Below are 221681 nucleotides of genomic sequence, written 5' to 3'. Positions count from 1 at the left end.
AAACATTTTGTATGGCAGCACTCACACAATGCCAAGGGGACGATGCATTTTGGGGGCACTGACTATTCAGATTAGAAAGAAATGTCGTTTTGACACGAGTGAACTGTTTTAGGAGAGATATGAGCTTTTGCAGGTGGACCATGTTGTTGTGATCAACCATCCAGGTTTATTTTGACAAAAGCATCACGAATGATGGGAATGTCCGATCTGTGTCCAGAAATGAGCCAAAGCTATTGAGAAGGATCTTTGCCATTTTGGAGACACTGACTGTTTAAATGCGAAAGGGATTTAGATTGAAGCCTGAGTGAACAGTTTTGGAAGAGATATGAGCTTTTGCAGGTGAGCTATAGTGTTGTGCTAAGCTGTAAGAGTGTTTTGCCAAATGATCTTAGAGTTTTGAGAATGTAATTTCTGTTTCAAGAAATGAGCCAAACCAATGGAGAAAAACTGTAGTACAAGGCTAAGCTAGGGGCTGGTTTCCTGATGCAGGCAGGCTTCAAACACCAGCCATGAATGCTTTTTTTTCTCTCCTTTAAAACCTTGTCAATATATTTAGAGTATGTGATGCCAGGTCCAGCTGTACATGGAACATGCTAGAGTACAATGTCAAATTATCTGGCCTGCAGTCAGGACACGCGAATTGTCCCTAACATTGCAGGTTTCAAAAAGAAAACAATCACCTGTAACAACTTGTTTGTTGGCCTGCAACTGCAGAAAAGAAAGCTGTCCATGATGGGACCAGTGCAGAGGAATAAACTTGAGCTTCCTCCTGCACTTGTGTCAAATATGGACACACACCTTCGTCCTCATGAAAGTTTACCTTCACTCAGACCCATGCCCTGGTGTCCTACCATGCCAAAATATAGAAAACTGAAGGGTAATGAGTTGGAATAAAGATGAATAAAACCTTGAAACACAGAGATGGATGATATTTTATACTCATGGCTTTATAAACAGTCAAAGCAAACGGGGTCATTTTTGAGCCCAGAGGACAACAGATGTGATTATTTGCTGCCAGTAAAAAACTTGAAGTAGTTTAAAAACAGCTTTCTAAATTAACTTTGACATAAACCCATCTGTGATCATCTGTTAAAGCAACCGACTCTGGTTGTGAAACGATAATCACAATAACTGATGATTTAATTTATTTTTTTACCCGAAAACAAAGAAAAAATTCATTTTTATGAGGTTTTTATCACTTAAATTTGAAATGGAATAAAAAAAAAAATTGTGTCAAAATGTTTGAATTGAGTTTTAATTAAAAGTGGGGAAAAAATCCACTTCATATTAATTAAGTATCAATCAAACTAGATGGAGACATTTTTGACCCCTGAGGACCACAGGTGGGATTATGTGCTGCCATTTAAAATTTATAAAGGCTTCAAAAAACAAAAACAAAAAAAACTTTCTCACTAAAGTTCAACATACAGCACTCTGTAGTTAGTCAGTCAAAATTATCTAATCAATTAAATATTTTATTTTCTTGTTTTATTTCCACTTGAAAACACAGTGAACTTTATGTAAACAAGGTCTGGTGGCCCTAAAATGTTGCCTAAATTTTGTGTTAATGTGTTGGTCTTAAGTAAAACTAAGGTGTAACACTGAATTGATTGACAATTTATACTTTATATTTTAAAAAACACTCAAATGAAGTGGGGACATGTTTGACCACAGGTGTATGGAAATCGGGAGGACATTATGAGGGTTAATTACACCAACTACTTTGTGTGACTCGACTCAGCCCAGTGCAATTACATTACCAGAAGCACAAGACATTAGAAGCACCTGATTCTGTTAATACCACTGCCCAACTATTGAAGCAGAATAGTGTTTGAGTACTTGAAATTCACTTAAAAGTACCATGGCCATACTGTGGATTCCCATGATGCAATGAGCCTCTTCTCATTTACCACTACTACCTATCCAAAGCGCTTCTATTGACTTTCTCAGTAAGGGCAGTTTGGCTGATGAGAACGTGCACTCCTTAATGTTCATGTATGTTTTAGGAAAGATCCAGAAAGCTTTAAATTGAACATTTTTAACAACTGTCTTTATTCAGAGGCCATCAAACATGATTTTAAAGTCCTCGTGGCGTCTTGAAGTTCATCCCGATGGACGGCTGAGTGACTTGAAGATTGGAAAGGCCACCAAAGTCCTACAAGAAGAAGAAAGTTTTAGTGATTTAAACAACCAAGTTAAAAGCTGTGACATGACAGTTCAGCTAGCAATGACACCTCAGACTAAATAAAAACTAATGATAAACAAGTGACTTTGTTGCCCAGACTATTTCTCATTTTTACCCCGACTGGATTACAGGTGGATGCAGCCATTGTGATTCTGAGTCCATAAACTCAGAAAAAAGTTTACAGAAGTCACAGAAAAAGAAGACATGCCAGTGTTTTATGTTTCTATATTTATCTTTTCTCTGCTTATTAATGTATTGGATTCTTAATTTTGCTCACCCTGCTCTAACCACACACCACAGCCTAAATTGGACGCATGACGTATAAATATGGGCATGCTTTAACTCTGCAAAGACTCAGTCAGTTAAAAATGTAAAAAAATGTAAATGTCAGTTAAAAAACAGGTGATTGCTCCACCCTTTTAATGCACTCATTTAATGTGTGTAGAACTACTTCCTTCCCACCCCCACTAAACACACTGGTACTTAAATGGCCATTATTGATAAATTACACCTGGCAATTTCTTTGCAATGTGCCCATTATGTTCTCTATCAAAATATTAAGTGTTACTAACGGAAATCATACGTCAGGGTTCTGCTGGAAATTCAGAAGGACTTTCAATTATGTGGCAACCAAATAAATCAGCAAATAACATCTGAGACTCACCAACATCTTGAGCATTTCTTTTGTGTCTGGATCCACCTCAATGATCTCCTGGTCCAGAGCAGAAATCTACAGGATGAGAGACACAAATGAGCCACCTGAACTGTCCTTTCACCTCCATGTTTACTCCAGCAACAGCTGGAGAGAAATGCTCAGTGACAACAAAGATGCTTAAGGAAGCCCGTGGACACTCGAGCGGCAGCTCAACGTAGCCCGACACGAGGTGCGCAACCTAAGGCACGGGGAGCACTACAGTCAGCCATCACAGGTAGGACAGAAGACAGTGAACTGACCTCTGGGACGTAGTTGTCCCTCCTCTCTCTCTCCTCCTCCTGCAGCTTGATTGAGATTCCTCTGACTGGACCGCGCTGGATACGCTTCATCAGGTGTGTCACATACCTGAGACACAAGTGAGCACAAACATGCAATCAGAAACCTACAGCAGATTAGTACACATTTTTTCTGACTGTAAGCAGTTCACATTTCTACGTACTCCAAACCTCCAGCAGCAAAATACAAATGTTTCTAAGTTTAACTTTGTTTTTTTAGAAGTTTTATGATTTAACTTTTGTTCAACATGTCTGAAGTTTTAGTTAATTCAGACCAAACACAGAAAATATTCCAAACAGCAATGGTGGAGTTTAAATGAGTGGCTACTGTGCACCAGTTCATAACAGAAGCACATCACACACACAGAATCTAACAATCCGAGAAAAATGACTTCAGCTAAAAACAAGCACTTCACATGACTCGTCTTCCAAGCTCATCAAGTCGTTTAACCTGCAGAAACGTGGTGTGAAACTCATACCAGCTGAGTCTTTTTTTTTTTTAATGAACCAACTAACCAAAAACCCCCAAAACGACCTCCCCCCGAATCACATTAGGCTGACAGGCAGGCTGGACAGGTCAGCAGTCTGTCAGGGCTCATTCCCACTCACATGCACACTTAACTACATTTTGAGTGTGAGAGGAAGCGGGAGTACCTGGAGAGAACATGCAAACTGCCTAATGGCAGACTTGAACCTGACCTTCTCGCTGTAAAGCAAATGCACTGTCCCCAACCCGAATCACATTTAAACTTTATTGCCACTCTGGTTCTTCACCGGCTTCATTCAAGAGATAACAAAGAAGATATATCAGCGCTAAATCATGCGAGTGTCACCTTTTTCTCAAAGAAAAATTAGAAAACCCAAAAAGCAACCCCCCCCCCAAATTAAAAGAAAAAAAATTAAAAATAGTAGATGCCACTCGTATAAAACACAACATATCAATCTCATTCAATATCAAAAAACAAACACGCACAAATGAAGACAAAGCCTGAATTCAAGAATAAAACAGTGTTCATGTTTCATTGACATGACGAGCTGTAGGAAATCAGAGGGAGGAATTCTCAGAGGTTCTGACTTGGGGTGCACCATCTCTGCACCCCAAACATGCAACAGCTGATTGGAAAACTTCATTTTTTTACGCCAACAGCTCCACATGTGCTGCTTTGCGGTCCTTCAAAATCCTTACTTTACGTCACTGGAAACTGATTACATAAGCATTTGCCTAATGCTGATTGGTTGACAAGGGGCACAGATTCGGGAAGTTTGTTTTCACCATGAAAAACAACTTCAGAGATACGGCATGAAAAGCATAGACAGTGTACATTTTTCACTGTTTTTAAACAATCTGCTTCACTTCACTCTTCTCCATGGCCAATGGGCCAACAGTAGACAAGCAAGAGTGGCCCACAGACCGGTTATACCACATACTTTGTACACTGCCTCCATCTGACAACAAAGCTCACTGCAGGTAGACGGGCCATCCCTGGACTGCCAGCAAACTGCAAACACCCTACCCCTGCTGTCAGACTGAGGTCGGATAAAGTTCAACATAAATTAACCACTAGTTTTTGTTTTTTTACATCCGTTTTGAGCCACTTTAGGACAAAGGAACCACACCAAGGGGAAAACCAAGCCAGATTTTGATTTAAAGCTACACTTGGAAAAAATTACTACCATCTACAAGTCAGCTAGCTAAACGCTTGGCCCCACCAGACCTCAAATACATCTATGTGGGCTGCTCTGACATTCTCCTGTGCGGTGTGCTCGGACAGGGACAGAGGTTCATAAATAATGTTTGATCTCTCAGGATAGTGAAGCTGTGCTGAAGAAATAACAGCATGTTGTAGCTGAAATCCTCTGCCTTAAATCTGTGCTTAACAAATCATGATCTGAGGCTAAAGCAGGAGTGCACACAGCCGAAACCCCACTCACCCTGCAATCTTGTTACGCAGAGGTTTGCTAGGGATGATGGCGATCTCCTCGCACACCCTCTTGTTGGTGTGGAAGTCGTTGCCCAGTCTTGTGTAGTACTTCTCGATGATCACCCTGGCGGCCTTCTTGACCGTCTTGGTCCTGACTCGACCCTGGAGGAGGAGGCACACAGACTTAGATTTCGTGTGTATGAATTGCTGAAGAAGGAATTTCAAATATCTTCACTGATTCCCCCAAAAAACACGGTCTGGAGTTTAAAAACTTTGGCATAAGAGAAAAGGTATGACAGCTTTTAGTGGCAAAGTGTGTCACAGGTTAAAATTACGTAGTGACAGATCATATGACGGAATGTAAAGTGAGTTTAAACGTCTATAAATCACATTTAACGACTTATTTAACAGACGAAACTTACATATTTAGACATTAATGGCCAATAAACGTTAAAACATATTTTGAGTACATTGAACACAAACTCATCACCATCAAGTCACCGAGCAGCTAGTCCCCGTGCAAAACATTGCCACGGTAAAGACGGGTAAACGGAAGTCAAGTTGTCCTTATGAACAAACTTTCCTCCAACAACTAACGGACATTAACTCGGTATGAGAAGCATACAAACACGAGCGGAGCCAAACTGTTGCCGACTGCCCGTAAAGGTGCACCGCGAAACTGCGGCTTGGTGCCGGGTTACTTCGGGAGCAGTCAGTCTGTGTTTACATGGTTAACGCCACCAAAGTGCGTCGAAAACCCGCTTTTATAAATCTTCGTGTCGCCTGTTTGCAGACTGACGGTAGTAGCCGCTCGGTGACGGGACAGCCAGTGAGGATTGTGAAGGATTGTGGAGGACGACTAGATGAAATGCTTTCCGTGGACCCACCATGTTGACTCGGACCGGTGGAAAAGGGTTAACGCACGCTCACACCGGAAGTTTATAGTTTAGAGGCTGCGCTGCTACAGCGTAGTGAACAGTGTCGCCGCCTGGCGGTGGGAGGAGAAAACATCACGTTACTGTGAACTATTTTTTTGTTATGCACATAAATCAAGATTTGGGTTTCTATCTCAAAATTTCAATTTAATAAATCAACATTAGAATTAGGATTAGTGTCAGGGTCACGGTTAGTGTTGAGCTGAGCCTTAAAAAACTTGAAATGCTGAGAAAATCATTCCAACTGATGCAAAAGAAAATTAAATTAAATCAACATTTTGAGATTTGAACCAAATTTTGTAATTTTGTCTTACAGATGACAAGTTGCTTTAACAGCACAAACATTCGTTCATATGCATACATTACTTTGCAGCAATAAAAAAAATTGAGAAATAACCAGTTACATTTTTTTTAATTACAGTCACCATTTCATGTTTTTAACTAATTAGACTGATACAGTAAATTAAAACCTGGAGTGCACTGCTCAGAGGTTTAACATTTTGCTACAAAATGAAATTTTTTGTTTATTTTCAAATATTTTCTGTGCAAAGCAGCCCCAAGGGACTAAGACTGTCTCAGTCCAAGATGAAATTTGATTTTTGAGCGTGAAATATATTTTAATATATTTTTAATTTGCTAAGTGACAGTTTTCAAGCTGTCTAGCAACAAAATATAAATCTTAGGAGTAAAGGGATTTATAAAAAACATTTAAAAAAAGAAATGTGACCCGTCTTTATTAAAACCATTTCACAACTTACATGATAATGTAGCTAAAACTACGTGCAATACCTTATTGTGACAGATGTAAAAAGGAAACTTTTGTCAAAATACCTCCAGCACCAGTTTGTTTTGAAATGGTCCGTTTACATTGGCCGGCCATAATGGTGTTAAAAACCTTTAAAGAGCAAAATCTGAGTTTGTTATGAAATTCCAATTCTAATTCAAAGCCTGCAGATTGACCTTTCCACATCTTAATTCAAGTGAGCTAATTTGTGTATTTTCTTTCCTCAGCTATTTGATGGTAAAAGCTTTATTTTTATGAGCCACATTCTTGTTTTGGCTGCTGTGACACAAATGTATATCTTTTATCAACCCATCCAACTTATTTGCAAGACTAATATTAGACATTTGCCAGTCTATAGGTATCAGCATTAATATCAAACCAATACAATTAAGAAAAAGATGGGAGAAACACCCTTCAACCTTGTAGGAGGTGGTGATGCACTGTTTGTCCACCAGAGGGCAGTATAAAACTTCCACATAAGGAAAAAAATATTGGCTGATATCTCTAATATTTTGGTCTCCTCTATCAGTCAAACTCTAAAACAAAGTAAAACTTGTCTTCAAACAGCTGACCTGATAGAAAACTTCAAAGATCCCTATACAGACACTGAGCTGAAAACAGCATTTCTGGTTTTTGAATATGAAGGTCCAAATCTGCTGGGTTTATAAGTCACACACATTAAAAAAAATTGATCAAAGTCAAAACATTTCCTGAAGCAGACTTTACAAAAATCACGTCACAAGAGACATGCCCACAAGGTGGAGAGATCTTTTATTTTACATAAAAAAGGGTGCAAATTGGAGTTTTCCCTTTAGGTGTGGAGGGAATAAAAAGTGATTTTTATAAGGTTCATGTGTGACACATTGTATTATATGAATCCAAAGAGAAAAACAAAAAACAAAACAAAATAAAATATAGGCATCTCAGATAAAAAGGACCTTTACCTTTCTGCAAATCAAAAATATGAAACCATAAAAAGAAATGTGGGTCCTTCATTCTTGAAGCCCTTGACTAACTCATTCAAATACATTTTTGAAGTGACATTCATATTTCAGCACAATAATATTTATTTACAGTTTTAAGATTCCTCTTAATCATAGGCTCTAAAAAATAAAAACAAACAATGCCGAGGGAGGAGGATAAACTCTGGAGCTGTACAATTTGATTTTCCAGTCAGGGGAAAAAAAACACAAAAAAAAAAAAAAACCAGAAAAAGGAAAAAATGATCAGAGAATACGATTTTATATGGATTCCCAACAGAAAACGGACTACAATTGTGAACTCTGTACAATTTACAGTTCAAATAATCATCACAATATTGTAGCAAATGTCACCTCTCCCTCAAAAACAAAACAAAACAAAAAAAAATACAGTAAATCCAACACACAGTAAGTCTACAGTACAGCAACGAGGAAAAAGTGCCAGAGAACCCAAAGAGACCGAAGCCGTTCATTCACACTTCACACCGTCCTCTGCTTTGACTAAGTTCCACACATCCAAAGTCTGACTGAAGTGAACTGTGTAAGAAATAATGGCCGCTGAAAAGGAATGAAGACATGAAAATGTTTGATGTATTTTACATGAGGCCTGGAAGCCAAAACTGACTCACTGACCCAACAGTATACGAGCCCTACAGGTGAGGAAATTCGCTGGAGACTGAGAGAGAGAAAGATAGTCTCCAGGTAAGCCATGCAGATACAAGTCACGCAGAGCACTCCTATACCACTCTGCATGAGGCCAACAGTAAGAAAAGCGGATACATCAGAGTAACATATCGAGCATTTCAGCCGGGAGCTGAAGAGCTGGACAGCCTGCAAGCTTTAACGGAAGAAGAAAATGTCGCAAAGATGATCAGTCACAACATCCGACTCGGGAATAAACCTGGTGTCCGGTTTCTCTCCAGTGACATTGTGAATGAAAGAAACCAACAGGAACGACTCGTGAAACACTTTCACTGCAACGCTTTGCTGCGCGCTGAGCCACGTTTGCTCGAGGATTCTTCCCAAAAATGACAGCGGACCCCTTCAAGGACACATGGTGGAATGCAATCATCCAAAGACAGAAAAAGCTAAAATAATAAAACATTCAACTTCATATTTTCCTGGCACAGGTAAAAGGCATGGGCTAGTAGTAGTCTCAGGAAATGGCACTCAGGGAAATCCATGGGGGGAAAGACTGAAGGCTACAGTCTGGATATCCATATCAGAATACTTTGAGTTTTTTCCTCAGGCAGCTGGAATGAAATGGCCGAGCCGTGTTTGTCTGGGAAAAAATAAACTTTAAGAGGCATTAAGACATATCAGAGACATGAATACCTGTCATTCAGATAGCCTGGTTTTCCCACCGTTCCCCTCAAATCCTATGTGTGGAATTACTATGGTAACGCCCAAGAAAAGAAAAGGGGTAAAAAAAAGAAAAGAAGAAAAGGTCCCGTAGATTTTCAAATTCAAGTACTTTCAATAACACAATAACTTAGACCCCAGAGTAACCAACATGTCAGGGGTTAAAAAAATAATAATAAACTGGAAGCTATACAGTGTAAATACATATAACAAGCAGGTTTACATACTGATTCATTGAGAAATATCTGCAACATCTACAACATCATATTTCTAAAGATGATGGAGACAAACCTGAAACTCCACTCATCTTGGTCTTGGATGAATGAGTGTGTGTGTGGACAGAGGGAAATGGAGTGAAGGGAAGCCGTCATGGCACACACACAAACAAAAAAAGTGGGTGGGGCAAAAAAACAGAAGAGTGTGTGTGTGTGTGTGTGCGCATTCCCTGCACCCTATAGGGAAGGCCTAGCACACGAGGCAGCTACAATTAAAGTAATAAGCACATTTAAAGTACAGTATTAAGAAGGCAGGGTCTCGTCAGGGAAAGCCGGGGTCAACAAATGTAGTGCAGTCGTGGTCTCAAGCTTTTTTTTGTTTGTTTGTTTAACCTCTCTTTCCCCATAAAACCATGGCTATTTGGAATGAAAAAAAAATTGCATTCAACAAATTCACATTAGCATAAGATGTAAAATTTAAAAGAAAAAGAACACACATATGGTAATTCATTCTGTTAGGAGGATAGGCAAGGTGACGTACTGAGGATTTTGTTTCAAGGCAGTCCTCCGTGACACTAAATAAAGAGTGAGAATGGTACAGACACGTTCACTTCTCCGCCCTCTCTTTTCTCCTCTCCCGGTGCTGACAAGGAGAAGGGGGTTCAGCAGTCGTCCAAACGTCACCACTTTGCAGCACGTGGGGTCTTCACACTGGTACGCACAAGGGTAACTGGGGGACGGGGGACATCTGGGGGACATCTGGAACACCGTTACACATCATTACACCAAAACGTTCCATTTGGCATCACTTTCTTGGGAATACATCTTCAGTGTGTCAACAAAGGGGAAGTCGTTAACTGCTCTCACACTAGCTGGGAACAGTCTGGTACTCTTTATTACACAGGATACCCAAAAGGGGAGGGGACGGGAAAAAGAAAAGAAAAGGAAAAAAAAGACACTGAAATCTCACATTAACTATGCCGCCAACGTGTCATCCAAGTGGTGATGTGACTGCGGTCGGTTGGTCGGTCAGTAGGTTGGTCGGGGGGTTAAGGCATTGGACAGAAGCGTTTCAGAGGCTGTGATTCTCCAAAAGTGCCTCACATCACTTTTTCCTCATGTTATTCCAAAGCATCCCCCAATGTCTACAAGATCAACAACATTTAAGACCCTCCCACCTAGTTTTGGTCACCTTTTTTTTTCTTCTTCTTTTTTTTTTTTTAAAACATTGGTCTCAGCTCCCCAACTGCAATTTCATTCCCGTGCACGTGACAGATTATATAAATGCTTTAAAGTCATTTATTTTACTGTCCATACATTCAGTGCGTATGTTTAAGAATTAGTAGGAAAAACTGGTGGAAACCGAGAGATAAATAGCATAAATAGCATTTGTTTTCCCACCCCCCTGCATCTACAAGTGTCATGTTGCTGCTCAGCGAAGGGTAGGAGCAAAAACTGCAGGAGAGTCCAAAGAGACTGTAGTGTGTTTTGACAGCAGCGAGGTTAAGGGAGCGCTTTAACCAAGCAGCATGAGCAGAGAACACTGTACATGAGGCGTCTCAGTTTTCTGATGTCTCAGGCCCCGGTCCCAGTGCCAGAGTTGACCTCTTTGGAGGACGGGGGGAAAAAGAAAACAACAACAACAAAAAATATAACGTGCAGAGGCCAAATGGCAGACTGATGCTCTTTGTGCCTGTATGTGACGATAGGCGGTTACACTCTTGGCTCTTCTTGTGTTACATTCAGTTCCTACATCAGGAATCATCATAAAGGGCTTTGTGTCATAATGAGTTTGCAAACTGAGGGCAGGATGCATTTAGGAGATTAGAAAGGAACTGAAGATGATGATTTTATGAGTCAAGCAGGAATCGTAGTGAAGCAAGTTTCCACAGGAGGTGCCATTTCTTCCTCTTCAGGAGAAAAAAAAAAAAAAAATACTGATGTTGGGAGTCTTGGGGGAGGAAGGAAAAAGGATTATCCTCTGCAAAATTCCATCAGAAAGGTTTTTTCCCCATTTGGCTGACTGACCTGCAACACAACCCGGCACAGCTTGACAGAGGGGTGGAGGGCGAAGAAGAAGAAAAAAGACAACAACAAAAAAAAAAAAATCCCACAAGAAGACACAAGCATCTTGTACATCTCAGCAAACCGTTTTTAAACTTGTCCAAAAAACGGAGAACAATTCAATCAAGATCTCTCAGATGACTCCCTCTTCTATTCTGAACGGGACCTTACTGATTTCGAATAAAATCCCAATCGACTGAGCCAAACAGCTGGAACGTTTCAGGCTGGTGCTGCGTGATCATTTTTGCCGTGGCGTGTTCTTCTTCCGTTTCCGCTTGAAGAAACAGCAACACCTGCAGAAAGACGTGGATGTTAAATGAGCGCGTGGATGAGAGAAGCACGAGAAAGAACAAACACGGCAGTGTGTTAAATATCACAGGAGCCTCATCTGAGTCTTATTTCTTTGTCTTTTAAACCAGAACAGTAAGAACTCAGTAACACCTTAACATGGACACGATGGATGTGTTCCCATCCACCAAGCGTTTGCGTACTCACCTCCCACCATTTTAACAGACAAATGGCAGAGGAACAAAAACTACAAACTGACTCTGAAGGCAATACTTCTAGGTAAAATCTTTAAAAATAAATTAAAAAGGAAGCAGTGAACACAAAAGTCACAGGACACGGTGAGCCTGAACGGTTAATAAGAACATACAAAGACAAGAAAAAAGCAGATTAGGACATAGGACAGTGACTGGGTACCCTCAGATTCATTTAATATTTAACAAATAGTGGTGTTCCATGCAAAAAGGCTGTAACCTAAAGTCAAATGTTTAGTTATAAAGGAGCCATAATTAAAAAGACAGTTTTTCTTTCTGGCCTGATATTATTTATTAATGTTTGTCAGGCAGCAAGGTTTACTAAATGCAGAAAACGGGCAGAAACTTGGCAGTAAACACAGCTGACAATGTTTGTGGGCACTATATAATATGCACCAGTGAGAGTCTGGTTACATTTTGTAAATAACTCCACTGGGCCCAGCCTAGGCTGGTCCACTCCCTGTCCCATGAGTCTGATGTGGACGAGCAGAGAGGGACTCACCACAGGTTGAGCATTTTCACGCAGCTACAGAAGGAGGAGAAGGAGGAGGAGCAGGAGGAGAGTAAAGAGAAAAGAAAGATAGATTAATACAGCGAGACCGAGATGATGGGGCTGGGAACATGCCACACAAACATGCACACACACGCACCAACAGGACACAGGTGGACACAGAGACAGAAAGTTAAGAGAGGTTAAAAGAGAGAAGGTCACAGAACATCCCTGCAGCTTATTATGTCTCCTAGAATTCCAGGGAACGGGAGTGATACGGCATCACGTTTTGAGCATGTTTCTAAAATGTTAAATCCTTTAATAAAAGCTGCTTGGTGTGTAGATCATTGTGTCCTTATACTTACTTCATTTTCTATGTTAAACACAATGAACCACAAGAGTTGACATTTACGTGCTCACTTAAACTGGGCAAATGTGCACTGTGGGTGGCTAGACTTTTTAATGCTACAACAAGTACTAACATAATGTAGTGCAACTATTTTTGTTTAGTAAAACAATTAACTAGATTTGTTCTATCCCATAAATAGGTGAAAATATTAATGCAAAAAAACCAAAAAAAACCCCGAACATGTGGGTATTCAGTCACATGACCACTAATCATGTGACTTTAACTTGTCTCCTATTTTGGACACAGGATGCTGTAGAGTCTAATGGACCAGTTTCTAGGCCCACAGGCCTAGTTCCACTACAGCTCAATGTTTGCAGACAAGTTAGTTTCATGCAAACTACAAACGACCGTATCAGTATCATTAGCGCCCAAACCGAGGTTTTCACTGCGACGCACTCTTTGTGACTACTTTCACATGGAAAAAGCCGGCAACAGCCAGCAACTACTTGCCAATAAAGTTGGGGAGAATAGACATTTTTCCCTAGCAACCTGTGTTTGCCAGATGATCACCAACCAGTCTCTAGGGCTGTGCAACTGAGGCTTAACATTTTAAACTGGTCCTATGAAGACAGCCTTTTGTCTTTTTTAGATTGAGTCCATGATTGTGAATAAAAATGTCGTATTATTTCAGCTTAACTACACCAAATATTTCCTATAAGGCCAATTTTAAATCAATTTGCCATCATTATGTCATTAAAAAAATAAAAATAATTTTTTTGTTTGATGGGGCATCAAAGAGGAGATGGGCACAAAACACACCAATCATAATATCACGCAATCGTGTGAAAGGAGACAACAGCAGCAAGGCCGGCCATCTGGGCAGAGACAGAAATGAATGCACATTAAAAACAGAACACGCAGCTCGGAGATTCAGGAGGCGACACTTTATAAACACTGTTGTTAAAGCTGGTTCATGGTTAATCGCTTCAGCATTAAACTTTCCCAGACAGCTGAACTGAACTTATCTAAAACATGTTCATAGGTAATTATATGTAAAGCATATTAAAACGCAGTACACAATGAGTGATTTTTTTCCTGGGGTGTTAAGGGGTTCAATAGTGTGCTCGCTCTCATTTTGATGTGTTACTAGAACACCAGTGTATACATAAACTACATGAAGTAAGAGCATAAAATGGACCAGCAATTCAGCAAGGTGTTCTGTTAAACACTTACTATTTATTTATATATACACACTGTTGCAGTTTGTCAGGGACGTGCTATGAAGTTCAGTCCTCACGACGTTTTAGCGGTCGAGCAGCTGCCCGAAGGCTGCGGCCAGAAATGTCTTAAAATCATCAAAACAATTTTGTTTTTGGGTTAACTACTTCATTTTTTTTTTTTAAGGCTCAGTTGGGCTGTTGCTGATTCTGAGGTTACTTACTCAGTGGGCCGGTTATTAAAAATTGATTTTAATTGAAGAAATTTGTGAATAATTGAAATTAAAAGTAAAAAGTAAATATCCTCTGCTCAAATTTTGTTTATTTGCATGTAAAATTAAAAGTTACGCACAATCTAATTTGTTTACTTATATTTCTTTTCTTTTTTTAAACTCCTCTATTTTTATTGGTCTTATTTGACTTTGTTTGATGTCTGGACTTTAATGTAAAGCACTTGGAGCTGAAAGCGCTGTATGAAATAGGCCCAGCATCATAAATCTTTCCACCGCAGACTTGAATCTAGACCAGTCAAGTGGTCCAGTGCTGAAGTTAAATTGGAATGGCTGCCTCCCTCAATCAATATCATAAAGCATGGTGGAGAAAGAAAATGTGTTTAAAGTTGATTCCTACATTTCTGTTATTACTTCCGTTTCAAACTATGCATCTCCTCATTATTATATACTGTTTAGTCTGAGAGCTGTGTGAATCCTAAGAGCTGCCCTCACTTCTTGTCAGTCAGACGAACCGTGTGATCTTCAGCTTGCACAGCAGTTTTTTCAGTGACTGGCCAGCCATGCAGCGTGGCACCATTCCAGCTGCTGATGCTTAAGACTGGCACCATTTACCGGTTAGTTCCTGCTACCAGCTCAAACCAGTGCCAAAACTAATTTCAATGATTTTTACACTACAGTGGGGCAAAAAAGTATTTAGTCAGCGACCGATTGTGCAAGTTCCCCCACCTAAAATGATGACAGAGGTCAGTAATTTGCACCAGAGGTACACTTCAACTGTGAGAGACAGAATGTGAAAAAAAAAATCCATGAATCCACATGGTAGGATTTGTAAAGAATTTATTCGTAAATCAGGGTGGAAAATAAGTATTTGGTCAATAACAAAAATACAACTCAATACTTCGTAACATAACCTTTGTTGGCAATAACAGAGGTCAAACGTTTACTATAGGTCTTTACCAGGTTTGCACACACAGTAGCTGGTATTTTGGCCCATTCCTCCATGCAGATCTTCTCGAGAGCAGTGATGTTTTGGGGCTGTCGCCGAGCAACACGGACTTTCAAGTCCCGCCACAGATTTTCTATGGGGTTGAGGTCTGGAGACTGGCTAGGCCACTCCAGGACTTTCAAATGCTTCTTACGGAGCCACTCCTTTGTTGCCCGGGCGGTGTGTTTTGGATCATTGTCATGTTGGAAGACCCAGCCTCGTTTCATCTTCAAAGTTCTCACTGATGGAAGGAGGTTTTGGCTCAAAATCTCACGATACATGGCCCCATTCATTCTGTCCTTAACACGGATCAGTCGTCCTGTCCCCTTGGCAGAAAAACAGCCCCATAGCATGATGTTTCCACCCCCATGCTTCACAGTAGGTATGGTGTTCTTGGGATGCAACTCAGTATTCTTCTTCCTCCAAACACGACGAGTTGAGTTTATACCAAAAAGTTCTACTTTGGTTTCATCTGACCACATGACATTCTCCCAATCCTCTGCTGTATCATCCATGTGCTCTCTGGCAAACTTCAGACGGGCCTGGACATGCACTGGCTTCAGCAGCGGAACACGTCTGGCACTGCGGGATTTGATTCCCTGCCGTTGTAGTGTGTTACTGATGGTGACCTTTGTTACTTTGGTCCCAGCTCTCTGCAGGTCATTCACCAGGTCCCCCCGTGTGGTTCTGGGATCTTTGCTCACCGTTCTCATGATCATTTTGACCCCACGGGATGAGATCTTGCGTGGAGCCCCAGATCGAGGGAGATTATCAGTGGTCTTGTATGTCTTCCATTTTCTGATGATTGCTCCCACAGTTGATTTTTTCACACCAAGCTGCTTGCCTATTATAGATTCACTCTTCCCAGTCTGGTGCAGGTCTACAATACTTTTCCTGGTGTCCTTCGAAAGCTCTTTGGTCTTGGCCATGGCGGCGTTTGGAGTCTGACTGTTTGAGGCTGTGGACAGGTGTCTTTTATACAGATGATGAGTTCAAACAGGTGCCATTCATACAGGTGACGAGTGGGGGACAGAAAAGCTTCTTACAGAAGACGTTACAGGTCTGTGAGAGCCAGAGATTTTCCTTGTTTGAGGTGACCAAATACTTATTTTCCACCCTAATTTACGAATAAATTCTTTACAAATCCTACCATGTGAATTCATGGATTTTTTTTTTTTCACATTCTGTCTCTCACAGTTGAAGTGTACCTCTGGTGCAAATTACTGACCTCTGTCATCATTTTAGGTGGGGAACTTGCAGAATCGGTGGCTGACTAAATACTTTTTTGCCCCACTGTACTTGTGTGCTGTAGAGATTGTAGTCTATGTTAATGGTTGATTGGCTGGGCACAGGCATGAGGGGGTGCATTAGTTAATCTACAGTACTGTGCAGAAGTCTTGAGGCAACCCTTCATTTCTTTATTTTTTGCTGCCATGGAGCCAGGCTTTCCTGTAATTTTTTAAGAGCTCTTGAGCAATAGTTCTCCAGGCATTCTGTCGGCCAGTGGCTGCTTTTTTTCTTCAGTATGTTAAACCACTTAACACTGACCTATGAATCACTCAAGGATAAAATGGCACCTAACTCAAAGGATGAACTAGTGTTGTGTCTACACATAAACAACTTTGCAAAGAACTTTAGGCATATTGTTACTAGCAGCCCATCGTAAAAACAAAACTTGTTTCCATTTTAAGTTGAATCTAGGAAAAATCTTAAAGATAACATAGTTTGATAGATATAAAATAGTTTTGTATTTTTTCCTCCACCAGGGTGATTTCCAAAGAGCTATTAAAGAAATGAGGGCTGGCTTTTACTTTTGCACAGTACTGTACAATGGCTTTTTTTATTTTTACAGAAAAGGAAAATTCACTGAGGGATATAGAGACTGGTTGCAGATCGTAAACCCACACACCCAGACAGATAAGAGGGGCAGGTGGAAGATGACAGCTGGTGGCTGGAGCTGTCACAATTCCAGACAATAGCAAAAGGAGACAGAGGGAGGTAAAGAGGGAAAGAGAGGAAGCGACAGATGGACATGGAAGAGAGTCGTGGTGGCTATATGACACATACTTGGCCTCGTCGGGCGGATGCTCCTCTGGCGGAGCTGTAATTGGGGCGTTGGAATGAACAGCCAGCGGATCGTCTGCATTCAGCTCCCCGTTGGTTGAACTGACCACCTGTGACACAGACTGGTGTTAAGTTCAGTTAAACCACTTATGTTTGCCCACACAACAGATACGTATGGAAAAACCAGATACTGCTGTGACAGAAAGTTTACCTGGTTAACAAAGAACAAGTTAACACAAATACTCTAGTTCATTTAGTTTTGCTTGTATTGGGAGAAACTGGTTTCGTGGCAGCAAAAAAACAAAACAAAAAAACACCACAACATGAAGAAAAACCTGGCTTGCAGTCTGTGAATGGTTCTGCTATTTTTTTTTTTTTTTACTATTTTGTAGCTTCAAGTCATACAAACATAGTCTTGTTTGTTATCAGTGTGTATCGATATTTGCCCCAAAACAGCAACGAGTCACCAAAGTTAGAATGTTGAAATGCTCCAGAGAGAAAAAATAAAAGACTTTCAAGAGTCAAAACTTAATCCCAAAAGACAGCACAGGTTGGGAGGGAGGCAAGCAAATTTCAGATTGCAGTAATTACAATATCACGTAAATACGGGGCTGTAGCTTTCCATCAACAAACAAGCTGTGTCCCTACAGTATACAAGGGCAAGGTCTCACCAGTGACCACACCTGAAACTAAAGTAAAGACTTCACCAAACATGGGCAATTACAACTACATGTAGAAAACTCATTTTAATAGATTTGTATAGAACAGGGGAGGGCAACTGATTTTCCCCAAAGGGCCCATGAGAAACTGGGACTACTGAGAAGGGCTGCACTGGTAAGCTAACAAAGAAATAGTTAATATTGAGCAGAACTGAGTTCAGCTTATTGGTGCAGTCCTCAACAGTCTTTGTTTATCATGTGACCCCTTGGGAAAATCAATTGCCCACCCCTGGTATAAAGCGAAACTGCACCAACATCTTTCTGTTGCTTGTGGAATCCATTCAGCAAACCTATAGACTCATTACTTAAAAATAAAACTAAATGAGTAAAATGACTTCTTAAACATACATAAGAGGATTGGGGCCACTGAAGAAAAAAAAAAAACATTATTATTTTTATTATAAGTATTCGTGGGTGATGACTCTTCCACCCTTTTCGGAATTCTAAAAAGAATCAGAATTTTTACTTTTCAGCCTCAGAACTCTGGCGTTTTCTTTAGCTCTGTGAAGAACTAATCAGGATTCTGAGATGAAAGTCAAAATTCTTAGTTAATAAAAATAAAGCAGGAATTCTGGGGAGGAAAAAAAACAAAAAAGTCACACCCCTTGTGACTGTAATCCTGCTCTGTAAAAAACCATGTTTAGATGAAGGACAAATCAGAAAATCAAGATGCCAGTAGCAGCCATTTATTCTTGAACTTATGAGCCTGTAAAAAGAAGCAATGCTTTTATTTGTCACAAAAATGGGTTTGTGTGCGCCCACATGCACTCATGAGTACATATAGATCGTGAAAAGTGGAGTGAAGTGGATTTGTTGGCTTTTTGGACATATTTAGGAAAGCAAACATATCTTCTTTGATCTACCACAATGAAAATTCTCAATATTCCTGTCGAGGAGAAGTAAACACTTGGTTTCAAGCTAGTATTGCGATGTTAAGCATAAATAATAATTTCTTGTATGCATTCTTGAATGCAACTGTCCAGACATATTTCATATATGAAATGTGACTATTGTAGCCAATCTCATAACCCTCCATGTGTTCTTGCTCGGCCTTGGTGGATTTGCTGTGTGCTTACAATCATTACACTGTTAAAAGGTGACCTCCAGGATTAATAGTTCAATCGATTAGCTTTCTAGTCCCTGGGGAAGAAACCCCAAACCATATCTACCGACATGCTTCACACTGTGTGTGTGGGTCTTCTCCTGAAAAGCTCTTTGGTCTGTGCCAAACACATCTACTCCTACTGTCTTTGATTGGCCCAGGGCCTAGTAGGCACAAAAAGACACCTCATTCAGGCATCCTTTTTTCCCCAAATGTTTGAATTTATAAGAATCCTGACAGGAGAATATGCAAAGGATAGGACAGGACAGATAGGATAAGACAAACTAGCAGTGCAGATGGTGGGGTAGTAAAGTGTAGCCAGACTGTAAAAAATTAAATGTGACTGTACGTCTACTCACACATTTAATTTCATTTCACATCACGCACTTGTTGTGGACTCACTTTATCATACGCAATCAGTCAGCAGTATTGCTCACACATGTGAGCCAAGGCACCATAGAGACGAGTAAAATCAAATCTCAACTTGAATTCCACTCAGTGTGTCTCTGTTTCCCAGAAAGGCACATCCCAGATGCCTGAACGAGTGTCTAATTACGAGCACACCTATTCAGTCTTTTTTTTTTTTTTTTTACCTTCACTGAACTGAGAGAGAATTCCTGAGCTGTATAATGACTTTTAAGGAAACATTTTGTGCTAAAAAAGATATTAACTTGGCTTCCTTTTGTTTTTTCATGATACAGGAAGAAAGAAAAGAAAAAAGAAAAAAAAACACAACAGAAAGTCCCTGCCTGCCTCTTTAAAAGCCAAGCCTGTCTTGCTGATATGCTGACTTTTTTCCCCCCAACACAAAAAAAGAAAAGAATTGTGTTTATCTGTAAACTTCCAGGTTTACTTGCCCAAATATATGAAAAAAAGCCAACAACTTCCCCTTACACTTTCACCTGATTGAATATGTACGCATCAGTAGATCAGGATAATATACCTGATTGTGTACGAAATGTTGGAAAAAAGAACATTTAAAAAAATAAATAAATAAAAAATCTTTCTGTAACAGTGTAGCAGTTATCTTAAAGGAAATAAGTTGCGTTTGCATTAAAGGACAAGAGAGATTTCAGTCTTTAATGATCTATACTTAAACGAGTTAAATAACTGATTCTGATGTGTAATATAATAAAGCCTGAAAAAGCCAAGTCTGATGACCACTGCGTTGGTCACAGCACCCTTTTCTCCACACTGTGTTCACAGAGTGCCATGCTTCTACCAATGGCACTCCAGGGAATGATCTAGTTTCACAATATATGTATAAAAATGTTTACATTTCCAAACTATTTTTAAGTGAATGCCATTTAGTAAAAGGAATCCCCAGAAGCAAAACAAACCCTGTTGAAGACCGAGACAGTCTTTGGAATGGGCTAGGAGACAAAATTACTAAAATATGTTCCTTTAAGCATAAAGGCCTATAATGGTTTAGAAGCATGCAATTAGCTAGCTATGCCAGGTCGTTCTGCCATGCAGAAGGCTTCTTGATCTTGCAAAGAATGTCCAAGCATCATGAAGAGTTGTAGGACCGGAGATCAAAATGCCCCAAGAAGGGCTGCTGTTTATAAAGCTAAATCACACTTTCACCATCTGGGGTGGGTAGCACCAGATGACATGCATATGGTGGAGCAGAAAATTAACATTTCCCAGCCAGGGGCAAAAGGGTTGGGGGGGGGGGGGGGTATATGGTTGTAGATCTGTCTCACACATGAAGCTAAAACACTTAATAAATGCAATTCATGTCTGGCATAAAGCATTAGTAACTATATCAGTGTTTTGTGATTATTATGAGCTTTTAGATAATGAAGATGAATAAAAATGCCAGTTCAGTAGCAAAATTATTTGCAAAATAATATGAATTAAATGCTTGAGTACTTTGCTAAACACGAGTTTCCTAAGTATTCATAGTTGTTTAACTCGCAAATAAAATATTTGTCTCAAAATAAGACTAATCCCTTGAAAATATATCGTTTCCCCAAGCGGGGGGGGGAAAACAAATTGTGTCACAAAAATGCCTTTGCGTCTTTCCCTTCCATTTACAAGCCATATTATGAGTGTATTTATCTTTGTTTGGATTATTTGAGACAGATCTGACTCCATGGAGATTGGGTGGGGGCTGCCGGTTGATCAGGTGAGGGGTGTATACCTGCACTGAGCCCCCGTGCCTGTCCGCTGTCAGGTGGGAGGTCAGATAGGAGGAGTTTGCTTGGCGTGCGGGCTGCACCTCCCATGCTCCTCGTCGATCTGAGGCTGCTGTCTGCTTAGGAATCGGGGGTGGCGTCGGTGATGTGAAGGGAAGTGGGTTTGAAAGTGCAATGGGAAGGGGAGGGGGGTGAAGGAAAGATGGATATTTGGGTGTGCGAGGCAAGGTAACCATGCAAAGCAGCATGAGATATGGAGAAGAAAAAATAAATAAATGAACAAAATTGAAAAAAAAAAAAAAGTAAATCAAAATCATAGCAAGGCTTCAGCCATAAAACTGAATCAGAAACTAATGAGCCTGAAGCCTAATGGAGTTAAGCTCACAGGTCTCAAACTTTGGCCTCAATCTCATTACACCTGAATAACAAAAAAATAAGCATGAACCACTAACAAGTAACCTATTTAAATGCTCAGAGCTTTATAAAGCCAGCAATTTATTTTCCAGCTCATCTTCATACCAGCAATGAATTAAATTGGATTCAAAGCAAATGTGTTTACACACGCAAAACTGTAGATCAAATTCAACCAGACTAACTAACAGCTATTCAAGTCCTTCATTTGTAGCATAGACTGCGACAATTCAACCCTGGCTCTGAAATTTGCATTTAAAGCACCCAAATAGCATCGAAAAGCAGGTGCACTGACAACATGGGCACAAAACCCATATATACCCAAAAAAGTTCTCCCTAAGTGCCTCTATTCTACACTGTAGAATATGTGAATGATTACAAAGCTTTATTTCAGTCAGCCTTCATCTTTGTGGGCTGCTTTTAATTACCAGAATTTAGTTTCATTTAATTTATGGTCTTAAACACTTGCCAAAAGTTTATCTACAATATCTAAAGCGCACAGTAAATCCAAAAACACGAAGGCAAAGATGACTGGGATAAATTTGCCCTGATGCCTTAAAACTAATTTTCCAGCATTTAAATATACAGAGATGTTCAAAAGAATACTTGCATAGCACATCCTATTGTCACTGCATGCACATAAGCTTTGCTTGGCAAAGAGATCATCATACAGAGAGTAAAGGGAGTTTCAGGCTGTAATGCACCATGGGTCCATCCACTGGACCACAGCATGGCAAGAAGCAGTCTGGTCCCCATTGCTCAACCGGACGTACCTGGTTTCTGATTGGTGGGTGCTGTGAGGGTCGGTCTCTATGAGGATGGCTCTCTCTCGTGACTGCAGATGCTCCAGAGTCTATATGGACAGACCCCACCGGTGTGGGCTGAGGGGAATAACAATGAATTCAGCTCTGCAGTCAAACAGGTGAAATTACTGACATGTAAAATGTGATCCGTTACTCACAATCTGCCTGCCAACCCAGTCGTAGGTGTAGTCAAAGGTGTATCCTTTTCTCTCAAACAGTTCCGTGAACAAAGTCCTCAAATATTCATAGTCTGGCTTTTCAAAGAAGTCCAACCGCCTCACATATCGCAAGTAGGTGGCCATCTCCTCTGTATTACACAGAACCAACAAGAATGTTCTCACCTTTCATGAGGATAAATCCGTACAAATTGTGTAGTGGGACGACATTTAGATCATTTTATCTGAAAAATCACGTTACATCACAGCCAGTATTCACACTATCAAGGCTCACAAGCTGATCCAAAAGTGAGATTACAGCCATCAATAGCATACCTGGAAAGTTCTCACAGAGGACCTCGATGGGAGTGTTTCGTTTTGTGTCTCCAATCTTCTGGTATCGTTCTTTCAGTGTGTCAGCCTGAAAAAGATTCAAAGCAAAGTGTTTTTTCTTGTTTAATGTGTCTGAAGTAAATGCTCTCTCTGAAAAATCAACTGAGCTTCCATGACTGGAGACACAGCATGATACTACTGATCACTTTATTGCCATCAAGACCATTTAAGGCAGACCTTCCCAAAGTGTGGGGCCCGCCCCCTGAGGGGGGGCGCAGAGCCATTGCAGGGGGGGCACGGTATGAAAAGCAGGGGGGGAAATGCTTGGACACTGCTAGCACGGGGCGCCCACACAAACGCAAAGCAGGAGATGAAGCATCGCTGAATATGTTTCCAAACCAACTTCATTCTGAGCCAAAGACTAGAAAATATGGTGAAGCATATCTTCCCTTTGGCTTCACCTGCACAAGTGCCAAGGTAGGTCCCCTGCAGAATTGCTTTTCCCTTCGTCGGGAGCACGCGCTGGGCTCTTCAAATCACGGACAAACAGTATCCCACATTCTTGATTTTTAGGTCACACACACACACACTTGTTGTAATGACTAACTACTCCTGACATTTTGGAGATGTTAGATTTTTATACAGTAAAGTTACAGCGGGATACAAATAACATCAGACTGATCCTGCCACGATTTGTTCCCTCGGTTCAAATCACGGACTAACAGTATCCCACAGTTGTTTATGTTTTTAAACCCATTTTGCACAGAGAGGCATTTTTTGAAAAATTGATTGACAGCAATGTTGAATATTATTACACAGGGAAAAAAACAACTACACGTAAAATAATCACACCGTTATGCCTTTGCCTTTGTAAATGGAGGGACAGTAACTGCGTGTGTATATGTAAGCGTGTAAAACCTGCAGATAGAGACAAAATACTGTTAATCTGACTATCTGCCATTCTGCAATTCATCTCATTTAAACAATAACGTGGCGCACAGCGTGATGTGAAAAAAGGCACAGACCTTTGACGTTGCGTGACCCACTCTGAGATTTTTAAAACTCCTTTTTTGTGTTTACGTGTGGACGAGGAATACAGTTTTCGGTGATTTGAAACGCCGTTTACATGTGGACGAAACAGCTGCGTTTTCAAAAATACCCGTGTAGGTGTGGACGCAGCGTAAAAGAGTTAGTAGTTTATTTTATTACTACCTGTAATTTTTAATTGTTTACTTAATGTTTGAGGTGTGAAATAAACCGCAATGGAGCAAAATAAGGGTGTGTGTGGTTGGAGGATGTGTTTGTGCGTGTGCGTGCATGCTTGCGGGGGGGCGGGGCATTTTTCTTGTAAAACAAAGGGGGGCCTAGCAAAAAAAGTTTGGGAACCACTGATTTGAGGTTTCTTGTTGCATGTTCAATCAAAGTAAGGAAATCTCAGAAAGCTGATTCTGTTCATCTGGACGTAGCGTTTTCAGTGGGAGAAACGTTTTGTCAAGTGATGAACAGAATCAACTTTCTGGGAGATTTTCAGGTGGTTAAGCAGAAAGGATTCAGAGTAGTAAGCAAAGAGGAATAGGAAGCTTACTGCTTCAATTAACAACCAACTGTACCACTCTGTACACATTAGCCTGAAGAAAAGCTTCTAAAGATTATGAATTTTGAACTGTGAGCACAAAATAACAGCTGGTTCATTTTCAACTGTAACCTTTGTTTAGTCTTTTTTTTTTTTTTATATATATATTCATTAAGAAAGACTTAAATGTGCCAATGGAGAGATAAACACAATGAAAGCTGAAGTCTTCGGAAGTACATTTTCTCAGTCATATTGAACAGACTTTCAGCACATGCCGCAGCTACTGATGGGTAAATAATATAAATTACACAGCAACTCAGAGTGTGTTAGAATTTAAGGTTATACAATGACTAGAGTCCTGATGAAAGAATCTCGGAAACTGTCAATATACTTTACATACCTTTAGCCCTTGCCAAGGTAGACTCCCACGAAGAAAATACATGAACATGTGGCCCAGAGCCTCCAGGTCATCTCGCCGACTTTGCTCTGTATCAATAGATATAACATCTCACTGACACAATTCAACAACTATGTCCCAAAGCATCCGTTTTACAAACAGACGTCCCAGAACAACAACAATAAAATCATTCTTACCTTTGCCTAAGTGTGTATTGATGGACATATATCGCGCAGTACCAGTTAAGCTCTTGTGCTCCCGGTAGGGAATGTGTTTTTTGGTCTCGGGGTCGATGTACTCTTTGGCCAGGCCAAAGTCAATGATGTGAATGATGTGTTCCTTTTTATTTCCTTGTCGTCCAATGAGAAAGTTTTCGGGCTTTACATCTCTATAGATGAGATTTTTAGAGTGCACATACTCCATTCGTGAAATCTGGTGATGAAGAACACATCAGTCATGGTAAATGATTGGCCACTAAATCAGAGTCACAGTTATTGAAAATGGGTTTTTCTGCTGAACCAAGTTGACATTATTTTCTCAGTTATAATGAATTTCAGCATTATGGTTTATTTAAAAAAAAAAAAAAAAAAGCACGACAACTTTTTAACACTTAAGGTTAACTTGTTGCACTTACAGTGGAATCACTGTCTTTTTTTAGGAAAAAAATTAAAGGTGAGCAACATAATAAATTCATAATGTGAGGTGGCTGCGATGCAGTCTTTAGGAAACCTCTGTGCTGAGCTTCTATGGAGGTCTTTACATTTTTTTCAGAGGATATCTATATTACAAGAGCACTGCAGTTTTTGTGCTGACAAAATGAAACGTCAGAAATTTTGATGTGCATGACTTTGCGCTTCACGACAGCTTCCAGTCTACCCAAATCTGCCCAGAAGAATGCATATACTAACAGATTGCTAATTTGCATACTCGGTAATAGGAGAGTCACTCTCCACAAGCTCCAAGAACCTCAGGTATTCAGGCAAGACTTGTAAAATCAGCTATATGGACAGTTTACTCAATAAGAATCATTTTGTACTGGGAATTCTGGAGCATACTATAAAATGTAAAGGCTTGGTGGATTAAGCCTCTGAAATATCCAGCCAGGATAGTTTTTGAAACAAGGGTTCATTCCTATAGTATGAAAATGGATTTTACTGAAAATATGTCATTAACTGGAAATGTAAATTGTGCTGAACTTGCCATGCAAATTGTTAAACTACAGTAAACATTTTATTTTTTGATTATGAACTTGTTAGTCTAACTCCAGCTACTATATTAAGTAGCAAATAGTTTTGTGCCATTTCTGCATATAGGCTGATGGTGATTTGAACCATTTCATAGAAATTTCACAGAGTTTTTATGTTCAATGTATTTGATTTCATCAGTCATAGTAAGTGAGTAGAAGTTTTTGTGATGGTGTCATACAAAGCTCCAAACCCACCAGCTGAATTGCTATCATTAACACGGTCTTCAGTGAAAAGGTCCGGTCGCACAGGTCAAAGAGGTCTTCTAGACTTGGGCCAAGCAGCTCCAGTACCATGGCATTGTACTTCCCACAGGGCCCAAAGTAAAACACCTGAGGCACACCTTCTGCTAAAATACGAGGAGGAAAGAAATAAAAATTACAAGGAGACACAAACCCAGTAGTTGCCTTTATATATGTTATTTATTTTAAAGTATCTAAAAGTAATCCAAGACAACTCTCAAAAGCTGGGGTAGTAAACATGACATACAGAAAAAGCTCAGTGTTTTTCATTTGTATACAGTATTTAAAATCTGTTTATTATTCCCGTCTCCCTTGACTAATGACGTTTCCAACTTGGGTCCAAGGTCAACCATAAGAGGCCCTCAAATGGACCGATAGGAGGAGGAGCACTACGAGGTCGTTGAGGACAGAGCGCTGCTAGGTAAACATTAACCCTGAGGTGAAATACTGTGTCATTCTGCCTCTGCAAGCTGAAAACTAATCTTTTCTCTGGCTCATATCACAACCTCCCAACTGAATTATGATCTGTCTGCTCTACTCACTCTCACTGCTCAAAAATCCTGTCCATCTGTCAACCCGGCTCTTATTTTACCTCTTGCCACAGTGTAATTTAGTCTTGGGTGATCAGTCCGATGCCACTGGAACTTGCATAAAGGCTAGTGCTCTTTTAATTCTTTGTATGTGTAATCTGGGAATGAAAGCTCCTTCTAACAGTTAAACTTTGGGGGGGGGGGGGGGGGGGGGGGGGGAGCGCAACATGTGCACTGATTTCCTCCTGCAGTTTTAATTTCAATTATAGGCACGTCACAGAATCTAAATATATATTCCATCTGCAGGATTTACAGTTATATGCACATGCAATCGTAATTGGTGGTAACATTTGTATTCTTTGTTGTTATCCTGACCACCGCCTGAACTTTAGTTTCAAAGAACAGGAAATCAGGTCAAACTGTTAACTGCCTTCAGGGAAGCATGACTCAAAGTTTGGCTGTGCTTACTTCTAGTCAGACTCCTATTAAAAAGGACCTCTCAAGAAACTTCAAAGGGAGATCCAATCATAAGGACCTTGCTATAACAGAATAATAAAGTTATACTCAGTCCTTGGACATACAGTATAATTGCAAAGTTAAAAAAAAAAAAAAAAAAAAGATCCTAAAGTCAGTCTTTCAATCATCAATCATCTTTTGCATCAGACTTTGAAAGTAACCGTCTTCTTTCTTGTGTGTGTGTGTGTGTTGCGATGCAAGTATACATGTAGATTAGATACATATGTAGATTTAAAATGCATCCATCATTAAAACTCCTCTCATCCAAACAACCCCTAAGCAAATAATTTTATAGTGAAATCTAACAAAGCTCTAATAGTCCCTTTAAACACAACACTGAAATGTAAATTTGCATCTCTCTTTCAATGGACAAGCTTGAATAGAAAAGAAAAGAAAAAGTTATGGACAGGATGTCAGTCCCCATTGTAATGGTTTGGTTTATTATTATTATTAGTATTATTATTATTATTATTATTATTAGCCATATGAAGGTGTGACGACACTGTTTGTTTGTTTTTCAAAATAATGGCAAAACAAACCGACAAAAAGCTAAATACAAATAATACTCCCAAATTTTGTGCACTGATGTATTTATATTAAAACATGTTGCTGGAGACATTTGGCTTGCCAGCTGGGTAATGGGAAATGCACTGCAGTATGAAAGGTGGCATAAATGCTGTCAGCAAGCATATGGGCATGTAGGAGTCACGCTGCGCTCCATCCTGTGCTTCTGGACACCATTATGTAGTTCTGTGGGTTGCTAATTGTACCATAGGAATGAGTGGCTTGAAACCCTGTGTGCCTGTGGGAGGCCTAAAAATGTGTCAGATTGGAGATGTGCGGTAAATAAGTTGATAAACAGTTTAAAACAATATGGATCTAGCTTTTAACTAGCAATGGGGATGGTCAAACCACTGTTGTCTACAGCACAAAAGTCAAACAAACATTAAAGACTGAACCTTTTTGTCCACAACCACACACAGCAATTCCACAGGAAAACTCAAACGCTGTTGGAAGCTACCAATTTTGCAGGTACCACTTCTCCCTTTCAATTTTTGTAAACATAAAGATTGCAATGACTGCTCTGTGTGCTCACCTGGACTGTAAGAGTTTATTCAGTATTTGCACAGAGCATAGACAAAGTCTGCATTTTCAACAAAGTGGACGGGATGCAAAAGTGACTGAATACGGAGAACAGCACTGAGGGATTGCCTTTATTAGAGCAATATTTTGAAGGAAATATGCACCTAAAACCTGCACAAATCTACACATTGCTCGTGAATGCATGATAAATGAAGACAGCTCATCCTAGCCAAGACACACTCCCCCATTTATTCACAGGTTGTGACACTGAAATCTGTATGTGCAATTTTTCAACCCAAAGTCAAGGATCAAGTCTTCCACAGGCCCAAAATGCCACATAACTGTCATTTCTTTGGTAGACATGCGTTGTGGACCAGATTGCACAACAAGAGTGCTGAAACGCATCACAGAAAGACTGTGTGTGAATGTGTGTGTGAATGGGTGGATGACTGGATATGTAAAGCGCTTTGGGGTCCTTAGGGACTAGTAAAGCGCTATATAAATACAGGCCATTTACCATTTGTAATCAGGTTAGAAGAAAATGAATATCTTACAGAAATTAATTTTGGATTAGTGTGTGACGCTTTCTCTGTGAAGATCGCATGTTCTCCTTATGCATGCGTGGGTTTCCTCCCACAGTCTAATATAACGCAGGTTTGGTGAATTCGTGACTCTAAATTGACTGTAGGCGTGAACTCCCTTTTCTCACTATGCTCTGTGTGTGTGTGTTTGTCAGTGTTGTGAGAGACTTTATTTGTCCAAGACTGTACTGCGCTACGCGTCAACCACTGTAAGCTAGGAGAGACTCCAGCCCGCCATAACAGGATAAGCAAATCAAAGACTGGTGGACAGATTTTTCCACTGTATATTACTAATGGGTGGGTTTTACTGAGAAAATTGTGAGCAGGCTCCTCGTGATGGTTCTACAGCAGCTCCACACCAAACTCCTGGAATACAGCCAGCTCCTGCCTGATGCAAGATTTTGCACATCGTGCAGATCCATCTTTGATTGGCTGCCTGCACTACTGATATAGCCTGCGATTGGTTGCTCAGCTCTACCCTCAAATCAACATCAAGCTGGCCCCTTTCAATTTCTAACAGACGTATTTGCTGGCTTGCTTCTGTTGTTCAGTGGCTGCTTTCCCTAAACCTGTGCAGATGGCTGTCAATGTGCTCATTTGTTGGACCAATTATTTGACTACTGTGGCATTTTGTTACACATATTTGCATTTCACCTGTAAAAGCTCAACAACCAGCATATCGTTTTTGCTGTTTTATTAATTAATTTGAAATAAAATCTGAATTCCTTTAACGGTTTCGTGAAATAAATATCATTGTTAACAAAAAACAAACAACAACAACACTAACATGCTTTTCCATATTTTCAGTCTACATACTGTTATAAATGGATGTGGACATATTTACCAATAATGCAGTATGAAATGCAAAGCAATAATGCAGAGCTAAGAGCAGAAAAAAAATGGCCTTGAGAGAGTTAACAGAGTTCAAGCATTACTCGCATATATGCGAGTAACAGAGTTCAAGCATTACTCGCATATATGCGAGTAACAGAGTTCAAGCATTACTCGCATATATGCGAGTAATGCTTGAACTCTGTTAACTCTCTCAAGGCCATTTTTTTTTCTGCTCTTAGCTCTGTCTGATGTCATAAAGAGTAAAGAGCCAGATCTCTCAGGCACACAGAGAGGCAGCCAGTCATAAGAATGGAAAACAGGGAGGGTGGTCTTAAAGATGAAGGAACTAAAATGGTTTGTTTCAGTCAGAATGAAGTAACGGTCTGCACTCAGGTCCAGTACAAGATAAACAAGGGTAATTTTGAACTGAGAATTGTGCAAAGCCACTCTAGGAGTTTAAATGAGCATAATGAATCCCCTTGAAAATGCTGTGCTTCCTTTAAGTGACAAGAAATCAACATCTGTAATTATACAGCAACTATGGTGTTAAAAACAAACATTATACTCTATCATTCTATGCAAAAATAAAAGCTGCAGGAAAATCCTGTGGTTCTTTTCGATCTTTAAGTCTCCCTTTAAACACACTCAAGAACATTGGGCTCTTTAATTTCTAAAAGCACACAAAAACACCACTTTATGGTTTCTCTAATCCCTCATTTTCTCTAATTATTTTCACTCAAATCTAACTGTGTAATGAAAGAAGCTCAATTTTCTTCAACATATATCTATGATTTCCCCATAAGTGGACACACACACACACACACACACACACACACACGATAAAACCTTTGGCCTTTTCTTTACATGTCGGTAACATCTATTAAACTGTGTCACCATTGGACATGTTTACTCGTTGTGCCCTGCAGTGCTTACAGAGATGGTGTAGTGTTTCATGACGAGGTCTGCCTGCCAATACCTTTAACAGCTCAACAATCTCCACCCACCCCTGAACAAACCCTCACGCTCTTAGAAACATTTTTGCCCTCCTCACAATGCTGTGTCATAATCTCACTGGCTTGTAAAACCAAAGCGATGATGCACCCCTGATTGCGATGGCAAATATTAACTGCAAGATGATGCTTGATTTTTAATTGAATCATCCTCATTAATATCCAGTGATAGTTGTTTATGCATCAGATAACAACACCTGACAGAGCAGCTGAGTCAAACCACATTAATTCATAAAGACCCCATCATGCAGACATTGTGATAACCACATTGGCTGAGAGGAATGTAGCACAGTACACAGCCAAGAAGAAATGAGGTCACGTTATCCCATCTGGAAGAAGAGGACAGAGGCAGGTTAGTACTAAGAGAGGCAGACCCACTCTCTAAATATTTAATGAGTTTCCGCACAGTTGGCCTTTTCCAGCCCTTGCCTTTGCAAAACAATAGCCATTATACTCCCTGTCGGGTTATCACATATGCATGTAGAGCTCCAAAAAAGCACATCAAAGATCACCCACGACACAAAAAAAGGCTTTTATTTTCCATGACAAACTGTTACTGGGGTCATCCCTAAACACTGTAACATCCCTATGTTTTAAAGAGCACATTAGGTAACAAATTAAAACCAAACAAAAACAAAATGACCTCAAAAGCTCGTTTGGGTCAATATATCTGATATGTATCCATTATTATTGTACCCATTTTACCAAGACAACCGTGGATACTGTTTTAAAAAAAAAGATTTTTCCATAGTTCCATTGTTTCTAGCCTTCACACCCATTTCCTTTAGTACCAACACTTAAAAAATGACTTAATTTCATTCTCTGTGGTGCTCATTTGATCCTGCCAACATTCTTGCTAGTGGTTGCTGTAACAGTGATGCGTCAGCAAATCCTGACTAATCTTTTATGACAAACCGAGAAGTTGTCAGTTATTGCTTTGCATTTCATTCTGAAAGCTAGATAATAAGATTTGTTGGGCATCTGGATAATCTGGAAAAATAAAAATGGCTGGCAGTGTGGGTACCATTAAAACTAAAATCACTGTTTCACACTACAAATCAAACGGTGCAAGGGACAAATTGTAGGCATTATGAGTGAATAACAATAATAATAATAATAATAATAATAATAATAATATTGTTGTGTTTTGGGCTGCGGGGTAATTGGGTTTTTTTTTTAGTTCCTTGAAGTTTTTTTTTAAGTTAAGTCCATGACTAACTGGTCTAACTGGTTACAATAGGGGAACATTTACAACCTTAAGATTCACATTTCCCTATGAAACATCAAGACAGGCCAAAAAGCAAGTGCAAAGATTGAGACTTAGACTGGCCAGATTTTTGAAAGTACAGGTCTGAATGAATGTTATGCTGCTTTGCCAAATATGTAAATAACCAACTCATTGCTAAAAATTCACCATGTCAGCTTAATCAAACAATGCAAGCGTTTTCAGTTTTCAACTGCACAAGCTACTTAGAAAAAAGGAAAAAAAAAAAAAAAAAAAACGAAATATATAAGACTTGATAATATATATAAATATATTTAAAAAAATATAGCCTCAAAATTATATCATGATTAATGGTGTGATGGAGAAAGAATAAAATAGTGGAACAAGACAAAGATGAAGACTAGTTTGAGACCATTTCAAACAAAAGAAAAAGCTAAACTTCTTCTGATGCCAGTAAAAATATACTATACCAGTAAAACTAAGCCACTGTTGGACAATGAATTATTTGTTACTGTCCTTTTCAGTAAGTCACAGAGTTGTATGCAAAAAACTTTGTTCAGACAGCTGCACCATGTTCAGCCGAGCATGCTGCTGACTTGCATTTTGAAAACTCAATGGTGGAAGACAAAGGGCTTCTGAATATAATTTCCACTTTCATTCCCAGGTACACAGTTACTTCAAGAACTTACTTCCTGAAAGTAAACTATGAAGAGGTCAAAAAACAAAAAAAACTGCCCTTTATGCTTGTTTCACACTTGAGCAGGGGTAGGGCAAAGGCAATTCGCAGGCAATTATGGACTGACAGTCCACCAGCACAGAGGGTTTGTTGTCATACAGCCAGTCTGTGGGCTACTCTTACTCATGCTGTTGATGGTCCATCAGCCAGCCACAGAGAAGAGCAAAGTTACAACATACAAAGAGCTTTAAAACAACGTATTTCTGATCTTTGATTTATTTTTTCCCCCAAGCTTCTCCCACTGTCACTCCATTCCCTATTTGAGCCAACTCGTCTGACGATTAGGTCAGTCAAATCCTGATTGATTAGGACATGCAGCAGAGATTTTGGAGGACTGCACTAGAATACGTTTGTGGTGGGTGTTAACCCCTAACTGACACTTCTGTGAGACCATAATTTAAGCTTGCAGGAGACTGAGCCTTGCACTCCTTGCACTCCCTAGCTTGAGCCTCGCTACAGAGGCGTATCGAGGGGTGATGTTTCACATTATTCGTAAGGATTGGTGAATAGAGACCCGCAGACTGATAACAATGCTTCTGACGAGAACACACGCTGCATATATTGGAGATTAGGGCTGTGTGATATGACCAAAATCTCATATCCCGATATAATAATAATAATAATAATAATAATAATAATAATAATAATAGATACTTTATTGATCCCCATGGGGAAATTACTTGTTTTTCTCTGCATTTGACCCATTCACTCAGTGAAGCAGTGGGCAGCCCACTAAGCAGGCGCCCGGGGAGCAGTGTGTAGGGACGGTACCTTGCTCAGGGGTACCTCAGGGTAGCCGTTAAGTGGATTCGAACCGCCGACCTTCCGATCATGGGGCGACCACTTTACCTACTGAGCTATCCCTGCCCCCCCATAAGACATTTATCGTCCTGGCAACGATATAAATCACAAAAATGTAACATTTTATGTAAATTCTGTGAATCTCGGGCAACTTGCGTGAAGTGTTTCCAGCTGGGCGTCCTTTACATGGAGTCCAGTGTTTTAACCCATGCATGAAACGATACATTTTTAGACATAAGTTGTAACGGCCACCATTTTCTTTCAAAGTTTGAGTCTAAGGTTTATTTTTTAGCACCTGACGGCTCTTTTTTGCTTCTCATCCATAAACTCTCTTCAAAATAAAGAATCACGTGAAAGAGTATGCAAAGTCTCAACAGGATCTTGAGCTTTATTGTGAAAGGTTTATGTGGGAAAACAAACAAGCGGACAGCGGAGCCACGCGATGGTTTTACCGTCGTTGTTGCTAACAACACGCGCTTGTCGGTCCGTAGAGTGGTTATATTAAATATAAGAGAAAAGAGAACTTTACGAAATTAATATAGCCGCTACAGTGACCATCAAAACAATGAAAAAAATATTGCCGTAAACAGTTTATTTTACGACACCATGAAACAAACGGTAGCGTCATAGGAAACGATAGACGTTTTTATACCGTCATCCGATATATATCGTTATATCGAACAGCCCTATTGGAGAATGGCTTGAGGACGGTCTTGTCAACTTCGACATTCCACCACAGAAAGAAAAAGCTGTTGTCCATGACAATGGTGCTAATGTTGTAGCAGCTGTAAAGATTTTGGTAGAAAAGCATGGACGGGCATCAGCAATTAGACGGCATTCACTGAGCTAAAGGATAAGCAGCTGCAAATGAGCACACCACAGCACATGCTTCAAGATGTAAGTATTCACTAGAATAGTATTTATCAGGTTACCCAGGCTTCTGGAACAAAGATGGCTTGTGACTACTGCACTGTCTGACCCAGCAGTGGTTCCACGAGGAAAACAACACTATCTTGATCTGAAGCCTAAACAGTAGAACCTGACTAATGAACTGAGCCAAGCCCTTGAGCCAGTTGAAAGGGCTACAGTAATCCTGAGTGGGAAACATTGTGTTACACTCTCTGTGCTTCAACAACTTGCCCAAAACCTGAAGACGTCCATATAGAGTTGAGTTTTGCGACTTCAGAAGCAAGGTTCGTTCAGGCTCATGTGCCTGAACTGATCACAGCAAAATACAAAAATTATTTTTCTGTTTCAACCTGAATCTCTAAACAAGTTCTTGCCACCTAATGAAGCATTATAGGTCCAAAGCACAGCACAGACTCTGGCACTCACTGCCAAAACAGAAGCAAAGCAGCCCAATGGAAGTGAAAATAGAAACCACCTTTCATAGTGAACTGCACCTCTGGCAATACTATTTTCACCCAAGGTCACTGTTCAACATGCTTTCTATGCACGTAGGCATTAATCCAGTCATATACACACTCCCGGAGATTAAAGTCAGCTTAATTTCAATATGTAACCTGAGAAGAGTAATCACTTGTTGTGGAAATGATGCAATCTTTAGGCCGATCTTCCAAAACAGTCAAATCACTATCATGAAGTCACATAAAACCACCAGACGGGAGTAGAAAACAAATCTGTGACCTTACCTGCAGTTCCAAGTGTTTTGTAGAACCGGTACTCTAAATGCAGCTGTGGTGCCCTCGACTTCACTGGTTCCTGAATGGTAAACACATCAGACCAGTGTTCAATAAATCGGACATAAACACTGGAATAAATGCAGTTTTAATGCTATGAATTTCACCTTGCAAATGTTTGTGTATGGGTCAATATTCAGAGCAACACTTCAACAAAACATCACATTTGAGCTAAAGAAAAATAGTTTGAATATACTTAAAAATATACCTAAAACAGTCACTTTGCTGTGCCCCCAAATTCTAAACTTTATTTCCAGTTAACTGTTCTGAACTTTCAAACTCAACACACTTTAAATTGAAACTTCTTTTTTTTTTTTTTTCCAGCTCAAGTGTCAGCACACCATACAATAGAGCGAGTAGCTAAAAGCCATTTGGTTGGTAAGCTTAATACGTTGATTCTGTAGCAAATTACAACTCTCTGGTGAGCAATAATAAGGGCATGAGTCAGGAGCCACGATTTCCAGTCCAGCAGCCGCTGGAGAGACACGCCTAGCTGAGCATCTACACCTCACTCACATTTCTCCTCAAGAACAGTTACAACACTACGATTGCACCACTGCAAATTGCAGTCAAAATAGCCCATCTGAAAATCACTTTAATATCAACACCTAATACTGAACACGGAGGAAAGACTAACAGTAAGCATCTGTTTTATTCTGTTTTCAATGTGCTAATCATCTAGTTCAGATTCTCATTATCGCTGACTGTTATATTCAAGCAATTACAATAAAGCAAACCATGCTTTCAATGTTTTCTGTACCAACATTTCTGATCCTACTATTACTAATTTCCGTATTGGACCTTTTTCACATAATGAAGCGCTTTAAAAGTAATGACTTTAGCATTAAAATTGATTCTAAAAATCATCTGCAGATGTGAGAAGTCAAGCAATAAAAGCAAGAGTGCACTTACCAGTTTAATAGCTACATACTCATTTGTGTAGAGATTTTTTCCTGGAATAAGACAGGAGAGCAAAAGCATGGTTCAGATGTTTTAAAAATAAATTACACTATTTTAGAGAAAAGATAACTCTGTAATAGATTAGATGACATACTTCCAGCAACCTTTGCAGCATCCATGTCTGCTATGTCTGCTAGCAAATCATGTCCTGCATAAATATTTTAACATCTGATTGAGATTCAGCTTACCAAGCTTCAATTCGCCAAAGTTTCCACAACCGATCTTCTTGCCCACACGAAAATTTGGCCCCACCATGAGAACCCCAGAGGAGCTGGAGGAGCCAGATGGCCGCGACGGGTGTCCGCTGCGGCCTCCCTGGGACACTTTAGCGCTCCTTTGTCGGTCGCCATACTTGTCTCTTTGCTGATCCATGGTGAGAGCAGCACAGGTCAGCAGGAGCCTGGAGTGATGTACAAAAAGGCCTCCTGGGCCGGGCCCACCACAGCCACAGCCCTGGTCACTGGAGGTGCCTGGATGGTACAGTCACTCTCATGGGACAAAACTTGATGCAGCTGACCGACACTCCGACCTGTCCTCACCCTCACCTCTAAGAGATGTTAGGCCTCAACATTTGTCACAGGAAGGAGAAGGTGAAAGACCTGTAACAAACAACATATGGCAATACTTAAGATATTACCCTTTAATAAAGAACATTTTACCCTGATTAAACTCTTAAAAACCTCATTGCATCAAAAAGAATACAGATGATCACAGATTAAAATGAACCAGAAAATGAAACTCAAATGTTTAGGTGTTAGATATTAATTTTTTATGTTTTCTCTACTGCTATTATTAGATGAAAAATCTAAAAAAGAAAAAAAAAAAAAAAAAGAGAAAAAAAAAAATCACACTTTACTTCATGGGGTTATAATACAAAAGGTTTTTTAATGACAAAATGAAAAATCCAGACTACATGTTAGGTCATAAAATTTCACTGATAGTGATTCCTCAACAACAACAACAACACATAATCTAACTTCCCCATAAGAGACCAGGTTTAACTCTCTTTGAAAGTCGTTTACAGGCTGTTAAAAAAGAGAAAAGGAAAAAAAAAACAAAAAAAAAACAAAACAAAACTGTGTTTACAAGTACACAGTGCTAAACAAGGACAAATGGCTCACTCTAACAGGCTGCTGGGTGAAGAGATAGTAATCAGGTCACAGTGGTCATAGAAAACACAGCAGGTAGTTTGAGCATCAACACAAAAACCTTAAGTCATAGTTTGTGTTTCTGAAGGCATCTCACTACCCACAGCTAAACCCCGCCAGACAAAGTCAGAGGAGAATATTATGTAAACAATTATATAAAGCCATGTTGGCTTGCAAGGGCACCGAAGCTCAATTTTATGGACACTGATCCGATTGTTTTGAGCACTCAGTAGAATCCTTTTTGGTTTTAACTTCTTTCCTTACATGATTACATTAAATTATGAGAATTCAGAAGAAAAAAAAGCAGTTAATATGTATTGAACAATTACTTATGGCATATGCTTTTTATCAACTGCAGGCCTCTTGGGAAAATCCTGTTAACCATTCTCAACAAATTATAACACTGCTGAAGCACGACAAAACGTTGCCTGTTAATTAGGCCGATTGACTATTCTGCTAATTATTTACTCAAAATACCTCTTCAATACTGAAAACAACTTTTCGTGTTTTGAAGAAAAACATCAGCTACTACTGTTTTCATGACAATGCTGTAATTCCTGAGCATGGAAAAACTGCTGCTGAAAGTATTTGTGTGTGGGCTTCTGGATGACTCACGCTCAGTGTTGCCTGCACAGATCTCAGCATCAAAGACAGCTAGTTTGCTCTCAAGGGCAACTGTGCAGTGTTACTATTACATAAAACCAGGAACGGCGCAACATAGCTATAAAACAAGCTTGCAGCAAGGCCCAATGGTGAGCAGCTTCCATTGTGCAAATAAGCATTTTTAGGCCTCACTAACCCAGCATGCACCAGGGTTTACACCAGCTAAGCTAATTCGAGCTACTTAGCTGTACCTCTCAACTGCATCTGTTATGTTGCTCACTTTTACAGTGTTTGTAATGAAATGATCTAACAGATAATACATTTTCCTTTATTGTTAACTGCACAAAATGTTTGTAACTCCAACTAAACTGTAGTATTTAATTTCTGTCTATAATTATCACTAATTCGCTGGTGTCTGTCAATCCATTTTGCATCCGCATATGGCCACTTCTGGCTCCATGAACAATAGTATTACAAAATGTTAACTAAATCCTAAGTATTTAAGTCAGGATTTCACAACAGTTGATGGGGGTAGGTCCATCTTTTATATACAGAGTGTGTGTTCACGCGAAAACAGCTGCACTTTACTACTTTACGTAAAATCACAGATAACTACAAAACTAGCCTGAGCTAAACTGACCTTTGACCATTCAAACCTTTTATACCAAGCTTCAATTACAGTAAGCTAAACTGTATTCAAGTATAGCATGCTGTCCAAGTAAGAGAGCCATATTTTCGCTTATTTTTAGTCAGTTTATATGAAGGTTTCAAAACTAAATTTCCAGAAAATATAACATCTACAAAAATTAACCACATAACAACATTTGAATTCAATTTTTTAAAAGACATGGGTGGCTATGTGAATAAATGGTAAATGGCCTGTATTTATATAGCACTTTACTAGTCCCTACGGACCCCAAAGCGCTTTACATATCCAGTCATCCACCCATTCACACACACATTCACACACTGGTGATACAATAATACACGTTACACTGATGAAACCAACTTGAGCTGATCTCATCAGTCTGTCAGTCAAGAGGACAGCGCTCTGTATGAAACTTGAACATAATTTGATCCTAACTGAGTAAGTTTGTTAGTTTTTTTCTTTCCTTTTGTTTCATTTTTTTGGAGATAAAACATAAATGTGGTCTGTTTTATAAATGTATAATTTATTTTAGCCAGGTGCACTAGACTACCATAAATCATCTATGCTATAAACATGCCCTGGCATGCCTAACCTGAGGATTACCATGTAGAAACATCAAAGGCACAAAAATAATTCACGCTGCAAAAAAGACATTCAATCTTTAACAGCAAAGATGCACAGCACTAAATACTGTAATAATTAGCATTTAGTTTGGTTTATTAACTGTACTGCATGTGTTTTTCCTGATTAAAGGAAAAAATAGCTGAAGAGGAATAGGTCACATTATTACAAAGGTATCTCTTATGGGTCTAAAAGGACATACAAAATAAATCTTTTTATTACACTGGACACATTCAATCTGTGTAGATGAATTTTAGTCAATCCCTAATTAATAAAGACGAGAACAAATTTAGGGAATCTACTGGATTGTGGGATACTGTGGAGAATCAACCACTGTGAAGACCTGCGGTCTGAATAAACGGAGTCTTTAGTTGTGATGTAAGGATGGGAATCCCCTACCTTTATCCCGCTGGAGGCACAGTGTCTACTGATAAATGAAGCTATGTTTGAGGATACACACCTTCTGGCATCCTATAAAAGTAAATGTACTTCTTAGAAATAGATGAAAGGAAAGGAGTTTATAATATCAAATCCCAGATTACTGATTGAACTGTAGCAGTCAAAGATGTCATGTATTGAAAATAAACAAAAAAAGTATAGGTTGCTGGTGCTTCTTCAAATGTATTCTTCTAAATAAATACATAAATGAATGAATGAAAAAGAAATCTCCTGTCTACAATAGTTACTGTCTCGTGCCTCATGGTTCTTGGCAGAGATCAATAAAAGGAACAGATATTTTCAGACCTAGGTGACTAACAGACACCAGTCAAATCTGAAACACTCTTAATGAGAACTGATTCTTGTTTCCCAAACGCAACATTTCTGGCAAGATGAGAGAACTACTGAACTACAGTGTACATGTAATATTATGGATGTATATATTACATCTAGAGCTGGGCGATATGAGATTTTTTCATATCACGATATGTTTTTTTCATTTCAGGCGATAACGATATCTATCACGATATAAGCCAAATAACTATATTTGTAAGATTTAAATGTGCCGTTGCTCACAAGTAAAATGTGAAATAATCAGCAGCTTCTTTTTAAATATTTATTTCCCATAATAAGTTCAACAGGGTAGATGTACTTAAGGAACATGAGACTTTTTCAGATAATAAAGGCAAATATTGCAAACTACACAAAAGGCAGCCACTAAAGCGTTTAAGAACAAACGAAACAGACTAAATTGTCAATTCCACTTAGAAACAAAATATTAATTCTAAAAATAAATCTTAGTTTGTTTTACAGAAGAACAGACAAAACTGACTAACTTTTGTCAATATCAAATAAACTGAGAACTAAAAGGAAATTCTCAATCTCTCCTTGTTGTATAGCTTAGCTTTTCAAACAGTTTTAACAGTTACTTTAGTCTGACAAAAGCCGAATGACGAATTAGCGCTTCCAGTCAGAGACTGAGGCTACGTCCACACGTACACGGGTATTTTTGAAAACTGAGATTTTCTGTTTTCGTTTTAAAAAATAATCCCGTCCACACATAAAGGCAGAAATGAAGGAAAATGCTGCTATGAACATGCCAAAGCAGCAGGTGGCGCTAGATTCCTAACCGTGCAGAAATGTTGGCCAATCAGAAGTCTAGAAGCCTCGGTGGGAAAAAGTAAACAAAGCTGGGGCATAGAAGCAGAACCGAGTCGTATGTGTGGAGGGACAGTAACTGTGTGTATATGTAAGCATTTAAACACTGCAGAGAGTAGAATTAACAGTAACAGTATTGTAGAAATTCATTTCACCGAAACAATAACGCGGCGCACAGTGTGACGCATGCACCAGTTTATTGTATTTCCAGACTTGCTTTCAGCACAATTTACAGTGCACGCTACTCTGTTTTTTTGTCAGACTTGAAATAGCCGAAATACCTTCACACTACGGAACTTCTTTGGCTCTTCCGTTCGACAATCTCTCCGGCATTGGAACCATCATCGGTTTTCTCTTCGGTCACGCTCGGTTGATTTTTCTAGTCGGCACACTCATTTCCTCCATTATGCGCTGGCTCCATTACCCGCTGGCTGCTTCCCAAACAAACACACGTGCGGCTTGGCACTTGTGCTGTGCGTAGCAAGTCACACGACGTGACGCTGCGGCTGTGATTGGTTCAGCTCTGCGCTACTGAATTTGGATCGGCTGACCTTTTTTTTTTTTTTTTTTTTTTTTTTTTTAGAGGACAAGAGCGGCGAGGTCTATCGCGATAGCTTAATTTCTCTATCGAGTAAAAGTTATATCGCGATACATATCGTTATCGTTCTATCGCCCAGCTCTAATTACATCCATAATAAACATACTACAGTTTCACAGTGGCTAGTAGAGATGGGCTACTGTATGTGAAGATCTGATATTGCTAACAATTAGCACTCAGTTGTTTGGTTAGCCGATGCGGGGCAGCCTGTGTGGGAAAGTCAGACCTTTTGTTACAGGTATTGATAAGCTTTTATTGGTAGCAGGGCCATTATCAATTCTGTTTACAGGTTAGGTTCTTCATCAATGACCTTGTTGATTCCTGATCTTTGTACAGTAAAAAGTAGGCCTAAAGGAGTTTTCAATGACAAAGCTACTGGGGGGTTTTTCGTTGCTTTTTAAAAATCTCTTAAGATGAAGAGAGAAGAACAAAACCAAGGTGTATAAAAGCTTCCCTGTCATGACTTTCACATCAGCATTTTGCTTCTCTATTTTAGCATAAATGTGTCTTGCTGCAATAGATTTTTTAAATGTAAGATATCATTCAAATAATAAATACTGGCGACTTGTCTAGGGTGTAGACCATAGGGTCTTGCCCTAAAGTAGCTAGCAAGCAAATAACCAAAAATCATTCACTCTACGTAGCTTTACCCCAACATCAACAGTCAGGCCTTGTGATCACACAAACGCAAAACTGGATAAGTAAACACAGAGGTTCCAAGTCTAATATGAAACACATTCTTTTAAAGTGGTATTGCTGAGTATGACCAATCAGAAACATTGATAATTCTAATGAAAAGAAGCAAATAATTTTACACAGGAAAATAAAATTCTATAATTAAAACAATAATAATTAAGAACTTAAACACATGGTTCTGGGCAGAGAACCATTTGAAAACAATACAACTATTGCCCTAAAGCAGGGGACCAAGTGCACATGAAAGGAGTAGTTTAACATTAAAGGCAATGTATGAACATGGGGGCGTTAAGCTTTGCTCTGAATTGAAAACATCTACGACATCAATAAATTTGGACTATCTGAAACCAGGAAGGAAACCTGGCAAAAATAAAGACTAAGTTATCACACTTATCAACATTAGATCTCTTTAATTATTATAGAAGAAGCAGTCGGATTACAATTGTTATTCCATTCAATTAATCTTTAGCCTCACTCTTTCATCTGCAGCCTTCATGGTGTTTAACAGTCTAAGAGCAATTCAAGAATAGTTATAATTCAAATGTAAGCTTAGTCTACATGAGAATTTAATATAAGGTTAATAAGTACAGATCGGTGTCCGGCATTAGGGTCATTAATTTAAGGCATACAGTACAAAATTATTTAAATGTTTTAGGCCTAAAAGAAAAAAAGCAGGTCACTCCTAAGAATCTATATTTCTTACTGAAGCGCTACTGAAGACAAAGACTTATCAAAAACCTTTCTATCTGCGCAAGGAGGTGGTCTGTGATATCATCAATTTGTGGTGACACCATGTTCTGGAGAACTGAGACTTCTTAGCTGTTAATCGCTTATCTCAAGTAAAAGATCAGGCTAGGAGGCAAACAGTGAAAAACCAGGGTAAACCCAAAAGCTGTATCACTAAGCCACTAATGTTGCATCATAGTACCGTCACCTGCCAGGTTGTTAGGCCCTGACTGATCCTGAGACCAAGGTAGGCGGCAGCCTTCAACACACAGGTTTAGCTCTAAAAACCCTGTAAGGTTTTCTTCCTGTAGCTGGAGCTGGTTAACAGGCGGCTCTCTTTCAGTAATTTCAGCTAGAGCTAAATTAGGGAGCATGAGCTTTTAGTCAGCAAACCACTGAAAAAAAGGAAGGGGGGTGCAATTGATTTGTAGCACAAAAGAGTAAAACAAAAACAGCTCCTTATCATAAATGAATGCAAAATAAGTAATCAATTACCCCAAATATTTTGTTCTCAGTTATTGGATGCTAAAAATACTTTTTTTTTATTATTTTATTTAAATCATTAAGCAAATTTAGGAACTCAGCATCCATCTTGAAACAAATCAGGTGGTTACTTTGAACCACCTACCTAATGAAATGAGCCTTAATTTCCATAGTTATTGAGATGGGGCATTCACATGTCTATAATCATAAGTAAAATCCTTAATAAAAACATAAACCCATACACTTGCAACATCTCTGTAGATAGCATGACGCACTGAGGCAATGTCACACTAATTCACATTATGGCGAGAGTAAGCCAAGAAAAGGAAAAACAGCACACTATGCTAAATATTTACTACCACAATGGATAGAGAGTTATACCTGACACCACACAGCTGAAACAGTCATGTAGTGGCCTGTCTTGCTGCTTGGGTACATGGATCATCCCAACACCCTGACTGACTGACTTGATAAGCTTGGAGAAACACATTAACAGTGGACTCAATGTCCCTCTGGACCTAATGTACAACTTCTTTCGTAAACAGAATAGTGGCGAAAGGTCTAATGTAACATGTCAAAAGAAGCTCAAGATGTAGTCTGAACATCTGAGAGGACACTTGATGCTAATCATATGATATGAGTTCAACTACATATATTGAGAAAATTATGATTTTGATTGATCATCAATCAGTACTATTTTTTGACCAGATGGCCAAACTCCAGCGGATGCTATATTTAGTTTTATCCTGCACTAGAACAGATTAGCAGTAAATGCAGCCTCCCTCCTTATGAGGGTATTGACTTTGTCATGGCACAGCCTATGTTTTATGATGTGCTCATTTGCACAATGGCATTTCATTAGACTGCATTAAAGCTGTCAATATTGTAATTATTCTGCTCTAATTATTGGGTTCAATAAGAAAATTTAAAAAACCTCATAAATATTTTGGATTCTTAAACACCAATGTACAAATTAGATTTGCCACTTCCTTTTTAGCTGAAAATAAATAACTGCAGTCACTTTGTAACCACTAAACTAAATCTCAGGATGCGAGACTAACAAACGATCCATTTAATGTACTTAAACCTTTGCATATTTTGAATACTTAAATGCTACTCTGTTCAGGTAGGGCAGACTGTCTCCACAATGGGGATATCCTAAATCTTTACAACTCTGAATGACGCTCACTGTGCATGAAGAGGAAATGTGTCATATTACTGGAGATGCTTTCAGAGTTGAGTTGTTGTTGCTGATCTCACATATCTGTCACATCACTGATATTCTCTCAGCTGAAAATGTGCATCGAGGCATTTTATTTTCTAGTTCTAATCCAGAAATGATGAAGGAGGAATGTGGCATTTGCAGAAATATCTAAGTAATGTATTATGACGGCATGTTTTCAGAGCCGCTGAAATATAGAAATGTGGAGAGAATCAAAAACTAATTTGTCTGCAGTCAAATCAGAAGCACAAGATTTTATTGGATTACCATTTACTGGCAATCAAAAGCTTAGGAAACTTCATGCAATTGGTTAATAGGCAGCTTTAACACTCAGAACTATTCAAGAGTACTTTTCCTTCAGTATCACTGTCAGGAGGCACTGAAAATATATTTGAAAAACCTTGATTACAGTGCACAAATGTGCCTGTCAAAATACTACGAGAAACCGAAAGATGCTTCAAGCTGATTAGCATCTATTAAAAATTACTAATCTGTTGACTTTTTTTTTTTTAAACCATTTTTTATGGAAACATAAAGGCTCTCAGTGCAGTAATTAACCTTCAGTAGAAAGATCAGCTTGAGAGGGGGGCCTGCCAACAGTGCAGACTCCTACTGTGGCCGTGCCAGCTAAAGGCTGCTGCCTCTCTCCTTAAAGGCAGCAGCTCTAATGAACTAGAACTGAATTGAATTTTTATAGTCCATGCTCTTCCTCCTCTGAGAATTCACACAGTAATAACAACAATAAATAAACACATAAAAATAAATTGTAAGCATGGCAATGTGATTTTTTTCCTTAGGTTTGAACTAATGATTGTGCAAATACTGCAAGATCATCAAGAGTGTATCATGCAATTGTAAATTCACCAGTTTGAACAAACATGTTCCAGATGCGAAAACAAGTTTTTAAAAAAAACCTAATCTATTTGCACTTTGCCTAAACGTGGATCTTCCTAAGATGTGCAAACAGTGAGCCTGAGCTCTACACAAACTATTTCACATCATTTATTATGTTCTCACGATGACTTATACTAGACAATTGTTCAACTACTAATATATCAATAAAATGTGACCTTCAGAGCTGCTTTACGGAGCATGACACGCCGTTATTTTACTGCAAAATACCGATCACAAGTCATCCCATATTGATTCAGTAGCAAGACACTTTACTTTAAGACGGTCCACGTGTATTAAAATATGACTAGTAGCAAAGAAAATGTACACTGGAGGTACACACAGAAGTAAATTTTAAACTGACTTTAATCCCGAGCGTGCGCATCTGGGACGACCAGACCAGATCCAGTCCAACATTTACAACTGTGCCGACGACGAGCAGGCTGACAGGGGCCCTGGGTTCAACCTTTCCTATTGTGAGCATCCCTCACCTTGTAGTAAGCAGTCAAGGCACTAGGTTTTCTATGTGAGGAAGTGCTGGTTAGAGGCAGCTGAGGCTGATCGATCCTTTACCAGCAGGCCTAAGGTTAAATCAAAACAAGGAAGAGAGGTGGCAGCTGCACGTCAGCGTTTCAAAGCCAGCCGTATCATTAGTGTCGGTCACGTCGAGTAGTAGGTAAACGAACCATCAGCTTAATAAAATTACCTTCACGCCACCGTCAAACCAGACTGATCAGCCATAAAGCTAACGTTAGCAAACATTACTTAGCCACAATGGTTGGACTGGCTCAAAATATAGTGTGAGAAAAATCACAGGATGGACATTTTCATGTTAATTATGAAAACAGAGTAGTTTTAAAGGGCAGCAAATGTAGCAGCCCCTCTCTCTGCCTGGTGTCAACGCCTTAACTAGCACCTACTGATGGCTAGGTGACAGCTGGACCGAGTGCAACAAGGAAATTAGCTCCGTTAGCAGCGAAAACATTAGCCAAGAACCAAAAGCCTGCAACTAAATGCTGCTTGGCTAGCAAACACCTCAGGCTCACCTTCGCTGTGGGAAATCCAGACAGTCGGGGCACAGCTTGTCGTTTTTCGCAACAAAAAACGCCGCCTGTGATGGGGAGGTTTTCTGTGCTGCCCGTTGTTGCTGTTGTCTCAAGCTAGAACAGCCGAGCGGTTCTCTCCATTCTTCGTCTGCCTTCGCTGCTCGTGAGAGGTTCGAGCATACCGGATGTAGAAAGACGGCACCGCCCGCTTCACCACGCACACTTCCAGGTCACACTGAGATTGGCTAATTAGCGATGAGACCATTGACTGTAAAATCAGTCATTGGTCATCTTTATCTAATGCACAAATACATACTTCTATAGTTGTGTACCCTTATACACATGCTCTACAGAGAAAAGAAAGTTTTATAGTTTGAAAATAGGGGCATCTCAATATCAACCATATATATAATTTGTGCTATATACTGGGATATTTATAATTAACCTATTTACGTATATTAGAAGTATTTTATTAGATTTTGTAACTTAGTAATATTTCATTAAATTTAGTCAGTTACAGTTATTACTGTCTGGGACCAGCTGTGACCACATTACTTTGTTATCATGGATTAATAAAGTATTTTGATTATTTTATACAGTCATTGTGTAATGCATTACTGTTTTTAGCGATGGACTTGCACAAATTCTGGTGCTTGAACTTCCACAATATGTGAAATATAGAGCAATTTCAATTAAATTCGATTTGATTAACTTTCATTTAAATAGCACCAAATCATAATAACAGTCACCCCAAAGTAAAAACACTACAATAATACACACACACACACACACACACACACACACACACACACACACACACAAAAACAATCAGACGGTCCCCAATGAGAAAGCACTTGGTAACAGTGGGAAGAAACCTCTGGCAGAACCCGGCTCAGGGAGGGGCGGCCTTCTGCTGTGACAGGTTAGGGTTGAGGGGAGGAAGACGGGACAAAAGTCATGTTGTGAAAAAGAGCCAGAGATTAATAAGATTGACAGATCCATTATTTTTGTGAGTCTAAACAAATCCAGCATAAAAAAATTGTGTTGGTACTTTTGTCAATCAGGGAACTCAGGGTTGTTTTATTCCTTGAAGGAATAAATAAAAAAGGATGTAAGTTGTCTTATTACAAGGATGCTAAAGAGGGTGGTGTCAAAATATTGTGGCACTGCTTATATGTAATTTCTGTGTATTTTACACTCTAACTCATTTTAACCCTGTGCCATAACCTTCTACGTAACCTGATATGCACCTCTCAAGCAATGTAACTACATGTCAGATTGATGCATACCACAACGACTTGAATGACATGGTTAGGACGTAGCTTTCCAGCAGAAGTCTAAATCAAGCTTTACAAGCCAAGACTGGAGCCTAGCGCAAACTTATTATACAGACTAGCCCCACTCTGACACCAGCCCATTGGTAATTTTTATTACACTGTATTGCCCAATCAAGTCTCTTAACACAACCCTCCCTTACCTCGCTTGTGCACCCTGTAGAATTTGTTTTAGTGTGGAAGATATGGCTGATAAAGATGGAAACAAAAGCAAAAAGGTGGAGCTGAAAAGCTAAAAGAGCATATTAAAGCATATGTTGAGCATATGTTTTATAGAAAATGATGCTGGACATTAAACAAAATATGGAGTACTTAAAATGAGCTCAATCTGAAACATATGAAGCAGTAATATTAATTACTTTAACATCGATTGGGAATGTATTTCTGCAGAATAATTACTTTCACTTTTGATATCTTATGGAAAATTTTCCAATAATGCAATTCTATGTCTACTGAGGTTTTTTCATTGTGGTTTATTGCATCATTTCTTAAAGGAATGATTTGAAAAGTTACCAAAACACTAGTCGTTTTCGGTTAATAATAAATAATTTTGGTAACATAGTAGATATTTATTCAACTAAAAAAATTATTAATATTTTGTAATTCTTCAGCCAGGAAGAAGTGCGGAAAGTTGAAGATGTCCATATACAGTTTAACTTGTTAAATTGCTGAATAGGGCAGGAAGATGTTATGTGTGTGAGAGAGAAACAGAGTGTGAGCGGGGCAGGAGAGGGGGTCATCTTTGCAACCTATCTATCCATCCATCCATAATTGGATCTTCTACAGTCACTGTATCAAGACTCCAACATGTCTCAGAGAAAACACCACAAAAAAAAGTTTCCCCTGACTCTCCTTTCTGAGGTGACCAGTTAAATTCCCCAGAAGACGTATTATCCATCTGAAGGGCATTAGCTGAAAGTAAGAAAACCACAATCTAGAGAACAGGGTTCAACAAATGCAAGCAGAGAACATTTAACTAGAGGAGAAGTGCAGACAAATGGAACCCCAAAATAAACACTTGGAAGAAACGCACAATGAATTTCTCATGAACTGACAAGACCAACAAATTAACAATACACAATAACAGCCCAACATTTAGATTATAAATGAAGGCTGGGAAATAATATTTGGATAAGTACGGCAGCAGATTATAGACCTGAGAACAAGAAATAAGAACAAGATAAAACACATAAAGACCTACAGTGTACGCTTCAAAAAATGCACTGGAGAAATCAGGAGTTAGAAGACATGTACAACCAAGTACAACGGAGGAATACAGACACGAGGCAAAGCTAGTACAGGAGGCAAAATAAAAAAAGAACTGAAAGAAAAGCTTGAAGAAAAACAAGCAAAATTAGAAGAACTGTAGAAAAGATGCAAGAAAGTTGAGAGGGGAAACGCAGAAGCAATCGATGACATAAAAAACCTCGGCGCTCCAGGAACAGTGACTGAAAAAGAAGAAAAAAAAACGCTTCTGCTTTTTCAAAAGGAAGGATTCTCCTGCTTTCTCACTTGATCATGAGGAGGCGTAGTCTCCCCTTCCTCTCCGATCATCTCTCTGTTGGTCTCCCCTCCCTCTTCATCATTTTTCACCCTCACACCCCAACCAGTCACGGCAGTTGACTGTCCCTTCCTGAGCCTGGTTCTGTCAGAGGTTTCTTCCTATTTAAAGGGAGGTTTTCCTCCCCACTGTCACCTAGTGCTTGCTCAGGGGGAATTGTTGGGCTTTTCTCTCCTATCTCTTTCCTTCTTTTTATTTGTGTTTTTCATTTTTTTTCATTGAGAACACAGGGTAGGGAGATAGGAGGAAAAAATAAAGACAAATGAATCTTTTTTTTCTTACATGCATCAAATCAATGTCTTCATTCAAGAATAATTTAAGAAATCAATGCCAAAATTACACATCTCCAAGTCTTAAAGACAATCCTAAACCAAACAGAAACAGCTCTGCACTGGACTACACCCCCTGCAACTAGGGCCCCTGAAAATAAGCCACTATAACTAGTCTCTATCATGACCTAGCACACAGTAGTCCTTTAAGCTGCATACCAGATACTACTCACCAATCCCACCATATTAAACTCTGCAGCTTCACTCACAAAAGACGGGCTACATCTGCCAAAACATGCAATAAACATACTGAACTTTTTGCCTGTATTCTGCACTTGTGTTCACGTCCAGCCTTCTTCCACGACAGATTCTTTAGTGCTTTTGCAGGTATCAGGTTAGATAGAAATGATTTTTAGACAGTTGTTCCATCACACTTCAGCAATAGGAAAACATCAGTTAATCTCAATTTCCATAATCTAGAAATTTGAAGTCACTACTCAAGAAATCTCTGTATCACAATCTCTTTATGACTGCGCATGGATAAAGGAAGATAGTCTAGGTGTAGCATAGACAGCATGAGCTAGAAAATGAATAAGTTGATTAAGTTAATCTTATTCAAGTAAGAGCAACCTTTTTAAAGGGTAAATTTAACTTGATAAAAACTTCAGCGTATAGGGATGTGCATTTTGTTTTTTGCAGAAGTCAAAACCAACCTTCAAAATCTTTGTAAAGAGGACAGTGCTAACCAGTGGTCAATGTTACATGTACAGTATAAGTCTAGAAGATCACAATTTATCTCAGTTCCCCAGTGAAATGGAAAATCCCACCAAACACATAAAAAAACCTCACATAAACAAAAACAAGTGTCCCAAAGCTGAACTAATGATTTATTTTGTACATCTACATGTACAGCATTTTCAGGAAAACGTGTGTACTAATGCAAAGTGGTTACAAAAATAAAGCACATTCTTACGTAAATATGACATGACAGAAAAACTACACTTACAAATGCTGATTAAGAAAATAAGGGACCATCTCACTTGAACGTCTTTCTGTCATTGTTAGACAAGTTTCTCAAAACAAAAAAGAATGGTTAGCAATCTGCACAAGTTCTGTTCAGTGCTTTATATGTGCACACTTGTACATGTCAGTCACTTTCATGGTTCTAGACAAATCTCTGGAGCAGTTCCCAGTGGTTTCCTTTAGGCCTCCACGTCTGACAAAATAGGACCAAATATATACTCTTGAAGAAACTGACATAAACATAACTATCATATGTGTCACTGTGGAAAATACAACCAAAGCAGAGGTTACATTTTCACACCCTGCGCTCACTGTAACAACTTATATCATTTTGTAACGCCTCTGACAAGCTTGTAACCTTGTCAAATCTGCCTCTATCATCTAATACGTAATCTATGATATACTGTTTGAATGTGCTAATACTCCTGGTACATGGCCCCAGTTATCAATAGTGTTTGTTTGATAATATCAAAAAAACCTCTTGAAATAGAACAATTCATTTTAGTGCATCAAAACATTATCTGACATGCATCAATCTGTTAGTGTGGAATGACTCACATATGCCTATCTTCTAATGTAAACTGTAGGCAATGCTACCTTGGGACAGTACCTCCATGTTAAAATAAACAAGAGACATAAATATATATCCCACTGACAGGACGGTGAGTTTTACAGACACTCGTGTCCCTGTTAATCTCTGCTGGATTCTTGCTTTATACCATCTTAAATCAGAAACATAAACAAGGCAATATACCAGAGAAATGCTGTGGAAATGTGGCGCTTATCATACTGAAGTACTGTACAAGATAAGAGAAGACGATGTCATTAAAAAGACAAAAGAAAAAAAACGGACGGAAGTTTCTTGTGTGTTTCAAAATTGTCCTCTCAGTTCCTGCTTATAGAGGTAAAGTGTTCAAAAAGGCAGTCGGGGTCTTTAAAGAGTCTCCCTCTTCATCAAGCTATCGCTTTCGCCTCAGGCAGGAATGCCTCCCAAAACTTTATGAGCTGGAAAACAATCAGAGTGAGAAGAAGACAAAAAGACTATTAAAACATTTTTTTAACAGTAAGATGTTAATCGTTACCGAAGTTTAATAGCCATGTTCGTTATCCTCACAAATACTTGTACATGTTGGATATGATGCTTAATATAGTTAAGTGATTACCCGCTGTTGGGACTGCAGCATTGCTTCCAGGTATTTGATTATCTGGCTCTTGAAGTCCTTGGCTTTCTCTTTCTGAAAACACAAGAGTTGTCACATCTAAGGTTCAAGCCGGCTGTAGGAATTTCTGGCAGAACTTCCCCTGTTTCTGAGGTCAAAAGGAGCTGAAATCCAGCAACTTTATTGTGAAGAACAACCCACTGTAGCTTTTGGCTTTCATCAGCTTTCACAGTCCCCTAACATCATTTATTATTACCTGCTCTGTTCTCACATTCATATGAATCAGTGCAATCTGAAGCACTGAATCTGAAGAATGTCAAGAAAAGTGCAGGGATGAAGTGCATGTTTGAAATCAACTATCTTGAGTTCACAATGAAGTTGCTTGTGCTACTGGAAAAACCGTAAGTGTTCACCAGGTCAAATAGATACAGTAGCACTCTTAACATTCCAGCAGTGACAAAATGAGACACAATCATTCTACTTTGATACTAACTTTTGGTGACACATTAAAAGAAACCCTTCCCAACATACCTCAAACCTGAGAACCTCCTTGCGTACAGTCATGCCAATTCTGTCAAAATCTCTCTCGTACTGAGTAACCCTCGCCTCCCACTGACGACACAAAGGGAGAAAAAGAAACAAATCACCACAACTTGCAAAAGATGACAAAACACAAGCTAATAAATACAGAGAGACTACAGATGACTGTCGACATTGACGGAAAAGGGTGAAATCCACTCCTCGTAGTGAAATCAAAGAGGTGATTGAAGTGTAGACTTTCAGCTTTAATTCAAGGTATTATACAATAATATTGTCGTAAGAGTTTATACTGGCTCAAAAGCAGTTGCTGGTTTCCTTCGTGAGTTTGAGTTCATGACAAATTGAGGAAAGGTCAGGAATTTGATATCAGTGGTGATGATGCGAGTGAAGGATGCCGTCAACAACAGCTTAGTGGGATGGTAACTGTAGGAGTGGAAAAATAACCAATTCAGTACTTTCCAAAACAGAATGAATAACCTGGGCCCTATTTCAGGAAGTCGGTTTAGAAAACTCAGAGTGAAAAACGATACTCAGGGTTGAGTAACCCCGAACTGTCCAACTCGGAATATTCGGTTTCAGAAAGGCTGATAACAAGTAGTTCAGTCAACGCGGAGTTGCTTTAACCCCAAGTTAAGCGTTCGCACGAGGATACATAAAGCCCTGATTAGTGGAGCACAGATTAAGCGAGTCACCATGGAGACGGAGGGAAAGAAGGCGCGGTCAATGTATTTTACAGCGCTTGAGGCCGAAATTCTGATGGCAGCATATGCCGATAACATGCAAATTTTGCGGAAAAAAAGTAACACAGCCTCAGCTGCAAAAGAAAGAGAGCATGCATGGCAAAACATAGCCGACAGAGTCGATGCGTGAGTGTTAATTTAAACATTGATCTAGGGATTTCCACCCATTTAACACGTTATTTTATTATATTTTATTTTATTTTGTATTTTATACATTTTATTTTGTGATGTGATGTGAGCGCAGGTGCAACCCAACAGGCCCCAAACGTTCCTGGCAGCAAGTAAAAATGAAATATAAAAATATAGTCCAAACAGGTAAGGTGTAATTGTATTATGAGCCATAGTGCTTGGTCTGTTTGTCCGATGTAAATCAATTGCAGTTAGAGGCTACATTAATTTCCCCTCTGTAAGCACTTATTGAAATTATCTGAGCACATTACAAGTACATATTTGCTTACTCTGTATGCTCAAATGTGACCCGTTATAGCCAACAGAAAAAAAAGCGGAGGCCCGAAAAACAGGTGGGGGTCCTCCACCACCACCACTCACAGAGCCTGGCCACTTGGCTTCCACATTTGTGATAATGTTGGCAGCATCACATATGATCTTCACAGTGCAGAGAACACAAATTAGCATCCATTACTATAATGAAATAATTTGTTAGTTTGAAATGCTACAGGGAACTATGTACCTGTACATTAATGCTGTGGAAAGACTTCCTGTTCACATAGTCTCCTTCATTTACTGAAGGAGCAATGATTGGAATGTGAGTGCCATCTGTACAGCCAATCACGCCTGGGAACCGTGAGAATAAATGTAAAATGTAAGTAGTAGTTCAAGTATCACCACATCATGAATTAAGTTTTGTTCATCCTGCTACCTGCAATTTTGTGGCATCCCTCTTTGATAAATCGTGTGGGTCTATGACCGGGGAACACCACAAACGAGTACAGGAGACGTTTCAGTGCAACTGTAACATTCCTGACTGCCCGACAGACGGTAGCCTTGGAAACGTGCTCAGCGTCACCAATATTATACAGAAAGCTCCCGTTTGCAAAAAACCGAAGTGCAATACAAATAATATGTACAGAACTGAGAGGATGTCCACGATGTGTCACATGAGCAATATTAGGCCTGAGGATGTTATTCAAATAAATTGTAGATTGTGCTGAAAAACGGTAACGTTCACACAGAAAATCATCAGGAAATGATAAAATGTCCAAACGCGCTCTAATCACTCTCTCCCGGCGGAGAGCTCTGCGGAGAATTTGGGCTTCAACATCTGCTGGCTCTTCAAGGAAGGAGCACGCCATGTCTGACACTTCCTACAGTCAGGTTTCCGACAAAGAGGCGGAGAAGGTCAGGGTTAGTTGAAGTAAACCTGCTAGGGGGCAGGTTAGCTTCACGGAGTGTGTCGTCATAGTAACTCACTCAGAATTAATCTAAACTCGCTTTGTGAAACCGAAAACCCAGAGTTTTCGTTAACTCAGGGTATACTTACTCAGAGTTTGCACTAAACCGGCTTCCTGAAATAGGGCCCTGGTGAGCTACCAGCACCAAAAGAATATGACACACAAAGTGAATTTACACACTAAACTGCTTCACAACATTGAGCCAGCAAACAACACTGTAATGGAAGAATCGAACAAAAAAACCCACAAAATGAAACAAGCCAAAAAAACAGATGTATTTTCTAACAGGTCAATGCAACAACTTGTTAAACCCAAGTGTAGCTGACAACCCACACTTCAAATTAAATTCCTTCAGTGTCGTACTGATGTGAAATCAATTCCACTAATGACAACACTCTAACAGATACCAAACTATATTAGTGTTGGAGCAGTTCAATATTAACCAATGTCAGAAATTGGTGAAAAAGCAGCTTCACAGTGCCATCTTACAAAATAATCCACAACCATACAGCAACTTGTTACATGGATTTTCGGTTTGCAGCTTTTTTTGCAATCTTGCTGACAAAAAGAACTAAATAAATGAACAAAATTACTCTTACATCTCCACTTTGATAAGAAGCTGATAATTTAATAAAAGCAAAGAAAAAAAACGAAATGTTTATATATTTGAAGAAGCTGACATGTTGGTAATGGGAGTGTCTCCGAAATCAGAACAAGATGTCAAAGTATTTTAAATGAAACTTTTTTGTTTGGGTTCCTGTAACCTGTTTGTCAAACTGGCCTGATCAACAATCTGCTGCAGGAGAAATTTAAAAAGAAAAGAAAAACCTTTGAAGTTCATTTTGGTGTAAACTAAAGACTTTGAGTGCTGCATTAACTGTGTGCTCACTGCCACTGTTACCTCAGTGATCTCTTCTTTGGCCTGCTGCAGTTTGTCGGGTTTGTTGGCCCACAAGAGCTTGGCCTCGGCCTCTCTCTTCTTTTGGAGTGTACTCTGAGCCTCCTGCCACCTCTGCCACGCCCGCATGCGCTGGTCAAAGCAGCCCTGTGGACATCCATTTTTAGATCAGACAGTGGTAGTAGCAACACCTGATCTTTCCACGAAACACAACAGACAGCTTGTCTGCAGTAAAACTGTGACCTTGCACCACGTTAAAGGTTGGTTACAGATCTAAGGAGAGCCCTTATTGTTGTCGTTACTTCCTCAAGCGGTGCGATTCGAACATAAAGCTGTGCATATCGCATCGCTCACTTGCACAACATTAAATGGCCCTATTCAGACACTTGATCGTACATGTATAGGTTCTTCTGCACTAATGATACTGCCTTCTTTTCTTTTTTTTTAAGATTTTTATGTAAATAACTTCATTCAGTTTATTTAGTTTTACGAGAGAAATGCAACATAAAATACTCAAAAATTACCAACATCAGGAAATTCTCAAATCTTACTTTCTCTGGGATGTCGCCCTCATTTCCCTCAAGAAATATATTTCTTCCCATCTACCCTATCCTATCCACCATCCTAACAGTACAAGTAGAAGGCTTACCCGCACAGCACCCAGCAGGCGGATGTAGTCACCAAGCAGTTCTGCAAAGATGAAGAAGTCACTGGCTGCCTGCTCCTGATGCAGCTGCTCCATCTTGTCCTCCACCTCTGCCAGCTGCGAAAGGGCCCGTGACAGAGCTGTATTGTCCTCAGAGTTCCCAAGCATGGCCAAACTTTTGGCAAACACTGCTGTGTTCCCACATAGCTCTGGTATTAAAGGCGGAAGCAGAAAATATATTCAGACTACTTGTTTCACCCTGAAAGAACTGAAAGACAGTTGGGCTGAAATGTTTTCTTTCCCTAAATTAATTTGATAAACGATGCAAAGAAAAGCTCAAGTCAATAAAAAGCAGGTGAAGCTCACCTTTCCTGTGAATGACAAGGGAGTCAACCACGACATGAAGCTTCCTGAGCTGTTGCTCCTCATTCTCCACCTCCTGGAACTTGTCCTCGAACCACTGAGAGACACAGAATAAACATCAGCAACCTCTTCATTGTGTTTAGAATGGCAGATCTGTTTGATGCCTTCTGCTGGCTCCACAGATCTATCAGGGTCTGTTCCTACTCATCCTTATGCAAATTTACATTTGGAGGCCACATGTGGAACGGTATGTAAAAACTAAACACTTCAGCCCTCTTTTCAGCCCTTACAGTGTCAGACTCATTCATCTTGATGGTCATCTTGTTGACAGCATCTGATGCCTTATTGATCATTTTGAGGAAACCTGCTCCACTCAGTGCTTGGGTGTTCACGGCTCTGGGCAACTGAACATAAAGCATTCCAAGAATTATACATTTAAAATTCAGCAGTGACCAGTCAAGTATTTGTCCCATTCCTACTTTTTATATCTTGAAATACTCACGTCTTCTCTTTCCAAGAACTCACGCACATCAGGATCCTGTAGTAAAGATGGGTGAGACACTACTCTCTGAAGATACCTACATAAAGCACAGTGGCATCAGGGATGAAGTGTGTGAAGCAGAAAATGTAATAAAAAAAACAACAACAAAGAAACTAGACATGACGTTAATAATGTCACTGTGTAAATCATATATGGATCCACACCTCTCCAGAGCTGCTCTTCTCCTCTCCACAAACTCTACTGATGATGGATCATCCATTCCCACCTTCACTTTGGTCATTCCTGTTGAACCAAATGACACGTGTCACACAGCAGGGAGAGAAAAAAAAAGTGCAGAACCAAAGAAAAAAACAAATGCCTGGCACCCACCTACAACACTTTTCTCTGGTGGTAGTGGAATGATGCATCCATGGAGTGACTGCTTGACTGACAGCTTTTCATAAAGGCCCAAGAAGTCACTAAAGCGCCTCCTCACAGAGAAGACCTTACTCCTGAACATGGGCAAGGAAGTCTGGTGGAAGATCAGTGACAGGACATGAGAAAGGCACAACAGCAAAAGCTAGTGAAAGCCACGAATTAACACAAGCTGGATTATATACCCTGGTGGATACTTTGTAGGCCACATATGCATTCATGCCATCCCCTAAAGAGGACAAAAACATCACACAATTAGCTACTTTACAATTAATAACATTAGTTTAATCTACAAAATGTAGAAGGTTGTATGATGAAAAAAAAAAGAAAAAAAAAAAAGAGACTGACCGATTTTCTCTGGGTTTGTGACAGCAACATCCACATCAAAACTGTCCTTGGCTTCTTCCTCTTCCAGCTACAACCAATAAGAAGACAGCAACACAACTCATACCTTGAACACACCTAAGCCTTTGCAGCGCAAGCATTAGAAAAGCATTCACGCTACTGAGATTCTCACAAGTTCTTAGAGGGCTCAGCCGTGGCCTGTACCTGCTCCAAGGAGGTGGGCTGCATGGCTGCGGGGCTCGGAGTGAATGTGGAGGCATGTCGAGGACCAGAGGGCTCCTTCCGAGCGGAGCTGCTGGACTTGTCTGTGCTCAGTTCTACGTTTGTATCTGGAGAAAGAAAGCCTTTTCATTCATGTTCCAGACTTTTACAGACTGGCTGTCATTTCTTGCTGCAAAAAGTTTCATAAATTCAAATTCAGATTTATTGTGGTAGCTTTTGGTGACCAGCAGCATCTACATCCAGCCTTAAGCCTCTTCTGATGACTGACAGCTTATGTCTACTCATAACTGGATTTTCATTTCAATTTTTTGTGCAGTGTGGTTTGGAGGAAAGGTAACAGATACTATATGAAACTAACCAGAACAAGCTTTGTGAATTTTGTGAGGGAATCTTGATTTCTGGGAAAAATATTCAGGAAAAAGGCAGACATCTCCCAAACTGGGGTCACAGATGCATAAAAATGGTCAGCTAGTAAGCTGTGGTGTTTAAACAGTGCTCAATTGCAGAGGTGGGAAGTAACGAAGTACAAATACTTCATTACTGTAATTAAGTAGAATTTTCAGGTTTCTCGACTTTACTTGAGTAGTTTTTTCCTGACTACTTTTTTACCTTTACGCCTTACATTTTCAAAACAGACTCATTTGGGTAGAGTTATTATTTCGTCACTGCGAAGCTCCAAACATCAAACTGATTTGACCCTAAATAGAAACACGTGGAAGACAACCCTGTTCATTTATTCATCACCAGCGGATGTTGCATAGAAATAGACAAAAGAGGCAAAACTGTGCTATAGTCTGGGATTAAAGTGGGCCAGTGGGTTTTTTTTTTTGCCACAACACCGGAACGACTGCGGGTGTCAGTGAGTTGCAATTGCAGTACTTCAACATCTAGCTGGCCCTACTGAAGACAAAAGGTTTGGCGCACAGTGTATTGCTAGCTGAAGGTCCAGCTGCTGTATTTCAAAGGGAGAGAAAAGAAAGAGCTAACTTCACTCAGAGATGAAAGAAAAGTTGCATAAAAATCATTTGCAGGTTAGTGTATTATAAACAGGTTAGTTTGTTATACTGTGATAATTTAAAGTAAAGAACAGTGTGTGACAGTGGTCAGAGTTAGGTACATCAAGGGTAGCAGGGAAGAATCTGAAGTTAAACTGATGATGCTTCGGTCATCGAATTCCACCTTCATTCCCCTGTATAGTGTCTAATATGACGACAGCATAAACAGTGTATTGTCAGTGTAGAGGATGGAAATGAGCCAGAACAACTCAAACTTAAACAACTGTTAAATTCAGGTGTGTAAATCCACAAAGAGCAGCTCAGCAGCAGGAGTTATACAGTTCACCTGATCACGGTCTGCATATTAAGAACATCTACTGGAGCTCTCAATAGAAATTATTTTGAGTTGTGTTTCTTTTCCCATATTAAGTCATTACAACTGATTTTAGAGCTCCTGCTGAATCCACTTTAACCTCTTCCCTACTCCCAAAAAATTCTGTTCATCTAGATGTAGCATTTTCAGTATGAGAAACGTTTCCTCACTCATCCAAGTGACCTGCAGTCAGCTGAGACTGAAGAAGTCACTTGGACAAGTGACAAAACTTTTCTCCCCCTAAAAACGCTACGTACAGATGAACAGAATCAACTTTTTGGGATTTCCTTACCTGGATGATTGAGCATGCATCGGACTCTTCCCTACTCATTTTCCTGTTTAGAGTCAAAGCCATCCTCTATACTTTCCCCTTCTCTTCATTGAGCTACTTTTATTCTCTTACTTTGAGTACATTTCATACCCTGTACTTTATTACTTTTTCACTTCTACTTGAGTAAAGAAGTTGAATCGGTACATCTTTTCTAACACTAGTATCTACTGCTGTAGTCCATCTGCTTCGAGGTCTTATGTGTTGTGCATGCAGAGATGCTCTTCTGCACACCTTGGCTGTAATGAGTTGACTTGTTATTGCCTTCCTATCAATATGCAGCAGGGTAATTTTCCTCTGATCCGGTCGGATCTGCAGTTTTTGAAATACTCTGAACTTTCTGGCACCAACTACTATGCCACATAAACTTAAATCATCAACATGTTTGCATAATCTTGAGTTGAGTAAAGCAAGCTGTCACCATGCTTGTTTGTTGTTGTTGTAGTATTATGTTATCTGTGCAAGATCGCCATGAAAAATGATACAGTCAAGAGCAAGAAGCTGTGGATGCTGCAGAGTCACGAGTGAACTGGCAGATGTTGTTAGGGGGAAGTGTGTCCTCACCAGCAAACAGATCGTTGTCATCGTCGGAGTGAACTCCGTTGGCCTTGGCCGCTGTGCTGCTGGCCGCCTCCTCGCTGAACAGATCTGAAGGCTCCTCGCTGACGCGGTCGGGCTGAGAAACTCCCCGGCTCACAGACACGGGGTTACTCTGCAGACAACCACCACAGAGACGAGCTGTCATTACAGTTTGTAGCCCGTTAGGACAGGGGCTGATAAGCAGGGTGGAGTCATGTGACTAACGGAGCTCACCAAATTTTGATTTATTAATTCTGCTAAAACGATAAGTAAGAGGGGCTTGACTGTGAACGAAGCCAGCGTTTTAATTAACAATTAACCAACGGGAACAGGCCGAACAAGACAAAAGCAGTGATAAAACCTATTACTTGGTAATAAAGAGAGGCCAATTTTAACTCTCAGCTAACTCCGGACACCTTTACAAATTTCTTTCGCTGCTTCCAAAGAAAACCTGCCCGTATTTCGCGACTGTCCGTCAAAGCCTCAGCGTTTTGGGATGCCCTGAATGCAGGTCAGTTGAGATATAAAAAAAAATGCAGGCTTTCTGACTCTGACTTAATGCAAACCTAAAAACACACGTCAATTTGTTACTGGTGTCACCGAAGCGGGAACCTACGTTACTAACGAAGATGTCCTCGCCCTCGTCGCTGTCCGCGTCTGCCATGTCACACAATCCCGGCTCTGACTCCTCTGCTGTGGGGAAAGGAGGTGGGTTCCGATCCGAGCTGGCCGCCATATTCCCTGTTGTGAGCGCAACTGGCGTCCCGGAAGTGAAGGGGGGGCCGGCGGTTGAGCGGCTGCAGCGACACCTGCCGGTCACTTGGTCACATTACAGCCTCGGAAACCACTGCACGTTGTAACCCAAGAGAAACAGTGTCTTTGATTTCAGATTGCAGATTTTTGCTGAGAGTGTGCTTCTTAGACAAATATCTAAAAACACCCCCCCCCCCCAAAACAAACAAACAAACAAACAAAATTTCCAAACTGTTTGCTTATTTGGCACCGTGAACAATGTCTAGAGCGCATATGTCAAAATAAGTAATTTTATGTTCCTCGCAAAAGTTTGTGCATGACCGTTAAAGTTTACTTAAAGTTTACTGTATGCGGCTTAAAAGCGCATGCTGACCGTAAACTACATCTCCCACAATGCATTTCGATTGTTTGAACCTCAATGCCCATGGTACCAGGAGCTAGAGGGACATGAGGTACCGCCAGATCTGTTATTTGATTATAGACATGTGTGGTATCCACAGAAACGTCAAAGACCAAAGACCACCAAAAAAGCAAAAACGGCTTAACGATTAACAAGCAGCTAAACAGATTCCGCAAAAAGATGTAAACACAAAGCCCGGATCTCACCTATACAGGATATGCCCATAGGGTGTGAAAAGCTGACATCCCACAGATTCCGAAACGGCAGGTTTTGTCACCCTCCAACCAAAACTCACTGAACCAGCAGCAAAACAAGACCACTACACTTCACGTTTGAAAAACACTGTAATGAATTTCCACTTACTTTGCCTGCCTTGTTTCCACCCATAAATTCGCACTTCCTTCACAGCACCATCTCTCAGTGTGCTTCAAGACCATAGTTTCCCAAGAAAATTCTCTATTTTCTGCCTTATTTGCTTGCTTATTACGCACCAATCTTCCGTTGTATACAGTGTTGTCGGTCGCTGCCCTCACCATCGCCCCACACACACACACACACACGCACACACACACAAATTATATCTGACAAGAAAGCCTAATTTCTACAGTTCAGCACCAAAGAAATTTCAACTTTCAAAATTTATACCAAATTGCGAAACGCTTAGCTATGTCTGTAATAAAACCTCTGTAACGTTGTGAAAAACGGAAGTTTGTTTTTCCACTTTCTACTATAGAAATCTGTTTTTTTATGACTACAGTTTTAAAACAACAACAACCACACAACAAGGAGAGTCTGGGCAATAAGCTACCAGAAAGTCTCTTGTAATTGTACACATTTATATCTTACAATTTAAGTCCAAAGAGTCATGCTGACAGAGTTCTTTCTTTGTCACAGAAGCTCTTTCTTTAACATGTAGAAAAACAGTTAAATGTGTGACTTCTTTACATTGACAGAAAGGGCAGTTTCACTGGTCCTGCCGCTTAAGATCCAAGTGGGCTGTATGTGGCCCGCAATGTAAAATTAGTTTGACACTCCTGGTCTACATTCAGGTGACATGATTTTACCTGTTCAAAGGTGTAATTCTCATAGGAGTGCACTTACCACGTGACCGCTGATGATCAAATGTCAGTGTTATGTGGCTAGATCAGAGGGCAAAAACTGAACTTATTAACCTGAAGGTTGGGTGTTTGTACTGAACTGTTGCATTAGACTGTTTTAGTAGTAGTGAAGCAGTAGCAGGAGACTGTCAGGCAGGTGGTGTTCTGCAATTCAGGGCACTTTGTTTCTTAAATGTCTAGAACAGGGATGTAAAACTCATTTTACATTACGGGCCACATGCAACCCACTTTGATGTTAAGTGGGCTGGACATGTTAAACTCACCTTTGTGTCAGCGTGCAATTTCAACAATATATCTCAGTTTTTATACATGATATAGAAAAGTTACTATACAGACAGCTCATTGCACAGACTTTTCTGTAATTATAAAACAAAGCTTTTGTTAATTTACAGGAAATAACCTGTTTTTTTCTTTTACCTTATGAATACTCATGAGTGAGGTCTTCATTCGCAGCAATGCTATAAAAAACTATTAAAATACAGTTAAAAGTCTAAAACCTCGGCGTCCTTCACTTGTTCCAAAGCTATACAGTGGGCTGAACCCGAGCCTTTGTTGGGCCGATTTTGGCCCCCACCCTCATGTTTGACATCTTGATCTAGACTATATAATATTTATCTGGTCTGAGATGAACATAGACAAACTCAAATGTCGGCTTTTCGCACCCTATGGGCATATCCTGTAGACAAGATATCACAGTTTACAACTCTTTGAGTAAAGTATTTTTAGCCTATATATTTTCTTTTTAGTGGGTCATTTTTCTACATGTCTTTGCCAGATCGTAATATTTCCCAATACCTAGTTTATGCACACTCTTACAAATGCGTTTTATACTGGCTTTGCACGCTTGGACTGTCCTCTCAGTGGAGATCAAAACAAGTAGTTTTATTTTGCTTTTTTTGTTTTGCTGCGAATGCTGCAGAAAACAGCAAAAAGCATGACTAATAGACATGTTTTTTAAGTAAAATCCACAGCTTTAAAAATGCAAAAATAGAGAAATTTCATCATAACTGCACTGACTGTGGAAAAAATGACTTTCCGTCAGCTGACCTCACATACAGGATGTTGTCACGTCTATAGATGGAAGAATTTTTGTCACGTGTACATAGATTCAGGTTCACACTGTGAATAAAACCCAAATGTTTTTCCCTATCATGTGAGGTGAATCCATCTCATAATAAACACATGATAGAGTACAAACTGACATAGGCAGTCCTTTTCTATGGATTGTTAAATTTATGAGGTGAAATGACAGCTGCCCTGCTTTTTTAATGAAGGATTTCAATGTTGTAAATCAAGCCTGAATAGCAATCTTTGACCTGTCGTTTACCGAAAGATATGTAAAGCCCAAGGTTAGAGACTCTTCGGTGTTCGCTCATCTCTGGAGTATGTATGTATACCAATGATGCCTGTCGGGCGTCATGTCTGATGAAAAGAAGACGAGCAGACACGGTTACTTTGTTAGTATTCATAATTGTTTGTATACACAATGTATAGGAGCACCAATAAAAAAAACATCTTTTTTTTCCTCTTTTTTTTGTCCAAACATTTTTTCCGACATTTTTTAAAAAGCCACAGATTTTTTTTCTCCATTTCTACAGAAAGCAAAGAAAGCTCTGTACATGAACAAGCAACAACAGAATTCCTCATCGTGAGCTGCAGAGTATAAACCGCCTGGCCGCTCAATCCTTATCATCTCTGAAGCAAAAAACAAAAATAATAATAATAATAAACATTTAAAAAAAAAAAGAAAAAAAAAAGACCAGCTGCCTGCTGCTTACCTAGGACACTACGTTACACAAACAGCTTTCGATATTTAAAACACAAGATATGTAAGAAATGTACTTTCCAAAAATTGTGAAAAAGTGCAATACAGGTTCAACTGTTTACAACTCAATAGATTATTTCCCAAATGGAGTCCGCTCCTCTTTCTCCCACTTTTGTCCGTCAACCCCCACCCTGGTCCCTCCCGACGTGCCGCCCCACAAAAACTTGTTCCTTGTTTGTATCCATAGTTAAAATCTCTTACAGTTATATTGACATTCATGACGATGTACATGTATGAGAAACATGGTATTCACAAAAGTAGAGCAAATTACTATGATCGCAAATGACAAGTTTCTTTGGGTAAGAGAGTAATGAAAAACTAGTTTCTTTTTTTTTTCTCCTTTTTTTTAAATATTGGATTTGTGTATAGAACAAGCTTCGTTTTTTTCTTCATACAAAACCATGTAAAAAAAACAAAACAAATTGGGAGTCCCCTTCAAAAAGGCCAACATCTTTGCATCTGATAACATCTGTAGAAGAACCACGGTGATGGAAAAACAGCAAACACACTCCTGCGCTGCCGGGGATCGGGGATGCACGCACACACACGTGGTTCAGCAGTACAGATGCTTGAAACCAAATATTGTTTTTTTGGAAAAACAACACACATTCGACTTAACTTCTGGTATAAAACACAACTCGACTGTTGCTGTAGATGTTTTTTTTGTAATTTAGGTGGGGTGGGGGACCAGCGCCCTGAGTCCTCGGTACCCCTGACCTGCGAGGAGATCCTGTCAAGTCCCACTGAACGATGAAGAAGCAGCTGCCGATGGTGACAGCTGAGTGACACCATCCACGCAGAGCAGAGTCGTCTCCACGGCGCCGACATACCTGCGCGTTGGTAAGGGTTTTTTTTTTTTTGTTGTTTTTTTTTTTTTTTTTTTTAAACGGAGCTCCCGTGACAAACCAAAAACTGGAAAACACTTTCATGTACAAAGGGTGGCAACGCGACCTCAGAGAAGAATGTACTGTAGAAACGCACCAGGTCTCTCTCTCCTCTGCTGATATGAAAAACTGAGCTTCAGGACTCATTCATTATCCCACTTCCATCCCAAATAATAATAATAATAATAATAATAATAATAATAATAATAATAATAATAATAATAATGAAATGATGGGAAACATTAAAAACATCAACAAACAAACAAAAAAACATATGTACATGTTTATAAGGATATTTATGTAAAAAATAATACAATAACATAAAAAAACCAATGAAAAGTCATATGACACGTGGGTAAAAGACAAAAGACAAGTTGATGAATAATGTAGGCTTGGTAAAGAGGAGGAGGAGGCTGAAATCCAACGTTCACTTCACTGAAACTGTCCAATAGATATACAAAATGCACAAAGAAAACACTAATCAAACAAACACTGTGTGTAGACTGTGCCTCATGAGCACCATACATCAAAAACCAGCATATTTTTTGGACTTGACACTGAATCAACCGTCTCAAGCGAGAGTGTTCGGCACCGAAAAACAAACAAACAAACAAAAAAAAATGACTACCATTTTTGCTGAGGAAAAAAAAAAAATTCACAATCTTCCGGTTGAACGCGACCAATGTTTGTTTGTTTTTATTTTTCCTTTTTAAAAGTTCATAGTCTCTGAGAATGGTTCTTCATATAAAGATGAAGTTGTCTCACTTTTTCTTCCCTCACATGGCAATCTCCTTCCTGAGACTGAGCAAGGTAAGCCGGGGAAAAAAGGAAAAAGTAATTCCTACGTTTCAGTCTGGAAGTTTTGTTTTTCTCTGCAGGGGGAGACGCGAGAGTTTTTTTTTCTTTTTCGTGGGGATGAGAAGCCATTTTGTGTCCAGCAGCCTCTGGCTCCGAAGGTTTTGTTGATTTGTTTTGTATTGTTTGGTTGTGTTTTTTTCTTTAGGGTGTGTGACTTTCTGTATGTGTGTGTGGGGGGTGACAGAGAGTGTGTGGTTGTGTGTGTGTCTGTCTGTGTGTGGTGTTTTGGTGCAAGTGCATGCTCATGGCGCTGTGGTGATGGCGTTCAGGTCCTTCATCAGGCCCTCGAGGTGGGCCATCTCCTCGGTCAGCTCGTCGGGCTCGTAGCTCTGGGGGAGAGGAACAGGGTTACTGCGGGGGGCGGGGGAGGGGAAGGGGGGGAGGGAGGCAAGCACCTGGAAGGAGGGAAGGAAGAGAGCAGAGGAAAGGAAAGGAGAGGAGAGGATCAGTCAGGGATCTTTCACAGAGGACAGGGAGGAGTTTGGCAAAGGGGGCGCATGGGTGAGGTGAGCTGGAGGGGGGGGGGGCTGGGTGGATCAATGAAACTGAAGGGTCGGAAAAGGACAAAAACAGAAAGAGGCAGCAGACAAAAGCATGACGTCGAGGAAAAAAACCAAGAGAAGCCAACACCAACATACGGTCAACAGCCAATCAAGGCAGAGAGAAGGTTCAATGGCAAAAAATTAAAAATCATTCCAGTTATGGGTTTGTTTGTTTGGTTTTTTTTGTTAAGATCGGTAGTTAACGGTTAAATGAAATGACCAAAGGAGAGCCGACAACGCCACAAAAAAAAGAGAAAGTAAAAACATGGTGAGATTGAATTTGGAAAGAATACAAAAAAAGAAAAACAGAGAGAGAGAGAACAAACAGAAAATGTGGTTAAAACCAATGTTCAGCTGAAAGTAACTGTATCATCCAGTGCCCAAAGTAAACCTGACATGGATTTGGAAGGAATGTGATTGGTATCATTTAAAAAAACAACCCAAAAGAAGCAGCAAAAATAATATCAAATATTCACCACCATCATCAGGCCTACCAAAAAAAAAAAAAAAAAAAAAAAATCAGACTGCCTTACTACAAGCAGCCAGTGTGGGGCGCTGTACTCACGCTGTCTACATCTTCTAGCATCTTGCTGGTCTCTGGTACATCGGGGGCGTTGGGCACGGTGACCACCATCGGTGTTCGTGTCCTTCCTAGTGTTCCGATGGAGGCTGTTTTCACAACATGCGGGTGAGTGGGAGGCCCTGAGTGAAGAAAGGTCACACGAAAATACTACACTCAGTGAACGCAACACACACCAGTGCTTTAAAAAAAATTTTTTTTCAGCTCGCAAAGACTTTTTAAGAGCTAGTTAGAAAAATTCTGATTCAACTCTGTTTAGCTTGGTGGGTGTCAGTGATATGAGGGCTCACCGGTCTGAGCGAGCAGGGGAGTGCTGGGCAGGGCGGGAGACTCATAGGATGGGTGGCTGGAGGCTGGGATTGCAGGTACAGCGAAGCTCTTGAGAGGGTGGGCGTGGGCATGCGGGTGAGCTGAGCGGAGTGGGGGCAGGTTGCTGGAGTAGCTAGGCTCCTCCTCTGTGGTGGTGGAGCCGTGGTAGCTGCCCTCTGGGTCAGCCAGGATCTCTGAGGGGCAGGAGGCTTGGGAGGAGGCGGTGGCAGGAGGGGCGGGCTCAGAGCTGGGAGTATTCCTCACAGACTCTGGAGAGGAGGCAGCAGGTGGGGACAGTCAGAATACGGGTTTGCAGGATTAAAACATTTTTCGGCATGCCAGTGCCTGCCAACCGGCTTGTAGAAAGTTACCAAGAAAATGTCATAATTAATAATTAAAGCTGGAATTTTAGGCTTTCATTTTTGGGTTTGCTGTCGCCAATCTAAATATCTGTCATGGAACTTTCTATTTGTGAGTCTGTACACGAGAAGCTGAGAAACCTGTCTTATTTAGAATCCTGTAAATATACATATGAACTCAGGTTTCAGTTCATCCTATCCCAGTGGTCTTTTCTTTGCGTTTACATCTCACAGTATCCCAGTTCTATAGCAATATCCAGGTTCCTCAAAACATGAATAAGAGCATGCAAACATCTTAAGTGTTAAAAAAATAAAATAAAAAGAAACTAGGAAAATAATTTCAAAAGCTCAGTAGCAATAAAAAGCAAACATCTTAACATTTCTGAAGCTGCAACTTGTGGTCTACCTTTATAAATGACTTCAGGTCAGTTGAACACCAGTTCAGCCTTCTATTTTTCTTTCACTATAACTAGTTATTTGTGCATTATACTGCCAAAAGTATTCACTCACACATCCAGATCAGTTCAGGTGTTCCAATCACTTCTGTGGTCACAGGTGTATAAAATCAAGCACCTATACATGAAGACTTCTTCTACACACATTTGTGAAAGAGTGGGCAGCTCTCAGGAGCTCAGTCGTAGGTACTGTGATAGGGTGCCACCTGTGCAAGTCCAATCGTGAAATTTCATCGCTGCGAAATATTCTACAGTCAACTGTGCTACTATAAAAATATGGAAATGATTAGACATGGTACAGACCTCCAAAGCTCGAAAACAGTGTGTAGAGAGCTTCGTGGAATGGGTTTCCATGGCCAGGAGAACGGTACTTGTCTAACTGCATTGTGCCAAGTGTAAAGTTTGGTGGAGTGGGGATTATGGTGTGCGGTTGTATTTTTTAGGAGTTGGGCTCAGCCCCTCAGTTCCAGTGAAAGGAACTCTTAATACTTCGACATACAAAGCTATTTTGTACCATTTCATACTCCTGACTTTTTTGGAACAGTTTGGGGACGGCCCCTTCCTGTTCCTGTTCCCTTCCTGCAACATGACTGCGCACCAGCGCATAAAGCCCAAAAAGACATGGATGAGAACTTGACTGCCCTGCACAGAGTCCTGACCTCAACCCCACAGAACACCTTTAGGATGAATTAGAGCGGAGACTGCAAGTCAGGTCTTCTCATATAACAGTGTCCGACCTCACAAATGATCTTCTGGAAGAAGAAACACTCCTAAACCTTTTCGAAAGCCTTCCCAGAAGAGTTGAAGCTGCAATAGGGTGGAGCAACAATATATTAAATCCTATGCATTAAGAAGCTCATATCCATGTGAAGGCAGACGTGTGAATACTTTTGGCAATATAGTGTATCCGACTGCATTCCCTTGTTTATCTTGGTAAAGAGCACAGCCAGTATGTTAGGAAGGAAAGCAACAGTGGTTAGTAACACTATGGAGAACTCAAATATGAACATAAGGTGGTAGCGGCATGGGAATGAATAAGCAAATGACAAATCTGTGAGTGGTTATGACATAAGGTAAGAGTGCCCTTGTCCTCTTTGTTATTCCTCGTGCTGTCCAGCAGGGGGCAGTGTCTCACCTGTGGAGTCCACCCTGTCTAGATGAGAGATGGGGGTGCAGGTGTGCGGGCGTGGGTACCCGCTGCCCTGGTGGTAGAGGTAGCTGCGTGTCGCCGACGACAGGCTGCCCATGTGATAATAGTGGTGATGGTTATCGAGGGAATGGATGGGGTGAGCGCTAATCACGGCTGTGAATGGAAATGGACATGAATACACGGACACACAAACACAACAAGATGTTTAACCAACTGGTGATGAGGATGATGACGATGAGATGTACACATGCAGTTTTCTGTGACACACACACACTTCAATATTCTCTGTCAGCTTAGTCACTAAACCAAAAAATCCCCAGAAACATTAACATGTCACGAGAAGCATGAAATGTTTTCTAATTAGACAACCACAAGGAACATTTGGAAGTTGTTAACTTAAGACTTTGTGTGCTCTAGTTTCATATTGTTTTGTGAGGAGTTTCCAAATCGACTGCACAAACACACACACACACACACGCACACACTTACGCTGAGGCGGCTGCGCATCAAAAGGCATCATCATTTTAGGCCTCATCCCTCGTCGGCCTGCTAGTGTAGACATGCTGTCCTCTGATTCGTGGCCTAAAAGGTACGGTGGACACCAGCCAATCAGAAAGAGCTGCTACCCTATTGATTGTCGTTTTTTTCCCCCCTTTTATTAACGATCCGTCTGATCTCAGGATCCTTAATCAATGCACTAATTGGGTTTTGATTGTATCTTTAAATGTCACAGTTACATTGAGTAGCTTTACTGTACTTGCAGAAACCTGCATCATGACGAGTAATGGGCAGCATGTATGAAAAGCATGAAATGTTTTGCATGATAATCACGGGAAAACAACAGAAATTGAACAGGTGTTGACTCATGACACAAAAACCTCTTCAGGACTCCTCCAGCAACCTCCTGAAAGCAAACCTGAGGATATTACCTCATTCCTACCTGAAAATCATCGTTTTTTTAAGTCACACTCTTAAAATGTAGTTTTCTGTCTGCAGCCAAACTAGAGAGGTCTACTCAATGTTATTATGCATGTAAGCTCAGGCAGCAAGGGTGGCATTTCGCTTTCATCCCTTTTCCCAAAACATCACATTTTAAGTCTCCGCCTTGAGCAAGACTGACCACGGTAGGAGTTGCGCCTCTGCTGCAGGTGGGGGTTGCTCTCCAATCCGCTGTCAGCAGGGGTGATGTCCTGTGAGGTGCGGGGAATGGGGGTTTCAGTCATGACTGGGTTGGGGTCTGGCGACTTGTCCATGGGTTTAAGCTCCAGCCTCTCGTGGTGAATCCAAAGATCGGGTGGCTTCAGGTCTTTGGAGTTCCCCTTGTATTTGTGAGAGCCGTTGGAAGATTTTGAGGCAGCCCGCTTTCTATCAGAGAGAACACAGAGCTGTTAGCGACAGCAGCAAAACAGTCAAAGATACTGGAGGGAGCTGATCTGTAGGTTAATAAAACAGAGTGAGAAGATCTATATTACAAAGAGACAGAAAGAGAGCATGCAATGTAAAAGCGGGACAGTGCGTCTTACTTTTTCTGGTGGGATGTGGTGCGCCGCGTGCACAGGAAAGCCCCCACTACCACCACTATGATGGTGAAGGCTCCCACTGAGATGATTATGACAATGACCAGGATATGATTTTCCCCATCTTTAATTCCTCGGCAAGAGAAAATCAAAGTTAGAGTGCAAACTTTTACGCATTAATGTCTGTATGAACTTCAACAGAAAAAAAAATTAAATGCAAGATCAGAATAAATAGTTTTAAATTTGTACTGAAACAAATATGAGGCTATAGTTACTTATAAGTCACGTCTAAGTGATAAATTATTAGTCTATGATCATTTCTAAGAGTTGGTTGAGTTACATTGTTCAGTCGTGGGGACACTTTTGGGAAACTTTGTCCAGGTTACAGCACGACTGTAGTGTCTGACAACATGACAACTGAGCATGAGCACTAAATAAGGCAGGAGGAATTATAATCTTACTTGGTGGAACAGGGTCCCGTGGAGGTTGGTTTCCTGAAGGTCCCATCTTTGGTGTGAGATTTGAGGCTGAATCAAGATAGGTGAAAAACAAAAAGTCATTCTAATGGTCTTTTCTATCACCACATAGAGCCTGTCAAATGTTTATTATCTTAAAAACTACACAAGCACAGTCACACGGACTAAGTTTTTCTTTCCTTCTTTCTTTTTTTTTTTCTAATTGGCGTAGAAGATGGTCCTTGGAAAAAGAGAAACATTAGGGGGTGCGGTCCAGCAGTGATAAAGTGTGGAGAGCGAGTTTACCTTGGTCATTAGCCATTTTGTCAGAGGACTCAGCTTAACAGGCCAAGGGAGAGCAGAGAGGGAGAGACAATAAAAAGCAAAAAAGTGGTTAGCTGAAAACAGCAGCGAGGGAGACAGAAATAAAGTGAGAGATGGGGATTGTGAGGAGGAGGAAGAGAGGGGCAAAACTATAGGAAGGAAAACCAGTAGGAAAACCAGACAGCAGCCAAACAGAGTATGCTAGAAACAACCAGACTGACATTAGAGGAAAGTATATTGAAAAACATATACAGAAGTTAAAACACACACTGATATATATAATACCTTCCTACAGTCAACACACACTGACTTTATGCCCTAAATATTAGCATTCTCTAAAAAGAGTGGATGCTTATGAAATATATTCAGCTAAAACCTAAATCAGCCGTAAGAAGCAGAAACAAACTGAACCTACAATATTCTTTACAACATTTGCTTAGCAGACTCATCAGTTAGCAGCCCAAGCCAAATTAATCAAGAAGGTTTGAAAAGCATCCTTGTTATAGCTCACGAGTTTCACGCAGCAATAGAAAAAGTGCTCAAAGGTGTTTGGAATAAAATGTATTTAAGCTTATATGATGTGTTGAATGTTCTATGGAAAAAATCCATCTGTAATTTAAATCACATCACATAAATACGCCGGTGCAATCCGAGGACGGTCACTGTGTCTGAGAAAACAAAAATCTTGAAGGCCCATTTGTTGATTTTTAGACAGCTGAGGGCAGAGTAACACCACGACTAACCCAAAGCCCTGACATAACGGCAGCTATGGAAGCTGTGTACTGTGTATATGTTAGCCAAGAGCTGCCTATTTACACATGCATAAAGCTACGTGATGACTAAACATCTCACAGTCCTCATTTCTTTTTGTTAGAGAGCTTAAACGTCTATTTAACCGATGGACCTTTGACTTTGTTTAACAGTCTGTAAATGCTGCCATGTGAAAAACGTGCGTCACATAAACTTACTTTTTGGAGTGCGGAACTGCACGGGCTCAGACATGGGGCCCATGCCTTTTGAGTTTCGGGCCTGAATCTTGAAGTAGTAGGTGGTGTCCAGCGTTAGCTCCTGGATCTGGTGAGTCAGACGATTGCCCACCACTGGTTCGATAACCCAGTCGTGGACCACGGCGTTTACATCTGTACTGTAGTAGATGATATAGCCTACAAAAGAAGACGCCAAGAACAACGAGCAATTGTTTAAAATGTAGTTTTAAAGTAAGATCACGGATATTGTTTTTATTCTTAAGAGCCCCAACAGGAGAGCATGAGTGATGCATTTACATACTTTTCTGAAAGATATCTACTTTTACAGAAAAAATATCAGTCTGCAGCTGGGTGATCAGACAGCTCCCAGACATATTCACAATCTGCACATCAATTCTTCACCTAAATGTGAGTCCATTGCAGTGCAGAGATGCTACAAAATGGTCAAAATAATAAGTAGTGAGAAATCTGTGTGAAGGACAAGAGAGGCTTTGGGGCTCACCAGTGATTTTTCCATTGGCCTCAGAGGGAGGCTGCCAGTTGACAATTATGGTGCGTGGTTTGTTCTCTTTGCTCACCACAGTCACATCCTTCGGGGCGGAGCTGGGAGCTGTGACAGGGATGGAGACGAGACATTGTTCGAGCTGATGAGAAGGTTAAATAACACACATGCACATGTTCCTACTACTAACTTTCATTTCAGGATATAAATAAAATGTGGAAAGTTTTATGCTGATAGTATTCCCCCTGGACTAAAAAGCTACAGTTTTTATATACTATACTTGTGTGTGTGTGTGTGTGTGGGTGTGTTGATGATGCACACGCACACAATAGCATCCATTTCCTCAGCTGTGAGACAAACCCCGGGTGGGCTGAAATAAAAACGCTGTTCACCTTTCCTTTAGAAAACTCAAAAATATTTATGCAAGAGATTAAAAGAAATTGTTTTTCTTTTAGTAATCTCAAAGCAGGTTATTATTTTTTTAAATATTATCTTTTTTTTGGCATTTTGCCTTTATTTGATAGCGATAGTGGAGACAGACAGGAAAGCAGAGAGAGGGGGTAGGAGACGCTGCAAAGGGCCCCAGGTTGGATTCGAACCTGGGCCACTGGCTTCTGGCCATATGGTTGCCTGCTCACCCACAGAGCTAAAGTCGTACAGGTACTGAGAGTTTGCTTGTTGGTTGATTACCTGTTAGTTATGCAGCCAGCTTTTTTTTAAAAAACAAACAAACCCACACACACAAAGGGAGTTTATGGCTTTTCAAACAGGCTACCCCTCCTGAATGAAAGACCAGCCAAAAGTAGTCTAAGGGAGACTGACTGTATCCATGAATTTTTTACTGCTCTTCAGGCTGAGACACCTGGTCCAGAGTTTAATATAAACTGTATTTCTATTAATATTATTACATTTTGGAAGAATGGTTAGTCCCTACCTACTCTCCTTAAATTATCACCTGCAATTAATCCCCAACTTTGCTGCAGTTTTCCTTAATTTCTATTTTAGTTACTTTTCACTGTTTGGGTTAATGGCAGTCTTTGGTTTTTACTGGACTACACTGTGGAGTCACAGCTTGCTTGATAATCTTCAAGCATTGCCCCTCCTCCTTCCTTGGTCGGCAAGAAGTACAATGTCACTCCTGAGCCAGCCAGGGGGGCTCGTTACACCGTAGGTGTCGTGTTCGTGTCTTTGTACTCATGTATGTGCTGTGTGTGTTTATGCGCGGTTGTTTGTGTCTGCGTGTCTGCAGTGCTCCTACTGGTCTCAAAGGTGGTGCCCTGGGCTGTCATGCTCCATGTGCTGACACGGCGGCCTTTGGTCACCATGACGGAGAATTCGTACAGCGTGTTGGGCTTCAGATCTGGCACCGTGTAGCTCAGGTTGGTGGTGTTGACCATCTGGGGAAAAACGAGCAAAAGCAGCAAACAAGAAATCAGTTTGTGAGACGGCAGAGCCGCCGAACAACCCTGGAAACTGTTTTCCGGCAGAGAAAAGAATAGAGCTGTGTGATTTTTACTAACTGAATAACACCTGCAGATGTCTTGCTTTTCCAGACTAACAATCCAAACACTAAACACGTCAAGTTTCAAACTCAGAGAGAACAAAAACATTCACGACTGAGAAGCTGAAGCAAGGCGGCGTTTCAGAATCATTTAAATGCTCCTTCAAGTATAAAACCAGCTCCACAGATCAGTAAGACCTGTTTTAGTTCTAAAATAAATTACCAGTGTGAAGCATTCACATTCACGAGGCATTATGTGCACTATCCAGTGTTTGGAACCACATCCTTTCCATCTTTTGATGGTTTCAATCATGTTTATACGAAATACTCAGTTTTCACTTTATTAGGTACGCCTTGCTAAAATGAGTAAGGTCTGATGAAACAGTCCCGCAATAATTTCCGTGTTTATAATGCTTGGGTTTTTGTTGCAGCTGTTCCGAAGAGGTATTAATTCAACCTCACAGTTACAGCCAAAACAGGGCCTATTTACATCATTGAGAGTAAATATGGCAGGTAAACAACAAAAGCAAAAAAAAACAAAACCTGTCAATTTAAAAATAAATTACATTTTTAACCACCAACTAATATCCTGAACATTAAAACCTTCATGAAGTGGGGTTTTATTGCAAGACTTTTGCAATGGACTGAGTGCACAGTGCCACAAAGAAAGTGCATCATTTACAAAACATCTGTATACGTTATTAAGCGCTAGTGAACTATTTAGAATCTGAAGTTACGCAACATTTATCTCGAGCTCCACTGGGATGAACCAGCATGAGAAAAAAAGTAGTCGTAGCAGCACAGAGTCAGGTTCTCCAGTGTCCTGTCTATAATGTTGCGTGCTATGGCAGAAGTGCAGCTCTCCATTGGGGGCTGTGAAACAGAGGGCAGTAGGATAGGAAATGAAAACACCCTGTTCTTTAGAACCATGCAGCCTGTTAGAGAGCAGTCATCCCTTCAATAATGTACAAGCGTGTCTGTGGACTTGCACTAAGGGAGGCATTAAGGTGAAGGCTTTACTGCTGGTATACCTCTTGAGTACAGCTATGTTTACATACACGATGTACTGTAAAGTTTCAGAGCCTCTCTAATAGACATCATAATATATTAGATTGGTGATGAGCCTCAGTGACACAAAACGTTTTAAGCATCCATTCATGGCAGCAAGCTGAGCAGTACTCCATATATCTGTACTGTTGTGGATTTACATTGTGTTAATGAATCTGCTGTGTAACAAGGCATCGCTCAAATTCTCCCTCCATTTCACTTTGAGTGACAACAAACCTTTGCAGTTCAATGGAAGCCTCAAACAAAAAACACTGGGTGCCAGCATCCGGTGCAAGACCTGGATACTGAGTCTCCGTACGTTTGTGCATACACCTTTCAAGGTGGCGGTATGGAGAATGCACCGTCAGATCTACGCTCTCTTTTTCTAGTTCTCAGTTCGCCTCGTCCTTGTTGAATAATTTATCGGGAAACGCCGGCCTTTATCTGAGCTCTGCTCGGTCACAGGTTTGCACACATGCATGATACAAGGACCACACACACACACACACACACACACACACATCCGCTGTGCTCTATTATTTGGAGATAAGTAATCATCATAATTGAGCTGCAGCTCAGGAATTGGAATCGGAATCTCAAACAGCCTGTTCAAGGCTCGGCTCACAGTCACTACAAATATTTTAACTCTTCAGAGAGAGTGCCTCTTGATTTGCATCTGTTGGACACTAATCCCAGTAAATAAATGTACGATTCTCATGTGGTGTTCTTCACTGATGAAGAACTATTGTTAGGATTTTGTAACAAACCAAAACTAATTTTTTTTTTAACACAGGAAAATCTGCTTGTTTAAATTCCTCAAATGAAGTTTAGTTTAGCTGAGCTGTTCAAGTACAATCACTCACTATCTTTGTATACATCTCTTGACATTGTTACTCCCTCATTTTCATTTCTCATGTTCATGACTATTTGTTTGGCCACTTACGTTTGCAATCCTGCCAGTCCTTGAACTGCTTCAACTCAAAGGGTGCTGTTCAAGCGATTAATTGATTAATCCAATTCTGTGCCAATGTCTGTTAGTTTCGGGATCTGCCTTAACCACCTGCTTGATTTAAATTTTACAGGAAATGCAGCATCATATGATCCAGTGTTTGCTTTCACCCTCGCCCTTTGCTGATCGCTCTTCTGAGTCATTCTAAGTTAAGCTATTGCTAACTCAAACTAATATCTCAATGAATCAGCTTTTTTAAAACTGAAAGGAGCGATGGAGCTGCACACGTCTGACTTCCTATGGACGTAACTGACCAACTTTTTGTATTTTCATCCAGCGCAGAAAGGAATCAGACTGTAGCTGCTTGTGGAAAGATGGGGGGAAAACCAGTTGCTGACAGGCTTCTTTATGAAAGGAACATGAGTGTGTGAGGCTGCACTGTAAACAAACGCACCAGCTGCTCTTCTGCTTGACAAAGTAGCTGCTAAAGGACTGTTTACTCCAGCCATTGATAACACAAAGACTTCTACTCAGAATCCAGCTGTTTTAAAAAAAAGCTAACTTCATGTAAGAGTAACGAGCCTAACGAACAGGACGACCAATCATGTAAGAGCAAGTTCTGAGTTCTGATGATCATAAAAGTGCAGAGCAGAGGATCAGTTCCTCTTTATAGCCCTTCAAAGGTTGAATGAAAACAGATCATCACACTTGTACAAATAGCATGCTGCCCCCGAGCTTGGGAGCTGCTGTGGGAATACTTAATTATATATGCCCTCATATGACATCACTTTTTATTTTCAGCGCATCAATACGAATATGAAGGGATGCACAGAAATAAACTGAAATCGTACTATATTACTGCATCACTAATGTTTGGACACAGCGATCTGATTTGACTTGTTCTCCGTGCTAAATGTGTTGCTTATTTGAAAGCGTTGAACTGAACCAGAAACAGTTGAATGAGCTCCAAAGATTAAAAAAACCCAAAAACAATAAAAGTCTAACTAAACCTGCTTTGGTTAAAGAACTGATGTCGAATTGTAAATCTGATAAACTGAATGCAATCATGCGAAAGAAGAATCTCTTACCTTCACTTTAGTGTTGGCAGGGATGTTGGTCTTCCATCGCACTGTGTAGTAGCGGTTATCTGTAACCTTTTGGCTCTTGGGCAGCGAGTTGTCGGCCCAGGTCACCTTGATGGTGTCGTGGCTCAGCACCGACGCCTGAACGCCCACCGGCGGCATCATGGGGAGAGGGTCTGGTACTGGGGTGTATGGAGCATGTAAGAGGTCGTACAGGTCAACATCGGGGTCTACAGGGTCAGGACATCAGGCCATAAAACCCAACATGCATGCGCACAAAAAATTAAAATGAGCAAATTAAAACGGAATGTGAAGCGTGGTGGATCAGACAGTGGAGCCAAAACAGGACGTGGGGAGGGACGCAGAGGAAGAAATAAGGTTAATGCGTTAAAAATGCAGGACGATGGTGAGGGAGGAGGGGGAGGTGGATGGTTAAGTGCAACAGGGATGGGATTGGGAAGGGTGAAAAGAAGGAGAGAGAAGATTCTATTAGAAAAACAGACACTGACCTCTACAATAAGACCAATCTACAGAAGCTACAGTACAGTATGTGCTGCTCTATCAACTGTAGCACTACGGAAAGAGAGGAAGAGATACTCTATTCATTAAGAAAAGATTACAGTAAATGGAAAACCGGAGTGAAAGAAGACACCCGTAATCCCGCTGCCAAAAGTTACATATTAATGTCAACCCAGTCATTTCAAAGAAAGAGTCAAAACGCATTTACAGATGTTTACATCATGGAGCTTTTACAACATTTTAAAGCAAAGTGGATGAACAGACGGGACACTGAGTGCCCAGGAATATCTTCCCAGAGAGCTGCCGAGAAGGCGCATTATGTTCTTGAAAACTGAAGAAGGAAAACTGAGGATTTAAGGAAGAAGCCTGGAGGCACAGAAGAGGGGAGAGACACTAACAAATGGTCCTGCGGTTGAGGGCTTGTGTCATATTGCTGCTTTTGTTGTGCGGCTCAAAGGTGGAAAGCTTGCTGCGAGAGGGCGAGGTTGGTTGCTCCCTACTTCCAGTTGCAGTCCCTCTTAGAATCAATGCTAGACAATGACTTGTATACTCTTTTAAAAATATACAACTGAAAATATATGCGACCAAACATCTTTAAAAGTGTTAGATTCAGACAGTCAGCTTTGTGCTTAGTGCCTTTACTTAATATGGGTAATTTTATACTAGGATATACACTCACCAGCCACTTCAATAGGTACACCTGCTCAACTGCTAATGCAAATATCTAAACAGGCAATCACATGACAGCAACTCAATGCTTTTAGGCATGTAAACAAGATAAAGAGCCCCCACCCCAAAAAAAAACAAACAAAACAAAACAAAAAAAAAACGTGATGCTCATCCTGAGTATTTCAGAAACTGCTGAGTTTACAGAGATCAGAGGAGAGTGAGCCGATTGCCCAGAGCTGATAGAAAGGCAGCAGTAACAGTACTCCTAGCACTGATTACAACCAGGGTGTGTAGAAGAGCATCTCTGAACACACAACGTATTGAAGCAGATGGGCTACAGCGGTGAGGACCACACACTTCTCCCACTAAGAACAGGAAACTGAGGCCATGGTTCTCACAGCCTCACCAAATTTGGACAGTAGGACACTGGAAAAAACGTTATGAGGTTTATGAGCCTCGGCGGCTGATGCGACATTCAGACGGATGGGTCAGAATTTGTCATAAAGGTGGGGGAACAGCAGATTGGCTGTGTGATGAAGTCATCTTAACAGCATACAGGACTATGGTCGTTCCGGCACCTTTCCAAATGCGTGTCAACAGAATTAGAGCAGTTTTGAAGGGAAAGAGGGTCTAACCATTACAAGTGTGATGTACCAAATGAGTGTCCGGTGAGTGTATGTGTGGTGCATTTTGGAGAAATGCATAGATAATTCAGTAAAAAAACACAAATACTTGAATACTAACAATATCATAATACTACTGTCTCTCCAGTTTGCACAATTCTCAGCAGTACTCAACCAGAGGTAATTAAGTAAAAGCTTCCATAGTGTAATATTAATATCTTTTTAAATGTTGAGTGGGGTTCAAACTAAGGGTCCAACAGGCAGCTGCTGGCCATCATGCTGAATGATAAACACTTTAAGATGACCTCGTGGCCGGTGAATTCACTGCTCACAGCTCTGTCCTTGGTTTAGCTGTGACTGGAGAAAAAGCTCTGGTCCGTCACCCGTGATGACACTCCTCCTCAGCCTACTTGTTGGCCCTCTACTCTCTGCCTCGCTCCATTTGATGCCTCTGTACATAGCTGCCCTCATTATACGCCCAAGACTGAGTCACAGAGTTTGTGTGTGCGTGATGAAGCGCCAAGCATTCATGCGGCTGTGGAGAGGCACTGAGGTTTTGGAGTGGCATGCAAGCTACATTTCTTTACCCAGGCTGGAAGAATACAGCGTTCAATATTGTGAAGGAGAAAAGGCTGACTTGCCCTTGTGGAAAAAAACACCTTTTTGAAATAGAGGTGAAATATTTCATTTCCTGCTTTTCAGTTAAGCGTCGTATTATAAAGTATTCAGCCTAGCACTTTCTCAACCAAAGTTCACCAAGTTTTCCTCAGTTTTTTTCAAAAGTAAAAGTACTATGTAGGTCAGCTTGTCTTTTTAATCCCGACTTGAACAAACTGGCAGGAAGGGAACGCGCCCCTGAGGATTCAGCAGCAGACGATGGTGGTGGGCTTTGGTTCTGCTTTGAGAGGAAACGTTTGGATCTGACGAAGGGTTGCCAAAGCCACCACAGGGGGTCTGCGTGTGCACAGCTCTGTATGTGAGTGTGTATGTGAGAGGATGTGAGGAAGCGTCATAGAGAGAAGGGTACAGTATGACAGCGTGCGAGTGTGTGCGCGCACTCCGGCTGCCACCCCCCCTCGACGCATGTTGACGTGATTCATGTCATCCAGCATCCAACCCCTCCTCAATTGGTTGGTGCAATAGTGCTGCAGCAGAGACAAACTGAGAGTGATCAAGGCTGAGCGGAGAGGTGGGAGGCTGGATGGGAAAAAGAGGCGGGTGCAGCCCACATTCTGGGACACCCCAGGGTGCATGGGCTGGCTGTCTTCTGACACTGTCACATTATCTGTGTGAACTCCACGAACATGCAGTCTAACTGGCAGTGCCTCACGCTTTAAGATCATTTGTCAAGCACCCAGGATTGGGACTTAAGTCCTACTTTTAATTGTGTGGCTGGCAGCCTAACAGGACTGTCCATATTCTGCGGCTGTTTTTAGTCTGCAGCACAGAGAAAACTGCGTCTCAGAGTTCGACTGATGCTGGATATTTCAGGTCAGTGCTGATGTCTGCCAAAATCCCATTACGCTAACATTGCATAATGAACATTTGTGATGAGGCTCTTTTGAAGTCGGTTATGAAAGACTTCATACAAACTTGTCGCTGCATAAAATATTCTTCTTTTGCCTGATGAAGGTTTTTTTCCTTCTTTACTTAAAAAAAAAAAACCTCAAGTAAAGCTTCTGCCGTTCAACCTGGTTAAAATATCCATAATCACTCTCACATCAGGACTGATAGTCTGGGATAAAAAAATTAAGGGGTTTGCTCACTTGATTAAAAAGAGACTCAAGTATTCTGGGGGCCATGATGAAGAGAGTTAATTAGAGCAGTGAGACTCCCCGATGACCCATTATCTGTCTGGTAATTTGAAGTCGAGACACATTTTTTCTGATAATGACGGCGGATTAGAGAGAGCGAATAACTGTAACTCAGAATTTTTTTTTTTTTACAGCCACACGGTGCAAGGAGCACTGCTCACATTACATGTGATCTGAAGAACAACAAGATGAAGAGACTAAATGTGACCACTTCAAATGTTGCCTCTGAGCGCTTCAAGGTGTAAGAAATCCACTATCGCTTCAAATAAGAAAAGCCATTCGACATGTGGATGTGTCTGGTTCCTACCTGACTGTGCTCTGGTGACGGCGCTCTCGTACACGGGAATGCCTTCACCCACATTATTGAAGGCTTTTAGTGTGATCACGTAGTGGGAGCTGGGGTCTGTGAGAGAAAGAGAAGGATGGGGGGAATAAATTGATGCAGCCACCTCATCAACCAAAACTCTTGAGACGCTCAGCTTGAGATTGCAATATTAGCAGAGCGAGTATTTCAATACAATCAGTCCTATTACAGCCATTATAATAGAGACCTCAATTATGCACATATACAGTACTGTGTAAAAGTCTTGAGCCAACCCTCATCTCTTTACATGTTTCTTCTTCTATCAGATGGATCAGCTGAAAGGCCAGGTGTATGTTTGGTGGGTCTTTGGCGGATTTGATCTCTTAAAACATGATTCAGATGCAGTTCATCTGCTGAAGTCTAAGAAAAGCGTCTGGACTTTTCGCCTCTCATCGAGGTGAAAAGTCTTGAAGACACTTTTCTTTCCAAGCTCCTTAGACTGCGTCTGCCGCTTCTTTTGACCCAACTAGTCCAGTTTTTTTCAAATGTTTTCTGTTTTAGGGACACACTTCACACCAGCTAATATTCAGCTAATAGCCCTTTGGGATTCACATTGTTGGGTCAACAATACCATTTTAAGTATGTCAAACTGTTATCTTTGGCATTTTTCACAGATTCTACTAAAGAAATAGGAACAAATTCTGTGTTTTTGTGACAGGCTGCTAAGTAGCAAAGTGCCTAAAGATACAATGTAAAATTTGTTCTTCACCAAGTCATCTGCTATGTGTAGACACAACGCTGATCCATTCCTTTAGTTAGGTGTCTTTTGTATGCTAGAATGATTCATAAGTCAGTGTTAAGTGGCTAAAGAGACGAAACTCTGAAAATGGTCAGGTTCAAGGGATTGGACTAAAAATCACTGAAAATAAATTGATGTCCAAATAAAAACTGTGAAAGGCCTTCAGAAAGCCTCATTGGAAGAAAAATATGAAGAAATGGTTGAAAAATTCCTCCCTGTGTCTCTTTTTTCTATCCATCTTCTAGGCCCCCTTACTACAGCATTTAGACAGTGATCAGCTGTGGCAGTAGAGTGTGATGATAGAGTGTGATGCGCATTATATACTTAGAAGAACAAAAAAAAAATCAAATGTTTCTTGAACGGTGGTTCTATCAGAGCAGAGCTTCCTGAGGTTTAAAAGGAATTAACTTTAATTTCATCATGTAGGTTTTAGAGTCAAATACAGTTTGTGTGAGCTTCCCAAAGGCTGCATTGATCACATGCGGAGAAATGGCCCTCATGCAAAAGAAGAAGCAGAACATTTTAATGAGGTAAAACTGGTTAGATGACAGCGAGTGCTAAAACCACCAAATATTTTATTCAAATATCATGACCTTTAATTATTGTGTGCCCATTAGGCCAATCTGTATAATTAGCAGCTCAGGCGTGTGGTGGAGAGGATCTTATTAATTCTCTAAACACTCACTGTGGGGTACAGATGAATTAATTCAGTGCTTGTGCGTCTGCCTGTGTGTTTGCTTATAATACACAAACCATTAATTAAACTTAGCGTATAAAGTATCACATCAAATAGATCACATTAACATTTTGTCTGATAATGATTTGACACGTGGATCATTAGTATTTGATCCTTATGTGTAACTATTTTGGGGACAAGAATGTGCACACATCGATACAAAAAGCTGAAAGAAACACATGTGAAGAACAAAAAGGGAGCGACCGTTCTTACCGAGGTTCTCGATAGTGAAGTAGCGCTGCTTGTAGTCCACTTTGATGGTCTGCGCGTGTGGACTGCCGATGCCGTAGCCAATCGCGTAACCGCGCACCATAATGTCCTGGTTCTCCGGCGGCGTCCAGCTCACCACGATGCTGTTGACCAGCGGCCGGACGTGCAGCGAGCTAGGCTGGTCCGGAACACGGGACTCTGATGGGGGAGAAGCAGGAAAAACTTCAGATGAGGAGGAAAAATAAATGCTAAAATAAATAATTGCTCAAAACCAAGTGACAGCTTCCGGTTTAGTAAAACAGCTGACGTTACCATCCAAGTCGCTCTCAAACGTCTCTGCCGTCATCCACTCGGTGGCCGGTCCCGTGCCATTTACCGTCATGGCTGACACTCGGAAGGAGTACTCCGTTCCATGCTCGAGACCTGGACGGGCAACACCAACACATCAGCCTGAGATTCAAAACTGGAGTATTTAAATAGAGCTTTGGCCAAAATGATCCGCCAAGTCAACTCCTCCATTAAAACCTCTCTCAGTCCTGGTTTTACTACTGGTGCGCTCTGATTGGCTGGGTCAGTTGGGCTTTCAATAACACAAATATTTTAAAGCAGATACCTGATACGTCTCTCCACGGCTTAAGGAGAAAATCCATAACTCGCCTAATCTATATTAAAGTTGATTACATTTTATTTTCACATCTGATGAGTACGATTCAATGGGATTTAAAGAAAAACACAACACTAGCCTTTAAAACAAGTTAAAAAGAGAGTGTCTGATAAAAAGTAGCACAAAAGTAGAGACACTAAGAGCAGAAGTTTAAAAAAAATGGTAGTCTGGATTAATTCATATTTTAAAGCTATATCTCCCTTAGAGTGAGCTGCAACACCGCTGGGTGCCAGCTTTGGTATTCAGAGAAGAGGGGAACGCCTGCTGACAAATGATGTGTTGCTGTATTAATTTGCTGCAAAATTTTTCATCATCGCCGTATTGTCCCATTTGCACGCTACATGCTAATCCTGTACTCTCTTCGCTCTGTACCCACTATTCTGGGCCGCCCTTGGGGGTAGCTTCTGAAGACTGCCTAACCATCCGTGCCTCCGAGGCTACAACATCTTCTTCTAAACGCTTCTGAACCAACAAACACCCCTGTGTCCCCCCCCACAGAATGTTCTACAAAAATCAACTTTTAAGTGTATATTCTCTTTGATGCAGCACACAGCGTGAAGCCGGGCCACTTGAAAGTTGCTGAGACGACATCTAATATTAATCACCGCTGCCGTGCCTCTCTTGCGATATTGTGCATATTTTGCTGATAGCGGTGGGTAATGTTAGGGTACAATAGGACATGTAACTCAATTGCAATGGGTTTAGAAACTGATGTGTGGATGTTGAGTAAATAAACAGGCCCGCAGTTAGTCTGACTAATCCCATAAATCATCCGATACGCATCTTCAGGCTCAAGATAAGAGATTTATAAAAAAAATTTTTTAAAGAAAATCCTGCACCCCATCAGACACAGCTCACACTTTCCAAGACGCATCAGATAAAGATACTAAAATATAGAGATGACATGGAGTCTGATAGCATAAAAGTTTGAGCTTAGGGCTCAGTGAAAACGTCAAAAAGGGGAATTCTTTGTGGATCCATCATTTTAAAATCTGATTCGATATGTAAATCTATGCATCTGTATCACTTTTGGGCTTTTAGACGAGGGCATAAAACCATCACAGTGATGTCATTGTTTTTGTGTACAGCTCTAAAAACACCCTGCAGACGTGCACAGTGATGCATGTGTCCATAACTGTACAGCAAAGTCTTTTGCTCACAGCACTGCCTGTTAAGAAAACTGTTCATGTCTCCTCTCCAACTTGTCTTTGCACTTTTTTATCTGGTGATGGGATGACTTTTCGTAGCTGCAGGGCGTGTATAGCTCTAAATGATCCGTCTTTCAAACCCGGTTCTGAACCTGCGTATCCAGGGTGGTTTGGAGACTTTGTTTTCAAACTGGGTTAAAAGGCCAAGCACATACAAGAAACATTTTACTAGCAGATGTGAACTATGGTGGCTCTCTTCCCACACCTGAACACCCACTGAATGTAACTGGAGGTAAATTTTATAGCTAAACTCTTCCTGTACACATGGTAATAAATGCAATACATTCATAAGCACTTCCACTGGTCTGAGGGAAGAGGACGGATTTATTCAAAAAGTCATTAGTCACAATTTTTTTATTCATTACCATCCATGAGCTTGTAAAGCTGGGTGCCTTCAGTGGTTTCAGATTCGCTCCTGCGGGATCCTTTCCGGTATCGTATCTTGTAGCCGGTGATCTTCCCGTTCTGGCCGCTCAGGGGCGGAGGCTGCCACCGAAGCATGATGCTCTGAGACGGGGAAAGGTGTAAATGAAACAGAATGTCATGTTTAGCAAGTACTTTTGGGGCCTGTAGCTGTAAAGGTGACCTCACAGTTTAGCAGGCGGCATCGCACCTTCCCACGCACCTTGGCGTGGACCTTTGTGTTAACAGTGTCACCGCGGTCCAAACAAGAGGGAGACCCACATCGAGCAAACACCCCCGTGAGCGCGAGAGATGCAGCGCAAACAGATGCATTAGGAAGAGATGACTATGAATAATAAAAGTTGCGATGATAAGCGAGGTGTGTGGTCAGGTTAAGCCTGCAGAGACACCGAGGCAGAGAGATGAAGGCAAGACGCTCTGCTGGCGGGCCCACGCTGCACTCTTTTGGGATGTGCGCTGCTGAGTTTTTGTGTGCCCATGTGTGTTTAAAGAGATAGGTGGGGGGTGGCTCAGCGTGGGAGTTAATTAACGCTTCCCCACTGTCGCACTGATGCACAAAAGCCCGAGTACACGCACAGGGCACGCGTGCGCTCCTCCCCAGCAGAGTCGAGGGAATTGCACAAATTAAATTTGTGTGAAGTGTGTTCAATTATTTCCATTTTTCTTATTACACTATCGGCCCCGGCTCGTCATGTCTGTTGCGTTTCTACCTTCCTGGCGCTAATCACAAAAAACAGTTTAATTGACTTTTGTAAACTCACAGGGGAAGGTGAAGAGGCTGATGCCAAAAGCAAAAAAATACAACAACAACAAAAAACCCAGAGAAGTAAGATCAGAAAACACGATGATCAGGTTGCCTTGTAGGTGAAAGATGCACCTTTCTGCTTGACAGGACCCAAAGAGGAGACCACACATGAAATGAATGTTAATTAGCTCTTTTCCACTTTGGTTGGGTGTACCGAACTAATTGCATAAATGGTTTGTATCTAAATAATTGTACTGTAATTATTCTTTTAATGGCTTGTTTACGCTCAAAGTGAAAGACAACGACAACAAAAAGAGAAAATGAGATGAATTACTGAATGACACTTAAAGGGGAAAAAAAGAAGAAATCTGTCAGATGTTTGTTTCACAGCTTTAAACCGCTTGGTCCGGGCCAAAGTGAGGAGGGACAGCTGGCCTCACGCACACTATCCTCTCAGAAAACTATTCATGTCCCTTCCACAGACTGAGCCCGCTTCATTTTACTCTTAAAATTAGCATGAGAGCATTTTCTCTCTACAAATCTCAGCAGAGGATCCCTCAGCATGGGTGGCTAGCTCTAACTCAGGCTGGGAGTGTGTGATAGGATTGTCTGTCAGTGTTTTCCCTCACTTGTGCTAAGCATCGACCCGCAAAGGGCCAAAAGTGCTGGTTGCCGTTTTTGTAGTCAGTGCACACACCCCGAGGTTTTCCCTATCTCTTCTTTTTTTCTTTTTGCAATTGCTGTCTCACATGTCATGAGTGAGAAACATCTTTTGTAAAAATTAATCCCTCACTCGGGTGGGAAAGTACAATAAACAGGCCTACAGCTCTCTGTTTGAAGATCAAATGGCTGAGATGATGGGCAGCCGAGGCCCGTTTCCTGTTTTAATCAGAGGCGTGTTGTGCAGCCAGCAGCCACCTCAGCAGCCTTATCAAATAAAGCGCGTCACGCGAGAACTGCGGCATGTCTCGGCTGAAATAAACAGGATTTAACAATGAAACTTAAAAAGACTGAGAGGATGCCAGGACTTGTTGGCTGAGCTGTGGGGGAAAAAAAAGAAATTGATCCAGTTATCTCTGCTCCAAAGAGAAAATTGAATCCAGATAAAATGAGATCTCACTTTTAAACAAGTAAATCTTTTTATCACGTTGCCTATAAGCCTGCTAACAAAAAAAAACAAAAGGTGAGTGAGAAAGTGAGATCTCTATTACAGAGGGTGAATTGGAAACTGGTAAGTCATCACACTTCTAACCGTTTGCACTTAATGAACCGATATTGGTTGAAAAGTTAACTTTTCCAACTTACATTCATTATGAGTTGTGTTATGTTGGGTTTCAACTAGATGTCTAACTTCATTCGACCTATAAATTCTACCTGAGTATCAGTTTTAGTTAGCCCGCATCTTCCTGTATCCTATCAGATTTGAGCTGTAGGCTCCCGTGCCAGTTTCTGTACGGATGGAGTGATACTGAGGATAAAACCTTCTGACAGGCGAGTCTCCTGCCGACGAGGAGATCGATGAGGGTTCACACGCCCTCTTAACCAGCTGGGGCTACAAGGATCTGACGCAACTAATAACACAGCAACAACGGTGCACTGGCCTGCGGGCTATGTATCTGTTCAACTGTTTGTGTGCGCGAGTAAGCGAACGAGCGGGCGGGTGAAGGCGGATTTGCTCAAGCAAACACATAAACGCAATTGCTGTACAACAAACAGTCTGCAGGCAGTTTAGGTGTACCTGTAGCTTAAGTCCTCAACAAGGCAACAGAGAAACCTAAACAAGTTAAAAAGGTCCGTCGACGCTCCCTTCAGTCGAGACAAATAAACCTCACCTTTGAGTTATGGACCTCGATGGTCAGGTTTTGAGGCGGGGCACTTGGTACTGTGGAAAAATGAAAACACCAACAATTTGTTAGTGTAAAACTAAAGAAAACATAGAAATCTACATTTTGGCAGAGCTCAAACAATCAAGTTATTAATTAACTGGACAGAACAACGTTGTAAACAGAGCCCCATTAACTGAGAACCTCAAGTTTTGGACTGCTGATTGGACATGATGTGGAAGCCGGGGTTGTCTTCCTTCTTTCAGCCGCTTCCTTTTCTGCCTTCAAGTCACCTTATTGTTAGAATCCTGTTTCACATCAACCCTCCTTTGTCCTCCTTTGCTAAATCCACATTAGCTCCTTTAATACAGCAAGGAAACGGTGTGTGATGACACATTTACCTCACCAGATGTATTTTATAGTTTCAATACTCTTTATACCCCAACTTTTCAAATGCTTTTGTGGTGGCTGTAGCTCAGGAGGTAGAGCAGTGATGTTTGATTACTGGCTGCTCCAGTCTGCGTGCCAAATATCCTCGGGCAATGTACTGAACCTTGAGTTGTTCCCAAAGAGTTTGAGTGTGAATGTGTGTGAATTTAAGGCAGAAAAGTACTTAAAAACCCCCCAAAACTGTTAAGTGAGACATGTTAAGCAAAAAGCTTTGAGTGCTCAAGAAGAGCAGAAAAGCACTATATAGGAACATTTCCAGTTACCATTTCAGTGGTGTTACAATAAAAGTCAAATTAGTGTTGGTACATTTACACTTCATCAGTCCACTAACCGTCAGACAGGGTGCGAACGACAACGTCCTCAGTGGAGACGCCAGGACCGTGCCTGTTGTTGGCCACCACACGGAAACTGTACTCTGTGTTCTTCTTCAGCCCCGCCATGCTGTACGACTGGCCGTCTACGTCAATATCCTGAATGAGAAAAGGAGGGAAGGAGAGGAACTTGTCAGTGAATTGAGAATCGTGCGACTTCCCTTGCTTAAAAAGCAAACACGCCTCTACTTTCACGGCTGCTCACCGACATCTCGATGTTTACGAACAACGGGAAAAACAAAAACCGAACACGTGAAGCTTGTACGAAAAGGAAACATTTATGATTACCTGCAGAAAAAGACAAAAACACTGATAGCACTACAGTGCAGCATTTTTATAGTATTTCACAGCCAACAGCAGTCTGATAAACGCAGACATTTAGGACCGTTCCAGTAGCTTCACAATGTGACGCCAGCCTTCATCGTTTCATCACGCTAACATTTGTGTTTGTAATTCGGTGTGAAAATGTCGTCTTCCGCAGAGACGCAATTTGTGCCTTCTGTGATTTTGACTTGCTTTGCTTTACAAATTGGGCACGCTGACACATGTCCAATTACTTCAAGCCTATTTGCATGCAGCTCTTTGGTTGTGACATTTGGAGAAAAAAAAGGCACTTGGAGGAAACTCTAATCTTGCTTCCAGAGCGGTCCATTCCTTGACCTCTGAACTTGGGTCAGCTGATTACCTCTGGCCACGTCACCCTTGAATTTGCATCATATGTTGTCCCCGTCTTCCCTCTGCCCTTTCAATATTTAATATCGGTTCAGCACTGTGTCTCTCTCTCTCAGTCCGCTTCCTTCACCTCTCCTTTACTACCACTTCATCTCTCCCCGTTTTTCACCTCATCTCTGGCTCTCTCCTCCAAGGAGCTGAGGCATCATTACTCAGTGCACCGGCTGACGTTTCATCCATTATCATATTAAAGGCTTTTTAATGCCTCACTGGCTTGCACACTGCTACTGCTGGGGTTGACTCAATATCTAAGCAGCTCGATTCCACTCTTGTGACAGAGTTAGTCCTGCAGAGAAGCACCAAGTGAATCATATCTGCTTTCTTTTAGCACAATGCCCTGCTGTTTCTGTGAGACGATGAATCATTAAGAACGCCGCCAAAAATCAGCACAAAGGGTCTTGGCAAATGATTAGGGATTCTTACCTCATCACAATTTGTATGAGAAACCAATCAGTTGTACGCATTTTATCTAATGGGCCCTGCGAAATCAGGCATCAGCTTCACACACTATGCCTCGCTCACAGGGTAAACTGTGAGCAGTGAGCACACGCTGCATCTGTTTAAAGTCTGCACTTATTTCAGGTGATTTAAGCAATTTATCACCGATAAAAGAAAAGCAAAACACAAAGACGACGTAGCAAAGCAAGCGGTGTGACATATGTTTCAGGACAATCTTGTTTAGAATTCAATAATAAAAAAACAATCATGCAAATCTTCAATTTTACTTTAATTTTCGACTTATTTCTCCGATTAATGTGTTTTTAATTCATTGGTTTTTAAAATCTATTGTGAAGCACTTTGTAGCTTCATTTTAAGAGATGAGCTGCAATTTAAGGCAAAAGGTTTTGGACACCTGTTTATGTCTTTGCTACCTGCAAACCTTTGAATTCAAAAAAGTCTTCGCTAGGCGCTCGAGCAGCGTGAGTTTGTCCCTGGAGTGTGGTTCACGCCCTACCTGCTCTTTGCCGACGCTCTTGTCCGTGTAGTACAACTTGTACGAGAGGATCTCTCCATTGCCAGTGAGGGGTTTGTCCCAGCTGAGAGAAACGGAGGTCGGCGTGTTGGACACCCCCTGCAGGTTAGGAGCCGGGCCGGGTACTTGGACTGGTGACGAAATATCACAGGTGGACAGAAATTAGAAAAGCAGCAAGTGTGACCATTTTGTTCTCTTATCTTGAACCGTTCTTCATTTTTATTGTGTCTCATCTGGGAGAAAGAAACTAATTTACCAATTCCTAGTTCTTACCACCTAAGACATATTCTTGGCTACCTCACAGTCACATTTCCCAGCGCTAACACTGACGCCAAATTGTCCCCCTCTGGACTGGGCTGCCAGCGTGCTGATTTTCTTCCTATTCCCAGAACAAAAGCGGAAGTTTCAACAAAAACATCAGTATGCATCTAATATCCCATCACCGCTGAGATCCTGCTACCTTTGAATGTGGTAGCCTGTTTATTGTATTGCACTTGATTAGTAAATTAAGGCAGCAGAAACAGAATGTATATTTATATGTGTCTTATCCTGGCTTCATAATATGCTGGTATACTAGATGAATATGGGATGTAGTCCACTTTTACAATTAGCGCTGAGTTATTTTTGCAGCGGGAGCTGATCTGCTACATAACTCTGGTGCAGGAGGCTATGGAGAAACAGAACTGCACTGGTTATCTGGTGCAAACGTAAATGAAAGCAGACAGGAACCTCAAACTAAATATTTCATGTAATATGCAGCGTGCTCAAAGACGCAGCTATCGTAACAAAATGTGTATCACCGTTCTAATAATCTGTGACTACACTGTGTCTACGTATATGTACATGTTACTTGTTGTGTCTGTACTGTGGCCCATCGGATTTAAAATCAAGCAGTGACTCTGAGGTTCAAGTGCCAGCTGTCAGACATGCTATATGTCTGCTCTGGATACATCTTGTAGACATTAGCTGCAGGTGTTCCTGCCAGAAGAAAGAAGCTCCCATTTGTTAGCGTGCACAGATGTTAGAAGGGTGAGAGACTGTGTGTGTGTGTGTGCAGGTGTGTAAAGCCCGTCTCTAAAGAGAAGTGATACAGAGGGAGTGTGGTTTGCACATGCTTGGCACTCGGATGCAGGTCAACAGTTTAAGCTCCAGTTCGTAGCATGTTCTTACATTAAAGGCGCGCACACGCGACAGAGACATACGGCACAGCTACAGCCCGCCCTCACTGCTATCCCCCTGGGTGGCTGTGCTCCTGCTGCCGGGCATTAAGATGTAGCGTGTGTGCTTTTGTGTGTTGATTCGTCCGCCCTCCAACCAAGGACACAAGTAGAGAAACAGCAGCTGACCTACAAAGTGACAGTGACTGAGCTGTAGCTTGGTCGAGAGGAGAGGGTTGTCCACAGTCTGACAGTGTGCTGGGAAATCCCCTTCACAGCACTTTCAAGTGATTTTGGAGCAGCAGCTACAGAGAGGTTTACACACTCAAACACAAAGAGAGAGAGGAGAGGAAGGGAACCACTTTGCTACTCCGTCCTACAGTCGGGCTTATGTGTCCTCTATTCAAAACATCCTAATAAGTTTCTCAGTAGACTGGAAGAGGAGAGTGTTGGAATCTGGAATACTAATTTCCAGCATTCCTCACTCAAGTAGGCATGTTTTGAGCCAAACACACGGAAGATTCAAGTAAATGTAAACAAAAGTAAACAAGAAGCGGCTTAAAAGAAGAAAATGCAGCGCTTCTCTGGTCTGCTCTTGGGTGGTCTGCCTTAACGAACAGCACTAAACAGCCTTCTCTGTGTGTGCCCATGTGTGCGGGGAATATGGGATGTCTCTGTTTGAATTGAGTGTATACTGCATATGAGTGAATATTTGTTTGTGCGAATGTTTATTTGCCTCTTGTGTGCTTCCTTTGAGTGCATCCTGTTTGCATCAGTGTGAGCAGTGTGAGCACGCTTCCGACAAACTGGCTAGAGTGTGGCTTTGTGTTTATGTGTCCTGTTTACCGAGCACATATAAACGTGTGTGTGTGTGTGTGTGTGTGTGTGTGTGTGTGTGTGTGTGTGTGTGTGTGTGTGTGTGGAGTAAGTGAGCAAGAGTGTTACCTTCAGCTTGGGTGGCCACTTTGAGCGCTGCAGAGCTCTCGCCCTGGCCGTTGCTATTGTGGGCCACAACCCTGAAGCGATATTTGGTGTCTGGCATGAGGTTCTGGATGGTGACCTGCATCTCCCCTGGACGACTGGTATTCACGACTCGCTCCCTGATAGGGGGGGGTGGGGGTGGGTCGCACGCAGACAGGTAACAGAACAGTTAATCATTCTGACCTTAAATTACCCAGAAGGTTTTGTTTAATGCTGGTTTGCAAGAAACAAAGTGAAGTGGCATTTAGAGCACCTAATATCTTGGTGCCAAACACATGTGCATAATAATGGCATCCAACTTTTTGAAGAAATCCTTATTGAGTTCACTCTTCCTATCAATGAGATAGGGAGTGTCCTCCAAAACTGAATGGTGTTTTTTTCTTGTATATTTTATATATTCGTGTATATTTTCTTGTTATTGAGATGCCCAGATATGTAATTTTCACATAAGTTATTTTAAATGGTAGAGATGCAAGCCACTCACTGCTTTCAAATTTGATGGGCAATACTTACTTTTTCCCCAGTTGATCCCTTAACCGCCAAAGGTGCCAAAATTAGTCAATAACGGAGAGAGTTGCTGGGATGGAAGTTTGGGGTTTTGTTATGTATAGTAAAATGTCATCAGCATAGAGCAATATAGTATTAGAGGTATATGCTGTGTCATAACCATGTATATCAGCGTGAGTGCGAATTGTCCGTGCCAGGGGTTCCAGAGCAAGAGTGAACAGTAATGGACTAAGAACACATCCCTGTCGTGTCCCTCTGCTGAGCTTAAACTGAGTGGATAATGTTTGGTTTGTAAGGATTCTGGCTGTGGGATTCTTATACAGTAATTTTATCCAGGAAATAAAATCTTGTCCTAATTGAAATTTCTCTAAGACAGCAAAGAGATGGGGCCACTCAACATGATCAAATGCCTTTTCGGCATCTAAGCTAAGTATAAGTAGGTCCTGTTGCGCCTTAGAGGAGTAAATTATATTAAATAGACGTCTTAGATTGTTAAAGGAGCTCCTATCTGGTATAAAGCCTGTTTGATCTGAATGTACCAGTTTATCTATTACCATACCGAGTCTACTCGCTAGTATTTTAGCCAGGATTTTTTTGATCCGAATTTAATAAAGAGATAGGTCTATATGATCCCACTTCCTCCAAGACTATCGTTTTTTGGGAGTACAGTAATAACTGCTTTATTCAATGTTGGTGGTAAGGTGCCCACATTGTATGCATGGTTGTACAGTTTAAATAGATATGGAGCAAGTTTGATCTTGAGCTGTTTGTAAAATTCATTCCCTAACCCATCTGGGCCTGGACTCTTACCATCTTTACCATTTTATAATACACAATAGATTTAGTAATTTCTTTAGTTGTAATTTTGGCATTCAGGATCTTGCGATCCACCTGATCCAACACAGGGAGGTCACATCAGTGTCTTTCTTTTAATGTGTAAAAGGCTCAATTAGATTTTATATGTATATTATCTTTTGGCTGAGACTTTAAATTTTCTTTTCCTGTATTTCTTGGAGGCACTTTGTAACATTGGCTTTGATAATGAAGTTGATTAATACAGGACTTCCTAGTCTTAAAAATAAGTGTCATTATTAGTAAGCCTCATTATTTTTTTAATCCATTAGTTGGCATCCATTAACTTCCCAAAAAAACCCAAACCCTCCATTCTGAAAACTTTCAATTTAAATGCGTTTTCCATCAAAATAATCCTTTTTGTACCTTAGAGTGGCTGAGATGCCACTTACCCACAGCTACTCTCCCTCTGCATCTGCACGTCCCTCTTCATCACATGCTCTCTATGTGGAAGGAGTCCCAGTGGCCTTTCCACACTGCCACATCATTCTTTTGTTTAGTTTTTTATTTTTTTTTTAAGTGGGAATGGAAAATATAAAATCCGCAGTAACGGGAGCAGCTTTAAAATAAAACATCTTGATGGATTAACATTCAGAGGTATTCATTGCACTAACTTTATCTTCATGCAACTCCTTTACTCTGCTCCATATGCACGTCTGTATCACTGCTCCACACACAAAAACAGAGCAGAGGAGAGAAAGAAACTAGAGCAGAAACTGGCATGATTGCTAAATTAATGCTGGCACTGGTCTATAAACTAACCAGCTCACCTGTTGGCAGCAGGACCGGGAGACCTAGTTTACAACCTCGCTGAGTTATCGGTACGCTCCACGTATTTGCAGATTCTGTATATTAAAGGTTTGCTTTTGCTTACCGTCATGTTACAGAGAAGACATAAAAAAGAAGACTTGTGGAAAATCCTCTCAGCTTCTTAAATTTTATTCTCAGTCAGTAAATCCTCCGCCTGTGAAGCTGGGAGAAATTTACCACAGAACTATTTGGGGGGGAAAGCGAGCATGGTATTTGAACATTTGTTTTTGGGTTTTTTTGGGGTTTATATTTGTTTAAGAAGGAGGTTTTGCTTTAAGTGACTGAACTTCTTGAATCAGATATTTCAGTGGTCTGAGTGTGTGTACTTGAGCAATGTGCTGATGCCAGCAGTCGTGTGCGTGTATTAGTACCCCCTCCAGGAAAGTGTGCGTTCTACCTGCTCGTGCCCTCCTGGCTGTAGAAAATGGAGTAGGTCAACTCGTCCCCATGCGGCTCGGCTGGTTGACGCCAGGTCAGCTTGATGAAGCGAGTGGACACCAGCGAAGCCACGACGTCTCGGGGGGCCGAGGAGGTAGGCCCTGCTGGACTGCCTACACCTCTGGAGCCTGGTGTTACATGGTCAGTAGTGTTAGGAGTCAGTGAAGGGGGAGGGAAAGAGGGCAGGGCTACGACTTTGGGTTGGGAGGGGGTAGGGAGGGAGGGATGGTGGGATGAGAGCAAGGGAGACCGGGAGGGAGACAGCCGTAGCATGTCGGGGTCGGGTGGGAGAAATATTGTGCAGAGGTGCCCAAAAGGAGCAGGTTGAGGAGAGGAGTTGAAATGGAAATGAAAGTGGAACGAAAGAAAGGGAGGAAACAAAAAAAAGAAAAAACAAAATAACAACAACGTAACAAAAAAAAAAAAAAAGACTCTTGGTGTGACAAGGAACCACAATACAACACTTCTACTACACTCACAAAGCTGACAAAGAGGGAGGGACTACACATGCAGATCTACACACACCTGTCTAATGCAAGGGCAGTGGGAGCAGAACATAGTGTCACACACTTAACGTTCACCATCAGTGGCTTTCCTGCCAATCATTGGCATTAAAATGAATGATTGGACTGCATTTCTGCAAGGAGAGACACTTTGTCGTGACAGGGACAAAGTCGTCTCGTGGCCGTCTGACTTTTATTTTACAGTAAAACAGCTTCGGACTAACCCAACCCCCCCTCTCACTTTAGCTTCTCATAACTAACGATGCTGCTGAAGCACTTCTGTCGTCGCATTCCACAGCCAAGCCACAGAAATGTTTGTGATTTCATTTCGAGTGCGTGTGTGTGTTTTTCTTTTTTCCTCCTCCTTTTCGGAGGAACAATCTGCGGTCGGACCTCGTGAGATCTGCTTTCCATTTGCCTGGCAAGCAGGCGAAACAAAACCATACGGAAAGAATGTTAGTCCGTATGACATTTCCATTTGTTTGCAGGTCGGGGGGAAACGGACTGGAGGGCAAGGCTGAAAATATAGGAAAGGCGCATGGCAAGTGCTGTGCTCAAACGGTGTGTTATTACCGGAGAAATTGCGATGGAATGGAAAGCGGCTGCTGGCATATTTATCTGTCACAGCATGTGGACTAACCGCTAATTTGGCTTTCAGAATTTGTTTACGTATCAAAGAGTTCACCGACTTCTGTGATCATATAAAAGCCAACATATGATATAGAAGATTCTGACCCACCCCCAAAGAAAAATGACACTGTTTGTATACACTTTCTGTATATAAACACTCAAGAAACATTAGCTTCAACTCCGTATTTATGGGCTCTGTGTATACCGAGTAATGCTCTAAAGAACTGCTGTTGAATTTGTAGCATGCTCCAGTACTTTGGATGGGAAATAAACAGATTGTCAGGCTCAATTTTAGCTTGTTTACATCTACACTCAATAAAAAAAAAAAGAAAAAAAAAAGGTACTGTTGCCCAAATTTGGATATCTGTCTATGAAATCCAAACTCTCGTTAAAGTCACAGACATCAGCACGACACCTTGTGTAGGATATGTGGAGGGCCGCTTCTTGCACATTTCAGGAATGTTTTTTTTTTTATTCATTCTCATCTGAAAAGATGGATTTAGGTCAGCTGAGTGATGAGGCCTTGCCTTACCCTACAAAAATCCAGTATTGTTTGAACTCCAGTGGCCAGCCAAAACTATTTTACACCATTTAGAAAAACACTGGCTGCCTTTTCCCTGCGATTAGGGTTCTTGTTCTAAAAGTGGTGAAGAAAACCCCCCAAAAAACAACCCAGCCGTCTCTCAATCTTCACCAAGCAAAGGTAATGACAGCCTCAAACAAGCTTAAAGCTGAAAGTCAGCACTTCAGCCTCAACGCCACGGTTTCATTTCAAATCCTGTTTGCTGGAGTAGTGCCAGCAACAATGAAAAACACATTATCATCCTAATACTTTCTGACTGCAGTGTAAATGACCAGATGCTGAATAATTATCCCCATTTATAAAGCGTCTCGCACACGCACAAGCATCAGAATTACCGCCATCTAACTCGAACCAGGTTCACCGAATCACCAAAGGCTCAGTTTCTTAATAGGGAAGCGCTTCCTGAATTCCAAAAATCTGAACGCAGTAGAGTACAACCCAGAAACACAGCGCAAGTAGGAACTCCCGGCAAATACTGTGAATGGAACGACTCATTGTTGACATATTTCAAAAAGTTTTAACCTCAGAATATTCTATGAACAAGATACAATTCAGCTGGAAGATGAGATAAAGACAACATCCACAGGAAATTAGTAATTCTGCTTCCAGATTCAGGTTGTATAAAAGTAAAGTCCTGCAGGCAATAATCTATGAGTCCCTTGAGTCTGTAGAATTAATTTATTGAGATGAATACAATGGAATTAACTATTTAGAGATTTTAATGTGCATACTAATTTTGCCATATCTTCAGGAAAGAAGGATTAAAAGCTTGGAAGGCAAAAGATATGCTACTCTTTCATAGTAACCAGAAGGGCCCTGCTTGATAACCTCACGCTGTGCTCCAGCTCACATATTAAATATGAAATATTACTATTATTCCAACACACATATGGTTATATAGCAATGAAATATGCCTTTAAAGGCCTTCTCCTTTCCCTCAAATGATAACTGTTTGAAAGAACTTCAAAAGCAAAGTCGGATAGCAACATTTGCTTCACATTAGTCAGTTTTGCTTTGAACCCTGTTGAGCCACAACTTCTTGATTAAAACAGAAGAATAAGTCACAAGAGAATATGAGTTCAGCTTTAAGAAATGCATATCTGGACCTTGTTTTATTTCTTTTCCTTTTTTTTTTTTAACTCAACTTTATTAACCTTAACTAGTTGTTGGCTGGTTGTTGATGTCTGCAGAAAATGAGGAAAACGGGCTTTTAATAGGTCTAAGATTGTCTCCTAAGATGACACAGGAAACAGGTCACTGCCTTTGCACTCTGCTCAACGCCATAATTCTTTTAGCGAGCGAATTTGTCCATCAGTACTCTTGCCCAGTGTGGACTTCGAGGTTATCTCAGTTTGAAGCACAAACAGAATCAAGACCACCTCACAGATCAGACAAGGGCGAGGAAATAAAATCATTACGAGCGGCTTCCATCTTCATACACCGTGTCCGCCGTAGGTAATTGACATGCTGGGCAGTTTTCGGTGTCCTTCTGACAATCTCTCTTGTACATGTGTGCCTGGGATTGTTACAGTAAGAAGGTGTCAGCCTCCCACTGCTATTGCCGAGCTCTATTCATAGCTGATTAATAGTGTCATTAGTCTCCGTGCCAGAGGTAATGAATTACTGGCATTAAGGCTTAACGAGGAAGGTTACTTTAGATCTGCATAATAATCTGGGTAACCCAGGCAAAAAAACCCAACTGGGACAAAGACATGCTTAACGGGTCGTCTTAGCGTTCAATGGAAGCAAAACACGTTTCAGAAATAAAGAAATGGAGCGGTGTGAAAGTTCTGACTAAAGGCTCATAACTTTTATCTTGTGCTGCCAACATCATAATCCCTGTGAGCGTCGCTGGGCAAAGCTGCATTTCCATCAAACTGGTCCGAGTTCACCGATAAGAGAGCCAGCCTAACTCACCGGCTCAGCCTTACACACCTCTACCGAGAGAACGGAAACCTAATGAATGTCTGCAGGAAGCACACACAGCACTGTAACTACAGATAGCCTTTTCAGAAGGAATTCAGCAAGCCACACCAGGCTCTTGCAAAATGGATTTTCTCAGGCCTGGTTTCCATGTCTAATGTAGTTCGGTAATGACGACGGCGTAAGACACTGATGTAGCACAGTGCTAATGGTCCATTACTGAGTCACTACTTTCATCTGGCCAAGAAAAGAAGAAGAACAATGTACTCAAAAAGCATAGTCGAGAGTCTTCAGAACAGCATCACAAAGAAGACAGTCAATTAAAACTGCCAGTCATCAGTTCCACATCACCCTCCACCCCCCTTCTCTCTCTCTCTCCCTTCATGTCCCGTCCCTATCTACACTACACTGCCATTTTCAATAAAGAAATGAAAGCCAAAGTAAATAAAAATGACAGCCTTTGTCATGTTTTATGCAAACACGGAGTAGTCGCATTATGATAAAACCGAACAGCCTATCTGTAGGCCCGAAGGTTATTACAAAGAACTAGAAGAAATTTCCGCTGAACAAAGACAAAAACAATCCGTGGAGACATTAATTCTCTGAAATGTAAAAGGAACTGTAAGAACAGAGCAACTGCAAACTGGATCACTCTTATTGGTTCTCTAGTAAATGTAGCCACAAAAAAAAAGAAGAAGAAGAAGAATCGTTTTTCTTTCCTGGTGACAACTGTGGCTGTTTTTTGTTTTAAATAAATTCTGCTCTCCCTTCACTCTCTTTAAAGAAAAGACAGGAAAGATGAGCAAGCCTGACAGCTCATGACATTTGAGCAGCTCCTTAACGCACCGACAAAGGAAAGAGTCAGAAGGAGAAGACAAATGTTTCCAGAGAGACGTGAGAGGGGAGGAGGGAAATGAGCGAGAGCGAGGAAAAGTCTGACCAAGCATTCTTTTTTTTGGAGTCCCCTCGGTTCCTTTCAATTACCCTGTCGACAACAATAACAAACTCCATTTTTAAAAAAGATTTTCTTGCTTTACAAGCAATACAGCAATAAATGAAAACCAATGACACAAACAATAAAAATACGAGACACTCATCAGCGAAGAAAAGAATAAAAGAGAGAAAATAATATCAAGCCAGCCTGCCCACTACAGGGACACCCGTAGTTAGGAATATAATCTTTGTCTTGGGACCTTTCTTGCACTTGTATCCTGACACCTTATCACTAGCCAAGGGGGACGTGACAGAGATTCAGTATTGGATTGCTGAAGGGTGGAGTGTATTGGTAACTGCACGCATTCCCTCTAATCAGAAACAGTCGAGATTAAAGCGTAGCTCGAATCTCAGGAAAAAGACTGACTCACTGACATAATTCAGAAAGGAAAAAGTCTCAAACTTATTCTGTTAAAAAAAAAATCTCAAACAGCATCGCCTCCACATTCCTCTCCCTTTTCCTCCACCGCTTTCTAGGGCATGTTCACTCCCATCCAGCACTTTTCCCAGGAAATAAAGAAGTCTCACCAATTAAAAGACACATATACCAATCTCAAAAAACATATGCACATGTGTACAGAGGGGACACATCAAAGTCAGGCAAATAAGAAAGCCATGACGCTAACAGAGAGAAGTTCGAGGCCCAAAATTATGAACCCCCCCCCTTAAAAAATAGCCTCGATAAGTGGAGAGAACACAGACCATGAGTGCTGTTTTGAAGCATTTGCAGTGGGTCGCAGATGTATTTACGTCTCTGCTCTCTTCCCAAACGCTCCTGTGGTGCAGGAGACAGAGTGGGATGCGACAGGACCCATCTGACAGATCCATGGGACACCTGGATGCCCTGTGGTGATGTACTAAATGCTTTAATAGGACAGAGGCGTTCGGTCTCTTTATCAGGCGGCTGAAACCTCGGAAGGGCCTCTGTGTGTTTCCAGTTTATCCACTGGAAAATCTGCCTCTTTGAATCCCTGCAGAGATTTCCTTTTTAAATGGCAACGTTTGTTCAATTTTGCATTTATCTCACTTTTCTCGTCCCGAGTCAACATTGTGCAGAGTCCCTGCAGGTTTTTCGCAAACATGTAGGAGATATCCTATGAGGCACGCTTTTGGATGGTATGCCTGTGTTTGCATCCCCTCTTGGCCTTCTGGTGCACTAACAATTTAGATTTTAAACAAAGTAGAGTGACAATCCCCGCTCGAGAGTGTGGAAGGCTAAATACTCTCCACCCTACAGAGACAGACACACCCAGAGGGTCCTACAACGTCAAAGAAAGCAAACGCCGCTATTTGGAAATGATGGCTGTAATTGACTGGGGGCAGGTATATCGATGAGTAGTCACTCGCTGTGTGCATGCAACACACGTTCATTGAGTCACTAGTGAGTTAATCTGGGTGTGATTGCTTTGTTCCCATGAACACCTCGCTTTAGCACACACTCACAGAAACACGAAGGAACATGAGGCTAAAATCTGCTCGCCCAGACTCCGCATGCAAATGAAGACGTGCAGCTATGGTATACAGCACAACACTCCACCTTCCACGCTTCAAATCTGCGTCACATGTATCGCGTGCGCCACATGCTGGATGAGAGCGGGGACGAGAGGTCTCCTGGGCTCGCCTTTCAAGCAGATCAAAAACAGCCAGGGATGCTGCCGCGGATCTCCAGAGCATTTTACCACCGATGCCCACGACGGGAAACGGGCTTTCTTTCTGCACTGCGCGCCTTTGTTTTTTATTACCTCTGAGGTACACAAACACAATACAACCTCTCCGAGGGAACAGAGAGAGCCCTGGAATAAAGTAATTGATTTCCAGGAAAGCTCTACGTTATGGCTCGTTTGTGTGTGTGTATACACAGCAGCAGCAGCATTTCATGTATAAAGCGAGTAGAGCTGAACAACCAAAGAAAGGCCTGAAAAGGTCAAATGGGATGTTGGGAGAAGTGAGAGCAGCTGCACCCCCCTGTCTTTGGAGATTCACTAACAAACAGGCCCGCTAATCAGACTCCCACCAATAAAGACGCCTCCCTCGGACAGGCCCAGCAAGAAGCAGCTATGCACTTACGCTAGTGAGCAGTGGGGTGTCCATAACCCACTGTGACGTTACTCACTATTCTACTTTTAGCTTATGGAAACTGGGAGGCTCAGCTGAGTGAGGAGGTTGGGGGGGCTGTGGAGGCTAACAGGAAAAATACGAGCTCCGGCTTTGGTGGCGCCGCTCACAGAGGTCAGCCGCCTGCCGCTAAAGGAAGGGTGTGAAGGGAAAGTGATGTTTTCGTCTCATTCGGTACTTTCAATTACTGCACCCAGAGGACTGTCCACGTCCAAAAACATCAGATCGACATCCTGGATGAGTGTGTGTGTTGGAGGTGGACGGTGTTATATCGTAGATAAGGGCAGGTGTTGGTGAAAACCAGCCCTCACGCAGGCAGTCGAGCCTCAAGCTGGCTTCGATAACAAGACTGACCTTCAAAAAAACCCCAAACAAAACCTGAGCTGACGCAAGTACACCGAAAGCTATTTTAATCCCTTTTTTTTACTTTCTCGTGCAAAACAAGAGGAAAATAGGCACCCATAACATTCTGCAGTTAGCACTGAGGCGTCAGAGCATTTATAAATGAGGCAAAGCTTTCACCACGCTTGAGTAAATACAACCCATAGAAAAGTTCAGCCTGTGCTGAGAGCGCCCCAGCCTGTAAATACACACACACACACGCGCGCCAAACGCCATCCCTGAGAGACACAACCACAACACAAACACTTACTTTGCCATCAGCACCCGCACAAACAGCAATTTGGTGGAGGCTGATTTCAGCTCTTCACAATCAATTTAGGTAACAATCCCTCTGATCAGCTTCCTACAGCCTCCGGTGGGGAAACGCATTCACTAATCACTATCACTAACGTGGTGTGCGTCTGTGTGTGCCAAAACAGATTTTGTGCGCTCGTGTATGTGTGTGTTTATCTGCGTGTTTTTCAGTTTAGGACACTGTGTGCACATTTAAAGACTTTATCCCCAAATTTGAATTTCAATGCACCTCGCTATGAGGCAGAATTTAGAAATTTACATAATATTAATATTCTCTGTCCCTTAATTTGTTTTGAGATTGCTTTTCCATAATCGCAAGAATTTATAAAGAAAACTACAACACCGTTAATAAAACAACAATATTATCATATTTGCTTAATCGACCAGTAACACTGTGTGTAACGATAAGGTAGTTCTAAAGCACATGCAGCGTCTAAGCAGCAGCTACGTGTGCTGCATGTGAAATTCGGCTGGTGGAAAACAGGTAAATTTGGTGTTTACTGATGTTTTCATGTGGGAAAAGAACTAGTTTTCTTTCCCCTCCCCCCTCTTTTCCCTAGGCAATTTCATCCTCCAGATACACTTTATTAGCTTATGCTTTGTGGCAACAACAGTCTCCTTATTTAGGCTTCTTATCTCCGTTTCTGCTGAATCGCAATACAGGCTCTTCATCATAATAGGATGTTTGCTTTGTGCAAATTTGTCCACATTTGTGGACAAAACAGCAGCCTCAAATATTACCACACAGTTGAATCAATGACCGACAGTCCAAATTTCATAAAGCGCCAACAAACGAAGTCGCTTGTGCGTCTTGTAGGAACAAAAGGAAGTCGAGGAAAAGCAAGTTGGAGTAGTGATCAGAGGCTAGGTTTAACAAACTGCTATGAAGGAGTCTATGTGGATCAGTCGGTGAAACATATTTAGTTTGCGCCTGTGGCCATACGGTGAGGCCGGGGGCGACCGTTTGTGTACATGCATGTACATCCCGGCATTACATGATATGCTCAGCAGTCACACTTTCACACCGGTGCCTGGTGTTCAGGCTGCACTTACGATGCAGGCCGTGCCAACTGAAAACACAGCGCATCGCTCTGCGCCGAGCTGACACATTCACATGCTCACAGTGTTGCACGTTCGCTCCTGCTGGCCTGGCCGTGACCCTGCTAGCAGATGATGGAGCACACCGTATTCCCTGAAGTAGGCCCGAGCTTTTATTCAGTGCTGCTGGAGTCTGGCTGGAGGGAAGGGTCTTTTAGCAGCCTATTCTCACTCCTTGATTTGAACAGGGAATAAGGGTGGTGCTCCGGTGCCGATGTAGTGGAAGGATCGTCCGCCTGTGGCTTCGGTGTTACAAATGTGTTTAAGGGGAGGGTTTTTTCCCCTCCCCTGCTGTGCCTCCTCAAACTCGACATTTGTAGTGTAATCATAATATGTTTACGTTCTATATCACATTAGTTTTCTTCCTTTGCTACTAGCGCGAGCTGTTACTGCAGTGCACTACACTGCCAGCAGTATTGGTACATTAGGGACCTCCTTTTTTTTTTTTTATGTATTGCTTGTCATCTTTCTCTCTGCCTTTAATTCAATATAAATTCAAGTACCTCTCAATTTGTATTAAACAACAATGCAGCTTCAGCATCAAGAGATTTGTGCATAAAACCCTTCCTGTGTGCACATCTGTACAACAACGGATCTAGGCTGCTGTGTTCCTCTCCATCTCTCATGTGCATCAGTGCTCTGTGAGGAAACAATGACTCCTTATGCTAAAGCGGTACAGCCTCGATAACACGAGAGTCTGCTTGTGTTACAAACTGCTGCAAAAATCAACTTCTCTCAGAGCTCTTTAGAACATGAGGTGGAAGAATTTGGGGCATTCTCTGCTTTGTGTTGTTCGCACAGTAAACAGCATTGCCTCTGGCTACTAAGTCTGTCCTAAACAGCTTTCTTGGACTATTCTGTGCTTAGTATACACTCAGCAGAGTCTAACAACTTTGCTTTATGGATAGTTTTTTTTGTGCTGCAGTTGTTTAATGTCAACGATGTTCTTATTAACATTAAAACAATTAAAGTTTGATTTATGGTTTGTTTTGTTTTCCAAAGGGAGAAGGTGTTGGAGGCATTTTCTGTTCTCCACTCTTACACATTCAGTTCATCGCTGTATAAAATTGGGGAGAGATGGGTAAACATCTCCCGTGGAGTCTACAGATGCATCCTGGGGTGGCGGATGAGCTGAAACAGCTGGGAGCTGTGCACATCTGGCGCAGTAGCGCTGACATGTCAGAGGGAGATTCTGGAAATTCTGCACCTTTAATTCAGACTGCATTTTCGGTATTTGACATGAGGAGAGTGAGGCATGGCGCGAGCCTCCATGACGCCATAGTGCAGCTCCAGCTCCCTGCCTGAGCTAGCCTGCAGGTTTAGTTAGACAGAAAGGCTCACGTTAGTCCCAATTTGTTCAGAAGCAGCGTTAAACTTCCACTTCCTTCCAAATGATGCAAACTGACTTTTTTTTTAAGGACTAAGCATCCTTGCCTCATTAAAAAAGGATGAGACTCACCAACAGCTCTACAAATGTCTCTTTACTGTGAACCCTCCTCCCTAACTGATATTTACTAATGAAGCTGCAGTGAGAATGACTCTATATCTGCTCAGGTATCTCATTGGGCCCTTCATGTAGCCATCATCACTGCAACTTAGGGGACACCCCCACATGTCAGCGTAGCATGACAACAAGTCTGTTGCCTACACTCATAAGTACAGAGTGATGGAGGGAGAGGAAGCTCAGGGGACACAGCGAGCACTCAGGCATCGATGACGCATCGCCATCTCTCAATGGGGGTCTGCTACCCCTGATCAGAGGGGAGGCAGGACTCTTCTGTTGGCTGCCACAGGTCTACGGCAGGGGGAGGGGAGACTAATGGCTGCAGTGTCAGATAAAGGATGAAGGTGAAGGAAACGCTGAAAGGAACCAAGGCCTGTTTAAGCTCTGAATTTAACAAAAGCTTGAATAAACACATTTGCATCAGGAATAGAGTGTCATCCTCCTTTCATCATAACACGACCTGAAACACGGCTAGGAGTGCTAGCCTACAGGAGAAAGGATGTAAAATTCATGGAGCCGTCTTGCACAGCACTGCACAGCGACTGATGTTTTTAAACTGTGTAACCTGAAGTGTGTGACTGTGTAACCCCCTCCTCCCCCATTCATTTGTATGAAATTCACTTGTAACAGTTGCACCTCAAACAAGATGAGCTCTCAGAGCTTGGTGCATCCAAACAAGCTTTCAGGCTCTCCAGTGAAGTACTTGATTTGGTCACTAGGAGGCAAAATGTTAAAACATTATTCATGTGAGCTGAGGGGAACAGAGAAGAGACAGAGGGACAGAGAAAAGTCATGAAAGAGTATTTCGAGATTGAAGCCGGCAGGGCATGTGGAAGGATCAAATGTGAGTATTCGCATGCAAATGGGGGCGCAGCTCGAATTTATGCAAACTTCAAAACAAGCTAAAGATATGAACTGAAGGGCAAACAGCAGAGGAGAACATCTACTTCTTTTGTTTGCTAGCGCTGAGTGTAGATCTCTCTGCATTTTACACATGAAGTTGCAATTTTTGACAAGTGGGGATCTACTTAGACAAGCTAAAGATTCCAATCTGCAAAAAGCAAACAAACAAAAAACCCTAAATGTCTCTTTCATCCACAAATCTAATTCAAAACTTGAAAATAAAATATACGGTCCTCCCTGCATCGGCGAAAACTACACAAAAAGCAACTACATTGTGAAACTTGGACTAGTTTAAACTTCAATCACAGTCTTTTTGTATGGTACGCGCAAAGATTGCAATCGCATAAACAACTGCTTTGTCTAGGAATTCTACTTCAAAGTTAAAAACAGCAAAAAAACATGAGCCATTTCCCCTCCCAGCTCTAAGTGCCACCCACTGCAGTTATTGCACATCAACACTCAACTCATAAACTAATAATGTGTTTGAAAAGGGCTGGAAACTGTCAATAGATGGTTTGAGATGATAATTCCTCAAAGGGCACATCCTCTGCAGCGGACCAGTCGCTCCCCATGCGACAGTAAGATATAATTGTGGACGGCAAATATCAAAAATGCCAGGATAGAGTCATCACGCAATCATTAGTGGATGTATTTTTATAATTTGTGAGGAAAGCACGGGCCAGTCTGCCGGGAATTTGATAAAACCCTCAGCACTTGTTGACTCACACACTTAGTGAAAACATTTTGTGATTAGATCAGTCATTTCTTATCTAGTTATTGTACATGTGATCTGGATTTAATGTAATAAACCTCAGGAAACTTACAATTAGGAGGGGGTGGGAGAAAACAAACAACACTGGTACACATATGCAGACTTGTTAATTATTTTGTGAGGATGTAGTTTGTGAGGAGGCAAACAATTTCGCCGTAGCTTTATTTTCGCTGACAGTGCGTAATGACTCTGACGAGCACAGCTACTTAGAGCTTCCAGCGCCTCCAGAAAACAACAAGTCTGAATGTGGCAGCTTTACAAGGGACATTAAGAGCCACTTACTCAGACTGCATTACTCCGTGCAATTAGGTCCCCTCGAGTTCCATTTTTGGTATTTCAGCTCCAGTTGAACCACATCTGTTTGCAACTAGTTGACCTATATTGCACACGACTGTGGAATGTGCACAAAATTGGTTTAGGACTGCAGGCTGAGGTCCCGATTTTTGACCAAACCTCTGCAACTTTCAAAGCTTTTACCTAGCAAGGTGAAAATCTGTTTAAAAAGCTTCTCTTTGTTTATGCAGCATGCACACAAACCCGCTCGCTGTAAACTACTAGAGCCAGCTGTATCGATGTGGAGGACGAATCACTATAAATAACTGCCAAAATGCTATACATATGCTAACAGCTGACATTTTTCCATTCCAAACACCCACGAGTGGCAGCCATCAGTGGAGCTAGATTTAACTGCAGCTGGCAGTGTCAAGACGCAAAGATTATGGCCACTAATGAATATTAGCCAACTTGCAGCCGCTGGGTATTTAGATGCAGTTCACCCCATTGATTTCCCTGTTGGGTGAAGACAACTTTATCCCTGTGGCAAGTCCCTGGCTTATCTCGCCGACTGCAAGGCAGCCGGCAGACGGGGTGTTTTCCTGGCCGCGTTTCAGGATGATTCAAGCCTGGCAGGTGCGAGCGGGAATACCTGACTGCGGTAAACACAAAGGGGCAGCACGGAGCAGAAGGAGATGTCCAGCTGTGAAGGGGCAGCCATATAAGGGGACTATATTGAGTACAGCACAATTACCACAAAGCTCACTGTGTTGGATTATCATTATCACAGAGAGCAGGTGGCTGTGAAAGACAGTGAGAGGAAGGCCTCGAGAAAAAGGTGACAGATGGGTGTGGAAGAGTAGGCCTGCACACGCCGCAGCTCAGGAGGAGAGAGAGGAGACACCGAGGAGAAAGATACGACTTTACTAGAGTCTACTGAGATTCATTCATCAGAGCCGTCACCGCGAAACACAAATAGGTGCAGAAAATGAGATGATTTTAAACACGTTGCCATTGATTAACCATTTGCAGGCACAGATTGCACCTTTGAGAGGGGAAATTACTTTGATACAGTGTTTGTGGATGCGTCTATACATGCGCAAAATGTCAACGATTTGCAGAATAAAAATGAACAGTACCATGGAGACTGTTATTTCCTACATACATCAGATGAGAGTCGGGATAATAACCTGATGAATAATCAGGGAGCTGGAAAGCTTTCTTGGGGTAAGTGTGTCTGGATTAGCATTACTGTGACCAAGACAGATGTACGCAATCAGAACGGTAACAAAAGGAAAAGACTCCCTGTGATATTTATGGATTAAACAGAGATTAATTTCTTCAAAGCCGTGCTCAGGGCGGACCTCATGTACAAGGCCAGCTGCCTCTGTAATTCATCCCATTTATCTTCAAGTCAAAGAAAAGAAAGAAAAGATAAAAAGACTTGAGGCCATGTAAAGTAGGCAGACCCTTATCAATGGTGTCAAACACAAATACACAATGAGCTGCAGGTCATCATTATTTCTGACTTAATGTCCTCCAGTCGGCGGGGATGACACAGCTGGAGGTGCCACCGGTTGGACACTGCTATGCTAATTCATTAGCCACCTGCTTCGAGTAAGTGGGGGGGGGGGGGTTCACGCTTGATTAAATTTTCGCCATCTTCCTCGAGAGAAAGGGACGCTACGAGTCAGCAGTAAAGCAACGATTACAATGTAAAGGCTACGCGAACAACTTCTGATCTCTGCTGTATTAGGGTTTGTTTTCGCCTTCACTGCCCCCGTCGCTTTATTGTCTCTCATTTTCCACCTCGTTTTATTTAGATTACGCCGCTCAGAGAAAATGCGCCTCGTTTATGGTCTTGAAGTTGTCGTTGTTTTCGAGGACTGTGGCGAGGTTTTCACTAGCCCCGTGGGTTAGACTATGATTATTATGACCGTGCAAATGACGGCAAATTTAAGCTGTATTACATTTTCTCTAAAGATCAGAGGTAATGAAACAAAACTACCTCAAGAACTGGGATGTTAACGTTTTTTCCCTCTGCATTAGCTTCTATTTTTGGAGGCACTTTGTACTTTTCAGCAACTGTAGCCACTGTCCTTAAGTGTCTGCTTTAGTTGCTGCCTTGCACTCTAAAGCTCACGGGACTTCATGTTTGAAGCTCGTCTTTGGCTATGTTGCAGCTTCTCACTTTATACAGCATGTGGAGCTTATGTTTACCTAAAGCACCTTACATGTCCAAAGACAAAATATCCACAGCCTTGTAAAGGGCTCGGGTCAAGCAGCGAGGCATTTCTGTGACGCTAGATGTGGAATGGACTTTGTGCAAAGCAACCGTCAGATATACTTCTGTTCCCTTTGAGCCACCTCTGGTATAACAAGTTCCCAGTGGTATTATTTCTGTTTCCGTCACTCTTCACACTTTCACAGATGTGCACAGCTGTGAGAATTCAGACGTTCGCAAACAGGGAAAACTGTACAGACAACAGAAAACCCCAACTTTACAGCTCACGTTTTTCAAGCCTTTGCTGAAAGGGTGTTTTTGAAGAGATTATTTCTTTCATTGCTCTCTCTAAAAAAAAAATAAAAAATCCAGACATGAGACTGGAACTTTAATAAACTGCATGTACCTACTGCTGTACTTCATTAGGGATACTAAAGCAGTTTCAGGGAAAACAAGTCCAGCTCCAGCGGCTATGATTCATATGGAGGTTTAGCTGTTAAAGGCTAAGAAATAAACACAAGAATCACTGTGTCCGAATGCCACTGATGTTTCCAAATCTAGCCTGCCAGAGCAAAACCGATCAGACACGGTGAATTTCATTGCTTTCATTGAGTCATTGCTGCCTTTGATTGTTTTGTTGTTAAAAAAATCTCATCAATTCACAGCTTTTGTGTTTATTTCCTCAAGTACCAATTGATTTTATCTGCTTGAGGAAAATATCTTATTTGCACACTAGCAGCAGGTCTGGCATACCTGGATCCAGGATGATAAGCTGGGCGCTGGACTGGATGTTGCCCGCATCGTTTTCTGCCAGGCACTGGTAGAAGCCCTCGTCTGACTTGACCAGACCCAAAATCTGCAGGTTGTGGTCCTCCTACAAAGCAGGAAGGGAAAAAAAAAGAAAAAAAAAGAGTGAATTGGAATAACAAACATACACAGGTATCAATGCAAGCAGCAGTTCTAATCAATTTCCTACTCTTTCTCGTGACGCTCCGATGATGTAAACTCTCGCAATGACTTCTGGTGAAGGAAAGGTTGGAAGAAAAAAATAAAAAAGGCAGCACATCAGCACTGAATGAACTTACAATTATTTTGAAGTAATCGCTGGGAATGACGGCGTCTCCATTCTTGACCCATTTGACCGTGGGAGCCGGTGACCCCGACACGTCGCACTCAAAGATGATGTCCATGGACTCGTGGGCATAAATGTTGGCCGGCCGCTTCACGAACTGCGGGGAAACTGTGAAGTCCACACGAAAAAAGGAAAACTTACATTTAATGATTGAACCTTTTCTTTGTGAAATCTGTCAAAACTAACAAGGAACGTTAAACGTCGCTGAAAATGGCCTTTGCTGGAAAAGGAACAAGATGAAATTATTTCATGCTTCCCCTTAAACTCTCAGCCAAGAGAGAGTAGAAACAGTAAACAGTGTCATCCAGCAACAAGCTAATTATTTTCTGCACGGTTCACACAATTTTACCAGATGGCAACACTTAAGAGTTGTTGTTTTTTTTCTAATTTATTCAGGGATGGTTGAAAGGCAGCTACTTTGGTACTAGCGCAGTACTGTCAGCACACTACACCGGCTAAGCCGAACTCCCCTAGTCCTGCTAATGAGGGCCAGAGAGGAGTTATTTGATCTGCTGGGGCGATACAGTGCCTCATCAATCTGTCCTGGAACAAGGTCACCAGGAGCGCAGGGCCCGGGCCCCGTCCCCTCTCTATAATTGGACTGTACGTGTTGTGAGAAGAGGGCAAGACGGACTATGTGTGCACATGCGTATACGCTGCAGCTACACCCGTGCGTCCTCTGATAAGCATCGACCTCGTTGACCACAATTTAAATGACTGTATTGTTATTGTGTGGCTGCGTGTCATGATTTGCCATCAGCCTCCTGGGCGCGGTGATGGCTGGTTATTAGCATCTACTTTGCGACTATTCACAGGAGCTGATTGGATATTAGTTGCAGTGGGCGGATAAGGTCCTTTCTTTTTGTTCTTCTTTTTGGGCTTTAGTCAGCAGCAGGCTGTGAGGTCAAATCTTCATCTGCTTGATGTAACACGGGCTAATTTACTGTAACACACAAGTTAACAGATTAGCCTTCATACTGCTGGGGAAAGCATTTAGCGCTAGAAAGGCGTTCAAGACTCTTTGTAATTAAAACCAGAAAGGAAAAAAGAAAAAGAAAACCACACATTTCTTTAACAATAACGGCCTTATTGGAGCTACGGGACACATTGGGTTCTGTGTCGACTTTGTATTTCCCTGACCTTGAAATGCACTTTGCCCATCTGTTTGCTATTTCCATGCTCTACACACAGCACATGGAGCAAAGGCGGGGAGAGACACAACTCGACAGAAGCTGCACACAAAGCCACGGCTATCTAAAAACACAGAGCCAAAAGACGCGCAGGTCCGCCTTTCCTGCCTCCTTACCTTGTCTGGTACAATGCTGCAACTACAACTACATAAACTGATGCGGAATTATTACATCTGCCAAACATTTGAAGTTTCATTGATTTTCTTTTTTTTCAAACACATTTCCGCATCCCTCTCATTTATGTAAGGAGCGTATACTTCTAAGGTCAAAACAAAAATCGAGCTAAATGCTACTTTGGTAACAAACTCTGTTCAATGCTCGCATCACGTGGCCTTTAAAATGCTCATGGCCTCAAACGGTTTTTCAACTGCAACAAGTTCACGCGTGACACTTGGAGAATAAACCCTCCAGTTTAAGATGTGCAGTATTATCTCAAGTTCACCAATAAAGCACGGTGTGGAGTTTCTTTTCCAGGTTGATGCTGAAAATTATTTTAAAAGCAAACACAAAAAAAGTGCTCTGCTGTAGTCTGGTGCAGTATGAGCTCGGGTCAAACACAAAACAGGCACACAGAGCCACAGAATACTGAAACCTTCCTTCTGCTTTCTTAATGAGCATCTCGGTTTTCCGCGGGCCTCTGAGGTTATTATTGACTGTCTATTGACTATTGGCTGTCTTGCCAGTTTTTGACTGGCAAGACAGCCACATCATCCCGATCTGTGTGTGTCTGCGTGTGCACAAGAGTGTATCCACCTGTGTGTGTGTGTGTGTTTGCGTGTGTTCCCTGCAGGGAGGCGTGTGAGCTGTGAATAATGTGCTTCACAGTGTGGTGTCCCCTGGATATTTGCCTCTAGTATGCGCGCAGCACAGTCAGGTGGAATCCTTGGTTTGCTTTGGTGTGTCGGGGACACACGAGGCTGAGACACCACCGAGTCAGTGTGAGTCTGTGTTTGCGTGGAAGGCTGAATAATGTTTGGATAGGAATTTTTAAACATGCCAGGATACTTGTTTTGTCTCCTTATTACTTCTGCTATATGCTGTACATAACTGGGTTTGTGTCCTCCCCCGCTGGCGATGTGTGAGTGGGTCGATTTTGCTTTCTTTCTTGTGTGGGTGTGGGTGTGTGTGTCTAAGCACTTGCTTATGCATGCAAACATATGTTTCTGTACATCCAACGCTGTCTCAGCCTGTGCACACTCCCCACATTCATATGGGTGTTTGGTTCATATTGGAATGTCTGTATCAGTGTGTGTAGCAGAGCCTCCTATAAAGATTTGCTGGTGAGACAGGTTTTGATGGTGGCTGGTGCCCTGCAGCTCTCTTTATCTCTCCCTCTCTCTCTGTTACACTTTGTCTCCAGTTGTTTCCTGATTCTTGATCTTCCTTCCCTATCTCTCCATCTTTACCCCCCAACTCCCCTCCATCTGAGCAGACATGCACCATTTTCTCTAAATGGTGTTCTGACATTTGGAACCTTTTGGACTGAGGAAAGACTATAAATGTCTAAATACACCAATATAGCTAAGGGCTGGGTAAGGGAAATGTGTGTCAGTCCAACAGCAGGCCTGATGACCTTTAATTGGCAGCCTGTTTTTACAGTGGTACAATGTCTATATGGAAAATTCCCCGCGGTGCCTGTGTGGAGCAAAGGGTGTGTGTTTTGGGTGCGTTTTCTTTGTTTAACAGGTGGCTGTGCAACGATTTTGCAGCTCACCTATTTCTCATAAACGACACTCTCAACCAAAGCTGGATTTTTTGGTTAGAGGAGCTGACAAAAGATCCATGCGATCGGTCCAAATCCAGAGTGGTTCATAAACACGTTTTCCCGCAGTCTATGGCTCACAGACACACGCATATACAAACACACACAAATGCTAAATTCCACCAGCTGGAATATCTCTAAACAGGCTGCCCTGTTTTGGAGCATAAATACCACTCTGTAATGAAAGAGAAACCCAACAGAAACAGAAAAAACAACTAAAGGGAATGCAGACACTGGAAACAAATGGGAGAGGAAATAAACAGCTAGACAAATGTAAAAGGAGGGAAACCAACCAGAGGAAGTGCGATACGAGCTCTTCGGGGCTGGTATTATCTCTCGAGCCGGTAGCTTAGTAAAAGAAGCTTTAATGCAGACTTGCACCAACTCCAGTGAACTACTAAAAGAGGGCCACAAAAAGGTCATGTGCGTGTCTTGCTATGAGCTTGTTAAAACAAAACCCCACAGGATTCCTGAAGGGATTCTGGGGAGATAGCTTTACTTAAAGCTTCAGTAAACTGAACTGAGTCATAGAGAGGGAGAAAAACCTATTTGTACTGATACATATATCAAACACAAAGAACTAAAGAAAGTACTGTAGCTGCTTCCCGAGATGATGCAAAAGGTGAAATAAATCACTTTTCAGCATATATCCCATAAAATGTAAGCCACAGCAGTAAATATATTATGTCTTAAAGCGAAAGGATACAAAAATTCAAGACATTTTACCACTCTGATACCTTGGCCAGAGTCCAGTTAGCTTCCTGAAGTGAAAAAACAGTGTTGGGCAGTCTGGGTTTACTCTGAGGGCAAGTCAAGCTTGGACTGCACTAATTACCCCTCCTGCTCTTCCAAAGATAACAGCTTTACTCTTAATCCTGGCCAAAACAAACAGCTTCAGCAATAAGGCTGAAAGAGGGATGCTTGGTGCTTGCATTCCAAGTCAGCGAGCAGATAATAATGTCTTGTTAGAGGAAGAGTCATAGAGTAGGACTTCAATCTGTGGATTTTTCTGATATAACAACAACTGAGCGAAAGCGCAGGCACGAGTACGTCAATGAAATGCTAAAGCGGGGCTTGCAAACGTGGTGCATAGAGGAAGGAGTCTGCTCTGCCTTCATTTCAGAGCAATTCTCAGTAGAGCTCAAACAGATTGCTGTTGCTACTCAACCTTCAATTGGAAGTGCTCCGAGCGCATGGAAAACAAAATAGAGAACTAATTTGATGATTTACTCGCAATGCATATGCACGCTTTGCTTTAAACTGGGCTATTGTTGTCAGCTGTTACAGGAGAATCTCTGGCAATTGGGTGCATCAACCTTGGTCTGCTATGTTTTATGTAAATTTAATTACTGTCATGGCAATGATCTCAGTAGAAGAGCAAAAGGAAACAAATTTATTACGGAAAATATTTGTGTCGAGCTCATTTCTCAATGAAGGGAGGTCAATATGACTACATTTTTGGTTAGGACGACTTGAATAGATGCATTTTTTTAAGCTGGTTAATACATTTCTATTTTAAGAGCCAAATAAGCAACAAGTTAGACTACAAAAGCCACACCTAGCTATGGCTATGCTTCCTCCATACGCCCTCCAAGGGTCAGAGAAGTGGCTCCTGTATCCACACATGAGAAGCTAACACAATGGTTAAACTGGAAGGCGTACAATGGAGTCAGAAAGAGGATAAGATAACAGCTGCTATGAAAAAAAGAAAAAAGGAAAACGCGTTTGTGTTAGGGGTGTTTCCCTTTATTAGATTAGCATTCTTTAAATAGCTAAATGGAAAGTTTCTGTTTTATTTTGGACGAGTTGTAACTGCAAGTGGCTGCAGGGGCAGCAGGATGACTGTGTGCCAAAGCACCCAGCAGATTTGATCAAATTTATAACGTTCAATGCATCATTTAGAGAAAGCTATTCCTTGAAAAAAAAAATACTTTGAGCATACGTTGCCTTTGCTGGTGGGGAGTAGAAGGGCTCAATGGAACTGTGTTTTCTACCGAGCATTTACAGTTGTGACATACAGTCATATGAACATTAAAGTTTTCATAACCAAGTCCACTCCATGATTCACTATGTCCCCTAACGGTTTCTGTACGTATGACTTTATCAGACTTTCACATCATCGTGGAGGAATTTTGGCTCGCTCACCGTTACAACGCTGCTTCAGCTCATTGAGGGTTGAGGTAATTTGTTTATGCACAGATTGCATCACAGCATGCTGAACTCTGGGCCATTGCAACATCTCCACTCTTTCTTTTTCAGCAATTCTGTCGCAGATTTACTGCTGTGTTTGGGATCATCGTGCTTTTGCATGACCCGATTTGGGTGGAAGTTTTACAGCTGGCCTCACGTTTGAATACTTTGGTATACAGAGGTCATGGTTGACTCATTGACTGCAAGGTACCCAGGCCCTGTTGCTGCAAAAGAAGCCCAAATCGTCACCCCTCCCCCACCGTGCTGACGGTTTATAGGAGGCATTTGTGCCGAGATGAACACGGCACTGTGCATAACATCTTCACTTTGGTCTCATCTGTTCAAAAAACATTATTACAGAAGTCTTGTGGTTTGTTCACATGTAACTATACTCTTTTTGGAGAGAAAAGGCTTTCTGCTAACAACTCTAACAGTAGTCTCAGGAAATTTAATATTTAACATTCTAACTGAGGCCTGTAGAGTCTGAGATGGAGCTGTCTCTCTTTCACTCTCTTGCTCTCTTTTTTTTCCTGCACAGTCTGACCTTGGGGTGAATTTCCTGGGACATCCAGTTCTGGGAAGATTGTGGCACTGTGTAAACACACCTGAATGATCCAACCTGCCCAGACAATGAATTAATCACATGTATTTGATTAGCAGATCTGGCTGCTACAAACCTCTTTATTTAGCCCTGCCCATAAAAATTAAGTCTTGTGAAGCTTTTTTCACATTACCTTCAGTGACTTACTTAAAAAAAAAAAAAATTCCTTTTTATAATAAAAGGAGTAAATTGAGCACGTCTGTATGTTCGTTGCTATTTTTATCCATTTCTGTAACATGGTAAAAACATTCCAGAGTGCTCAGCCTTTGGGAAAGAGTCTTTTACAGGCCAGACCAATTAACTTGATAGCATGATGATACCATAAATGAGGGCCACTGACAAGAAGCCTCATAAAACTGGTAACATATACTGTACGTTTGTGGGGAAACTATTTTTGTCCTGCACAAAACACACACCCATATAGAAAGTCCAGGTCTGGGTGGTGCCCCCTGCAATGCAAGACCATAATGAAAAGCTACTGCCTCCTTTGGCTTCATTTATCCTCTTGCCAGTTCTAACAGAGGCTGAGATGTCAAACAAAATCATACTGAGCAGAGCACACACTCAAACAAACTCGCAGTTATCCCACAAACACATACAAGGGTGCTGACACTTGTTTCTGTGAAGGGTCCAATGATGTGATTCAAGTGGAAAGCTGAGCTAAACGTTACTGTAAACACTTGTTTAGAGGCTCGCATTTTTTAAAACTTCCTGTCTTGCTGGGAGTTGTACTGCTGTAAAAGTTCTCTAACTCGAATCCCCTTTAACTCACTGACACTTTGATTATATTTCATAAAAAGACAGATAGGGAGCACACTGCTCTCAGACAGCCATTGCTTATGTGTGACAGCTGCTGACAGTATCGCTTTGAAAGCTTCTTTTTGTATGTGGTGACAAATTGAAAAGACATATATTTGTTTATTTCCTTGCTTTGTCCACAGCTGTAAGATTTGCAGGATATGCAATAGATAGTGGTTTTTTTTTTACAGTTTTCTTAGTATAGAGTACCGTCTGTTGAATCATAAATGGACTACTGCTTGGTACAAGCTGGTGAAATTTTGTCTCAAGAAGCAAACAGCGCACAGTGCAATGTACACTTTTTACATTTGTTGGACCTCTACTGTAAAAGTATCGCAGGTAGAGGCTACTATTTCTCAGTGTAATCCCATGCTGAGACGTACACATACATGTATTAGAAACAAAACACTACATGAAAACACTTTTTTCACACACTCCTTTGGTACACTGATGAGCTTTACCCGCAGCAGGATGGAGTGAAATACAGTGTAAAATTACAGTGAAACCCAGATATCATCCAGCCACCGATGTCTCTCAGTTACATGGTGTTAACAGTGAACATTGGAGCTTTATGGCACAGAGGTATAAGCTATTACAGGCTTTGGCTACACAGACAGTACTTGGATTAACTAGAAACAGAATGAGGCCAGACGAGGCAGCATGTAAATACAATATCATTTCTGCGTAATGGCATGCTCAAACCAAGTAAGTGTTTATGGGCCTTTTTGCAACCCATATATTCTTCACTAACAACCGATGGGAAAACCGTATCTTTCCAAAGTGCAATCAAAAACTAAAAATCAATTAACACTAACAACATAAAGTCTTCTCCAGCACTCAAAGATTCTCAGTGGGGACACGGTTTGGACTCTGTGGTGGCCAGTACACGTGCTCCCTTAACTGCTCTTTCACAGTCTGAGCCCAGTGAATCCTGGCATTATGGTGTTGGAATATAGCCATCAGGGAGGAAAAAGAATCCATTGACAGAAAAACTATTGAGTTTATTCAGGTAGTCAGCTGACTTCATTTTTTGGGCACTTACTCTTGCAGAAAGTAAACCTGCAGCAACTCCAGATTATAACACTGCCCCTACAGGCTTGTACAGTAGATATGAGGCATGATGGCTGCATCAGTCCATCCACCTTTCTTCTTACCTGATACGCCCACCACTCTGAAACAGGGGAACTGTGGAGTCATCACATCACATCACCAGATTATCCTTCCATTGCAAAGTCCAATCTGTCTGCTCCTTTCTTTCCCAGATTACCTCACTGATAAGGCTACATAGGCTACACTCATCTTCACATTGCAAGTATGTAAATAGTCTCACTTTTATTGTTATAACATAGCTCTGAGTTCTGCTATAGATTTTGTATGATTTGTTTCCAGCATACTTAAGTGCTATCCAATCAAATGTTTTTTTTAGAATCACATTTCTTCCTCAGAAATGACGGCTGACCACCATCCACTGTTCCAGGTCTTAGTAATGCATTAGACAGTTCTTCACCTAATTTTAGCAGCTTCAGCATTCTTCTTAGTTGCTCTGTTTGCTTGATGTAGGCAGAGAATTTGGTGAAATGGCATCTTTTCCATGAACACTGGATGTGTCTTCCAATGTGGTTGTTTAGAAAAAAATGAAAAGCTACTCACTGCATCAGCTAAGATTAAATAACCAGTTACCAGCCAAAACATATTAATCACTGCAGTAATTATCCAATGGAAGTCTCTTATGTATTTGCTTATTTAAATCCACGCAGTGACTTTCATTTGCAGTATATTTTACCAGCAGATCCCACAGTTTTGCTTAGTTTTTTTTAACCTCATGCTCCTTTTAATTGTCATGTAAAGCTGAATTTAAATTGTGCCATTTCTGTTTCCTCCAAACTACAAAATAAAGCTTGTGCCCCATTTCAAATTGCATCCACTGTGTATAGGAGAGTCTCACATGAAAGCATATTCATATGGCCCAGTGAATTAGTGTTAACGATAACCTCGCTGAACACTGCAGAAAATAAACATCTAAGGACTAAAAATACTGGATGGGCAATCACATTCAAGGAGGGTTAAATTAAATTTAACAGTCCCCGACTCTCAAATAATTTCTGAACCTGCTATGCATTAGCTAGACAATGCACACAGGTGTGTGGAGCAAGTGCATACCTAATCTTTTCTTTGGCACCACTATGCAAAAAAATGTTGTGCATGAATCTGTATGCATCTCTAGTTTCACAGATGAGTGCCAGCTGCACTGCAAACCCTGAAGCATTCTGCAGGCGAAACCCAACAGTCCTTTACCATATCAAATCCCCGTCTGGCTGTCTGGATCCCCTCTCCAGCACAAACTGTCCAGTGTTTATGAAAAGCCACTGGCCGCGTAAACACACAATTTCCTCTTGTTACTGCAGCTGAAGAGGCCCTAAGGTAATTTAGAAGGAGTCAGTCATAGGAAAAATTGTTTTGTTGTTAGTATAGATTCATAGCACATTGATCCGAGTGTCTTTTACAAGCGCAACTACTTATTGAGGGAAACAATTGACCTTTCCGGGGTCACTTCTGTTGTCAAGGAAGCAAATCAATGCCACAATCTGGTTTCTTTATGAATCTGGACGAAGCAAACGCAATTAGCCCCGTGAGTCAACAGCACTGGAACTAATCCAACTGCTTTATTCTATTATAGTGACGCATGTTTTTCAACAATATTTCAAGCCGGCTGATCAATCTTCTCCAGTCCTGTCACCGTGGAAGTGGAGGCCAGCGGTGGGGGGGCGGGGGGGGGGGGGGGGGGGGGGGGCGGGAGTTGAGCTGAAAACATGAAGGATTTCAGAGGGAATTCGCTGGACAGACTTGAGGACAGAAAAACGAGTGAAGTCAGATGTCCTCCTGTGACCTGATCCGGTTTTCCATTACTGTCTCCTTTAATCACAGTAAGCGACGGGAAGTGATGAAAGAGTGGTGGATGGTGGGGGTGATGAAGAGATGAAGGGATTTGGGGAAGAAAGGGTTGGGAGTCGTGGCACGATTGGGGCTGTGTGTGAAATGCAATGAACCTTCAGAACGAGCCTCGGGCTGTTTCCCCCATTTTAAAGTTATTTCACACCAAATCCTGTTGACTCGCCTCGTCGGGGAAAAGCATACAAATACACATGGGCTATGTGGGATTCACGTGCATTATTCTAACCAACATAAACTCTGATTACAGAGCGGATTCTCGGGTAGTTTCAACAACGGATGCGATCCTCTGAAAAATAATAACATAAAGACACAGATAAAGATAAATTGTATTACATACTGCTTCTGTGTTCTATTCCAGCTAGTCCTTCCTAATTCTAGTGTCTGGTACGCACCTCAAATACTTCTGTTATTCCTCTGACGAGATGAATGACATGAGGAGAAAGAAAAAAACACAGCAGATATCGACGGATACGAACGCTTCCGTGGCAAATATTCACTGCCAACACTGCCTATGTGTGTCTGCAAGAGCATATCCTTTTTCAACAGGACTGAGCCACGTGCTTGGGAAACCGCTACCTCTGCATAGCTTGCATGCAAGAAATCCACTTTGTTTCATTTCATTTCATCCTGAGCTCTCAGTGGCTTTGTTTCGCTTCTGGGATATGAGTCCGAAGGGCTTTTAATAAGCTCATTCCCAAACATAATCAGATGAGATGAGGCTGTTTTCGGTGATGAAGGATGGTCTGAGAGTTCAGTCGAAGCTGGAGAGGCTCAGCTTCTCTCCACTGCACTCTCCTTAGTAACTAAAGCAACCTCGCGTGCTGCTGCTTCACACTAATTTCTAATCTGTGAATTAATTTAGCTTGTGTTGCCGCTTTGACTTGTAACCACACTAGGATGTTTTAATCCTTGTAGTGACATTCAGAATAAATGGGTCATTTGTGATATTCCCGTATGGTTTGATATCCAGTTCGGACCTTTGGTTTTAAACCAGGAAGCGGACAATACAGGCTGATAAAGGTACCTTGTACTGTGAGTTGGGCCTGGGCTTCAATGGTGGTGTTGGAATTGTCTGCAACACAGGTGTAGAGCCCAGCGTCTGCCTCCGTGAGGTTGGAAATTTGTAGACTGCCCCCTCCCAGCACCTCCACCCGACCATCACTGAGGAGAGAAAGTAGGAAGGTTGTGGAAAAGGAAAAAAGAAAATTAGCTCCACCTAAACATGTAAGCAGTATTTTCTTTTATCATAGCCATACATTAATGACCTTTACTTGGGCCCTTGCTACATGTAACACAGTCGGCGTCACACTCGGGAGCCATCAGGCTGCTGACCCTCTAAACAGCATGTGGACACAGCTGAACATCAGCAGCGACATCTTTTTTTAAAACAGACTTGTAAAATATGTAGAAAGTCATGGCAGCCCATTTACATGAAATGTATTCTCCTCTCGCTCAGATCGCTGAACGGTAATGGATGCATCCTCCGGAGCCCCGAGCTCCTCTGCTGACCTGGGTTTGGCTCCACATCTCATCCTCGTTTCTTTTTGCTCTGTCACCTCATACCAACTCTCTGAATAAATAAAAGATGCTAAAAGCAGAGTCAACCGCCCCAAGAAAGAAAAGCAATTTGCATTTCTTCCCAACAGTTTACTGGATTTGGAAACCTGGAACTATAACTAGAGTGGGATAGAAACAGGATTCTCGATGTAAAAATACTAGGATGGAAAAAAGACTGGTGTATTCACCATAATCTCCTGCCAAAAAAAAAGAAAGAAAAAAAATCACTGATAAACCAGCTTGAACAAATGTCACTGATATACACAGTCCTCTGTACAGCTGAAACCAGCACCAAACAGTGACTAAAAGCTACAAATTGCAGGTAGGGCTGCTCAATTAATCGAATTTTAATCACGATTACGATCTAGTGTGGAAACATTATGGCTTCGCGGAGTCAGACGTGGATCAAGTAGACACAGTGTGTAAACTTTGCTATGGTGTCGTAGCTGCACCACAGAGCAACACTGCAAAGTTCACATTTTTCATTTATTTCTTATATTGCAAACATTTGCACTGTTATCAGTATTTGCACACTATTTTATATTATTTTTTAAAGTCATTATTCAATACATTGTTATTGTTAAACCTTTAAAGCCGGTCAGAGCAGCATGCTCGTTCTGTGTAACTATTTTTAAATCCCTGTAGAACCTGAACGCTAAGCTAGCACAATAAATTTTTTTGCATATGAAACCAGAGGAGTTGTACTTACATCTTATGCCATCAGCTTGTCCTCGGTCACGGTTTCCTTCCACATATAGCTTTGCAAAAATTGCATAAAAAGAGCTTGCAGGAACAAAAACATAATATTCCAGAAACACGCTTTGCCGATCCGATCAGCTGTTCTTAACACTTCCCACATTGAAAAAGACGTCAACGGGAACTATCGCAAGTGACGTCATTTTTGCGGAAAATGTAGTTTTTTACTTGTAGGCCTTAGAACTCGAATTGCACTGCTGGAAATAGTTTATTTTGATGCACATGCACATTCTTTGCAAATTTGCATCATAGGATTGTTTTTTTGTTTTTCCTGCAGTATATACAAATTGCTGTATCTCCAAAAATAAAACTATGAAGACACTCAAAATAAATTTCCTGTTGTTGTAAACTATTTTTTGCAACTTTTTTGTATTTAAAGTTTTGAGGGATAAACCTCTTCAATTTCTCCAAGTAGAAATATATGTAAAAACAAAAACGATTTTCAATTTTTTTGTAGTTTATTGCACTTTTTTGCAATTAATGTAGTTACTATGGACTTAATGCATACACATTTTTAAAATATGGGCTATAACAGTTGTATTGATGTATAGCAACTTGAAATGCTCCCACAAATGGCACTACAGCATGTAAAAAAATAATATAAGCTCTGGCGGACGAAAGAAATATCGTCAAATAATCGTGATCTCAATTTCAGTGAAAATAATCGTGATTATCATTTTTGCCATAATCGAGCAGCCCTAATTGCAGGCACACCTTTGAGTCAAAGCACGGGGCAAAGTTGTAGCGCAAATGATCAGAAAGCAGGAGGATCAGCAATTAAACTCCAAGTTGAGTTTTCAGCAATTCTCCCGTCTCCGATTCTTCGCTCAGCAACCTAACAGCATAATTGCGCCTGTGTGAGCAAGTCAGTCTAACTTAGCAGGCTTGCTGTGGGAAGCGAGCCTCTCCTGGTGTGACAGCGAAGAAAAGCTGAAAGCCATAAAGTGCGTAGATAAGCTGAGCCTGCAGAGTAGTAGTACTAAAGGCGCAATAAACAATAAGTGTGACTGTAATAATGTGTTTGTAATATTATCATATGTTATTGTCCTATAATATATAGGATTTTTTTCAGTTTTAATTATTATGGAGATTGTCAATAGCAGTATATCAGGACACCCCTGGCCTCTAGCAATGCCTTGAGATTAGTCCAGCTTTTACCAGAGCAGCTGGGATTTACAGTTTGCACAGCCACGCTACTGCAGCCCTTTCTCCACCTTAACAAACGTTTTCCTTTTCTTTCATTAGCCGTTAATTAACTGGAGTGCTGTGAAGCGGGCCCGACTAGCAGACTGAAAACCTGTTTCATTCAGCTGCTTATTATCCTAAAGAATCTATGCCTAACCCAAAGATCCAAACACACAAGTATTTGTACAGCCTCGTTTTGAACCAGTGACCCCTCTCCGTTTTAAACAGTCCCAACTTTGATTTCCCCAACAAGCCCACGGGGGATGCAGTCTGTGGCCAAGCTCCGGCTTGATTCAACAAGCACTGGAGCATGAGAGGAGGAGGATGCTGAGAGGAAAGAAAAATGGTAATCAATAGCTCGCAGAGAGAACTCTGCATTCAGACAGCGAGAGAGAGAGAGAGAAAATGGGATGCAGGGAGAAAAGCGGGATCAGCGGGTCGGCAGAAGAAGATAAAAATCCAAAAGACAGCCACAGCAAGCGAGATGCAACTGAGGAACAGTAGATCAGCGCATAATGGTTTCTGCACAGTGGATATCTGCAGAAAAGAGGAGGATACTGAAGAAAACAACTATATGCTGAAAGCTGGTTTTGTTTTAAACCAACTGCTGAGTGGCAAAGATACTCCACGTAAGCTCCCGCACCTCCTTTCTCGACTGCACCTGGGTTCAGCAGTGCTGGCCGTTGAGGCCATCTGTCTGTGCTGGAGAGAAGCATTCAAGTGGCACTCAACCTGCTGTCACCAAAAAGACTTTGCCGTTTCATTTCTACTTCATCAAGCCTCATCCAGAGAAAAAAAAATAGTTTGATCTCATCATTTTGTAGTTGACAGCTGGTCGAGAAAATGGACTTTTGAAGCTCATGTGTAAATCAGTGTTATCCTTTACTTCCAATGGAATTCCTCAAAGGTTCTTAAACCCTAAAGCATTTCAGTGAGTTTAACTTGCATCTACCCACTTGGCCTGTCATTGCTACAAATCTCTGAATTCGACAAATAGCCTCTACATTTACTCCTCTGTAGATTGTTAGCTTAAACTCTTTCCCCCTTGTACGCCTGCAAGGGTAACCCTGGTTTCTCTTTTTTGAACAGAGCAGTCATATTTGAGGTGCATCAGCAATTGATCTCTACCTGTACAGAGTTCACTAAACCATGGTGACCCAAGTAGCTACTAATGGAAAAGGGGCATAAGGTTACTCTTGCCAAAACCCAGAGCATATTCTAATGGTCATCAACCTTTATTGATATATCGTGAGGTGTCAGAAGTCATCATTAAGGGTACAGGGAAGGTTGTCAAATGTCATGTTTATGTCAAGAGCTAACTTTAAGCAGTTTCATCAGCCATAGTTTCCTACACAGCTATCCTATCACAGAGTTGGCAACACTAGCTGACATATTCTAGGAAAAAATTCTAGAGGAATCACATTAACAGTTCCTGTAACCAACCTCTCATTAGATATGTGAGCAGTGTAAGGCTTGCTCTTTAATCCAATCCAGGAGCAGGTATATGTACTCAGGTCAAAAGAGCCATACTGAAACTCAAGAGTGCTGCAATCTGAGAAGAACAAACAACACACGGGGCCAGATTGTATAAAAAAGAAACAGGTGCAAAAATAGTACACTCAGCAGAAGGCTTGACAGAGGATGGCCTCAGTGTTCAAGGTGGGAAAGTGGGGGAAACACAAAGAAGGCGGCTGCCTCTCCTTTTAGTCCCGAGACTGCAGTAAGGAAAACAGAAAATGCCAAACGTCCTGCTGTACATTGATTACCTCTCTGCGCGTGAGGGCGAGTGTGGCTGGTTGTGCTCCGAGGCTCTGCATGTCAAAAACCCGCTGAATGAAAAATTTCTCTGAAAGACGCATGTAGCACCAAGCGTTCCTGCAGTTAAGTCTCACCAGGACAGCTTTTCAGACTCTTGGCCTTTAATGCCGCATGCTCCGTAAAAGGCATTGAAAGCTTCCTCTTGTAGTTGAAAGAGGAACATACAGTACACGTCAAACCACCGCGCAATTTCTCATTCCGTTTAGAGCGAGTCAATCTCGGCTCTAACTGCAGTGGCTAAAGTGCTCCGCTGAACAAGGAATGCATTACTGAGACCATGAGGGAGGGAGACAAAGTAAATTGGCTTGAGCTGAATGAGCCGGAGACACCTCAAACTGTTGTGAGGGAGCTCACTCCACTTGTGGTCGTTTAAATTAAGACGCGGTGCCTGCTGGAAGAATGTGAAGGATGTCTCGTGCAGTAAGCTGAAGGTCCTCGGCGGTAAGTGAGACTCTAATTAAAACTGGATTTACCTACAAAGAGATGTTAAACTGGCTCGCTGTTTTCCCACCGTCACTTTTCTTCTTGTTACAAAAACGGCAGATGCACGCATGCATACAATCCAAGCAAAGCGAAGGCTACAGGGCGGTGTTCTGAACGGCGATGCTAATTAGGCTTGCTGTCTTCTCAGATTTCGTGCCAGCGTTCATGCTACAGTAGCTCCCCTTCTGACAACTACAACTTTCCACATTGTTTGTCCCAGCAGAAACAACACCATATACAAAGACATCATATATGGCTAAAATTTGTGCAACACGTGAGTGCTTTCTATCTAACAATCATATGCCGAAGGATGCACTGGAGAGCAACTTGGGGTTAATATCTTGGAATATTTGGCATGCACACTGGAGGAGACTGTGATCGAATCACCAACGTTCCAATTAGTAGATGACCTGCTCGACCTCCTGAGTAACCACAACCCCAAGACCCTATTTCAGTTTCAAACTACTGGAAAGCACAACAACCCTTTCGTCCCTCAGCTCCTTTCCAACAGTTCCAACATCCAGAAAACTTGTTGAGTACGTCCGTCAATGCGTATGGGCCTCTAACATAAACTTGTCCCCCGTTCTGCTATTCAGCTTTGACGGCAGCGACAGCCACAGAGGCTTCAGAGAAGGACGTGGACACATTTGGTATGTGTGACTGGTGGCTCAGCCTTCCGTATCACACACCGGCAGCAAGGTCAGTACACCTGGGTGAGGGGAAGCTGCACATCACTGAAGAGCTGTGCAGGTGGAAGCAGAGCAGTACCGCTGTCACAGAGCAATCAGTGGTGTTGTGACAGTAGTTGGGCACGGGTCATGCTATCTGCAGCATGAGGGGAAAACGGGTGGAATCTTGTCACAACTGTCACAACAACAACAAAGAATAGAAAAAAAGGGGGGATTCATTATTAATGGATAGAGTGGAAACTCCTAAGTTTTTCTCAGTTTGATCTCATGTTCTTTTCACTCTCTGGCTCTCTGCACTGTGGTGCACTATGAATCCAAACCACTCTGCTCTTCTAGGCTTTGTGGTTCAAAGTGAACGCAAATTGAACTTCTCCCATTTTGACCAGAATAAAATCATAACAGTTCCATGAATTTGAATCATGTTCTAGGTGTGCCAAAAACAGATCTCGTCTTAGAGAAAAGGGCAGGCAGCGGGTTGGAATGGTTTCTCCCTCCACCGCCCTGTTTTTTTAATGTATACCTGCTCCAATATGAGACATGACGCTAAAGAAACTACCAGGAGAGACAAACAAGATAAAGAAGGAAGCCCGACCAGCCTTAGAAACAAACTGAAGGAGAAATAACTAAAAATTAATGTGCAAGATTAATGAGAAACAACCTAGTGCCAGCAGCACAGGCTCAAGTTTCTCAACTGACTCAGTCATGAAAACATTTTTGTTTTCCTCTGGTTCATAACGGAAAGCTGCGGGACCCTCGAGAGGAAAAAATAAAAAACTCCCACATTCCTTACCTTATTTGCTTTCCCCCCCTACAAAAGGTCCCCAAGAATAAACTGATGGTTTGATTAGTGCATACTGCAATGAAGCCTCGCATAATAGACTTTTGGATGGCTGGTGTTCCTCCAGGTGCTCAAGGCCACCTGAACTCTGTGTGGTCCTTGCTGTGTCACATTTACAAAGCCACAGTACTGCCTCAGGGGGACATATATCCACATAACACCTGGTGAAGAGGCAAAGCAAATGAGAGGAAGTGAGCTGTTTCCACTATCAGTGAATAAATCCCCATATTCTCAGTCCTACATTGACTAATGAGGTAAATTACACAGTGCGCAAAAAAAGCAGATTCCTTTTAGGACTAAAAACGCAGCCGGTTGTGGATCCTGCCCCTGCCCAACAACTGACGGATCTTTACTTGGCAAGAAAAACAACATTGTGATGAGGATGCAAAGAAAAAAATGAATGCTATGACAGGAAGCATGCTTTTAGGAGAGCTACAGATGTGCTGGAGACAGAGAGAGACAGCCTAAAGAGAGACTTCTCTTGCTCCACTCAGAGAAAGCCTGTGTTGTTTGTCTTGTTTTCTCAGCCTGCACATGCCAGCAAAATCCCTCCATTACCTTAACCCCACTCTCCGCTGCTGCCATCTATCATTTTACCAATGCTGGAGAAATCTGAGTTCCTATGCAGAATTCTAAGCACACGGACCCTTCTGCCTCTCTGGGAGTACGTGGTGTGCTGGATATCCACCGTGCATGCCAACCTCTCTGAATGAGGGAAAACATGTGGAGCAGAACACTTTCCATTCACACTCACACTGATCTTAATTCCTTAATGTGTTTTGTTTTCTGACTAAGAGAAAACCCAGAAGAATCTTGAATGCTGCTTTAATGTATGCACTTTATCAGGTACATATTTGCTGTATTGCATTGCTGTACTGTAGCTAGCAGTGATGTTTTGCAACTACATTTACATTTATATTCGAGGGGGATGAAAACAACAGAAACGTTTACCTATGACCTCGGTAATGAACACAGTAAAAGCCCTTTTATGAAGACGGTTTTGTGGTGGAGGGGCTGTACAGAGTTACGTATGATTAGATTACTCACATTCTGACACTCGGATGACAACAGAGGTTTCTCCATTTTTCCTCCTTAGGCTGCAGAAACTGTGTTCTGTGGTCTGTGTAATCATATCTGTCAGCCAGATGCACACGAAACATCACTGACACCTCTATCATTCGCTGCAAGAGGAGGACCTCAGTGCTAGGTGGACGACACGCTAATTGCCGGTGTGACGAAAGAAACAAGTGAAAATCAGGCTAGGCTAATTTTTTGGTTCAGTTTCACTGCCTGTGTTTTTTATTTTAATGTCTTTTCTCTTTAATGTTTGAAAACCTGCAAAGCTCATGATGGCACATGGAAAATTGGTGTGGGAATTCCCAAAAAACCCCCAAAACAACGACAATGGTTGAATGTGTGAGTTTTAACGCTGCAAACACATTAAAAAAGATGTGATGAACAAAGAAGGTTCAAATTTTGAGTTTCATTATGACTTCACTTTAAAAAAAAAAAAGGAAAAAAAGAGGCAATCATCTATGATTGCATCTGAAAGAGTGGGGATTTAAATGGCAGTGGCATTTGCTCGGTCATGCCGTCTTTTCAAGAGCCGTGGAATCAATTCTTTGGTGTGAATCTTCAAATTATTATTAAGGTACTAGTGGTTTGGATTCCACATCGCTACAAGTCATTCTGCTGAAAAGCGGGCACAACAGTGACACGGTGTCTTACGCGACAGCTATAAATACATGAAACGATATGATAGCTAACAAATATGCTGAGCTAAATTCCCGTCTTCATGCACAACTAAACGCAATACACAGAGTAATATTTAAGCAAACACAGGAGCACAAGGAGGCGAGGAGACAGATGACTTTGAGGCTTTGGAAAGGGGGGCGGTGATTTACATATTCAGTCAATTCCCTGTTGCTGGCCGACATGCATAATTCATCCATTTTATTGACTGCTGAGGAATTCTGTTAGGTGACAGAGATACTCCCGAGAACAAAAGATGACTGTCCTTTTCATAAGTGTCATCAGGACCAGTATGTCTGAGAGATCCAAAGGCCTGTTTCTCTGTATAACGGATGACACAAGGCATATTTACAAAGACTGCATTTTCAGTGTGTTGAAGGAACAGCTTAAAGTGCTACATATGCTGTTGCTGATATTAATCAAAATAAATGTTGAGCCCGGTGTCCTTGGCAATAGAATTGCTCAGAGCCTAAATTGAATTGAGGCAACATTCAGGACGCCGGCGAATACACACACACAGCGCGTTACAGCAGAATAATCCATCGTATGATTGATACTGAGTGCATTGGAAAACGTAGCATCGGAACAGATAGGCCCTGCTTTTCTACAGACAACTACACTTGCGGTCACTTTGTTATGTACACCTGTTCAGCATCTTGAAAGTGCACATTTCTGATCATCTAATCGGCACCTTAATGCATTTAGTCGTGCTGAAGTTCAAGATGAGCATCAGAATGGGAAAGAAAGATCATTTAAGTGATTTTGAACATGGCAAGGTTGTTGGTGCTAGATGGGCTCGCCTGAGTATTTGAGAAACTGCTGAACTACTGGGGCTCTCCTACACAACTGTCTCTAGTGGTCAGAGGGAAACGGCCAGAATGCTTACAAATTGACAGGAAGACAATAGTAACTGAAATAACTTCTCGTTATGACCAAGGTATGCAGAAGAACCATGCACAGTGCATCTTGAAGCAGATGGGCTATAGCAGTTTAGAAGATCACATGGTGAGCCACTACTGTCAGCTGAAAACAAAGTACGATTAATATTAGCTCACCAAAACTGAACAACAGAAGATTGGAAACATTGGCTGGTCCGCTGAGTCTCGATTTCTGCTGCCACATTCAGATGGTTGGGTCAGAATTTGGTGTGAACAACATGAAAGTTTGGATCCATCCTTGCAGCCCTGTATTAAGAATTCAGGCTGCTGCTGGTGTAATGATGTTGGGCCCATTAGTACAAACTGAGCACTGTTTAAAGCCCCGAGCACTACCTGAATATTGTTGCTCACCATGACCACAGTGTACCATTTCCTGCTTCCAGTAAGATAACTCATCATTGTTACAACGCTCACATAATATCAAACATGAGAGACTTCCCTGTACTTAAGTCACCAGATCTCCATCCAAAAGAATACTTTAAGATGGTAGGGTCAGAATTTGCCGTACACTATGTGACTCTGTGTTTATACACCTCTCTGTGTAAAATTATTAGTTATTATTAATCTCTGGCTCTCATCCACAGCATGTCTTTGTCCCGTCTTCCTCTGAGGAGTGTTTCCAGCTCTTTGTTGAATCTGTGCCATGAAGAATTAAGATAGCTCTGAGGATCAAAGGGAGTACAAGCAAGACATACCTAATCAAGTGTCCAGTAAGTGTATGTTTATATATAACAAAGGAGATATTATCCAAAAATTACTTTGCAAGTAGAGAAAAATATGTCTACCAATAAAAGTTGGTGGGTTGCAAAAAACAACATAAATCATTTAATGAGTTGATCAAACAAACAAGAGCTTCACACGTAAAAAGGGATCATTTTGTCCTGTGTGAAGTGAGGCAGCATCTCACCGCATGATTCTTTATAATCACACTCAGACACATGCAGGAGAGGACAAGTTTCTGTCCCAGGTGAGCCACAATCAACAGGTCCAGGACTTAATTTTCACTCATGACAAAAGGGTGGTGGTGGTGTCGGTAGTTAGGTTAGGTCATTCTCTTCTATCGCTTACAGATTTGTAAAAGACTGCAGACTGTGACTGACCGAGATCCAACACGCTTTTTCTTGGTCACAAGAAGAATCTATGAATATTATTCCCAGATCTGACACAGTGGCCCCGTGAGCCGGACACAACAAAGAGAAATCAGCTACTGATCGACTGAGAGTGGGGCAACCACCTGTTTAGTTTCAGCCCTCTGCTCTGTCCTTGTCTGTCAACATAGAGACATTTTTAAACAGCCAGTAAGGCCTACATGCCAATACGGGCAAGTGATCCCAATGAAATGTCTCCTGACAGGTTATGAATAACATGCTAATGAGACTCTTCAAAGACCTAAGACAGAAATCCTACTTATGGCAGAAATCCTTTATGCAGCACATTGTGAAAAGACTTTTGAAGATTTCCTCTGCGTCTTTCAAAGTATCTTAAAGAACTTCAGTGAAGTCGGGCAGAAAGTGGAAGGACTAGCAAAGAATTACAGGGAAGAATTAGAAATTCAAGAGTCTGCATTGTCCAAAGCCTCTTTCATCTTGCACTCTTATCGCGTTACCTTTGTTATTTGTTGCTCGGGATAATAGTGGCTGTAAGCCATTGTGAATTCAGACGTAGAGAAAAAGAAAACAAGAGATGTGACCGAGCTGAAGGATCGGCAGCGATACTCCCCACCATCGCTGAGCTGCTCCGCTTTCGATTGGTAGCTTTGACACGTCTTCATCAACTCTCATCTCATGTCTACAGCTCCAGCGTTGCTGCTTTGAAGGCCCTGTTTGTGTTGCGCACCAAAGACCAATTAGATACTCTTTGCAGATTCCCCTTACTCTCTCCCTTACACTACATGCCACACCAATTTTTAATTGACAGGAGCTCCTCTATCTTTCATGTAATGCCTGGAAGGAACAAGAGACTCTCAACAGGAAAAAAGGGGAAAATTCCACTGCTATTCTTTTTAATTGTCAATGTCGTCGTTAATGAAAAGAAAAAAAAAAAAATCAAAGGAACAACCTTGGAGATGTATTCACCGCTCAATTTTTTTTTGCGCTGAAGGCAGGAGCATCGGGGTCTTCTTCTATATGACCCAGACATCCCTGCTTTTTCACTATGCTTGCTAATTACCAACGGAGACACCCTAGGGGGGTGGCTATGCGAGCTGGATATTGTCTTGTATTTAATAGAAGGTAGATTAATAAGTACCTTTTTACCCAGCTCCCTTTGGAGGTCAGAACATTCAGACAATTCCACAGGCATTAAAAACTTGAGGTGTGGAGCTATGCTTGGAACCAGAGGTTGGAAGGTCTAATGATATTCTCGTTCACACCGCAACGGGGCCTCGCGATTACCAATGTGACGACCTTACATTTAATTTCACTGAACGCCCAAATCCATTCTGAGCTAGATTTAGATGAATGAGCCACATTTTAGCCACGTTGAGTTGAAGAGTTATTATTCCACAGGAGCAGCACACAGGGGTTAGGTAAACAAAGTGCTTTCTTAATTGGTGAGAACCAAACTTCACATGTCCAATGCAATTCTCTCTGAGGGATTTGAGCTGCACTGCCTGAGCTAATGAGAGCCAGAGAAGTGAGAGCACAGGCACTGTGACACTCTGTCTTGGCTCTTAATTTGTGAACTTCCCCTCAGCTGGCAACCCCACAGCCTGCTCTCCCAGATGAAGTGGCTCCGTTGGCACGTCCAGGTCTCCCCCCGGGGCTCTCTGGGTAGCTGTGGCAGAACGGCATTAACACCTTGGGGAGCAGGCGCCAGGACTAACAGTTTAGCTTCTGGAGGCCAGAGGCACCGGGTACAAAGGAGCAGTACATTACAGTACTCTGCTGCTTTTATAAACCTAGGAATGTGCGAGAGCCCAGGGAAGCTGAGCACAACTGCTTGTGGCTTTACTGTAACTATCGCCAATTACTGGCAACTTTCAGGTGATAATCCAAACCTGTTGTTTTTTCTTTTTTGTTTAACAATCTCTGCTTTTTCAATCAGAATAGATAAATGCATCAAACAATAGATCACAGAGCTGCCCTACACGTACCTCTCTTCCAGCAGCTTGTCTCCAAACATCCAGCTGATGCGTGGTGCAGGGTAACCCGTGGCCACACAGGGCAGCAGCACGCTGGCATCAGTCGTCTTGGTCACAGACACAGGCTGCACCAGGAATTCCAGCTTCCTCTCCTCGCCAGTTTCTTAGATGTGAAGGGGGAAAAAAAGGGGGTCAGGGTTAAGACTGAGGTTAAGCAAAGAATTTCTGGGAAGAATTAAAAACTCAAGAGTGGGTATTGTCTTTATTTTCCAAAGCCGCTTTCATCTTGAACTCTTATCAAGTGTATTATTTGTTTTATTGATCAGAAAAAAAAGGACAAACAAACAGTAAATTGCAGCCTGCAACAGGAATTCCAGCTTCCCCTGCAGTTTCTTAATTGACCGGGGGGGGGGTGACCGTTAAGGCTGAGGTTAAGGCTAGGGTTGAGTAAGCTAACCTCCATGTCCATCCATCTTACACTTAAGACTGACTGACAGCCTGACACTCAAGCCACAAAGAGTCAGACTGAATAATGATAATGATATCTAGCACAGATAAAGCTGTGTATGAGTTCAAACTGCTGTGTATGATTCCAGCTGCAACTTAATGCTGGAATAGCATCGAGTAATAACCACGAGGGTCATGGTCAGCCAGACTTCTTATTTTTTTAATAATGAACTGCTGCGAGTTCACAGGAATGTGTGAAACTCCCACTCAGCGATTCACGGCGAAAATACCAGAACTGTATTTGGTTGTGCCTTCACAAGAAAACAAAAAAAAGACACAACTACACATGATAATAACTACACCTAATACATTTATTCATGTCCCTCCAATATCTGATGGTGTCCACGCAAAAATGTATTTCCATTTCGTCACAAAGCTTTAAAATCTTCCCCTTTGTGTGGCTCCAACTTCCTGCCACTCTACCACACATCTGTAAAGGAGGCAAACAGAGATGAAGACCCCCACTGGGGCCTTGTTGAAGTCTGATTTACAGCCTCTAATATCTTCCCTGTGCTGGCAGGAGCCTGGTGCTTAACAACTTAGTAAATAAAACTTCCAGGGGGGTGAGACAAGACCCTGCCACAATGGAATTCGGGTTCCTTTTGAGCTGCAGCTGAGTTACTGTTGCGTCACTGATAACCCCAGTGGGAATTTTACCGCTCCTGCTAGCATTCAAAAATCTCTCACCACAGGTAGCCGGGTCTCTTCACACTAAAGGTAATGAGCAACCGAGAGAGAACTCAATGTACTGCTGTAATTAAATGATGCACTGGACTATATACAAATTTCAATTTACCTCACAAGAGGACCTACGAGGGTCTAAAAGCTCTAAAGATGTGGTGACGTTTTAACAGGTGACAACTGATGACAAGCAGGGTAAAATATTTTAATATTAGAAAACAACACTAGTGTATTCATTATATTGCATAACTGAGTTTACAGCGAGAAGTTCCTATAGTAACAGATGTAGATTCATAATGGACAACATTTCACCTGGTGTTCTCTCAAATTACCTGGTACAGTTTGGAGCTCGGCCTCATCACTCAACTTGGAAGAGCCAACGTTTTCCACAAGGCAGCGGTACGTGCCAGCGTCCGTCTCCGAGGCATTGCTTATAACCAGGGCTCCACTCGGTAGCTGGATCAACCTGGTACTCAGCTCCAGGGGCTGTCGGTCTTTCTCCCACCGGATGAAGGCCACCAGATCCGAGTTGACCTCACATGCCATCACCTGACTGTCCCCAAGTCGCGCAGTGGCTGGCAACGGTTGGTTGGCAAACCTGGGCATCCCTGCAAGACAGCGATAAGGCAGATGAGGAACACTCATAGCAAAATTTTATGGTAGCAGTTTAAGGGGTTTATGAAACCTGAATGAAAAAAGCAGGGCTTCAGGTTTTTAGTAAACATGAAAGCAAAGGCATGCTGACAAATTTGACTGTTTCATTTCATTAAATTTAACTTTAAGCTGCATTTGGATGTAAATTTTTGCTAAGGCAGATTGGAAAGGCAAATTGATTACCACAGCAGCTAATGAAGCTATAAAAAAGAATGTGGTATATCGGTTTTGAACTTTGACTTTGAAGCTGCATATTTCGTCTCATCTTTAGAATTGAAAAATATTGGAAGCGTTCTCTTGCACATCCATCCAATTTCTGGTTATATTCTTAGGAGCGAAACAGGCCAAAATCTTCAGCACCCACCTGTCCCGACCTCTTGCAAACAGACAAACAAACCACCACCCTTCTCCTGCACACCCGTGTCGTACAATCGTTTATCCTTGATGGTGGATGTTAATTTGCCACGCAGAGCAGGAGACACACGGCACTAATTTAAAAAAAAAAAAAGCTGGATCCACAGGCTGTTTGCGCTGCTGTAGCCCGACTTTCATCTTGATGCAAAATAATTATTTCCTGGGTTTGTAGTCATTGATCTGAAACCAACACTCCCGGGCCGCTTCCGAAACAATCGCGCACAATGACTTCAATTAAAAAGAACTTACAATGTGTAAACTGCAAATGTTATTCTTGGGTTTATTAGTGAGGCAGAGGGAAGAGTTTGTTGTTTTCCAAAGTAAGAAGGCCACTCCATCTCCAATGAAAAGTGCAACATGCTGTGTTATTATCATGGAGGGCCTCTCGAGGTTTTGGGCCAACTGTGATCGTCTCCTTGGAAATTTGTGCAGATGAAACAAAGAGTCTTGTTTGAGTGTCTGTTTTTCTGTTTATGAGAGCAAGTTTAGCTGCTGTAACTCCGCTGAAGACTTGCTAAGCGATGACTTGGCGTCCGCCCCGTCCTCACCTACAGACATCTCCTCAAATCCCCTGCCAGGAATGGCTCCAGGGTAAATCACACTTTAAGATAAGGGCCCAACAGTGACAGACTCCCCTCCCGGCCTGGGCCGACGTGCACAGCTTCTCTGAGTATATCTCAGCACAGTTCGGTTAATATTGGCTTAGCTGATATTTTTGTAACTGAGCTGCCAATCACTTAATATATAATCATGGCAGGGTAGGAAAAAAATAATGAGCTGACTTATTGAGGGATTAAAAGATACTTTCGCCCCTCCCTACAAGCTCAGACTTACTCACTGCTTGGTGCTGCTCAAGACAAGCCACAACTGAAAGGGCGCCTTCGATCATCAGATATCTATCTAGAGGTCAAAAATGACCCCTCAGTCGGGGCCTAACGATGTCTCCTCCACATTTTTTTTGTTGTTCTTTCAAAAAAATGTTAAGTAGAGGTAAACAGAAACTAAAATGTATTAAGAGGGAAAAAATAAGCTCATTAACTGCATGATGATTGATAATCATGGGTTACACTTATTGAAAAACAAAACAAAACACTGGACTGATAGATTAAAGGGATAAAAATTATATATAATAGTGAGGAGAAAAGCAATGGTTTATGAGTTAGTGTGTGTCTTAAAATATATTTAAGACACATTTACACCCCTAATAATTCTAATCTTACTTTCTGCAAATGGACATGTGCACAATGACATCAGGCCAAACCGTGTGCTGTGGCCTCAATGTGCTTATCTGATAAAGACCAAAAAATTTATTAATTAATAGAAATACCAGACAGCCTTTAACTTTATACAGTGCTCTCCAGATAGTAAGTAAATCCTTTAGCCCATGACATTTCTAAAGATGAGAATGACCCTCACTTAATGCATCTGAGGTCTAAAAAGTGACTAGAGACTTAGTGGAAAAGCTTAAGCCTTTACACTGTGGGCCAAGGAAGACACGGCAGAGGGCTCCACAAGTCATCTGCAGACATGCAGGGCAGGGGGAGAACATTGTGTCTGTACAACTTCAGTTCAGACTGTAGTGAGCACTTTCTGACTCGGTCTGCAGTTAGTCAGTCTCCAGCTCTCAATCGACTAATCCTTTGTTCCTCTTGCCTCATCACATCTCCGCAGGCTGTTCATCAGCTTGCCGTGTCTTCAGGGAGTGCGTTTCTGGGTGTGTGTTTGTGTGAGAGTGGGTGTATGTGGGGAGCCTAACTCACAAGAGCATGACAGCCGTTGTGTAACAGCCAGTTATAATGAAGTGGACTGCTTACGATGACATGAATATGTATGCGCGTGCTTATGCTTGCGTGTTAGGTGCTAAAGTGTACATAAGCACATTAAGTGTGGGTCAAGGCAAGGGGCATTGTAGATGGGAAGCGGTGAGTGTCGATGCTAACACTATCGATTCTAATTAATCACAATTCTCCATTTAAATCAACTTGGTGGACGCTTCATTTTCCAGAGCCTTGCTCAGCACCATCTATTGAACTGAAGTGCTGGGCTGCCAATCTGCACTTATTATCGGAGTGTGATGGAGCCAAATGAGTCCAGGAGAGCAATGGTATTTCAGCGGCCAAAATCCAAAGACTGGAGGGTTTATTCTAACAGAAAGCGGTTTCATTCTTCATTTTAAACGGAGCAAAATGTGCCTCCTCTGATCTCATTGATCCTCCCAAAAACATTTTCATACACCCAGCACTTGCACCAAATGCCTCCTTTGTGGAAGGTGGTTAGCTAGATTCATCAAACCCTGCATTATCTGCTCGGCTCTACCAGTAGAGCTGATAATAATCAGAATGCTAATGAAAGAACACGTCCCTCACTGGATGGAGATTAGCCGAAAACTAGTGCGCCACAACGAATGAGCATAACGACTGCCTGCCCCACCTCAGAGAAAAACCAAGCGCAATTATGTACACGCATACACAGGCGTACCCTTAAATCACACTGTTGGGTTCTCACTATTCTTAATTAAAATAAGGTATAGAATAATAATGAGCAGCTTAATAGAATTCACAGAAGGCTTTAAGGATCTCCCTTGAGATTCAAGCGAATTAGTGACTGACTGCAGAATGGCTGTCTTTCACCTTGGATCAAAAACATAGCTGTGTTTGATGTTACATATTTTCAAGCAGTGTCAGTTACGGTAATTGGCGAAAACTGAAACTGGCTTACATTTTGTGCCAGGGCCCGGGGGGAAATGTCTCCTTATGCGTCGTGGCCAGATGCTGAGTTTGGATTGCTAACATGAAATACCTAATTTTCCATGGAGAAAATATGGAATGTAAAAAAATCAAGTCACATGGTTTATGCTTTGGAGGGAGCTCATATTTTTAAGCCCACAGAAACACCAAAGGTTACCGAAAAGACAGGATCTAGCATAATTACATAGTCTAAACGGGTAACTAGCAGAGGGATTTTTCACAGTGCAACCTTTACTTCTTCACTTTCAATTAGCATAATAATGATGTCATTAGACTAATGACAGGGCAATAAAACAACAATATATTCTAACACGATGTAATTTATTGATACATATAACAACAATTTCTCCACTTGCTACGGCTAAACATAAGACCAGGACAGTAAGACTCAGGACACAAACACAAAGATATGATAGCTACGCCAGACAAGTTACGCTTACAAGCTTAACTAGCTTCATGTTGCAATCAGCTCAACTCTGAGACACCAGTGTGGGGTGGGCATAATACTAGAATTTCAAACTTTCAAATCCAGGAAAATACTCCATTTTTTATATGAATGATACCAGCACAGCCAAAAAATAAAACAAGAAAATTAAGATTAGAATAGTAGTATGATATTGTCTGCTACCTAACTCTAAAATTTATGTTATTGGTTTATTATTATCCAACGTCCACTAGCCATATCCCCAATAAGACCCTAACAGATGGCTAATATCAGATACTCACTAATAATTAAATCAGAGACAATCTGAAAGGTTGACATAACTTCCAGGATAGAAATATGAAGACCATGCTAAAAGCCACATTCTATCAGAAGGCCACTGGATGTCGATAGCTGTGGTTGCTAAAAGACTTCCAGTCCCATAGAAATCTATAAGAAAACTGTTTTCATACTTGACCTCTTTAAACACTTTCCTGTTAAGTTTATGGGCTCTGTGACTCATTCCAGATCATACTGAATTTTGCAAATCTTGGTCATATTATGAACAAGATTTGCAAAGTAGGACGTATGTTTCAAAACAGAGGAATATCAGTGCTATGCTCATTGGCTAACAACTCGTGAATGACAAGTTGTCAAACCAATGGGTGACGTCCCGGCAGCTCTGTCCAGCTTTTATGCTGTCTATGAGTAAAACAGGTAACATTAATGTGTATGGCTTTAATGTTGTTTAAAAGGGAGCTTTGCTGGCCTCTCAAAATTACCTACAAAGAGTTGTTCAATAATGTTAACATCATGTTCATGTGTTAGTGATGGGAGAGGCTATGTGCTGTGTGAAGTTGTGTCAGATGGAGTGTGCAAAGAAGGCACGTTGGTATTGATACTGTAGCAGATGATGATCTAATCCAATAGCAATTTTTAGCACTGATTAGTGTCAGAGTATGATTTTTAATGACAATCCTACACTGGATCAAGCTCACTAGCCAAGAGCATGCAGTTTTTGAAATATAACCTAATATAAATTCTACGCTGTTGTTTAATGTTTCGGATAGTACTATTATTGACAGCAGCCAGAGGTAATATTAAATGTACACATCCATGAGCTAAACCTTTAAAAAGTTTAAAAGCAAAGAGGAAATTCTCTAAATGTAGCAACCACGAACAGGAGGAAGAAATATATAACAAAAGAGACACAACTCATCTTCTCATCACAGCAAAGAGTAGACTACGGCATCATTCCACTACTTCTTTCTCCCTTTCTGAATTCAACAAGTTCACTGCCATTCGTTGGAGACTGCTGAAAGTCATTCTGGGAAATGTGGAGAAATCAATACGTGAAACTGAGGCCCACAAGTCAGGATTTAGGAAAGTGGATACACTAGAGACGTAAATTAAAACCCGTTGTGTCAGAATAATTCCTAGAATGCACCGACTGTTACAAATGTGCGTGAGTGTGTCTGACCATGCAAAGGGCGCAATAATAACATCCTTTTTGTCCTCCATTATCAACATGTCTCTTTCGGTTTTGCAACCCAAGTACACAAACACAAACAACCGCAATTTCTATTCTTGGTGTTTTTTTATGAAATTCAAAAGATGAGACGGGGCCAAATCAAATTTGCCGAGCCTAAAAAAAAATAAAAACAAAAACAAAACCCCCACCGCTTTCAGTGAAGTGACAGATCTGACGCCAGCTGAAGAGTAAATTAGACAGAATGTGAAGACATCCAATTAATGGAAACGTAAATCGAAGATGTCAGGTGAATGCAGGAGTGGCAGGGTAATCAAGTAGTCCAAAAAACACAGTCATTTCTGCTGCGAGTGACTGTGAGGAGAAGGTCTGAATGTAATTCCTTGGTATTAAATCTCCATGAACAATATCAGGTTTGCTTTGTTCAGTTCAGCGTCTCTTTCTGCTCATGCTCCCTTTAAAGCTGCAGCGTAAGTGATAATTAATTTTTCTAATTGAAGGTTTCCAAGCTTCAGGCAAGAATATTTTACTAAGGGCTTCCTCCATTACATCAAATCAAGCCATTTAGCCCACATACAGTCTTAAGAGCAGAATTAATTCACACTGTGCACTATATATATATATATATATATATATATATATATATATATATATATATCTGTCAAACACAAAGTCAAACTCAATATATATTCAGAGGATTTGTAAATCACTGGTTTATCATGCAGACCTGAGCTCTTTAGTGCAATTCTGTGCAAAGGTCTTGAACGCCCCCACATTTCTTTATCTTTTTCTAGGAGAGTGGGAAACATTTGCAGCACATAGATGGAAATGCAGTATATGATGCAAAAGTAGAGTCTGAACAATTCCAGCAAGCTTAAAAGCCAGTATTTGGCATGTTCACCTTTATAGTTCAACACAGCCTGAACTCTCTTACTCAGCTTTCTTGTAATTTCTCTAAACAGCCTTCAGGAATAGTTCTCCAGGATTTTTGAAGGACGTTCAGAGCTCTTCTTTTGCAACCTTGACCATTTTTTACAGATGGCTGCAGACACTCACTTTTGTACTTCTCTGCTGACCTCCTCTGTACATTTTGATGCCAATTTAAATCAAAAACTTCAAATTTGGATTGTTCACGCCATAAGAACTATAGCCACTGACTTTCAGTCTTGTTCTTTGTTTACTTTGGCATGCCTCCATTTTTTCTCCCCGTTTCCTTTCCTTAAGAATAGCTTCTTAACAACCAACCTTCAAATGAGAAATGATCTCAGTGGAAAGGTATCCACTAAGACCGAGTGTTCAGTAGCTCAACGGGATCAACTGAAGAGGCAGAGGCATTTCTCAGGTCAGGTCTTTGCTGGATTCCCCCCCCCATTTCTTAAGAACATGACTTTCAGATATTGTTCATTTGTTGTAGATGCTATTTTAATCAAGACTGTCTCGTATGCTACTAAAACTCTAAAAACTTTAAAAACTAGACTTATTTTTTTAGCAGCCACGAGTCCCATTATAATATTCTACATCCGATCAAAGTGTCATGCATCTAATTTTAGGGTTTATATTTAACCTACCAGTGGACCAACTCCTTCTGGGTTTCTTAAAAACAGAAAAGAAAAAAAAAAACCTGAACAAACAAAATAAGAAGTAAAAAAAACAACACTTTCCCCAAGATTCTCCACAGGATCTAGCACACAAAATCCTTCCACCCCCTAATAATAGTGCATTAATACATTAATGTATTCTGTATATGAATAAGCTCAGACAGCACCATGGACGCCCATAAGCAAACAATAACAAGGATAACTGCTCTTAGAGAGAGGCGTTTATATTTCTTCTTTGCTCTATCTGTTATCAAACTTTAATTGGATTGTATTGCAGAACCCACTCAAACACTCAAAGACATTCCCTCCAAACAATAAAACCACAACGCTACCCCCACCACCCTCTCCCGCCAACCCACCATCACTCTTCATAAAGGCACTTCAACATTTATTGTACAAGAAAAATATTTCTTTCTCGCACTAATGCAGCCTAGATCGTGATGAAATTAAACGTTGAGGGGTGGTGCTTTGCCTGTATCCTTAAGTGGCTCTGCATGCATGAAAAGCACAACATGAATTCTTTATAATGCCGTGCCAAGAGGGAGTTAGTTTGGGCTTTTTTAGATTTAATATCAGAAGTGGTCAAGAATCAAGCTGGTTTTTCAAAGAAAACCTTGATGTTTAATTACAAAGTTTGCATGGCCCACATAGGGGAAGATATTACGGCTGCACAGCCACTGCGGTTGTCCTACTTAAAAATGCATGCAAACTTGTACATTTAAATGCGTCCGATCTGCTAAGCAAATAGACGTTTTGGAATCACAAATTCTGGGAGATGTTTGCTCGCGCTCTTTACCCGCTAGGCAGTAAAAGGTAACAACTTTCATCCCATCAGGGGGTGAGAGGTGGGAGGCCTCGGCGAGATTGACAAGAATGCAAACAGAATTAATTAACGAACGTGTACTGGAAGCTAACACAAAAGTTACTGGGATTATCCATCGCGTATAAAGCCAGACACGAGCATGGCATGCTGAGGAAATGATGAAACGTGAACGTCTGGCTGTGTCATCGCAACATGCTCGTCTTTTTCATCAACAGGGTGGAGTGACAATGATGTGATACAGTGCAATAAATAGACTGGCTTTTTTATTTTTTTAATCTTTGTTAAATTTTCATCCAAACAGCTACCAGTTAGAACACATGGCTAACGATGACATTGGTTAACAACTGAACTAAAACAAAAATTCAAACTGCTTACTCCAATGAGACAGTTGGAAACATGTAACAAACAATGAGCTCATCAGTGGAAAAAACCTAACAATAAATCAGTACTTCTAAACTACATAATGTGTGCAGTACAATGGTAACCGCAAGTGCATACACAGAGAAAAGCTTGTGTTGTGTACACACATCAGAGGAGCAGACAGAAGACGGGTGTGTGGGTGGTGTGCCACAAAAGTCAGCCTCAGACTGGGGTCCTTATTTTATCTTTTGAGCTGTGTAAAGATGACAGAACAAGCATTTCCTGACCTTGCATCCAGCCACAGCTTGAACAGAGTAGTACAGTGAAAACATTAGGCAGCTGGTACCCAGGAAAGACGCATCAGCCTGTTGTTATATTTGAAATATGGCACAGCAGAAGGCAGTCGCGAAATAGATGCATAGTTTTATTGTTGCAAACAAGAATGAAAACAGACGCCTATATGTGTAGTGCTGGTGTATTCGGGACACTGATCCTCCCAACTTCCTTATGTATGTTAAGCTAACTCAGCAAGGCTAAACAGCTCTTAGCTAGGGGAGGGGCATTTGGAACTGGTACCGCGCTGGATGAAGACCAGATTTTGAGTAAAGAACAGCTTTCTAAACATTTATGACAAGCAGCAGATTGGCCCCGCGGCGCAGCTGCAGAACCTAGTTGTGACAACTCTCACTCGTAACGGGGACTATTTCTTTTCTTTTTTTTTTTACTACTACGCTCTTGGTAACACACAATATAGCATGCACTTTAGAGGACAGTCGCTGCAAAATAAATGTCAGTAACCCGTCTCTCTGTCTCGATCAGGATGCTTGCTACCACTGTGACAAGTTTGATTTCCGGCTTTCATTTCTACTTGCGCATGCTTGTGAAAGACAGAGGGAGGAAAAAAAACATAAAAGACCTGCCTACAATGAAAATACACACACTCAATTGTGTCTACATGAATAATGACACATCGGGATGAGGCTGCTGGTACAGTTGGCACTCTGACAGCTTCTGATAGCCTGATGTGGGGAAGAGACAGCGGGGCTACGAGGAGCCTCCCTGATGGTGATGGATGGAGACGGATGCATGACAGGGCTAGGTCAGTTGCCATAGGAACAATACATTAGTTAGAGGGATGAGATGTACTTGAAGAAAAAAAAAAGTAGAGTTAAATTCAAGACTGTTGCTTTAAAATTAAACCCATTTGTATGTGCATGTATGTCAAATCTCGCAAAGCAGTTAGTTTTATCAGTGCTGTTTACATAATGTAACAGCATAACACATACTGAAATATCTACCCAATCCCCTGTTTTCAAAAGGACGTGTTCACAGTATAAGCCTCTGAGTGAACGAGGGTTGTCACAATAAAAAGAGAAACAAGAAAAAGACTAAATACTTATTTGCAGCAGTATCAATACTAACTGTGCCATTCTGTCCTCCTCCAGTTGACTCACAGCTTCCCACAGCACCTGCAGACGGGCAGGCACACAACCCTCCCCTCACTGGCAGCTGGAGTGGCTGATGTTTAGGTGGAACACTTCAGGAGGAATTTCGAGAGGTGGGTAAAGCTCCCGTTTCAACAACCTTGAAATATTAAACAGCTAAACACATAAATGTTAACCCGGCTGGCTTCATCATACCTCTAATGTGAGCCTCTCCACTCTTCACAGGAGCCATTCAACCATTAACTGCACCCCAGCCAGCAGGGGTCATTTGTCAGTTTTTGTTGCAGGTCTGCAAAACACCGTCTCATCTACAAAAAGGTTGTTTTTTTTTGTTTGTTTTTTTTAAAGTTAATGAGTAACTATAACCCAGTGCAGTGACTAATGATTATTTTCATTACTGATTAATCTGCAGAATAACTCTAAATTCAGAGACATTTTTCCTTTGTTCAGTACATTGTTATTAAATTGCTTATTGTGTCTGACCAACAGTGAAACCCTCTTATGATCTGTTTTCTGTGACACGGGCAATCAAAAGCAGCAAATTACACCACGTAAGATAATGGGACCGGGTTCACGCTTGTATTTTTTGGATTGAGAATGGCTGACTCATGCAAATGCCTGCTGATTATAATTTGAAAGATCATATTTAACACTATTTTCTGTGCTGCTGGATGAGTTGTACGTGTGTGTGAACGGTCACCTTTCTGCCTCCTGTGCGCAATTTCCTCGTGTTCAGGTATGGTCTCTCAAGCGTGGCTCGTCTGATGACTTACCCTCTGGGGACAATGGTTGGGGCTTTCAGGGGGATGCCACTATCTGCTATCTGGTAGGGCACAAACTCCCCCTAGCCAACTACAGAAACATGTGGGGGAGGGGGTTTCTTAAACAGAGCTTCTGAATGTTGTTTCTAGTGGAAAAGCTCTCTTTCATTAAAGATAATTGAGTTGTAGCCAAAACAATACAGATTGCATTAGGCCCTTTAATCATGTTAAGGTGTCTTGCTTTTTTACTGGGAGTTTAGCTCATTGTCAGCCCATTTTGGGGTTGACCTTCTGCAGAGGTCGTTGCCATAGGAGCGGATGCTCCCATTACCCAAGCACAGATAAATGTGTTGGCACTACAACCATAAATCCCTTTGCGCTTCCCGTCTAACCTCCCTGCTTTCCCCTGGCTTCCTTATCAGGGGAAAGCGGGTGGAGGGGGGTGGCAGGTAAGACAGGCTGCAGAGAGAAGCTCCACAGAGCGGCCTCCAATGTCAGAGGAGTCACCTGTGGGATTATAAAGGAGTTGTCAATCAAGCCCAACACGTGAGGAACAAAGAGCGGCTACCGCTGGCCTGCCCTCACATCTTTCTTCAAGTGCTTATTTCCTTAAGGCCTCGAGCAACGCCCAACCCCTCCACTGGAATGAAGAGCCCCTCCACCCTCCCGTAGCTTGACAGGCCATCCAGATAAACCGAGTAAACACACCCTTGTCCGGCTCTCGATGGGCACACGGAGAGCTTCTCCACATTCAGCTCTCTCCTTCAGACTCTTCTCTGCCACTGCGCTGTCTCTTTCCCACTCCCTCCATTACACTCAGATTCACCTCCACCCACTCCTATCACCCCTCCTCTTTTTCCTCTCCATTCTCCTACCACACATTTCAGTAGGAGCTCTATTGTTTGCTAGAGAGGGGGCATGCTGCTGCTGGTTCTTATCTGGGGATGTTGCCGGCACATATGCAGATGCTATCAGCAGCCCTGTTGCTTTGTTTATGCTCCAGCTCTGCAAGTGCAGCTAGCAGGGAAATGAGATGGATGGAGGATGGGGTCGGGTGAAAATTGAGCGTCTTGCTCAGTAGAAATGATGGAGTGTGTGTGTGTGTGTGTGTGTGTGTTTGTTTTGGGGGGCAATGGAGCAAAGGAAGGCCATTGTAAACACAAGAAAAACTAGGACTTTAGTAGTGCAGTAGTCATTTTTGTGCAATCAAGCATCACTACAGTTACTAATGACATGGCTTTTTGTTAGCTTGTAGTTTATGTTCAAGAAATGATGACAATTTTCTACAAAGCTCTCATCATTTCCACTGATCTGAGGGAAGTAAATGTAAATGTGCCAACCACCACATACAAGCACACAGCTAACTTATTCTTCAGCATGATTTAGTACTCATTTAAAACTCCATGTGTGGGTGTCTGCTTCAAATTATACCCCAATGAAGCTAAGGTAGAACAAAAAATGTTTCCTGCATAACTAGGATTAGAAGTGAGTTGCTATTACAGCACGAAACGTGCTGCAGACAGCTTCACTCCTTAACTTAAAGGGAATTGCCTTTCAAAGTGTAGGGTACACAGACAGACAGAGTGGCCGCTGACAATTTTTGAAGCGCCACTTGTTTAGTTTTTATCACTGGAAGAAACAGTAGTGGCTATGCATGCATTTGTGTGACTATATGCCTGCGAGTATGGGGCTGGCACCGTTTAAGCAGCAGATGTTTGCAAACACACAGATGCAGGCTCGCACGGATGCAAGGTGATGATGTCGCTGCACATGACCAGGAGCATTCATCATCCTTTACTTGGTCAAGAGGTGTGATGCAGTGGCAAATTGTCAGTTATCATTCTTAAGGTGTTTGCACACCTGCGCTGTTTAGTCCATTTAAGTGAAATCTGGCTCTTTTCCCCCTTGGTGCAAGTGTGAATACAATGACCTCACTCGGTCGGTGTGGACCAAAACAACCGCGCCAAGACCTTTTGGAAGAGGTGGTCATAGTGTGGCTCCAAATGAGTTCCAGAGCGGTTTGTTTATGGTTGATCCGAACAAACTACCAGGTGTACGTTGCAAGTTTGAGCAAACCTTCCCATAGCCACGTATGCTTTATATTGTGAGGATGTGGCAAGGTACTATAGATATACATGCCATACACCATTTTCTTTTCTTTCTTTCTTTTTTAAGTACCATAAGTACAGGGACACTACAGATCTTCTACAGCTGAAGAGGGGGCCCTCACCCAGCTGCACCTCAAAAGACTCAAAAGTGAGTGAGTTTCAAATCATGTTCCCTTCTTGTATCATCCTTAAATACACATTGCCATTTAGTTTGGGACGCATTACTATTTCGCTTGAGCTGCCGTTGCCAATGGGAAATCAACTATTTACCATAGGCTAAAATGGCTAATAAATGAATGATTGAGCTAATGTAATGTAAATAACATTACAAAAGTACTACTTTGTACGCAAAACTACTAACACAAACTCATAGTACTGTATTCTTTTCTGTATTGTTGTATAAGAGACAGAACATCATCACCTCCACCCGATCACACTTCCTGAGCTAGCTCTGGACTGATATCTGATCCAAATACTGGATCCATCCTATAAATAACTCTAGCATCATTTTGAATTTCAAATCAGAACATTGCGTTACTTTATGTTCGGATAAAAAAGGGTTTTAGTGCAAATTTTCAACACCTCTCATTGCCAAGTGACAGGCCATTAGAGATTGTCTAAATCTCAAGTCTTAAGCAAAATTTATTCAACTAGTAACTATATTAGTTTGGGATTTTCCAGTCAAAGTTTACAGCCATGAATTTATTATTAGTGAAAGGAGCCGGCTGCTTGTGCCTGTCAAGTGCTGAGAGATCAGAAAACAGTTATGATCGTTTTTCCTCTCTTTTCCGCATTCATGTAAACATCTTTCTGAAATGCTCCAGTGAGCGTCAATAACAGCCCGAGCACAGCCGCTCATATTTCGACAAGGAATCTGACAAACGGAGAAGACCAATCTCTCCATGTAGACATGCGTAAAACACAACACACTTTCAAAGTTCATTAGCCACGTCTGGTGAGCTGCAGATGCCACGCGTAAGCGCCGACTAAACAAACTAACGCAAACACAGACATCAAACATTGCAAAAGCATAATGCACATATTGAAAAGGCTGCAGGAGGACAAGATTAGTATTTGAATGAGGATCACAGAGTGTGAAGCATCCATAGCCCCAGAGTACGTCTCTTCACTCGCCGGCTTTATTATTGTTAATTAAATGTGGAAATATGAAACGGATATATTATTTACTGAGGGCAAATGTGCAGCTGTGCCTTTTCATACATAGAAGAAAACAATGCACTCTGATTGAAAAAAAAAATCATATCAGGAATAATGCAAAGCAACATGAAGGCAGTCTAATCAGTCGCTGATGCCTAATGGAAAAGGACGCAACAGATCTGTAGAACACCTGGTCGGCCTGACAGTTTGGCATTAATAGCAATTACTTCAGTCCATCTGTAGCGCATTGCCTTCAAACGCAGCAGATGCTGTGCCGATCAGTGTTAACTATATAGATTTGACAATTTGTTTGCCGGCACATTGTGTTGTCCAGCAAACTAAATGTCACATTACAATGATACAAGCTGAAAGCATTACTGTCCTTTAACCACACGACCGCACGTATCCACAGCAATGAAAGCCATGTGCTCATATGAAACCGCTACATGCAGGCTAGTTTTCCGTTACCTGGCTGTAAATGTAAAAGGTATTGATAGGTAAGCATTAAACGCGCAAGACATCTAAAAGGTGAGATGGATAGACGTGTAGAATGGAAGGCGTGCTGTTGTGGTGCTGTTTTGCCTCATCTGACCTGTCAACGTGTGAGAGAAAGAAAGCAAAAAGACGTGATATTGACCTTGGAGCACAAGATATTCCACAATCTTCAAGAAAGCACGCAAACAGTTGTATGACACAATCCCGTAACAACACAGTTCAACACTAACAGCAGGAAGCCTCTACTTTTATTTTTTTTAAAAATCATCAATCAAGTCTCATCAGACTCAACTCAGCGAGTCAAACGCCTCCATGCTGCCCTGCAATCATGCACGGATGCACACACACACACACACACACACACACACACACACACACACACACACACACACACACACACACTTACTCCTTCCTTAATTCAACACCTCCACAGTTCACCATCCACTAATCAAAAAGTCATGAAGTGACAGCATGGTGTGGGGACGGTGGGGAAAGCCTGAACACCCTCCCCTGGGCCCTCACACACAGAGTTCAGGGCAACTCGGTGAAAGGAGGATCTACACATACGCACTCAAACACTTTCCGTCACGTAGCCGAAGCGCTCAACGAAACAGCTCATCACTCCCTTGCTTTCCATCTCCCCTTGTTTATCGCGCTCTCCTTTTTCACACGTCGCTCTCGCTCACACAGCTCTTGCCTGCATCCCATATGCCATGCCCCTGTGCATTAAGACAGACTCCAGTGTTCAAGCAGGTCTGAACAGGCTCCAAAGGCTCCCCAAACAGTCCTTATTCTAGATGAAGAGCACGTACGGTTTGTCATTCAGCCCTTTATGTTTGTCACCGTCGCTCTGTAGAACACATGAGAATACGTGATGAGTACCACCCATCCAGCCTGCTACCTTCAAAACGCCCTTCTTCCCCCATCCCTTGTGTTAGCTCTGAGTGACACCAAGAGAGGAATGTGTGCGTTTTGCGTAAAAGCAACTAAATAAATGCAAATGAAGTTTCCATTAAGGGTCGTCAAGCAGAATGTGGCCATTTTGGGGAGAGACAAAGCCTCTTTGTCACTGAAGGGAAAAAAAATATCAATGAATGTACCTTAAGTGAGGCAGGAGAACCGAGGACTAAAAAGGCATTTTTGGAGAAGATTAAATCCAGTCAGCTGGAAGGGAAAGCGTGGGATGTGAACTGAGCGGAAGTGGAGAGAAATACGTTTTCAAGGCGTCACCTCTCACACCTTAAACGTAGCCCTCTCCATGCAAGCCCCACCTCTCCTACTGCCGTCGTAATATCCATAAGTGCTCATGGAAACCCATAAATAATGTTGATCTCTGAAGCACAGAAAGCAGAGATGCTCTGGGTACCCCACACACACACACACACACACACACACACACACACACACACACACACACACACACACACACACACACACACACACACACACACACACACACACACACACACACACAGGCTTTTTTCTTTTTGCATCTTCAGCATAAGCCGGGTTAAAATATGCATTTCAACCATATTTTATTTACATCTAGAGCAACAAAATCAAATCCCATCTCCGTCACCCTGGAACTGCACATTTACTCACAATAGACCATCATACATAAGCTGTCCTATAAAAGATATGATATATGCTGTCATTATTTAGTCCGATTTCTGCCAAGACAGGAGTGACTGAGTGAAGAGGCTCATAAAAGCATTGATATTGGGATGAGTTTTTATGAAACTACTCCCTATAAACTAAATGAACAGCTGTCAAAACAAGTGACCTTGAATATGAAAACTCCAGGCTGGCTGGTCCCCATCAACGTGGCATAAAAACTTCTCCCCCCCAATCTCACTTTTGCTGTCCACCGCAGCTGCCTGATGAATGCCGAGGTGTATTTCAAAAGACTTCCTAGAGGCGTGGGGAGCCATCAAAAAAAAAAAACTGAGAGTGAACTCTCTTTCAGGGTTCAAAAGCCTTATGAAGACCAATTTGGCTTTGAAACATGGGGACGCTTTAGTATGAAAACCCAAAACTGCCTCATGTATGCTCACTTGGACGGGGATTGCGAGATGAAAGGGAAACGTGGATGAGCACACTGGTCCCTAACAGCGTACGTGTCTCTATCTGAAGAACCACAAGGTAGGAGACATAACCAGTGAATGTCAATGAGGGAGGGAAGGATAAACAAAATGCTCTCAAGTGTAGCCAGGTGTCTTCTTCTTTTTTTTATGTGGATTCAGAGAAGCTTTAAATAACGCTCTCCTCGGGCAACCTTTTCTTTTTTAGATTTAGGAGTGAACCCTGCTGTGCAGTCACCTGAGGAGGTCTACGTGTCCCTTCATACTGTGAGACCTGTCAACGCGACCATTCCATCATCCTGCCAAACCACAGTTAAAAGTCAAATTTGTCATTTGAAGTCATTTGTAAGTAACTTGGTTGGTAAGATCTGCCTCCTACCACAGACGTCACTCTCCATTAACTCTGAGCTTCGTATTTTAACACAGTTCCACTCAGAACACAATATTTGTAATGGCAACGACATCATTTTTGTAATTATGCTTATGTACACCTTCACAGTGGTTTTGAAAAGACACAATGAAGATGTGAGTGCAGACTTTCATCAATTACAGCCTTTTTTTACACAGTCTACCATTTTCAAAGGTTCAAAAGTAACTACACAAACTAACAATTTTAGATTGAAGTTGTCTTTTTAAATACTTGATGAAAGATTATTTGCAGTCGGTTTTGCTCAACAAGAATCCAGGTAGGTGAGAGAAGTGAAGAATTTATTCTAAATCAGTCTCTAACCTCTATACACAACTACACCGATCAGGCATAACACTATGAGCACTGACAGGTGAAGTGAATAACAGCGATTATCTCTTCATCATGGTACCTGTTACAGGGTGGGATGTGTTAGGCCCAAAGTGAACACTTTGCCCTCGAAGCTGACGTGTTAGCAGCAGGAAAAACAGGCAAGTGTAAAGATCTGGGCGAGTCTGACGAGGGCTATGTTGTGATGGTTGGACGACAGAGTCAGAGCGTCTCCAAAACTGCAGCTCTTGTGCGGTGTTCCCTGTCTGCAATGATCGGTGTCTATTAACTGTGGCCCAAGGAAGGAACAGTGGTAAACCAGCGACAGGCCAAGGCTCACTGATGCACATGGAAGGCTGACCCGTGTGGTCTGATGCAATAGACAAGCTGCTGTAGATCAAATAGCCCAAAAATGTAATGCTATTTCTGAAAGAAAGGTGTCAGAATATACAATGCATCGTAGTTTGTGGTGTATGTGCCTGCATAGCTGCAGACTAGTTAGAGTGTCCATGCTGACCCCTGTCCACTGCTAAAAACACCCACAATGCACACGTGAGCATCAGAACTGGACCACGGATCAACGAAAGTGGCCTGGTCTGTTGAGTTACCTGCACCCTTTTATGGAAACATTGACACAAAGCAATAGGATTCAGGTGCAAAACGAGTTTGAGGTGTTTACCTGGCCTCTGGATTCCCCAGATCTCAATACAATCCAGCATCTGTGAGATCCACAGAGGTCCCACCTCACAACTTACAGGGATTTTAGGATCTGCTGTTAACATTTTGGTGCCAGACACCACAGCTCAATTTTGATATTTTAAATTCACTTATCTCCCCAACATCTTGCAGCATTAATGTTAATTTCTGGTTGTTTATCCAATATGCTTTTTGGTGTAAAAGCATATCCTGTGATGTTCCTTTTAATGTGACAAATTCAGATTTTGAATAGTTTTATTTAGTGTATCGCTTTAGTGAAATGTGGTAAATGTGTTAAATTCATCCTACGAGGGTGTTAACACATTTCAAGGAAATCCCACATACAACTATAGCCGCTGATGCCCAATTCAAAATTGCATGAGATCCTGAAATGATGCTGTTCAAGTACTAGTAGATATATTAGGGCAGATGGTAGCAAGATGTCTATAAAAGACAAAAACACTCAAGCTGATTAACATGATGTGCAACCAGCCAAATTGTAACCAATGCTGGGATTTTATCCTTTGGGTCCAAAGACAAAATGAGAACATTTAAGGGAAATCTCTAAGGTTGTGTGGAAAGCCTTGAGCAGTGAAGTTTCTTCACTGATGTGCAGATGCCTTCCACATACTGGGAGATGCACTATGTACAGTTGTGAATTGAAGTTCAGCTGGCAGGGGAGTCGAGGTGCACGGTGGGGAGCAGAGGCCCCGAAAAACACAGAGGAGAAGAGAGCGAGTTTGGGAAGTCATTAAGAGTTTATCTTCACCCGCTGACGGCAGCAGTCAATTATCACTGTCATTAGAACATCGTAATTGTACCAGCGTAGTGTAGAAACAGGCTGGAAATGTTCTCAGCTCAATTGGACACTTCACTTTAATTTGAAATTCTAACTGCGGCTTCATTGTAGCGAAGAAAATGTCCCCAGGTATTTTGTTTTTTCAAACACTCTCCGTGGGGTATAATCTGGCACAGACACCGAAATTATCTCTGAGGGTATGTTTGTGCTACTTTTAGCACTGTTGTGGAATTTATTTCACAGAGGAGTTGGTGTGTTTTCTCTATATATCCATGTACCCACAAGTAAGTCTGCAGCGCCAGGTCTTATATGGGGTTTAGAAAGAAAAAAAGTCAACCAGTAACTAGTATAAATGGTCATATTTGAGCTCTAACTCATACTTAAACATTTAATTTTTATGGTCTAGTGCTCACCCTACAGTCACAGTACACAGGAATGATCCTGGGTTCAAGACGGGGAGGAGTCACAGACCACAGCCTCAGGCAGGTGCAAGCTAGTCTCCTCCCAGTGCCGGTCCCAAGCCCAGATAAATGGACAGGGTTACATGAGAAATAGAATCCGAAGTAAAAACAGTGCCAGTAATTTTTAATTGCCCAGTTGCTGGTTGTGCACATCCAGCGAACACTGAGTATTTGTGGTGTTTAAGGTGATGAACTCAAAAGGAAATAAAGATAATGGGACAGGATCATAGCACATCATCGTTTCATGTAGAAAGGGAGATTATAAAATCTCTCAGAAATCACAGTCCATTCGTCTTATATAACATAACTCCTGAGTCCATCCTCTGTTTGAATCAATCTGTTTTAGAGTTCCCTCCTTTAAGGCCACGCTTCTTTGAGTTTTCTTTTGATTGGCTGCCCCTCTGTAACAGGAGGTTGGAAGTGCAGGTGGGCGGGCTTACATGCTCACAGAGAGAGCTGTGTGCCTGAGGATACAAAAATGTGGGAAAGCGAACATTGTGAAGCCTGAGCTTCTGACTTACAGCTATTACCTTTACAATTACAATTTTATGCCATATTTAATCTAACATTTGAGCAGCATATGTGACTGAGAAGACGATCCTCTTCAAAGAAACAAACACAAAAAACTCTTTATACAAAAAACTTGATTTAGCAGTGACTTGTGTGATGAGGACTTTTTTGGGAGACAATTTATAGGAGCAAGATTAAGTCGTTGCAAAAACAGAAAAAGCTTGAAACAAGCCTGTGTTGAAGCAGCTAACGTGTGTAGCAACAAACTTCTGTTGCACCGGTGTTCAACTGGAAAAATTCTGAAAGCATAAAGACAATTAAGTGCGTAGGTGTAAATTTCTATGCACACACACAAAACCACACACTAGACACTGCGGTGTCTGGAGAGTAGAGATAGGGCTGTCTCCATCAGCCTCTCCACCTACCCAGAGGACCTAATCAGTCAGTGAATACACGTAAAATGGAGGCTGTCATCTACCTCCAGCCCAACAGACTCCCCGCCGACACTTTTCTCCCACTGCCAGCCTCTAGAGAGCAAAAAAAAAGATGGATCTTTCCCAAAAGCTCCATCCTCAACCAAGATATCCTACATCATGCATCATATTTTCTCAGCTGCCGAGTTTCTCCGTCCTCTTTCTCTTTGTCCTGTTTAGTCTCATCTTTACAGTTAGATCCAACTACTCATATACCAATTTCTGTTTTGTTTTTTATTGTCTTTGTATTTCCAAATTTCATGACTTTTGTCCCAAAGATAGCTACATGTTTTCAATTTCATCTTAACATATGATGAAAGCGCCTAAGTGTCTCTTTCTTCGCCTTTATCTCGAGCTGACTTCACTCCTTCCTGACATGTGCCAGAGAGAGATGAAAATCAGGGTAATGGAATCCACTGTGATCCTGACACTGCTTCCGGGACAGAACAATTCATCACTGCAACAACCCTCAACTCAGCAGGAAAGAGGCACATAATTGGGTATCAGTGGGAAACGCCTTTTTGCATTGGGAGCAACCAGAATCTATGCTTGGATTTTTGGATTCTTCTGTCCATCCAAAAGAAGAACAAAATTCCATCAATCAAATTTACAACTCGACAGACTGGCGACCCACCCAGGGCGTACCCTGCCTCTCACACAGAGGTTGCTGGGATAGTCTCCAGCCCAATGGCAACCCTGAATTGGATAAGCGAATGAAGATGGGTGTCTGGATGGTCATCCAACTTTATCGGCTTACACTGGAATGCCAAAATTATAAAGGAAAGCCAAGTCGATCTTATCCCGCTTTCCACAGTCACGCAAACTGTGCATTACAGTTGTTTCGCTTGTCATGCATCTGAAAACTTGTTAGCCTGCTTATGGTTCTTGCAGTGAGCAAGCTCATGCATGTGAAGACATCTGTCAGCATGCAGATCAAAGGTAACTGTAATGCCTGACAAGCTATATAGAAATTTAAAATACACTACTGCATATTTGAGGTAATATTATTCCTACGCAGCACTTAACTGCGTTTGAAGAGACATGAATTTTTAAAAACAGTCGCTCCAAATCACAACAAATTGACTGCAGGGTGCAGATTAAAGCCTGGATCCATCTGCAACTGTTGTAGGTGTCAAGTGTAAACAGGACATGAGTAAAAATCACCACCCTGGGGTTGCACGTCTCTGTCAACCAGTCAAGTTTTGATTCATATCAGTCCACAATCATTTAATATATGCAATACGTAGAGACTGCAGGAATTTAATTGGTGGGACCGAACCAACTGCTTTCAGGCATTGGTGTCTTTGAATTCCAACTCAGTATTTTTTTAAAAATTCATTTTAGTGTTGACATACTCAAGATTTGCAATGTAGACACTCTCAAAAACAATAAAAAATTCATGAGGAAAAACAGATGTGGATGGTTTGTTTCTTTTTTGGAGCTCCTCTGAGATTTTTTGTTTTGGAGATTTATTATTCTATATTTTAGATGGAGCTATGTAACTGCCGTGGCCACTGTGGGCCTGCAAAATGGGTGAGTGCTAGAGCCTGTGAATACCGGTGAGTGTGTAGAAGCAGTTGAAAGGTGGAGGACTGAAAGGATAATAAAGAGAAAATGGAAGACTGTGAGGGGTAGTAAAGGGAGTAAAAAGAAAGGACGGGAGGGTGATTTAGTGACTCAGAGAACTGACAAAGAAAGCAAGACAAAGGTGAGAGAGGTAAAGGAAAGAAAGGGAAGTAGAGGATGAATGAATGAAGTGAACACATAACCCTCAGCGAACAGCTGAGAAGCTCGTGGGCGTGAGTGGTTAGACGTGAGCTGATTGGGCTGTATCGGCGCACATAGCAGGGAAAAGACCGGTGTTTGTTTGTCCTTGATTTTATTTGCTTTGTGTGTTTATTATAAACAGGGCGAGGTTTATATATTGATCCTAAAAAGGGGAGAAAACAAAGTTCAGAATATCTAAGGAGGACTCGCATGCTCTCCAGTGACCTAATTAGACTTTAGCCAACAGAGACACACAATTGGTAAGAAAATATCTTTTTTAATTCTCACATTAAGTATAATTAATGTTTCACAGAATGAACACAATTATAGCGTAGTGGTTTATACATTCACCTAACAAGCAGAGAGCACAAGTAAGTCTGATCCCCCGGAGGAAAGACAAATCCCTTTGTGGTTGAGTCCCAGAGGCAGCCGGAGTTACCTAAAGAAATCTGCTAAATCAAACATGCAGAGCCGCCCACTGTGGTGACCAACTTGTGAATAAGGGACCAGCCAAAAGTAGCTTTCACAGCAAAATAAAACACATAGAAAGTAGAAATCATTTATACAGTGTTCCAGAAATCAGGTGAGTGCAGATGGGTATGTATCCAAGCTGCATGTAAACCTAAAAATGGTCATTCTTAAGCTTTAAGAGGCCAATAAAACCATCCTGATACATGTATTTCTAGGTACTCTTGCCTTAAAGCCTAAAAAAATGTCTGCCTGTCCTTAAGTGAAAAGTAATGATATGCCGCTTATAAAAAAACAGAAACAAAACAAAATCACTCAACTCAGATAAAATCCTTTTCAAAGCGGGCATATAAAGCCATGTATCCATTCATTCCCTTGCAACCTTTTACCATTTTATTTACCCGAGCCACTGAACGAAGAAAATGTACTACACACAAAAGAGTCATTCAAAGGAAATCTTGCGAACCATGGCAACCTATTATGTTTCATCCCAATTGAACGTCTTGATCCGTGTTTGGCTGACATCCATTTTATGTTGTGAAAACACAGCTGACTTGTGATTATTCACAATATGTAAAGATGTCAACTTAACTGCAAGTACAACAAAGTGCCTCCGACAACAGCACAAAGCGCTCCCCCTGCAACGGTGATGCAATCATCCTTTTCCACATTTTCAAGCCGTCATTTCTCCGGGGGGTGTGACGCACCCCCTCCCCTACCCCCCTCGTCAAAAAACAGATTAAAATACATCAAAAAAAGGGGATTAAAGAATCTGCCGACACTCCTAAATCCTTCAAAAGGCGTCCGACTCTATCAAAGGATGAGTACTATTAAATATGAGGCGACACATGTGACACGTGAAGGGTGCCGGTGTTCAGTTTATAATTTCTGCCACTGTGGGGAGGGGAAAAATGAGATTTCAGTGAAGCATGATATCAAAGCAAAGCAATAAGTGGCTTTTGCCATCTTTATATGCCGGAGTAACCTATAGGTGACAGAAAGAGAGAGAGTGCACAGCAGAACAGAGGTGAAGCACTTGATTTGGCTGCCTCATGTACATACACAGACGTCAGATAGGAAAAACAAACCAAATAGGCTCCAAGACAGTGAGAGGGCAAAATAAATTCTCCATTTTCTCATTTGGGGGTTTCCCTGTTAAGCGGCAGTGAGGTGGGGCTCACCTCAAGCGATTCTTAAAGAGGGCTGAGTTCAAAGCGTGCCGGTGGGAGGAGAGACGGCTGCGTGGGAGAACAGCAGACAGTTAAGATGGGATTTCTCATTACGCGCGTCTCGCTCTGTGTCCTGGCTAACACTGCTGTATACCGCTCACTCCTTCTCTGCCCTATAATTTCTCTCACTCCCCCCCCCTCCTTTTCTCTCTCGCATAGACTCAAACTGAATGCATAAGATTGCGCCCCACTAGGCCACATTCCCCTTCTCTTTCATCTGAGCCCTGCTTGTGTTTCCACACTATCTGACTGTGCACACACAGAGGCTAAAACACACACAGACAGACTGGATGACAAAGCGAGAGCAAAGAGGGAACACAAGGCAGAGAGATCTTACCGTGTGTACATGAATGAGAGCTCAGAGCTAGGCTATGAAAAATAACAAATGTTGAAACTGAAAAAAATCCTTTAAACATCTCTCTATATAAATATATGAAACAGGACTTTTAATTGTTTTATTTCTTTACATACAGTCATTTTTAAATAATTCCCACGTCAGCTGAATGATACGAAACAGTCTGAATTACTTCACTGCATTTTAAACAGTGATTTCCTTCAGATTGGTTACATTCCCGTGTGTTCTTCTAACCGTGTTTTGTCTTTCACTGAATCTAAATACTGTTTCCACCTTCACTTTGTGCATATAAACAAACAGAACTGAAAAAAGTCAGGTAGCGGAGCCCATCAGGGCAAAGAGGTAAAGCGGGAGAGCGCGGCGCTGTCGTGATTGCGTCGCTGTGTGGAAGTAGACGCGTTTGCTCGAGAAGAATGAGCAGCACGTCCCCTTGCAATCAATCCCAGATATTACCCCGGTATTTGTCAGATATGCTCCCTGCCACGCCAGCCATCCGTGACTCATTCCGTCATTACATCGGAGAGGTCACGCCCACTCCACCCCTGCCTGCGCCATCGTTCCAGGGTCTGATGGCGGCCTAATGGCCTGCTCTCTCTACACTGCAATTAACCTTTTTATTGGCCACCTGCCAGACAGCTGGAGATACAGCAGTGTGCGCGCGCGTATGGGCTTATGTAAGCGCGACCATAAATGCGTCTGTGTTTATATGCACATGCACAGTGGCTGAAGCTTTTAAGTCTATAAATTACCATGTGAGCAGCGAGCCCCAGAGCACGCATGTGCACGTGGGCCTATAAAAGCTGACAGATTTCACCTGCTACTCTCGTCAAATAGAAATTGATTGAATCTAACATCCCATCATGTTTGACCCAGACAGATCCCACTGGCTGTGATGCTGTCTCAAAGCGGAAACACATCTTGGAACAAGAACTAAACACGTCCCTTTTGCATTATAGGCGAGCGCAGGGGGAGATATTATTTGTACTCCAGGAGCACCTGTCTCCCACCCCTGTCGCTGCTGGAGTAGAAGTAAATGGCAGCTGTAAAAATGATTCCAATTAAAATGACATTTCTGTAAATATGTCATCTTCCAAAGTTTCATCAAATCTGTGCCACTGATGCCAAACATTGCATAGTTAAAGCTACCCCGTGGAGTTTTTGACTTATAGTAGCACAAATCCCTGTTTTCAAAACACAAAGACGGGCGTGCATGCAACAGGGACGGGTGATAATTCGCGTGGAAACACTGTAATGTGCCAGCAAAGACTGTATCCTAGTAAATGTGCACACAGTGTAGATGAAATTGGAGGACAAAGTGCATTCAGCACATTTGTCTTCATGAAAATAAATATAGATCTAATTTGTCTGTTCACAAGGAAACTCCACAGAATCATTTTAATGCTGATATATTTTATTTGACCATCCGATGTTTTATTTTAAACCCTGCTGCACTCTAATAGTATTATATCCTTTTCCCAAGGGAAGTCGTATCTGCGAGATCTCGTCTCACACACAGTTAGACCGCGAGCTTTTTGAGTGAAGGAGAAAAAAAATCTTTTCGATCTCTGCAATGCTAACATACTGCTTCATTACTTTGCAATTCAAAAACCAATGAAAAGTAACAGAACGGCAGGCGGACAGTAACTTTACACAGGCGCTCGCTGTCTGAGAGGCTCGCTATACCATTGTCAACAAGAGGTCTCTGTCGAGTGTCTTTAAAATGTGGCGGAGCACGGCTGAGCAGAAAGCACACAGTAAATGCATTCTGTGGCTCCTGCAGCTGCAAATTGAATTTTGGGGCATGACTTGACTCAAAACACCTAATAATCCCACGTCACTTGCTGTTCCCGAGCTGAACAAGGTCACACTGTACAGCGAGTAATGAAAAAAAGACCCTTTTTACAAGCATTTATCCAAATGCATTCAGGCTCCGGCGAGGTGAAGAAATTTAAAGAAAAGAAAGCACAAATGGCCGAGCACCTGAAGGACAAAAAACCCCCAACAGAATAAGAAAAATAAACCACAAAACCCTTTCATGTATACGGACGCCACATGTCTGTGCACATATAGCATGCAGTGGTGAAGGGGGGAGCATAGCAAAGACTGACAGGTTTTAAGTCACTGCACAAACAGCTTTTGTTTCTTATGACGTCTCATTAGCCCTGACAAAAAGTTAAAGCTGGGATTATCTAAACCTTATCGCCTCATTTGTCAATCAGCTTTTGAATGTGCACACTCACTCTGATGTGACAGCCAGCACAAGTGCAAACACGTGTTGGGAGTTCAGCAGGTCTATAAAGCACTTGCTGGTAAACACGTAGTCTAGTCAATGCTTTTCGGCTCCATCCATAATCTCACAGTGGCTTTTGAGTGATCAACAGCTCAACAGTAACTACAACACATTTGAAAGCATAAACCAGAGTTGAGTTTGGACTGTATCACATGCTGGCTATGCTGATTAATCTCGCAGTCCTTACCTGCTACAGAGAGGCGTGCCGTGCGGCTGGAAATGGATCCCAGGTTCTCAATGGTGGCAACACACTGATAGGTTCCTTCGTCTGGCTTGTTATGTTTAGAGTGGACCACATGGCTGAAGAACAGCGTGCCGTCGGGCAGTATTTTTCTCCTCTCGTCTGAAACCAGGCTCATGAAGGTGCCATCTTTCTTCCATTCGATGTGTGCCGGCGTGGCTGCGTCGCTGTGTGCAGAACAGTTGAGGAAAGCGGAGTTCCCCCGGATGGCCAGCGTGTCCTGGGGCTCCACGGTGAACCAGAAGGGGCTGAAGGGCTGCACTGCTGAAGCTGAGGAGCAACAGAGGGGAGAAGTGAGATGTCAACACAGAAAGTTACGTCAGGTCCACTTTTCTCTGAGCGCTAATGAAAATTAGCGAAATTCTTGCTGCTCTCCAGCAGCTTATCAGTGGGCGATGTGGCTTGAAGATCACACCACAATTATGGGGGCAGATTCATTATCAAGGATGCATTGCTCAAGTTTCCCCAGATGATCATTCTCTATCATTCTAAACACCTGATTAGCTGTGTATACAGTGGATTAAAAAGTCTGACAATTTGAGTTAGTGCTCTATTTCTCGTTTTTACATTGATTTTATTCTGAAAGTTCCTGCAGGAAGTGGTAATATATAACACTGATATAACACTGATGCTTCTTCTGGCTGGTTGCCAGGTCGCCTCCATTCTTTATCCACCAAACTACGCCACAGCTATTCACACTTCTTGTTAGTTGAAATGTGAACAGTGCTGATATTTCTATACAAGTTACTCTAAGAATTTTATTCTGAAAGTCCAGTCTCTTCAAAATAAAGCACCTGTATGTAGCAGGTGGTAAAAACCAATCACAATTTAACACGGTCAGATCATACCAGTGTATCCGTTTTGATTTCACTGATTCCAGCATGGATCTTCTTTCCGTAAGCTTCAGCTTCTTTATCGGATTACTAATCAGTAATCGAGTGTAACTACTATCAAAGATCAGTAAAGAAACATGCTTGCGGTTAGGCTGCAGCAGAGGGTTGATGAAAGGTGCGAAATGCTTGCAATCACTCTAAATTGCACAACACTACTATCTGCTTTTTCAGTTCGGTCACAGCATATCCTAAGAAGTCGCTGACATCAATGGCGTGTTTCAATGCTCACTCTAAAAATGACAGAACACTGCAGGACTCCAAGTGCCCCAAACACTGAATGAAGTGTTCCCGAACCAAAACATCTTTTTGTTCATTCTATCTTTCAGCCAAAGTGCCTCGGCCTTATTCCAGAGCCTCAAAGAGGCTTTTTATTATGAAACCACAAGCCTCGCTGGAATTGGGCAAGAGGAACTGACAAATTTAACCAAGTCTAGCCTCCCTGGCAAGTTAATATCACGTCTTGCGTTATCATAAGTACAGCGTGCGGGGAAGGAGTAAACACGCAGGAACGCGGCTGCCATTTCCTTTCCTCGAGCAGAAATGGTAACATCACATTGACATGAACAGTGCCAAAGTGAGAGTAAGTAAAATTGCTTTGCATTCACCTCATCCATTATTCAAGCACTCCCACTGTAAGAGTCACACTGTGGTATTGTTTAGATAAATAACACCAATTATCAGTTCTGCAGGGATGGGGCAGAGCTTGAAAAATAATTAAAGGGGTATGAAGGTATTTTAATAATTCAACGAATGGAGTGAAATAAGTGGCTGAGTGTTAAATGCAGTTTAAAATATGCCTGCTCTCTTCCAAGGAAATGGCATGTCTCCGGGGGAGAGGGGAGAGCAGAATGCGATAGAAAGAGATGAAGACAGAAAATGAGAGAGTAGTGTGAGAGCGAACGAGGGATCCTGTGCCAATAGTTCAGCTATTTAACTACTAGAAGATAATTTCTCTACCTTGTGGCGCCCTAGCGAGAGATCCAAGATTGAAGTAATATAATGCATGGTCCATTATGGTGGCAATATGAATGCTTGCCCTCTGTGCACTTAGTTGTCTTGAAAGCACAAACAATTACAGAGAAAATACTGTTGGAAAGTGACTGAACTAAATAGAAACAGATGCAAATAAATGTAAGCCGTTTTCCCACTAAACTGAGCAGTCAGACCCCACACTAATTCACTGATGAGTGGACCAGAATACTGAAGAGGAAGTGTGCCTGCATTCTGTCTCAGTGTACAGCAGGGACCTTGAACAACTGAATTGAGGCCTGATATACGAGCACAGTCCCTTTAGAAAGATCTGTGTTAGCAGTTACTTTACAGATATCCTCCTATGACTGCTCTGGCGCCATTTCACTGCAGTTGCGGAGTAAATTCAAGCAAAGAAAACTTTATTAGGCTGGGTAATGCACAGAGTGCGCAAGAGCTCAAAACATTTTGAAAATTCCTCCAGGCAGAAGTGGAAGTGAAATTCAAGTGAATAAACAGCAGTAATGAATAAAATATACAATGTTCTAAACTAGCCCAAAACATTTCTAACTGCAGCTCTTAGGAGGCAAGTGAGTGGCTTCTAATTAGACTGAAGCAAGTAGCTAATTTCAGGAAATCAACAAATTCACAGCGAGCCTGCTTACATATTGGGCAGAATGTGACAACACTAGCAAATGTGTTTGACTCATGGTGTATAGGACAGATGGAGAGAGACTTGAGGGAGGAATTCGTCATTCCAGCGGACCAAAAGCACCATGACATGCTTAATCATCTCTGCATTACACTGCTGGAACAGTTGGGTGTGTGGGGCTGGGCAGCTCGTCTGTGCCCAGGTTTGGCTCCCCTCCAGTCAAAAGACCATCTTCAGCTGCTCTCTATCTGAGGGAAAAAACTGAATGGGCTTGAAGGTCCTACAAGCATCCTATCAGAGTCAAAGCAGCTGGCTTTAGCAGCTTTTCATCCCAATCGCAGAAACAGTAGGGGAGGGCTTAGCTTCGGCTCTACTTTTGAGAAAATGGCAAACCATCTGCATTCAGCTGCAGACACAACAACCAACGTCTGTGCACTGGGATGAACCAGGGGTGTAAGGAGTTTGATGGCAGGCAATCGGCTTTTTGGCAGCATCTAACTAATCTTCTGTTAGAATCTTTGACTCATTAACACCATTTCTGCTACTAATCTCAATTTCTCCCTCACATTACCTTCAACCGCTCCTGGCAGATGGCTGCCCCTCCCTGAGCCTGGTTCTACTGAAGGTTTCTTCCTGTTTGAAGCGAGTAGTTCCTTATCTATCGCCAAGTGCTTGCTCATTTGAAGTCGTCTGATTGTTGGGGTTTCATTCTATTATTGTAGTGTCTTTACCTAATAATACAAAGCACCTTGAGGCAACTATTTTTGTCATTTGGTGCTATATAAACAAAACTAAATCCAATAAAACTGCAAACAGATTCCAAAACAAGGATGCCAACGTTAGTGGCCAAAGTTCAAACGGGTGCGTTTCACGTAAAGGTGGGATTGTGTAAATCAATGCCGAACACCCTGGACTCATCTGCAGACTGAACAAATATTTTGACAAAAGGCGAAAGCAGCATTCCAAACCGATGACTATATTTCATGTTTCCGTCTTTGTAGCATGTAGAGAAACACAATCATAAAAGAAGTTTCACATAAAGCGCAGTGTAGCCAGCGTATAATTTCTCTCCTCTAGAAAGCAACTAAAAATAACCAACTCAAGGCAAATTTATCTCTTTCAAACTCCCTCAGATTATTTATAGAAAATGAGGGAAAATGTATGAAAGCACACAGAGCAAAATCCATATTTCACCAATTTAATGGGTCCCTTAGGAATAACAACAAAGTCCCCGTATCAATAAACAGGCTTCTGAACGCTAACCTAAAGCAATTCCAGTGACGTAAGGAGAAGCTGGAAAAACCACACCCGTGACCGATATTTAAAGGTTCACTAGCCTGAATTGTCGCTCCTTGTTAAAAAGAGAGGACAAGCAGCCAGCACCTCAGCAGGAAGCAAGGATCTCTATCTGCAACATGTGATTAAAAAAAACAGAAGAAAATGCACAAACATCAGTATCTTAGAGTAAAGACAAGCTTCAACCTTTATGCCAGAGCTGAGGGAAAAAAGTTTACTTTTGGCAGCTAACAAGGTTCCGAGTTATAAGCCTGGAAAAAAAAAATTGTAATGAACACAAATAGAACGAGCAGTGGCGTGCCGATGCACTGTGAAGTGCTCGCTGACAGAAAACTCAACAGAACTCATGTTCTCATACATCAAAGTGCAGAAAAACCAAAACCTGCTGAAACAGAACATAATGAGAAGAAGGGAGATCAGTTAAATTTGCAATGACAGGAATTTCTGTCTCTTGTATACATTTGTTTTTTGTCTTTCGCTCACACAGCCAGATGATGGCTATATGTTTCCCAGAGAAATGCAAAGTGCACCTTTAAATGTTTCTTACAATAGCACTGAAACACAGCGGGCTTTTAACAGCACAGCTGTAGAGTTAGAGGAGGAGAGAGGGGTCAGAAACCACATTACAGTGTGAGGAGTCTAATCTATTTGGGCCCCCATCCGTTTGTGTTTGATAAATAGAAACCTCCACACCAGGCAACCAGTGAGAATAAGTCGAGCGGAGAGCAAGGGGTTAGAAAATGGGCTTGTCTGCTTGATAAGCATGGGCTGTTACCTCTGTCCCAAATCCACTTTTCTCCGCAGTCATAAAAGGTTTGGGAGCCCAGCTTAAGGTGGTGCTGCGATATGCTGCAGTGCTCCCCCCCACTCGGATATGAGGAAGACAGAATGGAGATGTGGGGCTAGTGATGGATTTCCCCCACGTCCTGACAATGTTAAAAGCACGATTTCAGACATTACGGAGATTACTATCTAGGTGAGGGGTGTGTGTGTGTGTGATAACTAGTAAGCCACAACTTCTAGCTCTCTTCCCGTGAGAGTTTAGAAAAGTAGAAAAAGGTGTCTGCATCAACTGTGCGAGGTCATCTGCACTGACCCCAGATACCGGTTAACAATTTCGGCAAATTACAAAGTCAGCCTCGTAACATTGGGTGTGTTAAAAAAAAGAAATCCCACTGAAGGCAGTAAAGAGTGGGTTGGCGAGGGTCTGCTCTCTGCACAAAGACCCCCTGTTCTCTCCTATTCTGCACTTGGCCCAGCAGGAAGCCTACTCCCTCATTGACCCACCGCCTGACAGCAGTCATAGTGACTGCCTTCCTTATTGAGCCACTCTTGAGACAGAACAGAGCGCTCTGGAAGCCAGTCGCGTTTTCAACAACCGAGGCTCTTCTGTGGCCTGATCTTTATAATATGTCACTGGATCTCTGAGCTGTAAGCCCTTTGTAAGAAAACAAGCCAGGAAAATCGTTAGTAGCGCATCGGAGATGAATGGAGGCCTTCAGTGCAGGTAAAGATAGATACAGGATGAGGGCCTTTTGTAATTTACCTGAGCACTTCAGGCTCCTGTCTCTGTGCTATTTCCATATCTTCACCGTTTGTTCTTCCAGGCAGAACATCAGGCTGCTTAAATGACACTAATGGAAATGGTTGTCTCTTCTTCCCTCCCACACTCTCCTGTGCTTTTCCTTCATTTTTGCACCCTGAGTCCGTGTCTCTTTCTGTGCAGTCTTTCATCCAGCCTTCTCCCAAAACTTTGCTCTAAAGCCCATCTGTCACCGTCGAGGACCTCTGGGAAATAACCATGAACCTAAGATCGAGCGTGGTGGGACTAGGTGTCTGCAATGTAGAAATGGAGAAAAAGCTTATTTGAGGCATGTATCTATTTAGTGGAAAAGGTGTCCTTTTCAAATTAAGAAAACACAGCCTCCCGCTCGAATTAATGTGCTGGGCTTTACTTATATTAAATTAAAGAAATTAAGATTTATGTAGAGACTCTGTGTTCGTGCTTTCTAGAGATTAGCCCAAATAATCTGACTATATGACTTTTACCATCTTCTACTATCTTTTACAATGTCAAGCTAAAGGAAAAGAGAGTTGGTGTTACAACCCAAGCACTCAACAATGCCTGATGAGCCTGATCACGGATACCACAACCCACTGATTCTGGTATTCAAAGCATTCCCCGCAGCACTTCATGAAATGAGGAGTTAAGGCCAAGCCATACAGGGATGGACAAAATGACTGGGGTGCCTAGCTCACACACTGGCTGTCCTGCGCTGGCACCAACTCAACTGGCAGATTAAAAGAGAAAAGGATCCAATTTCTTCAGCTCAGAGTTCTCCATCATCCTGTATACTGGCTGCCATGGTAAAGCTCCAGAGGCCCGGAGGCAACATGACAGGGTCACCAGTGAAGGAGGGTCACCGCAACGGCATCAGCTCTGGTTGCGCTGCAAACTGCCAGAAAATGGTATTCTAAAAAAAAACGTCAGTCTCTTTTTTAATCAGGTGGAGAGAAAAAAAAGATCTTAGTGAAATGATTCACTGCTTAATAGGATTAGCAAATAGTCTGAGTGCAAGACGCCGGCAAAACTTCAAATGTGGACCGCCACGGCCAATGTGAAGACATTAAGTGAAGGATTTTTATTCAGACCTTTTTACTCTTTACAGTACTGAATGTAATGGTGTCAGGGTATAGTATACCAGTGATTAATGACTACCTAATCCCACACAGGCACAACTGACCCCAACTTCCTGCTTAGTAGCAAAGGAGCTCAGTCCAAGACCACCTTGGAGCCTTATTTCAATGCACTGCCTAATGAGAGGCCTTAAAACCAGGCTCAACACCAAGTGTTAGCAAGAAACTGGATAATGTACAAGCTACGAGGAGGCCATATCGAGCGACGCTTAGACCAACATTTACCATTCTGAAAGTCAGTGGTAAACATTACTCTTTGGTTCACAGATTATATGGACTGAGTGATTTAAAGAATTAGAACATTTGAAACTGATTTTTCATCATTTAATAAAGCATTTTAAGAGCAGCTGTTTGCAGGAGCATTTGATTTAAAGTAAGCGCCAACATCTGAAGCCTAAACGTCTTAGTATCCATGCAGTGGCCTATAAAAAAAAAAAAAGAGAGAAAAAAAAGTGTGTTTGTGTATTTTCCAAACATCAAAAGAGAATGCTGGAAATTAGGTTTTGAGGCAGTATCTGGCTTTTTTTCTTTTCTCATTAGTCCTACAAATACACACCTTTTATGTCACAGTTCAATGAAAATGCCAAGTGGTGATCAGGAGAAATAGTCTGCAGGGGAAAATCTCTTAAATGCACACTAATTCATGCTTTGCACTCATTAGTGTAGCATACATTTTTCATAGATGTTTACAACAATTACATTTGGAACCTGTGTTTCCAAAATATGCATATTTATATCCCTGTGGCATGCCTGTAAACAAAATATGTTCTTGACTGTGCATTTGGCTACATTACATACATAATTTTATATTAAACTTACTGGTTATTGAATTATATATCCACCGCTGTAGACTGTATTATGAACTCTGGTACAAATAAATGGTTTAATGGTTTAAACAATTAATAAAACTCTTCTTTGGCAAAATGATAGAGGCAGGTATATTTCTTTCAGTAAAACTGGACACAAATACTGAAAATAGGAGGGGAAAAAAGACATTTAAATGAAATGCTGGACAGAGCTTTCAACAGCCGAGTGTGATAAGGGAGACCCAGGAGGGATTGGTTGGATAGGGAACCCCCTCACCTCATCTGGTAGAGATAATTAACCAGTACTGATTGAGGCTCAAATTCCCTCGCTTATCAACCTCCCCCGTGGGCTCACAATGAAGGATTGGCCCACAGAGACGAGAGCAGCCCAGACAGGCATTCTTTGAGAGCTGGTCTTGAGATAGTGCAAGACAATGATGAAAAAACCCACTTTGCCTCACGCAAAGTAATTGGAACGCAAAATGGCAAGAACGAGCATGTTTCTCAGGCTAGATGGACACCCACAGAGCAGTTGGACTAAAGGTTACAACCATCACTTAATGCTTGCGTTTGAGAATTGGACTAACCTTTTCTAGCTGCTGAAAAAAAAGTGCTTTGAGAGAAAAAAAAAAAAGAAAAAAAAAACTCACCATGGCAGCAGATGCCATTATCTGCTATTTTTTAAGTAAAATGCCCTTTAAATTGCACTCTCAAACAAACTAACAACTGCAGAGACAAACGACGCGCTTAAAATACCACCAGAAATCAGCACATAGTACCAATCAGTACGAACCGTTGAACTGTAGTCAGAAAAGACGAACAGGAGGGGAAATCCATATCGTCTTTTGACCCATAAAACATCGCGATGTCATTCAAATAATCTGGTAGCATGAGACAAATGACTCAAAATCTGACAACATTGTCGAGTGCTGCTGTGAGCGCGACAAAGAAAGAATTGTGAAGATCTCATGTGAGATAGCATTGTACAGTAATAAAGCTGGAGTAACAATAATACATAGGGGGGGGAAGAAAGAAAAAAAGTGGAAATGTCTTCCAGATGCCTTGTGGCGATAAGTTATCTGATGAGGCTGTAAAACCAGCAAGCACTGGGCAAAACGTAGCCAGGAAGTAGTCGACACACCAGGCAGATTGGGGCCAAGTTCTGAGCAGCAACACATGAGATAGTCATCTGAGACAGGAAAGCACATTCATTTTGCCACCAGCTAGCTCCACCCTGTCCCCACCAACCCCCATACTGAAGAAAATCATGTGGCCGTAATGAGATATCCTAGAGATTTTTTAATGAAACACAATATTATATTCTCTTGTGCCTGTTTTTTCTCTTTCCTCAGCTATCACACTCACACAAACATATACACACCGAGAAGAAAATCGATATAATCCTCTATGCCTTGCACAGTCAAACACCCGGCAATTTATCAGCATTGGATTTCAAAGTCTGGGTCTTTGCCTATTTCGTCCTTGACTCCTGTCATTTATTTGCTCTTATTTTTTCTTGAGCACAACAGGAAGAAGTAGAGAAGGAGACGGGGTGTGTAGGGGTGTGGGGGGGTGTTTGGGAGGTGTAGGGGGGGGGGCTTGCTTACAGTACAATTTCCACACACTCTACAGTTAAGTAGAGCGGTTGGTACAAAGAGCTAGAGATAAAAGTGCAGGGCACACTGAACAACTCTGCCAGAGGTCACATCCAGCAATTCATTTGATCACAGTGTTTGGATCTGGCTCCTTTGAGTGGTCAAGTGTGGCCAATCTTCCTCTGATAAGTCAGATGCCAATTACCAGCCCAGACACAAAAACATTTCAAACTACCCCAGTTTCTCCTCTTGTCGAGATAAGCATCAGCATGCAAATTCTGCTAATTACAACGGAGCTGAGTCATAGTCCCCCCCACTTTCAAAGCTCCCTTTGAGACTTATTACACTGGCCTATTGCTGTCACATATAGATAAAAGATAAGAATTATTTTCCCATAAGAAAGGGGGGGGGGGGGGGGGGGGGACACTAGCATTAACATGGTTGTCAGTTTCTTCTCACAAAAGAACTTGAAGTTTTTCTTCTATGCAATAATCCCACAGCTCTGCCTTTAACATAGAACAAGATCCTTACAACTAAAAACATGCATTTATGAGGAGTGTGCATATATGCGGGACGACTCTTTTTTTTGTTCTTTTCAGACTGGCTTCAAAGTAGTTGACAGAGAGGTGCAGTTAGTGGGCTGTTGATAAAAGGGAAGCCAGTCGCTGCGTGTTCACAGCGATTTGGAGGAAACCATTTAACACTGGAGTACGGGAAAGATCAAAGCCTTCGAGCCAACACTGGGAGGGAGACTCAATTACTATTTTACTTGAAACCGGATGCTACCCCTCTGGAAGAGACCCTTAAAATAACTCTGGAAAAAAATATCCATGGCAGCTCGGAGAAGTGGGGACTCGGGAGGGAATGCTATCTGAAGACAGTGCTGTAATAACGTTGGAGTTAAGTGCGGTTACAGGGGTTAAGTGTTTGCACCAGGGGCATAGTTAGATTACAAAATGAAGATGCTGCGTGAGGCATGAAGGTCTCCTAGATATTATTACTGTCGTGTACGAGATAGCAAAGCTGCCTTTTAAATGATGAAAGCACCTTTTTCCCCCTTTTGGGAGAGTAGCAATTTTTTTTCACCTTACACTTCTGGCCTGCAATCATAAACCATTTTCACACATGAACTCCAGACAACAGCCTGAGATATTGTTCGAAGTTGCCCTGAAAGACGTGCAGCAGACGACAGGAGATTTTCTGTCAGATGTGCTGGGCTTTATTCAAACCGATGAAGCCGGTCTAACGTCCTGCCTGACCGATTCAGACATCTGCCTTCTCACATGCAGTTCATGTGTCAAATACAGATATATTTAGGACAACTCCCCAGTCACTGCAGATATCATCCTATAGCCAATCTGAACCACGACACACATTACTGATCTGACCCTTATTTACTGGGATTAACATGCTGCCTTTCAGGGGACATAGAATAAAGGGATGGGATGTGCTTTACTCACATTTACTTACTAAATCTATCATCAGCAGCTATGAGTCTTTTTCAGTGGAATTTCTACTTTACAGGTGACTAGTGTAAATGGGCCAGAACTTATTATAGTGCTTTACACCCATTCATACAGCAGTGTATTCTGTGCTGCTTTCTATTACACATGCAATCACAATCTAGTGGATTGGGGTTCAATATTTTGCCCAAAGAAACTGGGAACTGAACCACCGACCACAGTAACTACTGAGCCAGACAATGCCAGTGGGCCAAGGATTGAGATGAAAGATAACTAGAAATATAATCTGTCCAGCATGTCCTGGACCTACCGCAGGGTCTACTCCTGGTAGAATACCTCCCCTAGGAGACCCCCAGGAGGCATCCTATTCAGAAGTCCAAACCACCATAATATGGTGGAGTAGTAGTGGCTCTACTCTAAGTCCCTCCCAAATAACCAAACTCCTCATCCTATGAATAAGAAAAAGTCCAGCCACCCTTCAGAGGAGACTTTTCACCACTCGTATCCCTGATCTCATTCTTTGGGTCACTACCCAGAGCTTGATGCCGTGGTTGAAGGTAGGATAAATCAGCCGCTCCAACCCGTCAGTCACTCTCCCCTCACTCATGAACAAAGTCCACGCCCACCCCTGACATATAAAACTCCTCCACTTCAGGTTTAATCCTCGCAAAATGGGTTTTCTGCTCATAGTTCTTGTCAATGTCCACAGCAAAATAGATATTAGAATTCAATATATATTCTAATCACTGCATCAAGAGCAATAATAGCAGCATGTTCAGAAAGAAACTTTTGAAAGTGAATCGTTTTATTCCATGCTCTTTAGCAGACAGGCAAATCGGAGGAGACTGGTGCTTGGTAAGTGTGTAAAAGTCAGGCTTAGTGGGCGGAATGAAGCTATCTGTTGATCCTCTCATTCCTTAGGGACCACCTGCTGTTTCTTTCAGTCGGCAGGCCTGGCTTTTCATGCATTAATTTCCATACAACTTGCCCACTTCTGTTCAACCATTACACTTTATTGTTTGCACCTTTGTTCCACTGTAACCAGCTTTCCTCTCCTTTATGCTCTGCCGCCGAGTGTGAAGCCCGTGCCAGTCTCTAAGGATGTAAGTACAACAAAAGCAGTTGGAGGATGTGGCACCAGTGGCACGAATGGGAGGTGAAGTATAGCATGAATATCATAAACAAGGCATCGCATCACCACACATGCTGACAAAAAAAACTGCATTCCTGGTCACGGAGACTGAGTTTCTCAATAACACATGCATGTGACCTGCATTGCTGCCCATTCCATACCGCAGCTCTGAAGGGCCCTTCTTTCTTTCTCCTGCCCACCGGAGGCTGATCGCTCATTACCGAGTGAGCTTATCTCTGCTCTCAGTCCTGTCGGCTCAGACAGCGGGAGCTTCCCAGGCTTGATGTGGATGCTAATGTGGATCATATTGCAGGTGAGGAAGAGGCAAACTGATGTGACAACAAGACAGAGTAATGGGTCTTTTTGTTGGGGAGTCAAGACTTCAAGGGAGGGGAAAAAAATAAAATAAAACGGGAGGACACAGCAAGGTGAATGTCACTCATGGCACATTTGTGCGAACATCTCAGACAGAAAAGGCGAGGGGAGGGGGGTAGGGCGCACTCATTTGTTTACAAAAAGAATTATGGCTACATGGCCTCAATCGGTCTGGTTTAGATAAGAGCTGAATGAGAAAGGTGCTCGTGTCCCAGCAGCCACAAAAAGGACTGTGATTCAATCTCAGTGGCTATCATTCCTCACTATCCAATCCCTTCCACGACAGTATCACGGTGCAAACTATGTGGTTTATTCCTGAAACACAAATGCTTGCGTTACCATGATATGAAAAGATGAAACAGTAGCTGAATTTAGACGGGAAAATGTCACTCGGTTGGCTTGATCTAACAAAAGCTGACTGTGTATCTTAGTAAAGGCCAAACAGATTTACTAGCAGTTTTTGTTTCCCTGTGCAAAAATATCCACGGGCATGGTGTGCATAGCAGTTTTGCCACAGTTAAACCAAAAGGAACCCGGCTTCACCAAACCACACGTAACAGATGTCGATGCGTGTTTGAATACTTCTGATTGAAAACAACAAAAAGACGGAACTCGTTTCCGTAGCGATGGCTCATTTGTCTGTGCCAATTACGCCATCTAATTCCCAAATCAACTACGGCACCGCTCGAGCCGTAAAAGAGTCCTATCTGTGCAGCTGCTGGTGCGTCTCCGTCATCAGGTTAGATAAATGAATCCCATTTCCTGCAAACTGACGGACTGCATCTCGCCTCTATTGTGTGACGTGATAACGTGAGTGCACGATTGTACTGCCTACAAAGCAACACATTTAACCCATCAAAGAGAGACCCCTCCCACCGCCCACCCATCTTTCTTTCTGCATCTATCAGGTAGCTCTCACAATAAAAAAAAAAACACAGGAAGTGGAGACCGTGAACACTTGACACAGGCTTGTCCTGTTGCAGATCTGATCAGAGTACAGCTGAAATTCCCTCTTATCTGTCAGTAACGGTGTGTAAACAGTCAGCCACCGAGCATAACCAGCTTGTGCCCAACTGTTTACACTATATCATAAGCAGACGTAATCTCTCCCTGAGCAATCTGGGTTTGAGTTACCGCCCACCTCCACCACCAGTCCTCATTAAAGAAGCAAAAAAGGAAAAAAACAAAACAAAAACATTCCCAATAAGGCTTGGGTGAAGTTTCCTCACTACTGGCTCAAATGTGGCGGTCAAAACTGCTTGCACCTTAAGCTCTCTTATCAATCTTACCAGGGAGGCTGGTATCAAAGGACCATCAATAAAAGATGAGAGGATTATGTATTTAATATGCTACATATAGCTTACGTGGTATTGCAGCCATAAATAATTCACTGTCTAGATAGTGTCCTGTATATCGCTGAAGCAACACTTTTCCTCATGTTGAGGCTCAGTTGACGGCCTTCTGTCAAACGCGACCTGCACACAACATCAACTGTGAAATTCTTATTGGGAACGGACTTTAAAGTTATGATGAATTGAGTGCATCGAGCTTTAAAGGTATTGACCCACTCTGTGCTCACAAACTGCATCGTGCTGCATTGCTACCCAAACAACAGCGTTTCTCAATGATTTCATCCTTAAGATCCCGGCGCATAACGAGCCACTACGCTCCGGCGAGCGCTGAGGTCTGGCTGCATATCCATGTCTCTGTTAAGCAAAGCTGCTGAGTAAATAAGTGGCTGAGTGGCAGTAACTGATGAGCAGTAATGATTTGTGTGCAGTGCAATCTTTCCCCCGGAGGGCTTCATGCACACCACCCCCAGCAAACCCACCCAAACACCACACTGAAGCAGGAGCTGCAACCAGAGGGGGCAATCTCTGGCCCTGAACCCATCTAATCCTCAACACAAGACTAGGGCCCCTATGAGAGTGTGTGTGGGCGTGTGAGAGCGTGTGTTTTTTCAAGAAGCGCATAGCAGCACCCCATGAATTTATAAATATACAAGTAGTTGCTGTAGCCGATCAGCTCTGCGTATGTGTGCACGAGTATATGGAAGGCAGGCTGACTGAGGTTAGGACAACACATCTGCTGGGAAAGAGTTGTTTCAGCCATGCAGATTGGCCATTAGTAACAAATGGGCCGAACGCAGTCACGTCCAACGTAACCATTCCTCATCAAACAATTTACCTCGATCGTCAGCTGGGACGACGCACGAGACTCTAAGCGCTAAGAAAACAAAGACACTATTAGCCAGCACAAATAGTTTTCATATTTAATAGCTTCCCTCGACCAGAGTGCTTCTCAACACGTTCCCTTGTCTGCTCTATCATGCCTGGGTGTTTGCTTAAATTATTAATGCTGGCCTTACAGGCTGCAGGTTAGCAAGAAAGAAAGAAAAAAAATAGGTAGGGCGGTAGGATGTAGTGCGCCGGGGCCACTTCAGACCTCGTTTACATGCTTGTGGGGATTGTGATTGAGTGTTCACCTGCTATTCGCCCAGTGATGCCAGCTGTGCTGACACGGTGGCTGTGGATTTACTTGTGTACCCAGGGCATTTAATATACATGCGTGTCCTGTAATGTGGACACAATAGAGGTGTAAATCCACACGCGGAGGATGTGAAATTTAAGGCACAGGTTCTGTGATGAAAAACGAGCACAGCGGGAAAGCTGGAAGTGCACATGCCGAGAGTGGCTGTGGTCAAGCGATACGAGGAGCTGGTCTGCCCCTTGGTATTAGCTCACAACATAGACCCTAATTATCTTCCTGCACATGTAACAGGCTCTGCTTTGTGCTGCTGGTTACTCAGACCAAAATTTAAAAAGCTGTCAAAGAGCTTTGTTAACATCTAGGTTCTGATGACGACACTCAGAAGAACCTTTACCTTTAGCTTCTCTTGTTATTCTTTTCTTGCTGAATTCCCATAAAAGGTGACGCGCATATGAAAGTAGGGCTGAACGATATATCGCATTTGCGATAATATCGCGACATGATCAAGTGCAATTTTCTAACCGCAAAGGCTGCGATTATACTCTGGACATGTCCAAATTCATGGGCTGCATCCTCCTGAGGCCGCATTTGTAGACCGATTACGTCACAGCGACGCGCCGAAGGCTGTCCAAATTACTACCATATCCCAGAATTCATAGCGCGGCCCAGCCAAACTCCAGTTTCCAGCAATGGCGGCCGCTACTAAGTTTTAAAATTACTCTTACTAATCTTTCTGGGTCACAAAATAAACTTTTAAAATATTTTCAGGCGAGAAAGTAGTTGTGTAAACATCAAATATCTGCTCGGTTTATCAAGATATCCCATATTTGCAAAAGTGCTTCGACGTTTTCAGAGGCGTCTGCTACCCACCAGCTCGACAGCTAGCCGGGAGCTCGAGGGTTACTGATGCGGCCGAGAACGGCACAACTCCCGGCACATCATTTTCAGATCACCGCGGAGTTTCGCTGCTCGGGTTAAACGTAATATATAAGTCACTTAGACAACCTAAAAATGTTATTGTTGGGCTTTTTTCAGTGTTTTGTTTGTTCGTGAGTAAATCGGTTTGGCTGAGATTAAAGTTATTAGATTAGATAAAATAAAACTTTATTAATCCCCCGGGTGGGTTCCTCCTTGGTTTTCACACAGCTGACTAAACGTCAAACAGAAAACTTATTAAACAGAAGTATGAGACAGTCGAGAATTTACACCAGTGTCTGGTTATATTTTAGATAGCAAGAAGCAGATGGCCGAGTTTAATAAACTCCACCGAGACAGCGGTGACGCTAATCAGAAGGCTAGACCGTCCAATTTCACGCCTTTAAATTTTAAAGGCGTGTTTGTGTGTGTGTTTATACAATTGCTATTATGTTTGCACTTTATGTGTAATGTTACTGACTGCAGAGATCAGTAAGATGTGTGTATTTTTTATTTATTAGTTTTATTTATTTAATATTATTTTTTAATTGAATGACTGTCTAGTAGTTCACAGATGTCGAAAAACTGAGTGTGGTAAAGCCACTGATTTTGTTTATGTATATTTCTGCAATCTGCACATTGTACTGACTTTCATTTTAATGTTTACACCAGGGTTCCTTGTCAGCACTTTATGCTCAGATGTTTGTAAGCTAAAAATAAACTATTGTGTATGTTCAAATATACTGTTGTGATTGAAGAAGTTAAATAAAAATGTCAGTCATCAATTCATGCATCACCTCATGTCATCATAACAGAGGTCTGTCTTCCAGGAAAGAACAGTTTAAAATTAATGTAATATAGTATTGGCCATACTATATGATGTATTGCTTGTCTTTGTTTAATAATACAGAAGACAAAGACCTTAAAAAATAATCGCATATCGCATCGCAATCGCAATATTGGGGCAAAAAATCGCAATTAGATTATTTTCCATAATCGTTCAGCCCTATATGAAAGCAAAAAGAGTAACTGACTTCACAAAATTACTGTGGAGAAATGAAAAGCTTAGAAATATCTGTGTTCCAGTGAAGGCAAAGGCACACAATTTTTACAAAGAAAAACAAGGTTATAGCTATGTGTCACCTTCTGTGTGAAGCCAAGAGCTCCATGTTCATAAAGAAGTGAACACTGGGCCACTAGGGGGGAAAAAAAGAGGATTTTAATGACTTTATTTAACTCCTGACAGCACTCTGGGCCGACTCCAGCTCCACTTTTGATGGGTGGTACGGATGCAGGGGGCACCTTTGTTCAAGCTCGTAGGCTCTGGCACTTTAGAGAAAAGTGAAACTATGAGAGTAATTTAGCAGAGCAGCGTGTGTGTTGTGTGCAAGTGTTATAAGCTGGGAAGGGTTGAGGCACGGGGACTACTTTTATCCATATCCATTTGATTTCCTGTCATGACCACAGACAGCACAAAGGGGTAATGGAAGACCCGTCCTGACGGGGGATTATGGTAATGGGCACCAAAGCAAAACGAAGCAAAGCTGTCGTCCCTGTTGCACTGAACGCACAACTTGTTACGAAAATATGCACAAATAATTAAAAACTTGCTAAAAAAAACCCCTACAAATATTCACAAACACCTGAAGGCATGAAAAGCTTGTTTTCAGTTCCTCACTCTTTAACTGCCTTAGAACACATTTTCTGTCACATGAACCTGTTTGTACATGCCTCTGGGAGCGGGATAATAGGCTTTGACGCTCAATCTATTTTAGGGTCTAGCCAAAGCACTGGCAACTGTGCACCATCACAGCCTAACACTGTACATGAAAGGCCTGAATGAATGATGAATCCATCCATTAGCGTGAGGCTTCTGGAGTGTTACAAGAGCCCGGGTTCTGTTTTCTCCTTTCCTTTCTGCATTTGCGGGAAGAGAGCAGGAGGGCTGTCATGCTGAAAGGCAGGGGTGATAATTGGTCTTGGCTCTTTTGATGTGAAGACAACGCCATAATCCGTCTTAATCATATTAAGGGGACCCTGCTTAGCCAGCAAGGGCCATCTAGCTATAGCTAAGATATAGGTAATGTCTTTTGCCGTTAATCTGAACACGCAGTAAAAAGCAACATGCTGTCCTTTCAAATAGCGGTGATTAAGAAAATTACTCTCTATTCTAGCTCTTGTTTACTTTTAATATCTAAATTACCCACAGGTGTCCCTATATTCATGCATGACATCATCTCAGCGTCACCTTTCCAGCATTTGTCTTTGTACTCAAACACGAAAAGCCCATCAAAGGTGAAAGCCTTGATGAAAAGGCTTAAACGAGTTCTTAGAGCATACAGCTTGTCATGTCAGCAGGGGGACGAAGGGCAGAGACGAGAGAATGAGACAGCCTGGGACCATGTGTCCACACCCTGGGGGCTTAGCCAATGATCTCACTGGCCTGGGAGGCCAATATGGCATTTCCTGCCGGCACCCTGGTGCTAAGCACTGGGCACACCATAGGACGTGTTATGGGCATATGGCAGCAGCGCTCTCTCTTTAGCATGCTAAGGATTTTCCTATTGATTTTCACAGCAGCATTTTTCTTTTCAAATTAGTGGTTCATCCCATTTTCCAAGACCAAATTACCACTTGCAATTATGTTTCATCAGCTCACAAGAGAGCCAAACATCGAAAAGAATTGATTCAAGTAGTTAGCAGACATGTCACGTGAATACATTTGAACACCTGGTAGGGATTTAGACATTGCAAACAATGCTTTGTCAGCCATTTAGAGACGGAGCTATTTAGAAACATAACCAAATACCTGTGAAGAAACGAAAATGCTGAAAAAAAAACAGGATGCATAAACTGTTGTGTGCATGTATATGAGGAATACTACTGTAGAGGTCTCAGGTCCAGCAGTATTAATCCCTCAGCGTCCCAGCATGCCCCCCCAACAGCAAAGGATGTAAATTATAACTACACACCGACATAAACTACCACACAATGCACTCTTACAGTGAAGAGTTATTGCTCCAAACCACATAAACATGCTGTCCAAGACCATCAAGCAACAGACTCTGCTTTTCCTCAATGTTCTTTACTGTGAGACACATTACAGCCTTCCTAAAAGTACAGACTTCTTGCCCTGACATCTTTCTCCAAGCTGCACTATACACCAATAAACATTTATATTGTCAGCTGAATCACTGTCAGAGTCTGGTGTAATAGACCCAAGAGCTTACTCTCTCCGTCTCTCTCCCTCTCTCAGATCCCATGTAGGCTAATATGTTACTATGTTTTCTTACTGTTCAAGGGGTTGGTGTAGAAACAAGAATCTAGCTTTACACTTCAATCAGCATCAGAGCAGAGCTGCTAAAAATATCCCTTCTGTTCTATCTGAAACGACCAAGATTTAATATTACTAGGAGACAGGAGTACTTATCTACCACAACTACAGAGCAGATTTAATTATTTATGACATTATTATTTAGTCGGTTGCCCATAAACTCATTGTAAGCTTTATTTTATGGCTCTAATTTAGCTAAAAACGTGCCTGGGGATTTGCCCCATTGCTATGCAATAAAACTGACAAGTACAAAATACTGGGAGCGTACCAGCTATGGTCAGCTTCTGTTAGATGTCAGATGTCACATTTACATGTGTTGTAAATGTAACACTGCAAAAAAGATTCTTGTTCACCATAGTCACCCTCTCGTCTGAGAGATCAGACTTGTCCCAGTCTGGTCTCAGTTACTTGTGGCTCATTAAGTTTCATTCGGTGACAAAAATAAATAAATAAATGAATACATTTTTAAAAACTGTCAGTGCACTTCTGATTACCAAACTTCTTTCTGGAACAGCCAGTATTCAGTCAGGCTGAGATCTGTCTGGGTTGTTTTGTTGCTAATGTTATCAGATTATTTCCAATGTGATATTCCAGATTTGGAACAATGCTAATTATTAGATTTAAATTAATTTGCAGGCAGCAATTTATTTTCAAAAGAACCAGCTTTTAATCCGCGTGGGCATTGTCAGCCCCCAAAGTGGCGACTGTGTCATGATCCCCGACATAATCGTCCAATCACACAGGGCTCGTGTGCAAGTGTGTGTGTGCGCGCAAGTGTGTGTGTTCAGTGTAGCTCAGGAGATGAGGAGGAGGATGGGGAGGGAAGTGGTGCTCTGGCATTGTTGTAGGAATCAAATAGCGTTGCCATGGCAACCCTCTGGCAGTGGCAGCCTCTTTGCTGTAACCAGAGAGTAGAGACCCCTAGGGAACCCCTCACCGCCCTCCCCTCCTTCCCCTCAACCTTCTAGCCCCAGGCACGTTTGTGGAGGGGTTGCAGGGATCCGATTGGGGGTGTCTGGCACGATGAAGGGGGTAACCGTTGAGCAAAAGCGACCAACGGTTCCTCTGCCCACTTATATGTTCTCGTCATCTCAAAACCCACTTTTGATTTTCATCTCCGAGTTTGCTTTCAAACGTCAGCGTCCAACACAATGAGCCAAAATCAGAGCTGGAGCCTGTTGATAGACATTTGGAGAGCTACAGAACAGAAAGGGAGGAGGAGCATCACTCTGTTTGAAAGAGAGAAAAAAACCTTGCCGTCTGTGTGTGTGTGTGTCTGTGTGTGTGTACATTGACTCTCACACTCTCCCCACCAACCCCCTCCCCTTCCTAACACAGGTGGGTATTGTCTGCAGCATGGGGCGCTCCTGGCAGCTGGCCAGATCAGCTCAGGCGCTGGGCTAGTCCTGCTTCAGTCGACTGGCTCTGCAGGTCCACCATGGCAAACTAAATGCTCACTCCATAAGCAGCTTTTAACCATTTCATATCCATCAGTGCTTCGCAGGAAACCACCTTAAAGCTCAACTTGAATACCTGCACCCAGGTCAGAGTTAGGAAAGGAAAAACAAGTCCATGTTGGAAAGAAACAGTGTCTTCTACGCATTTCTTAAAGTAATGACAAATCTAAATCTAAATAAATTCTGCAACTGGTTTTCTTTGTCCCCTCCTCTGCCCAAAACTGTGCTCCCAACGGTTTCCTGGGCAGCCCTTCATGCTTCCAAAGGAGTTCTACCGACTGTAGAAAGAACTCTGTGAAAAGTATATTCAGTGCCCTTTGTTCCTTTGTGGCAATGTCAGTCAGTGTAAAAAAAACAACAAAAAAAATGCCAACGGGGGTGCAGGGGTGTTAATAAAAAAAGGTCACTAATTAACCCATTACCATGTGCCAGCTAGCTACTGTTTCAAATATACGATACAAGGCGCTTTTGAAATAGAAAAAGAAAGAAAACATACGACTGATTGACCCATTTCGATAAATAGCGGAGCACAATTTTTGCAAACAGCATGCGGGATAAGAATAAGAGAGGATTGTATAAGATAACATTAGCATAGCAGAGGCACAGCAAATGATGCAGACCTTCATGTGATCGTATGGGTTCACCGAGGACATGGCTACTTTGGTTTCCACAGCAACTATGGCTTGCACCAAGACAGCCCACCACACGGCACATAAGGATTACTTTGAGCTGTGAATCATGCAAAGCTACTCTAACAGCTAGAAAAGAGCCCTATGAATGCTTTTTAAGATTCAAGATTTGAACTAAAAGTTCAAATCTGAAATCAGTTTTTAGCAAAAACATCTATTATTGTTAAAGTCAAAAAGACATTTAATATTTCATTGAATAGTTTTGATAAACTTTTACTACATACATACTGTATTTATACCTTATGCAGAATCTAATTTTTAAAAGTGCAAATGCGGAATTTGAAAGTGTGCACAAATGCTTGTTGACATCAATCACGGATAATAAATAAACGAAAAAAAAAAAAATTTTGATAAATATAAATGGGCATCTAAGGAATTTATCATTGATTTAGTCTTGAACCCAAAGACCTGTGAGCTGTAGCTGTAGCCTCTGGGTTTTTATACAGAATCTAATTGACTAGCTGTCAAATTTAAACGTAAAAGGCACTTGGACTATATTTTCAAAGTAATCAACAAGGTCAGCGTCGGTCCGTAATGTGTAATGGTATGCGGCCAACACAGTAGGTCATAAAATTGCAATGTAAGAATGTGCAATGTTTAAGGCTGCAGTTGGTAATGCAGTCAAATAGTAAAATTGTCTTTTGGTAAACAACATGTCACCAACAAGTAATAATTTTTCAAGCTCATTGTGATATATTATGCACTGACAATGGTCCCTGGAGGTAAAGTTTCGAGTTGTAAGAGTTACAGCGGGAGAGAAAGATTTCAATACGATGATGGAAAAGCTTTTTCTTCCCTTAAGTCTTCAAAAAAAAAACTAGAAGGAAAAAAAAAACTCTGTAGGGCATTTGGACATGGCTTTTTTTCTCAACTTTAATTACAGGCCTCTTGTCAGACAGATCTCCCTCCAAGAGCTATAAATTGGAGGGAGGTGGTTGGAATGGAGACTGAGCAACTCTTTTCCCAGTCTTCGAGTCTCTTTCACTTTTCACCTCACAAACATGCAACAAGCCAAAGCATGCAGACATACACGGTGGCTTGAAACACGGTGACTCGTAAATGCAAAGAACACACGGAACGTAACAGGATATGGCAGAATGCGAACATGAGAGCTGCACTGGCTACAAAACCAGTATGCATCGTCCACTGCTTACTTCAAGCCTTCGCCCACCCACACGACTACATGTACCCATCATCATCATTAATTAAAGCGCAAACTCTTGTAGTAGCAAAAACACAACATCCAACTGAGAGTCTGTGTGTACACAAGTCCAAGTAAAACAAACACTATATCTATTTATCGCTATATATAAATATAACTTAATATGAACAGAAAAACGAAATATACTGTCAATCTCATTTAGATTAGCTCTGTGGAACCAAAAGACATCTTGACATTCACTCTGGCTCAAATCAAGACAAATGTCCAGACCCCTGTGTAACATTTTCCTCACGTGTCCCTGTGTGCTCTGCCCTTCATCAAATAAGGCTGCAAAATGAATAACAATAGCCATATGGTGCAGGGTTTATGTTTCGACAACTGATGGTTGCGCAATAAAGTGACACTGAAGATTTCCAATTTCCTTGGACTCCCCGGTGTGGTTTAACAATTTCCTCTATTACACGTGTCCCGTGACATCTTCTGCGCATAAATCGGGCTGATATTAAGGTCAATATGGAAAAGCGGTTTTAATAGGAAAGGAGAACATGAATTTCATGAGGCTTGTGTGAGAAGGGGACTGAATGATAAACTGACCCAACTTTACAGAACTCCTTTGGGGTTAGTACCTGAAGCACATTTGCTTAATTTCCAAATTGCTGTGCAATACTATAAAAATAATGTGCACCGAAATCATCATCCAAATAGCAAAAGAAATCCAGTTTTATCATTTTTATATTATTAAGCGTTTCTTCTGAGGGTGTAAGTGTAAACTGTTAGTGAGCAAAGTATGAAAAAAAATCAGCAGCCTTTTTAATCAGATCCTCTGATACTGTAGTCAAGATATCAGACAAGCTGTTCACTGGTTTGGATGCAAAATTATGGCGCATATCTGCTGAGCTGGTGGGGGGTATTTTGGAGTCCTTTACAGGATTATGGTAGAAACAGCATGCCACAGTCCATCCCTTGAATGCACCGTCTGCCACTGCAGTTGGTCCCAAAGCACCAAGATGCCAGTTTCTACGCATGCAGGAAGATGGGTGACACTGAAAGAAGGGAGGCCCTGTCACACCATTTACAGCTACTGTCTGGGAGATTAGTTAACTTTTGAATCCACACAACTGACACTGTCACATTGTATAAACTGGGGGGGGGGGACCCAGAAAAAGACAACAACAACAAAGAGGGCTTTCTACATGTCAGCGCTCAGGCCTTTGTCACAGTGACTGCTGAAACAGAAGACTACACATGTGAAGGAAGAAGTAGAGGAGCTATTAAAACAAATGTATGAAATGATAAAAGGAACTTCACTGGTTTGGTTTGAAACCTTTCCACTGTGATGGAGTCATGTTGGTTTTCACTCCCTCAGGAGGGATGAAAATCCTCCCTGGCTTAGACTGTTATCCGTGTTTGCATGAATATGCTACACATGCAAATACAAGGTCTACACATTCAAAACTGCATTTGTGGGAATCAGTACTCAAACACTTTACATCCGCAACTGGCATTTTGATATTCTGTGGGTTTCCCCCCACCTCGCAGCCCTTTTCGCTCTTGTCATCCATCACTCATGTCTTAATATGAGGAAACTGGCACAGAAACAACTCATTATCCTATCTGAAGCAGCCTGTTAGCTTTCAGTTACTGTCTTAAAAGCAAAGAAGCTGACAAGGCCAGTGCACTACCACCAAAGAAAGCAGGACCCCAGCTATCCCCAGTCCAATACCGGGAGGTGTCGGAAGTACCGTGCCATGCCTCCCCATTTTTCCAGCAGCAGGCCGGTGTGATATCCCATTTTAGCATGACACCTTTGACACCTCATGTGACTCCCTGCCGTGAAATCAGTTTGTGCGCTGGGTTTACTGGCTAAGAATACCCCACCGCCAAAACACATGTGTTGCAGCCCCTCCCTCTCTGCCCTCTCCTGAGGTCCCCAATTCCCCATGCATGATGATTTGCATCTCATTACCAAGGGTAAAACAAACAGTGTGTATGGTGCGCACGCCTAATTTCTGTGTCCAAAGGTGTTACGTCTGAGACAAATTGCATATAGCAATGTGTGTACAGGCGTCACTACCTGTGTCAATGAGGGCCGAGACACCTGCTGCGCCATTGATTACAATGGCCAACTGCAGCTCAGCATGGCGCAATCACGGTGTTGGGAGGACGGGTATGCCGGTGGTCGCCGCTTGCTTTTAGCCAAAAGCCCTCCTTCATTTTGAAATCTGCCTTTTATCTGAGTGTTCTTTGTCTCTGCATAGCTGGAACGCACTCTTTGAAAACTGTAGGTCCGATTGAGAGAGAGCCCTACGCATACAAACGCAGACACGCAGACAATCAGACACAATAAACGGCGTGTGCTGAATTCAAAACACGGGCAGCTACAGACGCGCATCATGGAGTAATGAGAGCTGGATATAAAAGGGGGCTCGAAAACTCGGAACATATGTTCAATGGTTTAACATCACTGACAGCACTCCCAACAAGGTCATCTTATGAAACACTCACAGTGACATACACCGCTTGCTATTCTCCGTCCTCACCCAGAGTTTAATCAAGAAAATGGTGCTGGACACTGTCCAGAGGGTCAGTGGACAAGGATGCCAGTGAATCTGTGTAGAACTCGGCCGTCTGTGCAAAAATACCCCATGAATTATTCTGTTTTGCCAAAGTGAGTTTTACCAAAGCATGGCAGGCACCGGGCCTTGTGTATTCCACAAGGGAGCCATCCTGGCATCGGCATGCTGCATGCCGGTTACACGCCAGACAATGAGAAAAGGCAGAATGGCGTGTGGGGGAGATAATCCACCCTACACACAAATAACGCCGGCCCTCTGGCTTCCGGGGCCTTCCTTTTGTTGACAGGGGCCATAGTGTCGCTCAATATTCGACCTGACAAGCACGGCAAATCACCGCGACGAAGCTGGGTGTTGAGAGGAAGTGGGATTGTTTGCTTATTGAACTTGAGCAAGCAAGGTGGGAGGAAACGTGTGAACGGGAGCAAGAAGAAGGAAAGCATGGGGGGGGGGAATAAAAAAAAAACAAACAAAAAAACCCAAAAAACAAAAACGGGGCAGTAGCCGAGGAGTATCACATCTTAAGTGAATAAATGTAGTAACTGACAAACAAAGAACAAAGAGGATTTGGGAGAGTCCAGGGAGGGGTGCTTTGCAACTCAGAGGCTAGCTTGAGATCCAGACAATCGAGAGAGTAATAAATCTCCACTGTGAGGTGTTGATGATCTGAAGAGGAGCTGTGAGGAGGCGGCAGCTCCTGGAGAGCCCTGCCAGTACCAAGGGAGATGCCTCAGACAGTGTTTGTACAAGCTGTCTGTGCATGAGTGGGCGTCCATGTGCTTAAGAACAGGGACCATGGATTTCTTTGTCATTGCGCAGTCGGAAGCTCTACATTTCATTTCCTGTGAAATGAAAGCTGCAATCTCTTTAAATACTCTTCTAGTCTCACCTGAAAGAAGGGGAACAAGGGTGTAGCTACAAAACGGAAGAGCCCACTAGGTAATGCTGCCTGTAAATTTCTTTTTTTTGGGGGGGGTCTTTGTCTCCAGCCATCACACAAGACTGTCAGTTCAAGTCCCAAGAGGGAGAAGGGGGTCTGCAATCCCCAGCGGGACCCTTCTACATTCTCAGGGAAGAGGCTAATCACTTTACAAGAGTGTCAAGACACCCAACAGCCTCTGATGGAGCAGTAATAATTGCCATGATCACAGTAATAATACTTTTCTGCTTACAATAATTTCAAAGGTGTCATGACTTCAAGACCAAAATCAATACGGGCAGAGTGACGCAACCACAGATGAGCTGGCTGGATTCTGCAGGCTGCTGCTGCTGCTGCTCTTAACTGTCTGACTGTTACGGCAGCCCCTTACACAGTCAATTAACCAGATTCATTAGCCAGCCACTATGTCTCGTTCAGAATCAATTTAGCCCTCATCTCTCTGTGCCTGTTTCAAGCCAAGTAAACCAGCATGTAAAAAAAGGAAAGAAAAAAAAAGCTGACACTAATCACACATAAATAAATTGCACACATAGCCATTCAGTTTCCCATTTTCCAGTCGGCCTTCTCGGCCTCAAGTCTGCAAGCCAGCTTTAGGCAAGAAGCTGTAGTTGTCACTGGCAGGTGACGGTAATTAGTTCTGTCAGAAAAAGCCTGATGGTGAAACAAAAGTTTTACATATAAGACAGTAGTTAAGTTAGGTAGTTAAGGTAAAAATGAAAAAAAAAAAATCACAACACTCACAAGAACAAGCCTGCACAGACCCTGAATGTCCCAGTTATCGGTTTTTCTGTGATTTCAGAGAATTTTCCAAAAGTATTTATAACAATATTACTGCTGTCACAGGCCGTTTAAACCAGGAGGCTGGTCACATGTTATTGCACTTAAATCACACACAGGGTTTACTGAGAAACTCAAAGGTAACGCAATTCATTACTTCAAGGTAAAGGACAGTCTACCTCCTAATACCACCCTCCAGCCTCCACTCCATCCTCTGTGACCACTTGGCAGCTACGGCTGCGATGATGGAGCCTCTCCAGGCAGTAATGTGATGGTGGGAGACAATTCCAATTTGATGAGCATTTATCATCTCTCCGATACTCTCAGCTCCTTCTCATCGCATTCGCTGAATGGCACGGGACACGTAGCATGATTAAAAAACAACGGCAGATAATAATTTCCTATGAATTAAAAGTAAACAAGTAAATTCGTCTGAACAGCATAGCGCAATCTGTAAACCTGCGAAGGTTACGGTATAACGTGCTAATGCGACAGCACCCAGATTTGTAGCGTCACATTACAGTAACTCTGATTGTGCACCGGTGCAATCTGTTTAGCCCATATTACCTCGTCAAGGCTTAGAGCAATCCTGTTTGGAGATTAAGTCAATGCCTGTGGAATAGCATTAATCTGGTCAACGGGAGCAGGGCTACACACAGCCGAGGGACCGAGCGGGTCAGAGAGAAACAACACTTGATGAAAATACAAGGGACAAACACATGCTTTTCCTTCATTCCACACTTGCGCCTGTTGGCTGACCCAGACTTTAGGTTATGCTGCAATCGGGATGAGAAAAAAAACTGCACGGCAGGCAGAACTTTGACACTACATATGGTCAGTCTTTGTGCACCACAGAAGCACAACTGGCCTACATGCAAGCCAGAAGAGCAAGTCTACGGGGCCAAAGTACTCGGGGTTCTTGTTTCCCTTTGAATAGTAACAGGGTCACCTCGATAGGCCCACACCACCAGCTTCCTATATTTAACCTACTGCTCGCCGGTGGCCAATAACATATTAATATAACTCTGTTGAAAGCCAATTTGCTTAGGTGTTAAAGTGATCCTCTGAGGGGCTGCTCATTCGGAGTGACATTAAGGTTGGATACTGATGTTCAGGGTGGTTGGAAGAGAGTTAAATAAAAACAGTTAAACATGAACTGTGTGTAAGAACCTTAGCGCATTTCTCTCAGGCCGCCCAGTGAAACCAACTAATGTCCACCGCTCATAACTCAGAATCGATGCAACTGCCTGCTTGTGCTTAAATATCAAAAGCTAAGCTGAAAGGCTTCCTTAAAGAGCATATTTAACTATGTAAGAGGCTCTTCGGCTCGGGATTGACAGTGATTTTAGCCCCACTGGTGCTGAAATATGTTCTTGGATAAGGGATAAGAGCAGGCTGATTTGTAGATGCAAAGCACTAAGATTAAAAGTTTCCCCGAGCATTTTTAGATGCAAGTATTTTAACAAACTTGCTTAGCTTAGGGATGAAAGGGGGAACAGCTCCAGCAGTCTATTAAAGCTGAAGATGTATGGTTTCTTTAAATAAACCCTTGGGGTTGACAAAAAGCACATTTGCCATGTAAATTAAATACAGAGAAAACACACTTGTGTTTTAAACAGTTGTTCCATTATGGTCCGGGGGACTGCCACGACTACTACAGATGATACAGCGGCATAGGGCAGGCACAGCAGCAGCACACGGGGCATTATTTCTCCACTTTGCCAAGACAGTCTTCACATAATGAATGTTTAACAATGGTACTGCCTGCCATTACCATAGCCGTAAACATCCAACCTACATCCTACTAGCAATGGCAACATCCCGCCCATTATGCTCTCCGATGACAGAGACAATAGTGTAAGGCAGGGGAGCAAAGGATCGAGCATCCTGCTTTCTGGCAGCCCATTTCAAGGGGCCGTTTGGAGCTTGATGATGAATAAATCATTTCAATATGGAAGAGCTTTGGTGGAAGGGGCAATTAGACGCTCCAGCTTGAGGCTAATCAAATCCCAGCCTCTCTCTCCTTCCTTGGCATCCATTAGAACGGGTGGAGGGTTGGAGGGTGAGGAGGAGACAAACAATAGTGCCCTCTGCCCTCCTCCAGCCACTGTGCTCGTCACTTCTTCTTGTTGCCACGTTTATTAGGAGCTCGAGTGGGCCAGTAAAGTGTGTGTTTATGTGTTATTGGAGTAGCGTTCATTCAAGCTTCTGACAAACAAGAAAACACTGTTGTTAGCGCAAAGAGCTACACCAGAGAGTGGCGAAGAGCTTGAGCAAACGGGGGCTGCTGAAACACACTAATAAGACTCAGATTATGTACAGTAGTTACAAAAAACAAAAAATCTATCTAGGTGGAAGTACCAGCAACCGAGCTTACCTGCAGTTCAGTCGATAAAGACGCACAGATCTCAAGACAGACACGACTCGGAAATATTTGAAAAGACTTGAACTGAACCAAAGCCTTTTAAGTTCAAAGCGAATGGGCTGTGGACAAGAACGTACTAACCATTCCCCACGTGAAGGCAGGTAAGCAAGTGTGTGGCTAAAAAAACCACAAGAACAAATAGTGGTATAGACACACACAACTCTCAGCAGACCACATACAGATATAAGGATGCACACACATATAGCATTAATCACATACTCTGACAGAAGACAGACTTTCAGTGCCTCAATTCCTTCTCAGTCCTGTCACTCACACACCCTTACTTGACTAAATGTGAGATGGTGTAAGGAAATAAAAGAATGAAAAAAAGGAGGGAAGATCCAACTACCAAATGAAAAGCGTCTGTCACTGTTCCCCGACTTGTACTACAAAGCCGTGCAATGACGACTGGCGCGGCTTTCTCACTCTTGACTCAAAGCTTCCACAGAAAGCCCGCTGACTTCTGTTTCTTCTCCACTGTCTGCCACTCTCCATCACTAGGCCCTTAGATACTGGGATGCCTGACTCTCATGCCAGCTCAGTAAGCAAAGAGCAGGCTACTGGCATTAATAATCCTGAGCATCATCAATAAATCAGTGCGCTAGTACTAAAAGAGGGCAGGTCTAGATCAACCTAATTCAGCATGCTGTGAACCACAGAGGAAGAAAAAAGTGTGCTGGCCTGATGCTGGTTAGAAAAAAAATACCACATGTATAGGAAACATCGGCATTTCAATGAGGCAAGACATTTTGGTGTGCTTGACCAGCAGTCAGTGAGAGAAGATCAATGTGAAGGACTAATGTAGTCTGCACCCTATGCTAAATCATCTGAATCCTTTATATAGCTCTGTGTTAGTATGTAGCATACGTTGACCCGGTATAGCTGTGTGTACTATCACCACCAACACAAGCCCTTCCACCCTAATGTACACACGCTCATGCTGAATTCCTAAGCAGGGGGAGTCTGCCTGCGCTGCACCGAGGGAGTGAATTATTTATCGTAGGCCCTTTGCAGCGTGTCAGCGGCTCCACAGGATGAAATGATATTTATGGAGCCCCCTGGGCAAGGGTGGGGAGGACAGAGAGACACAGAATTAGGGGTCAGGGTAGGGGAAGGAGGGGTGAAGGTACTAAAAAACACACATGTATATATACAGCGTGTACTACATAGCGTACGTGACTGAGGAGAACAGAGGCAATGGGATGGTACGATAGAGTGGGATATGATATTAGCAGGATGGATTAGAGATTTGTGTGTTTTCCCAACTTTGTCAGATTGAGCAGAGTGCTACATATTTAGGAGGTTTTTCCACAGTTAAAGCAGCTGCTGACGTTTGCTTTTGTTGCCGGGAACTCTGTTTTTAGAGCAAGGCTAAAGCGACGTAGATCAGCTGTGTCCAAAATGAAGTTAACATCGACTGGTCAAACACTTGAATACAGAATCAGCACCTGGTACAGCAGAAGCATGCCAACATGTCTTAATGTTAGCCAGTAAAAGGGAGGAAATTGAACTCAATATTGACTCATGAGAGCGACATATGCACATCTCTCGCTAGCTGTTCTGGTTTTTTTGCTGTTAAGCAGGCAACCCGTCGCTAAGCAATGTAGAAAATCAAGAAGTTGAAGTAGGATTACAGGAAAACAAAAGAGAATATAAAGAGGTGACATTGCATTACCACTGGCTTCCTATTACATCACTTTAGAGTTTCTATTATCAGTGGGAAAACAAAAGGCTTGGAAGCTATACGGTTCCCAGGGATCCTCCTCAGGGGGTACTTACCCCCAGGTAGTCCCCACAACTGTTTGGTCTGAAGGCAGCTTTTATCTGCAATGCTTCCTTAAAAGCTTTATTCAGTTTTGTTTTGTTTTTTTAAATATAAATATTCATTCTTGTTGTAATACAAACATCAAAACACCAATTTCACTATAATTACACATGTCTAAAAGCCAACATCCTGGGTTGGATTCAATCACCAGAGGTCTCAGAAAAATATGGACACAGCTGAGCCAAATGCACCATCAGGGCACCCTGGCTTTGTACTATTTCCAGTGTGATGCGGGGATGATCTACTGCGCAGTGTAAGCTCTGAACCAGACTCGAACCCGTAAGCTACGAGTACACAGCAACGCACGCAGCTCACTGAAAACCGCAGAGTGCTTTGCAAGCAGGTTTATCTGCAAATACAGAAAAGAAATTTTTATACCAGATGGGTGGGAAAAAAAGCCAAACAGAAAGGCACAGAAGATAAATTAGTAACTCAGAAACAATAACAAACTCAGCAGTATTTGAAATTCAAACCCAGGAAGTTTAAATTCCCTCTGAAAGCGACTCCGTCCCTCTCTGCCCTGCAGCCAAGATCACTTTCTCCGCGAGTCAGAAAGTCAAAACAAGAGCACTTGGGTTTCAAAATGGAGTCGAGTTACTCTGCACCACAGCCTGCTGTGGCAGAGAACATTGTGGTGAGATGGCGAGAGAGCTGCAGACACAGGCAAGGGTGAACGGCAGGAGAGAAATCGGTATCAGGCATGTGAGGGGCTGGGCTACAAGCGATTCCCTCAAAAGGAAATGAGCCGTTGAGTCTAGTAAACAGCTTCACCACTGGTCCCTGTGTAGCCCAGGGGCCACAGTAACACATCAGATTGTGAGCGGGTCAAAAAAAGAAAAAAGAAAAGTAGAAATGTGGGTAGAATCCCAATTCTCCGTTTCTTTCACCTCATCTCTGCGGTATGCACTCTCTTATCACTTAATAACCCCGTTGCTTTCCTTTTCTTATTCCTCACCTGTACTTCACCGCCGTTCCCTGTCTGCATCCCTATCCATCACACCTCTGCTCTCATATTTGGTGGCAGATGGGGCTGTGCAGAGCTGTACATGCTCAGTGACTCGCAAGGAAGGGTGACAGGTCACATGACCGCACTGGGATTTGCTTCCATCATTAGGATGTAAATGGATGTCAGTTGGAAAAGACAGAACTGGCATCGGTGTGTAAGGCAGAGCATAATACATGTGTGTTGGCAGCGTCTTCCACCAGTGAGGGTGAGACGTCATGGCTGTGTAATAGCAGTGGGAGTAATGGGATTCGGTTAATGGCAAAATTAATTGAGGGTCTGAAGCCAGTGGGGGCTGATAAGGCTTCTCTCTTTTTCCTCTGTATATACTTTATTTCCATTTCTGTGCCTTTGCGCGTGTGTGGTTTGGACTGCATTAGCCCAGCGACAGAGAGGATGGTTCGAGGTGATAATACTCTCCACCGCCTTTGATAGCAAAGAAGGCGGAGAAGAGAGGAGTGAGGACAGGGAAGGTAAAGCAAAGGCAGAGCAAGGGAGATAAACAGGAATTGCAGGCAGAAGAGGAGGAGGGGGAGAGAGAGAGAGGGGAGAAAGAGAAGGATTAGGAGAGTGGGACGCAGTGTGTACATGCATGCCTGTGAGAGGCTGAGCACTGATAGCGCCCCTGGGATGAGTCGGTGGGTGACAGACATGCTAGAATTCGCTGCCATGGCACAGACGAGGATGCAGCATCCCTTAGAAGGAATGTCTAGAATAACAACAACCAAAGCTTGTGACATTAACTGGACTTCCTGTATGAGGCCATAAGGAACTGCAAGACAGCGTGGAATCAGTGAATTACACCAGGACACTGTCCACAGTTGCCCTTCCTTATATGGAGTCAGTGCACACACACGAAACAGGAGGCAGTTTCCTTCACACACACTTACAGCTAAAAATACGCTTTAATTTTATTTATTTATTTATTTTTGGGGGGGGGGGTCATTGGTTACCCGCACAACTTTTACATGGGTGCAATTAAACATCGCATGAACTTTATACTGAGGAACAGGCAGGGTAAAGACCGTTTAATGCATGTCAGACAACTGCATTTTCACATGCAGTTCCACTTGGGGAAGGCAATAATTGTTAGGCTTCACTCACAAAGGCCCAAAGACAAGTCGGCAACCCCATGGCAACCGCCAGCTCCCAACAGATGGCAATTGGTTGCTACAGGCTGCTGATCGTTGCTATGTTGGTCGCAAAAACATACATGGCAGCTGCCCCAAAAAACCTCCGTGTGTCTACTTTGGTCACCCATCATTTGCATGGAACACACGGACATGTCTGCAAACATCAAGCATGTGTGAGAACACAGTTGGCATGTGAGCAGGCCAGCTCACAAGCCCCACACTAAATGCACCACAAAGCTGTCAGAACTTTTTTTTTTCCCTTCTCGTCCTTAAAACTTGTAAGAGAAGGATAAACCTGTCACCTTAAGTTGCTGAATGCTTGTCTTGTAAGAATCAGTGTACTTCAGAAACACCAGGAAATTATGCACTGATGCAATCACACTCCTGCCTTCGACCTGCATATGAATCTGGCACAACGTCTTTTAATCCGCCCAGTGTGTCTGTGTGATAAAGGTGTAGTGTCAGCGTGGGTTATGTGCCCAGACTTTCTGAGCACACACACATCACGCTTGTCAGGGAGAGCAGCACTGGCCCGTGAATGTGGCGCCGGTGTTTGCTTGCGTGCCACCAATTGTTCTGTTGTGTGCGCTGTGTGTTAAGCGTGCTCCCCCATGTTCTTGTCCACTTCCATCCGCATCGTCAAACATGGGCATCTGTGTGGCATTTGTTTTGCATTTCCAGTCGCCCACAGAATTGCTTTTGTGTCTGAGTATATGCGAATTCAGTTGTGGAGAGGGGCTATTTACTCGAGGAAAGGACGAGGGGGAGATGGGTAGTTTTGGTCTGCCGGCACTTCAAAGCCGCTGCGCCTGGTTGATTGGCTACCTTGCTTGTCTGCTGACTGAGAATCCCCTAAGGGCAAGCAGACCTCAGATTTGATTAGAAAACCAATAACGTGGGCTTCATATTTGCAATGTTAACAGTGCTCATAATTCGATTAGACAAGTGATTATTTTAGCAGAAGGGGATAGACACCAGTCAAATGTGTCAAGTGAAAGAGTGGAAACGGCAATCTTCTTGTTAATTCTTCTGTTCTTGTGAAATGGGATGTTTTGAAGGATGCTTATGTAAAACCGAATGATTATATCTTTCCACAGCCACGCCCCCCCCCCCGACCCACCCAACCATCTAACATATAAGTCACTTACACATCCATTACTTTTCCATTCCACTTGTGCAGTCATCATCATGTCACCATTTTCCATCAATTTATTTTAAAAAGAGAGAAAAAAAACCCTCGGCTGCCCTCTCCAGTCCACTGACACAGTTCTTTCCACTGTGACATTTGCTCTCAGAGAGCAGACTTGTCTGTTTTTCTGCAGGCCCTGATTTGGAGCCAGTGGGATGATCATTAATTACCATAGAATGGGCTGCTAATGGTCGTCTGCGGTGCTCTCCAACCCAGCAACCCCCACCCCACACTCCACTCCCCGTCCTGGGTCTCCATGGCGACCTGTAGCTGAGCAGCTAAGGGCCTTTTACTAGGAAGTGGATGAGGTATAATGATTGGAAGGCGGGCCTGACCCTTGCGCTTCTTGTGCCACTTGACTAGGCATAGTGCTTATTAATGGACAATTTCTCTGGCACCTCACAATGGCCGTGATTTACTAACAAGTTCAGGAGGGGGATGAATAAAGAAATGTTGCCAGGCCGTCCCAGGTTGAAGGAAAAAAGCTTTGCTGTAAATTACTGAGCAGAAGTCTCTTGATTGTGCCAGCGCTGCCTGGCAAGTGTTTTGGACATGGCCTCCAAGGGCATTTTATTGTGTATCAAAAACAGTCATTTTCACTTCTGGTTTACAGTGAACACATGCAGAGATTTTCAAACAAGCCTGGATCGAGCCAGAGGAACACTGCAAAAGCTCCAGCTGCTCGTTTGACATGGGATCCAAGCAAACTGTCCATTCCTTCTCCACAGACTACAATCTTTTGCATGTTGGCATGATATTATATTGAAGGATACCTGTTGGCAGCCCGCATGTGTCAAGCAGAAATGTAATAGTGCACAATGTTAACATTTTAATTCTAGCCAACATTTACCCATTGCTTGAGGGGAGACTTTTCCTCTCCTTATCTCATCACTTTAAACAAATACAAATGAATGTGCTCAGCTGCCTCCGAAAAGGAAATGATCAGTCTGGCTTGTATCCCATGACAACGTCAGGGAGCATATGGCACACAACAAATTCAATATGAATGTAAATGAAGTGCAAATTAAAATAAAACGACGGACGGGGGAGAAAAAAAAGAAAAGAAAAACCACATGCAGCATCTTGAGTGGATTTGAAATATGTTCAATTTTCAGCCAGCTCAACAAATCAAAATGCACCTGAAACTGCTTCCCGATCCCCGTTTTCTAAACAAATTACAGAGGGAGAGTGTATGCAGCTAGATACAGAGCTGACATTCACTGGAGTGATTCTGAGCAGACTTGAGCTCAGCAAGGCCACCTGATGCTAAAAGATTAAAATCCCTTGTTTCTGCGAACCCTTTGCTTCAAAAGGGTTTTGTCATCCATGCTCACAAGGTCAAAAATCTCCAGCACACCTGCGTGGCTGGCTGTGCTGACATGATATTGCAGTTTTATTTACAGCGTGCCTAAGTGCAGGGCTTTTCGTAAAAGCCTTCCCTGGGAGGCAGACATTTTTGCAAGAGGAGAGATGGAAGGTAGTCTGGCTCAAAGAATATAATTCTTTGCTAGATGAATCATTTCTTCCATTTCACTCATGCACCTTCTCAATGTCAAACAGAAGCTACTAGCCCCACATCTCAGGCTCGGTGGCCTTTTCCCCATATTAATGAGGATTGGAGGGGATCAATAAGATGACAGGAAGACAGATCACCTCGGGTGGGAAGTGGAAGATGCTCCCATGAGGAAAAGGAAAGCAAATTCCAACAGACAACACTCCCAGCTTCTAGACCAAAACCCTCAACGGCCGTCTTTATGGCATCCTCTCGCTTCAGCACAAAGGCACATACACAACTGTGTTAATCTGACAGACACACACAGATTGGTCTCCACAGTGTGCTGCTGTGAACCTCAGTAGAGAAAAAGGTCACCAATTATTCAGCGGCAATTGAGAAGCTGTTTCTTCGTAGAAGGCTCGACTGACAGCGTTTCTCACAGACACAGTGAGGGTTGATCATATGGTTAACAGAGTGTGAGACCTCTGAGTAAACCTAAACCAATAAGGCCATAAGTCACCACTTCAGTGGGAACTCTTACTATCCTACTCAGCAACATAACAGCCTACAGTGCTTAAACTACACAAATGGCTTCCCAAATTTGCACATATTCAACTCTGTATATTTTATATATTTTATTATTATTATTATTATTATTATTATTTTATTTTATTTTTTTACTATTTAATTTGTAAAAATGTGTATACACACACACACACACACACACACACACACACACACACACACACGTAGGAAAATATTTAGTATACACATCCAGAAATGCATACACTATTATATATTGTACATATATTTATTAGTTTCAGGTTGGCCATTCTTGTATTTTGCTCGTTTGTGTTGTTGTGTTTGCACATCTCTGTTGCTTGTGGGGCTCGCACACAAGAATTTCACTCGCATGTGCTGTGCCAGTGTGCCTGCACATGTGATGTGACAATAAAAAGTGATTTGATTTGATTTGATTTGAAATACAGTAGAAGACATACAGAGTTAAAGAAGAAGAGGATAATCCCAGAGAAGTGGGAAGGGAAGAGGATTCCTGCCATGTGAGGATTGTAAACCTGCCCTTAATCTGTCAAGTGGGTGTAACGCCACCCTCCGCTCAACTTTTTCATTGATTTTTTTTATTATTGTATTGTGGTTTGACCGTGACAATCCATGACAATAGGATCCAAACAAGCCCAGTTTATGGTGTTGTGTTTGGTTACATCTTTGAAAGGAAATATAGCACCTGTCAACAGAGACACTCAATACACATCATGTCTGAGTGACAATTTCAGAAACCCATAAATGCAGCCACTAAATGCGGGGATGCTGCTGTCACAGTACGCTAAATAGCAGACCATTCACCAGTCATCGCAAGGATAGAGCCCATCAGAGCATGCGTAAACCAAGGAAACACCAATACCACGTTATCCGTTTACTGTTGGGCCATAACAATAAAATTTTAAGCTAAAAGAGATTTACATTCCTTGCGCAGCATCATCTCTTCTCATGCCTCTTTTAGCTTAGGTATGGACAGGTTTATCCTCTTCAATATGCCAAACAAATTGAGATAACCACTAGAGAAGAGTTTTTGGGAGGCCAGTACTGCCTCCACAGGAATTAATGTTACGACATAAAGCTACTGCACTAAACACACAAGTCCCATTTTCTTATTTTTTCACGGTGGGAGGATTTGTTTTTGCATTAGTGCCTTTTAAATGCAAAAATGCATTGAATGCATGTTATTATCCCCTATCATCCCATGAAAGCAATTACATGAGGAGTTATGTGCATGAGAGATCTATGCAATGTGGCAGCCATGCACATCACACACTGAATTAAATGCATTGACAAGTCTTAGGGTTCATATGCGCCATCAGCTCATGCTAAAAAACTAAGATTCAGCCAGATTAGCTTGCACAAAACTCTAGTGTGTAATGAGCGGCGTTTCTAGCAGAAGCAATACACACCCTACCCGCTCTCAACCCACTCTGCACATACATCGGTTAAGCTGGTATACACTTTGCCCTTAAGTTTAATTATTGTCCATTTATTAGGGGGAATGCAGCCAAAATGAAAGCTGCAGTTGTACAGCAGCATCTAATCTCACTGTGCCATAAACATTTTACCAATTCAACACAAGGTAGTTAGCAACATTGGTTCTTCTAGTTTAGTTTTTTTTTTTAATGGTGGTTCGCAAACTGTGAAAAGTTGAATTACACACACAAATACTCCTGTAGCTAACAATTTATTTATTATTTAACCCATAAATCTTAACCATCCCCTACCGTGGCTCTGTTTTTTAAAAAAACAACCATTAAAAAAAAAAAAGAAAAAAAAAAAGAAAAAAAAAAAAAAAAAAAAAGAACTTGCTGACTCTATAGTCTAAATTTAAAAAACAAATCCCATCAGAATAAAATGTAGTATGCATAATAAATGTTTTAGAAAAGCTTCTGTAATACCTGGTAAAATGGGGAAACACAATGAATGATTATTTGGTGAGATGTCAGTTTTGGCCTAACAATGAAGAGGACAAATAAATGAGCTGATTGACACACTATTAAACATACCTGACAATGAAGCAGATCCTGATTCACTCCAGGCTGCTGACTGCTGATCATCTACTGATTGTGTATTACGGTTTGGGCTATTGTGTGCTGTTTTTTCCTTTTTTTTTTCCTCTTTTGTGCGACTCCTACAATTCTAGATTCAGATAAAACTGATGATAAGCATCAGGCTTGTGTTTTAGAGGCTGTTATCTTGGATCGGATGATAAGTGCGATGCGAAAAGTGACAATCAAACAGCAAATAATATTAATAAAACACGCCTTTTACCACTGTGCTTGCAGATGAGTGTTAACAATAGCTTGTATGTGCCGTTTCATCCTCAGTGTCTTTGCAGAATTTGTGTGATATTCATTTGTCACCGTCTGTGGGCTTCTGTCAGGAGAAACAAAACCAGGCTAATGTCCTCATCTAAACCCCGATAACATGAACCGCTACAAAAAGGGGAAAGCAAAGACACGCAACTATTCAACAGTGGTCTTTCTCAAGCAGGTGGGTGTGCCTGTCTGATTATGACTGTTTGGGTGCTGCAGGCTGTGTGGCCAGCACCATGTAAGATGTGTGCACACCTGCCGTGGCTCCTGGGTAGCGGGCTTGCAGCCGAAACGGTGGGGGGACAGGGGGGAAGGGGAGAGTAGGACAGGATGGAGGTAGGGAAAGAGGGGTAGACGCCTTAAGGGCCAATACTGGGGGGAGGGGAAGAGGAAAGCAAAAAGAACTAGAAAGATGTATCCATTATTAATGGTAGTTTGGTGTACGGAGAAAGAGATCTAATGTGGCTGTCAAGGTTGTAGCGCGTGCATAATCGACAAGGACGGATTCTCTCAGAGTGCCTCTTACGTCTTCCTCATTGCACAGTCTCCTGTGCGCACCATCTTTCCCCCTCTCGCACTACATCCCCCCACTGTTTCTCACGAAACAAATGTATTGATTAGATTTTCCTCGCACAACAGGTTGCACAGAAAAGCCTCGCAAAACGAAATTAGCCAGTGTTACATTAGGAGACGAGGATTGTTTGATGAAGCGATTTGATGAAACGAAGATGAAGATAATGAATTGGGAGCGTCACTGGTAAGGTTTCCAATAAAAAAAAAACCCATTTTTTTCAAAGACACATCTGATTCCATTGTGCGTCTACTCACGCAGCCTCCACATTAACACAGTGATCTTTACATCCGACACAAATGAAACTGCATTCCTTTCCAAACAGATATTTGGAAAGCAATGCCAGTTTTCCTCTGGGGGGGAAATAAGAACGGTTACTGTCAAATATTTTCACACTGAGCGCAGTCTTTAAGAAATAAGGTGCTAATGAAAATTCAGTGCCAGAAATGTCCAATGATACATTTTTTCCAAGCAATTTTTCACAGCCTTACTATGATGCTGGCATCTGTCTGACTGTTTATGTGTGAGACTTCTTTCTCTCCACCCCCCCCCCCATCAATTCCTCTCATTTCCTACAACCAATCTGCTGTGGGGTTTGATTTTTAATGCGAGATCGCTTATGCCTCACTGCCTGGTGAGAGGGAAGAAGCAGAGCGAGTTGGGAACAATGGAAATTAGAAAATGCAAAATGGTCCTTAATAAAGGACGGAACGTACCTTGGGGTACTGGGAGAACCAAGTGAACCACAACTGCAAAATGCCACATTGAAATAAAATGAGACGCCACGGATATTTTACAACTAATGCCTGGGTTGCAGGTACGTGGAATAACGCCCTCTGGCTTAATACCAGCTGGGCCAAATAACTATGCCACCATGACAAATCTAACACAATTACACACATCAAGGTGTCGGGGGGGATGACAGAGAATGATGAAGCAACATCAAACACTGTGCTGATAGATAGAAAGCAGAGAAGAGAGGTTGGAGCAGGGGGGAGGTAGGGTGCTAGAAGGAGGAGGAGGGTGAGGCCGTTATTGATTGCACCGCCTGCGTTTGTGTTGTGGAAGGAGGATGACGAGGAAGGGAGGGTGGCGCCAGTCAACTAAAGAAGTGAGGGGCAGAGTTCGCCCTACGGGCATCGGTTAAAGACGTGTGCCCCCCAGAGAACACACCGACTAGCCTCCATTGAGCTGCCCATTGGTCACGCTGAATATTTGATTGACACACACACACACACAGTCAGTTACTACTACTACTGACACCCCATCCAACCCATCCCCCTCAAATAAACACAACAATGTATCCAGGGCTGATTGAAATTCAAACGCAGGCCTTGACGCCACAGGCACAGACAGCGATGGGCGGAAAGGGGGGTGGCAGTTGTGGCTCACTAGGGTCCTATCAAAGACAGATGCTAAATCACTTAACAACCCCTAAATTACTTGCTTGCAAATCTGCTGGGATAGGGGGAACCTAACAGTGTGTGGACATGGTGTGAATGAGTAACCACTACAATGGGGCTCTACTGCAACAAAAGGAAGACAGCCAGACCGGAGCATATAGCTTTACAAGGCACAATACAAAGGGGAAAAAAAGCCTGCACTCAGTAGGGCTACCCCACTTCCCATCACCTGAATGTTCAAAATCTATTTATCAGAAATGAGAGCAGGGGCACCTGCTGACAGACAATACCATGTGGGCATCTCATTTTCACTGAGGGAGGCTTTGCTGCAGGATTTATCACCTCTGATCTCATTTCCCTTTCATATGCTAGTAAATCCCAGGTAAGGCAGACGTTCGGGATGATACAGGGAGCGTGGCCAGCCTGCTCAGATTGGACTCTTGGAATTAATCGGGGAAAATCCTCAATACTAACCTGCTTAGCTGTCACTTAATCTAGGGGTAAAGCAAATATCAATTATGCCGAGCACAAAAAGTGGGCCAGAGAGCCGCACATTCTTTACCCAACAATGAAACCAAAATGGCCATTTAGAAACTGGTTTATTTGATTCTTGGTTTACAATTACCTTAGTGCATAGCCAATGTTCACGGAAAGAAAAGGCTAATGGCTAAAAGTGCGCGTGCTGACACACACACAACACAGACACACACACGCTGAATTTTGTCTCTTGAGCGGCAGGACTGGTAGGAGGCATAACCTCAATCCCTACTACATTACCAATCTCCCCTGAATACAGATCAGCCTAAATACGCTTATGGTCTACACTCAAGGACAAAACAACTTTCCCCAGGAGGGCTTCTCAGGTGACAACTTAAGTAATGCTGTCTGGGTGAGAGTCATGGCTGCCTTCCACAGAGAAAAAACAAGGATGTTGCAGCCAGATGAGCTTAGGAAATCATAAGCAAGCTGAAAGTGGGGAGTGATTGTTTTCACACAGCACATGAGGTACCAAGTGCTGACACGTCTGCTCTCTCCTATGCACTACTTTTTATTATTTTTTCTCCATTGCTCGTGTATGTGCACATGTAAGCAATACCAGGCAACATTAGGCAGTCATGGGTCCGAGCTGTGAGGTCCCATTTCACACAAACTGGGTCAGTTAGGACGTGACCACAACAGCCCAAAATGATCTAAAGATAATAAATAAATAAATGAAACTATGCTGAAATGAAATACCGCCTCATTAGCTGCTTGTTCGACCACACCTACTGTATGCTACCTTTGAGTTATTTTTGTCCAACAAAGGGGGGGGGAAAAAGTCTGCTTTCATCACCCAACCTAGTTTGGTCAATTAGGAACACAATGAGCATCCTGCACGCTTCTGTGTGAGTACAGTTCATTTCCTGCCTTTATTGTTACAAGTGCGGGGCTCATTCAAAAGTGGATGAAATCGGGGAGGCCCAGGCACTATTTACTCAGCAGGGAGAGTCATGAGTCCCTGGCTTCCTAATGGCTTCCTGCATTTCACACAATTGTTTCCCCTCAGGAAATCTTATCAATACAGATCGCAGATGCACTGACCAGCCACAACCACAACACATGGATACTGCGCTTTAAGTACCTTTGAATGGGTAGGACGACTGTTTGGTTTCCTTTAACTACAACATGTTAAAGAATCTATATGAATTTAACTTTAAAACAGCTCTGTGAAGAGAGTAAGCATTAAAGGCATGCAAAAGCACAAGTCTTCTGTTATGTTTAAATAAATACATTTTGCAGGATGGCAACAAAAGCACAACACTCATAGCATATCCTCAATATAAAAGTATAGAAAATGGGTGTTTTAAAGCAGCGGTCCCCAACCTTTTTTGCGCCACGGACCGGTTTATGCCCGACAATATTTTCACGGACCGGCCTTTAAGGTGTCGCGGATAGATACAACAAAATAAAACTAGTACCGGTACCGAAAAAAAGAAGATTTATTCATAACACACATGAAAAGACCCAGGAAAACAGAGTTAACGATAAAAACGACAACAAAAAACCCTGAAAACCATACATTTCACACCTGAGCCTCTACTCTCGCGGCCCGGTACCAAACGACTCACGGACCGGTACCGGTCCGAGGCCCAGGGATTGGGGACCACTGTTTTAAAGCATTATAAACACAGATGCTTATTTCTTACATGATGTTAGGAAATATGCATCTAGACCAGCAAACCCAAGTCCTGAAATAAATCCCGCACAGTCTACTAACAGGTGCCTGTTAGTAGACTCAGAAGGTGTTATATACCAAGTTGTAAGTATATATAAAGTAAGGCAGTTTTAAAAAGAAAAATCCTGAAGGAAATGATCTTTCTAGCCAAAAATATGCAATCTGTGCTGCTTAGTAAGACAAATTAGTCACGTGATAAATTGTACCATGTAGCTAATCATTTTACTTTTCAGCGAGACTAGCTGTTCCCTCCGTTTCTAGCCTCAGTGATAACCTATGGAAAATCCATCCAAGTCTTATTTCCATATTAGGTGCATACAAATGAAATTTACATCGATCTGCTAACTTGAACTCTTGATAGAAACCAATAAATGAATTTTCCAAAATGTCAGTATGTGCTTTTAAAGGCAAATTAAATACCTAGCTAATTTGATGAAACACAAGCGCAAGACGAAAACAAAAGAAGACCCAGCTGCAGATTTGTTCAAGATTTCCCAGTTATTGGGATATACAGTAGCAGAGAGGCCTTTGTAATACCATCATATAACCAGCAGCTGTATTTCAGATGTCACACATGAGAAGGGGTTAAGCTTCTACAGCATGCACATGAACCACAGGTATTTGTGGAACTAGCAGAAACACAGCCCATAAAATCTACACTCAACCTCTGTGCAGCACGCAAGGAATGTTCTCTGAGCGCTTCACTATCAGCGCTGAGCCAACAGAGACTATCCTCGCCCCTGCTTTAAAGCCGATGTGGAAGAACGGGAAAATGGGAATGGGGCAGTAACAGTGAACCAAACGACTAGATATGAGGTGAGCTACTTTTGTTCTCATTAGATATTAATTGCCAGTGTTGACAGTGGTTGGGGCCGAGAGTCACTAGGCATCCAATGCACTGCCCCATGGGGAGCACTTGAACCCCTGACCCCCCCACCATGGTTGTTTGGGGCCAGAAGGGGTGCGTGACATGGCCCTGGCCCGGAGACACTGCCCCGCCAGGCTGGGAATGCAGTGGCACTGTAGGGGGAACAGGAGAGGGACAAAGAAGGGAAAGAGGGGCTCCATTGATTCAGGGTTGATTGGGTTAGAGAGCTTCATTATTAAGTCCCCTGTCACTCTGCAACAAAAAGCTCCCCACAGGCTAGCAGTGGCTAATAAAACCACTACCTTTTATAACTCGAGACCACTTCTGACATCTTCTTTTGAAGAGAAATGGAAACGTGCCACTTTGTCCCCAGCTTAAAAAAAAAAAAAAAAAAATTAAAAAAAATTCACATCTTCCAGCTGAATGAACTGTTGGCTTCATAGCACTGAACATACAGTGGGGCAAAAAAGTATTTAGTCAGCCACCGATTCTGCAAGTTCCCCCACTTAAAATGATGACAGAGGTCAGTAATTTGCACCAGAGGTACACTTCAACTGTGAGAGACAGAATGTGAAAAAAAAATCCATGAATCCACATGGTAGGATTTGTAAAGAATTTATTCGTAAATTAGGGTGGAAAATAAGTATTTGGTCACCTCAAACATGGAAAATCTCTGGCTCCCACAGACCTGTAACGTCTTCTGTAAGACGCTTTTCTGTCCCCCACTCGTTACCTGTATGAATGGCACCTGTTTGAACTCATCATCTGTATAAAAGACACCTGTCCACAGCCTCAAACAGTCAGACTCCAAACTCCGCCATGGCCAAGACCAAAGAGCTTTCGAAGGACACCAGGAAAAGTATTGTAGACCTGCACCAGACTGGGAAGAGTGAATCTACAATAGGCAAGCAGCTTGGTGTGAAAAAATCAACTGTGGGAGCAATCATCAGAAAATGGAAGACATACAAGACCACTGATAATCTCCCTCAATCTGGGGCTCCACGCAAGATCTCATCCCGTGGGGTCAAAATGATCATGAGAACGGTGAGCAAAGATCCCAGAACCACACGGGGGGACCTGGTGAATGACCTGCAGAGAGCTGGGACCAAAGTAACAAAGGTCACCATCAGTAACACACTACAACGGCAGGGAATCAAATCCCGCAGTGCCAGACGTGTTCCGCTGCTGAAGCCAGTGCATGTCCAGGCCCGTCTGAAGTTTGCCAGAGAGCACATGGATGATACAGCAGAGGATTGGGAGAATGTCATGTGGTCAGATGAAACCAAAGTAGAACTTTTTGGTATAAACTCAACTCGTCGTGTTTGGAGGAAGAAGAATACTGAGTTGCATCCCAAGAACACCATACCTACTGTGAAGCATGGGGGTGGAAACATCATGCTATGGGGCTGTTTTTCTGCCAAGGGGACAGGACGACTGATCCGTGTTAAGGACAGAATGAATGGGGCCATGTATCGTGAGATTTTGAGCCAAAACCTCCTTCCATCAGTGAGAACTTTGAAGATGAAACGAGGCTGGGTCTTCCAACATGACAATGATCCAAAACACACCGCCCGGGCAACAAAGGAGTGGCTCCGTAAGAAGCATTTGAAAGTCCTGGAGTGGCCTAGCCAGTCTCCAGACCTCAACCCCATAGAAAATCTGTGGCGGGAGTTGAAAGTCCGTGTTGCTTGGCGACAGCCCCAAAACATCACTGCTCTCGAGAAGATCTGCATGGAGGAATGGGCCAAAATACCAGCTACTGTGTGTGCAAACCTGGTAAAGACCTATAGTAAACGTTTGACCTCTGTTATTGCCAGAGATGGGCAGTAACGCGTTACTTGTAACGCGTTACTGTAATCTGATTACTTTTTTCAAGTAACGAGTAAAGTAAGGGATTACTATTGCAAAAACGGTAATTAGATTACCGTTACTTTCCCGTAGGAACGCTGCGTTACTGCGTTACTAAAACCGTGATTTTTTTGCGAGAATGTCTCATGACAGTGACGTAAGCGAGTGCGCCGTTAGTGACAACAGCTGTGTGCAGATCAACAGTGGATCATATATCGAGTGCAGGAGAGAGTATGAGCGTGCAGCATTCAAAGCGTGGAAGTACTGACCTTACTTTGAGTTTGATTCCATAAAAAGTGACAAAAACATTAGTGTCCGTTGTGCGTAGGAAGAAAACTTTTTACAGTGAAAAAACCCCCCCTAAACTTCCAAGCAAGCACCGAGTGCACAACGACGTAATGGGAAACTCACAGAGAAACTCGCGGATTCATCAACTGACCGCGGCACACCTGCACCAGGGTAAACCTCCGCCTACCGCAGTCCTGCTTTACAGGTGAAAATAGAGCAACAGGACCGCTGAGTCTTTGACTTTATTTATTTCCTGCTGTGTTTTACTTGCATCTATTTGAAAGAGTGAGTGTAAACACAAAAAATATTTTATTTTATGTGCTGGAATGTGCAGAAAATAGGTTTAAATGTTAAACTAATTTATTCAAGTCAGAGAATGTTGCAGATAATTACATTTTTGCTTGATGCATAAAGTTAAAAGATTAAAACTGATAAAACAAGTTAAAAAAAGAGACTTTTCCATTTGATTACATTTTGTATGATGGAGTATGCAGAAAAAGTAGAATTGGGCTGAAAGATCTATCGCTTTATCACCTCTTCAGGTTGTAAATCGTGTTTTTAAAAAGTAACTAAGTAACTAAGTAATTAATTACTTTTGAAAATAAGTAATCAGTAAAGTAATGGAATTACTTTTTGGGGAAGTAATCAGTAATTAGTTACTGATTACTTTTTTCAAGTAACTTGACCAACACTGGTTATTGCCAACAAAGGTTATGTTACAAAGTATTGAGTTGTATTTTTGTTGTTGACCAAATACTTATTTTCCACCCTGATTTACGAATAAATTCTTTACAAATCCTACCATGTGAATTCATGGATTTTTTTTTCACATTCTGTCTCTCACAGTTGAAGTGTACCTCTGGTGCAAATTACTGACCTCTGTCATCATTTTAAGTGGGGAAACTTGCACAATCGGTGGCTGACTAAATACTTTTTTGCCCCACTGTAGACTGGTGAGAGATGCCAAAGCCATCTTGAATTAAGCTCCTTTCACACCTGCTTAATTAGATAATCTTGGGTGAATTTTCATTTAGACTTGCTACACTTCACTACAATATTATAAGCCATATGGCAGAAACAGATTGCAGGACATATTTTAGGATCTTGCTCCGAGTGCATTTGTGTGTATGTGTGCTCTTTGAGCAAATTTGTTGAGCAGGTGTCCAGAAAGCTTGAGTGACATGCTTATGCACTCAGGACTAATTTAGACTACTCCAGGTAAATGAAGTATGCAAGCAGAAAAAGCATTTCTGCTTTCTCCCAAGCGACTAATAATCAATTCAAGCACTTGGGTTGTTGGTAGCTAGGGAAAGGTTATACAAGAACATGCTGTCCTTCACAGGAGAAATACAAACATCTCCGCCCTTAATTAAGGTTGTTACATACTTTGAATCCTTTTGTTGTGTAAAGACAATGACTAACAAAGGGAGCTTCGTGTTTTGCTGGCTGTGACTTCACTCATCAATGCAGTGCCTGTATTTGTTCATAACAGTCAAATATAATTCTCTGCATTAACACCACCTCATTACTATTAAAACTGCATCTTTATGCATCCACTCTACACCATACTGACAATTCACATTATTGCCCTAAAAGAAAAAAAAAAAGTATCCTTTTTTTAAATTTCATCCCAATAACTGCTGCACTCTTTGTAGCCCAAAAACAGTTGAATATGGGTTGAAAGAGGGGGGGAAAAAACAATTATCATGCGCCCAAAACATGTCGGGCACCTCATCCTAGCATGATTGAAAAGGGGGGAGTAAATGAACAGACAAGTTTAACCGTAGTCATTAATGTTCATCTCCCTGTGTTCTTGATGGGAAACCTCATTAAGAATATGTTGGTAGCATCTGGCTTGCTATCCCACCCCATTACTGCCCCACCATGCCAAAACCTCTGCCATCGGCCCTTCCGCTCATCCCCCCACTCCAACCACCTCCCTCGTGTCTCGTATGACATCTGTGTCTCGGGGTCCTGTGATGGAATGCTGCTCGCCTGCTATTCCTCTGCAGGTGCTCCCTGCTGGCTGCTCTCCACTATGCAGCCACACTGGTGCTGCGTGCTGTGACCTGCCACAGGCTGAAGAATAAAAAAAAAGGGGGGGGGGGGTATGGGGTGGGTTCAAAGTTCAAGGGACAGTGTTTAAGGAAAAACTGATGCAGCTGCTTTCCATCACTGCTCTTTGGGTACACTTGAAGCTGGGCAGAAATCCTCACCTCCCCGCTCGTCCTGACAAAGCTCATCCTCCTCCTTCTCCACCATTTCAGACAGAGGAAGGTCACATCTGTATTTAGACAGCTCAAGAGACTGTGTCGCCCCAGATGCTGCTCTCAGGTTCTACATGGCTTAATCCAACAGTGAATGAAGCCCTGTTGTGCTGTATGTGAGGATGAGCGGAGTCATTCTAGCATTAGGCCAAATAGAGGCTAAATGCTCTGACCATAGGAGTTAGATGTGGGCGATATAGCCTCAAAATTATACAGTGATATTTCAAGAAATTTCCCTGGAAATTTTAAATAAATGCTTAACACCATAATTTAACATTAACCAAAGTAATTTAACCTTCTAAATTAACAATGTTACGCAATAAAACTGAAAAAAATAAATAAATAAAATAAAAAAAATTACAACAACAGCCGCCTCAAGGCACTTTATATGTTAAGATAAAGAACCTACAATAATATGGAGAAAACCCCAACAGTTATACAACTCCCTATGAGCAAGCATTTGGTGACGGTGAGGAGGAGAAACTCCCTTTTAACTGGAAGAAACCTGTTGCAGAACCAGGCTCAGGGAGGGGGAGCCATCTCCCATGACCGGTTGGGGTTGAGGGGAGGAAGAAAGGATGAAAGACACGCGAGTAATTTCCATCCACTATTTGGTCTTCCCGTCATATGGAGCACAACTAGCAAGTACTCCAGCAACACATGCTGCTAGCATCTCCTTTTTAGTCGGCTGGCTGTACTGAAAGGTGAGCTTTTGCTTGAAGTCATTAACCCTTTAAGACCTACTGTAGAACCAAGTCCGCCAGAGCTTATATTATATTTTTACATGCTGTAGTGCCATTTCTGTGAGCATTTCAAGTTTATATACATCAATACAACCATTACAGCCCAAATTTTAATAATATGTATGCATTAAGTGCATAGTAATTACATAAATTGCAAAAAAGTGCAATAAACTACAAAAAAATTTGAAAATCATTTTGTTTTTTTTAACATATATTTCTAGTTAGAGAAATTTAAGAGTTACAAACAGCTGATCGGATTGGCAAAGCGTGTTTCTGGAATATTATGTTTTTGTTGCTGCAAGTGCTTTTTATGCAGTTTTTGCAAAGCTATATGTGGAAGGAAACTGTGACCTAGGACAAGCTGATGGCATAAGATGTAAGTACAAGTCCTCCGGCGTGCCCGCTCCGACCGGCTTTAAAGGGTTAAAGACATTTGCGGTTTCCAACTTTTACTAAAATCATTATTGATTTTTATTGGAGGCTGACAGGGCTCTTCCTCTCAGACATGCCTGGGCTCGTCTCTTGAGCTCTAGAGAAGGTAAACAAATGGCGTTGCTATAGCAGTGACACAGCACCACAAGTCTGCCTCCAGTTCCTGCAGTGGAAAAAATGCTTCTGTAGAAATGTGCAGTTACTTCATTTCCTCTCAGTAAAATAACATACTCCATCTTTTATATCACAACCAGTCATTTATTTTAAAAATTCCCTTATAATTACTCAAATTTGTCTTGCTACAAAAATCACAAATAATGAATACCTTTTTAAGAGTTCCTGTTCTCTATTTTTTTTTTTTAAAGGAGCACGTCACATTTTGGGGCAGACATTTTGATCAAATGTATTCATCTCCCCTGTACTCTAAATCAAATTTCAGGATGTAATTAGCATTTTGATTGGAAAGCTCAAGCTCTGTGTTACTTAGAGCTCTGCGTTTCTAACATACAGTAGAAATGCCATCATGTTTCAAATAAGTGCCGCAGAGAGACACATTTATTCAACTGTGAAAGGCCAAAAAAGCAGAAAAGAGACAGCCAATTCCATTACATCATGGCAGCGTATTAAAAAGGCTTAAAGCAGCAATTTCACCATTTCAGCTGTCACTCTTGACCTCTGTTAGCTTCAGATGAGCTCAGAGTTGAGAAGGAACTGGCTCCAATAACATGGTGAGAAGCCACTGCAGTCGGTAGAGCTCCACGCCAAAGGGGAGCTCCCAGTGGCACAAAGGAGCCTCTATCTAATGCTGAACTGTTCAAAGAATCGTTTCAGCTCACTCTGGCAGCAGAAACATTGGTTCATACCACCAGAATTTTTTCAGGGATCACCATAGCAGCAGGTAAAAATCAAAATAAAACCAGGGAGGTTGACTGGAGGGATTTCAAGAAGAAGAGGGACACTGGTTGATACATACACGACAAGTACATAACCCTCTCCTGGATCTACCTCTAAAGCCTAAACTGTTTAAACTTAATGACTGAGACTCAACAATCCAGGAAGCTGATGTGCTTTACATGCCAAGACAGTTCCATGGAAAAGTACAGTGCAGGACAAAAGGGGAAAAAAAAAAAGGAAAAATGACACCGTCTTCTGTTCTCGCAGAAGCAGTAGCACACTAACACACCAACTCCGCTTCAAAGTTAAGTGGTTTCAATAGATTTCTTAGAGAGAAAGAAGACAAACCAGTTCCCTGCTTGCAAAAAACCCACCAGGAAGGAGAAAATACAACTTCAAACAGAATTGTTCTGGCACATATTTACTATATTTGGCACAGCTCATTAACGACAGAAGAAAAACTTTCAGCGGGAGCTGTGCACCAATACTGAACTGGATTACAAGAGCTAACATAATAATAATCGACTCAATCACAATGTGACAGTAATCTGGTTTTCCAGAATAGCGCAACATTTTCAAACTTCAAAAAAAAAAAAAAAAGACTAAAAATAAATCTTTTCCCAAACTCATTTTTAGAAATCAATGTTCTCTCACAAACCAAACCACACATCTACCAATGTCTTTACAATTCACCGCCACGAGCAAATCTGTAATTTTGTTCTAAACTAAACTTTCACAATAAAGAAAAAATAAAAAGAGTGTGGCGATCAATGCATCCGTCCATGATTATGTTTCTCGAATTAAGTGTCAATCTCACCGATCAGTGACGCCACAGTGGCAAAGTTATGTGAAAGCAGTCCCATTTATTCATTCTCTGTGAAAGTAGATGCAAATATCTGCTAGTTTTTGTCAAGCCGGGAAAGCTCTCTGAAGCTTGTTGATAAAACAGCTGTTCAACCCCAGATGGGTGGCATACGCCTATATACAAATACCCACCAAAACATACACACACATCCCACCAAGTCTAAAGCTGCCAAGAACCACGGCCGTGCACAAGACGAAGGCAGAAAGCTCCACTGAGCACAGCTCACAATCCTCTCTCTGTGACTGACTGCCCCCACACCCTTTCAACAAATGCCTTCATTCAGTCAATGTTCCTTTGACTGAATGAAGGCTGAGAGCCTCTCTGTGTACATGGGTGACTGATACCTTATAAGGGTATATGAAACCTCTCCAACATACAAGATCTGCTGAACTGGGCACCAGTGATATGAGCAGAGGAACATTGATTATGTTAAACACAACACTGTAGTTCAGCCCCAATCAAACACAATCCATTAGAGCAATCTCATGTTGGGATTAATGATTCAAATTGCATCAGCCATACTGCACGTTTATGATGAACAAAAATCATTATATTGGAGGAGCTGCATCGATTCTTGTTTGCCTGTAGTCGCTCTGAAGCACGAGCTACTTAACTACTGCACTACACCATGAACTACACCACCGAGAAGACTTTCAGGTTAATTCATCACACCCTGGATGTCCTCCAAAAGGACAGCAGAGAATAAATTCATGTCTGAGGACTGCGGGATGTTGGGACTCCAGCAGGTAGAGTGCACCCAAATGAAGGTTATTAATCCATCTTTCAAGAAAGAGTATTAGTCTCTCTTAATTTACAACCAGGACTGCTGCCAAGAATGAAACTCGACACCACACAGTTAGATTAAAAATATAAATGACACCAAATCAAATTCAAGATTCTTAGAAACAACGACTGACAGTACGAGAGTGGGTTAATCCAACCTCTGCAAGAAGGTGATGCCATCTAACATTTAACCCTATGTAGTAATAAGCACAACCCACGTGGATGTTCGAGTCTCGTCTGCTTGTTTTGCGTTCCACTTATACTTCAGATATCTGCTATTTTTCCATCCTATGTGCTTCCTTCTGAAAAGACTATTTTTTTAAATGTCCTTCACATGTAGTTGTTAAGAGATGCAACCGTGAGACTGCTTCAAGTGAAAGTCTCTGAATACAGAGATATCTTGCCATAGTTCTCGCAAACTCTTCTAACAGTGACTAGAAAAGCCTGGACAGGAACACTCAGATCTGCTTTTAAAGATTTAAACCACAACTGCTATTCCAGTTCTTTCAGCTTTATTACATTTTTCCAGTATTTACATAAAAATACAATAAATACAACCTTAAAGGATTTACAAAAGTTTTAGGGACAGGGAAATTTAAGCACTGTAAAAAAGAAAAAAAAAGAAAAAAAAAAGGTTTAAGAGATCTTATTTTAATAGGAAATGCCTGTAATATGCTCCCCGGGGCTGTAAAAACAGTTTTGTGTATAAGAGCCTTGCACTCATTAGCTGAGGCTCATCTGACAAGCACAGCTTGCATGTGTCATAATCCTATGCAGCTGCCACTACCGACAGAAGACACCACGACAGGAGCTCAGGGGAACCAAAATAGCAAAAGTTGGAGGAAAAATTTTTAGGTTAAAAAAGAAAACTTCTCGCTGGCCTGCTGTGCTTGTAAAAAGATTCCCCCGGAATCCTTCAAGGTTTTGCCTGAACACCAAACCAGGGGAAACTACTCCTTTGCTTGCCGTTCACTACTTAAATCTAACATCAGTACACACGTCCTTCCATTTGCTGCTGTCACGCTGCAGTTATAAAAGACGTGCACTGCATCGCAAGAGCTTGGCTCCTGTGATTTTACTGCATGCAGTGAACGACTGGACAATGCCACTCTGTCCCGAAGAACACAACCGGCTGGAACTGCATAAATATTACAAAACATCCAAACGCAAGACTACAGCACGTTAGTGAGACAACTTTCACTTACAGGCCTAAGTGCTGCTCGGATAAACACTTCAATATATAAAAAGGGCCAAAATGATTCTTATTTGTATGCAGTTTATTTTTTGAATGAACATAAACTCTTTACACACAACAATAATATTCTAAATATCTGCAGTCAAACAAGAAAAATAAATGATCACAGGGTAAAGAAAAAAAAAGGGGGTGGTAAATTCTATCAAAAGGTTAATTTCTGCAGGATCTTCTGAAAAGACGCCTTTAAGATCGCTATGATGATTTTTCTTTGATTCTTATTTATTAGATTATTTTCAAGGTAGGCTAAACACAATCTGCAACTCTCCAAAAACAGACGTCCTGCTGAGCTGAAAACATCGTCAAGATCGTGGCCCATCGCAACAACGCAGCTCTTTCCAGCTTTTGGTCTTGAGCCAGTGATACTCGCTTGCACAAACCCCACAGCACACACAGTTGCCTTAAGTGCACTGAAGCACACTGACCAAGATGGGAAACCGGGCTCTTATTGACACATAGCCATAATTTCAGTCTCCTCTTCGTATGCTTCGCTCATACTGCTGCTATTTGAGGCAGCCTGAGGAAAATGAAAAAAAAAAAAAAACCCTCCACTCTCCCAAAGGTCATTAAGCCGGAGCATCACTCAATCACAGAGGAACGGGGAAGCCTGGAGAGCCTGGCTGCAGCACAGTGAAGTAGAAATTTTGCATTCTGTTCTATTTTTAAAATAGACGTAAAAGGAAGCGTGAAAATGAGTGAGGCAAATATGTTTCCAGGAAGTCTCCAGTAAAGGATATAAATGCTGTTGATGTAATGTCCCTCAGGTTACCAAGTCTCAAAAGAGTCTTTACACAGGGCAGTATGGACAGCTTTATGGTCTCTAGACACTCGTCAGCCTCTTTAAAGTCCAAGCATTTTTTTCCCCCAGCTTTCTTTGTTTTGACATGAAAGGGTGAGCAGACACAAAGACGGCAGACGGTAGTCGAAGTGGAAAGGTGCACCGTCTGACATATTTTTAGGCACAGCAGGAGCATCTCTTGAGCCGAGAAGTTCAGCTCTAAGAAGGACGCACTTGATGTGAGCGCCTTTCTGTGAACTGACCAATTGTAATACACAATAGACTGGCTTTCAAAGAACTGAGAAACATGATGGTTGAAGACAGCACCAGAGACTTTATAAAGAAAAGGAAAATCTTCATTTTAAGCCCTTTATATATGAAACGACTCTAGAGTACAGTGACAGCATTAACATCATCATCCAACCAGCTTCTATGAACATGGGTCTCTTTAACATTCAAACAGCATGACGAATAAAGTTAACTTGAACGACAGCTGCTATGCCTCATATTGATAGAAAAATTGGCTTTTAATACCTTCAACATTGCTACACATCACTTCCCCCCCAAAATGCTAATGTTTATTTCTGCACTCCTCAAGGTAAAACCTCATTTTTATCTGCCTACTAAACTCAAAAAACAAGAAACTACATACACTACATGTAACGTAGTATAGAGGAAAACTCAGAACCCTGATACAGGCCACTGAATGTCTAGGAGTAGGAGAAACTAGTGTTTCTCTGCAACACATCAACACAAGCAGCATTTCATCTTAGCAGGGGGGCAGCTACAGCTATATGCTTGCCTATGATCTGCTCGGGGTTTTAGACCATGATGCAAGTTTGGATTCGCTTCGCTCAAAGCAGCTCTGCTTCAGCAACACAGCAACCAGCAAGTCAGTCTAGTCTATGCCCCAAACGGAGACCAACAATGCCAGAGCAACAGCTCTTATGAACAATTAACAAGGAGGGGGAAATTTTCAAATTTAATAGAGTCTTAGTCTGATGGAGAAATCTTTCGAACTCACAACTGACACCGAGTTTTATATGGCAAGAAACTGGATCAAATGTGATAAGGATGCTCTACTTATTCTACATTCTTCTGATTCTCAATCTTGTAACTTCGGTCTACGCTGTAGGCAGTGTTTAAATATGAGCAATTTATGAGCTAATTAACAAACTTGGGAACCGTATGTGATGATATAAAAGACAATAACTATTGGTTAGCCACAGAAGGCTTGAGCATGTGTATGCCTGCCCGTGGAACAACTATAGAGTATAGACAGTATAAAAGATTGTCGCAGGTTCGTGACCTGAAAAGTAAAGTGTGTATATTTGACCTGCATTAATTTCGAAGGCCAGCAGGGGGCGACAGCTTGTGTTCGTACAGAAGTTTATTTGGAAAACATCCACTTGCTTTGTGACCTCAGTACACAGGTTCATGAAAAGGGCATCAAGTTTGTCTTGTAAATAATAATTTTATAATATTTGTAATATTTAAGTAATATTTGTGATTTATAAGGCGTTAGTCAATGAGGGCTCTTTTGTTTCACGAAACACCACATTTTCAACGGAGAAAATCCTGTTATAGATGTGTTATGATGGTACTTCACTAGCTATGGTGACATTACAGTGACTACACCCATCATTTATACGGTTTGCTAGAAACGACGACTACTTTTGTTGGTATTTCAGCTTTGACTGATCCTTGTAGTTTCTCTCTAGAGAGAGAAATGAGGACTTCTGTGGTAGCCGGGTTGGGTGTTTAAAATTTAGATTGTCCTCTCCAGCTTCAACCCATTCAACCAATCGGCATTTGATTTAAACACACCCATCGCTTATGAGCGGGCACTGTTAGCTCAGAGGGCTGCGTGAAATTCTGCCTCCCTAACCCTTCCAAAACTTTTCACGTAATGCTTCTCTCTGCAAAGGAGCAAAGAAACGCAAACAAATACCAACACTGGATCATAAATCGGCCTCCGGACAGCTGAAAGGGGGTGATTACACTTAGCCCAACTACCTAAAAGAAGCAACAGCAGCTGTTAAGCCATGCATTCAGAGAATATTGATCCACCCGTTCACGCTGCCAATTACATGTGATAAACTGCTGTCGCCGTTCTTAGCAAAAATCATTTCATTAACAGCTTTTTGTTTTATTGCCCCTGCAAACCTTGAACAAAAGGAATAAGGCACAACCTGCCTGTTGTTTTCAACTATGCCATAAGAGCAGCAACAAACTGAGCCCTCACATCAGTGGCAATTGCAGATCAGTAGCATAGCCTAATGGGGTGGTTTCATTAGTGAAGCAGATGAATCAAATACTTGGCCAAATGTGCAATTATCCGTATCTCTGCGGATGGAGGTCATTAGGACTTAGTATGAGCTATTGGAGCCCATAAATAAATGATCAGTAAACAGCACACTCTATGCAGCAGAGACAGCAGATGACTCTGCATCATGGCCCCTCTCAAATCATCACAATAGCATGTGGACCTGTGGAAAAGACTCAGTCCATTTTTGAGGTGAAGTTTGTGTAAATGGATAAAAGAGGACATTTTTGCACATTTTGTGAACAGATTAAAGAGCAGACGGAGGGTCATGCTTGAATTATTCTTGAAAATTCATGGATGATGATCCACCTTTAAGCCTTCCTTCTCTCCCCCCCACTCCCTAAAATGTCATTTAGGACCACCAGGGCGTTCCCAAACAACAAAACAAAGGTGGTAAATTATGTTCTTAGCAGCAGAGTCCAGAGAGAAGAACTTAAACGCGCAAAAGAAAAGAAAGGTTGTTTAGAAGGCTTGAGCAGCGTTGCATGTAAGATGGTATGTGAGGATAAAACCCTGGAGAGAGCAATGCGAGCCCAGAGGGTTGCCAAATGTTTACACATTTCAGCAAGTTATTTGCATTGTCCTGTGGGAGACAATCAGCACTCAGCTCCCTCCCAGCAGGATTACAGAGATAACCCCGAGATAAAGAAGAGCCTAAATGGATCTCCTCTAACTGGGACTTGTTTACCAAAAAAATCCCTTAAAACTTCTTGAGACATTTTCAAAGTTCCATCATAAGAGCTTCAGAGGAGAAAGGGCTAACAATAGCAGCAGTTTGTCTGAACCTTTACAGGTTTTTCCAACGTTACACAGCGAGTCCCGAAACCCAACGAGACAGACTCAAAACTCTTTTTTTTTTTAAGTTAAGACCACAACTCCGCCATCCTTGATAAAGATAAAAGTTGTGGCCACATTCAGGACCTCAAAGAAATGTGTTTTGGATAAACAGATATTTTCGGAGAAGGGGACCCCACAATTAGTAATTTGAAACTCTCCCTGCGTGTGGGTCCCAGTCCAATTCTCTGGAATCAATCAAAGCTCCCAAAGGAACTCCCTGGACCCCTTAATCTCCTGGTTTTATTACTTTCCAGACAGTCGGCCTGTTTCACCCTACCCCCATTTCTCTTTTGTACTGATCTCCAGCAAAGCCAAGGAGGGGCTTTTTTCCCCTCTCTATCTCCCCTTCCACTACTGCAGAGCTCTTTTCATGCAGGAAAGGGTCTTTCATCAGGCTCCACACGCAAGAGAGCCCAACAGCTAGCAGAGGCCCGTCTCTTCTCTCTTTCTTTGCACATTCATTCTTTTTAAGTGACAAACCACACAGCGTGCTTTCAAAAAAAAGAAAAAAACAAGGTGCACGGACCTTCTGTTTTGACACACAAAAGTATTTTTATTTGCATATCCTGAGAATTAACGGAGAAAATTGGGCCATGTTGCACAAGAGTCAGTTACTGCCACATTTTCTTTTGGTCCAGACCTCATGCTGCTGTGTTTGATAAGGTCTGCCAGCTTAAATGATAAAGATATGACTTTGTCACGATGGGGTATGCGATAAGGGCTGGAGCTGTGCACTCCAATGACTGCTGGAAAAACATTTTTCCTCATGACTCTCCAATTTATCTCAGGCACCGCTGGCTCCAAGTGCCAATAACAGACTGTGTGCTGGGTTTTTCTGAACCCCCCACCCCCTTACACACACACTCACTCTCATTATTCTAAGAACAAGAAATCACGCCCAGTATCGGTGAAATTGTGTGTGAGAGACAATACTACTAGTTGAAAGAACATATATTACCGACATGCACACACTGCAGTGCAGTGGCCGCACTTCAAAACAATTAACAGAAGCAAATGAATCGGGTCTGTTTATCCATCAGCAAAACATGTATTGACGCCCAGTAATGAGATGTCTGCTGGACTGATGATGCCAGCTTATTACCTGACAGTGAACACTAATGACCCTTTGCATAGTGTAAGTGTGCGCCCCCCCCCGGAAATTCCATGACCACACACACACACCTTGTCTCACACAGATTGATGGATAGACTCCAACACACCAAGCAGAATCTGTTGCTTGGCCTTTGCAGGTTTATTGCACATAATTCAGAGACACGCTCATGAACACAACTACACCGCATGTCTGGCAATGGCTTGAAAGACAACCGGAGAAACCTATCAGCAGTTCTGCCTCAACAGCCTCCACGCAGACAAAAGGACGGAGTGTGAAAGCGTGTTGCTTTTGCTGCTCGGAAGAGGGGCTGGTCTCGGATTAAACAGTGTGCCTGTAGTGGAAAGTAGCCGACTTTTAAAGTTATCTAAATATGGAAGTGTGTCTGACCCGAACGCCGCAGAATTAGCTACCTAACCCCCTGTCTGATTTCCCCCCTTCCCGAGACATTCCGTGCGTGTTTCCATTCCAACTCCTCTAAGACAACCCAGGCAAGTTCCTCCAACCGAGGCACGAAGAAGCAGACACACAGCACAACTATTAGTGGGTTGCGGGCATTTACCTTTGTCAACATGCTTTGCAGCGGTGGTCTCCGTGTAGAGAAAGGTGAGACAGAGGAGAGAGAGGAGCGACAGAGCTCCCCGCTCGGCCATCACTTTTCACGAATAAATCTTTGCAGGCTTTAAGAACCCCGGAGAAGCTGTTTTTGTTTTTTAAATAAATAAATATATATAAATCCTTAAAATCCCCGTCCACCTCCTGTGAATGCACAAAGAGAAGAAGGAAAAAAAAGTTCAACGTCCTAAAATGTGCAGGAACATCCGGAGCCAGGTAGGCTACTTTTAAAACTGGCCGGATGAAACATGTAGCTGGAAGGAGAGAGCCGCAGGTTACACACTGTTTTCTCAACTTGATCGAGGCAGAGGTTGGGGAAGGGAAAAAACCACTGAAATCAATCCATTGCCACGGAGGCGCAGTCTCAGAAAGATTTGCGCACGACTCGGCACAGACGCGTCCACTATACCGCTCCCGACATTTGCCGAGCGCGCAAAAGACTAGAAAGAGCTCCGTTGGAGTAAAAGATAAGATCCAAGCCGAAGGAGAAATCTCTGCCGCGGCCAGCTCACTGATCACGGACGGGACGTAAGAGGAGCAGCGTGTTGTAGGGCTGGATCTCCACGGGCTCCCCGGAAAACAGGGCGTGGAGTCTCACAGAGGTTTGGATCATGGGCCGCTTCTTTGCGCTCAGGCGAAAGCTAAAATATGGAGTGGGAGTGCAAAGCAGCGACAGCACCTCATTTCCGCTAGTGGTGTGCCATACCAAGTAAACGCAGCGCCAGTATTGACCCTTACTGATACTTTTAATCTATAAAGTTAGAAGGAGAGCAGTGTGCCATGATTTATGACACAAATCATCATCGATTTGCAAATATAATTAATGCTGAACACATTTTAAATACCATTAAATCACTGTGTTTTTACTTTCCACACTGACTAGTTAACACACCTTTCCGTTTTTCATGCATTTTAAAACTTTTGGAGACCAGGAGTGTTAAGGTTTCTGTTCCTAAAAGCACAACTTCTGTTGTTTAAATGTTTTATAGGCAATAAATAAAATAGACCTGACAGTCAACACAGAGGATCATGATGTTTTTAATGTTGGAAGTATATATTTTTCAAATGTAGGCATTTCACGAAATTCAGTGGGATACATACTGAACTTCCAGAATAGAAGCAAAGTATCAGTCCGCACTAGTACTACCGATATCTGGATCGATCCACCCTCCTCTAATATCTGCCAAAATATTGAGCAAATTCACATCATCAATGAAGTCTTCATCTCCTTAAGATTTTAGTGATATACTTCACATCAATATTCAGTTGTGTTACTCTGTCTCACTAATTAGCACCACACACAAGCTGTTAAATATCACGACCCACTATCACATAAAGATATAATACATGAGACTCGCAGCTCATTAATCTGTGCCCCTCACAACATCCTATTTTTATCTATGAGGTTTGCACTGGTGGCTAATTAGCAACAGACTCCCATTAGACAGGCGCCATCTTGGAAAAAACTTGAAAAGCCAATAACTTCATGAAATATAAATAAAAAGGCAAACCGAAAAGCATTTTAAATAGTTTGGCCATCAGTGTTGGTCAAGTTACTTGAAAAAAGTAATCAGTAACTAATTACTGATTACCTCCCCCAAAAAGTAATCCCGTTACTTTACTGATTACTTATTTTCAAAAGTAATTAATTACTTAGTTACTTAGTTACTTTTTAAAAACACGATTTACAACCTGAAGAGGTGATAAAGCGATAGATCTTTCAGCCCAATTCTACTTTTTCTGCATAATCCATCATACAAAATGTAATCAAATGGAAAAGTCTCTTTTTAACTTGTTTTATTAGTTTTAATCTTTTAACTTTATGCATCAAGCAAAAATTTAATTATATGCAACATTCTCTGACTGGAAGAAATTAGTTTAACATTTAAACCTATTTTCTGCACATTCCACCACATA

At 41.9% G+C, this 221681-nt stretch overlaps 4 protein-coding genes and 1 long non-coding RNA gene across 14 annotated transcripts; 1 reads left to right on the top strand and 4 right to left on the bottom strand.

Annotated features, from left to right (window-relative positions):
* Positions 1-2028: 2028 nt before the first annotated feature.
* LOC146719046 (small ribosomal subunit protein eS17-like) lies at positions 2029-5612 on the bottom strand. Of its 2 annotated transcripts, none has more exons than XM_085459428.1 (5): positions 5588-5612; positions 5108-5259; positions 3140-3245; positions 2850-2915; positions 2029-2155 (listed from the first exon to the last, which is right to left on the bottom strand). In XM_085459428.1, the coding sequence occupies exons 1-5, from the start codon at positions 5588-5590 to the stop codon at positions 2078-2080; spliced, it is 405 nt and encodes a 134-aa protein (XP_085315554.1). In that variant the 5' UTR covers positions 5591-5612; the 3' UTR covers positions 2029-2077. The 2 variants fall into 2 exon arrangements, with proteins under 2 accessions (XP_085315554.1, XP_085315544.1); XM_085459418.1 differs by lacking the exon at positions 5588-5612 and adding an exon at positions 5520-5546.
* Positions 5613-7570: 1958 nt separating this feature from the next.
* On the bottom strand, positions 7571-46861 carry csnk1g1 (casein kinase 1, gamma 1). 6 transcript variants are annotated; one of them, XM_085459362.1, is made up of 14 exons: positions 46690-46861; positions 36599-37009; positions 36363-36403; positions 35403-35472; positions 26390-26541; positions 25146-25380; positions 24952-25037; positions 22982-23066; positions 22649-22797; positions 22461-22568; positions 21282-21392; positions 17318-17424; positions 12479-12502; positions 7571-11730 (listed from the first exon to the last, which is right to left on the bottom strand). In XM_085459362.1, the coding sequence occupies exons 2-14, from the start codon at positions 36780-36782 to the stop codon at positions 11676-11678; spliced, it is 1407 nt and encodes a 468-aa protein (XP_085315488.1). In that variant the 5' UTR covers positions 36783-37009; positions 46690-46861; the 3' UTR covers positions 7571-11675. The 6 variants fall into 6 exon arrangements, with proteins under 6 accessions (XP_085315488.1, XP_085315497.1, XP_085315506.1 ...); XM_085459371.1 differs by having other exon boundaries at positions 26390-26538; XM_085459380.1 differs by lacking the exon at positions 12479-12502.
* A 3856-nt stretch (positions 46862-50717) lies between these two features.
* On the bottom strand, positions 50718-61165 carry LOC146719044 (sorting nexin-1-like). The gene is made up of 15 exons (XM_085459349.1): positions 61010-61165; positions 60379-60526; positions 58101-58225; positions 57900-57966; positions 57737-57780; positions 57507-57648; positions 57341-57419; positions 57138-57213; positions 56926-57039; positions 56639-56732; positions 56276-56481; positions 55630-55773; positions 52568-52648; positions 52040-52111; positions 50718-51881 (listed from the first exon to the last, which is right to left on the bottom strand). The coding sequence occupies exons 1-15, from the start codon at positions 61127-61129 to the stop codon at positions 51831-51833; spliced, it is 1563 nt and encodes a 520-aa protein (XP_085315475.1). The 5' UTR covers positions 61130-61165; the 3' UTR covers positions 50718-51830.
* A 2949-nt stretch (positions 61166-64114) lies between these two features.
* neo1a (neogenin 1a) lies at positions 64115-220347 on the bottom strand. 4 transcript variants are annotated; one of them, XM_085459301.1, is made up of 29 exons: positions 219712-220347; positions 161451-161774; positions 135258-135533; positions 133750-133900; positions 121664-121800; positions 111100-111254; positions 110768-110888; positions 95757-95991; positions 93155-93309; positions 91035-91183; positions 89308-89446; positions 88536-88585; positions 85901-86042; positions 83976-84086; positions 83667-83861; positions 81922-82017; positions 77996-78219; positions 74669-74807; positions 73411-73518; positions 72891-73085; positions 71905-71937; positions 71605-71670; positions 71150-71276; positions 70747-70991; positions 70116-70208; positions 69612-69779; positions 67644-67931; positions 67339-67475; positions 64115-66626 (listed from the first exon to the last, which is right to left on the bottom strand). In XM_085459301.1, exons 1-29 carry the CDS (start codon positions 219800-219802, stop codon positions 66474-66476), a joined length of 4503 nt encoding a protein of 1500 aa, XP_085315427.1. In that variant the 5' UTR covers positions 219803-220347; the 3' UTR covers positions 64115-66473. The 4 variants fall into 4 exon arrangements, with proteins under 4 accessions (XP_085315427.1, XP_085315436.1, XP_085315443.1 ...); XM_085459310.1 differs by having other exon boundaries at positions 95757-95925; positions 219712-220346; XM_085459317.1 differs by lacking the exon at positions 69612-69779.
* On the top strand, positions 65285-145185 carry LOC146719043 (uncharacterized). The gene is made up of 4 exons (XR_014920879.1): positions 65285-65329; positions 131240-131365; positions 144877-144989; positions 145102-145185. It is a non-coding gene; the product is annotated as an uncharacterized LOC146719043 (long non-coding RNA).
* Positions 220348-221681: the final 1334 nt, after the last annotated feature.

The sequence above is a fragment of the Copadichromis virginalis genome, linkage group LG1 (assembly GCF_057382275.1).
Source record: "Copadichromis virginalis isolate Kocher_CV1m ecotype Utaka linkage group LG1, C_Virginalis_male_GT1.1, whole genome shotgun sequence".
Taxonomy (NCBI): domain Eukaryota; kingdom Metazoa; phylum Chordata; class Actinopteri; order Cichliformes; family Cichlidae; genus Copadichromis; species Copadichromis virginalis.
The sequence above is the reverse complement of the archived record's forward strand: the minus strand, read 5'-3'. Positions and strand labels throughout refer to the sequence as shown.

Excerpts from the sequence above, each read along its gene's own strand:
- LOC146719046 (XM_085459418.1), bottom strand. Across the intron at positions 3,246-5,107 it reads CTGCGTAACAAGATTGCAGG|GTATGTGACACACCTGATGA; the intron begins GTGAGTGGGGTT and ends CTTGTGTCTCAG. Across the intron at positions 2,916-3,139 it reads GGGACAACTACGTCCCAGAG|ATTTCTGCTCTGGACCAGGA; the intron begins GTCAGTTCACTG and ends CTCATCCTGTAG.
- csnk1g1 (XM_085459362.1), bottom strand. The coding sequence starts at position 36,782 with ATGGATCAGCAAAGAGACAAGTATGGCGACCGACAAAGGAGCGCTAAA. Across the intron at positions 26,542-35,402 it reads CAAAACACTTGGAACTGCAG|CAGAAGGTGTGCCTCAGGTG; the intron begins GTAAGGTCACAG and ends CTCGTATTTTAG. Across the intron at positions 21,393-22,460 it reads ACCCACCAATCAGAAACCAG|ACAGCAGCCTCAGATCGACG; the intron begins GTACGTCCGGTT and ends ATTCCTAAGCAG.
- LOC146719044 (XM_085459349.1), bottom strand. The coding sequence starts at position 61,129 with ATGGCGGCCAGCTCGGATCGGAACCCACCTCCTTTCCCCACAGCAGAG. Across the intron at positions 56,733-56,925 it reads AGATGAATGAGTCTGACACT|TGGTTCGAGGACAAGTTCCA; the intron begins GTAAGGGCTGAA and ends TGTGTCTCTCAG. Across the intron at positions 51,882-52,039 it reads TGCTGCAGTCCCAACAGCGG|CTCATAAAGTTTTGGGAGGC; the intron begins GTAATCACTTAA and ends ATTGTTTTCCAG.
- neo1a (XM_085459301.1), bottom strand. The coding sequence starts at position 219,802 with ATGGCCGAGCGGGGAGCTCTGTCGCTCCTCTCTCTCCTCTGTCTCACC. Across the intron at positions 73,519-74,668 it reads GGGCACCACCTTTGAGACCA|CTCCCAGCTCCGCCCCGAAG; the intron begins GTAGGAGCACTG and ends TCCCTGTCACAG. Across the intron at positions 69,780-70,115 it reads TGATGCGCAGCCGCCTCAGC|CCGTGATTAGCGCTCACCCC; the intron begins GTAAGTGTGTGC and ends TTCCATTCACAG.